Consider the following 254,175-nt stretch of genomic DNA (forward strand, 5'->3'; position numbering starts at 1 on the left):
TTTGTTTTGATTAAAAAGGGCTTCTGGCCGGGCGCGGTGGCTCATGCCTATAATCCCAGCACTTTGGGAGGCTAAGGCAGGGGGATCACAAGATCAGGAGATCGAGACCATCCTGGCTAACATGGTGAAATCCCGTCTCTACTAAAAATACAGAATAATTAGCCAGGCGTGGTGGCATGCGCCTGCAGTCCCAGCTACTCGGGAGGCTGAGGCAGGAGGATCGCTTGAACCCAGGAGGTGGAGCTTGCAGTGAGCCGAGATCGCACCATTGCTCTCCAGACTGGGCAACAGAGCAAAACTCCGTCTCAAAAAAATAAACATAAAAAGAGGGCTTCTGGCCAGGCACGGTGGCTCACGCCTATAATCCCAGCACTTTGGGAGGCCAAGGTGGGCAGATGACCTGAGGTCAGGAGTTGGAGACCAATCTGGCCAACATGGTGAAACCCCATCTCTACTAAAAATACAAAAATTAGCTGAGTGTGGTGGCATGTGCTTGTAATCCCAGCTACTGGGGAGGCTGAGGCAAGAGAGTTGCTTGAACCCGGGACGCAGAGGTTGCAGTGAGCCGAGATGGTGAAAAGAGGGCTTCCAGCCTGCTGGGAGTATTATATAAGACGCAGTTTAGTAACTTCTAAAACCTGGAAAATTCTCAATTCTGAAACACGTTTGGCCTCAAGAGTTTCTGATAAGGGATTGGGACCTAGATATATAGAATTAACAGTGATATGAAAGCTATAAAAATAAAGAGCTTAGACCCAGTTTTGTGTCTGTACATCTTTCCGTGGCATTATACTATAAAGTAGGGGTCCAGGATAACAGGTCCCCACAGAAATGAGAGCTAGAGAAGCACTGCAGCAAAAAAAAAAAAAAAAAAAAAAAAAAAAAGAAAAAAGTTATTTCCCCTCCCTTCAGCTTCGGGGAAGTCTTGTTTTAGGATTGCGAGGCACTGGCCCACTGACTTCTGGGTTGTGTTTCCAGGTCTTTGGCCCGAGACACAGGCTGTCTCTCAGTGTCTGGGCTGAGAACCATTCAGGTACAGAGGCTGAAGCCACAGGGTAGATGAGAAGTGTCCCAGGAGCATGGTGGAGGGTGAGACCAAGACAAAAGGATCTAAACGGCCTTGACAGCTGGCCTCTGGGGCTACCAATCCAGGGCCCCTCTCCGTGATAGCCCCCCAGGGACAGCACCAGGGACCTCAGAGCCTGGCTCACTGGATTCATCACAAGAGAACAGGGACTTGCTGCCCTCTGCAACCATCCGAGGGGCCACCAGGCGGCCACAGGACACCAGGCTTGCCTGGGAGTCTGGGGTGCCCACCTGGAGCTTCAAGGCCCAGAGACACGCTCCAGGCCTGTGCTCTTGAGCTGGTTCCACACCTTACACCGACCTTTGTGGGGTCTGGGCCAGGAGCCGCTCTCCCCTTTGGGAAGTGAGGGTGGGTTCCTCACAGCAGCTCCCTTAATGTCTCAACCAGCTTCTCCAAAGGAGGCCGTGGTTGGGGTTGCTGTGGTCGGAGTTTGTGTTCCCCTGTGGGCAGAGGGGATGAGATCTCTGCTGGCTGGAACTGCTGGCTGGGAGCTAGTCAGAAACAGCATTGGAAAGCCCCTTCCTTTCCCACTGTCTCTGCTCTCCTTCCCCAGGCATTGTCCTGCCTCCACACAGCCTCTCCCGTGCCCTTTCCGGGATCCGAGTCAGCATGGGCCTGGTGTCACTGAGGGGACATCCCAGGAATTCCTGTTCTTCCCTCTGGATGGCCTTCTTGTCTGCGGGAAGGGTGGGAGGAGCTATTATATATTTCTGTCTCAGCTTTAAGGGTAAAACTTCCCTCCAAAGGCCAGGTGGCTTATCTCCTGACAGCCACTTGTCAGACACACTGAGCCCTGAATTCCCACTCCAGTGGTCTGGCGTGGTGCTTCAAAGAGCTGACTTGGATATGGCAACGCAGTGGGGGAAGGAAGGTTGAGGTGGCATCTGGAAGCACAGCACAGAGTGGAGTTTTGACCCTCGCCTTCCCGCCGTGCCCAGCGTTTGAATGACTGTATTAAGGGAAATAAATATATGTATTGGGGGGTGGGGAGAAGTTAGAGAAATAAATGCAGCAGCCTCAGATGTGGAGTATCTTTTTTCCTTTTGGATTCCTAGTGGGCTGTGGCATCGGTTCTATGACTTTTATCGTAAAAATGTTTGAATACTCTGATTGTAAAACTCAGCTTAGTCTAAACTGACACACACAGCACTAGAATGCAAGTCCCCACTAGAGTGTAAACTCCCCGAGCAGACCTAGTGAGCTGGAGCCCACACCTGGGAGAGCTGACTGCATCTCTTCCCAACTCCACGTCTGGTGACGTCACCTTGGTAGCTTGAAAACAGCCACGGTGGGAGCATCTACACCAAACGCCGTGAGAAAGAATCCACCTGCACAGCAGTGCTGCCTCCTGCAGCAAGCTGAAGCTTAAACAGTTACCACCACTGGGCCGGTCTCTCCCACCTTCTAGCGCAGCATAGGCACTCAGATATTTGGATGAACAACCTCCAAATGAAGGAAGAGGGAAGCAGCATCCTCTAAATTCAGTTCAATGGGAGTTCAACAAATACCCTGTCCTGGTGGACATGTGTTTTCTGGGGCAGCTGCCATCTGAACTTCCACCTGGGGACCCTGCCAATTCTTGTTTCTCAGGTCCTGGCCATCAGGGTACAGGCATGTTCCTGTGGGGAGTGAGTCTACAAGGACCCTTCAGTGTTTTTTCTAGGGATGGCATGTGTCAGCATTGCCTAAAAGTGGTGGTGACACGAGTTCAGCGTCCAGCGGAAGAGCAGCATAGATCCTAACTGGAACTGCTCCTGGACCACAACTAGGACATTGTCGGGGGTCCAGCCCACGCGCGTGCCTGATTCTTCAGCCCTCCTGTCAATCTGCGATCTCCCATTGCCCCTCCTCTAAGCAACTCTCCTGTTTAAGCTGACTCAGTCCTTTTCTGTGGTGTGCAACCAAGAACCCCAAGGGTTGGTTCAGGCCCTCTGAGAGCAGAGGCCGAGACAGGACTAGATGTGCGAGAGATCTACAGGGGAACGCCTGTGAAGATAAACTGCAGGGAGGAGGAGGTGCAGGGGGAGTCTTCAGAACCTGGTGTGGGGCTGAGTGCAGCCACTGGAGGCTGGTCACCAGTTACATTTCTCAAAGCCCCTCTCTTGAGGCAAACCTTCAGGGCCACCACGAACCTCTGGTCCAGGGTATAACATGAAAATGGATCTCTGCCCTTGCAATGTTCACAATTATGAGAGAGAAAGAGAAACAACTATATCACTGCAGTAGTTTGAAAGTGCTAGGGCAAAGCCTGGCACCAATGGGAGGCTTCCTGGAGGAGGTGAATCCTGGGAGCCCCGAGGCTCTTGGCATTTTGCCCTCTCTCTTCTCTCCAGCCTTCCATCCCAACCCAACCACACAAAGAGATCTGGCCACTTCTTTCTTAGCCTCATCCTTAGATCTGCAATCTGTGGAGATATGAAAATGTAGAGAATTGAGGATACACATGGCGGGAACATGGGACAGAGAAATTTAACAAAAATTTTTTTAGAGACAGGGTCTCGCTCTGCTGCCCAGGCTGGAGTGCAGTGGTGCAATCATAGCTTGCTGCAGCCTCGACATCCCAGGCTCAATTGATCCTCCTGCCTCAGCCTTCCAAGTAGCTTGGCCAGCGGTACCCGACCTTTTTGGCACCAGGGACCAGTTTTATGGAAGAGAATTTTTTCAGGTCTGGGGGTGGGGTGGGATGGTTTCGGGAAGAAACTGTTCCAGTCTAAAGCCTGATCCTGTTCAGATCATCAGGCATCAGAGTCTCCTAAGGAACGCGCACCCTAGATCCCTTGCATGAGTAGTTCACAATAGGGTTCATGCTCCTGTGGGAATCTAATGCTGCCACTGACCTGACAGGTGGCGGGGCTCAGGCAGTAATGCTTGCTCACCTCCTGCTGTGTGCCCGTTCCTAACAGGCCATGGACAGGTACCGGTCCGTGGCCTGGGGATTGGGGACCCCTATCTTGGACTGTAGGCAACTGCCACCACAGCTGGCTAATTAAAAAAAAAACTGTAGAGATGGAGGGTCCCACTGTGTTGCCCTGGCTAGTTTTGAACTCCTGGACTTAAGCAATCCTCCCTCCTCAGCCTCTCAAAGTATTGGGACTCCAGGCATGAGCCACTGCGCCCAGATCAGAACTAACTTTTATTCTGCATCTAGTAGGAATTTTACGGAAACCAGTTCCCTACTCTACCACCTGCTGTATGAGTCTCAAGTGAGTAAGTTGTGGCTTAAGGAGGTGACCTGATCTGCCCAAGTACACACACAGTGAGAAGCAGAGCAGCCTTCCAATCCAGGTCTGCCTCCGCCCCAGGCTACCCCAAACCCCCAATGCGAGGGCGTCTCAGGTGCAGACACTGAGTGGCATAGGGCCAGCACAGAGGGGACTTGACAATAGGAAGGAAGGTCTTACACTTTTTCCTGGAATCTTCTTTCTAAACCACCCTATTTTAATGCATCAGTTCTGTTCACTACATCTCTGTGAGGTAAGCAGAGGAGAAATGAGGCTTAAAGAGAAATTCCTGCCCAAGCCAGTAATTGGTAGGGCCTGGCTGGTGGGTCTAAGACAGTCCCTTACCACTGAGTGTGGGTTCTACCTCCCAGCCTCAGAGTCCTCTTTGCAGCTGGTGTGAGGCATAAGAAATCACAGCCCTGGGTGTCTGAGAAGAAAGGATCATAGGAAAAGCAGGGACACAGCAGGAAAGTGAGCTCCTTGGGCCTCAGCTTCCCCCACCCTGCAGCGGGAGAAGCATTTTCCTCCCACTTAACAGAGGACCTTTGACCAAGCTCAGAAAAGTCCCAGCTGGTGGGGGCAGGGAGTGGGGCTTGTTGAATGGAAGAAGCGCTTTTCCTTTTTAGAGAGGCTGCATGATTCCACTCCCCTTTCTCTGCCAAGCTTTATCTTTGCTTAAGAATTCACACAACTCCCCAGGGGCCCCGCTACAGCTGCTGCTCCTCCTGTCTTCATTGATAGGTAAGAAATGCACCTGATTTAAACTGATTTAAACTGGACATGTTTTAATAAGCATTTTGTCCAAACAGGCAGCTGCCGGAGCCAGGGGTCTGAAGTGGGGCTGAGCTTCCCGCTGATGACTTCTCTTTGCCCAAATGAGGCCAAGGGAGAAGGGGCAGGGCCAGCAAGGGGCTAAAGGCAGAACAGCATGGGGGAAGGGGACCAGCCTTCGCCACCACCCACCCCCCCAACCTCTCCCCAACTTCTTCCCCCCAACCTCCCTTGTGTCCAGGACCAGTTTCTAAAGATGAGTGAATTCCAGTTTCAAAAAAGGAATGGTAGGCAAAGAGTGTCTTGGTTGTGAAAAAGGACAACCAGGAAAACAAATTAAGTTGATCACATGCGTTGAGCCCCTGCCTTGATGCTAATTAGTGCCCTGGCACAGGTGGTGGGGCTGCAGTGCAGGCCCTGCCCCCCGGGACTCACAGCTGAGCAAATCACAGCAACAGGGACAGAAACCAAGGGAGCAGGACATGCACCCCGTCGGCCTGGGGTGGTGTGGAGACGGCTTCAAAAGCAGGTGACATGCTGGGCACGGTGGCACTTTGGCAGGCCACGGTGGGAAGATTGCTTGAGCTCAGGAGTTCGAGACCAGGTTGGGCGAGACCTTGTTTCTATTTAAAAAAAGAAGAAGGCTGGGCACAGTGGCTCACGTCTGTAATCCCAGCACTTTGGGAGTCCGAGGTGGGTGGATCACCTGAAGTCAGGAGTTGGAGACCAGTCTGGCCAACAAGGTGAAAACCTGTCTCTACTAAAAATACAAAAATTAGCCAGGCATCATGCAGACGCCTGTAATCCCAGCTACTAGGGAGGCTGAGGCTGGAGAATCGCTTGAACCCAGGAGGCGGAGGTTGCAGTGGGCCAAGATCTAGCCATTGCTCTCTACCCTGGGCAACGAGAGTGAAACTCCGTCTAAAAAAAAAAAGGGAGGGAGGAAAACAGAAAGAAAGAAAAAAAAGAGGAAGAAAGGGAGGGAGGAAAGTAGAAAGAAAGAAAAGAGGAAGGAAGGGAGGGAGGGAAAGAAAGAAGAAAGGAAGGAAAGTGACTTTTGACCAAGGTTTTGAGGGCTGACTAGGGGTTTGAGAGGTAGAGGGGATTGGGAGAGCTCATTCTGAGTGAGAAAAGGTGCTGGGAGATGGGTAACAGCAGCGTGTGCGGAGAAACTCAGTTGCGGCTGAAGAATAGGATCCAGGGGTGGAGGAGAAGGTGGTGGCTAGACACAGGTGTGTTGTGTGTAGGATAGGCATGAAGAGGAGCGGATAGGGCAAAGCTAGAAGGCTTGGGCAAGGGGAAATGGGATTGGAGAGGTGACTGGCGCTGACCCAAGAGAGGACAGACGGGGTGACCAGAGTGGAGGATGAGCCAAGCCTTGGCACAGACCCAAGCGGGTGGAGGCCCCGGGCAACACCGGTCACCACGAGGGCCTCTACGAAGGTCTCTGTCATTCCACGGGGATTGGAGGTGGGTAAGTCAGACAGGGCGGGGTGGAGGGTGAGGCCAGGCAGCGGCGGAGAGAGAAAGTCCCACCCCTGCGGGCGTTCCTTGCGGCCCGGCCGACCTCGCGGGCTTGGGCCTGGGCGGGCACCGACGGAGCGGCCCTGGCTGCAGCCTCCCGGCGCCCGCGAAGACAGGTAGGGAGGCGGAGGGACTGGAAGCCCCCGGGCGCCCAGCGGCGGGGACGCCGCACCCCGGGGCTTCTGCAGGAATTTGCTCGCCTGGCTCACGGCGACGGGGGTGTCAGAGAAAGTGGGGGCCGCAGAGAAGACCCCGCCCCGGCTCGCTCTCCGGAGGTGGGCTCAGGGTCATCGCTCGGCACCGCGCGCCCCCGGCCTGGAGGAAATGAAATGCAGAGAGCCGGGGAACTGGTGCGGGACGGCCCCGGCCCGCACCCTCCGCCCGCTCGGACCTTCCTTCAGGCGAATGCCGCTCCCGGCGCGTGGTACAAGCGAGGCCCTGGAGACCGTGCGCCCCTCCCGGGAGGTGCCACTGGGCCGCGGGCCTGGAGCGTCCGGGAGCCCCAGCGGCTGCCTGCACCTGCGCGGCCACCCCGGGCCTCCCGTGGGAACCGCGCCTCTCCGCCTCGGGGGTGCGCGGCGCGTTCCTGGGGTGGGGACGCGGGGTGCCTGGTCAGGGCTGGACCGATGCAGAGGGGGGCCGTGGGCGGGGGCCACGGGGACGGGCGTCTGCGGACTGCGGCAGTCCCGGAGTCGGCTGGGGACCGTGCAGGGGGAGGCTTGGTCGGCGGCCACCCGCCTTCCCGCCCTCTGCGCCTAGGGCCGCCGCCTTCGGCCCTAGCTCAAGGCAGACGCGTTCCCCGGGAACATCACGTTGAGGGCGCCCACCCTGCGTGCCCGGGGCCACCCGGTCCCTGCCCTCGGGCGGCAGGAGAGGTCGAGCTTCCACGGCCCTCGGAGTAGCCCCGTGACCAGACCCGGACTGGCCTTGGAGTCGAAGGGGTTGTTTGCCACAAATGAACCGAAAAAACTGAACTTTTCACACTTCAGAATGGCAGATATGGGCTTGGAGTTCAGTGAAATTGCAGCGGAGGCGGTGGTGTTCTGAGTAATTACAAGTAAAATTCTTCTTTCCCCCGTCTTTTCCTCAGCCTCGCCCGCCCTAGCAGGCCTAGCCTGGCCCTAGCAGGGGGCTCCTGCTCTGGGAGTTGCCCCCAGCAGAGCAGAGGCAAGGCCCTGGCAGCAACCCCCTTCCCTCACCCTCCAACCCCAGGAATCTCGAACTTGACCACGAAAATAATGACGCAATGACTCACTGTGCCAAATTAACGAGTGTGTACATTGTTCAATGTGCCAGGTTACATTTCTGCTGAGCTTGGCTTCTGTATGTTGTCTTTTATCCTTGTAAGCAGAAGTCATTTTATATCTTAAAAAAACTAGAACATTGGTAGAATTACAGATTTTAAAGTTCAAACCTGCACGCTAGTACTTGTTTAATGTTTTGTACTGAAGGGCGCACATTACGTCATTCTGCGATACAGCGACATGTATGTACACATACACACTGCACAGCGTGTATACCGACTGGACACCTGCGCCAAATAGTACACACCAGACTGCACATGGACCCGCCCCGCACACTGCACATGCACTTTACATGCATGCACACATCAAACCACAGACACTCCACACACACTGCACTGCACACTGCCCTGAGCACACTACACTGTACTGCGCACTGCACTGCACCTTCAGGGCTCACACGCTGCACCACACACTGCACTGTACACACGCTGCACCACACACACTGCACGGCGCACACTGCACTGCATACACACGTTGGTTATGGAGGCTGCTTATGGAGCTTCCCTGTGCAGAGAAATGCTGGCTTGGGTTTTAAATGGGATACAATTAACATTTTTAGAGCATTTGGGTTTTCAAAGTGTCTTCAGAGACTTGATTTTTTTAAAGCCTATATTAGGAGTTTTTAAACATCTGATGTAATAGCTTTTTTAAAAGGAATCTTGCTGAATTAAAATAGTGAGTCTAATTACTCGGATTCTGAACTTGTTTTTCAACCACATAGAAGTATTTTTAATTGCTCTCTCTTTTTTCCCCTCTGGAACTCTGAAACAAGTTGTTCTTGAACTTCTGCCAGTTGCGGATGGGCCATTCGTTTCTCGCTCACATGTTGAGCCGCCCGGCGGGGCGCCCTCACGCTGTGTTCTCTGCGGTGCACCGAGGCGCTCCCGGCGGTCCTGTTGCGGGTCTCCTGGTCACCTGTGGGCCATAGGGAGAGACGCGCCCACACACTGGCGCCCGCGCCCAGGACAGCTGCGGGAGCCCCGGGCCGCTCTAACCCGATGCGTCTCCCGCAGGCTGAGATGCGGCTGCTCCTGCTCGTGCCGCTGCTGCTGGCTCCAGCGCCCGGGTCCTTGGTGAGTGCGGTCCTGCCCCGCCCCCCGGAGGACCCTGCAGGGGAGGCAGGGGCGGGGACGCGCGGGCCCGCAGGCAACGTCCCCAGGAAAGGGGCGATGTCAGGGAAGCTGGGCTGGGAGGAGGCGAGCCCGCACCGCTGAGCTCCCTCAGAAAGGGCTGGGCCCTTGAAACCAGCTGGCCAGAGTGCCCAGAACTGCCCGCCCGGCTGCAGGGCGCAGTGTGTAGGAATGGCACCTTCCCAGGGCTTCCCTCCTTCAGAAGGTGGTGGGAGCACTCCATGAAGTCCCCGCCAATCCTGGCAGGTGCAGCCAAGGTGCAGGGCTGGGTGGCCCATCCCACCAGACACCTGTCTTCTGCCTGGAGCCAAACACGGCTTCCCTAAGCTGGGGTGTTTTGGCCTAGAGGTTTGGGGTGCCAGTCGTTTCCATTCCCCTTGAGGTAGCACCTAGGGCAGGGCTGTCCTATGGAACCTTCTGAGATGGCAGAAATGTCCTGTTTCTCTGCTATCTAATAGGTAGCCCCTAGGTCCATTGAGCACTTGAAATGTGGGTGAGGTGAGTTTTAATTTTGACTTGACTTTAATTAATTTAAATTTATTTTTTAAATTTTTAAATATTTATTTATTTTTGAGACAGAGTCTCACTCTGTCACCCAGGCCGGAGTGTACTGGCATGATTTTGGCTCACTGTAACCTCCACCTCCTGGGTTCAAGTGATTCTTCTGCCTCAGCCTCCCAGGTAGCTGGGACTCCAGGTGTGTGCCACCACACCTGGCCATAATTAATTTAAACAGCCGCATGCGGCTAGTGGCTACTGTATTGGACTGCGAATTAAGACAGTGGACACAGGAAGCTGGCTGGTGGTCAGAGCTGCTGTTTCATTAACAGGGGCTCAAAGGCCAGGGCTCTCTGGAGAAGGTCCCTGGGTCTTGAGGATGTACAAGGAATCTTCTAGACCACAGGCCCCACCTTTGGGGAGGAGGGGGTCTGCAGAGCTGGGTGTTGCCGTGGCTCAGTGTCTGGCAGAATAGAAGCCACAGAGGCAGCTGGGCCCTGTCCTGCCCCAGGAGAAATCTCCCAGGGTGACCCACAGCCCTGCCCACCCCTCTGTGAGGCAGGCAGGAAGTGAGAGAGGAAGGATCCCTGCGAAAGGACCCAAACTGTTTTCTGCCATGGGGAGGTCAAGGGGGAAATGCCACGTCTGGCATCTGTGGGCAGAGGCTGAGCAGGACTCCTCTGCAGGGGTGTGTGGGGCAGGCAGGATGGATGGCAGTGAGCACTTCTCCCACTAGAAGTGGATCCCATAGATGGCACTTCAAGAGCCCTGTGAACCCAACATGGGCCACAGCTGGAGTGGTGGGTGGGCCAGAGCCAGCCTTTTTCATGTCCTCTCGACCACCTGCCAGCTACCCACAGTCCCCTCTGCCACCCCATGAATCTTGCTTCCTAAATGCCACTCTCAGGTCCTTCAGCACGTGCTGGTGGCCCAGCTGCATGAAGGCCAAAGCCCAGGTGGAGGGGGCACCAGGACAGCGTCCAGGCCCCAGGATTAAATCCCAGAGCCACCTGGACAGCTGCATGATCCTAGGCAAATAAGCCTTAGGCTGCTCTAATTTGGGAGTAATAATGCCCACCCCAGAGGTTGTCATGCAGATGAAACAAATCAAGGTTTCCAAAGCGCCCTTGGTTCTCTTAAACCTTTTCTCCCTTAAGGCCAAGCTGAGTAGCCTCATCCGGCTGCTACCTCCTCCCAGTGAGTCTCAGATGGGGCTGGGTGCAGCCTGGGCTGAGAATTCTTCTCTCCCTGCCCTCTGTGAGTCTGCAGGGGGTGTGGCCCCGCTCACAGCTCCACTGCCTCCCTCTGTTGCTGGGGCAGGAGCCACCCAGTCCGAGCACCTTCTCTGGATCACTTATGCTGTCAGCGGTCAGTCTGAACAGAATGAGTAAATGAATAAAGGTGGCGGCCTGCGTGTTCCTGGGCCTCAGCCTCTGCTCCCATCTGCACGTGGGTGTGCATGTGTTCTGTCTCTCTCTTACACACATGCACATTGGGCAGTTGATTCCCCTGGAAACAGAGCAGCAGGAAAGGGGACCCCTGAGTGGCTCCAGGTGGGAGTTAAAGGAGGCATGGGCGGGGCGCCTAGCGCAGCATGAGACAGGTGAGGGCAGGCCCCAGGTGAGGCTGGCTGGATCAGCTCATTCCGGCTTCACGCCACATCGGGCAGTTCATGGTTTGGGTAATTACAGAGCAAGAGTGTGCTCGTGCTGCCTGTGGCTGAAGGTGCTTTCCTTCCTTGGAGAGACAGTGTGGAGTGTGTGGACAGAGCACGGCTCTAGGATGGGACGGACTAGGGCTCCTGGCTAGTGGACACCTGCCTTACAGATGCTGGGCACAGGAGGCAAGAGGGCATTCTGAAAACAGCATGTCCCTTAGGGGGCCCTTGTTCAGGCCAGTCCTCCCCCTGCCTTATCCTGATGGCCAGGCTGTGGCTCCATGGCAGGGGTACCCCTTGGCCACACACCAGTACGCCCAGCCCAGCTCCAGGGAAGGGTGGATTTTGCTGGCTGCTGTGCCAAGGAGCCAAGACAGACATCCAAACAGGCCTTAGTCAGAGGGTAATTGACAACCAGGCCCAACCCAGCAGCTAAGAAAGCAGCCACCCCTGAAGACCTCTCCTGAATACTTAAAATGTGGGATGAGGCTGTGTGTGTGGGGGGCGGGTGCCAGAATCCCAGCTGGGGCTGCAGGCTGTCTCTGGAAAGCCACCCTTCACGCTCAACACTCAGTGTCTTCCTTGTGAAATAGAAACTTGATCCAAGTAAATTTCAGTTTAACTTTCATTCAGAGAAAACTTTGATATTTTGGCTCAGTGGTTTCGAAAGCTTAGAGATTTTTGTCCAAGTTAGACTTGAAGGAGTAGATATTTTACAAAGTGAAAGCTAAGACCTTTCATCTGGCAAGCCCTTCCTTCTTGGTTGTGTGTGGTTCGGCAGGCTTAGCGTGGTTTGTGCATGGTTTGTTCTGCTTCAGTGTTCTGGGTTTTGTTATAAGATAAGGATAACTAGATGTTTGGCACCAGGGATGTTAGAGATGAGTAAACGTCCTTCCTCACCTGAGATTCAGCGAAGCTGCTCAGGGATCACCATGAAAGCAAGAGCCTGCTTTTCTTTTCTTTTTTTGAGATGGAGTCTCACTCTGTCGCCCAGGCTGGAGTGCAGTGATGCAATCTCGGCTCACTGCAACCTCCGCCTCCCGGGTTCAAGCAATTCTCCTGCCTCAGCCTCCCGAGTAGCTGGGATTACAGGCACCTGCTGCCACGCCTGGCTAATTTTTTGTAGTTTTAGTAGAGACGGGGTTTCGCCATGTTGGGTAGGCTGGTCTCGAACTCCTGACCTCAGGTGATCTGCCTGCCTTGGCCTCTCAAAGTGCTGGGATTACAGACACGAGCCACCATGCCCAGCTGCTTTTCTATGTGACCATTGAGCTCTTTCTCTGAAAAGTGGGAATGGTATTTTTCCTTGAGAGTCTTAAGTGGTGATACCCTAAAAGAAAGTCCCCTTCCAGCAAATGTTTGCATGTACACCATATGCCTCCTGGCAAAATCGTGAAGTTACATCTAATCCCTGTCCAACCCTGTAGGGAATCATCTAGTGTCTCATTTGATTCCCCCAGGTGGGTGGGGGCACAGCCTCGGCAGGGGAGCAGAGGCCTGCAGTGAGGCTGGCCGGCTACTGTGCCCACTTCTTCCCCTGTGGTTTCCTCTCTCTGCCTCACTTTTCTTATTCATGCAATGGGGTCTGTCGGGTTGTTGTGAGGATGAAATGAGATAATGTGTGTGTGGCATGTGGATTCCTGACGCCAGCTGCAAGGGGTCCAATCTTTCTGGTGGGAAAGTGTACCTGTTAGGATTATAATCCTGTGTAGAGTCCCAAATAACAGTTCTTCAATAAGACAGACATGATTCCTCTCTCATATAAACACCCAGGGGTCAGAAGTCTGGGGCTATTCTGTAGCACAAAATCCTCCAGGCTCTAGAGTCTCTCTATCTTTGCTTCACTGTTTGAAGCCTCTATTTCCAAGTTACCTCACAGTCTAAAAGGCTGCTCCAACTCCAGCCATCACATCTGTTTCCCAGACAGCCTGAAAGAGTACAGGAGGAAGGAGAAAAGGACAGAGGCTCATGCAGGCTCTCTCTTAAGGAGATTATTTGTGGCAACTGCCCAACACTTGTATTTACATCTCACTGATGAGAACTAAGTGATGTAGCCACAGTTAGCTGCAGGAAGTCTAGGAAATGTATTTTTTTTTAAAATTTTGGGCAGCCAGGTACCCAGCTGAGTCAAGTTTTCAAGCGTTCTCTCACAATGGGAGAAGGAGGGGATGAATATTGGGGTACTCCTGGGAGCCTCGGCCAGATTAGCAGGATCCCCCCATGTTGCTTCCCTTTATTTTCTTTTAGGGCCCCCTCCCCTACATCACGGTTAACCTACAAATGCCTGGACCCTCAAACTGCCCCTGGCTGTAGGGTCCCTCCCTCCAGTGGCCCCTGAAACTCCAAACTCTTCCCAGCTGCTCCTGCTCCCGCCCTCCAGGCCTGGCTCTCAGCTCCTTATGAGGAAAGCAGGCTAATTCTGAAAAGGAATATGTTTTGGGGTGCCCGGCAGTGTTGCTGAGTCCTAAAGGCGGTCCCTGGAAGGGAGAATCCCAGACTCCTTGATGGGTGGGGGAGGGTTTTAGGCAGAGCATCTTTGGAGGGGCCTCTGGGCTCAGGCTTTGAGTGGGTAATGCTGATGCATGGTCCTGTCTTCTGCAGGCTCCCAAGGTGAGGCGGCAGAGTGACACCTGGGGACCCTGGGGCCAGTGGAGCCCCTGCAGCCGGACCTGTGGAGGGGGTGTCAGCTTCCGGGAGCGCCCCTGCTACTCCCAGAGGTAGGAGAGATGAAAATGGGCCAGCTTGTTAAAGCAGGAGCAGGGGATGCTGCCTTCTGGGTGGTGGGCTAGGTGGTTGTGGCCTAGGCTAGCACTGGCCACATCAGCAGAACCCACCAAGGAGCAGATTCATTCTGGAAGCAGCATCAGTTCAGCGCAGGAAATCAAACCATTTTCCAGGGCCTTCCACTCTGAGCTGGAGCATGCGTGCTGCCTGTTGCCCCTTGTCTCCAGCTCCTGATGCTGCACCTGCCTGCCCTATGGCAGGTGCAGTCAATTTTGCTGGAACTGGTAAATACTCTTCAACCGGCAGTTCCCAATTCCTGTGGTTTCTTTACCGAGTACAGATGTTCCCCACTTCAAGCGATTTATTAAGTGCTTGCTGTGTGCGCTGCACTCCGGCAGGGTCAGTGGAGAAGGTGGGGCACAGAAGGGGTAGTGAGGTGCCTCTGTCCCGGTTTGTATAGGGGTCGCTCCTGAGAACCCTATGTGAGGAGGAATGAGAGACCAGGAATGATCCTAAGAGCCTTATACTGATGTCCTGCTTAGATCGCAGGATGGCTGTGCCAGGCGGGTGGGTATTATATCTCATGCACCTCGGGTCTTCTCTGGGAATCTGCCTAAGATGCAGTGGAGTGGTCCCGCCTTAAATCCAAACTACAGGGTGGGTAGGGCTCTGAGTCCCGCTTCTCTGGAGTACCAACATGGGTCACTCACTCCCACCTGGGGGATTTACGGGGTAGGGTCGGGGGACACCCTCTCACCTTGCTGCTCCCACTGGAGAGTCCCGCAGAAGTTGGGGCCTGCAGAGAGCCCCAGAACGGGGTCGGGGACGTTGGGTCTCGGTCAGGTCTTCCCGATGCTCTGGTCCCGCAGGAGAGATGGAGGCTCCAGCTGCGTGGGCCCCGCCCGGAGCCACCGCTCTTGTCGCACGGAGGTAAAGCTCACGGGGCGCGGACGAAGGCACCAGCTTCCCCAGCCCCTCCTGGCCGATTTCCCCATTGGGATGCCCACTCCTGGCCGGGGGCTGCTGGGTTGGCCCAGCCTGGGGTCCTCCCGCCAATCCATAGCAGGGCTGCGTGGGGCCCCCTTCCTCACCCTGCCCCCGGGGACTGGCCTTGCCCTCCACAGCCTAGAGCACCATGGAGGGGCACGCACAGGAGTTCGGGGGTCCGGGGGGCGGACTCCACCTCCGGCGGCTCCGACGGGGCAGGCAAGGGAGACTCCTGGGCTCCCTGGGCTCGGGCGGGGCGGGAGGTGGGCGTACCTCGGACTCCGCCTCGTGGATCCCGACTTCCTCTCCGCCCCGCAGAGCTGCCCCGACGGCGCCCGGGACTTCCGGGCCGAGCAGTGCGCGGAGTTCGACGGAGCGGAGTTCCAGGGGCGGCGGTATCGGTGGCTGCCCTACTACGGCGGTGAGCGCGGCCGGGACTCGCTCTCTCGGGGCCTCTTGTATACCTACGTTGATGCCACAGTTCCTATTGCTGTATTATAGAGGCGTTGTCATATATATATATATATATATATATTAGAGACAGTCTCACTGTGTTGCCCAGGCTGGTCTTGAACTCCTGGGCTCAAGGGATCCGCCCGCAGCGACCTCCCAGAGTGCTGGGATTGCAGGCGTGAGCCACTGTACCCGACCAATTTTTTTTTTTTTTTGGGTGGGCGCGGTGGCTCGCAATGTACAGGAAATCTTCTAGACCACAGGACCCACCTTTGGGGAGGAGAGGGTCTGCAGAGGTCCCTCGAGAGAGAGCAAGAGGTCTCTCTTTTTCTTTACCTCTTTTCTTTTTTTTTTCTTTTCTTTCTCGTTCTCTCTCGCTTGCTCTTTTTTTCTCTCTTCGTTTCCTTTCCTTTTTTTCTTTTCCTTTTTCTTTCTTTTCTTTCTTTCTTTTTTTTTTTTGAGACAGGATCTTGCCCAGGCTTGAGTGCAGCAGTGTCATGTCAGCTGGGCAGCGTCTACCTCCCAAGCTCAATCAATCCTTCCACCTCAGCCTCCCAAATAATTTTTAAAGTAAATATGGAATGCTTCATGAATTTGCATGCCATACCAGCTAAGGGGGCAGGGGCTGTGCTAATCTCTGTATCGTTCCAATTTTAGTATATGTGCTGCCAGAGCCAGCATTTGTCAAATACCCCATCGATCAACCCATAATGAATCAATCACCAGTACCCCCGCTCCTCCCAGCACATGCCCGTGGCAACACCATGGCAGCCATTTTGAGGTCTTTCCATCCTTTCTCCCCTTATGTATGTATATTTTCAAACGAAGCTATGGTGTGTCTATACCATTTGGAGCCCTGTTTTTGCTCAGTCTGCTATGGGAAGCATTCCTCCTGTCGCACAGAGACGGAGATGGGGAGCCCCGGGAGCGGTAGCAATGGTGCCCCCCGGTCATCCTGCAGGAGGGGCTGGAAGGGGCTTGGTACACCGAGACTTCATTTATCAAGGATCTGGGGGCCAGAGGAGATGGTCTGTGTACCTCTGAGGAGGGTATAAGTCATTAATTTTTAGAGAAATACAGTTCAGGGAAAAAACACCCAGGTAAGCACCAACATGTATGTCATTAAGCATTTTAGATGAATCAGAAGATTCCTCAAGACAAGTCTTCTGAGTGTTCGTTTTCCCGGCTTGCGGCAAATGACCTCTGGAGACCCTGTGGTACTCTAGATTCCAGATCAATGAGCACTTATATCCTCTGTGTGTGTGTGTGTGGTGGGGATCGTGGCTGTGGGCGTGGCCCACTGGGAGTCTCATATTCTCTGTGTGTGTGTGTGTGTGTGTGTGTGTGTGTGTGTGTGGTGGGGATCGTGGCTGTGGGCGTGGCCCACTGGGAGTCTCATATTCTGTGTGTGTGTGTGTGTGTGTGTGTGTGTGTGTGGGGTGGGGATTGTGGCTGTGGGCGTGGCCCAGTGGGAGTCTCATATCCTTTGTGTGTGTGTGTGTGTGTGTGTGTGTGTGTTGTGGGGATTGTGGCTGTGGCGTGGCCCAGTGGGAGTCTCATATCCTGTGTGTGTGTGTGTGTGTGTGTGTGTGTGTGTGTATGTGTGTGTGTGTTGTGCGGATCATGGCAGTGGGCGTGGCCCAGTGGGAGTCTCATATCCTCTGTGTGTGTGTGTATTGTGAGGATCGAGGCAGTTGGGCATGCCCCAGTGGGAGTCTCATATCCTGTGTATGTGTGTGTGTGTTGTGGGGATCGTGGCTGTGGGCATGGCGCAGTGGGAGTCTCATGTCCTCTGTGCGTGTGTGTGTGTGTGTTGTGCCGATCGTGGCAGTGGGCGTGGCCCAGTGGGAGTCTCATATCCTCCGTGTGTGTGTGTGTGTGTGTGTGTGTTGTGGGGACCGTGGCTGTGGGCATGGCCCACTGGGAGTCTCATATCCTCTGTGTGTGTGTGTGTGTGTTTGTGTGTGTGTGTGTGTGTTTTGGGATCGTGGCTGTGGGTGTGGCCCAGTGGGAGTCTCATATCCTCTGTGTGTGTGTGTGTGTGTGTGTTGTGGGGATCGTGGCTGTGGGCATGGCCCAGTGGGAGTCTCATATCCTGTGTGTGTGTGTGTGTGTGTGTGTTGTGGGGATTGTGGCTGTGGGCGTGGCCCAGTGGGACTCTAGCTTTCAGAATTCCCCCTGGATCCTGAAGTGGACACATGTCAAAAATAATTTGAGTATAGTCACATGGTAGAAAAATTGGAACACAGAGGAAAGTCTAAAAAGAGAGTAGAGGGATACCTTCCATGGTATGGAGATGATTATAATCCTGTTTGTACTTCTGGGTTGTTTTAAAATGTGTATATATTTAGATAAATATAAAAATTAAGGTAGGGTACAGTGGCTCATGCCCGTAATCCCAGCACAAGGCAGGAGGATCACTTGAGTCCAGGAATTTGAGACAAGCCTGGCCAATGTGGTGAAACCCCATCTCTACCAAAAATACGAAGATTAGCCAGGCATACAAAGATTAGCTAGGCCTGGTTGCACACCCATGTAGTCCCAGCTATTCGAGAAGCTGAGGTGGGAGGATCACTTGAGCCCAGGAAGTTGAGGCTGCAGTGAGTCAAGATTGCACCACTGCACTCCAGCCCGGACGACAGAGTGAGATCTTGTCTCCAAAAGAAAAAAAAAATTTAAACCAGGCCAGGTACAGTGGCTCCTGCTTGTAATCCTGGTGCTTTGGAAGGCTGAGGCAGGAGGATCATTTGAGCCCAGGAGTTTGAAACCAGCCTGGGTATCGTAGTGAGACCCTGTCTCTACAAAAAATAAAAAAATTAGCTGGGTATGATGGCATGTGCCTATAGTCCCAACTATTCGAGAGACTGAGGTGGAGGACCACTTGATTCTCGGAGGTAGAGGCTGCTGTGAGCTTTGATCATGCCTCTGCATTCCAGCCTGGGAGACAGAGTGAGATCCCATCTGAAAAACATTAAAACCAGAAAAAAGTTATCCTCATCCTGCCCCTTTCACAAGATCACTGTGAGCATTTCATTTTAGCCCCTTTCACATTATTCTCTCCATATATGCTTACGTATTTGTAATTATTGCATAGTAATCACCATTTTGCATTCTGTGTTTTAAGCATCTTCCCACACCATATAGTCTTCACAGTCATCATTTGTAACTGCATAGTCAGCCTGTGTAATATTCCATTGATAATTTATTTAAAGAGTAGCCTGTTATGGCCATGCACAGTGGTTTACACCTGTAATCCCAGCACTTTGGGAGGCTGAGGCAGGTGGATCACCTGAAGTCAGGAGTTCGAGACCAGCCTGCCCAATGTGGTGAAACCCCATCTCTACTAAAAGTACAAAACTTAGCCGGGTGTGGTGGTGCGTGCCTGTAGTCCCGGCTACTAGGGGGGCTGAGGCAGGAGAATTGCTTAAACTAGGGAGGCGGAGGTTGCAGTGAGTCGAGATCGTGCCACTGCACTCCAGCCTGGGCAACGAGCGAGACTCCACCTCAAAAAAAAAAAAAAAAAAAAGTAGCCTGTTGTAACCACCTCAGCTGTGGTAAATAATGCTGAGGTAGACTTCTTTAAGTGTTTCACTTTTTCCTGATTCTGGGATTTTTCTTCGACTTGATCCTTAGAGGTGCAACAGATTCATGGAGACGGTCCCTTCTCCTGGGGATGGGGCGGGGATCTGTGCTCTGCGGGGCCTGCTGCAGGGCTTTCTGACCCATGCTTTCCTGTTGCTAGGGTAAGCCTTGGGCCTTGGGGAGGGGCATCATCAACCTCAGGATCTCAGTCTTGCCTTCCTGCCCACCCCAGCCCCAAACAAGTGTGAACTGAACTGCATTCCCAAGGGGGAGAACTTCTACTACAAGCACAGGGAGGCTGTGGTTGATGGGACGCCCTGCGAGCCTGGCAAGAGGGATGTCTGTGTGGATGGCAGCTGCCGGGTGAGTGGTGCCCCAGCCCCTCCGTGCCTCCGGGCTGCCTGGGGGCTCAGTGCGGGTGTTTCCCTGTCCATCACCCATAGGCCCAGGTAGCTGCCATGAGCTTGGTGTCTTCTCAAGTTACCAGGACACCAAGCCCAGCTCCTAGGGTACCTTGCAGGCATCACAGATGCCCTATGGCCCCTCACCTTCATCCTTGGAGAACGCTAGCCCTACAATAAGAGAAACCCTCTGGGTGGCAGAAATCCGGCTAAAACCAACTTCAGAAAAACAAACAGCAGGGACAGCCGCAGGTGCATGAATGAGGTGCCACTCTGCTTTCCTCTCCTTGGGTCCAGCATCAGGATCCGGCCCATTCTTCCCTGGAGGTGTGGAGGTGGCCGCCAGCTGCTCCGACCTTCTGCTCCCTGGAAAGGGAATTCCCAGGGAAAGGGGGCCTCATTCCCAGGAGTTCTAGCCACCGGGGGTTGTCTCTGATTCACCTTGGTTTGGGACTTACCCTGAACCAGTCCAACCTCCCAAACCCACATTTGGGGAGCTCCATTCAAACTCTGCAGGAGAGACGTGGCCCCTCAAGGAAAACGGCGTTATTACCAGAAGGGGAGATGGGAGCTGAGCAGACAGAGAAGTGGATTGTCAGCCACAGGCCAGTCCCCTGGCTGGTGGCTGAATCACTCCTGACCACCCTATCCTCCCTGGGCTGCGTGGGTACTGGGGTTAGGATGCGACAGGGCCCAAGGCCTGATGTGGCCATGATGCCGTCTCCCCTGCCTCCCGCATCTCTGCCCACAGGTTGTCGGCTGTGATCACGAGCTGGACTCGTCCAAGCAGGAGGACAAGTGTCTGCGGTGTGGGGGTGACGGCACGACCTGCTACCCCGTCGCAGGCACCTTTGACGCTAATGACCTCAGCCGAGGTGGGGGTGGTTCCGACAAGGGGCTGTTGCCTGCCCCCTTCCTTGCCTGTCCGTTCCTTGCCTGTCCCTGCTCTGGCCTAGACTCCAGGCCAAGTGGCCCTCATGGCACTGGAAGGCTCTGATCATATCAGGTCACATCTGAAAGGCCCCCTGTGGCCTTTGGTTAGGACCCGTGCCCGCTCGTGCAGTCCCATCTCCTGCTGCCACCGCCTGGATGCCCTCCCCATCCCTTCCCACTCCCAGTGTGCTCCGGGTGCCCTGAGCCTTCCCGCCACCCTGGCTTTTGTACTGCGGCCTCTTCTGCCAGGGTTGCCTTTCCCAGCAGCTCGGCCCTGTCTGGCTCTTGTGTACCCTCCCTGCCCCCACTCTGTGCTGCGTGGCACTTGGAGTCCTGTTTGAGTGGTGCCGGGAGAGGGATAGCCCAGCACCCCCAGCACCTGCGTCTCTGCCCCCAGGCTACAACCAGATCCTCATAGTTCCCGTGGGTGCCACCAGCATCCTCATCGAGGAGGCTGCTGCCAGCAGGAACTTCCTGGGTGAGAGCCTAGGGTTATGTCCTAGGCAGGTCTGGGGCTGCAGGGGGAGGTGCGGCACTGCCCCCTCTGGCTGACTGAGGCAGTCTCCTCTGCGCAGCTGTGAAGAATGTTCGTGGGGAATACTACCTCAATGGGCACTGGACCATCGAGGCGGCCCGGGCCCTGCCAGCAGCCAGCACCATCCTGCATTATGAGCGGGGTGCTGAGGGGGACCTGGCCCCTGAGCGGCTCCATGCCCGGGGCCCCACCTCAGAGCCCCTGGTCATCGAGGTAAGTGAGGGTGTGGGGAGAGAGGGCGAGTGGGCAGCTCGTGGTTCCCAAGAGGCTGCCAAGCTCTGTACATGGGGGGTTGAGTGGCTCTGGGCCTGAGGCTGGCAGGGGGCTGTGGGGCTGCGGAGGGTGTGGGAGTGCTCCCCAGCAGCAGACCCCAACAAGGACTCTCCCGTGACAGCTCATCAGCCAGGAGCCCAACCCCGGTGTGCACTATGAGTACCACCTGCCCCTGCGCCGCCCCGGCCCCGGCCCCGGCCCCGGCTTCAGCTGGAGCCACGGCTCATGGAGTGACTGCAGCGCGGAGTGTGGTGGAGGTGCGGGCGTGGATGGCCCAGGGGAGGGCGTGGGCCCTGTGGGCTGGATCCCACGGCCACAGGTGGGCAAGTCACAGCCCTCTCCTCAAGGCAGTCCCTACTGGGGAGATGGACAAGTAGGCGGGAAATCTCCGTGTTATGGGGGTCGCTTTGAGGAAAACCCAGGGATCTGGGGGACTCCATGAAGGACCCCAGCCTAAGCGAATAGAACCAGAGGGGGCTTCCCAGAGTCAGCGGCATCTCATAGGAGACAGACTCCCTCAGGACCGGAGGCTGGGCCTGGGGTCAGTGATCAGGTGCCAGAGTAGGGCTCTCTCACTCACAGCAAAAACCCTCAGAGCCTCAGTTTCCTCATCTGCCAATTGGAGATGTGGTGGCACCTGCCTCGGGGGGGATGACTGAATGGGGATGACCTGTGGGGTGAGTGCAGGATGGCGCCTGGCCCGGGGAACGCGCTTGGTGAATGCTGACTGGCGTCTGCCCGCCATGGCTGGGCCTCTGCGCAGGTCACCAGTCCCGCCTGGTGTTCTGCACCATCGACCATGAGGCCTACCCCGACCACATGTGCCAGCGCCAGCCACGGCCAGCTGACCGGCGTTCCTGCAATCTTCACCCTTGCCCGGAGACCAAGCGGTGAGACCTTGCCAGCCCCTCTACCCATGATGAGGCCCAAGAACTTGGGTGGGAAGGGAACAGGGCCTCCAAGCTACTTTAGGTGTAGAACAAAGAGGTGGGGGTCCAGGGCCCCCTACACTGTGGCTGGGGTGTGGGAGAGGTGGCAGCTATTCCTGGGGGAGGCAGAGAATAGGCCTGAGCCCGGGGCTGGTCTCTCTGCTCTCCTGTGACCACGAAGTACTCAGAACACCCAGGCTTGGTGGCAGGAGGGTTGGAGAAGGTTCCAGAGGTCCCTGTCTGTCTGAGCCAGCAGAGGGTTTGGCTTGGCAGATGCCAAGGGGTGGGCCAGGGGTCAGGCCAAAGGGCCTGTTGGCATCGGCCATGCCTTTGTTCGTGCACAAAGGACCTCTTACCTGCACCGGCCTGGAGCGTGGCGCCTTGCTGGGGCCCAGCGAGTGTGTGGGAACAGGTAACCTGCAGGTCACAGGCTCCCCGCAGGGCTGGTGCCACCCCGTCACCGCTTGGCCTTGGTGGCAGCGGGCCTCCTGGGATGGTGGCGGGCTTGGCTTTGCATGGGGCCACAGGGCTGCTCTTTCCTCTGGGTCCTTGCACCCGGGGCCTGGCAGAGCCGCTCCACGCATGGGTGAGTACAGCCTCTCCAGGAGCTGCCCCTTGACTAAGGTCAGACCGAGAGGAATGGAGTCTGACTGGGAGACAGGGACCTGGTGGGAAGGAGAAAGGGGGATAGGGTTGAGGACAGGAAAGCCAACGGGGAGGCGCAGGGCCCCGAGTTGTGGGGAGCGCTCAGAAAGCCAGGCCCGGTGGTGGGGATGCTAAGGAGCGCCTGGGTCGTAGCCTTTGTTCAGGCTGGAGGCTCAGAGGATGGGCTGGGGTGGGGGTCCTCAGGCCACCTGTGTGAGTGAGGGCAGAAACCCTCAGGGCTGGGTTTCTGCCCATGCTCCTGGGCCAGCCTTACCTGATTCCCCCTCCTGCCAGCTGGAAGGCAGGGCCATGGGCACCCTGCTCGGCCTCCTGTGGAGGAGGCTCCCAGTCCCGCTCCGTGTACTGCATCTCGTCTGACGGGGCCGGCATCCAGGAGGCCGTGGAGGAGGCTGAGTGTGCCGGGCTGCCTGGGAAGCCCCCTGCCATTCAGGCCTGCAACCTGCAGCGCTGCGCAGCCTGGAGCCCGGAGCCCTGGGGAGAGGTCAGGCCCCTGGCCCGCATGGGGCTGGTGCTGGACCTGGGTAGCAGCAGGGAAGGGCTGGGGTCTTGTTCTCTGCTGTGGAAACCGAGGTCCTGGGAGGTAAAGTAACCGGTCAGGTCATCTTGGAAGCTGTGGCCAAGGCTGGGACCAGAAGCAAGTGTCTGGATGACTGGTCCAGGGCTCTTCCTTTTTCTCCAGGATCCCAGGGCAGGGCGGGAAACGCCTGGGCAGGAAGAAGCTGGGTGTGTTGTTTGGGGGCAAGGGAGGAGCTGGAAGTGTCTAGGCTGTCAGTCATTGCTTCTAGCACCTACGTATATTCAAGTTGCAAATGGGTGGAAAATACAAATGGGTGACAACCTCAGTCTGTTGTCAGTAGCCATGGTTCAGGCTGTGTGACCTCAGGGGACTGACTCAGCCTCTCTGGGCCTGGGAAGGACATGGGCAGTTCGGTGCTATCTGCCTCCACGCCAGGCTGGTGGGCCGCTAGCTGTCCGAACTGGTGTGGCTCCTCGGGGCAAGGCCGAGCCTCTGCTGACAGCCTTGTCCTTGCAGTGTTCTGTCAGCTGTGGCACTGGCATCCGGAAGCGGAGCGTTACTTGCCGGGGTGAAAGGGGTTCTTTGCTCCATACCGCAGCGTGCTCCTTGGAAGACCGGCCCCCTCTGACTGAGCCCTGTGTGCATGAGGACTGCCCCCTCCTCAGTGACCAGGCCTGGCATGTCGGCACCTGGGGTCTAGTGAGTGCTCTCCACCCCCACACCTGCTGCCTGACCCTGGTCTCTGGCAGGTGGCTGCACCCGAGCGCCGTCCTTGGACCTGACACGCGCCACTGGGCACCTTCCCCTGCCTCTCTCCATGTGGGTCCCCGCCCCCAGCCTCACCCTCAGCGTCTCTCTCTCTCCCACCCGTGGGCCTCAGTGCTCCAAGAGCTGCAGCTCGGGCACTCGGAGGCGACAGGTCATCTGTGCCATTGGGCCGCCCAGCCACTGTGGGAGCCTGCAGCACTCCAAGCCTGTGGATGTGGAGCCTTGTAACACGCAGCCCTGTCATCTCCCCCAGGGTAAGGACAGGAGGGCAGGGAGGAGTCCGGCCTGACCTCTCTCCCACTCGCTACAAACCCAGCAAGCATGTCCTGCCTCGGGGCCTCTGCCCGCTCTGTGTCATCCCTCTGGACCCCACTTCTCCCATGTCTCCCCCCGGTGAACCCTTTGCCATCTCTAAGGCCCACCTGGTGTGCAGCCCACCAGGCAGCCCTGCTTTCCTCCACTCAGCAGTAGCATGCCCCTGCCCCTCCGGCCCCCATAGCATGCTGTCATTTCTGTGGGACCCTTAGATTCATTTCCTTGCGCTGCTGTGGTTGTACACGGCTTGTCAGACCTACCCACTATAAGCTTCTTGAGGACCGGGTCCCCAACTTCCATATTCCTCTTTATACCCCCATAGAACTTACCTGACACAGTTAGGTACTCAGTGAATGTCTGTTGAATGACTGAGTGACTGACTGTGTGCTGAGGGAAGGAGGCAGTCCAGGAAGGAGTGTCTCCACATGCCACTTCTGCCTCTGTCTTCTTCCCTTCATCCCCATCCCACTGTGAAAGGAGCCTCACAGGCATGAGGGCCTGCTGGAGAAAGGGCACTGAGGCCAGTGTTTGTGTGGTGTGAGGATGCCACATTGAGGAAGGGTGTGGGTTGTGGTGAGCTGGGGATGGGGGTGGGTGGGTAGCCTCCCAATACTGCAGGGAGGCATGTTTGGCCTTGACTCACTTGTGATGGGGGCTCTATGAGCTGTAGGGACCTTGAGATGAAGGAAGGCAGAATTTCTATGAGACATGTGACAGGTGTGGCTAAGAACCAGTGGCCTCAGAGTCAACAGCAGGCTTGGGTTCCGATCCACTCCGTTGCTGACCAGTTGTGTGGCCTTGGGCAAGTGCCCCACCTCTCTGATTCTCAGTTGGCCCATCTGCACAGTGGGGTTAAAAAGAGCGACTTTCCAGACCGTGGTGGTCGTGCAGCACAACGCCTGACCGCATGGGGTGCTTGCTAGCTAAGCAGAGGGTGGAAGGGGTGGTGGTGGGGCCTTGTGGAGGAGCTCGGCCATCCGGAGGGCCCCTGGTGCCTCAGCTGGGGCCTGGTCTTTGGGGCTCACCAGCAGGAGAGCCTTGGACTCCCAGGGGTCCAGCTCTCCGTGGAGCCAGTCTGTTCCCCAGGGCCTTGTTGGCTTCTAAAAGAGGTGATCTTAAGCCTGTCCCAGGGACTAGCAGGACCCACATAGAAAGGAAGAAAAAGGGCCAGGTGAGGATTAATCCCAGTCTGTAATCCCAGCACTTTGGGAGGCTGAGGTGGGAGGACCACTTGAAACCAGGAGTTCGAGACCCGCCTGGCCAACGTGAAATCCCGTCTCTACTAAAAATACAAAAAATTAGCTGGGCGTTGTGGCAGGTGCCTGTAATCTCAGTTACTTGGGAGGCTGAGGCAGGAGAATTGCTTGAACCTGGAAGGCCGAGGTTGCAGTGAGCGGAGATCACGCCATTGAACTCCAGCCTGAGCAACAAGAGTGAGACTCTGTCTCAAAAAAAAAAAAAAAAAAAAAAAAAAAAAAAGAAATAGATTTTACCACATATCTGTTGGAGTCTTCCAACCCCAAATTATTGTTTTAAATATTCCTGGGGGCTGGATGCAACTGCTCACGCCTGTAATCCCAGCACTTTGGGAGGCCGAGGCAGGCAGATCACTTGAGCTCAGGAGTTCAGGACCAACATGGCAAAACCCCTTCTCTACTAAAAATACAAATGTTAGCTGGGTGCGGTGGCCTGTGCCTGTAATCCCAGCTACTCAGGAGGCTGAAGCAGGAGAATCACTTGAACCTGGGAGGTGGAGGTTGCAGTGAGCTGAGATCACACCCCTGTACTCCAGCCTGGGTGACAGAGCAAGATTCTATCTCAAAAATAAAAAGATTAAAAAATAAAATAAAATAAAATAAATAAATATTTCTAGGGATTGGCAAGATGGAGTCCATGTGGGAATGGAATATTAATTTACTTTATTATTATTTTGAGACAGGGTCTTTGTTGCCCAGGCTGCAGTGCAATGGTACAATTACAGCTCACTGCAGCCTCCACCTTCTGGGCTCAAGGGCTCCTCCCACATCAGCCTCCTGTGTAGCTGAGATCACAGGTGCAGGCCACCATGCCCAGCTAATTTTTTGATTTTTTGTTGAGATGGGCTCTTGTTATGTTGTCCAGGCCGGTCTTCATCTCCTGGGCTCAGGCAATCCTCTCACCTTAGCCTCTCAAAGTGCTGGGATTACAGGTGTGAGCCACTGTGCCTGGCCCACTTATTTTATTCTTTATAACTTTCTTCCATTATACAGTAATATGCTTATTTTGGAAAATTTGAAGCACACAAATAGAAGGGAAGGGCACCCTGCCTCCCAAGCACTGAGAGCAGCTTTCACTATGGGCATGATTTCAGGGGGGGTCCTACAGGTTTTCTCTTATGTAGCATTAAAAAAAATTCTTATTGTCCTAATTTTATCTACTTATCCATTTGCATTTTCCAACAATATTTTGTGACGAAAAATGTTTTTGAAAATTTTAGGGATGTTGTTTAAATAAATCCATATACCATAAAAACCACCCATCCTAATGGCACAGTGATTTTTTGTAAATTTACAAGTTGAACAATATGATAGAAACTTTAAACATGCCAAAAAGTTGAAAGAAACGCATAGCGAGCAGCCATGTACACACTATCTCAATCCCACAACTAGTATTTGGCTATATTTGTGTTTTCATTATCTAGTCTCTTTCTTCTTCTTCTTTTTTTTTTTTTTTGAGACCTAGTCTTGCTCTGTCGCCCAGGTTGGAGTGCAGTGGTGCGATCTCGGCTCACTGCAACCTCTGCCTCCCAGGTTCAAGCGATTCTCCTGCCTCAGCGTCCCGAGTAGCTGGGATTACAGGTGTGTGCTACTGCGCCCAGCTAATTTTTGTATTTTCAGTAGAGATGGGGTTTCACCATGTTGGCCAGGCTGGTCTCGAAACTCCTGACCTCAAGTGATCCACCTGCCTCGGCCTCCCAAAGTGCTGGGATTGCGGGTGGGAGCCTGTGCTTCGCTCATTATCTAGTCTCTTTCTATCCCTTTGTCTATTCATCCAATTTTTTTAAATATGGAATTTTTTTATGGAGGTGAAATTTACATAACATTCAGTTAACCCTTTTAAAGTGTACAGGTTGGTGGTATTTAGCGCACTATTTCAATCTCTTTGATTATAGACATCCTAGTGGGTGGGAAGCAGGACCTCATTGTGGTTTTGATTTGCATTTCACTGGTGACTAATGAAGTTGAGTATCTTTTTACGTGTTTGTTGGCCATTTGCATATCATCTTTGGAGAAATGCGTTAAGTTCTTTACCCACTTTTTAATTGGATTGTTTGCCTTTCATCAATCCAATTTTTTAAAAAAGTATGTTCTGTTTTTTGTTTTATGTGGCTGGGATCATAACACATGCACATTTTATAGCTGGTACTTTTTGCTGAACATGTAAGATTAGCATTTTTCATGCTAGGTGCAGTGGCTCACACCTATAATCCCAGCATTTTGGGAGGCTGAGTCAGGAGGATCACTTGAGCCCAGGAGTTTGAGACAAGCCTGGGCAATATAGAAAGACCCTATCTCTCCAAAAAAAAAAAAAAAGTAGTCCCAGCTACTCAGGGGGCTGAAGTGGGAGGATCACTTTAACCCAGGAGGTTGAGGCTTTAGTGAGCCATGATCAGCCTACTGCACCTCAGCCTGGGCAACAGAGACCCTGTCTCAAAAAAGATGAGCATTTTCTGTGTGACTGGAGACTTTTGAAGAGTGGCTGGGCATTTTTTGAAATCCCGGGTCATGCTCCTTTTCCTTTGGGCTGTCTCGGGTTCCCAGGCCCTGCCTGGGCAGTGGGGTAGAAGCCAGTGCTGGGCAGGGCTGGCCACAGCTCAGGTCCATCCTCTCTTCCTCCCTCTCTGTCCCACATGGACCTCCTGGCTCCCTGCAGAGGTCCCCAGCATGCAGGATGTGCACACCCCCGCCAGCAACCCCTGGATGCCGTTGGGCCCTCAGGAGTCCCCTGCCTCAGGTGAGAGCTTGGTCCCATCCCCCACTCAGAGCCCTGTAGTTTTTGTGTCTGAGTGGATGGTACATGGGGGTGTGGGGGTCACAGTTGGGTGCAGCCATGGTGGAGGAGAGAATGGTCCAGGGGACGGAGGAAGGTGGGTCCAACATGGACAGGGGTGGAGGGGAGGAGCCAGGTGGATGCACTGTGTGTCTTTTGCTTCTTCTTTCTAGACTCCAGAGGCCAGTGGTGGGCAGCCCAGGAACACCCCTCAGCCAGGGGTGACCACAGGGGAGAACGAGGTGACCCCAGGGGCGACCAAGGCACCCACCTGTCAGCCCTGGGCCCCGCTCCCTCTCTGCAGCAGCCCCCATACCAGCAACCCCTGCGGTCAGGCTCAGGGCCCCACGACTGCAGACACAGTCCTCACGGGTGCTGCCCCGATGGCCACACGGCATCTCTCGGGCCTCAGTGGCAAGGCTGCCCTGGGGCCCCCTGTCAGCAGAGCAGGTGGGTGCTGGAGACAGGTCTTCCTCCTCCCCCGTCAAAGAGGGAAGGTGGGACCCCGTGGGTGGGCCAACATCTCTGATCAGAAGAGGGCTGGGGTGGGTGTGCAGAGCTCAGGAATAGGATGCCCAAGCTTTCCTCCCTGGGCTGCCCTGAGCATGAGATCTTGGGGACTTGGCTTCCTGTGGCTGAGTTTCTTGATGTCCCAAGTGGGGACACAAACTCCCACCTTGCTGCAGAGTGTCAGCGTGTGGAAACACAGCCTGAGACTCCGAGAAGGCTCTGGGTGCGATTCTAGGTCTCAGATCTAACCAGGCTCAGGGAACCCACGGTAAAGGCTGGACAAGGGCCAACCAACTCCTCACAATCTTCCTAACAGCCCCGGCCACTCCCGCCTTATGGATTGGGTCTGAGTCATCCCACTCCTGCCAGGTGCCCTCCCTCTGCCCCTCCTCCTTCTATGGCCTGCCCTGAACGCATCCCCAATGTGCTGTCTCAGAGACCAGGTGCTTCTGGGCCCAGACTTTGTGGCCAGTAGCCTGAGGGCAGTTCCCAGCTCAGACACTCACCGGCTATGTGCTGGGTGACTTGGGCCACGTGACTTAACCTCTCTGATTTTGGGTTCCTCTTCTGAGAAATGGGAATGATGACAATCATGATGGGGTTCTTGTGAGGGTGAAGTGCATCACAGCATGCCTGGCACAGAGAGGGCGCCGGGCACCCTTCCTCCTTTCACCTTGCCTGGTGGCACCTGGTGGGTGGGTGTGGAGTAAATGGTGGGTTCCTTTGAACCCCCTCTTCTGCCCTGTCTCCCATCTGCTGCTGTTTTGTAACCCCCGCTGTGAACTGACATTTGGTCAGGCTCGGATGAACATCCCCCTTCTTGGTTTTGTGGGCTGTGCAACTGAGGCTCTGCCAGTTATGAGGGGCACAGCCACCATTTATTGTGTTACGGCTGCCCTCCCTGGTAGCTGCTAAGAGTCGGTGGATTTAGGCAGAGATTGCGGCACACAAAATGGCCTGCCCTGCACATGGGGACACATCCTCTTCCACCCGGGTCCCCACCCTGTCAGCCCCCACCATGGGGAGCCTCTGAGCCTGGGTCCTGGGATGCAGGGAGCGTGGGGGCAGGCTGGGCAGTGAGGGGGGCTGTGTGATGTCTGCCTAGGTACGGGTGCTGCCCTGACAGGGTATCTGTCGCTGAGGGGCCCCATCACGCTGGCTGCACAAAGTCGTACGGCGGTGACAGCACCGGGGGCAGGCCCAGGTCAAGGGCAGTGGCTTCTACAGTAAGTGTCTGGCCTGGGGGAGGGGAGCAGGAGGCCAGCCCGTGAGCCTGCTCAGTGTCACTGTGACCCAGGATCTTTGCCGCTTTGGCCTCGGAGAAAGGAGGTCCCTGCAAACCTGCTGGCCTGGGTCATCCTCTGGAGGGCACCGGGCTTCAAAGATGGGCCTGGGGTGGATCAGGGGTTTCATCCAATATTCTCCTGGCCTCTGGTCTCCCCTGGGCTGGGGTTCTGGCCCCTCCTTCCTGCCATCCTCCCCGTGGCAGCCCAGAGTCCCCAACAATGGCCATATCCACTGCCCACTTCCCAATCATGGGTTTCCTCCCCAGGTCCACAACACCCACCAGCCCCACGCCCAGCAGAATGAGCCCAGTGAGTGCCGGGGCTCCCAGTTTGGCTGTTGCTATGACAACGTGGCCACTGCAGCCGGTCCTCTTGGGGAAGGCTGTGTGGGCCAGCCCAGCCATGGTGAGTGGACACCCCCTCTCCTCCTTCTCGATAGGTAGACTCTGCTCCCACCATGCCTCCAGCCCCCACCCAGGACCAAAGACCTTCCTACCAGCTCAGTTTTTCATTCATTCCTACCACAAATGTTGATTGCCTGCTAGGTGCCAGGCCAGAGAGCAGTGCCAGAGTGTTCTCGCATCCAGCAGTTTGAACCTGTGGCCTTCTGGCTGCTTCTGGGAACTGGGGAGGGTGGGAGGTGGGGATCCCAAGGGGCTGGGAGGCAGTGTCGTGCTTGGGAGTCAGCCCCTTCTGAGGCAGAGCTAGTGCAGGGCAGTTAGTGCCGGGATGGGCAGGGGTGCCCTGACTCTGCCTGAAATGTGGGTGGAGTAGCAGGAGCTGAGTGCTGGAGGGAGGGTAGGGGGCAGGGAGGTCTTTGAGGTTGCAGCCCTGGATGAATGAGTAGAGCTGCTGGGAACCATCACGAGGACCTCAAAAGCCGGGCTAGGGCTGTGGTCAGGGCTCGCAGGAGGCACCCATGGTCATGTCTAAATGTGGAGAGATGGGTCAGGCTATGCTGACGAGGGCTGCTGGAATGGCAGGCTGGGCGCTGGAGGTGGGCTCAGTGGCCAGTCAGTGCAGCATCCTGGGGACAAGGGCAGGCCCTTGCTGGGCATCTTCACACGCCCTGGGTGGCTCAGGTCTGTGTCCCTGTCACAAGCTAAGCAGGCAGGGTCACCCTCTGGGCTCACTTCGCATGTGACTCCAGGTGGTCTGGTGGCAGGGAAGGCCAAAGGTCCAAGGGAGCCGGCCCAGGGAGCCCTGGCCCTCACCTCCCAGAGGCTCTAGCTCTGTGGGTGAAGGCTGCTGTGGCACCAGCCGGGGGCAGGTCTGCACAGTGGACAGACTCTGGTGGAAGCATCCTGGATCCCAGGGCCAGGTCAGGCCCCCAGACAGGGGTGTAGACACGCTTTATAAATGGGGAAGGGCCTGCTTCCTGAGTCGGAGGCTGAGAGGATGGAGGGTGCAGCTTTAGTACTGGGCACCTCAGTGACTTATATCACACCCGTGCCCCGCAGCCTACCCCGTGCGGTGCCTGCTGCCCAGTGCCCATGGCTCTTGCGCAGACTGGGCTGCCCGCTGGTACTTCGTTGCCTCTGTGGGCCAATGTAACCGCTTCTGGTATGGCGGCTGCCATGGCAATGCCAATAACTTTGCCTCGGAGCAAGAGTGCATGAGCAGCTGCCAGGGATCTCTCCATGGGCCCCGTCGTCCCCAGCCTGGGGCTTCTGGAAGGAGCACCCACACGGATGGTGGCGGCAGCAGTCCTGCAGGCAAGCAGGAACCCAGCCAGCACAGGACAGGGGCCGCGGTGCAGAGAAAGCCCTGGCCTTCTGGTGGTCTCTGGCGGCAAGACCAACAGCCTGGGCCAGGGGAGGCCCCCCACACCCAGGCCTTTGGAGAATGGCCATGGGGGCAGGAGCTTGGGTCCAGGGCCCCTGGACTGGGTGGAGATGCCGGATCACCAGCGCCACCCTTCCACAGCTCCTCCTACAGGTGAGGCCCACCTTCCCCAGGTGAGGGGGTTAGGACGCCCAGACAAGGAGCATGCCAGTTGGAGCTAAACCCCTGAAGTCAGCCGGCCCTCCCTCCCCATCCCTAACTTCTGCTTCTCCCGAGAGCCCTGCCTGGTGGGCCTTGTTGCCATCATTCTACAGATGGAGAAGCTGGGGCTTCAGAGACTTGAGACTACTCTGATGTCTAATAGACATCTGTGCAGATGGTGGCTCCGGGGTTCTCCATCAGATCTCGCCAGTATACCCCAGGGCCTGTCTGGCTGGAAAAGTTTATTGGCTTCGTGACCTTTGGCAAGTCACCCAACTTCTCCAAGCCTCAGTTTCTTGACCTGTAAAATAGTGGCATTACCTTCTGCCCTGTATACCTCACAGGTGTGGGTTCTGGTCAAGATGACTCGGGACTGGGTCATATTAATGAAGGATTTGGGAAGGTTAAAAACAAAATTAAAAACGTTGTGTTCCACATGGGTTGAGCGTGTAGTTTAGCCCCCACATGAACCTGGTGTGTGCCGTCCCTCCCGACCTCTCCCCACCCCTTGGGCTTTGCACCTACCTTGTTGCTGCTACAAGAACAGGTTGAGGCAGCAATGCTTGGGGGAGCCGGGGGCAGGTTGGGGAGGGTGGATTCCTGAATCCATGGGCTTCTGGGGCTCTGCCTCCCATAGGGACCCTCTAGCCCCAAAAGTGCCTGTGACAGGATAGGCCCCAAGCTGTCTGTCATGGAACACACTGCTTAGGGTGATTCTGGTCCTGGCGCTCATGCCAGTCAGCAGATCTTACTTCCCACCTCTCCAGGATTAGCTTGGCAGGTATGAAGCCCTCGTTGGTGCAGGCAGCCCTGGGGCAGTTGGTGTGGCTCTCCTGCTCAGACGACACTGCCCCGGAATCCCAGGCTGCCTGGCAGAAAGATGGCCAGCCCATCTCCTCTGACAGGTGGGTGAGAGTCCCCCCACCTCCTCTGATAGGTGTGACAGACCCCCTCCTTTGACAGGTGTGTGTGACGGCCCCCCTACCCCCTCTGACAGGTGTGTGTGACGGCCCCCCTACCCCCTCTGACAGGTGTGTGTGACGGCCCCCCGACCTCCTCTGACAGGTGTGTGTGACAGCCCCCCCGACCTCCTCTGACAGGTTCCCGTGACAGCTCCCTCCACCTCCTCTGACAGGTGTGTGTGATAGCCTCCCCTGAAGCATATTCCCCCAGCCTCACTTGGGGTGGGAGAGTGCTCTGTGGACTCTGGTCCCCTCTGGCACGAGCACCGAGGCTGAGGGAAGACTCACTGTTGCCCTTGGGAGCCCAGAGCTCATGTCCCCCCACACCACCCCACTCAGGCACAGGCTGCAGTCCGACGGCTCCCTGATCATCCACCCCCTGCAGGCAGAGGATGCGGGCACCTACAGCTGTGGCAGCACCCGGCCAGGCCGTGACTCCCAGAAGATCCAACTTCGCATCATAGGTCTCTGTCCCCACCCCATCCACCAGTGCGTTCTCAGGGGCCCGAGTGGGAAGGCCAGGATGGGGAGCCTGACCGAGGGCTGCCTCACGCTAGAGGGGCCCAGGGTGTCTCTCTGAGTCAATTCCTCCTGCTGGCAGGGACCACCCTGTGGCCCTCATTTCTCCGTAAGTCCCTGCTGGTCTCATGGCCCGCTCTTCCTTCCACTCCCTTTTCCTCACAGCTCACACCTTGTTTCTCCTGGCCTCATGACAGGGGGTGACATGGCCGTGCTGTCTGAGGCTGAGCTGAGCCGCTTCCCTCAGCCCAGGGACCCAGCTCAGGACTTTGGCCAAGCGGGGGCTGCTGGGCCCCTGGGGGCCATCCCTTCTTCACACCCACAGCCTGCAAACAGGTAAGAACTCAGCAATGCCATCTTGCCCTCCCCCACGCCAGGGCCAGGGCCGGGGGTCTCAGTGGATAAGGAGGGGAACGTCTGCTGTGACCAGGCCTTGCCAGCCCCTGCTCAGGGCTCTGGGAGGCCAGGCCTAGAAAAACAGGGCTCCCAGAGCTGGGCCTCTTGAGGAGGAAGCTTCTGGGAACGGTGCAGTTCCACAGGCTCAGGACTCAGGAACTGAGGAAGGGAAGGGCACACAGAGCTAGAGGGCCTGAGCCGGCTTCTTTGGGGAGCATCTTGAGCTGGCCTTGAGGAATGGTTCAGTTTACAGAGGGGGTGTGGAGGACCGGAGGGGGTGCCCAACTCAAAGACCTAGTGGCAAATGTGCAGAGTGGGGGGTGACAGATGGGGATCCTGGCTGGTGGGTGTGTCTGGCCAGCTATGGTGGACGGGCAGGGAGTGGTAGTGGTGGGGAGGCAGCTTTAGACTTCACCCCAGGTAGTTATTGACCATTTCCTAACCAGAACAAGGCAGGGGATGTTAGGAAGCTGAATCTGGCTGGAGAGGGAGAAGAAGCCACCAGGCTTGTGCAGAGGTGCCCATGGGAGTAGGCGGGGGCAGCGGCAAGGGCCCCTTGTGCTGTGGGCTGCTTGTTTGGCAGGCTGCGTTTGGACCAGAACCAGCCCCGGGTGGTGGATGCCAGTCCAGGCCAGCGGATCCGGATGACCTGCCGTGCCGAAGGCTTCCCGCCCCCAGCCATCGAGTGGCAGAGAGATGGGCAGCCTGTCTCTTCTCCCAGGTTTATTTGACTCCTCTCCCCTTCCTCCTATTCTGCCTCCAGCCCCACCTTATCCTATGGAGGCCACCAGGGAAGGGAGCTGCTAGGGCATTGTCATGGCCAGTCCTGAGCCGGACTCCAGGGCCTCTCGAGAGATGGAGCAGCTGGGCAAAGGGCTCCTTGGGTTGGCTAACATTTGAGTCTCTGGGCCTTTCCAGAATGTGGTTAGTGGACAGAAATAAGAGGCCAGCTAACAGAGGTGATGACGGAAGAAGAAAATGGAGTCAGAACACATTCCCAGCTATAACCATAATGGCTACCCTTTACTGAGCAGGCACTGAGTATGAGGCTTGTTCTCTATCACGTGACCTGCAAAAAAGCCATATTGAGCAGGTGCTGTTTTTCCCCCATTTTACACACAGAAGCTTAACATCACACAGCTTATAAGCAGCAGAACCAGTATTTGAGCCCACTAAATGAGTATAGCAAAAACTAGAAACCCAAACCGAAATTTTGTATCAGAAAACTTGAAATGGTTTATACAGTTAAGCTTAAAAGCCAGACATTTTCGGCCAGGCGCAGTGGCTCACGCCTGTAATCCCAGCACTTTGGGAGGCTGAGATGGGGGTGGATCACGAGGTCAGGAGTTCAAGACCAGCCTGTCCAAGATGCTGAAACCCCATCTCTACTAAAAATACAAAAATAGCCAGGCGTGGTGGCACATGCCTGTAATCCCAGCTACTCAGGAGGCTGAGGGAGAATTGCTTGAACCCGGGTGGCAGAGGTTGCAGTGAGCTGAGATCGCACCACTGAAAGCGCCAGCAGCTGCAGGTGTAAAGTCTGAGGCCAAATAGTCCTTCCGTCAGACCCCACCAAACACTAGGGGATGCTTAGCCTCTCACCAGGGACCTAGAAGACCTTGTGTTCCCTCCCTGACCCCATGCTCGAGGGACAGAGCTGGAGGAGAGGGGAGGCTCCTTGGGCTGGAGCCAACTGGCTGTACTTGGTCCCCAGACACCAGCTGCAGCCTGATGGCTCCCTGGTCATTAGCCGAGTGGCTGTAGAAGATGGCGGCTTCTACACCTGTGTTGCTTTCAATGGGCAGGACCAAGACCAGCGATGGGTCCAGCTCAGAGTTCTGGGTAAAGCGGCAGTCCTGAGTGGCCTTTGAGGTCAGGTGGCATGGGTAGGGCAGGATCTTCATAGTGGCTGACAATGACTTGTCCTTGTGCCCAGGGGAGCTGACAATCTCAGGACTGCTGCCTACTGTGACAGTGCCAGAGGGTGATACCGCCAGGCTATTGTGTGTGGTAGCAGGAGAAAGTGTGAACATCAGGTGGTCCAGGTAAAGGCTCTATTCCAAGTTGTCCCTGTCCCCAGACCTTCACAACCTCAGGTGTGGGTGTCCACCTTTCTGCCAGGGATGTCACTGTCACCACTGCTTCCATTCTGGCTTCCAGGCCTGGTGCCAGGGGAGAGGGCTGCAGCACCCTCATCCCTACAGAGCAAAGCTCTGTAGGGCCACTGGCTCTCTGCTGGTTGGGCTACACTAAGGTTTCCTAACCTCAGCACCGCTGACAGTTTGGAGCTGGTAAGTTTTGGTTGCTGAGGGCTGTCCTGTGCTTTGCAGGATGTTTAGCAGCATCCAGGGCATCTACCCACTAGATGCCAGGGGCACCCTCCCCAAAGTCATGACAATAAAGAATGGCTCCAGACCCACTGCCAAATGTCCCCTGGTGGCAAAATCTCTCCTGGAGCTGTGAACCACTGGACTACACAGCTTTGGGGACTTTGGTGGTCTTTTACCCTAGATCAATTGGTTTTATATTTGTCCATTCATTTAGTAGACATTTTTTGCCTCCTCCTTCCCTGTAATGTGCCAGGACTAGGCTAGGTTCTGGGGATCCTGGGGTCACCTGAGCCCCAGAGTACTCCCAGGCAGATGGCCCAGCGTCCCAGGAGCTCCAGATGTGTTTTGTTGCAACTGCTGTCTGTGCACAGAGGAGTGTCAAGGAAGAGGGCCAGGAAATGACTTTGGCTGCACCTTAATAGCTAAGGATGGCAAAGGATGTTCTTGGTAGAGGAAGCAGCAAGTGCCAAAGGTGGGCATTTGAGAGAGGACACCAGGATGGGAACCGGCCTGTGCACTGGCTGGGAGAGGTGACGCGATTGCGGAGGGCATCTGTGTCTTGTGTGGCCTTGAGCCCAGGGAAGGCGGTGGGAGCCGCTAGAGGTTTCCCCACTGGTGGGCTCAGTCCAGCCGTCCCCTGATCAGCCTGTCAGGCCTGCTTCTCCATGTTGGCCTCTCCTGGATCTTTCCAGCAGCAAACATGCATAGAACTCCCCTCTTCACAACCACCTTCCATTGAGCCTCTATGTCCCTGCAGACCCTATGCTGACATAGTGTCCCCTTTACAGTTGTCCATGTTGGTTGCCTCTGCCTGTTCATCTCCCTGCTCACTTCTCAGGGCCTGCAGTGGGGCTGCACATCAGCCCCTGTTCCAGGACACTGTCCTGGCCAAGGTCACTGCCTCTCTCCCTAACTCCACTGGACACCTTGCAGTCTTTACGTGACCTGTAGTGTTGTTCTGCTTGCCGTATGCTCCTTCTTGAAATTCTCCCTTCCCTCGGCTCCAGGAACCACTGTCTTCTGCTGTGCCTCAGGGCCTGTCCTTGGTTTCTCCCCGTGTGACTTGGACCACCTCATAGACATGCACTTCGCTGCATCAGTGCGATGCTGACACACTATCTGGGTCTGGACTCTTGAGCTCCAGACTTCAAATCTGAGGCCTCCTGCTATCTCACAGGCACCCCAAATTTGAAATAGCAGAAAACAACCTCGCCATTCACCCCAGCCTTGGATCTCCCAAGGTTGGAGGGGCACCATCATCACCCAGTAACCCAACCTAGAAACCTTGGTCATTCTTGATTTCTCCCTGTCCTCCACCTGTTTGCTCTCAAGGGGTGGGAATGGTTGGCTCTGGAATGGCCTTTGATTACCTCTTCCCTCTGTCTCCCAGGCCTCCAGAGGCCCTCGATGGCTCTCCCAGTGTCCTCTCTCCTCCAGGAACGGGCTACCTGTGCAGGCTGATGGCCACCGTGTCCACCAGTCCCCAGATGGCACGCTGCTCATTTACAACTTGCGGGCCAGGGATGAGGGCTCCTACACATGCAGCGCCTACCAGGGGAGTCAGGCAGTCAGCCGCAGCACCGAGGTGAAGGTGGTCTCACCAGGTAGGAAAGGTCTATATCCGGGGATGGGAAGGACATTCCCCAGTAGATTTACTGGTTCTCGAGGGCTGGCTCTGCAGTCTGAGGGACTCTGGTTTGAATCCTGGCTCACCCTGCCAGTTGCTGGTAGTGTGACTTGGGGCAAGGGGCTTACCTTCCTGAGCCTCATTTTCCTCTTGTCTACAGTGGGGCTGCTCCACCACCTGAGAGGGCTGTAGTGGAGACGAAGGAAATGATGCTCTGCTGGGCCCCTGGAGATAGCTTAATAGACATTAATGCATGCAGGACATTCAGACTCACCGATTTTGAGACATATGACTGACTGGAATTTCATTATAAAACTTAAAACTTAAGGCAGACCACTAAAATCTGTCCACTGTAATCAGGGTGGCAAAAAGGTGGTTCTGTGGCTGAAAAGTACCTTTATGGCCATTTGACCATATAACCCAGAAAGGAAAGGGCAGGGATTATCATCACCATTTTACAAATGAGACAGGTATGCAGAGAGCGTAAGTGGTGTTTCCACTGGTCACACCGCAAATGTGGCCTACCTGGAACTAGAGCCCATGTCTTTTGACTCCCCATGTTTTTTTTTTTACCCCCACGAAATTACTATACTTGTACCTAAGTGGAATCTTACTTGCATCATTTGATATTTGATATTGTAGCCTTACCTCCTCTAGCTACTACTCTATCATACTTCAACAAATCCAAATTGCCTGTAAGATGCATCATTTTTGTACCAAGAAAAAAATGCTGCCAGTGAAACGACACAATTCTGATACCATCAATTAGGATGCAAACCAACTTGAGAGATGTGAAAATAAGTGCATATCAGAACTGATGAAACAGATTGTGGTTCAGAGTTCACACTTACAAGAGATATGTTCAAATAAGCAGGAGGGAAAGGGGGAAAGGGCTTTGCTCGCCCCCCAGCCTGTGCTTCCTTGTGTCCTTGGTTCTTGTTCACTGAGGGACTGAAGACAGAGTGGTACCTCGGGCCAAGCTGCCAATTCTCACAGGCCTGATACAGACCTTGGGGGAGTATGCCAGGCTCGGAGGTGCCAGGGCCCTTCCTGCCTGGTCTTCTGGGCATTCCTGGCAATCAGGGCTGCAGCGCCATGCCAGGAGCACGGTTACACTCAGAGGGGCAGGCCTGGCTTCTTCCTGGCTGCCAGGCTGAGGGTGGAGACTGGCCAGTACTAGAAGTTTGAAGGTCTGGCTGAAATGTTGCTTTATGAGTGGGACTGACTTGTCGGCTGTCTATGATCTCTTTAGAGATCGCCTCCCCAGGGCCCAGCTCAGTGCTTGGCATCACTAGGTGCTCATGTTGTGGCTGGAAATGTTGCCCAGCGGCTTTTTTCTCACCTGTTGCTCGGCGAGCGGGAGGGAGGGTTACAGGGTTCCTTCCTGCCGCTTCGCCAGCCCGCCGCCTTGACCTCTGTCCGGGGCCTCGCTCCGCCCACTTGGCCGGGCAGGCTGCCCTCCGCTGGCGCTGCCGGCGCGGGACTGACCCGGATCCCGCACCCGTGGCGGCCCCGCGCTCAGCGCACGGCACAGGCGGCTTCCGCGCTGGGTGCTAACGTATAGACAAGGGGAACATGGTGGCGCCCGAAAACTCGGAGATGCCAGCAACCGCGGAGCCCCAAGGGGGTGTTACAGGGACAAATGTTCCCGCCGCTCGCAGCTCGGTGAACGGGAGCGTTAAAACTCGTTCTTCCCTCCATTCCCTCCTGCTCACCGAGCTACAAAAGCCGCGACACTCAGATACTTGGTGACTAAGTGCTTGCCTGCACAATGATGGAGTTACATTGGCGAAAGCACCACACTCCAGGGACTACTTTTCACCTGTATCATGTCCAGAAAATTGACCTTATCTACATAATAACCAAATCAAGGCTGTGAGACAAAGCAAAATGCAGATTCACAGTGAGAGAACTGTCAAGAGGACCTAGACATTATGTTTGCGATTAGCTCCAGATGGGATTATATGGAAAACCAAACTACAATGAGAAACTTGCCTGATACCTGGTCACCACGCTGAAATGGCCTGAGATGTGTGTCCCAGATGGGACAGACATGGCCTCAGTCTGGCCACTCTCCTCCGGTCCTCTGCTGGCTGCTCTCCTCTGTTCATTTTTTGTTGGGTCATACGGTGTGAGGCTGCCTAACCCTGCCCTACTCATGGTTGGGTGGCACATTGAATTTCAATGTTAGCACCAGGGTAGGAGGCCTTGGGGTGGTCAGGCTGAGGTAAAAGGGACGTAGCTCTACTGGGAGGACTTCTCAACATCGCTGTGAAGTAGGTTGCTGTTATTAGTCCCATTTCACAGATGAAGAAATGTGCATAAAGGGCTTAAGCAACTTGCCCAGAGTTACCCAGCTGGCAAGTGGCAGAGCCCGGATTGAGCCCGGGCAGTCTGGGTCCAGAGCTGGTGTGCTTAATCACTATGCTGAGTTCCCACTATAATAGGTCTTGGGCTGTACCAGCTCAGAGTTGATACCAAAGTTACAGATTTTTAGAAACAATATGCATTAATGGCTTTATTATCTATATAAATTTAGGTAGGTAATAGTCTGGTTATACCAATATGCCAAACCTTTGTAAGGTTGTTCGCTGCTAGGTACAGTCTTTTAGTGGTATTTTGTGAGTAAACAAGGGGAGAGAGGAGAAAGATAAGCTTTCTCTGGCTGCCTGAGGTCTGACTTCAGGGAAGGTACCACTCTGGTCTAAGTCAGCTGAGTTTTAAGAACCCCTTCCAGAAGAGAGATGAAGCAGTAGAATGAAATTTTTTTTTTTTTTTTTCTTTTAAAGACAGAATCTTGCTCTGTCACCCAGGCTGGAGTGCAGTGGTATGGTCTCAGCTCACTGTAACCTCTGCCTCCTGGGTTCAAGCGATTCTTCTGCCTCAGCTTCCTGAGTAGCTGGGACTACAGGGGCACGCCACCATGCCTGGCTAATTTTTGCATTTTTTTTTTTTTTTTGAGACGGAGTCTTGCTTTGTCGCCCAGGCTGGAGTGCAGTGGCGCGATCTCGGCTCACTGCAAGCTCCACCTCCCGAGTTCACGCCATTCTCCTGCCTCAGCCTCCCGAGTAGCTGGGACTACAGGCGCCCACTACCACGCCCGGCTAATTTTTTGCATTTTTAGTAGAGACGGGGTTTCACCGTGTTAGCCAGGATGGTCTCGATCTCCTGACCTCGTGATCCGCCCGCCTCGGCCTCCCAAAGTGCTGGGATTACAGGCATGAGCCACCACACCCAGCTGAATGAAACTTAATAGGGAGTTATCAGATACAGACGTTCCTAGTAAATTCAGAGGGAGAGAAAACAAGGGCTTTGTTCTCAGTGTAGTTAGTATTAGAGCCACCGTTAACAGGGCTGTTTTCCTATTACCTTGTCTAATATGCATTGCTTCCTCTGGGGAAAGTGAAAAACTGGAAGGATGAGGACCCAGGTGACTAAGATAAGCTGGTGATATTGAAGGGACAAAACTTTGATGGTTGGAGGAACCCAGCAGAGAAAGGGAAAAGATAACAGAGCTCTTGCTAACTCAAAATTTTACTTGAGGCTGATCCTACCTGCTCTCCCAATCCAGAGGCAAGAACAGTTGTCATTTAGTAATTCAGGTCTCAAACATAAGGAGTTAACTTCAAGAGATGTTTAATTATCCAGTCAATAAATATTTGGGAGTCTAGGAAGAGCTATTCAGTGGGCTGAGGCCACAAATAATAATGGGAGGACCACTGCATGTTGAAGTGAGGCCAAGAAACAGGTAGAAATCATCATCCCTCGTAGAGTTTGTACGTATGGTTAAAAGGTTACAGGGTAAGTGCACTTCGTTTTCAATCTGGCAGTTATAATGCTGTGTTCCTTTGAAGGAAATGAAATGGCAGGTGAGAATTTTCAGCATACACAGAGCTTCCTCACCACCTTCTCTCTCCCTTGTTGTTCTGCAGCACCCACCGCCCAGCCCAGGGACCCTGGCAGGGACTGCATCGACCAGCCAGAGCTGGCCAACTGTGACTTGATCCTGCAGGCCCAGCTTTGTGGCAATGAGTATTACTCCAGCTTCTGCTGTGCCAGCTGTTCACGTTTCCAGCCTCACGCTCAGCCCATCTGGCAGTAGGGATGAAGGCTACTTCCAGCCCCAGTCCAAAATAGTTCACAGGGCTAGGGAGAAAGGAAGATGGACTCTTGGCTTCCTCTCTCTGGCTGGCAAAGGGAGTTATCTTCTGGAATACATTAGCTCTTTCAAAAACCCACCCAGTGTTTAGCCTCAACGGCAGCCAGTACCGGCTTCCCTCTGTAGCCTTCAGCAGTGTTTGCATCTCTGACATAACCACAGGCTGCTGTTTTCAAGAAGAGCAATCTGTTTGGATAAGAAAAACCTTTACTTTACAGCTTCCCTTTATAATTTGTTACACAGGAATAGTTAAATGCATTTGTTTGTTTGTTTTTTGAGACGGAGTTTCACTCTTGTTGCCCAGGCTGGAGGGCAATGGCGTGATCTCAGCTCACTGCAACCTCCGCCTCCTGGGTTCTTGATTCTCCTGTGTCAGCCTTCTGAGTAGCTAGGATTACAGATGCCTATCACCATGCCTGGGTAATTTTTGTATTTTTAGTTGAGATGGGGTTTCACCATGTTGGCCAGGCTGGTCTCGAACTTCAGATGATCTGCCTGCCTCAGCCTCCCAAAGTGCTGGGATTACAGGCATGAGCCACCACGCCCAGCCATCAATGCATTTTTAAATTTTTTTTTGAGACAGAGTTTCGCTCTTCTTGCCCAGGCTGGAGTACAATGGTGCGATCTTGGCTCACTGCAACCTCCACTTCCTGGGTTCAAGCGCTTCTCCAGCCTCAGCCTCCTGAGTAGCTGGGATTACAGGTATGTGCCACCATGCCTGGCTAATTTTGTATTTTTAGTAGAGACGGGGTTTCTCCATGTTGGTCAGACTGGTCTTGAACTCCCGACCTCAGGTAATCTGCCCGCCTTGGCCTCCCAAAATGCTGGGATTAGAGGTGTGAGCCACTGTGCCCAGCCCATCAATGTGTTTTAAAGCTAGCTGTCAGGGTTCCACTTAATTTAAAGCTGGGCAGGGAGATGTGTAATGATTTCAAAGTTAACACCTGTTTGTTTTCTAAAGGGCACGCCAAGTCCTGCTGTATCAGGGAAGTATTCTGTGCTAGAATCAGCGATGGTTCATTGCTCTAGTCTCTCTCACCCTTCTAGGCAGTGCCTCAGTCAGCTCTAAATCCGGTGCAGAGGGTTAACAGCATAACCCTTGTTGGCAAAATGGAATAGATGTTAAGACCTCAAATAGGGATTTGGGATGAAACAGCTGCTGTTAGCACTGTTATCTGAGCATGAAAGAACTGGAAAAGCTCCTTACGTCGAGATGTTGGACCTTGAAGCCCTCCTGAGGCCAACATGCAAATCTGGCTGTGACGGTTCATCTGACACCTGTGTAAAGCTGACCAGCCTGCTCTGTACAGTGACAATGAGGAGCCCCTCTCTTCCTTAAGTAGGAATCTGTGAAGCAAAATGTTTGCTGCCAGAGAAAAATCAGACTCTCAGTCATTAAAAACAGCATTAGCAGGATGAGGATAGCAATGGGGAAGGGTTGTGGGCAATGCAGTAACAGGGAAATGGCTTCAGAAATGGTTTGAGTTGGAAGACAACATTCTTCATCTCTCAGGACTTCTAATTCCTTGATGCTAAAAGAAGAGGCATGGATTCTATGAGCTTCCAAGTCCCTTTCCACTTTAACCTTCTACAAATCTTCCAGAGGACTGCCTAGTAGCAAAGGTTATACCTGGACACAGGAAAGACGGGCATTACAGGGACCAAAGCTCTGAAAGGTGACTTTTATTACCAACACACTGGCTGGAAAAGGGACAAACCACATCACGGGTGAGTGATACTTCTCAGTCTTCTCTACTCATTCAACAAAGGAAATGTGGGCTGGGGCAGAGGTCTTTTTTCATTTAATACTGGAAAAATATTGAAGAGCACCCATGTTCACTTATGGCTGGTTTTGCTATAGAAATTGGAAAATAAAGGCCACTTTTTTGAAATCCCCAGTTTAATTAAACCAGATTTTGGCCTATTGGTATAAACACATCAGAAGGTAAGTTTGAGGTTAGCTAGCAGCTAACTAGTTCTAATAGAACCAGTCACAGAATAGTGGGCTAAGATTAGAGGTAAAACTCATTCTAGGCCAGTGGTTCTCAACTTTACCATATTGCGAGCTTAAAAAAACAAAACAAAACACAACCTGGGGGGGTCCCCCTGCCCCACTAAAATTTTGATTTAATTGGTCTGGAATATAGGCCAGGCGTTAGGATTTTAAAAAAATATCCTCAGGTGATTCTATTGCATAGCCCAGGTTGAGAAGCACTGCCCCACCCCGCTGAGATTCTGCATTTCTAACCAGCTCCTAGGTGAAGTCCATGCTGCTGTTACAGACCACACTTTGAGCAGCAAGAATCTGACTTTAGAGATACACTTAGGATTAAAGTATGAATGAAAATATGAATCTTAAGGGTATTTTTCTAGTCACTAAACTAGGGATTTGCAGCAGCAGTAGAAGGGAGAGTAAGACCAAAAGAACGAAAAGTAAATTCATTTACTAATAAAGGAAAGGGGAAAGAACAGCCCTTCATGGGCAAAAGCTTCTACCATGAACATTTATTTTTGTTAAAGCAGATTATAAATTTTCATCAGTACAAATATATATAACTTACATTTGATTGTAAGGCCAACGTTCAAAAGTAAAAATGAGATGAGCTCTCTTATTGTTATCCGAGGTCAAGAGGCTGCAACTGTCAAGGGGATGTTCTCACCAAAAGGGGGTTTGGGGGAAGAGGACACACACAAAGCTAATAAAACCAGAATCCCCATCCCCACAAAACTCATGGGAACAAAATTTAAAGGATAAAACAAAACCCACCAAGACCCATATTACAAACCAATATGGTAACCTGTGTTCCCTTCCATGGTATGATTATGTCATGTTACCTTAGTGTTAAAGGATTAACATAAGGAAACTGCAGCAATATATAAAAGATATATATTCTCTATAGAGCATATTTCGATTGATTCCATTAAAATAATGACATTAGAATTCCAACATAGGTTTAAAACCAGGACAATACTGCTTTTCCTTTATTTAAAAAAAACTACAACCTAGTGACTGTATTGGTCATAAGCATGATTGTTGTTGCAATGTGCTACTTACAATGAATGAGAAAACAAGCTAGGGATCCTGTCTGCAGCTTCCAGCCTTTCCTCTTTTTATTTCAGTAGGCATCAATGATAAATCAATCTTATGTACAATTTCTTACAACTAGCCCCTTTACCTTTGGCAAGATTACTTACAACTCATACAACTTCTTAATATCTGAGAACTATTTAAAATATTCTAAATGCATAAAAATAAAGATTTTGGCTTTTGATATATATAATATTTATTCTGTTACTCAAAATGGAAGCTCAACTTCTCCCCCAGAATATAGCTCTGCTGGGCAGTTGCTGATATGCCCTCCTGGGAATTCTGGCAGCAAAGCGTGCCTCTCTGTTCCCTAGCCTGAGCACAAACCACTCTTCTTGATCTCTAATACAGGCCACTACTGACAGGAGGCAGGTGAATGGCCTGAAAAACAAAGGGAGATTGCTTTGCTTCCTGTTGTGTTTTGTATTTCAGTAAATGTGCTTTGAATATAGATTCTTGTTCAGATACTTTGCCTCTCTGTTGCCAGAGATTTGTAAGGGGGTGAGGGAAGAGGGAGTACAGAAAGCAACATTTCCTTGACTTCTTTAGCCTAATTGCAAGGCAGCTTTTCTCTAGGAATGCTTTTTCCCACGTCTTTCAAAATCACCCCTCACAGTACTCTGGGCCTGGACTTGTTCCTTGGGACCTTTGGGATTAGTGAAAAGAGTACTAATCAGGAGACAAAGTCTGTTTTGACCGCTACCCGCTGCTCCCTGTCTGGTATGGACAAGATACATAGCCATAAGGATTGCTTAAAGTTCAATTTCAAACGTCTTCTGTAAGTCACTGGAGAAAGGGTTGGTAGGGGAGGGATTAGTACGCTGCTTGGACTTATTTTCTAATGCAGCCCACTGGGCTTCAAAAGGATCCACTGGGCAGGTGCCTGTAGGAACCTCTATATGCCTGTCTGCTGAGGCCAACCTGCCATCATCTACACCATTGAAAGCTGCAGAACCGTTGAGGTGCTGAGCAGGAGGCTTAAAGAAGGGACTGGTGGTAGCACTGCTTGCCTCGTAGTGAGGGAATGTCTGCTGCCTGACCAGGCTGGGTGACTGATGGGGATGGGCAGCCTGAGGGTGGCCTGCAGTGCCAAATACGTTGGCCACCATCTGGGAGGGAGTGATGCCCACCACAGGCACATTAGGGGCTGGATAGGGCATTCCATTGGCCACAGGATAAGACTGGGCAGGGACAAAGGCTGGTTGCAGGGCTGGGACCACACCCACTGGCACAGGCTGAGAGGTGAGGAATGCATTCCCTTGGAAAGGTGGTGCTGGCTGGGAGATGGCAGTGGGTGGAGGAGGCTGGAGAACTGGCTGCAGAGGAGCAGCTGAGGCCTGGGGCTGCTGAGCCCGGACGCTCTTAGACACCTCTTCTAACCATCGGTCGGCCTCAGAGGGAGTACGTCTATGACCAGCCTGGAAGAGACCTGGAGAGGCAGCACCAGAAGATTGACCCCACTCGGTCCCTGGAACCAACAAGATGAGAGACAAAAGAATCAGTTAGGGGCATCTTTCCTCACCTTATAATCTTGGTTATTTGAATGATCCTAACATGTACAACATGTCCCCCTTAATGGGACATTTTGTGGTTTTGATAGGTAGGAGGAAAGTCTCTATTACCAACTGGGATTTTGTGGTAGGATGAAGAAAACTTGTCAAGACCATGCTGCTGTGTCAGCCACACTGAAGCACTGTCTAGATATGGCTCAAATGCATTAAACCAAGGCAGCTGACTGATGTCAGAAACCCCTTGCTGTTGCTATGGCTCATCCACAATACAGAAACTAGCTGGTCGTGGTAGCTCACACCTGTAATCCCAGCTACTTGTGAGGCTGAGGCAGGAGGACTACTTGAGCCCAAGAGCTGGAGGCTGCAGTGAGCTATGACTGTGCCACCGCACTCTGGCCTGGGCAACACAGTGAGAACTCTGTCTTAAAAAAAAGGCCACGTGCAGTGGCTTATGCCTGTAATCCCAGCACTTTGGGAGGCCGAGGTGGGCAGATCACCTGAGGTCAAGAGATCGAGACTATCCTGGCCAACATGGTGAAACGCCGTCTCTACTAAAAATACAAAAATTAGCTGGGCATGGTGGTATTCATCTGTAATCCCAGCTACTCAGGAGGCTGAGGCAAGAGAGTTGCTTGAACCTGAGAGGCAGAGGGTGCAGTGAGCCAAGATACTCCAGCCTGGTGACACAGCGAGACTCCGTCTCAAAAAAAAAAAAACAAAACAAAAAAAAACACCTAGCTTGCACATCCCCTAAAGGGCCCAAGGCAATTCATCTTCTGCTCTAACAGAGCAAAAAGAAAATAACCAGTGACCTGGCCATATCTTGCTGGCCTCTGCCTGGCTTCCAGAAATATGTTGTCTTTTTGGTGAACTGCCTTTATTACTATGTTAAAACCTTTTGAGGCCGGGTGTGGTGGCTCACACCTGTAATCCCGGCACTTTTGGAGGCCAAGGCGGGTGGATCACGAGGTCAGGAGTTCGAAAACAGCCTGGCCAACATGGTGAAACCCCATTTCTACTAAAAATACAAAAATTGGTTGGGCATGGTGGCATGCACCTGTAGTCCCAGCTACTCGGGAGGCTGAGGCAGGAGAGTTGCTTGAACCTGAGAGACGGAGGTTGCAGTGAGCCAAGATCATGCCACTGCATTCCAGCCTGGGTGACAGAACAATACTCCGCCTCCACAAAAAAAAAAAAAAAAAACTTTTTGGTTTTGTAATTAATAGATTTTTTTTATACAAAACTAGAAAGTACAAAAAAGCAAAAATGAAGTGCTTTTTGTAGCACTTTTTGTAGGCCTCCTATTGTAGGAGGCAGGGCCCCCTCTTTCTACAGGCATGTCTGCACATCACCAAATCCGGTGATGGATTCTCTGAGGTGGGGCCCTGGAATCTTTTTTTTTTTTTTTTTTGAGACAGAGTATTGCTCTGTTGCCCAGGCTGGAGTGCAGTGGCGCAATCTTGGCTCACGGCAACCTCCGTCTCCCAGGTTCAAGCGATTCTCCTGCCTCGGCCTCCTGAGTAGCTGGGACTATATGCGCATGCCACCGTGCCTGGCTAATTTTTGTATTTTTAGTAGAGATGATTTCACCATGTTGGCCAGGATGGTCTCCATCTCCTGACCTCGTGATCCACCCGCCTCAGCCTCCCAAAGTGCTGGGATTACAGGCATGTGCCAACACGCCCAGCCGGAATCTGTATTTTATAAAAGCTCTATGGGTGGTTCTGTTCCACAGTCCTAATGACTATCAGTCTGATCTCTTTTGTTCTTCTTCACCATCCTTTCTTATGTAAGCAACTTATTTCCAGGAGGGAACATAGTTTTCCTGAAAGGATTCCTCCCTAGTTCCCACTCAGCTAACTGGCTGAGTTTTAGAACCAGGGTCACTTATCTGATCCCAGAATCCTCAACACCATCTGTGGCCACCTTACCCGAACATGTGGCTGCAATTTCCTTGTTAGCAGCATCAGGGGCATGGGCCCAAGGGTTGGTTTCACGCACAGGCATTGCTACGGGTGCTAGAGCAGTATGGGCTGGCTTAGCAAGCACATGGAAGGCTGAGTCAGTGCCATTAGCTACAATGGGAGCAGACAACATCAATGGAGTTAATTCATGCAGGGTGTACAAGTGACCCCTTGGAGCTGTGTCAGTCAGGTGAATGTACAATACTGGTGGAATGGATGAGAGAGAAGAGTTGATGTTTGGGAAAACCATGATATCTTGCATTGGATGTACATACCATTAGGCAAAGAAGGAATCATAGGTTGTAATTTTTAAATGGTTGTATAGATAAAGTCAAATAACTGTTCTATGAAAATATGTGCATGGGGAGTGGGGAAATGAAACCTACGAAAATGATTTCAAATTAAGGTGAACAGAGCTGCTGCATCTTAGGAGCAGCAAAAAATATCTAACTATTCTAGATATAGCTTAGTCTTTGGCATAATGAAGTACGTATAGCATTTCCCTCTTCTTCACTTTTCCAAAAGGTCAAATTATGTTAACAATAATACTGGTTAAAAATAGGCGAGGCGCGGTGGCTCATGCCTGTAATCCCAGCACTTTGGGAGGCCAAGGTGGGTGGATCACCTGAGGTCAGGAGTTCGAGACCAGCCTGGCCAACGTGGCGAAACCCCATCTCTACTAAAAATACAAAAATTAGCTGGGTGTGGCAGTGTGCACTTGTAAGCCTAGCTACTAGGGAGGCTGAGGCAGGAGAATCACTTGAACCCGGGAGGTGGAGGTTGCAATGAGCCTAGATCACACCACTGCACTCCAGCCTGGGCAACAGAGGAAGACTCCATCTCAAAAAAAAAAAAAAAAAAAATTACTCTTTGTTTCCTCCTCAAAAGTTAAAATGTATATATGATTCGTTATTATGTGCTAGTCATTAAGCTAATATTTTACATGCATCATTTCATTTAATTCTCTCAAAAACCCTACGAGTCTGGTATTATCCCCCTATTACAGATGAGAAATCGAAGTTGGTATGTTTTCATTTGCTTGATAAATTTGTAATTTGCTACACAATTAATTTCAACGTTTTTTGAAGGTTTTCTGTTTTTTTTTTTTTAACTCTCCTGGTAACTCACAGAACATTTTTTTTTTTAACAAAGATTTTTCCCCCCTCTATGATGTTTACAATATCACAAAATACCTACTATTCTTTCCTCATCTCCCCTTATTAAAATCTGCTAACCCTTGTTCCTTTTACTCCAGATACCTATATTATAGTTTCTTCTCCTTAGCCCAGCTCTCAATAACATTCAGTTTGGTGTAGACAAGCACCTTCCCCTGACCTACAATATAATTATATCCTTTTTAGGACTGGACAGCCATGCCTATGGTGTTGGTACTATTTTTTTTTTTTTTTTTTTTTGAGATGGGGTCTCGCTCTTGTCACCCAGGCTGGAGTGCAATGGTGTGATCTCGGCTCACTGCAACCTCCGGCTCCCAGGTTCAAGCAATTCTCCTGCCTCAGCCTCCCGAGTAGCTGAGATTACAGGTGCCTGCCACCATGCCCGGCTAACTTTTGTATTTTTAGTAGAGACGAGGTTTCACCATGTTGGCTAGGCTGGTCTCGAACTCCTGACCTCTGGTGATCCGCCTGCCTCAGCCTCCCTGTTGGGATTACAGATGTGAGCCACTGCACCCAGCCGGTGTTGGTACTGTTTACCTAGAGTTTGTCTAAAAGACTGCCTTTGCTTTTTTGGTGGCAAAAAAATTTTTTTTTTCACCTAGAAACTGGGAGCCCTCTAAAGGCAGGGAAAGGAAACTGAAATATTCAATTTTGCACACTTAGTGCCTTGTAGGCTGGCAGAATCAGCAGAATGCAACGGGTACTATATTCAGGAGGACCTGAGTTTAAATCCTGTCTGTAAGATTTGGGCAATTTACTTATCCTCTCTGAGCCTCTTTTTTTTTTTTTTTTCATCTGTAACACCTACCTCACAGGGTTGTTGTGGGGATTAAATGAAATAATGCATGAATACCTACCACAATGTGGCAAGCAATGTGTAAGTGCTCAATAAATTGTGCCTATTATTACCGGTATTATAAATGTTTGTTAGATGACATGAAAAGTCATTTGGTACACATGACTATGAAGGTTTATTAAAAAGAAAAAGAAAAAGACCCTTGGAGAAAAAGTGTGTAGTTCTTCCAGTAGAAGCAGGGCACTATCTCTGGAGTAAAACTTCCGCCGAGCTCTCTTTCAAAAGAAACGGAGAAACAGCAATTATAGCAGCTCAAATTCTACAAGTCTGTAACTTAAGTTACATAAATTCTTTGCTGACCTCCGAGTCAATATCCACTATTTAGTCAGTATCTCTGAAAACAACTTTTAACTCTTCAATGCCACAAAGGCAAATTTTAAGACACTTGTTATAGAAGATGAACTAAAGAGCTCAAAGGAGTGCCTTTTTCTTTATTAGCCTCTTTGACAGGGCAGAGACTAGGTGAGTCCAGGGCTTCTCAACGTTGGCACCACTGACATTTTGGGCTGGATAATCCTTTGTTGTGGGTGCTGTCGTCTACACTGAAAGATGTTTAGTGGCATTCTTGGCATCTAACCACATGCCAGTAACACCCCCAACCCCCAACTTGTAAAGCCCCAAAATGTCTCCAGACAGTGAAAGACAAACTTTGCCCCGGTTGAGAACCACTACACTAAAGAAAGCATAACCTTTGAACCAATTCTATGACTACTGCTTTTGGGAAACTGGATGGGTATGCTGATCCTTAACAGTCAAGTGGGAAATAAGGCAGTAGGTTGGGACTACAGAAATTGCTTATAGAATGGGGTGAAAGATGGGCACATGCAGAATGACAAACACAGACATCTTAGAAAACAGGAAGGGCACAAAGACATCGTCGAATAGAGAAATCAATGAATCTAAGACATCAAATAGAGAAATTAATGGGTCTGACCAGGCCTTGGGAAGCTCAGGATGCCAACTTACAGTTAGTGAGCTGTGTACTAAAAGTACTGGTTGTAAAGAGAACAGCTGAGCAGGTCAGAGGGCACCAACCTTGGAAGGTAGGAGATTGTGGTGCCACCACTGTCACTGGTTTGGTCATCGGAGCAGATGAGAAGGGGTCCTCAGGTGTGCTGAAGGCACTGGTGATCTGTGAGCACAGGGAGCTGATGCTCTCTGCCTCCCCTTCTACCTCTGGCACTGCAAGGCAAACAGAAAATGGCTCCAGACAGAAAAATGGAATAATCCTGAAATTTGACAGTATGATGCAAGCTGGCATTTTATACTGTATCTCCTGTTTATTTAAGAAAAGGCTCAATTAACTGTATGGCGGGGCTACAAAACCAGTTTCAAAAAATTTGCTGGCCACAATTTCATTGGCTTTTCAGATGGGAAAGTATAAAATGTCAACAATTAATGTACTAAGGCACATCTTCCTCCCTTACAAATCCCCAAATTTCTTCATTTCTTCTTCTTATAACACTGTTGGGAATCTGTCCTTTTTGTGCCAAGATGTTCAGCTAGCCAGATCTTTATAGAAGACATCTGCAACCTGTATGCCTTCCAACGTGTTCTCAAGACTGTGATCTGAATTAGGTTCTGGAGCCTTTAGTAATTCTGTCAGGAAAATGGGTTCAAGTCTGGGCACTAGTGGATGCTTAGTGCTTTTCTCTGTAACAAACTATGACAATGTCATCAATCTCATTTTTCTCCAAAGTCTCCAGTACTAAGCATATGATCTATGATAACATGAAAAAGTGAGCAGAGGTGTAGGATGCTAGGGCCTTTATTCTTAATACTGACTCTAGGATACTTCTGTATCACTGAGGAAGCTAATTATGTGTGCTAAAGCTCTGTTTGCTCATCTGTAAACAGAATAATAGTTTTTATTCCCTGTCTGCCCTAGAAGGAGACTGAACTGAAATGAGGTACCTCAGCTGAGAACTGAAAAGACCCTCTGTAATCATCTAGTCCAACTATTCTTTAGGCCTAGTTTCATCTGTCAGATGAACTTAACTCTCTGTACTTTTATACCATCAGTAGGAATGGCCTATTGAGACGGTTTCCTCATATTTTGTTATAGCAATGGCTTGACATGTCTCAGAGGGAAGTAAAATAGAGCCCAACAAAAGCACTGACCAGATCTAATACTTTAGCTACAGATTTTATGACGAGGATAGACCTATAGAGGTTGGCATAGCTGTACAGAGGCCACACAAAGGCCTGTGAGACGGTTCTGAAAGGTAATGAATACTTGTGAACAAGTCCACTGTCTGTGATGAACAACAGATCTTAGATGTACACGAAAGACCTGTCTAGAGTTTCCTCCTTATGGAGCCAACCAGCCAGAAGGACAATGAGCACATATCCATTTCTTCTGCTGGTAATGCTATGTGTTTCTAAGGCCTCTTTAATTAATTCCCTGCTGGGTCCCAAATGGCAGAATAAGAATAGAAACTTGAGACCCTTGATGTTTGGAAGCAGGTTGGCTGAAAGGCAGTGAATGCACTTACATCGGGACAAACCACAAATCTTATGGCTTAGGCTAGAAATTCCACAATGGCTCTGCTGCCTGTTTGTTGAAGAGAAATTATGGATTCACATCCCCCTCCATGGACCTTAGTTTTCCCACTATGGGAAATGACAAAAGATACAACTATCAACGAACCTCAGGGAAAGAGGAATGCCTAGTTTAATGGGATTAGTGTCTTCATGGGAAGTGATGAGAATGCTTCAGTGCTCGAGTACCCAGTGAGTCAGGTAGATGCTACATTACCTGCATTTTTAATGGGGAAATCAGTCTTCCTCTGCATAGTGGAAGGCAACTCATTGATGCGTAGGGATAGTTGGCGTTTAAAGGGTGACATCTTCTGGCTAAGAGCAGGAAAACCTCGGAAAGAGCCTTGGCGAGCAAGCTGTTCAATTGGAGCATGCCGGCGTGGGATGGCATGAGGATTGTTCATCTCCAGAGAGGTCGTGGCATCAGAAGTAGGAGAGGTGGGAGAGGATGGGGATGGGGCAGTGTTGCCAGGGGCAACTGATGAACCAACGACTATCTTATCTGTTTCAGCTCAAGAAAATAAAGAGAATGAAGACCTTAGCAATGTCTTCAAATAATTTGCGTTTACAGAGCTGACAAATTCGAAAGCCCTCTAGGTCCTTTTACCCATTTCCTTCCCAATGTCTCTTAAAACATAAGTTAGAAGCAGGGTTCGGATCCATTTTTCAGACAGATAAAAGGCTTAGTAACGTACTATATGTCACAAAGCATATCTACTAAGACAGAAATGTTAGATCTTTTATTCTCATTCAGTGATTTATAAATTAAGACTGTGAAAAAGATCTTAAAAACTCAGTTCCTATGAATTCCTAATATGTGGTCTTTTAAAGAATGATTCATGATTTTCAATGCTTGTGTGTTAGGGGAGGAGAACTTTGGGAACTGTAGCATTAGAAAGGTCTAAATAAGCATAAGCTTAACCATATATCTTTGATTAGGTGTCAAAGAATGTCATATATAACAGTCTTTATTTATTTATTTATTTATTTATTGTTTGAGATGGAGTTTCGCTCTTTTTGTCCAGGCTGGAGTGCAATGGCACAATCTCGGCTCACTGCAACCTCCACCTCCCAGGTTCAAGTGATTCTCCTGCCTCAGACTCCCAAGTAGCTGGGATTACAGGTGCACACCACCACGCCCAACTCATTTGGTATTTTTAATACACACGAGGTTTTACCATTGTTGGCCAGGCTGGTCATGAACTCCTGACCTCAGGTGATCCACCTGCCTCCGCCTCTCAACGTGCTGGGATTACAGGCATGAGCCACCACGCCCGACCTAAAGCAGTCTTTAAATCATGCATTTGTGGTTCATTTGAATAAAAGCATGCAGTAGTAAAATTTTGAACTGGATTAAATTTGAGTAAATTTAAGACTGTGGGTACCAGCTGAGTCCCATTCTGATTGTGACAAATCTCAACCAACTCTCACAATCCTTTGTAGATCTTGGGACTCAATCTCTTTGCAGTTGTTGTGCATAACAATGAATATTATTTGGTGGTATTAAAGAACATGCTTAATTAGTGAATAGTCTGAAGATCACTAAAGCATATTAGATAACAGTAATACAGGTTAAATTTTCTAGTACAGATAGCATGATTTTTCCCCCCTTTGGCTTCCTGGTGCAAATATTTACAAGAAATGAAAAAAAATCACTATCAATAATTTCATTTCAAATAAAAATATGTATGCTTTTTTTTTTGGAGGGGGCTTAAGAATTAGAGCTGTTTGGGTCAGTATTAGTCAATGATGCTAACCAAAAGGGCTGGTTTAAGGTCAGGTGCGGTGGCTCACACCTGTAATTCCAGCACTTTGGGAGGCCAAGGCAGGCAGATCACCTGAGGTCAGGAGTTCGAGACCAGCCTGGCCAACATGGCAAAAGTCCATCTCTACTAAAAATACAAACATTAGCTGGGTGTGGTTGCATTCACCTATAATCCCAGCTACTCAGGAGGCTGAGGCAGGAGAATCGCTTGAGCCCAGGAGGTGAAGGCGGCAGTCAGCGGAGACTGTGCCACTACATTTCGGCCTGGGCAACAGAACTACACTCTGTCTCAAAAAAAAAAAAAAACCGAAATCAAACCAAAACAACAACAAAAAAAATGACTAGTTTAGAACTAAAAGGTTATAGTAAAAAAAATTATCATATATATATATTTGTTTGTTTTTAAGAGACAGGGTTTTGCTGTTACCCAGGCTGGAGGAGTGCAGTGGCATGATCACAGCTCACTGTAACCTTGTACTCCTGGGCTCCAGCAATCCTCTGGTCTCAGCCTCCCAAGCAGCTAGGATTACGGATGTGCACCACCAAATATGGCAAAAATTTTTTTTTTTTTTTTTTTTTTTTTTTTAGGGATAGAGTCTATGTTGCACAGTCTGGTCACAAACTCCTGGCCTCAAGTGATGTTTCCTCCTCAGCCTCCTAAAGTATTGAGATTACAGCTGTGAGCCACTATACCTGGCCTCAAAATTATATTAATGTCTATTAGTTAACTTGAATTGTTTGTGCTTGTCTTGTTGGTTTTAACCCTACTTATATACAAGAATTCAAAAGTATTTTCAAGCCCTGTCATTTAGTTCTAAAATATACCCAACTCACATTTATAGACTGCCGACTAACTTGAATGTTTGTACAGGCATTTCTGCTGTGATGCCATGTGTACCTAAATAAAACTCACACTCTATAAAATCACACACTAAATTAAATTAACAGGGCTATAGAAAAAAGAGTTATAGGCTTACCTCTCAAAATCTATAGACTTTTGTGACTAGAAAGCACTAAAAAACAGCAATAATATCATATAAACAGTATTACTGTTAAATCTCTCTGCTAGCATCATAGTCCGTGGATGCTTTGCAGCCTTAAGCCCTGGGACCTCTGCTGCTTCCTTTAAGATGCAGGTACTTGATTCATTTGCTTCTCATAGAGATCAGATGCATCAGAATTAAAAAGGTATTTCAGGATGGGAGGAAGGGGGTAAGAGATGTCTCTGCAGCTTCTTCAACTGCACTCTGATTCCTCAGAGAGCTTACTAAAATGGAGTAAATATTTTTGAAGCCATTAAACTAGCCACTCTAAAGGAAGCGGTTTTTAAGATTTTCAACTTTGTTATAAGGTTTTATATTGCTAAGGGTTCTCTTTGATTATTAGAAAATTTACCCCTGGTAGCTTCAAAATAATACCTTGTTGGGAAAAACTGCATTCCATAAATACACACTGTAGAACAGATTGTACCTTTCTTGGCATCTTGGATTTGTTTCATGATCTCCTCTCTTTCTGCTTGTTCAGTGGCTGTTGTGACACGGAATGATCCTTCTCTTGTAAAAGTGGTCCGACTAGCATCAAAAGTAGCAGTCACTCCACATTCCTTCTCCCGCTTCTGCTTGCGCTCTAAACAGGCTGCAAAAGCACAGCCTACTGCATGGCTCAACCTTTCACCCTGTAAGAGCAGATTTTAAAAGCTTTTCAGAATTACATTACTAACAATTACATACAAATAAGTCCTTTTTTTTGTTTTGTTTTTGAGACAGAGTCTTACTGTTACCCAGGCTGGAGTGCAGTGGCGCAGTCTCTGCTCACTGCAACCTCTGCCTCCGGGCTCAAATACTTCTATTGCCTCAGCCTCCTGAGTAGCTGGGACTACAATCACGCACCACCACACCTGGCTAATTTTTGTATTTTTAGTAGAGATGGGGTTTTGCTATGTTGGGCAGGCTGGTCTCCAACTCCTGGCCTCAAGTGGTCTACCCAATTCAGCCTCCCAAAGTGCTGGGATTACAGGCATGAGCCACCACACTCGGCCCAAATGTCTGTTTTTATGAAAGCAAGATGTTGCAAATTCCAGCTTAAAATTGTTTTAATAGATTAGTATGCCATATTAATTTAAATGAATAAATTTTCTAAGGTAGTGCTTATGATGGTTCAATTCACTGTTACAAGCCTTGGGGTAAAGTGATAACCAGCAACCTGTGCTTTTGCAAGCAGCCATGGAGAACTCTTTATCACTTAGGCTCTGTCATGTCAGCCCTGGCCAACAGCGTAGAAGACTCTATGCAAGGTTTCAAGCCTTGACATGCAAGCTTCTAGTTGCCCTTTGGGGAAGCAGTGGGAATATTTACCAGCCACTTCTAAGAAACTACTGGAAAGGCAAGGCAAATTTCAGGAGCTTAATGCACTGTTAATATGTCTAGGAAAAAAAGGTGCAAACTTAAAACTTCTGATAAACAAATATAATTCCAGTGATTAAAAAGGAATGAGGCTGGGCATGGTGGCTCACATCTGTAATCTCAGCACTTTGGAAGGCTGAGATGGGCAGATCGCTTGAGCCCAGGAGTTTGAGACCAGCCTGGATAACACAGTGAGACTCTGTCTCTACCAAAATAATAAAAAAAATTAGGCCAGGTGCGATGGCTCACACCTGTAATCCCAGCACTTTGGGAGGCTGAGATGGGTGGATCATGAGGTCAGGAGCTCGAGACCAGCCTGCCCAACATGGCGAAACCCCGTCTCTACTAAAAATACAAAAATTAGCTGGATGTGGTGGCAGGTGCCTGTAATCCCAGCTACTTGAGAGGCTGAGACAGGAGAATTGCTTGAAGTCGGGAAGTAGAGGTTGCTGTGAGCTGAGATGGCGCCATTGCACTCCAGCCTGGGCAACAAGAGCAAAACTCCGTCTCAAAAAAATAAATAAAAATCAAAATAAAGGCCGGGCGCAGTGGCTTATGCCTATAATCCCAGCACTTTGGGAAGCTGAGGTGGGCGGATCACCTGAGGTCAGGAGTTCGAGACCAGCCTGACCAACATGGAGAAACCCTGTCTCTACTAAAAATACAAAATTAGCCAGGCATGATGGCGCATGCCTGTAATCCCAGCTACTCAGGAGGCTGAGGCAGGAGAATCACTTGAACCCAGGAGGTGGAGGCTGCAGTGAGCCACGATCGTGCCATTGCACTCCAGCCTGGGCAACAAGAGCAAAACTCCGTCTCAAAAAAAATAATAATTAAAAAAAAAGAAAAAAGAAAAAGAAAAAATTAGTTGAGTGTGGTGGTGGTGTGTGTCTGTGGTCCTACTTGGGAGGTGGGAGGATCACTTAAGCCTACAGTAAGCTGTAATTGTGCCACTGCACTCCAGCCTGGGTGACATAATGAGACCCTGTCTCAAAAAACAAACAAACAAACAAAACTAACAATGAGACAAAAGCTTTGCTGTCTCCCCTTTCTGAATCCCCCCTCTAAGCAACCCTCCTCATTTATGGCCCTCAGTGCTTTTAGGTTTTCCCCCATACCCTTCCTATCTTCCTCTAGCTCTAATTCCCAACTCTACCTCCCAACCAAACACAGGCAAAAGTGAAAGCATGTTTTCATCCACACTGTCTACTTATAAAAGAATTAAGCAGATAAAACTGATTTGTGTATGGGAGGAGTGGAGGACGTATATAAACAAAACACTGCTTTATATAGATACACTGGATTACCCAGAGTCAATTTAATAAATTCAATGGATGATTTTTAGCAGGGTTAGCAGGGTTATTTTAGACCATTTTGCTAATTGTGGAATAAAAAAGCTAGAGATGGTACAATAATTGTTGGCATCATTCACAGTGAGAAGAGATATTTGGGAACAGGAAGTCTTTTGTGGTGTTCTCAAAATCACACCACGTAGGCAGCTGCTCCTACACATGGCTCTGAACAAGTCGTTTCACTGGATTTTGCATGACAGTATTAGTTATCATAAGGACAGGTAAGGTTTAAAATGCTTTATGTCGCTAAGATTTTACTACCTTTGACTACTTTTTACTTGTTAAAAATTTTTAAACTTTTTAAAAAAACTTTTGACTACTTATTTAAAGACTGATAGAATTACTCTATGAATCCACATGAGTTTCCATCTAACTTCCCAGTAGGACGATATTAGGCCAGATGTTAAAGCATGAAACAGGAGTACTGAAAGATTCTTAGAATGTGTTTGCATTTGAACGCAGCTCTATTATAAGGACAGAGCTACAGGTCAAGGAAGCTTGCTTATTCTTTCTCCTAGGCCTAGGGCAGAAGTTGTTGAAGAGTGACCTCATCCCCAACCAACGGCATCATCTGGGAACTTTTAAGTGCAAATTCTTAAGTACCAACCCCAAACTCGCTGAATGAAAAACGCTGGAGATGGGGCCCAGCAATCTATGTTTTAAAACAAGTCCTCCAGGTGATTTTGATACAGTAGAACTATTGGCCTAGGGGATTCAAACAGCCTGCCGGGCCACGATTTGACAACAAAATGGTTTTTAAATTAGTATCTGGAAACTCTTGAACTCCAGATTTTTAAAGTGTAGTGATAGCAAAATATACCAAGTTTGTGGTTTACTTAGGGTCTGAGAAACAGAGGACAAAAGCATAGTTTTGTTACTTCAACTCATTTCAAAGCACCTGTGTCAAACCAATGAAGAACAGCTTACACAATATTCGCTAAAATTTTTGGAGTAAAGTGGGCCAGACCCTATGCTAAGTGTGCTTATAATCATTATCCAATTTAGTATTCACAACCACTTTCTCCATTTATAAAAGTGTATACCAAGACAGAGAATGTTAAGTAACTTGCCCCAAATCCCACAGCTAGTAAGAACCAGAATCAGAACTGAAACCCATATCTGACTCAGAGCCTGAGCTCTTAGCATTTGTTTACACCAATGTCTCAAAGATCTTTAAACAATTTTGGTCAATTTTTAGAGCATGGCCACTACTTATCTTCCAGATTAAACTTTGGCAAGAGCTTTACTGACCTGTAACCTTCATGAATGGCTATACTGCCTATTCTGTCTCGACACTTGCTGTACATACAGTTTGAGTATCTCTTTTCTGAAATGCTTGGGACCAGAAGTGTTTCTGATTTTAGATTTTTTTCAGATTTGGAATATTTGCATTATACTTAACAAGTTGACATCCCAAATCTGAAAAGCCAAAATCCAAAATGCTCCAATGAGTATTTCTGTTGAGTGTCATGTCGGTGCTCAAAAAGTTTAGAATTTTGGAGCATTTCAGATTTTCAGATTTGAAATGCTCAACTTATAGTAAAATCATTGTCATTTAAAAGAGACTTGTCTTTCATGTTAAAATTCTGGGTAATTTACAGAAAGAATGAAATTATTCTCTATTTTAAAACAAAACTTCTATCATGCAACAATTTCTAGCGTTGTTCATTCTACCGTAACTTAGTATTTCTGTTTAGTTTTTTGTTTTTTGTTTTTTTTTTTTTGAGATGGAGTCTTGCTTTGTCACCCAGGCTGCAGTGCAGTGGTGCAATCTTGACTCACTGCAACCTCTGCCTCCTGGGTTCAAGCGATTCTCGTGCCTCAGCCTCCTGAATAACTGGGATTACAAGCACCAGCCACCACAGCCGGCTAATTTTTGTATTTTTAGTAGAGACAGGGTTTCATCATGTTGGCCAGGCTGGTCTTGAACTCCTGACCTCAAGTGATCTGCCCACCTCAACCTCCCAAAGTGCTAGGATTACAGGCGTGAGCCACCGTGCCTGGCCTATTTTTGTTTTATTTTTGAGATGGAGTCTTACTGTCGTCCAGGCTGGAGTGCAGTGGTGCAATCTTGGCTCACTGCAACCTCTGCCTCCGAGTTCAAGCGATTCTCCTGAGTCAGTCTCCCAAGTAGCTGGGATCACAGGCATGCGCCACCACACCTGGCTAACTTTTGCATTTTTAGTAGAGACAGGGTTTCACCATGTTGGCCAGACTGGTCTTGAACTCTTGACCTCAGGTGATCTGCCCACCTCGGCCTCCCAAAGTGCTAGGATTACAGGTGTGAGCCACCATGCCCGGCCAGTATTTCTTTTTTCTTTTTTTTTGGACGGAGTCTTGCTCTGTCACCCAGGATGGAGTCAGCGGCACAAATCTCAGCTCACTGCAACCTCCACCTCCCGGGTTCAAGCGATTCTTCTGCCTCAGCCTCCCGAGTAGCTGGGACTACAGGCATGCACCACCATGCCCAGCTAATTTTTTTGTATTTTTAGTAGAGACGGGGTTTCACCATATTGGCCAGGCTGGTCTTGAACTCCTGACCTCGTGATCCGCCTGCCTCGGCCTCCTAAAGTGCTGGGATTACAGGTGTGAACCACCGTGCCTGGCCGGTATTTCTGTTTTTATAATAGTTGAAAGTATACTCCAACTCAGTTTTGTTTTTTTGTTTTGTTTTGTTTTTAGAGACAAGGTCTCACTCTGTCACCCAGGCTGGACTGTAATGGCACGATGACTCACTGTAGCCTCCAACACCTACACTCAAGTGTTCTGCTCACCTCAGCCTCCCAAGGCATGTAGAATGTAGCTAGGACTACATGCATGTGCCACCATGCCTGGCTAATTTTTTCTTTAACTTTGTAAAGATGAGGTCTTGCCATGTAACCCAGGTTGGTTTCCAACTTGTGGTCTCAAGTGATCCTCCCGCCCTGGCCAAAGTGCTGGGATTATAGGGGTGAGCCATCAGGCCCAGCCAACTTCTTTCATTTGTGGTAGTCTCTTTGCAAATACATTTTTAATACCATACTCATATATGTTAGCAAACAAATACATTTAAGAACCCTGAAAATACTTCCAATAATTAAAAGTTTCAAATAAAGTTTAGCAACCACTATCATCAGACCATTTTTACCTTCCTTTAATCATCTTTGGTTTCAGCCAATCATTTTGTTCAGTGAGTTGCAACTCCTGGGGTTACACCAAGAGTGTGAACTATTTGAATAAAAGGAGCTGAAAGTAGGCTAGTTTAGGCACTTCCAAGTACTTGTTAAAAATGTAGTAGAAACCGCTTGGCTGAGCAAACCCAGAAAGAGCCCAGCTAACTGAGAATACTCATCATGAAATACATATTTGTTGGACTCACTGTGTCCTTGACAGCCATGAAGCAGTGACAGATCCAGCGACGAGTGGTGCCATCACGACATATGTAAGAAAAGGCTCTATCAAAGTTCCTGTCTGGGGCACAGAAAGAAACTTTCTCTATCGTCTGGTCAACTATGAGGTCCTAGAAAATACGACACACAAAGAAAGAGAAGACTTATGAGGTTATCTGAGCTTCTCAGAACACAGGATGTTCATTTCATGATGCACAATCCTTACATCTGATACAACTAGGCTATGGAATAGCTAGATCTGTGTCCAGCAGTTTAAATACTGAGAATTGGACTCAGCAGACATCCCAAGAGGCACTTTGCCCAGATACCTCTCTCAACTACATGTTCTAAAGCATATGCTTGTTGATTCTAGTTTTACATCTCTTTCATGGTAGATTCCACATTCAACAATATATGTAAATCAGTATCTTTAATCCTTTGGGTAAAAAAAAAAATCCTTTGGGTTTATTTCCAAATATAAGCAAATACATATAATAGTCATGTTTATGCTAACTTCGTTACACAATGAACACTACACACACATACACACAGTTCTGCACCTTGCTTTTTTACATTATATATACCCGATCCAGTGAAGTTACTTCAGATACTGTATTTTTCAGGTGTGGAATTTCCACTTCTTTTTCTTTTCTTTTTTTTTTGGACAGTCTCACTCTGTCACCCAGGCTGGAGTGCAGTGGCGCGATCTTGGCTCACTGCAACCTCTGCCTCCCGGGTTCAAGCAATTCTCCTGCCTCAGCCTCCCAAGCAGCTGGGACTACAGGCGTGTGCCACCACGCCCAGCTAATTTTTTGTATTTTTAGTAGAGACAGGTTTCACTGTGTTAGCCAGGACGGTCTCAATCTCCTGACCTCATGATCCACCTGCCTCGGCCTCCCAAAGTGCTGGGATTACAGGCACGAGCCACCGCGCCCAGCCATTTGTTTCTTTTTCATAGTTTCTATTCTCTGCCAAGATTTCTATCTCTTCATTCAACATGAACATATTTCCTTTCTGTCACTGAGTATAGTTATAATGCCTGCTATACACTGTTTTCATTTCTGTTAAGGTAGCACTCTACTTCAATGTACCATTTTCTGTACTAGTTGTGGTGATGCTATAAACACAAAACAATACAATGATTCAAATACAAGAGACATTTATTTCTTGGTCAAATAGTGAAGGAGGGTATTTAAAATCTGTCTGCTAATTCCAACATCTGAGTCATCTTGAAGTTGGGTCTTTATTGATTGTTATTTTGATGAGAATAAGTCAGACTTGTCTGTTTTGCTGTAGCTGAGTAACTGCATTGTAGTCATTGTGAATGTTGTATGTGGAAAGAATGGATTCCGTTACATTCCTTGGAAGTGTTATGTTTTTGGTTTTATCAGGTAGCTAATTTGATTATACTTAAATGGAAAACTCTTTTGAACAGCACCTCAGACATCAGGGTGTTTTTGTTCTTTTTTTGAGACTGTCTTGCTCTGTCATCCAGGCTGGGGTGCAGTGGCGCAATCACTGCTCACTGTAACCTCAACTCCTGGGCTCAAGCGATCCTCCCGCCTCAGCCTCCCGAGGAGCTAGGACTACAGGTGCATGTTACCATACGTAGGTAATCAAATATCAGTTTTTATATCCTTAGTTGGGCTATTTGGAGTCTGCCTTGAATCTACATGGCTAAAGGGTCAGAGATTTGGGCAGAATTTATGAACAGAATTTGGGACTACTCCTTTTTGGCTTACTCATTTCCAGGATTCTCTTTTTACTTTCTTTTTTTGAGACAGTCTTGCTCTGTCGCCCAGGCTGCTGGAGTGCAATGATGCAATCTCAGCTTACTGCAACCTCTGCCTCCCAGGTTCAAGTGACTCTCATGCCTCAGCCTCCCAAGTAGCTGGAACCATAGGCACGCACCACCATGCCCAGCGAATTTTTTGTATTTTTAGGAGAGACAGGGTTTCAGCATGTTGGCCAGGATGGTCTCAAACTACTGGACTCAAGTGATCCACCCGCCTATGGCCTCCCAAAGTGCTGGGATTACAGGTGTGAGCCACCACGCCCAGCCTCTCTTTTTACCTTCTAGTGGCTACTGTTGCCTCAAATTCTGTCTTCTGCACTTTAGGAGGCTGAGGTGGGTGGATCACTTGAGGTCAGGAGTTCAAGACCAGCCTGGCCAACATGGTGAAACTCTGTCTCTACTAAAAATACAAAAATTCGCTGGGTGTGGAGGCGGATGCCTGTAATCCCAGCTATTCAGGAGGCTGAGGCAGGAGAATTGCTTGAACCCGGGAGGCGGAGGTTGCAGTAAGCCGAGATTGCACCATTGCACTCCAGCCTAGGCGACAGAGCCAGACTCCATTAAAAAAAAAAAAAAAAAAAAAAAATTCTGTCTTTTAGTTTTTAAGACCTAAAGACTAAGTGTTTCTCACTGAAGTTAGAGCTACCCTATATGGTACAGACTAGGGCCTATCCTTAGGCTAGAAGCTGTGAAATGGGAAATCACTCAATACAATTTCCTTCTTCTAAGTGTCAGCTTTTCTCTAGAATCTATCCGCTTTGGGTTATTTTCTAGTGCCTTCGAATAATTGGGTTATTTTGTTTAGAATTTACAGTTGTTTGCTAGAGGGTCAGTCCAACAGAAGCTCTATTTAGCTATTGCTGCAAGTGAAACACACTGAAGAGTCATTTTAAAACTTGTTTTTCTAATTTTTTTCTTTGTAACATAAATTTCATTTCCATTCACATTTCCATCTACTAGTTCAATTACATTTCCATTTGCAATTCATTTATCTCTTCTTTTTTTTTGATACAGAGTCTTGCTCTGTCGCCCAGGCTGGAGTGCAGTGGCGCGATCTTGGCTCACTGCAAGCTCAGCCTCCCAGGTTCATGCCATTCTCCGGCCTCAGCCTCCCAAGTAGCTGGGACTACAGGCTCCCGCCACTACGCCCAGCTAATTTTTTGTATTTTTAGTAGAGATGGGGCTTCACCATGTTAGCCAGGATGGTCTCGATCTCCTGACCTCGTGATCTGCCCGCCTCGGCCTCCCAAAGTGCTGGGATTACAGGTGTGAGCCACTGCGCCTGGCCATTCATTTATCTCTTTTTCTAAGAAACTAAGAGTTACTATACTCAAGTAGGAACACTAGGCCAAGTGCAGTGGCTCACACCTGTAATCCCAGCACTTTGGGACGCCGAGGTGGGAGGACTGCTTGAGCCCAGGGGTTCAAAACCAGCTTGGGCAACATAGTAAGACCCCATCTCCAAAAAAAAAAAAAAAAAAAAAAAATTATCTCAGCCTAGGAGGCTGAGGCTGCAGTGAGCTATGTCTGTGCCACTGTACTCCAGCCTGGGTGACAGTATAAGGCACTGTCTCAAAAAAAAAAAAAAAAAAAAAGGTAGGAACACTATCAGAATCAAGATAGACATGAGTTGAGAGGTGGGATAGCAAGGCAATCTGACAGAGCTTCTTGCTCAAAGGTTAAGGGCTTCAGATTTCAGCTTCTGTTTCACAAAAATTTGTGCAGATCATGGCATGGTGTTATCACCAATACTGATCCCAATATGGTATTAGTTCCCGCTTATAGTGAAATACAAGGTGGGAAGATGGTCCCAATGGTGACAAGCCACCAATGACTACTAATTACTACTATTCAGTGTGGAAAAAACTAAACTAATGAATGCCAGTGGTGTAAGTAGCCACAAGGGGGGCAATATCACTTTCCAACTATTGTATAAAACAATTAAATACATAGCTTTCAAGTATAACAAATTTCATCCAAACACTAATGAAAACTACACAAGTTCCAAAAAATAATTAAAATGATCACTGTTTCCAACAGTAATGTACTAAAAGTGAAGACTATTGCTTCTCTTGAACTTAAAAAAAAGTATGCAATGTAATAAGGTCAAATAACTAAAATGCAGCTATATTAAACCACTTGAAATTTACCAGGCAAGTTGCCTATCAAAACTGCTTTTTACCTGCCAGACTTTCTCCCCTTTCAGTGGCATCTGAATTTTTTTTTTTTTTAATTATCTTCTTGTTAAATTTCTTCCTGACTTTAGGTATTCTAGGAAATTTTAATTAATAATTAAATGTACTTATATAACACCGTATGCTTTCTAGGGGTAGAGCTGTGTGTCTATTCTTATTTAGGCATTTAGGATCACTGTCTCTCAAATGCAAAATGGTACCTATGATTTGAGATATTATTTGGATTCTAAGTAAATGTTAACCAAAGAGCCATTCACTAGTCCTTAAGATGTCACTTAAATTGAGTTTTGAGTCAAAAGCCAGGTTAATTAGTTCAAATATCATTTTCTTAAAATAGTGTTTTCTTCAGAGCAAGAAGAAATTTCAGATGTGGAGTCCCTCTTTTTTTAATTTTAAAATATGGTAAAAGGATAGTCTATCATCTATTATATCAAATTTGTGAGAGTGGAAACTTATTAAAAAATATATAAGAACAAAAATAGGCCACGAGCGGTGGCTCATGCCTGTAATCCCAGCACTTTGGGAGGCCAAGGCGGGTGGATCACTTGAGGTCGGAAGTTCAAGACCAGCCTGACCAACATGGTGAAACCTCATCTGTACCAAAAATACAAAAATTAGCGGGGCATGGTGGTCTGTGTTTGTAAACAGCTACTTGGGAGGTTAAGGCAGGAGAATCATTTGAACCCAGGAGGTGGAGGTGGCAGTGAGCTGGGATCATGCCACTGCACTCCAGCCTGGGCAACAAGAGTGAAACTCCATCTCAAAAAAAAAAAAAAAAAAGAACTCAGATCTTAACACTAAATGCTAATGCTTAGTATCTTAGACATGCTATGTCATGTAGAACAAAATGTTGAGAGAATACTATTTCTCATAAAGTAAATGAGTAACTAAAGTGGTTTCCTGAACGTTAAATAGTCTCTCAGGAGATTGTACTTTGGACTAAGTGGAAGGATAAAGCTTCAACAATATAATACCCTTCAACAGCTTAAGGGTATTATATTTGATCATTAGAGATTTTAAAAAACATATGAGCAGTCCCATTTAAGCTTGTAAGAATCTTACCTTAGGCCAGGCGTGGTGGCTCACTCCTGTAATCCCAGCACTTTAGGAGGCTGCCGGTGGATCACCTGAGGTCAGGAGTTCGAGATCAGCCTGGCCAACATGGTGAAACCCCGTCTCTACTAATAATACAAAAATTAGCCAGGCGAGGCTGGGCGCAGTGGCTCATACCTGTAATCCCAGCACTTTGGGAGGCCGAGGCGGGCGGATCACCTGAGGTCGGGAGTTCGAGACCAGCCTGACCAACATGGAGAAACCCCATTTCTACTAAAAATACAAAATTAGCTGGGCATGGTGGCACATGCCTGTAATCCCAGCTACTAGGGAGGCTGAGGCAGGAGAATCGCTTGAACCTGGGAGGTGGAGGTTGCGGTGGGCCGAGATCGTGCCAGTGCACTCCAGCCTGGGTGACAAGAGTGAAACTCCATCTCCAAAAAAAAATAAAATAAATCAAAATCAAAATAAAGAATCTTACCTTAGTTTTTTCATCCACAACTCTGAGTCCATCTGCTGAGACCCACAGAACTGCTTTAACTGCTTTCTTTCCAGTCTTTTAAGAGAAACCAAAAAGGGGAGGGGGAGATACACATATATAATATTAAAAAAAAGTCATCTTCCACAGAAAACACTGACTCTGCCTTCCAAAAGTCACAAGTACAGATGGAGTCCAAGTTCAGGAGTGGTGCCCAAACCCAGATACTCAAACCAAACTGCAGAAACATTCAGGAAAAAACAAGCCAAAGCCATTATTTTAGAAACACAATGCAAAACAATAAGATAAAATTAAGTAAAAGGGAAGTAACAGATGGAATAAAAACCAAGATATCACATTCCATAAAGGGCAAAGAATTCATAACTAGATTCTTCACCCATTTAAAAAAATCAACCAAGAAAACCAGAGTCAGATAATTATTAAATACATAAGGAGTTACACCACAAGTAGCGTCTACAAGTGTATTTAGAGCAGGAAGTAACATGTCTAAATTGAGATGTTGACCATTCTACTATCCTATGACCCCCAGTATGTTATAGCAGGACCCTTAGTCACCTGAAATTTTCACGTTAAAAACACAGTAAGTCTTCATTATTCTATTAACAGTCTTTAAAAAGCCATTATTTGTTCTCTCAGAGTTAACACAGACATTTTTCCTAATAATTTTTTTTTTTCTTGAGACAGAGTCTCACTCTGTCGCCCAGGCTGGAGAGCAGTGATGCGATATTGGCTCACTGCAACCTCCCCCTCCTGGGTTTAAGTGATTCTCCTGCCTCAGCCTCCCGACTAGCTGGGATTACAGGCGCCTGCCACCATGCCTGGCTAATTTTTGTATTTCTAGTAGAGACGGAGTTTCACCATGTTGGCCAGGCTGGTCTGGAACTCCTGACCTCAAGTGATCTGCCTGCCTCAGCCTCCCAAAGTGCTGGGATTACAGGTGTGAGCCACTGTGCCCAGCCTCTAATAATTTTAGAGACGAGGTCTCACTGTGTTGCCCAGGCTGGAGTGCAGTGGCTATTCACAGGTATGATCATAAAGCATTACAGCCTTGAACTCCTGGGCTCAAGTGATCCCCTTGTCCCAGCCCCACGTGTAGCCAGGACTACAAGTGTGCACCACTGTACCCAGCCTTGGCTTGGTTTTTAATTTGACATTAAATGCATGGAGACATTTTGGGGACACAGGAAGATTTAAAAACTACTGAAAAAATAATTTTCTTTTTATTGGCTCAGAAAATACTTTTTGGCACGTGAGAATCACATGAGAACAAGCTGATGCATAATTCCTCCTGTGATGGAATGTAATAGTAATTTAACAGTGTCCTTTCTTTTTAACTGCCTCAAGGATACAGCAAAATAAAACAAAAGCAATATGAAGGCTGAGAATAGGTATCAGATTATCATAAAAAGTATAGATCAAAAGGAATCTGGTGCTAAGGTTGGCGCAGCAGCCTCTAGAAGCGACAAGGGAGACTTTTAGAACTACCATTCTCCTCTATAAGTGATCCAAGCCCAGGAAAACTTGATATGAGGACATGGCCTTACTGAAATAACCTGTGATCCACTCGGCCTCATCATCTCCACCACCACCATAAATTTGATGAGTGCCTATAATATGCTAGCCAGTGGAAATACCTGGAAGGTTACTGAAAGGCAACAATCAGACAAAAAATAAAGAATACCGTAGGTAAATGCTACAGTAGAGCTGAGAACAAGGTACAATGATGTCAGAAAAAAGGTATAATCAAATCTCTTTGTGGAACTGGGGAAGGTTATACAAAGAAGACTGAACTGGGTGCTGGAATAATTTTTCTTGATGCTTAGGTAGGGGTAGGGAGACAGGGAAGTAACAGAGGTACTGGACATGCCAGGCAGAAGATACAGCAGTACAGGACATGGAAGCAAACAACATGGCAAGTCTGGGGCTCTATAAATATTTCAGTATGGCTTGGTAAGTAGACTTGGCAATGGGAAAGGTGTAATGGGAGATAGAATAGGAAAGGCCTAATAACGGAAGGCCTTCTATTCCTGATAAGGACTTTGATCTTGATTCTATGGGCAATTAGAAGCTACTCTGTAAATATTATTACAATGAATTGAATTTAGGTAAAGGAGATTAGCCTTGGTAGTATGGGTATGCTTCATCCAATCAGTTGAAGGCCTCAAGAGCAAAAACTGAGGTTTCCTGGAGAAGAAACCCTGCCTGAGTTTCCAGCCTGTTGGCCTGCTTTACAGGTATCAGACTTGCCAGCCTGCCAGCCCCTACAATCACGAGTGAATTCTTAAAATAGATATGTATATATGTCATATATATGTCATCGATATGACATGTCATATATGTGATATGACATGTCATGCATGTGACATGACATATATGTCATGCATGTGACATGACATATATGTCATGCATGTGACATGACACATATGTCATGCATGTGACGTGACACATGTCATGCATGTGACGTGACACATATGTCATGCATGTGACGTGACACATATGTCATGCATGTGACGTGACACATATGTCATGCGATATGACACCTATACGTCATGCATGTGATACACCTATACGTCATGCATGTGACACCTATACGTCATGCATGTGACACCTATACGTCATGCATGTGACACCTATACGTCATATATGTGACACCTATACGTCATATATGTGACACCTATACGTCATATATGTGACACATATACGTCATATATATGACATATCTCCTAGCAGTTCTGTTTCTTTGGAGGATCGTGATACAGAAGTAGAAGTTAGACTAGAATGGGTCGAGAAGTAAATGAAAGGCAAGAAGAGTCTACAAGTATTAAATACTTTTTTTTACAAAGCTTTTCTATAAAAAGGAGAGCTGCAGGGCAATAAGACACAGGCAGAGGATCAAGGGAAGTCTATAAGAATTGTGATAAACTAGCATGTTATACTTGAAATAGAATGGGCTTTGGATTAAGACAAATATGAGACTGAATTCAGCGCTACTATTCATAAGCTAAGAAAGTTATGTAGCCCACTGAGCTTCCATCTCTTCATCCGTAAAATATTTGTAGTTTGTTAAAAGGATTAGAGATTATATACAGTATCTGGAATTTAAATAGGGTAACAATTAGTAGCCATTATCATCATTATATTATTAATAAACTTTTAAAAACCTCTCCCAATAGTAAAGCAGAATTCTTAAAAGAGTGATACACATTTTCAACAATGACATCCTCTTCATGTGCTGAATGGGAAAAGCCAGTGGAACAATGGAAACGGAAGGCCCAAGAAAAAGAGAAGAGTAATTTAGAGAACAAAGTCCAGCAAAATGCAGGGTGAGATGGGGCTAGAATACAAGTTTTAGACAGGAGGAGAGATGTCCATTCCTATGAAATGGAGGCATAAAGTGAGGCCGAGTAGAGATGAAGACAGATTTGTAAAGGAGGGAGTAGCAAGTGGAGGAAATTCACTCTGGAGAACCATAAATTCATCTGTGAATTTATGGTTTTAATTTACCTGCTTTACTTTGCTGGGGAGAGGAAAGACGACAGGCAGAGTAAAATATTAAAGATTTAGAACAGTAGTATGGAGGCAGTCTAGCACAGTGACTAGGAACCAAGCTGTTGTTTGGATTTGAATTCTGGTTCTGCAAGTTACTCCTAGTATGATCAAAGGCAGGTTTAATTTAACTTCTCTATGCTTCACTTTCTACACCTGTATAATGATGTTAATAATCTCATATACCTCATAGGGTTACTGTGAAGATTAAACGAATTAATGTATACGAAAGGTTTAGAACAAGGACGGTCGTATAATTTATTCTACAAACTGGGAACCCTTTGAAAATGAAAGAGATGACTCGTCATTTACATTAGGTATATCTCCTAATGCTATTCCTCCCCCCTCCCCTCACCCCACAACAGGCCTCGGTGTGTGATGTCCCCCTTCCTGTGTCCAAGTGTTCTCATTGTTCTAGAACTTAAAGTACAATAAAAAAAGAGAGATGACTATTAAAACTGATAAATGGGTGTTATAATAGGGCTGTTCCAGGCAAATTGGTAGAAGAGTCATTCACCAGCAACAGTAACTGCTCATATTTAACCAACCCTCATGTAACATTTAGTATTTTGCTGGAAGGTAAGCTCCATGAGGGCAAGGTTTCTTCCCTCTATCATTCACTGCTGTATCCCTGGAACTTGAACAACACCTGGAACAGAGTAGCAGTTCAAGAAATATTTGTTGAAAGAAAAAATACGCTAAATATCTGTTGTAGGAAACAGGAGACAGCTGACCAGTGATATACAACATTGCCAAATGGCACTGACAATCCTAAGATATTTAAATTTGCAGTTTAATCAATCTGCTCATTGTATAATTGTAGCCTGCAGTGTTCAGTATCTGAAGCAACAGATAGGACTACTTCAAGGTTGGAAGACTGAAGAAGCGAAAAATAAAAGGTCAGTTTAGAATGGGACTGTTCTCCAGTTAGTCTCCTTACAATATTCAGGGAAATGTAACATTTTCTTGGCCCAATTATATGCTTGTTTGTTTGGAGACAGGGTCTTGCCTTGTTGCCCAGGCTGCCATGCAAGTGGCACAGGACAGCTCACTGCAGCCTTGAACTCCTGGGCTCCAGTAATTCTCCCACTTCAGCCTCCCCAGTAGCTGGGACTACAGGCGTGCACTACCATACCCAGCTAATTTTTAAACAATTTTTTGTAGAGACGGGGTCTTGCCCTGCTGCCTAGGCTGGAGCACAGTGACATAATCATAATTCACTGCAGCCTTGAACTCCTAGGCTCAAGCGATCCTCCTGCTTTAGCTTACCAAAGTGCTGGGATTACAGGTGTAAATCACCACACACATCCCAATTATATGGTTATAAAAACATGTGTGGCTGGGTGTGGTGGCTCATGTCTGTAATCCCAATACTTTGGGAGGCCAAGGCAGGTGGATCGCTTGAGGCCAGGAGTTCGAAACCAGCCTGGGCAACATGCTGAAACCCCATATCTACTAAAAATACAAAAAATTAGCCAGGTGTGGGGGCATGTGCCTGTAATTACAGCTACTCAGGAGGCTGAGGCAGGAGAATTGCTTGAACCTGGGAGGCAGAGGTTGCAGTGAGCTGAGATCACGCCACTGCACTCCTGCCTGGGTGACACAGCGAGACTCCATCTCAAAAATAAAAAAAAATAAAAAAAATTAAAAAATTGTGCTTTTTGAGATAGGCCTTAATAATTTTATAGTACTGTACTAATGTATCAGTAAGGAATCATATTTGTCATATTTCATGGCCTCTGATCTCTCTGAAGAGGGGAAGAAAACAGATAATACGAATTCTTGTATTTGTTCATACTTTTGGGTGTGGGTTCTTGTACACCATTATAGTTTGCCACATTATAGTTATTTAAGTCAGGTACTGAAATATTAATGATTAGAGATGCCTGTAGCTGAAATTAAGCCCAGGCTTCCTCTCACAAATTCTATAGTTGCAATACTTCCACATTTCTTTTTTTTTTTTTTTTTTTTTTGAGACGAGCCTTACTCTGTCGCCCAGGCTGGAGTGCAGTGGAGCAATTTAGGCTCACTGCAACCTCTGTCTCCTGGGCTCAAGTGATTCTCATGCCTCAGCTTCCCGAGTAGCTGGGATTACGGATGCACGGCCCCACACCCAGCTAATTTTTTTGTATTTTTTTTGGTAGAGATGGGGTTTCGCCATGTTGGCCAGGCTGGTCTCGAACTGACCTCAGGTGATCCGCCCACTTTAGCCTCTCAAAGTGCTGGGATTACAGGCATGAGCCACTCACTGCACCTGGCCAATACTTCCATATTATTTGTAAACTTGAGTCTTTCATTCTTTTTAAGAAAAGAAGATAAACATGGCTGAGAGAAGACTGTCTGCCCTAAAACTGTCTACTTGAAATCAGTACCCTAGGCGATCAGGCCACAGTTAACTAATCAAAGGACTGAAAAAAGACAAAACTACATTAAGTATCAAATGTAGAATTTACATACAGGCCGGGCACAGTGGCTCACGCCTATAATCCCAGCACTTTGGGAGGAAGCCAAGGAGGGTGGATCACCTGACGTCAGGAGTTCGAGACCAACCTCACGAACATGGCGAAACCCCGTCTCTACTAAAAATATAAAAATTAGCCGGGTGTGGTAGCAGGTGCCTGTAATCCCAGCTACTCAGGAGGGTGAGACAGGAGACTCCCTTGAACCCGGGAGGTGGAGGTTGCAGTGAGCTGAGATCGCACCATTGCACTCCAGCCTGGGCAACAGAGTGAGACTCCATCTCAAAAAAGAAAGAAAGAAAGAAAAAAAAGAATTTACATACATCTTAGTGGCACAAACACCTCTTTAAAAAGACAACATGCTGGCCAGGCATGGTGGCTCATGCCTGTAATCCCAGCACTTTGGGAGGCCAGGGCCAGTGGATCACCTGAGGTCAGGAGTTTGAGACCATCCTGGCCAACATGGTGAAACCCCGTCTCTACTAAAACCACAAAAATCAGCTGGGTGTGGTGACACGCGCCTAGAGTCCCAGCTGCTCTGGAGGCTGTGGCAGGAGAATTGCTTGAACCCAGGAGGCAGAGGTTGCAGTGAGCCAAGCAAGATCACACTACTGCACTCCAGTCTGGGTGACAGAGTGACACTCCATCTCAAAACCAAAAAACAAAAAACAAAAAAAAACATGCTTCAGGAACTACTAAAAATGTAGAAGTGGCAACACAGATGTTCAGACATTCAGAATTATTTTATCATCGCTGCTCTAACACTTTCTACTTTAATAATAATTTCAGTTATAGGTAGAATTCACACTGACAAATGTTATCATGAAAAAGTTTCACAATAAAGACAAAAATCCTTTTTTTTCAAAGAAAACCAATCTAACATGGACAGAACTTTAGTAACTTGGAATTTAAATTGGTGAAATCTGAGCAGAAGGATCAAGCTAACCAAAAGTAAAAAATGAAAGTATAACTTTCTCAAGTAATTACTCTACACTATAAATATCCAGCTTAGTATTTTAAAATTATTATCTTCTTTAAAACCTTTTATTATGGGTAGATATAAACCAATATAGCAACTAAGCAGGTTCTGACACTGAAGAAAATAGCAACATACAGTGGATCTATTACAAATTACTAAATCAGGAAACTTGTACCAGAAGAGAAATGCACAGGTAATCTTAACACGAAAAAAATCGGTGAAGGAACACAAAATGGAAAATGGCACAGAAATAGTAACAAGCTCAGCACACTGTAAGATGACTTTCTCCTAAATATAAAAGCTACGTACAGTAAAAGGCAACTGAAATAACCAATTGCTATCTACCTATCTCCAGGCTTTTTTTGTTTCTTTAAGTAGAAACCACTGTTTCTTTCTTTCTTTTTTTTTTTTTATTAGAGACAGGGTCTTATTCTGACACCCAGGCTGGAGCACAGTGGTGTGATCACAGCTCACTGTAGCCTCAAACTCCTGGGCTCAAGTCATCTACCCACCTCAGCCTCCTGAGTAGCTGGGAGACCACAAGTAAGTACCACCACACCTGGCTACTTTTTTATTTTTATAGAGATGGGGTCTTGCTATGTTGCCCAGGCTGGTCTCAAGTTCTGGCTTCAAGTGATCCTCCCACCTCAGCCTCCCAAAGTATTAGGATTACAGATGTGAGCCACTATGTCCAGCTGAAACCACTTTTTAAAAATAAATTGAAAAAGGATGAAAATGACAAGTTGGTGATATACATGGTAGGTGGAAAGATTCTTACACTGCTCTTTTATTTCATCAGTATAATTAATGTTATCCTTGGGAGAAATGAGTTGGAGTTGGAGGAATGAGTTTTGTTTTGTTTTTTGAGGCAGAGTCTTGCTCTGTCGCCCATGCTTGGAGTGTGGTGGTGCGATCCTGGCTCACTGTAACCTCCACCTCCTGCGTTCAAGCGATTCTCCTGCCTCAGCCTCTCAAATGGCTGGGATTACAGGTGCCTGCCACCACGCCCAGCTATGGCTAATTTTTGTATTTTTAATAGAGAAGGGGTTTCACCATGTTGGCCAGGCTGGTCTTGAACTGCTGACCTCAGGTGATCCGCCCACCTCAGCCTCCCAAAATGCTGGGATTACAGGTGTGAGCTACCGCGCCTGGCCGAAATGAGTTTTTAAATTGTTGAAATTAAGGATTAGCAAACGTTTTTTGTGAAGGACCAGACAACAAAATATTTTAGGCTTTGCAGGACATATGATCTCCATTGCAACTACTCAACTCTATCATTGCACAAAAGCAGCCATAACAATATGTACACAAATGGGCATGACTTTGTTCCAATAAAATGTTATTTACAAAAACAAATACAGTAGTGGGCCATAGTTTGCGACATCTGATACAATCATAATCTCTATAATTAATTGAATCTTCTTGGAAAGATAATTCATTATACTGAAATATTAGACCTGTTGGAACTGTGTCCCCGAATTCATTTTCTTTTTTTTTCTGACAAATGTATTTATATCCTACCTATTTTAAGGTGCCGTCCAACTCTAAAATTCTATGATCCCCAAGATCACCAGTGAGATAAGAGCATGCCATTAATTAACAAAAATAAAAATGACATTTGGAGGCAAGACAGCTCTGCGGGCATATGCTAGGTAAGAGCAAAAGGGTTAAGCAGATGTTCTAATGTAAGCTGAAGTGAAGAAATGCTATAAAGACACATGGAAACATCATTTTGCATAGCTTTGAAATATTAAGAAGCAACAGCAGCAAACAGACCAATTAGGGCAGAGCAAGTCACTCTCAGAACAACAGTGATTTGCAATTCTACTGTGCAAAGTTCCTTCAGCTACAAACTAAAGAGGTCTTCAAAGGTTCCCAATGTGTAAAGAATCACTGGTCAGTCTTTCCGTCACATCTACACAGAGGCAGGCATTACAGAGTAACGGTGATATATAAACCAGGGAACCATAATACAGTGTGCCTTGTAATAAACAAACGAGACTTTTTTCAGAGGAAACGCAGCTTCATTGCTTTTTAAATCAGAAGAGAAAAGCCTTGAAGTCTATAATATTTGAATTTCTGAACAGAATGGTGTAATCAATAAATTTTGTCTTATAATTCCAAAATCCAGTGAATATACCCCAAAGAACAAAGCAGTTAAAGGACAGAAACACAACTTTCTTCAGGATTTGAGATTGTACTGTGCTCAGGAAGAGTACAGTAACTTTTAGTCTCAGACACTAAGGTTCATTATTCCTGTACTTTCTTAAATGAGAGGGGCACTTAAAGGCTTTTAGGAAAACACAAGGATGGAGCATGTCATGAACTACACAGTAAAGGAGAGATTTTGGGGAGGCAATTTAGCTCTTCTAGTTTGCCAAATCAGTTCAATTGGGGGAGGGGAGACCTAGGGATTATTCCAATATTAAGTTCATATTTCAAAGGTATATAGTAGCTGAAATGAAAATTCTAGAGGCATCTCAAATTCAACCTGTCCAATACCAAATTTATCCCTTCTCACAATGAGTGATTCCACCAACCCCTTGGTCATCCATGAACGAAATCTGGGTCTCATCTTCTGTTTCCTTCTCAACACCCCTAGGTTGAATGAATGAATGAATGAGTGTGGAACATGTTTTCTCTCATTCCAATGTCCCTGATAGTGCTGTTCCTTCTGTCTGAAATGTCTTTCTCTTCTAAGTTAGTTTAACTGGAATTCATAGTTTTTAGGCTCAGCCTTAGGTGTCATCTCCTCCTAGAAGCCTTCATTACAACCTTTCACATTCACTCTTCCTTTTTGCTCCTGGAGCACCTGTTATTGTCACACAATTTGGTAACCATGTCTTTACCTATCTGATTCCCCCCACAACAGGGTGAACTTGAACAGTACATTTCTCATTCATTCCTTTACGCATTAATTCAAATATTTTGGAGCAGCTACTATGGACCACAAATTATTCTAGGTACTGAAGATTCAGCAGTAAACAAAACAGGTGGAGATCACTGTCCTCACAGAGCTTAACATTTCAGTGAGGAAGAGATAAAGAAGTAAAATGTATGGTATGACACACAGTGATAAACCCTATCAGATAAAAATAAAGCTAGGGGTCAAGCATGGTGGCTCACCCCTATAATCCCAGCACTTTGGGAGGCCGAGGCGGGTGGATCACGAGGTCAGGTGATTGAGACCACCCTGGCTAACACAGTAAAACCCTGTCTCTACTGAAAACACAAGAAATTAGCTGGGTGTGGTGGCGGGCACCTGTAGTCCCAGCTACTCGGGAGGCTGAGGCCAGAGAATGGCATGAACCCAGGAGGCGGAGCTTGCAGTGAGCCGAGATTGCGCCACTGCACTCCAGCCTGGGCAACAGAGTGAGACTCTGTCTTTAAAAAAAAAAAAAAAAGCTAGGAAGGGGAATAGGGAGTGTGTGTGTGTCTGGGGGAGAGTGGTGTTTGGATTTTTTAAAAAGTTGTCAGTAAATGCCTGATAATGGGGCTTTTGAGTGAAGGGAAAGAGATGAGGAAGTGAGCCACACATATATCTGGATGATGTGCGTTCCAGACTAGAGGTTACAGCAAGTACAAAGGCCCTGAGGTGAAAGCATACCTGGTGTGTTTAAGGAATACTGAGGAGGCTAGTGTGGCTGGAACAGAGGGAGCAAGAGGAAGGCTAGGAGGAGATAAAAGAGGAAAAAGAGGGGATTCATATGCAATGGCCTACGAGGCCTAAAAGACTTTGGCTTTTACTCTGAGTAGGTCAGGAAGCTACTGGAGGACATGGGACAGTGAAGCAACATAATCGGGCCTCTTTTTTTTTTTTTTTTTGAGACGGAGTCTTGCTCTGTTGCCCAGGCTGGAGCACAGTGGCACGATCTTGGCTCACTGCAAGCTCCGCCTCCCGGGTTCACGCCATTCTCCTGCCTCAGCCTCCCGAGTAGCTGGGACTACAGGCGCCCGCCACCACGCCCGGCTAATTTTTTTGCATTTTTAGTAGAGACGGGGTTTCACCGTGTTAGCCAGGATAGTCTCCATCTCCTGACCTCGTGATCCACCCGCCTCAGCCTCCCAACGTGCTGGGATTACAGGCGTGAGCCACCGCGCCCGGCTGGGCCTCTGTCTTAAAAAGATCACTCAGGTTGATCTCTCAAGAGGGAATGGCAGGAGGACAATAATGAAAGCCGGGGTAGCAGGATGCTAGTAGGATGCTACTGCAATGGTTCAGATAAGAGGAGATGCTGGCTTGGACCAGGGTAGGAGTGGTGGAGATAGTGAGAATTGATTAGGTTCTTGAAGGCTGAAGCAGACAGGAACTGTTGATGGAGTGGATGTAGGGTATAAGAAAAAGAGAAGTCAAGGTCAAATCCAGGGTTTGGCTAGAGCATAGGGACAGAGATGCTGTATACTGAGACTGGGAAAGACTAGGAGAGAAAGATCCTTCTCTCCTTGGGGGAATTTGATTTGTGACATATTAAAGTGTGAGGTGACTAGCAGATATCGAAGAGAAAAAGTTTAATAATGATGATATTGACACCTATCTACCAAAACAGGCCATTTGGTGCTCTTTACTCATATTTATTCATCTAATCTTCACAACAATCACATGAAGTAGGCATTAATCGCAAAGCTAGTAAATGCAAGTAATCTGGCCCCAAAGGCTGGGCCCTTGATTCCTATGCTATATTGCTTGTAAGATGGAAATACCATTATGGAGTTCAGGGGAGATGTATGGAGATATAAATTTCAAAACCATCAGCATATATTACATAAATGATATTTAAAGCCATCACACTGTGGATGAGATCATTAACAGGTGTAGGCTGAGAAGAGTCCACAGACGAAGGGGAAAACTGGGAAAGTATGATCCCTGAACTCCAAATGAATAGTGTTTCAAAGGGGAGTGAGAGATGGACTATGTGAACTGCTGCTGATAGTCTGAGTAAGGCGATAGGACTACTGGAATAGTAATACAAAAGAAGATAAGGGCAGCCGTGGTGGGGTGGCGGAGGTAAAAGTTGTGGAGATGATTAAATGGGTTCAACAGAAGAAGGAACTGAGGGTACCAAGAAGAAACCTTTTTTTTAAAAAGAAGATGGCATATTTTTATGCTAATGGATGATCCACTAGAGAAAGAAAACTGATTATAGAGGGGAGAGGGGGTAGCATTGCCAGAATAAGTAAGAGTTGGAATAAGAAGAATCTGGTGGAGGAGTTGGCCTCTGTGAGGAGCACAGACAGTTCATCCCTTGAATAGGAGGGAAACAATATATGAGCACAGATGCACTTTTAAAGAATAGGATCCAATACCCAAAAGAATATAAATCATTCTACTATAAAGACACTTGCACATGTATGTTTACTGCAGCACTATTCACAATAGCAAAGACTTGGAACCAACCCAAATGCCCATCAATGACAGACTGGATAAAGAAAATGTGGCACATATACAGTATGGAATACTATGCAGCCGTAAAAAAGAATGAGTTAATGTCCTTTGTAGGGACATGGATGAAGCTGGAAACCATCATTCTCAGCAAACTAACACAGGAACAGAAAACCAAATACCACCTGTTCTCACTCATAATTGGGAGTTGAACAATGAGAACACATGGACACAGGGAGGGGAACACCACACACTGGGGCCTGTCAGGGAGTTGGGGGCAAGGGGACAAATACCTAACACATGCAGGGTTTAAAACCTAGATGACAGGTTGATGGGTGCAGCAAACCACCATGGCACATGTATAACTATGTAACAAACCTGCATGTTCTGCACATATATCCCAGAACTTAAGGTATAATAATAATAATAATAATCATAATAATAATAAAATAGGATCCAGAATGAAGATAAGCACTAAATACAAGTTGTCATAGAGGAGAAAATTTAGGAAATATAAAATAGAATGTAGATTTGAATATACGAATTCAAGAGTGGAGTCATAAATGCCATGAAATCCTTTACTCTCAGGAATTAGGTTAAAACAACATAATAACACATTACTTTTCAACCATGCATTCTCTAAAACTTAACCATTTCTAATGGTGCCATTCAGCAATTGTAAAAACATAAAAACTTGAAAAATTATATTTGGCAGTATATTAACAGGATCTGTTAGAACAGATATTATAATATTTTCGGTGATTTTTATACAGTCAGAAGTGGTTGCTACAAAGAAAAATAAATCAAAGTGACATAACCCAGAGAGGAGTTCACAAACTCAAATGCCTACAAGAATTAAAGGCAGATAACAAATGAGTGAAGCAGGGACAACAGGGAGTTGCAGGGATTGTGGCGAATAGGCAAAGGGCACAGCTGCTACTCAGGTCAGGAAACTGTTGCCACACAGAAAGCATGCTGTTTTGCCAGGTCTGCTAATTCTTAAGATAAATGTCCTACTGAAAAGTAGGATATTTACTGAAAGTTCTCAATGTTTAAAATATTTGCAACTAATTCAAATTTATAAACTGTGTGCAGGCCATACAATCCATGTTTGTGGAAGTATTCAGGCTGTTGGGCTGTGTAGCGTCCTCTGCATTAGACACTTCTCCATTCATTATAATTAAGGCATACCCGAGGAAAGCAGAGGAATGCTTTTTGAATGACAGAACATCAACATGGGGTAGATGAAAGAACTTTGCACTAAGTTTCAGAAAACCTTGCTTTCAGTGTAGGCACTGCCATTTAGTATTAGCTGGGTGAACTCTCTGAGCTTCTATTTATTCATTTGTAAAATGCAGTTTCATGAACTACCCTGTCCAATTCACTGAACTGTTGTGAATGGCAAATTAGAAAGTAGGTCAAAGCACATAATAAACTATAAAGCTCTATATAAATACAAGTAAATGGCTTTAAAAAGAGATCTAATAGGGTGGCCTAAGAATATTTCCTGTCTCTATGTTGAGTCCGTTTCTTCATAAAATGGGAATACAGATTACTTAGTTCATAGGGCTCCTCAAATACATTAAAATTATAAAAATATTTTTTCAAATGTCAAGTGCCATGTAATTATTTGGTAATAAAGTATTTGCCTAGTATAGCCAACTATGAATGAAGCTGCATGTAATAATCCCTAAAAAGCTGAGTGCATTATTGGCTTTCCTAAGGCAATGAGCTATTTATTTATTTATTTTTGAGATAGTCTCACTCTGTCACCCAGGCTGAAGTGCAGTGTCATGATCTGGGCTCACTGCAACCTCTGCCCACCCCCGGTGTTCAAGCGATTCTCTTGCCTCAGCCTCCTGAGTAGCTGGGATTACAGGCACCTGCCACCACGCCTGGCTAATTTTTGTATTTTTAGTAGAGACGGGGTTTCACCATCTTGGCCAGACTCGTCTTGAACTCCTGACCTCGTGATCCACCTGCCTCAGCCTCCCAAAGTGCTGGGATTACAGGCATGAGCCACCGTGCCCGGCCACGGCAATGAGCAATTTAATTAGTTTGGAAAAAGTTATTTCAGGTCTTCGTTTTTTTGCCCCTCTTTTACAATGTTTGTAAGCTTACAATGGATTACAGGCCTGTAACAGACCCAGGTTTATCTGTTCCCTACTGCTAAAGTTTCTGGAGACACTGCTCCTATCAGCTGGTGACGCAACAATAGGGAAGTGATGGTGGTCAGGTCCAAGAGGCAACTTACGGAAAAGAAGGTTTTCCTGGCTATGAGTCATAAATTCAGAATCGGGGCAAACAATTCTTCTATCTACTTACTTTCACGTAAAAGTATTGAATAAAAACACTTCTTGATTACTGTTGTTCTATTTATCCTGGATCATCAAATCATATATGATTCAAAGAATAACAAAGTATCAAAATGTATGAGGAACTGTACTGGATAAAAACTCCGTAACATATACTGTTCTGTAAGATTCTTCATTTTGAGGTTTCATCAAATCACAATTGACCTAGCAAACTCAATAAATCAAGTCTCTCTCACCAGTCTATTTCTCGTTGATTAGTGTGGAGATGAATTAAATGATGGCAACTTGAAAGATTCAAAAGATTCCAAATTAAAGAAAAATTATCATTTAAAAGCACATTCTGGGTAAGATCATGGGTAATACTTGCCCCTCTCTGTTTTCCAAACTCTTTAAATGACTCACTGTAAAAAATTATATATTAGTATAAAATCACCATGACATAAAAAAAATTTTCCCCAATAACATAAGAAAAGAATTCTGGGTGCTGTGGCTCATGCCTGTAATCCCAGCACCTTGGGAGGCCAAGGCAGGCTGATCACTTGAGGTCAGGAATTCGAGACCAGCCTGGCCAACATGGTGAAATCCCGTCTCTACTAAAAATACAAAAATTATCCGGGTATGGTGGCAAGCGCCTGTGGTCCCAGCTACTTGGGAGGCTGAAGCAAAAAATCACCTGAACCCAGAAAGCAGAGGTTGCAGTGACCGAGACTGCACCAGCCTGGGTGATGAAGGGGGACTCTGTCTCCAAAAAAAAAAAAAGTAGGCATACAACACATAAGCCATCCAGCACGCTGGGCACAGTGGCTCATGCTTGTAATCCCAGCACTTTGGCAGGGTGAGGTGGGCAGATCACTTGACCTCAGGTGTTTGAGACCAGCCTGGGCAACGTGGTGAAACCCTGTCTCTACAAAAAATACAAAAATTAGCTGAGTGTGGTGGCACATGCCAATAGTCCCAGCTACTTGAGAGGCTGTGTTGGGAGGATCCCCTGAGCCTGGGAGTTTGAGGCTGCAGTGAGCCATGATTGTGCTACTGCACTCCAGCTTGGGTGACAGAGTGAGACCCTGTCTCAAAAAAAAAAAAAAAAAAAAGCCATCTAGCAGAATGCCACTTCATCCCTAGAAGACCCACTTCTTGGCCCCTCAACTGCTTCTGATATTTCTTTTTACGTTAAAAAAAAAAATACAGTGTAAGTTATCCTTTAATCAAAACACAGCCTCAGAGGGGAAGACAAAGCCTGTCATTGTTTGTTGTTGCTGTTGTTAAACAGCTGACATATGTATTCTGGTGATGCTACGGTGCTGCTCAGTTACTCTGAACATATTATTTTTTCACTCTACTAGTGGTATGTCTTTTTTTTTTTTTTTTTGACACAGAGTCTTGCTCTGTAGTCCAGGCTGGAGTGCAGTGGTGTGATCTAGGCTCACTGCAACCTCCACCTCCCGGGTTCAAGCAATTCTCCTGCCTCAGCCTCCTGAGTAGCTGGGACTATAGGTGTGTGCCACCATGCCCAGCTAATTTTTTTTGTATTTTCAGTAGAGAAGGGATTTCACCCTGTTGGTCAGGCTGGTCTTGAACTCCTGACCTCAAGCAATCCACCCACCCTTGGCCTCCCAAAGTGCTGGCGGGAGCCACCGCGCCCAGCCATTATGTCTTTTTTTTTTTTGAAAGCGAAATACTTATGTGTGAATAAATGTAAGAAAATGATTGCTTATCAGTAGCATATAAATTCAAAGTAGGGAATGATGGTAATGCCAAACAACCACAGACTCCACATGGGTGGCTGAGGTAGTGATACTTTTGCTTTCTGATGGTTCAATGTACATGAACTTTGTTTCATGCACAAAATTAATTATACAATAATTATAAAATTATATAAAATTATTACTGAAATTATTTAAAGTATTGTATAAAATTATCTTCAGGCTATATGTATAAGGCATATATAAAACACAAATAACTTCTGCATTTAGACTTGGGTCTTATCCCCAAAATATCTCATTATATATATGCAAATATTCCAAAATCTGAAAAAAAAAAAAAAAAAAAATCCAAAATCCATAACCCTTCAGGTCCTAAACATTTTGAATAAGGGATGTTCAACACGCAGTAGGACTTAAATATTTCCAAATAAATAAAATGTTAGTTTGAACCACTAAAAAAGATGATTTTTTTTTTCTTTTTTTTTTTGAGATGGAATCTCTCTCTGTCACCGAGGCTGGAGTGCAATGGCATTATCTTGGCTCATTGCAACCTCTGCCTCCCAGGTTCAAGCAATTCTCCTGCCTCAGCCTCCTGAGTAGTAGCTGGGATTACAGGCACATGCCGAGGCGGGCAGATCACCTGAGGTCAGGAGTTCAAGACCAGCCTGGCCAACCAACATGGTGAAACCCCGTCTCTACTAAAAAAGACGATTATTTAAAGCTTTAACTAATAAAAAGTAATTGATTAGAAATAAAATCTAAAGTTAAATTACTACTCTATAAAAAAGAAAGTAAAAGTGAGTTTCTAAGAAGCTCTTTACTTACTAGCACCTTTTGAGATAAAATCTTCACTTATAAATAATATGAAAATAAAGTGATTATATAGCACAATGATTAAGAGTGTGGGCTCTGAAGTCAGATTATTTGGGTTCAAATCCCATTTTTTACCACTTATTATAAATATCTGTGAATTCAGTCAGGTCATTTAACCTCTGCAAACCTCAGTTTTCTCACTGTAAAACTGGAGAATTATTATTTTTGGGTTAAGGATTAAGTGAGATGATTCATAATTCTCTTTCTTTTTTTTTTTTTTTTTTTTTTTTGAGTCGGAGTCTTGCTTTGTCACCCAGGCTGGAGTGCAGTGGCGCGATCTCGGCTCACTGCAAGCTCCACCTCCCAGGTTCACGCCATTCTCCTGCCTCAGCCTCCCGAGTAGCTGGGACTACAGGCGCCTACTACCACGCCCGGCTAATTTTTTGTATTTTTAGTAGAGACGGGGTTTCACCGTGTTAGCCAGGATGGTCTCGATCTCCTGACCTCGTGATCCGCCCGCCTCGGCCTCCCAAAGTGCTGGGATTACAGGCGTGAGCCACCGCGCCCGGCCATAATTCTCTTTCTTATACCATACAAATTCATCATGTAGCAAAAAAAATGCAGTGAAAAAGCTACCAAACACAGTGTGATCCAGCTCAGCTACAGTGTAGGTGCATCATGGCCCCATTATACGTAGCAATAAATACTGTGACCTCAGGATTGATTTTGAGGGAAGAGCTTTGTTCCTTAACCCACTCCAGGCTCCTGAGTAGCGTGCACCACCGCATCCAGCTAAAACATATACTTTTAAAATTGTCTTTCTAAAAACCAAATCAATATTTGCTATAACCCGACCTTCATCTTATCTATGACGCCTTATCTTATATAGCTTATCGTATATAGCCTTATCTGCTGCTTGAAGTAGACTTATTAAAACTAGTCACTTGAACAATAGTTAAAATTGTATGATAATTGTGGCGATGTGTAATTGCTTTCGGAAACTCTGTCTGTTTAGGAAAAAACAAATACACCACAAAAAGTTTCCTAAAGTGTCCTTAACAATTATCAATTTCCTTAACAAATATAATGCCTACTTATAATGCTGTGCTACACAGGAAATAATAAGATTCTTTCTAGATATGTATCCCATATTCTAAGGACCTATCAATCTGACTCAGACCCAAAATGTCTATAAAAAAATGTATTGTGACATCTGTGGGTAAATTATTTGACTTTTTATTTCAGATTGAGAGGAGTAACTGAATTAAATCATTAGATCAAAATACTTCAAATTTGTTTACACTAGTATTAAGGTGACAAGTTAGAACAAGAAAATGTAAAAATGAGTTCCATTTAAACATTTAATTGAGAAGGAAATGTAAATTATTTGTTCTTTAAAACAAATTTCCAAAATGACAAAACCATGCAGTAGAAAAAAAATTGTAGGATTTTGTTAATCACATAAATTTTTAGTAATTTATACTGTTATCTAATGACAGTATTTTTCTCTCATACTGTCTCAGTCTGAATTAGTTTTAGCACTTACTCAAAACTAAACAAGGATAAACTTGGACACAAAGTATATTTAGAAATATATTTACTGATATGTGTACAGCCACACCATATATTCTTAAATTTAGGGAGATCTGAACACTGAATAATCATTATTTGAAAAGCATCTACATAAACAACATTCCACATATGACAGATATTTGGTAGGCTAATAATTAATATACTTTTTCTTAGATTAGCAATGCAGGTTAAAAATCATAGCAGGATCCCTAAAGGTAAGTTTATCCATTTTCACTTACTATCCTGAAATTTAATTTAGATTGGAAAAAAAATTGCACTGAATGTAAACTTTGGGGTATATTTATTTTTTACTTAAATATTTCTTCCTATTTCCCTGTGAATATTGGGCATTATGTAAAATCCACTTGTTACAAATATTGCTAATATTTTAATATAAACAGGGTTTACAAGATCAAATGATATTTATTTTAATACCTACTATTGAGGAGATAATCCTCTTTTAACCTACTTGATTCATTTATTGGAATTTCTTTATTTTTTTGAGACAGAGTCTCATTCTGTCACCCAGGCTGGAGTGCAGTGGCGTGATCTCGGCTCACTGCAACCTCCACCTCTTGGGTTCAATCGATTCTCCCGCCTCAGCCTCCCGAGTAGCTGGGATTACAGCTGCACATCACCTGTATTGTATTTTTGGTAGAGACAGGGTTTTACCATGTTGGCCAGGCTGGTCTTGAACTCCTCAGGTGATCCACCCGCCTTGGCCTCCCAAAGTGCTGGGATTACAGACATGAGCCACCGTGTCCAGCCTATTTATTGGAATTTCTTAGAATCATCAGATTTAGTATCAGTAGACCCACTGATAATATCACGGATAGCAACTTCCTAATTCATTAATTTCCATATACAATCAAACCAATTCCTGTATTATAAAGAAACCAAAGCTGTACTAGTCTTAAAAAATATGTCAGTGCTACACTAGGGGTGTAACTCCTTATAAAGCAAGCATGAATGTGGCATCAAACTTACTTTTCCAAAGAAGCCTTTGAAGAACTTCCTTTCCTGGAGGAACAGGGGGACAAGTCGAGCGCTATTACTGTATGGCCTAAATGTCCCAGAGTTTCACACCAATAAGCACATACAGAAATTGGGGAAAGGAAAAAGTGGGAGAAGGGGTGGGAGTGAGTTTCAAAGAGTTATCCACACCAGGAGTGACAGGGAAAAAGGAAGGGTGCATGAAAATGCAGGGAAACACACTGTATAGCCTAAGAATCCATAGAAAGAGTAAGAAGAAATCAGAACCTGTATCCATGCAGAGCAACAAGTTAGTTTAGTAATCGCTATTTACATTTAAAACAGAGATCTTCCAAATTTGGCAGCAGAGAAAACAATAGGGCATACTGGTTTGGTGAGATTTGCATTTTAAATTTTATAATAGTGAATAGAAAATAGAAGACTGGTTCCATATACATTTTTTAAGTTTAAAATTGGCGGTCAACTATGTGAAAGTCACCAATTTTAAAAAAGTCCACATTCAAATGACCACATAATCACATTAAAAATGTAATATGTAAAATTAAATGAGTATGCATCAAAGGTCCTTGTCATACTTTTTTCTTAGTGAGTTCAACATGTCACTTAGAAACTCCATACCACTTAAGGGGAGCTTGACCATTGGCTTTCCATTTACTTACATTAGTATCAATCTATATGTACATGTGTGCTGATCAATTTCACAACATACATAAGGAAATAACACGTATGTTTTATTCCAGACACAGAATAAATGATCTATTAAGGTTACAAGGCTAATGTTTATACAAGAGCTGAGAAAACAAGTATCCTAAGAACCAAATGATGTCTGTGGGCCACAACTGAAATTTAAGAAACAGGGTTTTGTTTTCTTTATAAAAGCTATTGTTTATTATTATTTGGTTTTTGTTTGTTTGTTTGTTTGTTGAGTCAGAGTCTCACTCTGTCACTCAGGATGGAGTACAGTGGCACAATCTCAGGTCACTGCAACCTCTGCCTCCTGGGTTCAAGCAATGCTCATGCCTCGGCCTCCCGAGTAGCTAGGACTACAGGTGTGTGCCACCACATCCAGCTAATTTTTGTATTTTTAGTAGAGACAGGGTTTCACCATGTTGGCCAGGCTGGTCTCGAACTCCTGACCTCAAGTGATCTGCCTGCCTAGGCCTCCTAAAGTGCTGGAATTACAGACATGAGCCACTGCGCCCAACCTAAAAGCTGTTATTTTAAAATAAAGAAATTTGCATTGACATCTATAAGTAAACAATTCTGAAACTATCTGGATAACAGAGGCATAACTATCTATGCTATCGGCACCAATTTTTAAGCACCATTTATGAAAACTGGCCACCAATTAAAATCTGTAGAATTTACACAAATTAGATGGGTTTGAACTCACACAAGCTAGATTTAACTTTACATTTCCTAGCTGTGGTTGAAATATACTTTAAGCCTTTACTTTTTATAATAATAGGTTTTTAATGTTGGATAAATGTCTAGGAAAAGATAATTGCACTGAAATCTGACTCTTTTACACAATTCATAAACTATTCAGTGCTCTCCAACACTGGAAAGTTTGTTTTCCCCTCTAAGCTTTGAAAATCACAAACAGCAAAAAATATTTCCACAAAACATTTTGAACTGCAACTGGAAAAATAATAAAGTAATTGGGTAGTTATCACAGTAAGACTAGATTATTTCTGCTGCCAAGTTTGGTGACCCTAGTTTTGTTAGACTATGGATAACCATAAGCTTTCAAGGATGCAGCCAAAGTTAAGATATTCACCATTCTTGAGGGATGGGAAGGTGAAGGAAGGAGATTGTTAATATTTAATTTAGCTCCTAGAAAAGCTACTGTTAAACATTGAGCTTTCCCTCTTTTTATAAAATACCCAAGATGTTAATGAAAAAAGTTGGCATGCAAAATGCATAAAAAGACAGTTATTAAAGAATAATAATGTTCTTTTAAAAAACATTTGTTATGATTCTTTTACCTGCTAAAACAAGAACATATATTAAAACAAATATATCAAATAGTGAATAAAAAACCAACATATTAGAAACTGGTAGTATAATGAAACTAGTCTAAAACTAAGACAGAGGGAGAGACATTTAAGAAACAATGGGAAGAAATTACCTTAAACGAAGGGCATCTTGGACTAGAGTTAAGCAAGATAACCAAAGGCCTTATACACTTTTTTATGGAATTGGCTGATATATGACAATATTCCTCACCCTGTAGCTGATATGCCATAAAGGCAGTAACAATGGGCAATAGTGATTTCTGTCATTTATCCTATAGAAGCTAAGTCCCAAAGTAGCTAATCAGTGAGGTTATATGACAAAGTAAATGAGTTGAAAATAGCTGTCAATAACTTTATGCCCAGAAAGTTAAAAAATTAACATATTTATGCTCTGAGGAGCATATTTTTAAAACACTATCTTGTTTAGTTATAATATTTTTTTCATTTGAGCATATCAAGTATGCAGATGACTTCCAATTGAAGTTAATGTAATTCTAAGTTGTAAGAGAGTATTTTGGTGAAAAACACTTGCAAATTATCTCTTTCCTCAATTGTTCACAAATTTAAAAAGCACTAGAAGGCTGGGCGCAGTGGCTCATGCCTGTAATCCCAGCACTTTGGGAGGCCCAGGCTGGTGGATCACCTAAGGTCAGGAGTTGGAGATCAGCCTGGCCAACATGGTGAAACCCCGTCTCATACAATTCGCTGAGTGTGGTGGTGGGCGCCTGTAATCCCAGCTACTCTGGAGGCTGAGGCAGGAGAATCGCGTGAACCCGGGAGGTGGAGGTTGCAGTGACCCAAGATCGTGCCACTGCACTCCAGCCTGGGTGACAGAGCGAAACTCCGCTCCAAAAAAATGAATAAATAAAAAGCACCAGAAATATTAAATTTTTAGTTCAAAGATTATTCACTAGATGTGTTCGTGGTATAGTGATGAGCATAGCTGCCTTCCAAAGATCATTCACATGGTAGGTTTAAAATGCTTGTTTTGTTACTTAACTGGTACATCTGAGCTATTCTTTAAAATTTTAAACTCTGGCATTCAAACTAATTTCAAAGATATCCTATTTCTTCTTTAATCCTCTGCAGGCTTATGCATCCTTATATTTGCTCCCACTTATTTGAAACTCTAAAAGGAAGCTTTATAATCTATAAAAAAAACAAACAAAAAGTCTCCAGAAACATAGCATTTGGCACAATATAAGTATCTGGCAAAGGAGGTTGTAGATCCCCAGTGGATGATTTTTAGATGAATGTTTGCTCAGAGAAATCAAAAGGCAACGAGAAATTTCTGCATATTAAAAATATGAAAAGAAGACAAAAATCAGGAATACATGTGGCACACTGTGATATGAGAAGAACAGTATCCTAAAGACTTCCAACTTCCTGCAAGATTCTCAGTATAGCTCTAGAAAGAGTATTTAAAAGAAAGGGGAGGCCAGGTGTGGCAGCTCATGCCTGTAATCCCAGCACTTTGGGAGACTGAGGTGGGTGGATCACGAGGTCATGAATTCGAGACCACCCTGGCCAACACGGTGAAACTCTGTCTCTACTAAAAATACAAAAAAACTAGCCAGGTGTGGTGGCGGGCACCTGTAATCCCAGCTACTCGGGAGGCTGAGGCAGGAGAATTGCTTGAACCTGGGAGGCGGAGGTTGCAGTGAGCCAAGATCACACCACTGCACTCCAACCTGGGTGACAGAGCAAGACTCCGACTCGGCGGGGGAGGAAAAAAAGAATGGGGATGTTTCATTGAGCATAAGAAACAGGAAATTTACTCCAGTGACCCAAAACTTCAATTTCATGTTTTAATAATACATGCCAGTGCAAAACTACATATAACATTTGCTCCAAATCTAGTTTTTGTCTGAAAAATTTTAAATAACTTCTTGATAAGAAGTCTAGGAATGGTCAATTTCCCCTCAAAGTTTAAAAGTTTAAGTATGTTTAGAAAACAATCACCAACATATCTAAAACTTTCTTTTTTATTATTTATTTTTGTAGAGACAGGGTCTCACTATGTTACCCAGGCTGGTCTTGAACTCCTGGCTTTAAGCAATCCTCCCATCTCAGACTTCTAAGTAGCTGAGATTATAGGCGCAAGCTACTGTGTTTGGCTTAAAACTTTCTTTTAGTCATTAAAAACCATAGGAAAATAAAGATCTTTAGAAATAAGCAAAACAGTTTTGGTAAACTTAAAACATTAGACATAATATTTGATTATGGTTATTGTAAGACTCAATTTGACCACATATTGCAGATCAGATTGTATTCTGTATATTCATTCTAGAAGTATTTTTTGAGTTACTACTATGTGCCAGCCACTGTTCCATGCATAGGTATAATTTTTAAAATGGCTATTTAGTTCCTAATTCTGATGAATATAAAAACATTAAATTTTATTATCTAAATAGTCCTATGCCTCAAGCAATCACGCCTATTATCTTCTTGGTTTTAAAAAAAAAAAAAGGTAAAATAAAACAAAAAAATCTACTGAAACATTAGTTTTAAAACTAGACAGTTAAATAGTGGCTATCTCTGGGGTTGTAGGAAATTTCATTTTATTTGTGTACTTTTTTGGTTCATTTGTATTTTATACAATAAACATATTCCTTATATAATAACAAGATATTTCTAATTAAAAGTATTTCAAAAAAAAAAAACAAAGCTAGACAGGTAAGAGGATTAACTGCTCATTAAACAACAAAATACCATTTCTCAATATGTTCTGGGCAAACTTAAACCACCTCTAGCTTTTCCTTACTTACAGAGTGCACATGAAGTCATACCCTGAATCAAAAGACTTTCTAAAGGCTCATTCCACAGTGGCCATTTCACCATAAGTTGTGTAAATTATAAGATTTTAATAATTATTTATAGTTTGTTTCAGGGCTATCTAGTCTGTTCACTGATTTGTTTTCAGTCATTAGTATAAAATATTATTTAATGGGCAAATAACTGCATTACTTTAAAAAAATGTTCTTAGCTAAAATCATCTTGTTTGTGTATTTATTTAGTTGAGACAAGGGCTCACTGTGTTGCCCAGGTTGGTCTCAAACTCCTAGACTCAAGCTATCCTCCTACCTCAGCCTCCCGAGTAACCAATATTTTGTTTATTATTATTCTAGATGAACCCGGAATTATTTTGTTAAAGAAAATTAAATTTTTACTTCTCTTTTAAATTTGGTTTTGACAAAATGGAAAATTAAATTATCTGAGACTATGTTTAACTGGGGAATATATTTAGGTTGGCATGGAAGGTCTACAAACTATAATTTCATGTACCATAACAGATTGGAGAGCACAGATAAGACTAGCAAAGGCTTGAATCATTTAAGAATTTTAATGATCAAAATCTGAGATAAAGAGTATGTATAGGTATCTATGTATGTATATATCTGTAGGTATGTCTGTATCTTTTTTTTTAATTTTTTAGTTCTTTGTATATTATAGCCAATTACTTTTCTCCTTTCCCTTCCACGACAGATTCAGGTATTTATCCCAAAATTAAATCTACCTCTCTGACTTGGTTGCTTTTTCTCTAAATTTTATATATTTTATATTCAGGAATTATAGATAAGAAGTAATATAGACTATGCCGAGAAGCACAAAAGTTCTGATTACTAAGCAAATTGAGGGAAAAAAGCACATATTAGTAGTCAAACTTGTGGCAGCCCACCATACCAGCAAATCCAAAGCAACATGTATTTAATGCTTTTGGGACCAGAGCATGCAGAAGTAATGCTTAAAGCTTTCACAGCAAAGTGGGGAAAGGCCACATATTAGAGAGAAGGAGGGTTGTGAAAAGGGCTATCAGATCTATGGAACATTCCTCAAACCTATGGAAAATCTGAAATTAACACTTTGCATCTTTATGAATTCCGAACTCGTTCTTTCCTTTCACTGAATACACAGGCATGTGCCTGGGATGTGTTCTATTGCATAACAGGCAGAGGAAACGTTATCCTGGGAAAGGGCTCTCTACTTCAAGTGTGCTAAAGTTTATGTAAAAGGCAGTAGAAATAGACTGTTTATGTTAGAGGTGTATGGAGAAGAAAATTGGGGAGTAGGAGTCAAGATGATAGTAAGAAGTCTCTAAAAAGGAAACCTCACAGGCGTCAACACAGATCTCTATCCTCTAGTTTTCCCCAGGAAGCTATTTTTTACAGTATATTTAAAACCCCTAATTTATAGCCCAGTTATCACAGTTAGGGTAAGATGTTAACTGTAACAGTTTTATCCTAGTCTTAGAATACTATTCTTCTATCAGATTTCACAACATTTGTTTCATATGGGTTATAAATCAAAAGTACCTTTAGGATAATATCTGGCCTAAATTTAAACGGCTCATCTTATAATTTATACCTCTGGATGGGCAACATGAGATGCTTTTAAATTTTTTAATTATTATTTTATTATTTAAGAAAAAATTTTTGAAATTAATAGAGACAGGGTCTTGAAATGTTGCCCAGGCTGGTCTCAAACTCCTGGCCTCATGTAATCCTCCTGCCTCAGCCTCCCAAAGTGCTAGGATTACAGGAGTGAGCCACCGCGCTTGGCTGAGATGCTCCTTATTAGCAAGCCCACATCTTTTTAACAGAAACACAGTTTTTACTGGGTCACTAAAATGTACTGAGCAAAATCTTTTAAGAAAATATTGATAGCATATAGATCAACACTGGCAACCATCAAATACATACAGCTTTCAATCTTTTTACAGCATCTTCACAGATGTGCATTCCTCTTGATTCATCAACTTCTACATGGCCAAGGTACTGTAGAAAGAAGGAAAAGTTAGGGCTATTGCTATGTTTACCAAGTAGCTACTATACAGTAAGCATTAGGTGAAAATTGAATACAGGTTGAACATTCCAAATCTGAAAAAATTTGAAATCTGAAACACTTCTGGGTGTCAAGCATGTTGGATAAGAGACACACAACCTATATTGAAATTCCTACACTCAAGAAATACACAGCCAGTGAAAAAGAGTTCAGATAATGTAACTTTACATATTCTCAGTATCCTCATAGGAATAAGATTTAGAATAATTATTTCAAAAAGGTGTTATAGGTGAATAAGTGAAGAAGCACACAGTAGGCACTAAACATTACCTGAATCTACTGGATCTGAAGCATAATAGCCTGTGCTAGACACAGTTACTATTCTCTACACATAAAAGTAATCCTAAGACAAAGTATATATACATATCTTTTAAAAAGCACAAACAAAAATGACTTTTTCAAAGACTGAAGAAATCACACACTCCTTTTATGGGGAGCATATAAGAGCATGGCAGATCACCAAAACAAATTTTATGAAGGTACTACATCTGAGCTTGAAAAGATACATAAAATTTGAAGAGGCAAAAATTGAAAGGTTGAAAGACTATTTCAGGCTGAGAGAATTACATAAAGTTATAGGTGTGGAATAGGATAACTATGTATCAGTGCTGGGACTCAGAACACATTACCCCAAAGTATGGTGCTGAATGCTTTGAACTAAAAAAGAACCAAGGTCTGACCTTCTCTTGACCTCCTGACTCTAACTCCTCCTTCTCCCCTGAAGAGCAGGAGGGGCTTTCTCTGAAGTTCTCTTATCTGCCCAAAGATAGATCCTTCAAAAAGGAGCTCAATTGTTATTTATGCCCTCCCTGGGAATCTTATCAACTAGGGTAGATTAACTGTATCACAGAAGAAGAGACTAATGGTCAACACCCCAGACTCTGTCACAGGCTATCACCTATTCTTCTGAGGGCTGCTCCAGACAACTTGTATTATAGGAGAGACTTTTTATCTGCATAACAAGGCAAGCTTTGCTCACCGTGCATTTCCTCCCCTCATAGTCCCATAGGTCGTCACCACCTCCCCTTAAGTCCCTATTCCTTTCTGTAGCTCAGGATGCCATAAAAATGTCAATCATCTGGCCTTCAAGTTTGATATTTTGTGAGACTCTTATGTACAAACACATAATAAATTTTGCCTTTTTTTTTCCTGCTAATCTGTCTACTGTCAGTTTATCTCACATACTCAAATACTGAATGTTCAGAGGGTAGAGGGAAAGTTCTCTTCTCCCCAGCATCAACAAATATTCTTGTTTGGCTTGAATATGAAATACATGCACCTGGGGAATTGAAGTGCTAAAATAGCACTTAACCCTAGAGACAATGGAGAACTAGCAAAGTTTTCTTTTTTTTCAAGGTAGTAATATGATTCAAGGTCTGGTTGCAGGTAATATGGAGTGGACACACTACACCCTGTCCTTCCCACTGACTGAAACCTTAAAACCTGAACAGAATTCACAGAATAGGTACTTAAGCTTTCTGAAAAGTAAACAGAAGATGAATCAGAGTAGAATACCAGAATTCAAAGTACTATGGAAATGGCAAGGAATTTACCTCCCCTTTCTCTCTTTGGTACCTCCAGACTGAGAAAATAACTTTTATCTGAGGAATGCAAGTCCTTTTAATTATCAGGCCAATAGAGACATTAAAATGAGACTGCAGTCACGCTCTACTACCCACTTTGACCCATGTATCCCTCTCCTGAAAATGCTTGCTACTGCCACAAGTAGCTAGAAATAAACCTAATAATGTCACACCAGACACTATAACCCACACCCTACCTATTGCTTAACAATGTATAGCCAATCACTAGTCAATGTTATTTCTGTAAACCAATGAGAATTCCTGACACACAACTTTTTATCAGCCCACTCCCTGTCCCCTTCTTTTGCTTTTAAAACTCCACTTGCTTGTTGGGTATGGTGGCTCAAGCCTGTAATCCCAGCACTTTGGGAAGCCAAGGTAAGAAGATCATCTGAGGCCTGGAGTTCAAGACCAGCCTGGACAACATAGTGAGACCCTGTCTCTAGAAAAATAAAAAAATTAGCACACACCTGTAGTACTAACTATTCAGGAGGCTGAGGCAGAAGGATTGCTTAAGCCCAGGAGTCCAAGGCTGCAGTGAGCTATGATCACACCACAGCACACCAGCCTGGGTGATAGAGAGAGACCCTGTCTCTAAAAACCAAAATGAAATGAAGAAAACTTTTTAAAATAAAAAACAAAAATCCACCTGTAACTGCTAATTGAAGTATACATCCAGCGCAACTTCAATCTATGCTTCTGGGTTGCAATACTCAACCTTGGCCCAAATAAACCTTCTACTTACATTAATTTTGCCTCAGCTTCTTCCTTTTAGGTTGACAAGCCTGAACTTTTAGCCAGAAATCCAAAAGCGAGTGCTGTGATACAGAAAGATGTCTGGGAAAATCTCTCTAGCTCTGGTTTGAGGACCAGGAAATGGAACTCCTAAAGCTCAGAGAGAGTACAGGAGTCCCCCTCTCTTTTATTGGTTCTCTTACATCTCAGCCACCAGGAAATCCTGTGATGGTGTGATAGCAGCAGAGGTAGCAACAAAAGAAACCTGCAAGAGCCACACCTCTAAGGCAGGGGGAACTACCTCTCTGTTTAGTAGAATGGTGATTCCAGGAAGATGGGGCCAATCCCCCTTTTGCTTTTTTCCTTGCTCTCTGATCTCCTGCCATTTGATCCCAGATACAAGTGAAATTGTGGGACTTCATGGTAGTGCAGGGCAACCAGAGCCCTAGGTTTCTGGCTAGAGGTCAAGAAAGGGGAGCTCCAGGGAACCAGAAAGTACCAAAGAAGGCACAGGAAGGGAGGAGCTTGAGAAAGACCATGAATTTGTTTGTGAATTCCTAGGCTCACCCTGCAGCTGCACAGGTAAGAATCTGATTCTAATTAGCATACTCAGGACTTTGACAGCTGAACTAATGTACAGACCACCTCCTGGTTCCCAAACTGACCCCTAGGTGACATACACACAGAATAGATCAGAATAGCACCACAGATCAGAATAGCATTGCAGAGGCTTTGAAAACTAAACTCATGGCCGGTCGCGGTGGGTCATGCCTGTAATCCCAGCACTTTGGGAGGCCGAGGTGGGTGGATCACTTGAGGTCAGGAGTTTGAGACCAGCCTGGCCAACATGGCGAAACCCCGTCTCTACTAAAAATACAAAAATTAGCCAGGCATGGTGGCAGGCGCCTGTAATTCCAGCTCCTCGGGAGGCTGAGGCAGGAGAATTGCTTGAACCTGGCAGGCAGAGATTGCAGTAAGCCGAGATCACCCCATTGTACTCCAGCTTGGGCAACAAGAGAGAAACTTTGTCTCAAAAAAAAGAAAAAAAAAGAAAAAGAAAACTGAACTGATATTGGAACCACATCCCACAGAAAGTGAGTAAGAACTTGTAGCCTGAGACCTAACTGGACTGACTGGCATAGGAAATGTTCATTAAAAAGGAATTAACATTTACTGATTACCTACTATGTGCCAGAAACTGTGCTGGATGCTTTATATATTTTGTCTAACCTAATAACTACTCAGAAAGTTATGTTTGATCACTTGATTTTAAAACTGAGGAAAGGAAATGAGGTTCAGGGGTGCTGAATAACTTTCCCAAAGTCATACACACAGCTAGTCAGGGAAGAATATGGTTTACATTCATGACTTCAAAGTCCAAAGTTCTCACACTTGACTTTACCACAATTCAAGAAAACTTTTCCTGATTTTTCATTCCTATTATAAGGAAATTTAAAAAAACAACAGGTTCTTTCCACATTTTTTCCTACAATTTTTAAAAATAAGAGTCCTTTCCCTGGCAAATTCTTCCTCTGGCAGGGCTGAAACTGTCAATTACAAGTGAGCCTCTCTGAAGACTCAGTGAAAACATCTAAAATAAGTTCATCATTATTCATACTTTCTCATTTCCTCTCAAGTTACAGAATTTCCACTTGGAAGAGAATTATTATTATTTTTTTGAGACACAGCCTCACTCTGTCGCCAGACTGGAGTACAGTGGTGCAATCTCAGCTCACTGCAATTTCTGCCTCCCGGGTTCAAGCGATTCTCCTGCCTCAGCCTCCTGAGTAGCTGGGACTACAGGCGTGTGCCACCACACCCAGCTAATTTTTGTATTTTTAGTAGAGATGGGATTTCACCATATTGGCCAGGCTGGTCTCGATCTCTTGACCTCGTGATCTGCCTGCCTCGGCCTCCCAAAGTGTTGGGATTACAGGTGTGAGCCACTGCGCCTGGACTTGAAGAGAATTATTAATATGAGGCGGACTAGGAGGCTTAATGACATTTTGGAATATGGTGCTGTAAAAGTACATCATTATTGAGCAAAACTAAAAAAATAGTTAAAAATCTAGTATCTGCAATTTCTGAGTAAGACTGGTTCTTAGAGATGACTCTAGCTCATATACATGGTCCTGTAGGACATAGATTTATTCATTTTTAAAAAACATACAGTGAAATTCACTCTTTCTGGTTTAGAGGTCTATGAGATTTGACAAATGTATACAGCTGTGTAACTACCACCACAATCAAGTTTGATCACTCTCAAAAATTCCCTCATGATGCCCATTTGTAATCAACTCCTCCGCCTGCCCTCCCCCACCACACCCAGTCCCCAGCCTCTGCAACTACTGATCTGTTTTCTATTCCTATAATTTTGCCTTTTAAAGAATTATCATATTGGCTGGGCGTGGTGGCTCACGCCTGTAATCCCAGCACTTTGGGAGGTGGAGGCAAGTGGATCACTTGAGGTCAGGAGTTTGAGACCAGCCTGGCCAATATGGTGAAACCCCGTCTCTACTAAAAATACAAAAATTGGCTGGGTGTGGTGGCAGGCTCCTGTAGTCCCAGCTACTCAGGAGGCTGAGGCACGAGAATTGCCTGAACCCGAGAGGCAGAGGTTGTGGTGAGCCAAGGTGGCATCAGTGCACTCCAGCCTGGGAGACAGAGCAAGACTCCATCTCAAAAAAAAAAAAAAAAAGTCATATAAATGGAATCATACAGTATGTTCTCTTTTACCACAGAGTAGTATTTCATCATATGCATATATCACTATGTTTATCCAATCACCAGTTGAAGTATATCTTGGTTATTTCCGGTTTTGGTGATAATAAATAAAGCCATACTATTCCTTTATAGGTTTTCATATAAGAAATTTGGTCATATGGTAATTGAATGTCTGACTTTATAAGATACTCTTTCCCAAAATGTCATCACCATTTTACCTTCCCACCTGCAATGTATGAGTTCCAGTTGCTCAGCAATTGGTATCCTCTCTTTTTTAAGCCATTCTAATAGGTACATAGTGGTATCTCTTGCCATTTTAATTTGCATAATATCCCTAATGACTGATAGTTCTTGGCATCTACTTATCCACATCTTTTTTTCCTTTTTATTTGTATCCACATCTTATTTGATGAAGTATCTGTTTAAATTTGTCTATTCTAAAAAAATTATGTTTCTTTCCTGTTGGGTTTAGAGAGTTAATAATACACTCTGGGTTCAAGCCTTTTGTAGACATGTTTTGCAAATGTTTTTCCCTAGTCTCTGGCTTTACTTTTCATTCATTTTTGTTCTGAGACGGAGTCTTGTTCTGTCGCCCAGGCTGGGGTGTGCAATGGCGTGATCTCAGCTCACTACAACCTCCGCCTCCCAGGTTCAAGCAATTCTTCTGCCTCATCCTCCCGAGTAGCTGGGATTACAGGCATGTGCCACCACACCTGGCTAATTTTGTATTTTTAATAGAGATGGGGTTTCTCCATGTTGGTCAGGCTGGTCTGGAACTCCTGACCTCACAGGTGATCCACCCGCCTCGGCCTCCCAAAGTGCTGGGATTACAGGCATGAGCCACCATGTCCGGCCAATTTTTCATTCTCTTAACAGTGTCTTTAGCAAAGCAGAAGTTTTCATCTCGATGAGGTTAATTTTTTTTAATATACTGTTTTTGGTATTATAGCTAAGCAATCTTTGCCTAGCTCAAGTTCTCAGAGGTTTTTTGATTTAGACTGTAAGCGCCACAACGGTAGGAAACTTGTACGTGTTGTATTCATTCAGGTATGGTAACCACTAGTGTGTGTCATATATAGTAGTGCTAAATACATATTTATTGCATGAATGAATTCATCTGAAATTTCAGCTTGAGCTTCTCCCTTCTCAGTCCTCTTCTCTCTCTCTTTTTCTCTCTCACAGCTGGAACACCCATCTTCTCCTGCCCTTAAACATTAATTTGCAGTTGGTTGACTCTATGGATGCGGAGGGCTGAGTGTACACGCAAAGTGTTTAGTATGTACCTAACAGTAAACACTCAGTATATTTTAGACTTTGAGCAAAAGTAGGATTTTAGGAGTTTCTAACTACTCTCTTTGAACTTCCCATAGCTTTCACCCTTAATACACAAATTAAACACTGATCCTTATTCCTCTCTTGAACTCCAGTACCAAGTTTTGACTCTCAGCTCACTGCACTTGTTACTTGACCTTGGGAAGGATACTTATCTTGTGACTCAGTAGTGTTGTTTCAAGAATTAAAAAGAGTTTATATATTTAAAGCACCCAGCGCAGTGTCTGGTAATCAGTAAGTGCTCAATAAAATTTTAACTGTTATCTGATTTCTTTGGTGGCCTTCAGAGCTTAGCTTGTTGAAAACTGCACCTCCTGTACCTCTGATGTTTGTATTTACCTGCTTATTTCTTTTACTAATACCTCAGGTCTCAACAGCAGGGGCAAACACTTCAAAGTATTTTCTTTTCTTTTCTTTTGAGACAGGATCTTGCTTTGTCACCCAGGCTGGAGTGCAGTGGTCCAAACATAGCTAACTGCAGCCTTAGGCTCAAGCAATCCTCCCACCTCAGCCCCCAAAGAGCTGGGACTACAGGCACACACCACAACACCCAGTTAATTTTTGTATTTTTTTGTAGAGATGGGGTTTTGCTGAGTTGCCCAGGCTGGTCTCAAACTCCTGAGCTCAAGCGTTCTGCCTGCCTTGGCCTCCCAAAGTGCTGAGATTACAGGCTTCAGCCACCATGCCTGGCCTTAAAGTATTTTCCAGTTCTTCCTCTTCACTTGACTTTCAATCAGTTCCATATATATATTTTTTTCATAGTCACATTTCCCTGATCAGAAATTTTGTTGCTCTCAATTATTTGCCAATTAAGTAGAAGCAAAAAATGGTTAGGGATCGAATCCTTGATTTGCAGCTTTCTGGCTTCATGGTCTTGGGCAAATTACATGACTTGTCTGTGTATCACTTGTCTGTGTCTCAATTTCCTCATCTTCTAAAATGAGAATACAGCAGTAACCACTGGCAGTTTGAGGATTAAATGACTTAATACCTACAAAGTACTTAGAACCATGCCCCACACATAGCAAATACTATATATGTCTTCGCTTTTTAAGTACAGATTTAGTATAGTATCCCAGGTGTTCAGTCTTGTCTACTGTTAGTCAGGGTTTTCCAGAGAGACAGAACCAATAGGATGGATGGATGGATGGTCAGATGGATAGATGAATGAATGAATATTTACTACAGGAATTGGCCATGCAATTATGGAGGATAAGAAGTCCTATGACAGGCTGTCTGCAAGCTGGAAACCCAGGGATACCAATAGTGTGGTTCAGTTCAAGTCCAAAAGCCTTAGAACCAAGGAAGCTGACAATACAACTCTCTGAGGCTGAAGGCCTGAAAACCTGGGGGTGCTGCTGGTACAAGTCCCAGAGTCCAAAGGCTGGAGAGCCTGAAGTCCTAATGACTTTCCACGCATATATTTCATAGTCTCTTCTATGGTCTATTATCTCAAGGTCTTAAAGTGCTAATTCTCTTGTTGTCTCTTATTGTATAATCCTTTATTATATCTGCTAATCATTCCTACATAAGATTTATAACATTTAAAAAGTTATAAGGTCATCTTTACTGATGCTAAACTTTTTGGGAGGAATTTCATGCATTCTGGATTATGAAATTTGCTTCTAGACTGGGTGCAGTGGCTCAGGCCTGTAGTCCTAGCACTCTGGGAGGCCGAGGTGGGAGGATCACGATGTCAGGAGATCAAGACCATCCTGGCTAACACGGTGAAACCCCATCTCTCCTAAAAATACAAAAAATTAGCCGGGCGTGGTGGTGGGCACCTGTAGTCCCAGCTACTCGGGAGGCTGAGGCAGGAGAATGGCATGAACCAGGGAGGCGGAGCTTGCAGTGAGCTGAGATCGTGCCACTGCACTCCAGCCTGGGCGACAGAGCAAGACTCCATCTCAAAAAAAAAAAAAAAAATTTTCTTCTAAAAGATACCTGATATGGTTTAGCTCTGTGTTCCCACCCAAATCTCACCTTGAATTGCAATAATCCCCATGCATCAAGGGCAGGACAAGGTGGAAGTAATTGGATCATGGGGGCTGTTTCCCTCATGCTGTTCTTGGGATAATCAGCTAGTCTCATGAGATCTTATGGTTTTATAAGCGTCTAGCATTTCCCTTGCTGGCTCTCATTCTCTCTCCTGCCACCTTGTGAAGAGGTGCCTTCTGCCATGATTGCAAGTTTCCTGAGGCCTCCCCAGCCATGAGGAACTGTGAGTCAATTAAACCTCTTTTCTTTATATAAATTACCCAGTCTTGGGTATTTCTTCATAGCAGCATGAGAACGAACTAATACAGTACCCCAGCCGTATTACTATCCTAAGACCTATTTTACATTAATATGGGGATTCTTATACCATGTAGGGTTATGATTTATGAAGTCCAAACCTAGGATTTCAATTTTTTCTAGGAGGCTCCTTTTTTTCCATTTGAGTCCAGGCAAGCTTCTGTTTCTGCTTTTTCTTCTAGTTCTCTATTTCATGGATTGTAAAGCCCACTGGAGGTTCCGGTTCTGTGCTGGGTTCTCAGTTCTAATTATCTGCTTTGTGTAAGTCCAGTACCTTCAAAATGGATGGTGACACCAAAGACTTTAGCTAATAAATTCTTTTTTCTTTTTTTTTTTCTTTTTTTTTGAGACAGTCTCGCTCTGTTGCCCAGGCTGGAGTTCAGTGGCATGATCTCAGCTCACTGCAACCTCCACCTCCTGAGTTCAAGCAATTCCTGTGCCTCAGCCTCCCGAGAAGCTGGGATTACAGGCGTACGCCACCACACCCAGCTAATTTTTGTATTTTTAGTAGAGATAGAGTTTCACCATGTTGGCCAGGCTGGTCTCGAACTCCTGACCTCAGATGATCAGATGATCCACCCGCCTTGGTCTCCCAAAGTGCTGGGATTACAGGGTGAGCCACCACGCCCAGCCTCATAAATTCTTTCTCTCCTAGGCTGCTCCATCAGCTGCCATCATTCCTGCCTTGCTTTCAATTCCCTTTTAATTTCTATTAACAGGAGAGATGTGTCTTCACTGAAAACTCAGCTATCCAGAGAAAAATATTGTTTGTTTAAAAATGTATTCAACCCCCCGATTCTAAAATAAAAGTTGAAATGATGTTTTTAAAAAGGAAATAAAAAGGATTTATTCAGCACTTCTAGGTTTTTGTATTCAGAATTCAGAGTATTTCTTTTTTTTCTTTTTCCTTGAGATGGAGTTTCGCACTTGTTGCCCAGGCTGGAGTGCAATGGCACGATCTCAGCTCACCACAACCTCCGCCTCCTGGGTTCAAGCGATTCTCCTGCCTCAGACTCCCGAGTAGCTGGGATTACAGGCATGCGCCACGATGTCCAGCTAATTTTGTGTTTTTAGTAGAGATGGGGTTTCTCCATGTTGGTCAGGCTGGTCTCGAACTCCTGACTTCAGGTCATCCACCTGCCTCGGCCTCCCAAAGTGCTGGGATTACAGGTGTGAGCCACCACGCCCGGCCTGTATTCAGAATATTTCTATGTTAAGTTAATCCATAGTCTCCCAGAACCAACCAGACCAACTGGTTTTTCTACTGATTTCAGGATATCTTACAAGTAACCAACATACTAAAATTTCCTATCATTTAAAACCATTTTTTGGTTGATTCTCTTGGGTTTTTCAGATAGATATCATCTGTAGAGACAAATATGAAAAAACTTTATTATTGCTTTCCAACATTTACAATATTTATTTTTTTGTCCAACAGACCACTACTTCTAACCCAGTGTTGAACAGGGGTGTCTGAGAGCATCCTCGTCTTCCTCCCAAATTAACTGCATATGTTTCACCATTATGCATGACTCTGGGACAGTTTTTCAATCATTTAAAGAATGTATTATGCTATTCTTATTATGCTAAGATTTATAAGGACTGAATAATAAATACTTTTTAAGGCTTTTAAATTTGAGATGTAATTCACACCACATAAAATTAATCATTTTAAAGTAAACAATTCAGGACGGGCATGTTGGCTCAAGCCTGTAATCCCAGCATTTCGGGAGGCTGAGGCAGGAGCATCACTTGAGGTCAGGAGTTCGAGACCAGCCTGACCAACATGGTGAAACCCTGTCTCTACCAAAAATACAAAAGTTAGCTGGGTGTGGTGGCACATGCCTGTAATCCCAGCCACTCGGGAAGCTGAGGCATGAGACTCGCTTGAACCCCGGAGGTGAAGGTTGCAGTGAGCCAAGATTGCACCACTGCACTCCAGCCTGGGCAACAGAGTGAGACTACCTTAAGAAAAATAAACAATAAACAACTCAGTGGTAGTTAGTATACTCACAACACTGTAGAACCACCACCTTTATCTAGTTCCAAAACATTTTCTTGCACCAAAAGGAAAACTTGTACACATTAAGCAGTTGTCTCCACTGCCCCTCCCCACAGCCCCCGGCAACTACCAATCTGCATTCTGTCTTTATGGATTTACCTATCCTGGATATTTCACATACAGGGAAGCATACAATATATGGCCTTTCATGTCTGGTTTATTTTACCTAGCATACTGTTTTCCAGGTTCATCCACACCATAGCATACATGTATTTCAATGCTTTTCATACCTGAGTGACATTCCATTGTATGTATGTACCACAATTTTGTTTATTCATACTACCATCAATGGACATTTGGACTGTGGTGAATAGTGGTGCTGTAAACATGTATTTTTCTTGAAGTACTTGTTTTCAATTCTTTGGGGGCATATAACTAGCAGTGAATTGCTGGGTCATATGGTAATTCTATACTTAGCTTTTTGAAGTACCACCAATCTGCTTTTCACAGAAGCTGAACCACTTTACATTCCCACCAGCAATGTATGAGAGCTCCAATTTCTCTACATCCTTGCCAACACTTGTTGTTTTCTGTTTTGTTTCAAATTATAGCCATCCAAGTGAGTGTGAAGTGGTATCTTTGTGGCTTTGATTTGCATTTCGCTGATAATGATGTTGAGTATCCTTTCAAGTGTTTGTTGGCTAGCTGTTTATCTTCTTTAGATAAATTTCCTTTTTTTTATTTTTTAAATTTGAGACAAGGTCTCACTTTGTTGCCCAGGCTGATCTCGAACTCCTGGGCTCAAGCGATCCTGCTCACTCAGCCTCCAAAAGTGCTGGGATTACAGGCATGAGCCACTGTGCCTGGCCTTCTTTGGAGAAATTTCTATTCAAGTCCTTTGCCCATTTAAAAATTAGGTTGTCTTTTTTTGTTGAGATATAAAGGTTCTTTATATATTCTGGACACTAGATCCTTATCAGACATATAATTTCCAAACATTTTCTCCCATTCTATAGCTTCTTTTCACTTTCTTGATAATATTCTTTGATGCACAGTAGTTCCTAATTTTGATGAAATCCAATGTATCTATTTTTTCTTTTGTTGCTCATGCTTTTAATGTCTTATTTAAGAATCCACTGCCAGATCCAAAGTTGTTAAGACTAGCCTATGCTTCCTTTGAAGAATTGTATGGTTTTAGATTGTTGATCCTTTTTTTTTTTTTTTTTTGAGATGGAGTCTTGCTCTGTTGCCCAGGCTGGAGTGCAGTGGCGCGATCTCAGCTCACTGCAACCTCCACCTCCCGGGATCAGGCAATTCTCCTGCCTCAGCCTCCCAAGTAGCTGGGACCACAGGCATCTGCCACCATACCAGGCTAATTTTGGGGGGGTTTTTGTGTGTGTGTGTGTGTTTTTTTTTTTTTGAGATGGAGTTTCGTTCTTGTTTCCCAGGCTGCAGTATAATGGCACAATCTCGGCTCACTGCAACCTCCGCCTCCCAGGTTCAGGCGATTCTCCTGCCTCAGCCTCCCAAAGTGCTAGGATTACAGGTGTGAGCCACCGCTTTAGTATTTACATTTAGATCCCATTTGTTGCTATTTTTGTGCCTATTTGTTCTTTTCTTTTACCCAGACTGCTCATCTGCGATACTTTTTCATGTATATTCATCAGCAGAACTGCTCTATTGTTTTCTTTTTTTGCACTATCTTTATTAAGTTGTTGTAGCAGGATTTTGTTAATGCTATAAAAGAATCTGAAAACTGTCCATTATTTTCCAATATACTCTGGTATAGTTAAATAGCACAGGAATTACTCTTTGAGTGTTTGACAGAACTGACCTGTGAAACCATCTATATTAGTTCCTTTTAGATAAAGAGACAGTTTTTGGTTTTGTTTTTAACAGCTCTATTTTTTTTAAGGTTTGGGGCCTATTCGACTTTTCTTTTCCTGCCTTAGTTAACTAGTAATGTATAGTTTCCTAGAATATTTACAGCTAATCTAAAATTTTAAATGTATTAGCATAGGCTGGGTGCGGTGGCTCACACCTGTAATCCCAGCACTTTGGGAGGCCAAGGTGGATCACCTGAAGTCAGGAGTTCGAGACCAACCTGGCCAACATGGTGAAAAACTCCGTCTCTACTAAAAACACAAAAAAATTAGTCAGGAGTGGTGGTGGGCGCCTGTAATCTCAGCTACTCGGGAAGCTAAGGCAGGAGAATAGCTTGAACCTGGGAGGCGGAGGTTGCAGTAAGCTGAAATTGCGCCACTGCACTCCAGCCTGGGCGACAAGAGCAAAACTCTGTCTCAAAAAAAAAAAAAAAAAAAAGGTATTAGCATATACTCCAAGTATTCACATATCTTAATTTCTTTGGGCTCTGTGGTTGGGTCTCCCCACTTTCTTATCTGTAGTATTATATACCTGTGCTTTCTTTCATTTTCCATATTAAGGCTCATTTCTACTACTACCTTCAACTCAATCCCTCAATGTTTTCATTTTATATTAATAATAAAATGAGAAAGTAGAGCTTTATGATCTCTGAGTTACCTGTAGGATCTGAGGAATGGATACAGGTTTCAAAGTATTTCCAATGGGCATCATTCTATCACTTAGCTTAATCAGTTCAATTGGTCACATATAGCTATTTATGCCAGTCAAAAAGACAAAAAAAAAAAAAAAAGGAAGACTTGGTAGAAGTGAACAAAATTATTTCATTTATGGACTATTATAGAAACGTGGAAATAGAAATAAGCTTTGTGTCTTATTAGACTATGAGAAAAACATGCCCACTGAAATAAACATTATTAAAGAGATCCCTTTTCTTCTCTGAGACACTATCTCGCTGAAGAATTGCAGCTGATTCATGCTTAATGGCTAAAATATTTGACACTGGGACTTCTTTTGTTTGTATGCCTTTTCCAAACTCCTTCTGAGTAAGAAATTTTTATTCACAAAAATGTACTTTAGAAAAACTAGTATGTGGAATTTCATTCTTAGATGAATTAAGTCATTTTTCCCTTTCTTGAAAAAATTATTTAAAAAATAGATTCCCTCCCCCTGCTTTCGTGATTTATCCATCACAAGAAATGCAGACCTCTGATGTGAGAGACTCTATAGTCAGCAGTTCCCAACATTAACAAAAGTGACATAATATTCATCAAGTTATAAGGAGCTTTACAGCATCTTAACACATACATACATAGCCTATGCTATATAGCAAACATAGTATGCAGATGCGCACAATACAGTAGCAAAACTTGTTTTGAGTCTTTAACCAAATAGGAATAAATTAAAATGGGCTATTCTTTAACTATAAATTTGGACTACAATTCCATCTGAATAGACTGTATGACCTAAGCAGATGTGTTTAATCATGTAAGTTTAGAACTGAAAAAAATGTGAGATCCCAAAACTTTACTTTTCAAACGTGACATAAGGTGTCCAAAAAGTGAGTTATACAAGGTCATATAACTTAGTAAATTAACAGAGCCAGGAATAGAACTCTGCTCTTTTGATTTCTAGATCTATCTTCTTTCAACTACCTCACACAACCTCTCTGTTAAAGCTTACCTGCAACTCTCCTATTTAAGTCATGGTTTACAGTTTACCGTTATTACATATATTAACTTATCATTATTATTCTTTAAAACAAAGAAAAGATGACAGAATTGGAGTATAGTCATTTTGCAACCCTTAATGAATAAACCCAGGCAAAGATCATGAAAGAACTACTGCTATTTTCATCACGAGAGAATGATAATCAGCTATTGTGTGCCTTCTGGGAATTAAATATAACCAAGCCTCTAAAACTAACTACCAATTCAAAAGAAGTAAAGAAAACAAAGGAACATGTTAAACAAAATGAGTTTTGGGCATTCTCATCTTGCTAAGCAGAGAAGGATTAGATTTCAGGACCTACCAGAGGAATGAGCTACACTGAACACCCCAGGCTTTCATCTGGAACAACTGGAAAAGTATGGCCTAGGAATGGAAGTAAATCAGAGGAAGACAGAGCCTTGCCAAAACTATAATCCAGCCTCAATTCTGTTAATACAAAATTTCACAAGGGCATTATTACAAGAAAGGAAACTTTACAGGCCAATCTGTCTCAAAAACATAGATGTGAAGTTTCTGAACAAAATATTAGCAAACAGAATCCCTTAATATACTCAATAAATTCAGCTTGATCATGATGAGTACTAAGCTGAGTTTATTTCAGGAATGTAAAGTTGGTTGACTATTCAAAAAATCTAATCAGTGGAATAAACCAATTAACAATTAAGATAAAAATCATAATCATCTTGGCTGGCATGGTGGCGTGCGCCTGTAATCCCAGCTCTTTGAGAGGCTGAGGCAGGCAGATCACATGAGGCCAGGAGTTCAAGACCAGCCTGGCCAACATGGTGAAACCCTATCTCTACAAAATATACCAAAATTAGCCGGGCGTGGTGGTGCCTGCCTGTCTCAAAAAAAGCAAGACTCTGTCTTTAAAAAAAAAAAATCATAATCATCTCAATAAGTACACGAAAACTTTTGCTAAAATTCAGTTTTCATTCATAGTTTTAAAAATATATCTTAATTGTCCAGGCATGGTGCCTCACACCTGTAATCCCAGCACTTTGGGAGGTCAAGGTGGGCAGATCACTTGAGGCCAGGAGTTTGAGACTAACAAGGCAAAACCCAATCTCTACTAAAAATACAAAATTAGCTGGGAGTGGTGGTGCATGCCTGTAATCCCAGCTACTCGGGAAGGCTGAGGCATGAGAATCGCTTGAACCTGGGAGATGGAGGCTGCAGTAAGCCAAGATCGTGCCACTGCACTCTAGCCTGGGTGACAGAGCAAAACTCTTGTCTCAAAAAAATGTATCTATATCTACATCTTAACTAAGAATAGAGGGGAACTTGCTTAATTTGAGAAACTGTGATAAGATTGAAAATGAGGCAAGAATACTTGCTATCACCAATTCTACCCAGTGCTGTACCACAAGCTCTGCCCAGTGCAATGAGGCAAGAAAAAGAAATTATAAAAATTCAAATGGAAGATATACAACTATAATATTCATAGACTATATTATTGTGTTAGTAGAAAAAACAAAGAAGATTCAAATAAAATACTATAATAACTGCATTTAGTAAGGTTGCTAGATCTAATTTCAATATACAAAAGCGGTTAATATTTTTATAACAGCAATAAGCAGAAAATTATATTTAAAAATTTACCATTTACAACAGCATCAAAACTGAATGCTTGATTTCATCCCCCATTCACAAATCTACTCTTCTATCAACAGTCTTCCCCAAATTAATATATGGGAACTCCACCTTTCCAATTGCTCAAATCAAAAACATTGGTACAGTTCAGGTGCAGTGGCTCACACCTGTAATCCCAGCACTTTGGGAAGCTGAGGTGGGAGAATTGCTTGAGGCCAGGAGTTTGAGACCAGCTTGGACAACATAGTGAGACCCCCCAACCTCTACAAAAAAATTAAAAATCAGCCAGGCATCTGTATGTAGTCCCAACTAGTCAGGAGGCTGAGGCAAGAAGATCACTTGAGCTCAGGACTTTGAGGCAGCAGTGAGCTATGACTGTGCCATTGCACTCCAGCCTGGGCGACAGAGGAAGATCCTGTCTCTTAAAAAACAAGCAAAGAAAAAAAAAAAAGTTAACTTATCTTTCTCTTGTGACACTTCACAAATCTATCAATAAATGATATCAGCTCTACCTACAAAATATATCCAGAATCTGACCCTGCCTTACCACTTCCTCTGCCATCTCCCTAACATAAGTCACATCATCTTTCATCTGGATTTTTGTAAAAGCCTCTTAAATTATCTCTTTGTTATCACCCTTGCTCATCTACAGCTGATTCTCAGCACAGGAGCCAGAATGATCCTTTTAACATATAAGTTGTATAATCCCACTCCTCTGTTTAAAACTCTCCAATAGCTTCCTAATTATTTCCTTTTATTCATTATGAATAAGAGCCAAAATCCTTACAATGGTCTTTATAAGGCCCTACACCAGTAGTTTGTCAATGGGGAGCGTTTAGAAAATGTATGTGGGCATTTTTGGTAACAATGACTGGGAAAATTATTCCTGGGTAGCGGATGAGGGCCCATGGATGACAGCTATCTGGCTTCCTGTTTGACATCTGAATGTCCTACTGGACTTTCACTTAGAAACTTACTCATAATTATTTTAGATTAGATGTAACTCCACTTTACATATAAACACACAGTATTTTTTGCACAAATTGCTGTGTCAATCAAAGGAAGGTGGTACTTTGATAAGAATTTTATCAAGAGTTGTTTACCACTTCAGAAAGTAACATCACCATTTACAATCCACTGTGGTATATGAGTTACCAACACATCATTTCTGTCTACATTTGCAGGTATCTTACCCACTGCAATTCTCTGTAAAAGTGTACTACTTTAGGTCTTCTAGTATTGTTAGGTCCATTTGCATACTGGATATAATTTCACCTAAAATTTGTTATTTCTTCTTTATATACTTAATTATGTAAGCATAGGTAGGTTATACTATGTATGCATTTCATTTCAGATAGTATAAGGAATACTGTAGCATGTTTGTAGTGAAAATGTAGGTGATAGGGCTGACAGTATTGAAAAGTACTAAACCAGTGGTCTGGTATCCTGTTACTTATCTAATCTCATCTCTGCCTGTACCTTTTGCTCTAAACACACTGGCCTCCTTGCTGTGCTTCCAATATACCAGGCACTCTCCTGCCCCAGAGCCTTTGTACTTGCCATTACTTCTGCTTACAAGCTACTTCCCTCAGGCAACCTGAAATGCTTGCTTTCTCATTTTCTTTGTGTATTTGCTCAAAAGTTACTTTTTCAGTGAGGGATTTCCTAACCATCCCATTTTTTGTTTTTGTTTTTTGGTTTTAAATAGACATGGAGTTTTGCTATGCTGCCCAAGCTGGTCTCAAACTCCTGGGTTCAAGTGATCCTCCTACCTCAGCCTCCCAAAGTGTTGGGATTACAAGCGTGAGCCACTGTGCCCAGCCATTAACCATTCTATTTTAAATTGTAACCCCTGCCCCACACACTCCCTTCATACTTAACCCTCACCCACAACCCCTATCGTTTTTTGTTTGTTTGTTTTTTAGAACTGGCAAAGGCTATTTATTCAGAGCTTGCTAGCAATGAGGTTAGTTTGGTAGAAACTGGAGGGCAGGCAGAAGAGTGGAAAACCTTCACAGGGCAGGCTCCAGGAATGTCTAGATGGAGGCTGCTGGCCTGGGGAAGTTGGTGACAGACACTCAAGGCAGAGCATCCTATGTGACTAGCGGGGGATGGAAGTGGTGGGGGGGACACACTTGGCTTTCTCTGGTTGGTCCAGAGTTGGAAGCAGGCACAGAGATTAAGGAAGCTAGCAGTTACTGATTAGGCTCTGGCCATTTGAGGCCAAATGTTATAGAAGTGATTGTTTAGCCATCTGACTACACACTTGGCCTCTCACGGGCAGGATGCTGGGCCCTGGCTGCCAGTTTCTGCAGTTCCTTGCTGCCTCCTATGTGTAAACGAGCTTTCCAACCTTGAGAATAGTAGATTACGAAGACAGAGACTTACTTTGGATGGCCAACAGTAGCCCAGTGACCTCATGTCCCATGGGCCTCAGCTTCCCCACCTGACAAACGAGCAGTGGGGACATCCACTGATGCCCAAACACCAACCCCACCCCAGGCAAACTGCGCCACCTGGCCCAGTGGCTGTTTACCTCAGGCTTTCCCCTCCTCCAGTGTGCCTGTCTCACAGGCCTTGTCTCACAACCCTAATTCCCTTTGAACATACCAGATACTTTACATATTTACTTATTCATAGTCTAATACCCACTAGGATGTAAGCATGGTGCAAGGATTTTGTCTGTTCTCTGCTTTGTTGTTTGCTGTATTTGCAGTACTTAGAACATTGCCTGGTACACAGCAGACTCCATAAATATCTGCTAAATACATCAATGAATTATCGGTCTCATAGAGAAGAAAATGTAGCACGTTACTTAGCTCTATACTAAACAATATTAAAGTCATAATAATGAAAACTTTTACAATAAACTCAAGACACAGAATGGGAGATTTAATTAATGGCTATAGGACAGAATGCAAATGACTGATATGGTTTGGCTCTGTGTCCCCACTGAAATCTCATCTTGAATTGTAATCGCCATGTGTCACGGGAGGAACCTGATGGGAGGTGACTGGATTATGGGGGCAGTTTCCCCCATGCTGTTCTTGTGATAGTCAGTCTCATGAGAGCTGATGGTTTTAAAAGTGGCAGTCTTTTTCCTGTGCTCGCACTGAGCTTCTCTCTCCTGAGGCCATGTGAAGATGGTCCTTGCTTTCCCTTTGCCTTCCATCATGATTGTAAGTTTCCTGAGGCCTCCCCAGCCATGTGGAACTGTGAGTCAATTAAACCTCTTTCCTTTATAAATTACCCATCTTAGGTATTTCTTTATAGCAGTGTAAGAATGGACTAATACACTGACCTACATAATGTTACAAATAAAAGGAAAACAGCAGATATAAGTTTGAAGGTAAGAGAGTAAGGGGTTTTAGTATTTTTATTTTACGTGGTGGGGAATCAAGATATACTACCTAAAGTTAACGGAACAATAAATTTATGAATATAGGATACCAACAGTAGAACTAAAAATAATAATTTAATTCCAAAAATCTAAGTGGAAAAGGGTCAAAGGTAGAAGGATGTGTGGGTTAAGTCATCCTTTCTTTTTAGAGAACAGTAGAAAAATGGGTAAATTAAGAGTAGTCAGTAAAACTGTATTATTTTTTAAAAATTAAAACATTACCAATGGTAAAAGCACAAACAAAAATGGTTAAAAGTGTCACTATAGAATGGAAATGGGGTAGGAAAAGTGTTGATTGATTGATTGATGAGGTCTGCTATGTTGCTGAGGCTGAAGTACAGTACAGGTAGGATCACAGACCCCTATAGCCTCGAACTTCTGGCATCAAATAATCCTTTTGCCTCAGCCTCCAGAGTACCTGGGATTACAGGTTACCATGCCTGTTGTTTTGTTACCACAAGCTTGTATTACTTTGGTTAAAAAATATTTTAAACTATATTCAACATTGTTTTAATAAACAATTTTTAAACTGTCATGAGTGATAGTTTTATATTATAAAACTACAATATAGTACTTAGGGAGAGAACCCTCTAGTGCTAAGCTACTAGAGTTCAAATCCTACCTTCAAATAATCAGATATTCCAACTATTCCCTTACAACATCATGTAACAGAAATCTTACTGCATACTAGGCCACAAAGAAAATAAGTCCTTAAGAGTTACTAAATGAAGTTGAACTTCTCTCAAATACCTCATTGCTCTGATGCAAAGACGTTTCTTTAAATTTAAAAAAAAAAATTGTTTTAGAGAGACAAGGTCTCACTATATTGCAGGCTGGTCTCAAACCCCTGGGCCCAAGTGATCCTCCCGCCTCGGCCTCCCAAAGTGCTGGGATTACAGGCGTAAGCCACTGTCCCTGGCCCCATTTCTTTAAATTTGTACTGTTTCAGGTAGAAGAGCAAATTATGATGTTTGCCAGCATGCCAGCAAATTTAGCTATGAAGACGATGTATCTGCTCAACCAACTGTAACCTTACTTGATTTATTTCATTGGTACTACACATGGCTGACATTAAGTTTGGATCACTACTTGTCACACAGAGTTATCTTCCAAAAAGTTACACTGTGAGGCAGCTTTGAAATGAAACATGATTGTAGGTGCAGAAGATTGTCACACAGGCAATAAAATTATAAGCACTGGAAAATGTCCTATCTGGGATAAACAACAGAATTTTTAATACTAGAACAGGTTGGTGTGGTCAATGCCTATCAGTCAGGTACCAAACATCTATCAAAAGCTTCAGGCCAACATTCAAGAGAAGATATTTAATTTCTAGTATTAAAAATTCAATGAAGGAAAAAACATGCAGATAAAAACTTCAGTATTCAGTTGGCATCTAACCAATAACAGCAGCAGCAGCAGCAACTAACATTTATTGTGCACTCATCACGTACCAGGCAGTGCTGTGTTTTTAATACACTGTATTTACTCACTCAACTCTCAAAACACTTGCACACAGCTAATAAGAGCAAAGCCAAAATTCAAACTCAAGTTGTATAGCTTAAAAGTGTATGCTTTGTTTGCTTTGAGACAGGTTCTTACTCTCTCACCCAGTCAGGAGTGCAGTGATGCGATCATGGCTTACTGCGGCCTCTACCGCCTTACCTCAGCCTCCTGAGTAGCTGAGACCACAGTCACATGCCACCATGTCTGGCTAATTTTTTCTGTTTTTTTTTTTTTGTAAAGATGGAGTCTCCCTATGTTGCGCAGGCTTCAAACTCCTGGGCTCAAGTGTTCCTCCTGCCTTGGCCTCCCAAAGTGCTGGGATTACAAGTGTGAGCCTCTGTGCCTGACCACAAAAGTATATGCTTTTAAAGTGTTCCAGATACCGGTCTAGGATTTTATTACAGAGCCACTGAAGAACATGAGGTGGGTAAGTGACAAGACCATATCTGCAATTAGGAAGATCACTACTACAACACTGAGATAACAGTTTGGAGGAGAGACAGATTGGAAGCAAGAGTGGTAGAGTTCTTGTAATGCTCTAAGGGGGAAAAAAAGATAAGGACCTGATTAAAGTAGTGGCAGTAGGAAAATGAACAAGAGGACTAAAAGGATAGATATTTAAGAAGAATAAATATGATATAGTAACTACGGTTGACATTGTTAGTTGCCTACATGACAGGCATTCTTTCAACCAGCTTCCACGCTGGAAGAACCTACCTCCCTTGATGGTACAGGCTGAAAATACAAAGTAATCGCTTCCTTAGCTTTCCTCACAACTATGGCTTGGGCATTTTATTCTAATCCTAGTCAGTGGGAATTAGTGGGAAGTCTCTGTGTGTATGTATGTAACGGGCTGCCTTATCCTAATACAAAAAACATTTGCTCCTTTATTCTGTCATTTGATACTAATGAGTGAAGGTACATATTCTTTAATTGGGTTGCTGGTTCCTGTTTGTTAATATTTTATCAAGAGCTTTGTGTTGATATCTCTAAATTAATTTAGCCTGTAGTCTCCTTCTTGGATGCTATCAAGTTTTGAAATACTATGTATGTAAAAAGAATTTATAGGCTTATAAAAGAAACTTATACAGCTTTAGGAAACAGATAAAGCATCAATTTTGTCTTTGTAGTAAAGCTTTAATAATATTCGTGTGAAATGATCTGGGCCTGGTGCCTATGTTAGGGGTTGGGGGTTGCCTAAGTTGGGGATAGAAGATAAGGTACCGCTTTAATATCTTATGGTATTTCTTCTACATGAATTGTTCTATCTATATTTTCAATCAGTTTTTGTCATTCATATAACCTAAGGGTATTACCAACTTTATCTATGTTTTCAAGTTTATTTGTATAATAAAAATTTAAATTTTCAGTCTGTGATTATTTTCCCACTTTATTTTTTATTTTGTGCATCTTTGCTTTTATCTTGATAAATTATATTCAGCTACTTCTAATTTGGCATAATACTTTGCACCAAAATCTTCTGAAATCACAGGTTATTACATTTTACATGGTAGGTCAGCCACTGGATCAGAACTTGCCTCTGAGAAATACTGAAATAATAAGAGCTCTACTTTCCGTGCTATGGCTACATGGCTACACACAAAATAAGAAATGCTTGTTATTAAAATACTAAAAATACTATCTGTTCTAATTTCTAGCACAATGGCAGTCCTTATCTCAGAAAGGTGTGGTCTCCAAAACCATTTGGCAAATCACTTAATAGAGCAAAATGTTGGTTTAAGCGGTAAACACATGCATTTCTAGCATCCATATGCTCAATTCTCCATCTGGTCTATCCTATTTATACATGTTGGCACAATTCCTAGTAACAACTGAATAAGTGCTTTATATCCCTAAACCAAAGGGATAGGAAAGCCCTTCCATCTTATTTAACAGTGAGTTAAAATAATGAGACCAAATAGCATAAGTATGTTCTACATTCAGCCCCTTAATCAATCTCTCTCCAAATCTGAAGAATGACCTCTAGAATTTACCCAATAGAAGATCCACTTCAGCATGCCATATGTTCTACATAATCTGGTAAGATTTTAATTACAAGTTAAATGATTAGCTAGGATTCTACCAATTTATTAACAATCAAAAATAATACCAGCATTAAAAAATATGTTAGTAGACAATTACAGGTAGATTCTTAGTATACTACTTTAATTGATGAAGCATACTGTTTAAATCCAGCAATCCCATTACTGGGTATATACCCGAGGGAATACAAATTGTTCTACCAAAAATACACATGCACTTTTATGTTCATCACAGCACTATTCACAATAGCAAAGATACGGAATCAACGTAGATGCCCATCAGTGGTGGACTGGAAAAAGAAAATGTGGTATGTATATACCATGGAAAACAATGAAGTCATTAAAAAACCTGAAATTATGTCTTTTGCAGCAACATGGATGCAGCTGGAAGTCATTATCCTAGCGAATTAACACAGGAACAGAAAACCAAATACCTCATGTCCTCACTTATAAGTGGGAGCTAAACAGTGAATACACATGGATACAAAGATGGGGAACAACAGACTCCGGAGCCTACTTGAGGTGGGAGGGTGATGGTTGAAAAACTACCTATCAGGTACCACGCTCACACTACCTGGGTGATGAAAGCATTTGGACACCAAACCCCAGTGACATGCAATTTACCCATGTAACAAACCTGCACATGTACTCCTGAATCTAAAATAAAAGATTTTAAAAAATCAATAGTTCTCGAAATTTTTGGTCTCAGGACTTAATTACATTGAGGATCCCAAGGAGTTTTTTGTTTATGTCAGTTATAGCTACTAATAATTGCTGTAGTAGAAATTAAAAATAAGAACATTTGGCCGGGCACAGTGGCTCAAGCCTGTAATCCCAGCACTTTGGGAGGCTGAGGGTGGATCATCTGAGGTCAGGAGTTTGAGACCAGCCTGGCCAACATGGTAAAACCCCAGCTCTACTAAAAATACAAAAATTAGTCGGGCGTGGTGGCAGGCACCTGTAATCCCAGCTACTCAGGAGGCTGAGGCAGGACAATCACTTGAACCCAGCAGGCAGAGGTTGCATTGAGCCGAGATCGCACCAGTGTACTCCGCCCTGGGGGACAAGAGCGAGACTTCATCTCAAAAAAAAAACCAAAAAAACAAAAAAATTTAAAGATATTTAATTCATTTTAAAATAATTAACTCCATTGTGTGGTAACTTGAATAGCATATTTCTAATGAAAAATAACTATATTTTCCAAAACAAAGAAATTTAGTGAGAAGAGTGGCATGTTGTGATTTAATACTCGGCTTAGAACTCTTGAAAAAGTTCTGGGATCTCACTTTGAGAAGCACTAGATTAAGTTTCCTATGGGTAATATTTCATTTGTTACATTAAAATCCCTTCTCCATTAAAAAAATTATCTCTGTAGGCTGGGTGCGGTGGCTCACGCCTGTAACCCAAGCACTTTGGGAGGCCGAGGTGAGCGGATCACCTGAGGTCGGGAGTTCGAGACCAGCTTGACCAACATGGAGAAACCCCCGTCTCTACTAAAAATACAAAATTAGCTGGGTGTGGTGACACATGTCTGTAATCCCAACTACTCGGGAGGCTGAGGCAGGAGAATTGCTTGAACCCGGGAAGCGGAGGCTGCGGTGAGCCGAGACTGCACTATTGCACTCCAGCCTGGGCAACAAGAGCGAAACTCTGTCTCAAAAAAAAAAAAAAAAAAAAAATTTATCTCTGTTATACCAGCAGATAGAATTGCAAGACGAGCTCTGAAACCTACTTTAATTAATCATTACTGTTACCAATTATATAGATACTAATATATTTAAATATACACAGTGAAGATGAAACCAGCTGCAGTTGCACTTTATTATGGCTAGTAATGGCTCATGTTTCTATAAGCTTCTCTCTCCTATTCTCTAGCTATTCCATTGTCCTCAAAATCCAGTTCCTCAGCTTCTCTATATCTGTCTTCACTTCCTATTTCCTTGAGAAAATAAGTCTTCAGAATAAAATTCCATCAATCTCAAGCCACTAATACCACAAACTGAGGTGAATTTCCAGCCTATTTTCCACCTTTGCTCCTGTTAAAATAGAAGCAGCATTCTTCCTTCATTTTAAAACTAATCCGTTCTCTACATGCTTCTTTGTAAAAAGCATTTAATTATGCTCAAGTAGTTCCCATCTTAATAACAAAACACAAAAGGAAATCACAGGTGATTTATTAACTTTGTTTTTTATTTTTTAGAGACAGGGTCTTGCTTTGCCATCAAGGCTGGGATGCAGTGGTGTGATCACTGCAGCCTCTACCTTCCAGGCTCAAGTGATCCTCCCACTTCAGCCTCCCAAGTAGCTGAGACTTATTCACTTTAAATGAGTACACTTCATGGTATGTAAATTGTCTCTAATAAATCTGGTTTTAACCCCCCACCCCACACTCACATGTTCCTTAACCTCACACTATCTTTGCTACTACTCTGCTTTTTGAAGATAAACTTTTATTCAAAAAATTTTAACAGCTTTACTGAAATATAATTTATATAAGAAACTGTACATATTTAAACTCTACAATTTGCTGAGTTTTTCAAATATGTATATACCTGAGAAACCATCACCACAATCAACAATAAACACAGCTGCCACCACCAAAGTTTCCTTATGCCCCATGTAATTCTTCCCTTCCACCACTCCCCCATCCTTATACAACATTTTCAGACAAGCTTGAATTAGATTTGTTGTCTCCTTCCTTATTTTGCATCCATTTACTCCTCAATCTGGATTCTATACTCAGGATTGCACTGCAAGTGCTGTCATTATCATCAAAGTCACCAAGACTTTCAAGTTTTTAATCTAGTGAGGTTTCATTTCTCACTTGATCTCTTTACAACATTTGACCACTTTCTCCTATGTTGAAACTTTGGTTTCTAAGACCATACTCTCCAGGTTTCCCTTCTATCTCTTTGGCAATTCACTCTCACTCTCCTTTGAACAAGCCTATTTCACTGCCTGTCCCCTCTATGTTGGTATTCTTCAAGGGTTTGTTGTAGGCCATCTTCTCTCTTTCCCTAGGCAATCTCACCCACCCACAACTTTAATTTATGTACAGTCAGTCCGCATCATTCAAGGATTTGGAATCTGTAAATTTACCTACTCACTAAAATACATTTGTAACCCCCATATCAAAACTCATGGTGCTTTCTTGGTCAGTGAGGATCTGCATGTGCATGTCCCATAGCAACTTCAAAAGGAACTCATTTTCTCTACTCCCAAATTTGTTATTCCTTAGTGAGTGCCCCCAACACCCTACCAGTTGCCTCCATGGAAAACCTTGTATTCCAAGCTCACTGGTCTCTAAGGCAAGGCAGAATGAGGCATCTTTTGCCCTGCTATATCTGACTGAGGAAATGCATCTACCTCGAGAATATGGAAAAAACATTCCAAATTCTGATTCTCCTATTGTACTCTGGGAGTCAGTTGTATATAAGTGTATGAGTTGGGGAGGGAAGGAGTGACACAACATAGCAGAGACACTGAATGTCCTACAGAAAGGATTTCAAAAAGCCATTTGGAAAGGACAAAACAAAACACACTCTAAATAAGCTGCCCTCCCTGCACAGTCTCTAAAGCAGAGGTCCCCAACACCAGGGGCCATAGCCCAATACTGGTGGGTGGCCTGTTAGGAAATGGGTCACACAGCAGGAGGTGAGCGGAGGGCGAGCAAGCATTCCTGAGCTCCACCTCCTATCACATCAGTGGCAGTGTTAGATTCTCATAGGAGCGGGAACTCTATTGCGAACAACCCATGTGAGGGATTTAGGTTGTGCGCTCCTTATGAGAATCTAATGCCTGAAGTGGAACAGTTTCCTCTCAAAACCACCTGCCCCAGCCCCCTAACCCCAGGCCATGAAAAAATTATCTTCCACGAAACCAGTCTCTGGTGCCAAAAACGCTGGGGACCACTGCTCTAAAGCATATCCCATCTAGCTGATTTTATGATAAGTGAGAATTACACTGAAAGATATCAAAACTTATTCATCTCACACAACATACTTAAAAGCTATAGATTTCACAGCTGATTAGAAGAAGTGCTTCAATTAACTTTACTTCAATTATTTCAACACTGTATACAAACCTCTCAGAGTCTGTGAATGAAGTGTTTAAAAAATTATAAATAGGATATATGCTCACAAGAAATGTCACTAGTTCCAAAGGACACAGACTAAAAAGTAAAATATCTTCAATCCTCCATATTCATTCTGCAGTTATTTGTGTCTTAATATTTCTTAAACACAATAATCATATATATTTTTCTTTTAACTGAACAAAACCATACTATACACATAGTTCTGCAGCTTGCCCTTATCACTTAATAATAAATACACTGGAACCAGGCACTCTGGCTCATGCCTGTAATCCCAGCACTTTGGGAGGCCAAGATGGGCAGATCACCTGAGGTCAGGCTGAGGTCAGGAGTTCAAGACCAGCCTGGCCAACATGGAGAAACACCAACTCTACTAAAAATACAAAAATTAGGCTGGGCACAGTGGCTCATACCTGTAATCCTAGCACTTTGGGAGGCCGAGGTGGGCGGATCATCTGAGGTCAGGAGTTCATGACCAGCCTGGCCAACATGGTGAAACCGCATCTCTACTAAAAATACAAAATTAGCTGGGCTTAGTGGCAGGCGCCTGTAATCCCAGCTACTTAGGAGAATCGCTTGAACCTGGGAGGCAGAGGCTGCAGTGAGCCGAGATCGTGCCATTGCACTCCATCCTGGGCAACAAGAGTGAAACTCCATCTCAGGAAAAAAAAAAAAAAAAAGGGTGGCCAGGCGCAGTGGCTCACACCTGTAATCCCAGCACTTTGGGAGGCCGAGACGGGTGGATCACGAGGCCAGGAGATCAAGACCATCCTGGCTAACACGGTGAAACCCCGTCTCTACTATAAATACAAAAAATTAGCCAGGCGTGGTGGCAGGTGCCTGTAGTCCCAGCTACTTGGGAGGCTGAGGCAGGAGAATCGCACGAACCTGGGAGGCGGAGCTTGCAGTGAGCCAAGATCGCGCCACTGCACTCCAGCTCGGGGGACAGAGCGAGACTCCGTCTCAAGAAAAAAAAAAAAAAAAAACTAGCTGGGCATGGTGGCAGGTGCCTGTAATCCCAGCTACTTGAGAGGTTGAGGCACAAGAATCACTTGAACCCAGAAGCAGTGAGGCGTGGTCGCACCACTGCACTCCAGCCTGGGTGAGAGTGAGGCTCTGTCTCACATACATACATACATACATACATACATACACACACACACACACACACACACACACACACACTGAAGTCAGTGTTTCCTATGTCAATGATCATCATCTCTGCTCAGGGCAATATGAAACTAGGTGTCTTTTTTTTTTTTTTTTTTTTTTTTTGAGATGGAGTCTCGGTCTATCACCCAGGCTGGGGTGCAGTGGCGCGATCTCAGCTCACTGCAACCTCTGCCTCCCGGGTTCAAGCAATTCTCCTGCCTCAGCCTCCCGAGTAGCTGGGGTTACAGGCATGTACCACCATGCCTGGCTAGTTTTTGTATTTTTATTAGAGATGGGGTTTCACCATGTTGCCCAGGCTGGTCTCGAACTCCTTACCTCAAATGATCCACCTGCCTCAGCCTCCCAAAGTGCTGGGATTACAGGCATGAGCCACTGTGCCCAGCCTGTGTCATTTTTAATACTACTCTTTTTCATTCCTTAGATTCAGTTCATCTCCAATTTCTATTACCTTTACCGACTTTTTTTTTTTTTGAGACAGGGTCTCGCTCTGTTCCCTAGGCTGGAGTGTAGTGGTGCAATCATGGCTCACTGGGCTCAAGTGACCTTCCCACCTCAGCCTCCTGTGTAGCTCAGATGACAGGTGTGTACTACCACATCTAGCTTTTTTTTTTTTTTTTGTAGAGATGGGGTCTCACCATGTTGCCCAGGCTGGTCTTGAACTCTTGGGCTCAAGTAACCCTCCCACCTTGGCCTCCCAAAGTGTTGAGATTACAGGTGTGAGCCACCATGCACAGCCTAACTTTACCTCTTAATTATCGATCAATTTATTTCATTTCTCTTCATCTTCACAGTCACCACCCTAGTCTAACCTACCATTATCTATCCTTTGAATTACTGTGATAATATTTCGCTAGGCTCCTTGTATCTAGCATGGGCTACTTCCAAACTACACTGCAGCCAAAGTCATTTTTTCAAAGTGCTTTTTTGGGTTGGAGTTGGCTGAAGATTGAAAAATTACCGGTTGAATACTATGTCCACTATTTGGGTGACAGGTACACTAAAAGCCCAGACTTCACCACTATGTGATACATGCGTGTAAGGAATCTGCACTTATACCTCCTAAATCTATAAATACATACATTTTTAAAATAAATAAGATGGCCGGGCACGGTGGCTCATGCCTGCAATCCCAGGACTTTGGGAGACTGAGGCGGGCGGATCACAAGGTCAAGAGATCGAGACAATCCTGGCCAACATGGTGAAACCCTGTCTCTACTAAAAATACAAAAATTAGCTGGGCATGGGGGCACGTGCCTATAGTCCTAGCTACTCGGGAGGCTAAGGCAGGAGCATCATTTGAACCCTAGAGGCGGAGGTTGCAGTGAGCGGAGGTTGCAGTGAGCGGAGGTTGCAGTGAACTGAGATTGCGCCACTGCGCTCCAGCCTGGCAACAGAGCAAGACTCTGTCTCATAAATAAATAAATTAATTAATTAAATTAAATAAGTAAGATACTTAACACAAAAAATGCTTTTCTAATACTACATTCTTGCTTAAAAAAATATTTACAGAGTTTGGGAAGATGAAAAAGTTCTGGAGATGACTGGTGGTGATAACTGCACACCAATATGAGTATACTTAATACCGTTGAACTGTACACTTAAAAATGCTTACAAGTGGCCAGGCGCGGTGGCTCATGCCTGTAATCCCAGCACTTTGGGAGGCTGAGATGGGTGGATCACGAGGTCAGGAGATCGAGACCATCCTGGCTAACATGGTGAAACCCCGTCTCTACTAAAAATACAAAAAATTAGCCAGGTGTGGTGACAGGCGCCTGTAGACCCAGCTACTCGGGAGACTGAGGCAGGAGAATGGCTTGAACCCGGAGGTGGAGCTTGCAGTGAGCCGAGATGGTGCCACTGCACTCCAGCCTGGGTGACAGAGCAAGACTCCGTCTCAAAAAATAAAATAAAAAGAAAATACAATAAAATAAAATGCTTAAAAGGATTAATTTTATGTTATATGTACTCTACCTTAATAAATAATGAAAAGAACACACGATTTAATGGCTTCCCAGGTCCAAAATCCTTAGTATGGATACAAAGCCCTGCCCTGCTTTCCTACAGGGTCATCTCATACAACTTTCTGCATTACAGTTTTCCTTTATCATTCTTTCCTCTTGTCACCCAGTGCCTACATATACATGCTTTCCATAATTTTCTAATGCTCTATTCACCTTTTCATCTAATTCATTCCCACTCAATCTTCAAATATCAGGTCAAACTTTACTTTCGCAGAGAAGCCTTACTCTGATCCCATAGTCTAGGATCAAGTTTTTTTCTTACATGTTCTTACAGAACCAGATTTCTTTTCTTAAAAGTATTTACCTTGGGTTGTAATTATATATATATATATATATATACACACACACACACACATACACATACATATATATATATATATATATATTTTTTTTTTTTTTTTTTTTGAGACAGAGTCTCTCTCTGTCGCCCAGGCTGGAGTGCAGTGGCACAATCTCGGCTCACTGCAAGCTTCACCTCCCTGGTTCACGCGATTCTCCTGCCTCAGCCTCCCGAGTAGCTGGGATTGCAGGCGCCCGCCACCACGTCCAGCTAATTTTTTTTTTTTTTTGTATTTTTAGTAGAGACGGGGTTTCACCGTGTTAGCCAGGATGGTCTCGATCTCCTGACCTCGTGATCTGCCCGCCCTGGCCTCCCAAAGTGCTGGGATTACAGGCATGAGCCACCGCGCCTGCCCTGTAATAGTATATTGTTAATGCAAATATCTAATTAAAGTCTGTTTCCCTCACAAGAAGACTGTAAAATCCACAAGAACAAAAACTATGTCTTTTTTGCTTACCACCTAGCATATACCTGGGATATAACAGATGTTCAAAAAATATTTATTAAATACATAATATAGATCTACCTTACTTTAAAAAAATTAACTGCAAAGAATTCAACTTAATGGATGCCACAGTTTTTCTTTTTTTTCTTTTTTTCTTTTTTTTTGAGACAGAGTCTCACTCTTGTTGCCCAGGCTGGAGTGCAATGGTGTGATCTGGGCTCACTGCCACCTCCACCTCCCAGGTTCAAGCAATTCTCCTGCCTTAGCTTCCCGAGTAGCTGGGATTACAGGCAAGCACTACCATGCCCAGCTAATTTTTTTGTATTTTTAGTAAAGAAGGGATTTCACCATGTTGGTCAGGGTGGTCTTGAACTCCCGACCTCAGGTGATCCGCCCGCCTCGGTATCCCAAAGTGCTGGGATTACAGGTGTCAGCCACTGTGCCTGGCCTGTCACAGTTTCTTTAACCAATTCCAGAATGATGGGAATTTAAGTTGTTTCCAAATTTTTGATATTACAAATCTTAGGATGACCACTTATGCCAATGTATCTATAAACGTACTTAAATGCAATTCTTAAATGTAAAATTGCTGGTCAAATGAAAAGTGCATTTAAAATCTTAATACAGGCCAGGCATGGTGGCTCAGGCCTGTAATCCCAGCACTTTGGGAGGCCAAGGCGGGTACATCACCTGAGGTCAGGAGTTTGAGACCAGCCTGGCCAACACAGCAAAACCCTGTCTCTACTAAAAACACAAAAATTAGCCAGGCATGGTGGTGCATGCCTGTAACCCTAGCTACTCGGGAGGCTGAGGCAGGAGAATCGTTTGAACACAGGAGGCGGAGGTTGCAGTGAGCCGAGATCTCGTCACTCCAGCCTTTGCAACAGAGTGAGACTCCATCTCAAAATAAAAAATAAATAAAATAAATGAATAAAATCTTAACAGATATTTCCAAACTGCCTCCCTAAGAGGTTGTAATTTATACTCCAAGCAACCAATGTGCCTCCTTCTACATACGTAATACTCAACTTATATAGCCAAAGTAAGCCAACTGTATGGTGGGGGAGATAATACAGAAAAAAAAAGTGTTCATTTTTATGTAAGAGAAGTAGGATTTTTCTCATGATTTAATGTCATATTAAACATTTAAAATTAAAATATTTATTATTTCTACAAAAAGTTTCAGCAAATGAGTTAAGTAAACAAAGCTAAGTGATTAGGAAAACTCCTACTTATTAAAAGACTGTGGAAAAATTAGTGTATTTAAAAAGCCATGTATTTCTCTAACCTGTATATTTAAGAATCACTTTTCCTGTCATATGGAAGATTTTTTTTTCCCTTCAGAAGCTTTAGCCCATATTTCAATCAGTGGTACTGAGGCAGTAAAAAGGAGGAAGAAAATCAGAAGAATATTTACACTTATAAGAATATATAGGCCGAGTGTGGTGGATCATGTCTGTAATCCCAGCACTTTGGGAAGCTGAAGCAGGCAGATCACTTGAGGTCAGGAGTTCAAGACCAGCCTGGTCAATGTGGTGAAACCCTGTCTCTACTAAAAATACAAAAAAATTAGCTGGGCGTGGTGGTGCACGCCTGTAGTCCCAGATACTTGGGAGGCTGAGACAGGAGAATTGCTTGAACCCAGGAGACGGAGGTTGCAGTGAGCCGAAATGGTGCCACTGCACTCCAGCCTGGGCGACACAGCAAGACTCCATCTCAAAAAAAAAAAAAAAAAAAAAAAAAAGAATATATAGGAAATAGGCTGGGTGCAGTGGCTCAGGCCTGTAATCTCAGCACTTTGGGAGCTGAGGCGGGAGGATCGCCTGAAGTCAGGAGTTCAAGGCCAGCCTGGCCAACATGGTGAAAAACCCCATCTCTACTAAAAATACAAAAATTAGCCGGGCATGGTGGGGCACGCCTGTAGTCCCAGCTACTCAGGAGGCATAGGCAAGAGAATCGCTTGAACCCAGGAGGTGGAGATTGCAGTGAGTTGAGATCATGCCACTGCATTCCAGCCTGTGCTATGGAGACAGACTCTGTCTCAAAAAAAAAAGAAAAAAAAAAGGAATATATAGTAAATAGTAAATAGAGAAAAAAATTAACATTTTATATCAAACTACAATTTTTCCTTTAAGATATTAACATTTGGTATTTGGTCTAGTTCTATTTTTTTGCCCCCACATTTAATACATCTCACACTGTGATTACATAATATATTGCTTCTTTTTACTAAATAGTAAATAACATACATATTTCTTTCATTTCACTAAAATATGACCTGTCTCAGGCAATACAAAGAAAAGCACCTGTACATCACTGCCTTCTCAGGATCTTCACTATGTTCTTAACCTCTGTGAGTTTCCACTTTCTGATCTTACAAATGAAGGCATTAGTTTAAATGACCTCTGTACCATTAAGGAAAACTCCCTTTGATTTAACTCTTCTCATTTAAGGATTTCTAAAATAAACAAGACTTGTATTTAAGAGAGCTGACTTCCACTCCCTCAGCTTCACCAGTTAGTAAGCATATTCCACTGAAAATTTGAGTCCTGATAATTTAGGGTCTTTAGGTATTTCAGGATTAGTATTCTTATCAGAATATTTGTACTGACTCCACATTATATAGAGAAATTCATATTTAAATATAAAAAGAAAACTCCCTAATTAAAATCTATCTGTTTTCTTTCTCATTATTTTCCTTTCTTTCTCTTTTAATTCTATCATTGAAGCAGAGTGTGAAGGGATTTGTTTTTTGGAAGACTCTCTTAATTGTCCTTATTAATGAGATTTCACATACACTAGATTGTCAGTTCTTTTCCACATACAGACTTATAGAAACATCAGCTCTTACCTTAACTGGGAAGCTACATTTTCCAGTGCGAACGCCTTCTTCATCTGTCTGCCACTGATGTGGACGACTGGCCTCTGGAACATAAACATCCTTCTTTCTCCTAAAACTTTGCCGTAGTTTGTTCATTTTAATTTTTACAGCCTGAAGACAGAGGAAAAAAATATTTAAAAGAAATATTACCTTCTTACATATTTAAACTTTGGATTACCATACTACCCAAAAATCTGATGTCCAAAATTAAAGGTTTTGGCTTTTATTTAAGCAATATATAATTATTATGTAAGCACAGTGTAAAGGGAAAATGAATAGAACATTTCCTCTTAGAGTAACACTAAGTTCAAACAAACAAATCATTTTACTTTTTGAAAAGACAACTACAATACTAGTCCTTGTAAGAACAACAATAACTTCTAGTAGGATTTAAAGACATATTATCCTAAGAAATTTCAAGAACTTTAGTTATAACAAAGCAATGAGAAATTCTGCCTACCCATCTACCTCTCAAATTCATTCCAACCCCTGAAAATGGAAATTTGTACATGTAGACCAAATTATAGACTGCTAACAGTTTCTAAAAACTTTTATAGTTATTAAGAAAAAAATCATTCTGAAACACTAAAATTTAGGAATCTTTTTGGCTCATTATTAGAAAACACTAAGCAAAGCAGGGATTACAATCATGTTTTTATAAAAGATGTCATGAAGAATAAAATAAAGTTTTCTTTAAACACACTTAAAGCCAGGCGCAATGGCTCATGCCTGTAATCCCAACACTTTGGGAGGCTGAGGTGGGCAGATCACTTGAGGTCAGGAGTTCAAGACCAGCCTGGCCAACATGGCAAAACCCCGCCTCTACTAAAACTACAAAAATCAGCCAGGTGTGGTGGTGCACACCTGTAATCCCAGCTACTCAGGAGGCTGAGGCAGGAGAATCACTTGAACTCAAGAGGTGGAGGTTGCAGTGAGCCAAGATCACACAGCCTGGGCGACAGAGTGAGACTGTGTCTCAAAAATAAGTAAATAAATAAGCACACTTAAAGAAAAAAAATGTGCTACTAGGACTAAATCTAGAGAAAAAACATTTTTTTTCAGACAGTCTCACTCTGTCACTAAGGCTGGAGTGTAGTGGCGTGATGACAGCTCATTGCAACCTTTATCTCCCTGGCTCAAGCAATCCTCCCATCTCAGTCTCCCAAGTAGCCGGGACTACAGAGACATGTGCCACCACACCTCGCTTTTTTCTTTTTTCTTTTAAGTAGGGATAAGGTCTCACTATGTTGATCAGACTGGTCTGAAACTCCTGAGTGAAAGCAATCCTCCCACCTTGGCCTCTCTAAGTGCTGGAATTACAGGCGTGAGCCACCATACCTGGCCAGAAGAATTTCTTGCAAGCAGTATGACATCAGAATGCCTTTCCATATCAATAATCATTATAGTAACTTAAAAAAAAATGACAAAGGTACAAGTTTCATTATCAACTCTGTAACTAAAAAGTGTTGGCCAGGTGTGGCGGCTCACCCCTGTAATCCCAGCACTTTGGGAGGCTGAGGCAGGTGGATCACTTGAGGTCAGGAGTTGGAGACCAGCCTGGCTAACATAGCGAAACCCCGTCTCTACTAAAAATACAAAAATTAGCCAGGCATGGTGGCATGCACCTGTGATCCCAGCTACTCGGGAGGCTGAGGCAGGAGAATCACTTGAACCTGGGGGGCAGAGGTTGCAGTGAGCCAAGATCGCGCCACTTCACTCCAGCCCAGGCAAAAGAGAGAAACTCTGTCAAAAAAAAAAAAAAAAAAAAAAAGAAAGGAAATACTGTTATATTCTTTTATATCACATTTTAAAAACATACATGGGCTGGGCACAGTGGCTCACGTGTGTAATCCCAGCACTTTGGGAGGCCGAGGCAGGTGGATCACGAGGTCAGGAATTTGAATTTGAGACCAGCCTGGCCAACATGGTAAAACCCCGTCTCTACAAAAAATACAAAAATTAGTTGGGCATGGTGGCATGCACCTGTAATGCCAGCTACTCAGGAGGCTGAGGCAGAAGAACCGCTTGAACTCGGGAGGTGGAGGTTGCAGTAAGCCGAGATTGTGCCACTGCACTCCAGCCTGGGCAACAGAGCGAGACTATGTCTCAAAAAGAAATTAAGTAAATAAATAAATGAACATAAAAAACAAAAACATACACAAATACAAGTATAAGAAAATGAAAAACATATCCTTACTCAAGTTGGCATGCTCCAAATTATCCTGAGGCCCAAAAAAAAAAAAAAAAAAAAAAAAAACAACCCATCAAAAAAAACAAACTAAAAAAACCCTGTTATGATTCCTTTCTTCTTAATTTCTTCGTCTTAGCAAAGACAACTACTCACCTACCTACTTGGCCAAGCCAGACACCTGAAAATCATCCCTGCACTCAGCCTTTCTCTGGCCTGATTTTACCCGGACTGATTTTACCTCCTTAGTAGCTCTTGAATTCATCCCTCTCCCCAACTATTCCAGTCCTACTATCCTGAGACATTTTTCTTTAAATTATTGCTTTAAACAATTTAGAGACATATTGGGATGGAGCTCTGTAGAGGCAAAGAGACCAAAATACTCAAGTATAAGTGATACTCAAGTATTTTAGTCTCTTTGCCTCTAACAGAGCTCCATCCCAATATGTTCTAAAACACAAATCTGACCATGTATCCACTCTGTTGAAAACCCTTCAATTGCTTCACACCACCTTCAAGACAAAGTTCAAATGCATGGCAAACACAGTCCTTCTTCCTCTGGCTTCTCTCACCAGTCCCCATTCACATGCTAACCTCCAGCTACCCTAAACTACTTACAGTTCTCCAAACAAAGCATGCCCTCTTTCAGAGCCTCTGTATATGTTCCTCCCTCCGCCTAGAAAGAAATATCGTTACCTGTGCATGTCTGGTTAAAGTCTACTCATCTTTGAAGAGTCAGCTCAGGAGTTAACCTCTTCAGGAAAGCTAGACTTTTTTTTTTTTTTTTTTTTTTTTGACAAGCCCCTACCTGGCTTGGTTAGGTCCTTCCACTTCATATAATTTGGATTAATACCTTCTTCTTACTTCTATTATTGTACGCATCAACCTTATAGTAATTTCCTGTTTCCTTAATGGTTGACTGTATCTTATTTGTTTAAATATACCCTTGCATTGTAACACACTGCCTGTCATATATAGCATACTATAAATTTGAAGAATTGAAAGATAAAACAGATGCCCATCACGGTAGAGGCTATGTCACTAGGTAGGAAAAGTCTCAACATACAAGACCAAAGAACCATCGATGTTGGAAGAGACTGACTGTGTAATAGTCCAACCTCCCACTGACAAAGGAACCACTGACAACTTCCATTAAAAGAGGACATCCAACCTCTGTCTAAATAGATCTAGTACAAGTTTATTTGCTCTTTGGGCAGCTATTTATTGTTGTACCATTCTGTTGCCCAGTAAGAGAAAAGACTGAAAGTGTCAGCCAGTTTAGGGTCTAAGTATCTTGTCACTTTCTTTTTTAAAAAATGAATTTGGAAAAACAAAAACACAGAATTATGATATCTTGCTTACTATTTCTTAATGAATAATTATCACTAGCCTGTAATTCTAGCTACTCAGGAAGCTGAGGCACGAGAATCACTTGAACCCAGGAGGCAGAGGCTGCAGTGAGCTGAGATTGTGCCACTGCACTCCAGCCTGGGCAGCAGAGAATCTGCCTCAAAATACTAATAATAATAACAATAAAGCACGTTAAGACTTTAGAGATAAAAATACATATAGCCATCACCCCAAACTCCACAATACACATATATACAGACTGACTTCATTAGAATAGTATTACTTTAAGAATTAAACCTTTATTTATAAAACAAAATAATTTTGCTTTGATATAGCAAGGATTGATTTAGCAAGGAACATCTTGATGAAAAAGGGCAGAATTGCTGAGGATGCTAGCCTACTTTTTACACTAGCTTTCCTCCTGCATCTGTCAAGTGTGGGATGAGAAAAAGGTGTTGGAATCTGGAGAGAGAGACTAGAATAAAAATGTATTTGATTCCAAGAACGGGGAGGTGGTGGAGGCAATGGGGTAGGAGACAGAAAAAATGCCACTGAAAAAATTACAGAAATAAGAAATAAGCTGTTAAAAACAGCTCTGCTTCCCTTTACTGACAAATAACTTGGCAAAATATTTACACATTATCTCTTCAATTCTTTAGTCCTCTCTTGTCTTGCTCCTCTCTTTTTCCCTCACCCCCGACTCTCCCCTTATCCAAGCCATCAACAAAAGACTTCTAAAATATATCTCAAAACTATCCATTGCACTTAATCTCCACCACCCATAGTCCAAGATAACTTTGCCTCTTACCTGGACTAGCATAAGCCACTAGTATTTATTTCTATGTCCTCTGTTGTCCCTCTCTCATCAACTATGTACAAATTAGCCACCGTAATCTTTAAAAATGTAAAATGGATCATGGCATTGCTTAATAGTTCCATGGCTTTCCAATGTATCTTCAAATAAAATCCAAACTCTCACTATTCAGTGAGTCAGTATGGCATAGTAATTCACACTGCTCAAGAAGTGGTGCTTACAATAGTATCAGAACATCACAAATACACAGTACATGTTAGCATATAAAGGTATGGCCCCGGCTGGGCGCGGTGGCTCATGCCTGTAATCCCAACAATTTGGGAGGCCGAGGCAGGTGGATCACCTGGGGTCAGGAGTTCGAGACCTGCCTGGCCAACAGGGTGAAACCCTGTCTCTACTAAAAATACAAAAAAATTAGCGAAGTGTGGTGGCGGGCACCTGTAGCCCAGCTACTCGGGAGGCTGAGGCAGGAGTATCACTTGAACCCGGGAGGCAGAGGTTGCAGTGAGCCGAGATCACACCATTGCACTCCATCCTGGGTGACAAAGCGAGACTCCATCTCAAAACAAAACAAAAAAGGTATGGCCCCTGCATGTCTCTCTTGCCTTGAGGTGGCATTCTTCCCAACTAACTCTTTATGATCCTTTCAGTTAACTGCAAGCTCATTCTCACTCTAGGCCTGTTGTTTCCTTCTCCCTGAAATACTCTTCTCCCAGACCCTTCCAACAGTACATTGGTCTCCCACTCATTCTTCACTCTCAACCTAAAAGTTGACGTCTTTTTCTACTTTCTAAACACCATCCTCTATAATTCTTTATTATACTACTCTTTTCATTTCCTTCACAATTTATCTTATTTTATTTTATTTGGAGACAGGGTCTATCTTATCTTTTATCTTATTTTATTTTATTTGGAGACAGGGTATCACTCTGTCACCCAGGCTGGAGTGCAGCAGCATAATCTCACTCACTGCAGCCTCAACCTCCCGGGCTCAAGCGATCTTCCCATCTCAGCCTCCCGAGTAGCTGGAACTATAGGTGCATGTCACCACACCCAGCTAATTGTTGTGTTTTTTTGTAGAGATGGGGTTTCGCCATGTTACCGAGGATGGTTTTGAACTCCTGAGCTCAAGCAACGTGCCTGCGTCAGCTTCCAAAAGTGCTGGGATTATAGGTGTGAACCACTGCACATGGCCTATAGTTTCTAATTACTTTGTTTCATTGCTTCAGCTCTTCCTTGATCATCAGATGCTTCAGCATCCATTCAATAAGTTATCTAACTTGCTAAAGGTAGAAAGCATTGGCTTCTGTCCTTTCTATCCAAAATAATCTTAACTAATGTAAATGTTAAGTATTCTCCTTTGACCAAGAAGCTAATTGTTCACTAATATAAATATGTCAAAGCCTGTGCTATGATTATACATAGATTCTTCCTTTGATTTTTTTGATGTTTCAGAATTTTTTTTTTTTTAAACTTTTATTTTCAGTTTGGGGGTACATGTGAAGGTTTGTTACATAGGTAAACACGTGTCATGGGGGTTTGTTGCACATATTATTTCAACACCCAGGTATTAAGCCCAGTACCCAGTAGTTATCTTTTCTGCTCCTCTCCCTCCTCCCACCCTCCCCACTCAAGTAGACCCCTGTGTCTGTTGTTTCCTTGTGTTCATAAGTTCTTATCATTTAGCTCCCATCAATTGTTAATTAAATAATATTCTGTACCCAACAAAGTATTGTGCTAGGTACTAGAAGAGCCAGGATGGAAAATTTTTTATTTTAAAATAACTTTATCAAGACCTCAAGGTCTTGAATGATATAAGAACACAATGAAAGAGACAGAAAAGGGGCATTTCAAACAGGGAATGGGGTAGGATGAAAAGTCATGCTATGTATGTAAAAATATGTATTTCCTCAAAACAAATATACTACTGATGATAAGATGTACCACTATTTTATGTTCCACTGAAAAAGAAAAAATGGAGGCCAGGTGTGCTGGCTCACACCTGTAATCCTCACACTTTGGGAAGCCGAGGTGGGTGGATTGCTTGAGCCCACGAATTCGAGACCAGCCTGGACAACATGGCAAAATCCCATCTTTACAAAAAATACAAAAACTAGCCAGGCATGGTGCTGTGTGCCTGTGGTCCCAGCTACCTGGGGGGCTGGGGTGGGAGGGTCACTTTAGCCAAGGAGGAAGAAGAGGCTACAGTGAGCCATTATCTTACCACTGCACTCCAGCCTCGGTGACAGAGTAATATAGACCCTGTCCAAATAATATAGACCTCCAAATAATATAGACCCTGTCACTATACCTTGTCTCAAAAAAAAAAGCTACCAAAATTGTTTAAGAATTGTTCATTTATTGTGAAATATCACAATAGTAAGATGTATCCCAATGGGAGATGATTCCCAGTTCCAGAGATGTTAAAGTGTGAGAGAAAGAGGGAAAAGAGAAGGAGGAAAAGGGGGAGGAGGAGAAACAGAAGGTGAAAGAAAAAGAAAATTATCATCTAATTTTGTTCCTTTGAGATAGCATCTCACTCTTGTCACCCAGGCTGGAGTACAGTGGTGTGATCATGGCTCACTTCAGTTGTTACCTCCCAGTCTAGGTGATCCTCCCACTTCAGCCTCCCAAGTAGCTAGGACTACAGGTGCGCACCACCATGCCCAGCTATTTTTTGTAGAGACGGGGTTTTGCCACATGTTACCCAGGCTGGTTTTGAACTCCTTGGGTCAAGTGACCCACATGCCTCGGCCTCCCAAAGTGCTGGGATTACAGGTGTGAGCTACTGCACCTGGCCTATCACTCTATTATAAATAGAAAATCAGCCTTCCAAGAACCTCGGCAAGTCTCAATGACGCAGCATATTGGTTACTCATTAAAATTTGTTATCAAAAAGTGGAGAAACGGCCACTGGAAAGAGTGATCATGGGCTGGGTGCAGTGGCTCATGCCTGTAATCCCAGTACTTTGGGAGGCTGAGGCAGGAGGATCGTTTGAGTCTAGGAGTTCAATACCAGCCTGGGCGACATAGTGAGACCCTGTCTCTATTAAAAAAAGAAAAATTTAAAATAAATAAAGCCGGGTGCAGTGGCTCATGCCTGTAATCCCAACACTTTGGGAGGCTGAGGCCGGTGGATCACCTGAGGTCAGAAGTTTGAGACCAGCCTGGCCTACATGGCCATCTCTATGAAAAATACAAAAAATCAGTCAGGCGCGTTGGTGTGTGCCTGTAGTCCCAGCTACTCAGGAGACCGATACAGGAGAATCACTTGAGCCTGGGAGGTGGAGGTTGCAGTGAGCCAGATCATACCACTGCACTCCAGCCTGGACAACAGAGACCTTGTCTCAAAAAGAAAAAGAAGGAAAAAAAAGCTCAGACAAAATGGTTCAATTCCTACAAAAAGACACTCTCTAAAAACTGACCTAACTAGAAACACAATCCTAAATGAAACCATTTAGAATACTGCATACCTGCCCGGCAAAATATTAAACCCATCACCCTGAAAAATACCATGCCCAGACAGTTGAACAGAAGTTCAACAAAACTTTCATAAAAAGATCATTCCAGTCTTAAATAAATCTTTTCAGGGGGAAAAAATAGTTTCTAACTCATTATTTGAGGTTGGCATAACCTGGATACCAAAACCAACTAAGGACAAGCAATTAAAATTATGGGCCAATTTCACCTGTGAATGAACATAGATGCAAAAATCATAACAGTCCAGGTGCAGTGGCTCATGCTTGTAATCCCAACGCTTTGGGAGGCTGAGGTGGAAGGACTGCTTAAGCCCAGGAGTTCAAGTCCAGTTTGCGCAACATAGCAAGACCTCATCTCTACTAAAAATTTTAAAAGTAGACAGCCATGATGGCGCACCCCTGCAGTACCAGCTACTCAGAAGGCTGACGTGAGATGAAAACTTGAGCCCAGGAGTTCGAGGTTACAGTGAGCTAAGATCATACCATTGCACCGGACTGGGTGACAGAACAAGATCCCATCTCTTAAAAACAAAACAAATTAATAAACTAAATCCAACTGTATATTTTTTTCTAAAAAGTCCATCATGACAGAGTTGGATTTCAGCAATTCAACATTATAAATGTCATTCACCACATTAACAGAATAAAGGAGGAAAACTACGTGATCATCTTGTAAATGCAGAAAACATGTTTGATAAAATTCAATACTCGTTCTTCACACAAAAAATATCTTGGCCTACTAGGAAGAGAAATGCTTTTAACATAGAAAAAGTTTCTATCAAAAATATATAGCAGGCCAGGCATGGTGGCTCAAGCCTGTGCCACCGTGCTGAGGTGGGCGGATAACTTGAGGCGGATAACCTGAGGTCAGGAGTTCGAGACCAGCCTGGCCAACATGGTGAAACCCCATCTCTACTAAAAGTACAAAAATTAGCCAGGCATGGTGATGCCCGCCTATAGTCCCAGCTACTCAGGAGGCTGAGGTGGGAAGATCACTTGAACCTGGGAAGCTGAGGTTGCAGTGGGCTGAGATTGCACCACTGCACTCCAGCCTGGGTGACAGAGCAAGACCCTGTCTCAAATAAATAAAAATTAAAAATAAAAATAAAAATAAATACACATACATATATATATAGCAAACCTTAGTCATAATAGTGAAACAAAATAAGTACTTCCTTTAAAAAATTAAGTGCAACATAAGAATGCCTACTATTTTTTTTTAGACAGGGTCTTGCTCTGTTGTCCAGGCTACAGTGCAGTGGCACGATCATGACTCACTGCAGTATCAACCTCCTGGGCTTAAAGCAATCCTTCCACTTCAGCCTCCTGAATAGCTGGGACTACAGGTATGTTGTACCTCCACACCTGCCTAGTTTTTATTTATTTATTTATTTTAGAGATGGGGTCTTGCTATGTTGCCCAGGCTGATCTCAAACTCCTGGGCTCAAGCAAAGGAATGCCTACTATTAACACTTGCATTGAATACTGTACTGAAAGTCCTAAATAGCATAGTTAAGGCAAGAGAAAGAAATAAAGCATGGGAAAGAAACAAAACAGAAGATGCAAAGAAAACAAAGAGGAAAAATACACCATTCACAATAGTAACAAGAAATAAGGTCTCTTCCTTTTTCTTTAAGACAATCTCGCTGTGTCACCCAGGCTGGAGTGCAGTGGCGTGATCTCGGTTCACTGCAACCTCCACCTCCCAGGTTCAAGCAATTCTCGTGCCTCAGCCTGCTAAGTAGCTGGGATTACAGGCGTGTGCCACTATACACAGCTAATTTTTGTATTTTTTAGTAGAGATGGGGCTTCACCATGTTGGCTAGGCTGGTCTTGAACTCCTGGCCTCAAGTGATCTGCCCATCTCAGCCTCCCAAAGTGCTAAGATTACAGGCGTGAGCCATCATGCCTGGCCATCTTATTTTTCTTTATGGAAAAAAGAGAGAATTTACTGAAAAATATTTTAAATATCTAAATAACCAAAAAGATATTCTACGATCAAGGACAGTAAGTCTCAATACCATAAAAGAAGCAAATAAATTAAATGTATGTGTAGAATAAAAGCTATAGGCTGGGCATGGTAGTAATACCAGCACTTTGGGAGGCTGAGGTGGAAAGACTGCTCGAGCCTAAGAGTTTCAGACCAGCCTGGGCAACATAGCAAGACTCTGTCTCTATAAGAAAAAAATTAAAAATTAAAAAAATAAAGCTACAGAGCTCTGGGGTTCATACAAGGCAGGTCCCATTCTTTAAATAGCTTTTGAATTTTTGTATAATTTTGCTCAAATTATCTCCCATTCATGGATATTTATGCAACAGATATAAATTTACTATTAGTAAATAATCATAGATACCTTACTTTAATGAAATTGTAGTAATAGTTAATCAGCACTTTAGGATTCTGACAGCTACAATAAACAAGTATGAGAAAAGAATACATGATCAGTTCATGGCTGAGTTCTAGTTCAATGTGCTGTGGTCCCACTGGTTCAAAGGTCATTCAGTGTGCACATTCACCATAGTGAAAGTTCTAATAAGCACTCCTGCAAGTGATAAAACACTGCCAACATTTTATGTAATACATGAGGTTTTGGTTCTTGGTAATTTTCTGTCAAGGCTGCCAAAACACCATCTCCTTAAAAGCTACCTGAAAATATGGACATTTATTCTAAATACAAATTGCATTCTGAAGGGGAAGGCAGACAAAACACATTCATAATGCAATGACCACGTTAGGCTCAATGGGTACTTCTAGTGGACCTATGTATGGCCCTTATATATGTAAGGCTCTTGTACATGTGAGATCTACAAGCAGTTGCCCAATTTGCTTTACAATAGACCTGAATTTGAAAGAATGAATGATATTCTTTAGATCTAACTTATTCAAGTTTAATTTTGGTTTATGTAAGTTTTGTCATACCCTACATTGCTGCCTAAACATTGCTTTATCCAAATTTCCTAATACAGAATTAGATATTATGATAATGTTCTTTACTAGTTGCTAGGAGATGATAATACTAATCACTGCCATTCACTGAATGCTTACTGTGTGCCAGGCATTGTTGTAAATGCTTTGTATGTATTAAATCATTCAATCTTTACAATAACCCTATCAGGTGGATAATATTACCATCACAATTTTACAGATAGGAAAACTGATGTATGGAAAAGTTAAGTAACTTTCCCAATGTCACACAACAAGTAAATGAAGCGGCTAAAGGATTCATACCCAAGTAGTCTGTCTCCAGAGACTAGACCCTTAAATACCATTTATACTGCTTTTCACAATATTGAAAAGATATGTGAAATTATTATAAAGGACAAAAACACTCAGCATTAGAAATACTATCAGTAATTGTTAAACAACAGTTAAGCAATATTAATACTAACACAACTTATCACAGGTTGATACTTCACAGCTATTTCAGATTCATGGTTATGATTAAGAGTTTTGAAGTTGGACAGACCTGGCTCTGAATCTTGGCTGTGCCCTTTACAAGTTGTGTGATTTTGGACAAGTTTCGTAACTTCACCAAGCCTCAGTTTCCTCATCTGTAAAATGAGAATAATAAACATCTCACAAAATTGTTGTTAGTAACATAATTATTGCTGCATTGCGCTGAAATAGTAACTCCAAACAAAACACATACACACAAAATAAAGAGGTCCCAATTTTCCCCATAAAACAAGACTTTATTATAATGATATACTGAAGATGATCACTCCAAGTTACTCCAGCAACTGTAAGATCCACACACTAATGTAGAACCACAATTTTCTCTAATACATGACAAATAATTTCCCTATATAAAACTCAAATATCTACAGGTAAATTACTCGATCTTTGAAATAAAATACTATATATATATACACACACACACACACACACACACACATATATACATATATATATATATAGAGAGAGAGAGAGAGACAAATAGGATATTGTTATTTATTGAGAGCAACTCCCACAAATCCCATTCTACACATATCCCTAGTAAGACCAGTAATTAGCATTCAAGGGGCCCAGAACAGGAAGAGCTGTGTCAAAAAGGATCAATTTGGGCCATGCCTGTAATCCCAGCACTTCGGGAGGCCTCAGCAGGAGAATCACTTGAGCCCAGGAGTTCAAGACCAAGCTGAGCAACATAGGGAAACCTCGCCTCTACAAAAAACTTTAAAAATTAGCCAGGTATGGTGACATGCACCTGTGGTCCCAACTACTCCGGAGGCTGAGACAGAAGGATAGTTTGAGCCTGGGAGGTCAAGGCTGCAGCGAGCTGTGATCATGCCACTGCACTCCAGCCTGGACAACAGAGTGAGACCCTGTTTCAAAAAAAAAAAAAGGATGGATTCGTGCGGTACTGATAGGAAGGAATATTTACGAGAAATAAACAGAAACAGACAGACATATTGTCAAAGCTGTAGGGAAAATGAACCCCAGAGATCACTGGAATATAAGGGAAACTTCTTCAAAACACTCTAGAGAATCTCCATGTTTAATCCCACAGTCCTATATTTATTTCCATTTTCACATGAACTTAAACAAAAAATTCCATTTATTTTCTTGTAGCAAACAGCAGTTTCTGCAAAGTGTTTAAAAAAAACAAAAACAGAAACAAACTTGGCTTAGAATTTGTTTTGCATATTTATTTCTGTCCCCAAAGAAAATATGTGGCTGGCAAGAGGGTAAATATTGTAGAATGACAGTTACAGAACTGGGATTTGGCTTTCAAACATGGAAAGTGGTCACAGAGTATCTATTCAGCTATATATTAAATATGTGATTTACAAAGAAAATTACACAAGCAAAATTAAACTATGAAATGGTATTCAAGGTTAGAAACACAGCAATTCGGGCCGGGCACAGTGGCTCACGCCTGTTAATCCCAGCACTTTGGGAGGCCGAGCCAAGTGGATCGCCCGAGGTCAGGAGTTTGAGACCAGCCTGGCCAACACAGCGAAACCTTGTCTCTACTAAAAATACAAAAAATTAGCCGGGCATGGTGACAGGTGACTGCAGTCAATCCCAGCTACTCGGGAGGCTGAGGCAGGAGAATCACTTGAACCTGGGAGGCGGAGGTTATAGTGAGCCGAGATCGCGCCATTGCACTCCAGCCTGGGCAACAAGAGCAAGACTCCGTCTCCAAAAAAAACAAAAAAAAAAACTGAAAAGAAACACAGCAATTGGGATAAACTATTGATAGAGAACCTACTGTGTGTAATACAGTCACAATACTCAGTATTAAGAGGAGTACAGAAAATTACGACATAATCTCTAAGCTCTAGGTTCTCCTAATCAAGAAAAGGAATATTAAAAGCCTGTATGACAAAATACAGCAAATGCTTTAAGAGAGGCACAAATTGCAACATGCCTGAAGAGGGGGATAAGATCACTGACTTGAGAGAAGAAACAAGAAAAGACTTCATGGAAACTGCAGCATTTGAAAAGTGGAATTCCAACAACTCTAACTTCTGAATATAAAAACAACTTAAACTAAAAAGTTTTCCTTCTGTTAGTATGGAGGTATATATTGCCTCTCAGATGTCACTAAAATGGAAGGTGGCTAATAAAAATGTACTAAATAAACCTAATAGAACATTTTCTTTTTTTTTTTTTTGAGATGGTGTCTCGCACTGTCGCCCAGGCTGGAGTGCAATGGCACGATCTCAGCTCACTGCAACCTTTGCCTCCTGGGTTCAAGTGATTCTCCTGCCTCGGCCTCCTGAGTAGCTGGGATTACAGGTGCTCGCCACCACACCCAGCTAATTTTTTGTATTTTTAGTAGAGACAGGGTTTCGCCATGTTGGCCAGGCTGGTCTCGAACTCCTGACCTTGTGATCCACCTGCCTCAGCCTCCCAAAGTGTTGGGATTACCGGCGTGAGCCACCGCGCCTGGCCCTAGAACATTTTCAAAAAGGAATTTGACAATAATAGCCATATCTTCAATTGCCATTTACCTTCAAATACTGTACTTAGAATTTTTCACTAAGAAATTTGACAAATTAAAAAAGACTTAAAATAAGACTATTCACTCATTCACTTATTAATACTTTATAAAGTGAAAAAGTATAACTGGACACAAAAATTAACTCTAAGAATTAAGGCAGTAAGACACAAAGGGATGTGAAATGAGTTACATACAGCTGACTAACAAAAGGAAGCCTAATTTTTTGTCCACATCTCTTCCCACCTCCAAAAGAGGAACTTAACAAATGCATTTTATGAAAAACACACTTAAAAGTGTCCTTAGTAACAGATTTACATATGATACAAAAATCCTTTTAAAAATAGCTTATTAAGGTATGACATATGTAGAAAGAAGCATACAAAGTGTAGAGCTCAATTACTTTTCACAAAGAAACACATATAATTAGAATCCAGATCAAAAACAGAACATTAGTAGCACCCTAGAAGCTCCTCTATGTTCCTGCTTCCAGTCACTTCCTGTTCCCCTACCAAAGATACCACTATCTTAATTAACTTCTAATATCATGATGTGTTTTGCCTATATTGAATTTTATTAAAAAGAATCATACAATATTATCCTTTTGTTGTTTGGTTTCTTTCACTCAATATTGCCTATGAAATTCATCCATACTCTTGTGCTTGCAGTTTGCTATGATTTGAATGTTTGTCTCTTTCAAAAACTCATGTTGAAATCTAATTGTTATTGTAGTGGGGGGGTGGGACCATTAAGAGATAATTAGACCATGAGGGCTCTGCCCACATGAGTAGGATTAATGGATTAACACCAATATAAAAGGGTACAATTGTCTAGAACAAAGGCCATCTAATTTTTACAAAGTGCCCCTTCCTAAGAAAACTTACTAAATAAGAAATGTTTAGGAAATCTTTGAACTACCTATTTTAAAAATATTTAAAGCAAATAAATATAGAACATGAGGTGCTTGAGGTTACTATGCAATGACAGAACAACAAACAAAAAAGTCAGTTTCTTCTCACCAGGCGCGGTGGCTCACGCTTGTAATCCCAGCACTTTGGGAGGCCGAGGTGGGTGGAGCACCTGAGGTCGGGAGTTCGAGACCAGCCTGACCAACATGGAGAAACCCCGTCTCTACTAAAAATACAAAAATTAGCCGGGCGTGATGGCACATGCCTGTAATCCCAGCTACTCAGGAGGCTGAGGCAGGAGAATTGCTTGAACCCAGGAGGCAGAGGTTGCGATGAGCCGAGATTGTGCCACTGCACTCCAGCCTGGGTAACAAGAGTGAAACTCCACCTCAAAAAAAAAAAAAAAAAAAAAATCAGGTTCTTCTCTGAATGCCAACAATTTGAAATTTTTCTGCATGATCAGCATTTCCTTTGCTACTTTACTTTCTTTAAATAATTTTTTTGTCGTTTCTGTGAATTCTATAAATGAAGTCAAATTGGATTACAACTAAGATACATGAAAAATTTTTAGGTAAATTTTTAACTTTATATAATTTCAAATTTAAAGAAAATTTGCAAAGATCATCAATTATTTACATTTCATCTGATTTGCTTTATCATTCTCTTTCTCGTTCATTTTTTCTTGAGATGGGGTCTCACTATGTTGCCCAGGCTGATCTTGAACTCCTGGACTCCCATCTCGGCCTCCCAAAGTGCTGGGATTACAGGCGTGAGCCCGCATCGGGTCCATCTCATACATTTTTTTCTGAACCATATGAGAGTAAGCTGCAAACACACTATATACCATTTTAGTCCTAAATATTTTTGTATGTTCTCCTAGGAACAAGAATATTTGCTTAGATAACCATAATATAGCTAAGGAAATCAGTACCAATGTTAAAGTTACTATATAACAGCTGGGCTCAGTGGCTCACACCTGTAATCTCAGCACTTTGGGAGACCGAGGTGGGCGGATCACGAGGTCATGAGATCGAGATCATCCTGGCCAACATGGTGAAACCCCTTCTCTACTAAAATACAAAAAATTAGCCAGGCGTGGTGGTGCGTGCCTGCAATCCCAGCTACTCAGGAGGCGGAGGCAGAGGAATCGCTTAAACCCAGGAGGTGGAGCTTGCAGTGAGCCGAGATTGCGCCACTGCACTCCAGCCTGGAGAAAGAGCGAGACCCCATCTCAAAAAAAAAAAAACTTACTATATGTCTACAGTCCATATTGAAATATGTTCTTAGTTGTGTGTGTTGTTACAGGGTGTTATGACTTGAATAGGTCTCCCCCAAAATTCAAGTGTTACCAATGTTACAGTATTAAGAGGTGGGGCACTTAAGGAGTGATTAGGCCAGGAGGGCTACTCCCTCCTGAATGGGATTAAGGCTTCGTGCAGCTTCAGCTAGCTTGCTTTTCCACTTTTTGGCCATGTGAAGACACTGTGTTCCTCTTCTCCGTAACAGACAACTGGACCTGCCAGTACCTTGATCTTGGACTTTCCAGCCACCAGAACTGTGAGAAAATAAAATTCTGTTTTTTATAAATTACCCAGTCTCAGGTAATCTGTTACAGCAGCACAAATGGGTTAAGAAAGAGGAGAAGTGACCAGGCTCAGTGGCTCAAGTCTGTAATCCCAGTACTTTGGAAGGCAGGCGTGGGAGGATCACTTGAGGTCAGGAGCTGAAGACCAGCCTGGCCAACATGGTAAAAACCATGTTTCCACTAAAAATACAAAATTTAGCCAGGCATGGTGGCAGGAGCCTGTAATCTCAACTACTTGGGAAGCTGAGGCAGGAGAATCACTTGAACCTGGGAGGTGGAGGGTGCAGTGAGCCAAGATCATGCCACTGCACTCCAGCCTGGGCGACAGAGCAATACTCCATCTCAAAAAAAAAGAGGCGAAGTAATTGCTTCTAGGTCCTCTTAGCAAACAAAGCTGGAATATATATATATATTCCTTTTATATATATATATATATTCCTTTTATATATATATATTCCTTTTATATATATATAAAACCTTTTATATATATAACCTTTTATATATATATATTCCTTTTATATATATATAAAACCTTTTATATATATAACCTTTTATATATATAAAACCTTTTATATATATAACCTTTTATATATATATAAAAATGTGTATGTCAGTGTATACGCATACACACATATATGTGCCTATATATGTATATCTATATGAAAATATACATATATGTGTATTTATATTTATATAGATATTTAATATTTAAATATAGATTAATATTATTGCATAGATATGAATAGATATTAAAAACCATAACTTCCAATTCAAATCCAACATCACAGGGTTTATTTCAGCCTTTTCTCTTTTCCATATATAAAACTCCTTTCTCCAACAATGAAAAAACTTGACTCCCATTATCCTCAATACACTTACTCATTTGTTTAGTCCTAGAACTGACAAAAAACAGTTTCAAAATTGCTAATTCATACCACTACAAAAGAAAAGCCTAGAAACTAGGATTCACTATTGTTCATATTTCAATATTCATTTCATTATATTCATTGTATTATATATCTTCAATATGTTATATTCATTTCATTATATTTCATTATTCATCACTGTTTATATATTCATTACTGTTTATATTTCTGTTCACCTTGAGTTTAAGAGTATACCATTTCACTTATCTTTAAGTGGAGCTGAAATACAGTTAGGTTCATCTGATTCTGTTTATACTTTTAGGGTTTTATCCCTATCCTTATTGATTTTTTATTTTGTTTTTTATAAAACATTAGCATGACATTCTCAACTGATGTCATAAAAATTGTAACCAGGATTCTCTCTCTCACTGACGTTGGAATAGAGCTTTACAATTTAGGAAGTATATTTCCCATAAAAAATGAACCTTTCCATAGCCACTGCAAGCATCTACCAACACCCCACCCAGGCCCAGCTGTTTCCTAGGAATTACTGTCTTTGGGTAATACAGAAAGAAGGGATAAAATGAAATGGGTGAACCCTATTTCAGCAACCTCATAGATCATTACTTGTAAGGTAGCTTCAAACTGTGCTCCCTGTAGTGATGCCACAAGGTGCAAGGGCAGGACCCAGTAGGTAGAACACTATAAGTCCCTGCCCTGTCTTCAATTAAAGCTGCTATGCTTTTACTAGTATAATATATTGGGCTTTAGCCTCAGATTTTGTTCATTCAACTCACAAATATTTATTGAGTGTCTATGCTTGCCAGGCACTGTTCTTGGTGCTTAGGATACTTCAGTGAACAAATCCATCATGGGACTTACATTCTAGTTGTGTGGGAGACAAACAACAAACATAAGTAAATTATATAGCTAGTTATAAAAGCTTAAAGCTGTAGAAAAATTTTGAACAAGGTAAAGAAGTTTAGAAATAGGGTCAAGGAAAAGAAACATAATTTGCAGTATCAGAATGTTTGAGTTAGGCCTCACTGAGAAAGGAAAGCTTCCTTTTTTTTTTTTTTTTTTTTTTTAAAGACAGGGTCTTACTCTGTCACCTAGGATGCAGTGCAGTGGCAGGATCACAGCTCACTGTAACCTCGAACTCCTTGGGCTCAACAGATCTTCCCACCTCAGCCTCCCAAGTAGCTAAAACTACAGATGCACACCACCATGCTTAGCTAATTTTTTTTTTTTTTTTGAGATGGAATTTTGTTCTTGTTGTCCAGGCTGGAGTGCAACGGTGTGATCTCGGCTCACTTCAACTTCCACCTCCCGGGTTCAAGCGATTCTCCAGCCTCAGCTTCCCTAGTAGCTGGGATTACAGGCATGCACCACCACACCAGGCTAATTTTTGTATTTTTAGTAGATACGGGGTTTCACCATTGTTGGTCAGGCTGGTCTCGAACCCCTGACCTCAGGTGATCCGCCCACCTTGGCCTCCCAAAGTGCTGGGATTATAGGCGTGAGCCACCACGCCCAGTCGCTCAGCTAATTTTTTTTTAAAAATGTTCGTAGAGAATTTTCTCTCTACAATGTTGTCCAGGTTGGTCTCAAACTCCTGGCCTCAAGCAGTCCTCCCACCTTGGCCTTTTTAAAGCACTGGGATTACAGGTGTGAGCTACTGCGCCTGGCCAAAAGCTTCCTTTTGTATATTTTATTAGGCTTGAAAGTCACTGGCAAAGAAGAATAGCTGCCCAATTTTCCAGCTGGTGCCAACCCTGTGTCTACAGGTCCAAGGATAGCCCACAGGAAAGAAAGACATAAAATATTTTCCTTCCTTCTTTCAGAGAACCTTGTGCCAAAATCTGGGAATGGTGGTTCTTTCTCTGTCCAGATCCTTCTATTTCATAAGTAATTGAATATTTCTCCTAGATTCTGGCAAAGGGTTTTCCACCCATCTCAATTTCAGAAATATTAAATGTTTATTTTCCTTCTAATTATTATAGTGGGAGATTGGCATAGGCAACATCAGAACTGCTAACCAAATACTTTTTTAGGCAACTTTTTTTCAGCCCTTTAAGTTACATTAACTTTTTTTTTTTTTTGAGACAGAGTCTCTCTCTTGTCGCCCAGGCTGGAGTCCAACATGATCTCAGCTCACTGCAACATCCACCTCCCGGATTCAAGCGATTCTCCTGCCTCAGCCTCCTGAAGAGCTGGGATTACAGGTGCCCACCACCATGCCCAGCTAATTTTTGCATTTTTAGTAGAGATGATGTTTCACCATGTTGACCAGGCTGGTCTCGAACTCCTGACCTCAGCTGATCTGCCCGCTTCGGACACCCAAAGTGCGAGAGCCACTGCGCCTGGCCTGGAAACCTTGTTCTTCTAACCTTTAAGTTATTTGCTAAGGTGCTGCCTCTGGCTTCAAGAGATTGTAAATGACTTGTCAGCCTGGCCTATATTAACTTTTATCCTATTCAAGTCACACTATCATTTCCTTGACTTTACAATCAACAAAAGACTAAGATATCTAGTCTTTCTTAGTTGTCCTAAATCGTATCAGTCAAGTCCTAAAAAATTGAGTTTGTTTGCACCCAAGTACAGAATTTTATAATAATCACAGATAACATTTCATCGTCCCTTACTATGTGCCAGCTATTAAGAGCCTTATGTTTATTACTTCTTTTATATTTTACTACTTCTTTTATATTTTACAACAATCCCCATTTTATGGATGAAGAAACTGAGACATAAAGAGATTAAGTAACTTGTTCAAGGTAACATAGCTTCTAAGTAGCAGAGCTGGAATCAAAATCCCAGGTAATGTGTGTCATTAACTATGCATATTAAACTGATTCTCAAAAAATCTTTATATAATGCATATTAAATTCCATATTGCTAGATTTGGCCAAATCCAGCCTGTAGAAAAAAAATGAGACTTCAATTCTATCATACAACATATATGCCATTTTTCAAAGTTTTAACTGAGTATTTGATCAGCATGCCATGAAGGGATGCAACCAAGCTATTAATAAAAAATGTGACCAGAAATATTAGCAAATTGAAAACAGAACATATAAAAAGAATTATACACCATGACCAAGTCCAGTTTATCTCAGGTATGCAAGGCTGGTTTCACATGTGGAAGTCAATTAATATAATCCATCATATTAACAGGCTAAAAAAGAAAAATCACATGATCATCTCCATAAATGCAGAAAAAGCATTTAACAAAATCCAGCATCCATTCATGACAAAAATTTTATACAAACTAGGAACACAAAGATTCTTCCTCAACAAGACAAAGCACGTCCATTTTTAAAACCCTACAGCTATATCACACTTAATGGTGAGAAACTAGAAGCCTTCCCATTAAGATCAAGAACAAGAAAAGGATGTCTCCTCCCATCATTCCTTTTCAACGTCATACTGGAAGTCCTAATGCAATATGACAAAAAAAGGAAATAAAACTTAACACAGATTGGAAAGTTAGAAAGAAAACTGTTTTTGTTCACAAATGACAAGACTTCCCATGTAGAAAACCTGAAAGAATCAATGAAAAAACTTCCAGAATTAATAAGCAATTATAGCAAGGTTACAGGACACAAGGTTAATATATAAAAGTCAATCACTTTCCTATATACCAGTAATAAACAATCTGAATTTGAAATTAAAACATAATACCATTTTCATTAGCACCCTCCAAAAATGAAATACTTAAGTATAAGTCTAATCAAATATTTTCAAAATCTACACAAGAAAAACGAAAAAACTGATTAAAGAAATCAAACTAAATAAATGGAGAGACATTCCATGTTCATGAATAGGCAGACTCAATACTGTCAGAATGTCAGTTCTTCCCAACTTGGTCAAAATCCCGACAAGTTATTTTGTGGATACTGACAAACTCATTCTAAAGTTTATATGGAAAAAAAAACAAGTAAAAATAAAAATAAACTTTATAAAGAGAAGCAAAAGACCCAGAATAGCCAACTCAATACGCTACTCAATTTCAAGACTGACTTACTATAAAGCCACAGTAATCAAGACAGTATGGTATTTCAAAAATACAGACAAATAGGTCAATGGAACTCAGAAACAGACCCACATAAACACAGTCAACTGGAGCTGAGTATGGTGAGTGTGCCTGGCATGCCAGATAACTCAGGAGGCTGAAGTGGGAAGACTGCTTGAGTCCAGGAGTTTGAGGTTACAGTGTGCTATAACTGTGCCTGTGAATCCACAGCACTCCAGCCTAGACAACATGGTGAGACTCCCATCTCTATAAATAAAAATATTTATTTAGTTAGTTATTGTCAACTGATCTTTGACAAAAGAGCAAAGCCAACACAGTGGTGAAAAGATAGTCTTTTTCAACAAATGGTGCTGCAGTAACTGGACACCCAAATGAAAAAGAAAAAAGAAAAGGTAAGAAAAAGAACTTAGATATAGACCTTAACATCCTTCACTAAAATTAACTCAAAATGGATCACAGACCTAAATGTAAAATGTAAAACTATAAAGCTCCTGAAAGATAACATAGGAGAACATCTAGATGACTTTGGGTAAGGCAATGACTTTTAAAATATACACCAAAGGCACAACCCATTAAAGAAATAATTAATAAGCTGGACTTCATTAAAATTTAAAATTTCTTCTCTACTAAAGACACAGTCAAGAAAATGAGAAGACAGGCAACAGACTGGGAGAAAGTATTTGCAGAAAACATGTCTGATAAAGGACTATTATCCAGGCTGGGTATAGTGGGTCAGGCCTGTAATCCAGCACTTTCGGAAGCCAAGGGGGGCAGGCAGATCACTTGAGGTCCAGAGTAAGAGACCAGCCTGGCCAACATGATGAAACCCATCTCTACTAAAAATACAAAAATTAGCTGGGCGTGGTAGTGCATGCTTGTAATCCCAACTACTTGGGAGGCTGAGGCGGAAGAATCACTTGAACCCTGGAGGTGGAGGTTGCAGTGAGCCGAGATCATGCCATTGCACTCCAGCCTGGGTGACAGAGAGAGACTCCGTCTCAAAAAAACAAACAAACAAACAAACAACAACAACAACAAACTATTATCCAAAATATAGGGCCGGGCATGGTGGCTCACACCTGTAATCCCAGCACTTTGGGAGGCCAAGGCGGGCAGATCACCTGAGGTCAGGAGTTCGAGACCAGCCTAGCCCACATGGCGAAACCCTGTCTCTACCAAAAATACAAAAATTAGCCAGGTGTGTTGGAGGGGACCTGTAATCCCAGCTACTTGGGAAGCTGTGGCAGGAGATTTGCTTGAACTCAGGAGGTGGAGGCTACAGTGAGCTGAGATTGCGCCACTGCCACCAGCCCGGAGATAGATACACACACACACACACACACACACACACACACACACACACACACACACACATACACACACACACACATACATATACCAAAAAATTCTTAAAACTTAACAGTAAGAAAACTAACAACCTGATTTAAAAATCGGCAAAGACTTGAACATATTTCACTAAAGAAGAAATACAGATGGTAAATAAGCATATGAAAAGAAATTATCATATGTCATGAGGGAACTGCAAATTAAAACAATCAGATACCATTACACACCCACTAGAATGGTCCAAATCCAAAACACTGACAACACCAAATTCTGAGAAGCAGTTCCAGCAACAGGAATCCCTCATTCATTGTTGATGGGAATGCAAAATGGCACAGCCACTTTAGAAAAGTTTGGCAGTTGCTTACAAAACTGCACATACTCTTCACATACAATCCAGCAATTACATTACTTGGTATTTATCCAAATGAGTGGAAAACTTATGTCCACACAAAAGCCTGCATACAGTTGTTCACAACAGCTTTATTCATAATTGCCAAAACTTAGAAGCAACCAAGATGTCCTTCAGTAGGTGAATAGATAAACAAACTGTGGTACATTCAAAAAGTGGAATATTATTCAGTGCTAAAAAACAAATAAGACTTCAAGCTATGAAAAGACATGGAGGAACCTTAAATGCATATTACTAAGTGAAAAAAGCCAATCTGAAAAGGCTACATACTGTATGACCCCAACTACATGACATTTTGGAAAATGTAACACTATGGAGACAGTAAAAGGACCTGTAATTGCCAGGGGTAAGGGGTTTGGGAAAGATAAACAGGCAGAGCACAGATTTTTAGGGCAGTGAAATTATTCTGTACTATACTATAATGGCAGACCATGTCATTACATATTTGTCCAAATCCAGGGAATGTACACCACACCACCAAGAGTTATCCCTAAAGTAAACTATGGACTTTGGGTAATAAAGATGTGTGCTGGAAGTTGATAGTGGGGAGGTTGTGCCTATATTGGGGCAGAAGAAATATGGGAACTCTCTGTACTTTCTGCTCAATTTTGCTGTGAACCTAAAACTCCTCTTAAAAATAAAGTCTATTTTCTTAAAAATTGCCACCAGATTCAAAGAGGCGGCTAAAAAGACCTCTCCGTGATCAAGGAGCAATGGAACCATATACATTTGCCCTTTATATATGGCATTTTACCCAATTAACTCAACTACCTGAACTATCAAGCAACTCACATTTCTAAATCTTATCAAAAATCATTTCTCAAAAAACTAGTACTTCCTCCTCCTTCATCAGGGTAAAGCACCTAAGTGTTGCTTTTTAATTTAATTTAAAAATGATTTTTAATGAACTTTGTAAAAAAAATTATTACTTGAACCAGAAAACATGTTCATTCATTCAACAAATTATGTATTGACAACTAATTACAAGATAAGTATTCTTCTATAGAGATATAGCAGAGAATGAAACAAACCCTCTACCCTCACGGTAGTTGCACTTTATTTGGAGAGACTGTCAAAATAATGAAGAAACAAATACATAATATGTTGAGACATATAAAGAAAAATCAAGTAGGATTGGAAAAAAGAAAGTGTTGGGATTGGGGAACAGGGTAGAAAGGAGGCGGCTCTTCTAAATAAATAGTTAAGAGACGGCTTCATTTGTTAGGTTATATTTGAGCAAACAGATCTAAAGGCAGTTGAGTAGTAAGAGGGCAAGCCCAAGTACATAGGTGGAAGAGAGCACTCCAGGTGGAAGGAACAAGTGTACAGGTCCTGAGGCAAGTGTACAAGTCCTTTAGATGGAAGTTGCAGTGTTAGAGGAATAACAAGGAGATGATGTGGGTACAATTTACTAAGTGAAGGGAGGCGAGGAAATGAGGTTGGAAAGAAAGCCGAATGTTTCAGAAAGTTTCAGAGGCCATTCCAAGTACTTGGGCTTCTGTTCCTAATAAGGTAAAAGCTACTAAAGGGTTCTGAGAGGAGGAATAATGAGATTTATGTTTTTTAAGAATCACCTTGGTTATGTATTATAAACAGATCATAAAACAGGGAACCAGTTAGAAAACTATTAAATTAATCCAGATGAGAGGTGACAATGGCTTGGACCAGAGTGACAACAGTAGAGGTATGTCAGGGAGATGGTCCACTTCCTGTTTGTGCCCCCAGCTCCAGGAGAAACCACATCTGAAGCCTAGCTGCAACAGAAATTGCCAAATGAGTAGGTTTACAATAATCCACAGTCATTTTCCAAGACCTCTGCACATGGTAGGATTCTGGACGTATCTTATGGGTAGAACTAACAGGATTTTGTTAATGAATTGGAAATACAGAGTGAGAGTGAAAGATGACTCTAAGATTGCTGACCTGAGCAATCAGAAGAATGGAGTTGCCATTTATTGTGAGATGCAGCAGACAGGAGGAGGAGCAGGTTGAAGGGGACAAATCAAAAGTTTGTTTGTTAGCCTGATAAAATGTAAAGGTTTATGACTGAGATAGTTACATGTCACATTATTTTTTTAATGACAAGCTAGTTCCTACTCTAGCACACATGTCACTTTCATCATTAAATAGTCTTAACCCCCAACTCTGAATGTAGTAACTCTTCCCTCTGAATCACCAATTTTTTTCATTTCTTATACTATTTGTTATATTGTAACTATTGGTGTATGCCATGATCCCATAGATCTTAGGTACCCTGAAAGTAGAATTTGTGTTTTATAGTTGTATGATAATACTAATAAGCACCACCACTGATTGGGCACATTTATCAATTAGCTTTTTTTTTTTTTTGAGACAGAGTCTTGTTCTGTCACCCAGGCTGGAGTGCTGTGGCACGATCTCAGCTCACTGCAACCACCACTTCCCAGGTTCAAGCAATTCTCCTGCTTCAACCTCCCAAGTAGCTGGGATTACAGGTGCGTGCTACCACACCCAGCTAATTTTTGTATTTAGTAGAGACGTGGTTTCACCATGTTGACCAGGCCGGTCTCAAACTCCTAACCACAAGTGATCTGCCCACCTCAGCCTCCCAAAGTGCTGGGATTACAGGCATGAGCCACCGCACCCGGCCTCAATTAGTTCTTCTAATTCTTCTGTTATCACTTTTATTGTTAGTATTTAACCAGCAAGAAAATTCAGGTTCAGAGATATTAAATAACTGCTCCAAAGAAACACAGTTAATAAGACAACTAATACTTAAACTCAGGTTTGTCTAAATCTAAAGGCAGCATTCCACATTGTCTTTAATCAACCTCGGTACCTAATTTAGAACCTTGTCTATGAAAGGTACCTAATATATTTCTATACAATAAATAACTAGATAAATCTCTCTGTCTTGGGACAGAAAACACTGAAGAGAAGGTATATTAGAGTCAGACCAATGATCAGAACAGAATTGGAAGAAAAAGAAAAAAAAAAGGTAAGAAAATCCTTAATATGGCTTATAAAGCTTGGCACGATTTAGCCCTTGCCCATCAGACCAAGCTTCTTTGATGCTTTAAACCTGCCATGCTTCTTTTCCCTTCAAGGTCTCTAAGCCATACATAGTTCTAACAACCCATTATTTTTCCCTAAGTTAAATTCTACTCATCCTCAGAGCTCTGCTCAAATATCACTTCCTCAAAGTAGCTATCCTTGACCATCCCCCACTCTAACTAAGCCAGCTACCACTATAAGAAGTTCATAACACTCTGTACATCTCCTTATCACAATTTTAAATAAAGGTACCTCTCCTCCCTACAAGAATATAAGCTGCATGAAGGCAGAATCCTCATATGTTTGCCTTACTGCAGTGATTAAAATATGCTTAAAATTGTTTAATACTGTTTTATTATAAATTAATATTGTTTTAAAATGAATAAGTAGTAATAAATAATTACAAGTAATTAATAAAAACAAATAATGCAAGTAAGATAAGATAGGCCAAATTTCAGAGAAAAATAAAATGCAGAGTTAAGCCTGACATTCTCCACCGCTTTGTTTCTGCTGGGGCAACCAGCTTCAAACCAGAGCTTTTGGAAACCTCACAGCGACAGAAATTACAGTTCATAGCTACCAAGACAGGTAGATTTGCGGGGCTAAAATCCCAGAAAAAAAGCAACCACAGAAAAGACAGCCTGGACATGCTATATTGCTTTTGCCCTTGGGGTATTTACTGAATCCCAACATGTGGAGGCAAAGTGCCTTTTTAAAATTATTATTATTTTTTGAGATGGAGTTTTGCTCTTGTTGCCCAGGCTGGAGTGCAACGGCACGATCTTGGCTCACTGCAACCTCCGCCTCCTGGGTTCGAGCGATTCTCCTGCCTCAGCCTCATGAGCAGCTGGGATTACAGGCGCATGCCATCATGCCTGGCTAATTTTTGTATTTTTAGTAGAGACAGGGTTTTACCATGTTGGCCAGGCTGGTCTTGAACTCCTGACCTCAGGTGATCCACCTGCCTCGGCCTCCCAAAGTGCCATTGCGCCCAGCCAAAGTGCCTATTTTTATAGCAAAAAAAAAAAAAAAGTAAGCAGAACTTTAGGTAGTCTCACAGAAAAATTAAGAGTCCAGGGCCTGACAAGAAGGAGAGGCCCTGACACATACCCTAGGTACCTCTGGTACCTCTAAAATACAATACTCTTGAAGTGGAAACTAGATTTAAACCAGCCCTTGAGAACCATAAAACAAAGCCTCAGATCATCTCAAGTCCATATTAGAACAATGTCATCTACTCCTACTTTTAACTACCATCAGAGAGGAGAAAAACAAATCCTCTCTACAGAACAGTATCATCATAAAGAGCCTCTATTATTTCCCATATATGATGTTTGACATTCATTTTTAAAATGACCAGGAATGCTAGGAGACAGAACCAAATGACTGAAAATCAAGAGAAAAAAAGAAGACAATAGGAAAAGATCAAATAGGAGCTGGGCACAGTGGCTCATGCCTGTAATCCCAGCACTTTGGGAGGCTGAGGTGGGCAGATCACTTGAGGGCAGGAGTTTGAGACCAACCTGGCCAATATGGCGAAACCCTGTCTCTACCAAAAATACAAAAATCAGCTAGGCATAGTGGCACACATATGTAATCCCAGCTACTTGGGAGGCTGAGGCACAAGAATTACTTGAACCCATGAGGCAGAGGTTGCAGTGAGCTGAGATTGTGCCACTGCACTCCAGCCTCAGTGACAGATCGAAACTCTTGTCTTCAAAAAATAAAAAAAGAGAAAGATCAAATGGGGATCCAGGGATCCAGACATTGTTAATTACCACACACAGACTTTAAATAATTGTGATTAATATGTTCAGGAAAATAGAGGACAAGATGAGAATTTCACCAGAGAACTGGAATCTATGAAAACAAAAAAAAATTAAATTGAAAATCGAGAACTAAAAAATACATAATATAAAACAATATAGCAGATGCTTTTAATAGCAGACTGAACATTAACTGAACTAGAAAAAAGGTCAACAGAAAATATCTAGATGGAGCACAAAGAAAAAGATAGAAAATACAGAAAAGAGCATGAGAGACATGTGAAATGCAGAGAAAGACCTAACATATAGTTACCTAGAATCCCAGAGGGAACTGAAAGAATGAGACAGAAGCAATATCAGAAGAGATATTCCAAACCTGACAAAAGACATCAAGCTACAGATCCTAGAGGATCTCTGGACCTGAAACATCTTAAATGATGAAAATCATAAAAAGCATGAAAGAAAACCACGTAAGCATCTTACTGAAAACTGCTAAAAACCGAAGACATTGCTTCTCTAATAAAAACAATGGGGAGCTGGGCACGGTGGCTCACATCTGTAATACCAGCACTTTGGGAGGCTGAGGTGGGCAGATCACCTGAGGTCAGGAGTTCGAGACCAGCCTGGCCAACATGGTAAAACCCTGTCTCTACAAAAATTACAAAAATTAGCCAGGCATGGTGGGACGCGCCTATAGTCCCAGCTACTAGGGAGGGGCTGAGGCAGAGGAACCGCTTGAACTCAGGAGGCAGAGGTTGCAGTGAGCCAAGATCATGCCACTGCACTCCAGCCTGGGAGACAGAGTGAGACTCTGTCTCAAAAAAATAAATAAATAAAATAGAAACAATGAAGTCAGAAGGCAATAAAATGATATATTTAAAATGCTGAAAGAAAAGAACTGCCAACCTGGAATTCTATGCCCAATAAAACTATCCTTTTAAAATTAAGACAAAATTTCTTTTTTTTTTTGAGACGGAGTCTTCCTCCACACCATTCTCCTGCCTCAGCCTCCTGAGTAGCTGGGACTACAGGGGCCCACCACCATGCCCAGCTAATTTTTTGTATTTTTTAGTAGAGACAGGGTTTCACTGTGTTAGCCAGGATGGTCTCGATCTCCTGACCTCATGATCCACCCGCCTCGGCCTCCCAAAAGGTTGGGATTACAGGCGTGAGCCACCTCACCTGGCTTAAGACAAAATTTCTAAAAATGCTTTCAGACAAAAATAGAACACTCATTACCAATAGACTTACACTAAAAGAAAAGTGCAGTCTATGAAGAAAGAAAATAATCCCAGATGGAAACACAGCAACACAGGAAAGAATCAACAATACATACAAGAAAGAAGAAATACATGCATAAAATTAAAAAACTATAATTTTTTTTGAGACAGGGTCTGGCTCTCTCGCCTAGGCTGGAGTGCCAAAGGGTGATCTTGGCTAACTGCAACCTCTGCCTTCGAGGCTCAAACCATCCTCCCACCTCAGCCTTCCAAGTAGCTGAGATTACAGGCACGTGCCACCATGCCTGGCTTTTTTGTTTGTTTGTTTGTTTGTTAGAGATGAGGTCTTGCCATGTTGCCTAGGCTGGTCTTGAACTCTGGAGCTCAAGTGATCCTCCTGCCTCGGCCTCCCAAAATGCTGAGATTACAGGTGTGAGCCACCATGCCCAGCCAAATAACTGTAATTTTTTTTTTTTTTTTTTTTTTTTTGAGACAGAGTTTCGCTCTTGCTGCCCAGGCTGGAGTGCAATGGCACAATTTCGGCTCACTGTAACCTCTGCCTCCCAAGTTTAAGCGATTCTCCTGCCTCAGCCTCCTGAGTAGCTGGGATTACAGGCATGAGCCACCATGCCTGGCCCAGAACTTTCTGAAACGAAAATTTTCAATATTTATGCTATCCAATATGGTGGCCATTAACCAGCGAGCACTTGAAATGTGGCTAGTTTGAGGAACTGAAGTTTTATTTTATTTTATTTTTTTAGAGACAGGGTCTCACTTGGTCGCCCAAGCTGGAAGTGGTATGATCATAGCTCACTGCAGCCTTGACCTCCTGGTCTCAAGTTATCCTCCCCGAGTAGCTGGGGCTATAGGTGCATACCAGCTAATTCTTTTTTTTTTTTTTTTTGGTAGAGACAGAGTCTCGCTTTGTTGCCCAAGCTGATCTCAAACTCCTGGGCTCAAGTGATCCTCCTGCCTACCAAAGTCCTAGAATTATAGGTGTGAGCCACTGAGCCTGGCCTAGAGATTTAATTTTAATTAATTTAAATCAAAATAGCTACATATGGCTAGTGGCTTTTTTTTTTTTTTTTTTTTTTTTTGAGATTGGGTCTTGCTCTGTAGCCCAGGCTGGAGTGCAGTGGCATGATCTCAGCTCACGGTAACCTCCGCCTCCCAGGTTCAAGCGATTCTTGTACCTCAGTCACCCGAGTAGCTGGGATTACAGGCATGTGCCACCACACCCGGCTAATTTTTGTATTTTTAGTAGAGACTGGGTTTTGTCATGTTGGCCTGGCTGGTATCCAACTCCTGGCCTCAAGGGATCCACCAGCCTCGGCCTCCCAAAGTGCTAGGATTACAGGCGTAAGCCATCGTGCCTGCCCACTAGTGGCTTCTGTAATGAAAGGCACAGCTCTAAAACTTGGATGGTAGTAATGATCGGAGTAATTGAAAAATTCGTTGCAATGGAGAAAATGAGTTTGATAGTTAAGGCCCACAGTTACTTACTTCAAATAAGTACTTTTATTTCAATATCTATAGATTCTGAAGTATCGTACACTGATAAAATGCTGTCTGACAACCTTAACTAGTGGGCTTTTCTAGAATATTACCATGAAAGTCCTAGGAACCTCCTATTTTTTTTTTAACAGTTCAAAGTGATTTAAGAAGAACTGTTATTAACCAGGATCAGTGGTGCAAGCCTGTAGTCTCAGCTATTGTTGAGGCAGGAGGATCACTTGAAGCCAGGAGTTTGAGACCACAGCATGATATGATGGCATCTGTGAACAGTCACTGCACTCCAGCCTGGGCAACATAGTGAGATGCCATCTCAAAAAAAACAAAGAACTTCTGTATTTCAAAAACCTTCAAATTGCAACAGATATATAGCTTTTAATTGAATAGATTGCAGGTAATTAAATATTTACTTTTTACTTACTCCCTTGCAGCACTTCAATATCCTTTCTTACCCTTTTCTCTACCACTACCCACCCATACACCACCAGAGAAAGAAGTTGATCCAACGCTGCTACAATTCCAGATTTTTTTTTTAACTTGTCAGCATTAAGTAGGTCAGTTTTCTGCTCTAGTGGGTGTTTTGGCAATAGGTTCTCTTATTGGAATACAGTGACTACTCTGCCTGGTAAGCACATACCACAAAGAAAAAAGGCTTTGAATAACTCTCCCTTAGGCTCCTGATTGCAAGAAGAAAATCCCTTAACTACCAGGAAATTCTGACAGAAAAACAAAACGCTATAGAAATAAAGAAAATTCCCATTCAACATTTGTTCTATATAGTGAAGTCTAAAGATCTTAAAAGCCCTCGGTATCCAGCAACCCATAAGGATTTTGCTGAGAATTTGATGTATTGTTTTCAGCCCAATTCTAATCACTGAGATTGTAAGAAGGCAAAGGAAAAATAGTACAAGACAATCTATCAGGTGTCTTATTAAGTGACATGGTTTGGCTGTGTCCTTACCCTGATCCCCTCTTGAATTGTAGTTCCCATAATCCCCATGTGTCATGCGAAGGAATCATGGGGCGGTTACCCCCATGCTGCTGTTCTCATGATAGCAAGTGATATGTTTATACACGATGGTTTAATTCTTTATACAATCCTGTGAAATAGGTCATGGTATCGTATCCCCTTTAGGGGTAGAGAAAAGGATAAGAAAGGATACTGAAGTGCTACAAGGGAGTCCTTTTGTAAAAAACCTCACAAAATCTGATGGTTTTATAAGGGGCTTTTCCCCTTTTGCTTGGCACTTCTCCTTCCTGCTACCATACGAAGGACGTGTTTGCTTTCCCTTCTGGCACAACTGTAAGTTTCCTGAGGCCTCCCCAGCCATGCTAAACTGTGAGTCAATTAAAGAGACCTCCGGTGACTGAGGTACAAGAATAGCTTGAACCTGGGAGGCGGAGGTTGCAGTGAGCTGAGATCATGCTACTGCACTCCAGCCTGGGCTACAGAGCAAGACCCAATCTCAAAAAAAAAAAAAAAACCAAAAAGGCCACGAGTCATATGTAGCTATTTTGATTTAAATTAATTAAAATGGAATAACATTAAATCTCTAGGTCAGGCTCAGTGGCTCACACCTATAATTCTAGGACTTTGGGAGGCAGGAGGATCATTTGAGCCCAGGAGTTTGACATCAGCCTGGGCAACAAAGCGAGACTCTGTCTCTACCAAAAAAAAAAAATTAGCTGGTATGCACCTATAGCTCCAGCTACTCGGGGAGGATAACTTGAGAACAGGAGGTCAAGGCTGCAGTGAGCTACGATCATACCACTTCCAGCTTGGGCGACCAAGTGAGACCCTGTCTCTAAAAAAATAAAATAAAATAAAACTTCAGTTCCTCAAACTAGCCACATTTCAAGTGCTCGCTGGTTAATGGCTACCATATTGGATAGCATAAATATTGAAAATTTTCGTTTCAGAAAGTTCTGGGCCAGGCATGAGCTCTTTCCACTACAAATTACCCAGTCTCAGGTATGTCTTTATTAGCAGTGTGAGAATGGACTAATATATTAAGAATTCTAATAGAAGAAACCTTATCCCTAAAACTAAAATTCTGGAAAACCTTTCCTTGTAAGATATAACTTCCTTGTGGGGAAATATTTTTTAATTTAAAAAAGTCAAATAAATTTAAACTTTTAATGATTGTATTATAGCAGAAAGTAAATCTGGTGTTTATTAGAATAAGTTATTTATACAGAATAAAGTTGCTATCTTTTTTTTCAGCTAGGCTTATGGCTGATCTAATTTAAAAATCAAGGTTGTTTCTTTATTGTGGATCTGATAACTCAGTTTTACACTTTTAATCATTTGTAAATCAAATATTAAGGAAGAAACTTGACAGGTGTATATTTAACCAGCCACCTTCAAACTATAAAACCTTGAGGCTGAGTGCGGTAGCTCACGCCTGTAATCCCAGCACTTTGAGAGGCTGAGGCGGGCGGATCACTTGAGGTCAGGAGTTGGCAACCAGCCTGGCCAAAATATAGTGAAAGCCCGTCTCTAATAAAAAATACAATGGGCCGGGCGCAGTGGCTCACGCCTGTAATCCCAGCACTTTAGGAGGCCGAGGTGCGCGGATCACGAGGTCAGGAGATCGAGACCATCCTAGCTGACACAGTGAAACCCCGTCTCTACTAAACAAAATACAAAAATTAGCAGGGCATGGTGGCGGGCGCCTGCAGTCCCAGCTACTAGAGAGGCTGCGGCAGAAGAATGGCGTGAGCCCGGGAGGCGGAGCTTGCAGTGAGCCAAGATGGCGCCACTGCACTCCAGCCTGGGCGACAGAGCAAGACTCTGCCTTAAAAAAAAAAAAATTAGCTGGATGTGGTGGTGCGCACCTGTACTCCCAGCTACTTGGGAAGCTGAGGCAAGAGAATCGTTTGAACCCGGGAGGCTGAGGTTGCAGTGAGCCAAGATCGCGCCACTGAACTCCAGCCTGGGTTACAGAGCGAGACTCCGTCTCTCAAAAACAAAACAAAACAAAACAAAACAAAAAAACCTTGAATATATCATTTAATGTCTCTGGTCTCTGTTTCATACATATCTTCTCTTTATTTATTTTTTTGAGACGGAGTCCTGCTCTGTCACCCAGGTTGGAGTGCAGTGGCACCACTGCAATCTTCGTCTCCCAGGTTCAAGCGATTCTCCTGCCTCAGCCTCCTGAGTAGCTGGGACTACAGGTGCGTGCCACCACACCCGGCTAATTTTTTGTGTTTTTAGTAGAGACAGGGTTTCACTGTGTTAGCCAGGATGATCTTGATCTCCTGACCTTGTGATCTGCCCGCCTCGGCCTCCCAAAGCACTGGGATTACAGGCATGAACCTCCAAAGTGCTGGGATTATAGGTGTGAACCACCGTGCCCGGCCCATCTCTTCATTTTATAAGGAGGGCAAAAGTTTAAAGTTAATACTATTCTCATGTTCAAAGATAAGGAAGTTCACACATGAAGAAAATGACTTTGAAATTATATAATTCAATAGTCACTGTTTAAAATGGGATAATAATGTATACCTCCTGATTTCCACTTGCATTCATTCCTCTTCAATGTACTACCTTAAACCATACTATCAGAAACACACAGGTTATGTGCACCACCTTATCCTATAGGTTTATATACCAAAAGACCACCAAAAATTTAATCTACATTTTATATACTTATTACAAAAATGAAATATACCAAAAAACATTATAACATAACCCGTTATGAAAACATGTAAAGAACATTTTTAAAAAATAAAGGAAAATGACAGATGAGAAAAGAAAAAATATAAATCCATAATAGAAATATTTGATCCAACATTCTATTTCTAGCAGCTATACTAAGGGCATAATATAAGTACACAAAGGTAAATGTAAAAGAATGTTCATTGTAATACCATTTGTGATAGTAAAAATTATAAGCTTCATTATCAAAAAATGGGAACAAGTTGAATAGATTATGGTGTATCTAAACCACGGCATACAATGTGACTTTTAAAATTATTAAGTGCTAAGAGGAGCCCCTCCTCCAAGAACATATTAGCATATTGGAATAGAGGGCAAATGTAGTTTGAAAAAACATTCCAAAGTTATCATTGCTTTGATTTGCTTTTAGAAACAGTAATTAATTTATTTTGAAATTTTATTAAACATTAAAGTGAGATTTTTGTATTTATCAAAGGAATTTTTCATGTTATCTATTCAAACTTCAAAGATCCAATCTTTCTTTGAAGCCTTCCCCAATCCTCCAAAGCAAAGTCAGATGTTCCCCCCACTGTTTCCCAAATCACTCTTGAGATACCTTTGTTATAGAAGTCATTACCCTACTGTCTTATTTATAAGACTGAGTTCCTTGAGGACAAAAACAAAGTCTTTTTTTTTTTTTTTTTTTTTTTTTTTTGAGACAGAGTCTCGCTCTGTCGCCCAGGCTGGAGTGCAGTGGCGTGATCTCAGCTCACTTCAACCTCTGCCTCCCAGGTTCAAGCAATTCTCCTGCCTCTGTATCCCGAGTAGCTGGGATTACAGACACATGCCACCACGCCCGGCTAATTTTGTATTTTTAGTAGAGACAGGGTTTCACCATGTTAGTCAAGCTGGTCTTGAACTCCTGACCTCAGGTGATCCGCCCACCTTGGCCTCCCAAAGTGCTGGGATTACAGGCATGAGCCACCACACCTGGCTGGTCTTAAGTATTTTTATACTCTTGATACTTACAACAGGTTTCAAAACACTATAGGCCCTCAATATAAGACTTGTTGAATATATTCAACCTCTGTTTTTGAAAATAGAGGTTGAATATATATTCAAACTCTTTTTCTGCTATATTAGATACTCTACCTTGGCCAACTTTTTAAACCTCTCTCAGCCTTGGTTTTCTTTTCAGCAACAATGGGGATACAACACTATGACCTATTTCATAGGACTGTATAAGGAATTAAACCATCATGCATAAACATATTTGGTCTCACTGGTGTATAAATGGCAACGAAAAAATCCTTTTCAGTGGATTTTTTTTTCTTTTTTTTTTTTTTGGATGACTGCATCTCCTTAGAACCGAAATGACTGAAATTATACAGATAATAATCTTGCAAAAATTTAAATTTTAAAAAATCATTTCTATCACATGGGACACAAATATCTAAAAGAAAAAAAAGAAAAAATCATTTTCAGTTGCATCTGTCAGGGGTTTATTATTTAATTAAATAATTATTTTTATTATTGATTGTCAATAATAAAATCACTAATTACTCTAACAATGATTCATTCTCCTATTTCAGACAGCTGTGAGCATCCATGATAAAGGTCAGTGGTTCTGAAGCTTTAGCATACATAAAAATCACTTAGATGGCTTAATGTACAGATTGCTGGGCCTCACCCCTAAGGTTTCTAACACAGTAGGTCTGGGATGAGGCCCCAGCATTTGCATTACTAACAAGCCCCTAGATGGTGCACATTTGAGAACTATTTATGTAGGTAATTCAGCAATCAAGTGATACCAACAGGTAGAGGTGGGAGGAGTTGTAGTTTTCTGGCAATCTCATTAAATGTCCTAAGAGATTAAAAGACTACTATTGTCCACAGAATTGGGTTCTACTCAAATACTTTATTACAAAATAATCCTGGAAGACTGTTGTACATCTGTTTACCAATTCTACTGGGGAACTTCCTACCCATTTTGTGTATATACGGAAGAGGAGTAAGTGCAGGGAACATTAACTAAATCACCCAAGCCAGTCCAAAATCTTCCCCAGGGTTTTTTGTTTTGTTTTGCTTTGTTTTGTTTTTTACATGATGGGGAAATATTACCTTGATTCCTGTAGGATTGCAACTATACAACCAATGTGAACTGGAGGTGCTTGCAACCATCTTCCCTTGATTACCTGAAGAAAGCTCATCTCAGGAGAAGTAAGGCCAAGAGGCAAAGGAAAACAGAGCTGAGAAATACAGGATCAAAGTAAAAGCCCCTGAAGGTCATTCTTGCCCCTAAATCTGTGCTATATCAGGTTTGATTGGATTATTTAATTACTTGAGCCAATAACTCTTTTTCCCCCTTAAAATGGGTTTCTGTCCCCTGCAATTATGAGTCCTAACTAAAACTGTGAATGAGTGAAAAAGCTGAATGCAAAAGGCTCTAATAACACCTAGCTCTCCATGATAACATTTGAAAGAGAAATAGATTTTCAGATGAGATGACATTTTGGCTGGTAGCCTGCAATCTCAAAGAGGCTACCACACTTGGAACTGTGACCGAAACTGTTTCACAAGCTTACAAGTAAGCTTCAATCAATACCTCAGGAAATTAGACAGTTGTGCCTTAGTCGATATCTAACCTGATTTAACTTTATTGGCTGTAGTTTATAGTCAACACAAATCTCTAAGTCTAGCCACACAGTGTCATATTTATTTGGCCTATAATAACAATAATTAAATGTTGCAATTTACTCTTCCATTCACTGATTCTCTATTATATTAAGACACCATGATAACATCTAGCAGGTAGCAGTTCAAAAGAAAGAAAACCAGATTTAGGAACCATCTACACTGAGATGACAACCAAAGCTAGGAAAACTGAGTAAGTCTACCAAGGGTAAGAGGATCCTTAACCTGGTCCACACATGAGATTGGGGGATTTTTTTTTGGGCGGGGGGAGTTCTATGAAGTCCCAAAGTTGTAGGCAAAATTTAATAGACATGTGCATTTTTCTGGGAGGAGGGGTCACTGCTTACGTCAGATTCTGCAAGAAGGATAAGAACCCAAAAAGGTTAACAGTGGTGAGGGGAGGAAATTATCAAGAGGGAACTGTGAAGAACACTTACTCATATTAAAAGAAGTTGAGAAGTTGAAAGGAATCTATAAATTACTAAGTGTCTATGTGAACAGTGCTGTGCACATTATATATCACATTGCATTTAATCCTGATAATAATCTGAGATGGTTATCAGCAGCCCAATTTTACAGGTAAGAAAACCAAAGCACAGAGAAATTAAGTGGCTTGACTAAGGCTAGACAGCTATCCAGTCTACCACACTGCAGTGGAAGGTAAGCTGAGTTATAAAATAAGGGGGCTATCATTCCAATTGCAATATTCACCATTTCTTTCAGAGCAGTAACTCTGACAACTAATTGTTAGGTCAAGAACATAAACTTTGGAGATAGCAATAAGAACAAAATCATGGAATGCTTAATTAAATCACATGATTTCTGAGGCTGTATAAATCTGGAAGATTGGCAATTTGACAGACTCTAATGCCATCATAAAATCAACAGTTTGTTTACAAAGCACTCATTCTAGCAAAAAGTCACTGAAGGCTGGAAGGCTGGAATAAGAGCCAGTTTTAATGTTTGCAGTTGCTCTTTAGTAACAATGCATCATCAAAAAACACTAGGTGTCAATAACCCAGTGCCAATGAAATATGGCAAATCTGCCTAAATTATTATTCTTTTCACCAATACTTGTGAATTCTGGCTCCTAATCTAATAAAAGTCTTTAAAATAAAGCACTTTCATTTTATTGTCTCTCAGAGCCAAGAAGAGTCACAAGTTTTTGCTGGGATCTTTTCCTCTCTTCTAATAGCTTTGCACCATTAGTAGCAACTTTCATAGCAAGTGGGTCTTAATATTAATACTTTTTTTGCATAATCTTAACTGTTTAAATTTAATTTTTAAATTTTTTGTTAAGGTATAGTTGACAAATAAAAATTATTATTCTTTTTTGAGACGGAGTTTCACTCTTGTGCCCAGGCTGGAGTGCAATGGCGCGATCTTGGCTCACTGCAGCCTCCGCCTCCCGGGTTCAAGCGATTCTCCTGCCTTAGCCTCCCAAGTAGCTGGGATTATGGGCATGCCCCTTTAATTTTGTATTTTTAGTAGAGACAGAGTTTCACCATGTTGGCCAGGCTGGTCTCGAACTCGTGACCTCAGGTGATCAACCCACCTCGTGCTGGGATTACAGGCGTGAGCCACTGCATCCCGGGAGACAAATAAAAATTATGTATTTATGATATACAACGTGATGTTTTGATGTATGTATACATTGTGAAATGGTTAAATTGAGCTAATTAACATATCCATCACCTCACATACTTATTTTGGTTTTGTGAGAACATTTAAGATTTATTGTCTTTGCAGTTTTCTTTAAAAAAAAAAAAAGAGAGAGAGAGAGAGAGATTGTCTCACTCTGTTGCCCAGGCTGAAGTGCAGTGGTGTGACAAAGCTCACCACAGCTTTGAATTCCTGGGCCCCAGTGATCCTCTGGCCTATGCCTCCTGAGTAGGTGGAACTACAGGCACAAGTCACCACACTCTGCTCTCCTTTTCAAGTATATAATACATTATTATTAACTACAGTCACCATTGTTGTACAAGGGATCTCCAGAACTTATTCATCCTAACCGAAACTTTGTACCCTTTGACCTGTTCCCTCTCTTCCTCCCCAGACCCTGGCAACCATCATTCTACCAGACTGTTTCTGAATTTGACTTTTCAAGACTCCACTTACAAGTGAGATCATGAAGTATTTGTCTGTCTTTTCTTTTTTTTTTTTTGCTTATGCATTTCTTCATTTGAAACCAAAAATAACATTTAACATTATTTTATTCTTTCATGTTTATATTCAGAATAAAAGTCAGTATTAGCATCCGGCAATCTTTGTAAGTTTTTTAATAAAGCCACATTGTCTTTCTGTGCCTACCTTATTTCAGTTTGCATAATGTCCTCCAGGTTCATCCACAATGTTGCAAATGAAAGGATCTCCTTCTTTAAGGTTGAATAGTATTCGTGTGTGTGTGTGTGTCTTTGTGTGTCTTTGTGTGTCTGTGTTACATCATCCACAATGTTGCAAATGAAAGGATCTCCTTTAAGGTTGAATAGTATTCCTGTGTGTGTGTGTGTGGGGGGGGGTGTGTATGTATATGTGTGTGTGTGTGTGTGTGTCTGTATTACATGTGGCTGTATCCCCAGCCTGGGAAACAGAGCTAATACAATAATAAATACAGGGATTAAAAAGGGATTAGAATAGGTATTCATAAGTATAGCTACACATGATGTATACACACACACACACACACATACACACACACACTCTACATTTCTTTATCCATTCATCTGTTGATGGACACTTAGGTTGATTCCATATCTTGGCTACTGTGAATAAATGCTGCAATGAATCCTAATAAGGGGTGGTGGGCTGGGCGTGGTGGCTCATGCCTGTAATTCCAACACTTTGGGAGGCAGAGGTAGGTAGACTGGTTGAGCCCAGGAGTTTGAGACCAGCCTGGGCAACATGGCAAAACCCCATCTCTACAAAAAATACAAAAATTAGCCTGGCAGTGGTGTGTCCCTATAGTCCTAGCTACTTGGGAGGCTGAGGTGGGAGGACTGCTTGAGCCCGGGAGGTCAAGGCTGCAGTGAGCCGTGATCATACCACTGCACTCCAGCCTGGGTGGCAGAGCGAGACTCTGTCTGTAAAATAATAAAATATTAAAATTTAAATTAAATTTAAAAGGGGTTATTCCAGAATGATGTTAATGTGCCAGAGATGAGGAATGAAACATAGGTTAATCATTCACATAGGGATTAAAAGTAGGTATTCATATGTATAGCTACACGTGACATTAGGTGTTCTACAGGCAATGCATAGTTTTTCCTGTGTCTCAACTGTCCTCTTTGAAAAAATGGAAATAACCTTAAAATACATTATTGTTGAAGACAATGAAGGTGAATCGAGTTCTAGAATGGCTAGATGGATACAGACACAGCTGAAAGAGAAATAAAATCCTTAACATAGCTGTTTCTTCTATATATGGAAAATAAGTCTAAATTGGAGTTGATATCAACTTCAGGTAGAAATGAAAACTAATATAGTCTTTTTTATTTTTATTTTTTTTATTTTTTAGAGACAGGCACATGCCATACACCAGCTAATTTTTTATTCTTATTTTTTGTAGAGATAGGGACTTATTCTGTCACCTGGCTGGGGTGCAGTGGCACAACCATAGCTCACTGTAACCTCAAACTCCTGGGCTCAAGTGATCCTCCTGCCTCAGTCTCCCAAAGTGCTGAGATTACAGGCATGAGCTACCATACCTAGCCAGCCTGCCCCTCTATCCATCCATCTACCCATCCATCAATCTATCTACTCTATCTATTTACTTTAATTATTAGGGGTGTGTGTGTGTGTGTGTGTGTGTGTGTGTGTGTGTTTAAGCAACAAGGTCTTGCTCTGTGGCCCGAGCTGGAGTACAGTGGCACAATCATAACTCACTGGAACCTCATACTCCTGGGCTCAAGGGATCTTCCCACCTCAGCCTCCAGAGCAGCTGGGACTACAGACCCATACCACAAGGCCTGGCTAGTTTTTTTGTGTGTTTTTTTTGTTTTTTGCTTTTTTGTTTTGGAGAAACGAGGCCTTGCTATGTTACCCGGGCTGGTCTCAAACTCCTGAGCTCAACTGATAACTCCTGTCTTAGCCTCTCAAAGTGCTGGGATTACAGGTGTGAGCCACCAGCCTTTTTAGAATACAGTTTTGCAATATGCAACTGAAGACCTTAAAATGAACATATATTGAGGAATATTTCACACAGAATCATCAGACCAATCAGATAATTTACGGTATATCTATACCAGTGGTTCTCAAACTTTAGCATGTATCAGAATCACCTAAAGTGTTTGTAAAACCATAGATAGCGGCTTGGCGCAGTGGCTCATGCCTGTAATCCCAGCATTTTGGGAGGCTGAGTTGGGCAGATCACTTGAAGTCAGGAGTTTGAGACCAGTCTGGCCAACACGGTGAAACCCTGTCTGTACTAAAAATACAAAAAAATAGCCAGGCATGGTGGCGCACACCTGTAATCCCAGCTGCTCAGGAGGCTAAGACAGGAGAAACACTTGAACCTGGGAGGCAGAGGTTGCAGTGAGCTGAGATCGCACCACAGCACTCCAGCAACAGAGTGAGTGATATGCCGTCTCAAAAAAACAAAACAAAACAAAACAAAATAACCACAGATTCCTGGGCCCCCAAACCAGGTTTCCGATTCAGTAGGTCTGGGTGGAGGCCAAGAATATGCACTTCTAACAAATTCCCAAGTAATGCTGGTATCTCTGGTCCAAGGACCATGCTGAGAATCATTGATCTAAAAAATGGACTTCTATGAAACCATTAAAAATGAAGATCTATATTCATTGATATGATATATATACATGCAGTGGTGTACTGATAAGCCAGCCTGGGGAGGAATTCAGCGGGGAGAAAGAAGCCCTGCTTTGTAGCATTTGCCAAATTCACTGAGGTAGCTGATCCCACCATTGCTAATATCAAGCTACCAACAATTTGGGCTTGCATAATTTCTTAATTATTGGCTCTGGTGAGATAGTGCTAGCTGGTCCAAGCACACTAACTAGAAAAATATCTAACAAGATATAAGGCAAAATGGTAATTAAGCAGTTATCTTTGGGTAAAAGAATTATAGGGATTTTCTTAATGTCTTCCTGTATTTTCTTAATTGTTTTATGAGCATTCTCACTTTTATAATAAAAATCTATTAACAATTAAAAATGAAGTTATTTGCATCGGCTATATCTTTCTGGTCATTAAATATTCACACACATACATTCATTCATATATATGTCTATAAAGGTTTGGATTAAGAGTTCTGTATAGTTGGAAGTTTTGCACCCCCTCTAGAGAAGACATTGATATTTAAACATTAAGAACAAGTCTACTACTGCACTCTCCTTCTGTGTTAACCTGGCCTTGATGAAGTGGAAAAAGAAAGAATGGTAAAGGCCCAGCTGAGAAGTCTTTGAACTCTAGCCCTGGAGCATCAAGGGCTAGAAGTGTCTGTTTACAAAACGAAGCATTAACAGCTGCCCTAGAATCCAAGCGGAAAATAGCCTAAGACAGCCTGCAATGCATGTGCTATAAAACCCAGTTTCACAAAAAGAGCAGGAATATAATCCCACTAGCTTTGCCACATAAAAATGTAGGTCTGATTAACAGTTCACCAAACTGTTAATGGAAAAAAATCAAAAATAGCTTAAATATCCCACAATAGAAGATCAAATAACTTAAAGCTATAAAATGGAATATGCACCTATTAAATGGTGATATTTTAAAATTTCTAACAACATGGGGAAATAGTCATAAATTATTGTGAAAGGAAAAAATGTAAGAAAACTGTGTATATAATCCCATTAATAAACTACATATTTGTATATGAGAGAGAGACACAGAGAGAGAGAGAGACAGAGAGTGTGTGTGTGTGTGTGTGTGTGTGTGTGTGTGTGTGTGTGTGTGTGTGTTTAAAGACCAGAAAAATATAGCCAAGGTTAATAGCAATTATCTCTGGATTAGGGTATTACAGATGATCTTTTTATATTTGCCCATTTGTATTTTCAAAAATATCTACAGCAAATATATATTATTTGGGCATTTTTTTTTTTTAGTCACCAAGCAGGGGAAACCCAAATTGTAACAAGTAAATGAAAAGACGCCTAACCTCACAATCAATCACAGAAATAGAAATTAAAACAATATATTTCTTTATTCCCATCAGATTGACAAGGCTAAACAGATGGATAAGACCAAATATTGGTGAGTATTTAAGGAAATGGGAATCCTAATTTACTACTGGTGGGAGCATAAACTGGGTAGCCATTCTAAAAAACAACTTGGCAATATTTAGTGAAATTAAGTATGTGTATGGGCCACAAGTCAGCAATTCCTTTTCTCGGTATATACTAGAGTAACCTTTGCACATATCAATAGGATATATGCATAAGGATGTACACAGCAGCACTATTTGTTTTAGTTTTCAACACACCTAGGTATCAATTATTAGAGAAACATACAAGTAAAATGTGGAAATACATATACAATGGAACATTATACAACAGTCAGTTGTTGTAAACTAGATTTACAAATACAGTATGTGCTTCCATAATTCCTTTTTTGATCAAAAAAGAATAAATAGATTCACAGCATAATACCATTATACAGATTAAAAACACATACACACAAAACAATATGAAAATATTTCAAAAATAAGCACTTACTTACATTAAGCATATTAAATAGTTGGCCCTCCACATCCATGGGTTCAACCAGCTATGGATTGAAAATATGCCAGAGCCGGGCACGGCGGCTCACGCCTATAATCCCGGCACTTCGGGAGGCTGAGGCGGGCGGATCACCTGAGGTCCGGAATTAGAAACCAGCCTGACAAAAATGGAGAAACCCTGTCTCTACTAAAAATACAAAATTAGCCGGGTGTGGTGGCGCATGCCTGTAATCTCTGCTACTTGGAAGGCTGAGGCAGAAGAATTGCTTGAACCCAGGACACAGAGGCTGCAGTGAGCCGAGATTGCGCCATTGCACTCCAGCCTGGGCGACAAGAGAGAAACTATGTCTCAAAAAAAAAAAAAGAAAAAAAAATATGCCAGAAAAAAAAAGGCTTAGCCATATGCAGTGGCTCACATCTGTAATTCCAACAACTCCAGAGGCTAAACTAGGAGGACTGCTTGAGGCCAGGAGTTTGAGCTTACAGTGAACAATGACTACACCACTGCACTCCAGCATGGGCAACACAGCAAGAGCCTGTCTCTAAAAAATAAATAAACAGGCCAGGCATGGTGGCTCACACCTGTAATCCCAACACTTTGGGAGGCCAAGGCCAGTGGATCACTTGAGGCCAGGAGTTCAAGACCAGCCTAGCCAACATGGAGAAACCGCATCTCTACAAAAATAAAAAAATTAGCTGGATGTGGTGGCATCTGTAATCCCAGCTACTCGGGAGGCTGAGGCAGGAGAATCGTTAGAACCCAGGAGATGGAGGTTGCAGTGAGCTAAGATCGTGCCACTGCACTCCAGCCTGGGCAATGGAGTGAGACTCTGTCTCAAAAACAAACAAAAAAAAAAACAAAAACAAAAGTAAAAATATATAAATGAATAAGCAAGCAAGTGAGCTGGCAAGTCATGAAGAGCAGACATGAAAGAACTTTAAATGCACACTACTAAGTGAAAGAAGCCAATCTGAAAAGACTACATATACCATATGATTCCAACTATACGACATTCTGGAAAAGGCAAAACTATGGAGACAGGAAAAGGATCAGTGGTCACCAAAGGTTAGGTGAGAGGAAGGGATGGACAGTCAGAGCACAGAGAATCTTTGGGGTAGTAAACCTATTTTGCATGATACTACAGTGGTGGATGCATGTCATTACATTTGCCAAAATCCTTGAAAGTACAACCCCAAGAATAAACTCTAATGTAACCTAAGGACTTAGGGTGAAAATAATGTGTCAATGTGGATTTACCCATTATAACAAATTATGAAACATATAATTGGTCTTCTTGCCCTTTCCTGACATATACCTCATAAAACCATTGGCACCTCCGGAGTGATGAGTATCTTTTACATGCTAATGAGAAGACAGTGCCTGGACATCTCTAGATAGCTTCAAGGATAAGGGCTGGTCACCTGAAAGACCAAGGCATGATAAGAGGGTTGCCCCCAACCTCCAGAGAGGGAAGAGGAGCTGAAGGGTAAGCTGATTACAAATGGCCAATGACTTAATCAATCATACCTATGTAATGAGGCTTCCAGAAAAACCCGAAAGGACAGGGTTTGGAGAGCTTCCGGATAGATGAACACATGGAGGTTCCTGGAGGGTGGCACACCTGAAGAAGGCATGGCATGCCCCTTTCCACATACCTTGCCCTATGCATCTCTTCCATCTGTCTCCTTTGTAATACCCTTTATGATAACCCAATAAATGTAAATGAAGTGTTTCCCTGAGTTCTGTGAGCCACTCTAGCAAATTAATTGAACCAAAAGAGGGAGCTGTGGTAACCCCGATTTATGGCTAATCAGCCAGAAGCACAGGACACAACCTGGGGCTTGCAGTTTAAGTAGGGGATTGAGCCCTCAACCTGTGGGATCTGATTCTATCTCCAAGTAAATACGTCAGAATTGAGTTAAAATGTAGGATACCCAGCTGGTGTCTGCCAAAGAATTGACTGGTTGCTGGTAGATAGAAATCCCCACACATTTTGGTGACCAGAGGTGCTGTGTTATACTGAGTTTGTATTGGTTTGATTTTTCTTATATCTCCTGTGTACTATTCTGGTAAGGAATGTTGACAGTAAGAAAGGCTGTGGGTTTGTGGGGGCAACAGGTATATGGAAACTCTCTGTATTTTTTTGCTCAATTTTGCTATAAACCTGAAACTGTTCTAAAAAAATTAAGTCTTACAAAACTAACAAAAAAAAAAAAAAACAGGGGATGGTACTCATGAACCAATAATGACTAACTGGCTATAAACAAACAAAACAAAGAAGTACAGATCTGGAAGGTTCATGTCAAAGGCACCAGAGCACATCCATGTGTACAACGGAAACCACTAACAAAATATGTAAGACTAAATTTTTTTTTTTTTTTTTTTTTTTGAGACGGAGTCTCGCTCTGTCGCCCAGGCTGGAGTGCAGTGACATGATCTCGGCTCACTGCAAACTCCGTCTCCCAGGTTCAAGTCATTCTCCTGCCTCAGCCTCCCAGGCAGCTGGGACCACAGGTGCCTGCCACCATGCCCAGCTAATTTTCTGTATTTTTAGTAGAGATGGGGTTTCACTGTGCTAGCCAGGATGGTCTCGATCTCCTGACCTTGTGATCCGCCCACCTCGGCCTCCCAGAGTGCTGGGATTACAGGCGTGAGCCACCACGATCGGCCTAAATTTGTTTTTGAGACAGGGTCTCACTCTGTCACCCAGGCTGGAGAGCAGTGGGGTACAATCAGAGCTCACTGCAGCCTCAAACTGCTGGGCTCAAGCAATCTTCCTGCCTCAGCCTTCGTGAGTAGCTAGGACCACGTGCACGCACCACCATGTCCAGCTAATTTTTTAGTATTATCTGTAATGACAAGGTCTCACTATGTTTGCCCAGGCTGGAATCAAACTCCTGAGCTCAAGTGATTCCTCTGCCTCAGCCTCCCAAAGTGCTAGGATTACAGGAGTGAGCCACTGCACCTGGCTAAAAACTTTTTATCATGGTGGGAAAAGACCTCATAATTCAAATCCAGTTTCTGCAGCTATTTTTCTTCAACAGATGAAGAAAAATACTACTAATCAACAATATCTCCTTGATCACAAATACATTTCTAGAGTAAATTAAATGACTGATTCCCTATCTGCTATATGGATCCTAAAACATAAAAATAATAACTAAAAATAGCAGGAGCAGATGCCTTTTACTGAGAGCCCATAAAGTATTGCACTGTACGTATATCTAATCTTTCTAACAATCCTCAGAGATTACACACTATATTACTATCTCAGAGAGATTAATTGATTTGCCTAAGAACACACAACTATGTAGTGTAACTAGGAATCAAATATAATCTTCTACTATAAAGTCTGTGCTCTCTCACTGTACCCCAATGTCCGTATACCAAACAATTATAATAATAATATCTTCCATTGTAGCACCTCCAATGTATTAGGCACTGTATTAGGTACTTTACATAAATTATCTCCTTCACACTTCACGACTGCCTTGAAAGTCAGATATTATTAATTCCATTTTACAGATGAGGAAACAGAAGCTTATAAACTCAGTAACTTGCCCAAGGTCTCAAGATTCAAGCCAAGTTTCACTCTGCATTATCAAAAGCTCACTTTCACAACTAAATTTAAAATTATCTTTACTATTTTTAGTCCTTTTGTTCTCCACACTACCCAGTTAAATGTTATTATGTAATAATAAAGCACCTATGTGCTGAACATCACATTGAAGTCAAACGAACACAATTTTGATATAAAATAAATGTAATCATATAACTGTGACAGATGTTAACTGGTTACTCAAAAAGCCATTCCCAAATCCCTACTCCCTCCTTGCCTCTCATTACAGAGACCAAAAAGACGAAAACAGCTGGAGGTGACCATATGACCCAATTTTGGCCCTTGGAACATCAGAAGTGACTTGCTGGAATCACTAATAAGAAAGCTTTTCCTTAGCATAGTCTTTTTCCTCCTTCCTTGAATGTAGGTGGAAGGCTGGACCTGCAGTAGCCATCTTAAGACCATGAAAGGCCAAGCAAATCACAAATTCATAGGCCCCAACAATGTTGAACCATTAAAGCAACATGAGCAGCTGCCAACTTCAGATTTATACAAGCTTTATAGTCAGGTTTTCAACTGCTTACAGCCTGATTCACCCATTATATATCACCATATCAGAAACTCTACCACAATTTTAACTGTAAGTAACTTCCTGGCTAATAATTAAAAACAAAGTCACATACTAGTCCTAAATTAGTCTGACAAAATTACAATCTCCTGATGAGGACTATTCTGAGTATTTGCTCAGGGAGCTGTGAGAAGACTGAGCTGAGGAAAGAATGAGAGACAAGAATACAGAATCAGGGAGCTCCCTGGGCTCTGAATTGCGCACATGGTAAGAGCCCAGACTCTCAAGATAATTACCAGAAGTATATCATCAGAAGGGACACATCCTTGAACAATAATATAAGCCTTCAAGAGATTGGCAGGGCATGGTGGCTCACGCCTGTAATCCCAGCACTTTGGGAAGCTGAGGCAGGCAAATCACTTGAGGCCAGGAGTTTGAGACCAACCTGGCCAACATGGCAAAACCCTGCCTCTATTAAAAATACAAAAAAAAAGAGGCCAGGCATGGTGGCTCATGCCTGTAATTCCAGGACTTTGGGAGGCCGAGGCAGGCGGATCACGAGGTCAGGAGTTTGAAATCAGACTGGCCAATATGCTGAAACCCCGTCTCTACTAAAAATACAAAAATTAGCCAGGCATGGTGGCGCCGCCCTGTAGTCCCAGCTACTCAGGAGACTGAGGCAGAAGAATCACTTGAACCCCGGAGGCAGAGGTTGCAGTGAGCCGAGATCACCTGAGCGACAGAGCAAGACTCCGTCTGAAAAAAAAAAAAAAGATTAGCCAGGCATGGTGGCGCATGTCTGTCATCCCAGCTACTTGGCAAGCTGAGACACAAGAATCGCTTGAGCCTGGGAGGCAGAGGTTGCAATGAGCTGAGATTGTGCCACTGAACTCCAGTCTTGGTGACAAAGCAAGGCTATGTCTCAAAAAACAAAAAAAAGTAAAAATAAACAAATAAATAAATAAATAACATGCTTCAAAACAAAAGCCCTGGAACGTCAAGACTCTTGTTGAAAAAAATTCATAGTTAAGGTATGATCAGGGTCTTGGGGTTACAGGAAAACATAGTTTGCATTCAATAATAAATGTTTATGAAGTATAATATCCTTTTTCTTAGAAGATGCATGCTCAAGTATTTAGAGGTAAATTATGTTGTCTACAACTTACTTTCAAGTGGTTTATATAAAAGAGGATACATACATATTAGAATACACATATAAAGTATGGGAAAATGTGAAAAAATATTGAAATATCAGTGGGGGATATACAGATGTTCAATATATGTCTTACAACATTCTTGTACATTTGAAATATTTCATAATAAAAAGTTGGTGTTAATGTTAATTTCCTGGTTTTGGTATTGTACTACAGCTATGTAACTTGGTAAAGGGCATATAGGACTTCATTTTCATATTTTTATACCTTTCTGTGAATCTAAAATTATTTTCTTTTTTTTTTTTTTGGAGACGGAGTCTTGCTCTGTCACCCAGGCTGGAGTGCAATGCTGTGATCTTAGCTCACTGCAACCTCCGCCTCCCGGGTTCAAGCAATTCTTATGCCTCAGCCTCCAGAGTAGCTGGGATTACAGGCACGCACCACTGAGCCCGGCTAATTTTTATATTTTCAGTAGAGACAGGGTTTCACTACGTTGGCCAGGCTGGTCTCGAACTCCTGACCTTGTGACCTGCCCGCCTCTGCCTCCCAAAGTGCTGGGATTACAGGCGTGAGAAAATTATTTCAAAACAAAAAGTTAAAAATGTTGGGAAGATTTCTCACTTGGTAAGATGAAGTAAATATATCTCCCTTTATCTTCCAGTTAACTATAACACTGGGACGGAATGCATGAACAGCTATTTGAAGACGCTGTAAAGTAAATATCACAGGTGGATCCAGGGAAATCACCAGAATTCCAACTATCCCCAAACTAGCTGTGAATTTATCATTTTTTTCCTCTAGTATCCTCCAGCCTGAACTCAACACAACCTAAAACCCAGAAGTGAGCACAATGGTGCAGACAGAGAGAGAAACAGAACCCTCTAGCTCTGGCTCAAGGCCTGTAAAGGGAACTCCTACAGCTCAGAGAAGATGAGGGAAATCCTTTAGGTATTTTTTTCTTTCTTTTTTTTTTTTTTTGACAGGATCTCACTCTGCCGCCCAGGCTAGAATGCAGTGGCACAATCACAGCTCGCCACAACCTCAAACTCCTGGGCTCAAGTTATCCTCCACGCCTCATCCCCACAAAGTGCTAGGATTACAGGTGTGAGCCACTGTGCTCAGCAGCTTGGGAAAACTCCATACTCTCATGTGTCAGTCCCCGGGTCATCCATGGTTGGGGGCAGCAGCAACAGCAGAAGAATCTGGGAATGGAAAGCCTCCAGGAACAAAACTTTTGAAGGAAGGGAACCTTTCTCTCCATCCAGTGGAGCCTTGCCTCCAAGCGGCCAGGACAAACTCTGTTGTTTTGGGTTTTTTTTTCTTCTCTCTCTGTCCATAGGAAAGTGACCCCATAATGTTGTTTATGAACTGCTGGGCTCATCCTCAACCTGTGTAGGTATGCATCTGATACCAATTGGCATAATAAAAACTCTGATAACTGAGATAATGAGTAGACCTACACCCAGATCCCAGACTGAACAATGGGTGGAACACTTGTGGGACAGATCTGAATAACACTGCCAAAGCTCAGAAAACTGAATTTATATGGAACCACAACCCACAGAAGATTAAAACAAAAATACCAATATTCTCCACAGAATATTAACATATTTTTGTTTTATTTTTATTTTTTTAAATTATACTTTAAGTTCTAGGGTACATGTGCACAACGTGCAGGTTTGTTACATATGTACACATGTGCCATGTTGGTGTGCTGCACCTATTAACTCATCATTTACATTAGGTAAATCTCCTAATGCTATCCCTCCCCCCTCCCCCTACCCCACGACAGGCCCCGGTGTGTGATGTTCCCCTTCCTGTGTCCAAGTGTTCTCATTGTTCAATTCCCACCTATGAGTGAGAACATGCGGTGTTTGGTTTTCTGTCCTTGTGATAGTTTGCTGAGAATGATGGTTTCCAGCTTCATCCATGTCCCTACAAAGGACATGAACTCATCCTTTTTTATGGCTGCATAGTATTCCATGGTGTATGTGTGCCACATTTTCTTAATCCAGTCTATCATTGATGGCTTGGTGGTGTGCACCTGTAGTTCCAGCTACTTGAGAGGCTGAGATGGGAGGATCACTTGAGCAAGGGAGGTGGAGGCTGCAGTGAGCCATGCTCGCTAGTGCCACTGCACTCTAGCCTAGGCAACAGAGTGAGATCACTTCTCAAAAAAAATATATAAATGAAAAGAGAATAATTGCTTAGTCTCTTTTTTAATATACAAAGTTTCCTTTAAAAGGGAAAATAAATAGTGTTATAATTTAGTTTCTCCATTGTATTCTGCAGGTATATATACAAGGGAATTTAGAAATAATGTGTTAGGCGGTGGCTCATGCCTGTTATCCCTGCACTTTGGGAAGCCGAGGTGGGCACATCACAAGGTCAGGAGATCAAGATCATCCTGGCTAACATGGTGAAACCCCGTCTCTACTAAAAATCCAAAAACTTAGCTGGGCATGGTGGCGGGTGCCTGTAGTCCCAGCTGCTTGGGAGGCTGAGGCAGGAGAATGGCGTGAATCCAGGAGGCGGAGCTTGCAGTGAGCTGTGATTGCGCCACTGCACACCAGCCTGGGTGACAGCAAGACTCCGTCTCAAAAAAAAAAAAAAAAAAAGAAAGACATAATGTGTTAAGATAAAACAATTAAATTTGAACTTTTAAACTGGGATTAGCTTAAAGTTGAAATAGCTGTCTTCAACTTTAAACACACAGTTGCGATACTATCAATTACTGCCTGCCTCGAAGTTTCTTATTTATACATGACAATGCCATACTATAAAACAAGCAAGTAAGGTAACTATAAAAACCAATCCTCCCCAGGCATGGTGGCTCATGCCTGTAATCCCAGCACTTTCGGAAGCTGAAGCGGGTAGATCACTTAGGATCAGGAGTTCGAGACCAGCCTGGCCAACATGATGAAACCTTGTCTCCACTAAAAATAGCAAAAATCAGCTGAGTGTGGTGGCGTGTGCCTGCAGTCCCAGCTACTGAGGAGGCTGAGGTAGGAAAATCACTTGAACCTGGGGGGCGAAGGCTGCAGTGAGCCGAGATCACACCATTGCACTCCACCCTGGGCCACAGGGCAAGACTCCGTATCAAAAAACAAAACAAACAAAAAGCCAATCTTCCCTTCTACCCAGAAGTCCAATTTAACACCTATCCCTTGGGCTAAAATATATAGATGATTACGCCAAGTAAAAGATAAGCAAATCAGTACTATGGGCAGTAGTAACAGCACACAGTCTTTGGATAATCCTGGATTTAAATTTTCATTCTGTCCTTCAAAGTCATTTAACTAATCTAGACTTCCTTTTCCTCATTTATAAAACCATCTACCTCATAATGATTAAACAATAAAGTATATAAATGGTTGAACATAGCACCTGGTACAAAATAAATGCACAGTAAATGGCAGTTGGCATGTCCATTAAGGAAACCCAATGTTACCACTGCCAGAACCACTTAGAGAAAGTTTTTTTTCAGCAACCCTTGTCTGTTCTACATAGAAGTTCTGACATCATTTATTCTGTTTACTAATAAAAATCCTAAACTCCCAAATAGCTCAACACCAAGAGCCTTTTTCCTCTATGCCTGGGATCAAACTATCAGCAGGCTTTCAAAGAGTCTAATGAAGAAACAACTCCAAGAGTATTTCTAATAGTGCAGAAGTCTCAACATATCACCTGCCTGGATAGTAGCCATATCTTTTTATGATATGCTAATTACTTCCCTACTCCAAATTTTAAACCCTTTTGTTTAACACTTCACTCACAGAAGGTACTATACCTTTTAATAATTAGGACTAGAGGGTACAGGAGGGTTAGGAGTAATAAAGAAAAGCCATGTAACTTCTGTATTAACAAAAACCTGATAGTAGCTATTATCCTTTCAAAACAAATCATTGCCTTTTTAAAAAACAAGGCAGAAACACACTCTATGGAATGAAGTGTTGCCAATAGAAAAAAAATAAAAATTAAAAAAATTGTAATCTCATACTAGGTATTGTGGCATTACATTTTAAAAAAAAATAGTAAGGTGGTCAAATGTAGCAGCTCACACCTGTAATCCCAGCACTTTTTGAGAGGCCAAGGCAGAAGGAACACTTGAAGCCAGGAGTTTGACCCAAACTGCTTAAATGTACTGTCTTTTTTTTTTTTTCACTATCTTTTTTCTCTTTCTTCCTATAATTAGTTATTACAAGTTCCATCTCTCTTAACTAATTCTAAATTCTTTTTTTTTTTTTTTTTTTTTTTTAGGGACAGTCTCACTCTGTCACAACGCTGGAGTGCAGTGGCGTGATCTCGGCTCACTGCAACCCCTGCCTCCCAGGTTCAAGCGATTCTCCTGTCTCAGCCTCCTGAGTAGCTGGGACTATAGGCACACGCCACCACGCCCAGCTAATTTTTATATTAGCAACATAATGAGACCCCAACTCTACAAAAATTTTTTTAAATTAATTGGGCATGGTGGTGCACACCTGTAGCCCTAGCCGCTAGGGAGGCTGAGGTAGGAGGATTGCTTGAACCCAGGAGTTTGAGGCTGTAGTGAGCTATCATCGTGCCTACTATACTCCAGCTTAAGCGACAGAGCAAGACCCTGTCTCTAAAAATAATAATAATTAGGCTGGGCGACGTAGCTCACACCTGTAATCCCAGCACTTTGGGAGGCTGAGGCAGGCAGATCACTGAAGGTCAGGAGTTCAAGTCCAGCCTGGCGAACATGGTGAAACGCCATCTCTACTAAAAATACAAAAATTAGCTGGGTGTGGTGGCACATCCCTGTAATCTCAGCTACTTTGGAAGCTGAGACACGAGGATCACTTGGACCTGGGAGGTGGAAGGTGCACTGAGCCAAGATCACACCACTGCCCTCCAGCCTAGGAGACAGAGCAAGACCCTGTCTCAAAAAAATACATAAGTAAATAAAATAAATAAATAATAATAATGGGTATAGAGCTTCAGTTTTGCAAGATCAAAGGAGTTCTGAATATTGGCTGCAGAGCAATGTGAATGTATTTAACATTTAAAGATGGTTAGCATGGTAAATTTTTATGATATGCTAATTACTTCCCTACTCCAAATTTTAAACACTTCATTCACAGAAGGTACTATACCTTTTAATAATTAGGACTACAGGGTACAGGAGGGTTAGGAGTAATAAAAAAAAAAAGCCATGTAACTTCTGTATTAACAAAAACCTGTAAAAGCATGAACTGAATGCTGTTTTTCAAATAAGAATCATTGTAATTTTAGAACTAGGAATCTCATTTTAAAAAATGGTAAGTAGGGGAACACTAATCTCTAAGCAATATAATTTCCTTCTTCCAGAATTACTAAAAATCCTTTTAGCATTTTAAAACAATTTGTACAGGCCCTGCACAGTGGTGCACACCTATAGTCCCAGCTATGCAAGGATACAAGTATGCTACGATCGGCACTCCAGCCTTGGCAATACATAGTAAGACCTGTGGCTAAAAAAATAAATAAATAAAAATAAAATTAACTTTACATAGTCATGTATCTTTACACAAGAACTTTATCATTTACTTCCTTCCAAGGATTACATAAGGTACCAAAATAAACACTACCATATTTGTAATTTCTTTAGAGTGTTTAGGAACTTCTGTTGTTATTTGTTTCAGAGAACAGTATTTCACTATTTGAGAGATTTTCATCCCCTCAGGCACAGGCGTACAGAAGATAATGTATTCAATAGATCTGTATCAGGTATCAGCAATTAACCTATTCTGACTTCTTAAAAGCAAAAGTGAGCTAAAAACAAATGTTTAAAACAAAAAGTCAACTTAAATGCTTAAAGGCTTTCTGTATGTTTGCACATATATGCATATATTTGTTATTTAAGATACAGTTATTTTACATTACCTATAATCATTATTCCTAATCTGTCTATTGTAAAACACTTTATCTTTGTTTTATTTATTTATTTTTGGGTTTTTTTAGAGACAGTGTCTCTCTCTGTCACCCACGCTGGAGTGCAGTGGCACAGATCTCAGCTCACCGTAACCTCCACCTCCTGGGCTCAAGCGATTCTCCCACTTTGTTTTTTTTTTTATTATACTTTAAGTTCTAGGGTACACGTACACAACGTGCAGGTTTGTTACATATGTATACATGTGCCATGTTGGTGTGCTGCACCCATTAACTCATCATTTACATTAGGTATATCTCCTAATGCTATCTCCCCCCCTCCCCCGACCCCACGACAGGCCCCGGTGTGTGATGTTCCCCTTTCTGGATCCAAGTGTTCTCATTGTTCAATTCCCACCTATGAGTGAGAACATGTGGTGTTTGGTTTTCTGTCCTTGCGATAGTTTGCTGAGAATGATGGTTTCCAGCTTCATCCATGTCCCTACAAAGGACATGAACTCATCCTTTTTTATGGCTGCATAGTATTCCATGGTATATATGTGCCACATTTTCTTAATCCAGTCTATCATTGATGGACATTTGGGTTGGTTCCAAGTCTCTGCTATTGTGAATAGTGCCGCAATAAACATACATGTACATGTGTCTTTATAGTAGCATGATTTATGATCTTTTGGGTATATACCCAGTAATGCAATGGCTGGGTCAAATGGTATTTCTAGTTCTAGATCCCTGAGGAATTGCCACACTGTCTTCCACGATGGTTGACTAGTTTACAGTCCCACCAACAGTGTAAAAGTGTTCCTATTTCTCCACATCCTCTCCAGCACCTGTTGTTTCCTGACTTTTTAATGATCGCCATTCTAACTGGTGTGAGATGGTATCTCACTGTGGTTTTGATTTGCATTTCTCTGATGGCCAGTGATGATGAGCATTTTTTCATGTGTCTGTTGGCTGCATAAATGTCTTCTTTTGAGAAGTGTCTGTTCATATCCTTTGCCCACTTTTTGATGGGGTTGTTTGATTCTCCCACTTTAGCCTCCAGAGTAGCTGGGGTTACAGGCGTGTACCACCACGCCCAGCTAATTTTTTGTATTTTTAGTAGAGACGGGGTTTCACTATTTTGGCCAGGCTGGCCTCCAACTCCCGGCCTCAAGTAATCCACCCACCTGGGCCTCCCAAGGTGCTGGGATGACAGGAGTGAGCCACCATGCCAGGCCTCATCTTGTTTTTAAATGCAAAAAAAAAAACACAAAAAAAACAAACTCACTCCTGTCATCCCAGCCCTTTGGGAGGCCGAGATGAGCAGATGGCTTGAGTTCAAGAGTTTGAGACAAGCCTGGGCAATACAGCAAAACCCCATTTCTACAAAAAATACAAAAATTAGCCAGGCATGGTAGCATGCTCCTGTAGTCCCAATTACTCTGGAGGCAGAGATGAGAGGAGCACTTGAGCCCAGGAGGTGGAGGTTGTAGTGCTAACTGCACTCCTCCCTGGGCAACAGAGCAAGACCCTGTCTCAAAACAAAACAAAAACAAAAACAGCTTTCTCAATTACTGTAACTTTTGAACTAAAATATATTGTTTCACAATAACCAGTCAATTCTGATCATTCACAGTTGAGAATTAACAAACTTCTGATATTGCCTCTATTGACACACTAGGTGGTTCAGTTATTTTCCATTATAGAATTTTACCTGCAAGTACTAGGGAAATAGTGCTGAACCGACTCTGTTAAATTAAACTCATTATGATGTAGATCACTTTGGAATGAGAAAGTATCTAGATAGCAAGAAAATCTTCTGGGTCTTCTGCTTCCTAAAGCCTATTGTCCATTCCTGTAGTGCACAGACCACAATCACATGTGATGTTTACAGAATTCTCTAAAAATATTTTCCATCACATCCAGAATTTGAGTATTAGCTATATTCAAACCTGCCACAGGCAGTTTATATAACTGGTAGCAGTCAATAAGGCAACCAAATACTCTGTAACTTTGCAGTTTTCTCATCCCACTGAAAAACCTTGGCCGGGCGTGGTGGCTCACGCCTGTAATCCCAGCATTTTGGGAGGCCAAGGCGGGCAGATCACAAGGTCAGGAGATTGAGACCATCCTGACCAACATGGTGAAACCCCGTCTCTACTAAAAATACAAAAAATTAGCTGGGCATAGTGGCACATGCCTGTAGTCCCAGCTACTCGGGAGGCTGAGGCAGGAGAATGGCATGAACCAGGGAGGCAGAACTTGCAGTGAGCTGAGATTGTGCCACTGCACTCCAGCCTGGGCGACAGAGCAAGACTCCGTCTCAAAAAAAAAAGGAAAGAAAAAACGTAAGATATTTACCAGAAATTTAGCAGGTAAGACTGTACAATCCTGAAAAAGACTTCTTTTAAAGAAACAGAGACAGACAAAACAAATTTGGAGGTATATAATGATTATATTGGTACTCAGTCCTCAAATTTATATTGGAAATCAATTTCCCAAATAATTATCAAATTATTCAAACAAACAAGAAAAAGAAGACCCAAGCAGGCTTTGAACTAACATGTTCTTAAAAACAACAACAACAACAAAACTCCAAACTACAAATCTTATTTTTCATCTTGTTTATAAACTTTTGTCTCTATTTTTTTTTGTAGCAGTATACTGTTTTGTTGACACAAAAGAAAATTCCAGGCTGGACGCGGTGGCTCACACCTGTAATCACAGCACTTTGGGAAGCCAAGGAGGGTGGATTACCTGAGGTCAGGAGTTTCAGACCAGCCTGACCAACATGGTGAAACCCCGTCTCTACTAAAAATACAAAATTAGCCGGGTGTGGTGGCACAAGCCTGGAATCCCAGCTATTCAGGAGGCTGAAGCAGGAGAATCACTTCAACCCAGGAGGCAGAGGTTGCAGTGAGCCAAGATCGTGCCATTGCATTCCAGCCTGGGCAACAAGAGCAAAACTCCTTCTCAAAAAAAAAAAAAAAAGAAAGAAAGAAAATTCCAAATCTATTTCACTTTTTTCCTGTTTAGACATCTTATTTTCAATATCATCCTCTACTACACAAGAACACATCAAATTCTTATTGAACTCATACACCATAATATCCTGTAAATATTCCTCTTTTTCATATATTACATGTTATTTATATTCTTTATCTCAAAAGTAATACAAATTGTGGCAGATATTATCCAAAGATGCCTACAACGTTAGATTCCATCCCATATGCTCTTCTTACAATATGATGTTGATCCTTTCAAGTGGTGGGGTCTATGTCCACAGCTTCCTTGAAACTTGGGAGGACCTTTACAACTACATCAACCAGTAGGACAGAGCAAAGTAACACTATTTGACTTCCAAAGCCAAGTCAAATATGCCATGCACCTTTGCCTTCCTCTCTTGGGATGCTCTTTCTCTCGGAACCCAGGCACCATGCTGTGAAGAAGCCAAGCAGCCACAAGGAGAAGTCACATGAAGGTGTTCTTGCCAACAGCCCAGGCTGAGGTCCTAGCCAACAGCCAGCTTTAACCACCAGATATGTGAGTGAGCAGGTCTACCTTCAAAGGATCCCAGTTCCCAGCCACTGAGCCACTCCAACCCTTCCAGCCACCCCACCTCATGCTGTATGTTAACAGAGACAAGCATCCCTACCAATCAAGCCTTGCTCAAACTGCAAATATATGAACAAAATAAATGACTGTTGTTTTAAGCCACTAAGTTTGAGGTACTTTGTTACACAGCAATAGATAACTGCAACACAAGCTCATAAATACAATCTGGAAAACAGACAAAAAGAAAAACAATTTTAATTATTCTAAGTTTTACCATTATAAAACATTTTGACACACATTTTACAATTAAGGAAATGTTTCACCCTACCCACCTAAGATTCCAAGTGATTTTACCAGGACAAAGGGCTATATTTGTAAAGGCAATAAAATGTTTGCATCTAACTACAAACCGGAAGAAAGACTGTTAGCTTTCAATCCACTTTGCTTATCCTTAAGTATCTCTTTCACTTACTTGTCCTAAGTGAGGTGTCTGAGGATTGCTGGCCCACCAATATTCCAATCTATGGATATAGATCAAGATCTTGAATTGTAACAGTGGCTGCACTGGCACTCTTCCCCGGAAGAAGTTGCTTAAGCCTCAAATCTGAAATTTTCAAGGAAAGAAAATCTTAAATATACATATCTCCTTTCAATCACTTAAAATTTCACATCTATAGTTGAGTAAGGACTGATGGAGTCAGTTACGATATATGGAAATGAATGCACAGGTTTCACTAAAAATAGAGTTGGCCTGTGCAATTCTTGAAACAGGGCAAAAATAATAACAATTTTAAAAACTGAGGTGGATAATATGGGTTCAAGTTCCAGCCTTACATTCTTAAGAGCTATACGACCTCAGTTAAGTCACAAATTCTCCGTGCATAAGTCTGATAATGTGATGAAGACTGAGGGAACCAGATCAAAATTTTGGGCTAGGAGTCAGAAGACCTGGGTTCCAAACTCAGTGATCATTCTCCCTTGCTGTAAGAACTTTGATACGTCTCTATGGGCTTGATTTTATCATCTCTAAAAGGGGAAGGTTGAATTAAATAGTGGTTGTTCAAATCTAATTCTTGAACAGATGCCAGCCATGACTAAAAACTATGTATAAAGTTACCAATTATGCTTACTATGAAACTGTCCTTCCTACATTTTTGGTGTTAAAATGGCTGCTTTTATGAGATTATGTGAAAGTAACAGTAGGTGGTAGCAGTTGTTGTTTAAGTTCTCCATAGCCAAAATAAAGAGCTGTAATTCTATGTAAGCAATCTATAAATTCTTTTTAGAAATTCTAGTGTATGATTTACATGAACTCTAAAATTCCTTATACTTCTAACATCCTACATACTCACTATTCAACTAATATTTATTAGGTAACCAATATGTAACAGGTAGTCTACTTGTTGCTGGGCTACCCAAAACGTAAGATTAGTCCCTCCTCTGAAAAGCTCCCAATTTTAATAGGGAAATAGACACATATATCTCAAATACAACATAAATGGGTTAAGTCTTCTAATACAGGTTATGAATCTTATAATATATGGGAGGAAGAATGATAGGATGGATTTTGTTTTGTATTTTGGAGACTGGGTCTCGCTCTGTCTGCCAGCCTGGAGTGCAGTGGTGTGATCTCGGCTCACTGCAGCCTCAACCTGCCAGGCTCAAGCGATCCTCTCACCTCCACCTCCTGAGTAGCTGGGACTACAGGCATGTGCCATCATGACCGGCTAATTTTTGGGGGGAAGTAGAGGGTGGGGTGGGGGTGGGGGTGGGGGTGGGTAGAGATGAGGTCTCACTATGTTGCGCAGGCTGAATGAATGAGTTTTACAACTTAGTAAACTTTTAAAGTGAGTTTTGTAGTCGTAAGATGAGTCAATTATAACCTCTTTAAACCTCAGTTTCTTTATTTGCAAAATAATAATGATTACAGATACCACAGAATTGTGGTAAACAGATAAGATGCTATAAGAGGCCAATCCAAAATGTGAAAATGTTCAGCTCACACACCTTCCAGGAGACAAAAAAAGAAAAAATCATTTTAATAACGACATGGTACAAGTTATTTACAAAACTGTAAATACGTATTTGTTTAAAACACTGTAAAACTCAGTAGTGCTTTTCTTCACTAGCTTCTAAGCAGCTGAAGGTCATAAGTTTGCTCCACTTTATATTCCTAGCATCTAGTACAATGCCTAATAAATAGCAGGTATCAATAAAGTTTATTAGAAAAAATAACTGAATAAATTGGTAAACGGCTAATCTATTTTTACAGAAATTAAAGTTATAGTAGCTAAAAGTAAAAATTCTTAGAACTTTTATCCAAAACTAATTTTAAATGTGTATTTTGTGCCCACATCTGTCATATTGCTATCTGAATATACATGCATGTTTTAGAAGCAAAATAAATTCACCAGACAATGCAATAGTGCTGTTCCTGAATAAGAAGACAAGCAGCAATTAACTTTTTTTTTTTTTTTGAGACAGGGTCTTGATTTATTACCCAGGCTAGAGTGCAGTGGTACAATCATGCCTCACTGCAGTCTCAAACTCCTGGGCTCAAGTGATCCTCCCACCTCAGCCTCCCAAGTAGCTAGGACTACAGATGCATGCCACCATGCCCACCTAATTTTTAAAAAATTTTTTTATAAAGACAATCTCACACAGGCTGGTCTCAAACTCCTGGGCTTAAGTAATCCTCCCACCTTGGCCTCTCAAACTGCTGTTTACAGGCATACACCACCACGCCCAGCTGGGCAGCTAACATTTAATGGGGACTGATTATTTGCCAAACGCTCTTCTAAGCACCTCCTATGGATTACCCCATTTAATCCTCAATAACTCTCATGAAATTGACTATTTTTTAAAGAGATGAGGGGTCTTGGCTGGGCACGGTGGCTCACGCTTGTAATCCCAGCACTTTGGGAGGCTGAGGCAGGCGGATCACCTGAGGTCAGGAGTTTGAAACCAGCCTGACCAACATAGAGAAACCCTGTCTCTATTAAAAATACAAAATTAACTGGGCATGGTGGCGCATGCCTGTAATCCCAGCTACTCGGGAGGCTGAGGCAGGAGAATGGCTTGAACCCAGGAGGTGGAGGTTGCAGTGAGCCGAGATCGCACCATTGCACTCCAGCCTGGGCAACAAGAGCGAAACTCCGTCTCAAAAGAAAAAAAAAAAAAGAGAGAGATGGGTGTCTTGCTCTGTTGCCTGGAGAGCCGTGATGATCATAGCTCACTGTAGCCTGAACCTCCCAAGCTCAAGTGATCCTTCTGCCTCTCAGCCTTTCAAGTACCTGGGACTACAGACATGTGCCACCATGTCTGGCCAATTCTTCTTATTTTTTGTATAAGCAGGGTCTTGTCACGTTGCCCACACTGGCTTCTAACTCCAGGCCTCAAGTGTCTTCCCACCTTGGCATTACAGTCAGGAGCCACTGTGCCCTGCCAAAAGCAACTATTAAATATTCTCATTTTATAACTAGGAAAACTGAGGCACAAATAACTTCCAAGATCACAAAAATACAAAGTAGTGGGTATGGGGTTTTTAAAAGAGTAGTAAAACAAAACAGGTTGTCTGACTCCAGAGCCTATTTTTTATTTTTTATTATTTTTATTTTTATTATTTATTATTATTATTTTTTGAGACAGAGTCTTGCTCTGTCACCCAGGCTGGAGTGCAGTGGCGTGATCTCGGCTCACTGCAACCTCTGCCTCCCCTGGGTTAAAGCAATTCTCCTGCCTCAGCCTCCCAAGTAGCTGGGACTACAGGCACACAACACCACGCCCAGCTAATTTTTGTATTTTTAGTAGAGACAGGGTTTCACCATGTTGGCCAGGCTGGTCTTTAACTTCTGACCTCGTGATCCACCCGCCTCGGCCTTCCAAAGTGCTGGGAATACAGGCGTGAGCCACTGTGCCTATTTTTTAATTAAATAATTTTGTATTTAAAAATCAGATTTTACCAGAACTGGGAACATTTGCTTCTAATGATTTGATTCTTTTTCTAAAAAATAAGGCCGGGCATGGTGGTTCACGCTTGTAATCTCAGCACTTTGGGAGGTCGAGACGGGTGGATCACCTGAGGTCAGGAGTTCGAGACCAGCCTGGCCAACATGGTAAGACCTCGTCTCTACCAAAAATACAAAAATTAGCTGGGCCTAGTGGTGCGCGTCTGTAGTCCCAGCTACTCAGGAGGCTGTGGCATAAGAATCGCTTGAACCCAGGAGGTGGAGGTTGCAGTGAGCAGAGATTGCGCCACTGCCCAGACCGTGCCACTGCACTCCACACTCCAGCCCGAGTGACAGAGCAAGACTCCAAGTCAAAACAAACAAAATAAAAACAAACAAACAAAACAAGGAGTTCTTTTATTATGTATGCTAAACACAATGATACAGTTCCTGCCTTCAAAAGCCCACAAACCAATGCAGTATTATAATATTAAGCAGTCACACCTGAATTTTACTGTTTTAAATTTAATTATCTCAATGTTTTTTTTTTTTTTTTTTTTGATACAGAGTCTCACTCTGTCACCCAGGCTGGAGTGCAGTGGCACGATCTCAGCTCACTACAACCTCCACCTCTCGGGTTCAAGGGATTCTCATGCCTCAGCCTCCTGAGTAGCTAGGACTACAGGCACATGCCACCACATTCGGCTAATATTTTTGTATTTTTAGTAGAGATGGGGTTTCACCATGTTGGCCAGGCTGGTCTCAAACTCCTGACCTCAAGTGATTACCCACCTCAGCCTCCCGAAGTGCTGGGATTACAGGCGTAAGCCACCACACCCGGCCTTCATTTACTCTTAATTCCAAGTATTACAGCCTTAAGTTTTCAGAGACTATAGGAAAGGCTTACATGGTCTTAAAGGAAAAACTAGTTAAAAACCAAGAGAAACTCATTTTGCATGGCCATCTACTTTCAGATAATGTTGCAGGGGTGTTTGTTTGTTTTGAGACAGGGTCTCACTCTGTCGCTCTAGCTGGAATGCAGTGGTGTGATCATGGCTCACTGCAACCTCCGCTTCCTGGCTCAAGCAATTCTCCAGCCTCGGCCACCTGAGTAGCTGGGACTTCAGGTGCAAGCCAGCAACAGCCAGCTAATTTTTCATAGAGATGGGGTTTCACCATGATGCCCAGGCTAGTCTTGAACTCCTGAGCTCAAAGCAATCTGCCCTTCTCAGCCTCCCAATTTGCTGGGATTATGGGCATGAACCATCGTGCCTGGCCCCCAGATAATGACGGGTTTTTTTGGGGGCGGGCGGGGAGGGGGGGTGGTTTGAGACTGAGTCTCGCTCTGTCGCCCAGGCTGGAGTGCAGTGACGTGATCTCAGCTCACTGCAAGCTCCGCCTCCCGGGTTCACGCTATTCTCCTGCCTCAGCCTCCTGAGTAGCTGGGACTACAGGCGCCCACCACCACGCCCAGCTAGTTTTTTTGTATTTTTAGTAGAGACAGCGTTTCACCGTGTTAGACAGAATGGTCTCGATCTCCTGACCTCGTGATCTGCCTGCCTCGGCCTCCCAAAGTGCTGGGATACAGGTGCGCTACCACGCCCAGCTGATAATGATGTTTTAAAAATACACACAAAACACAGAATAAGAACAGCTGAATTTCGTTACCAATAGATGCTCTAACAAACCAACTTCAAATGTAATTTGCAAAATGCTATTTTTAGCCAACAATGTGTTTCACTTCGTTTCGTCATTGGTCTGATTCTTTAACAGACTGTAGTGCTTCTCATGTTCTGCTTTCAGTTTTAACAATTGTGTTAAAAGGAGAGCTAAATACCAACAAAACACAGGAATAACAATAGGTCTTGTAAAGGCTTTTCAGATATGCAAGAAACAACATTGTTACTAGTGAAAACACCTTACATGTTATTTGACCAAAATGAACAATGATATAACCAAAATGAACAATGACATAGCCAAAATAACTAAAGTAACACTTCACATTTTTCTATGATTACACTCCACATCTTTCTGCCTCCATACCAGCACGATAAACGATTTCTCCTTACTGTTTTGCAACTATTTTTTCTTTTCTTTTTTTTTTTTGAGATGGCCTTGGCTTACTGCAACCTCCACCTCCCAGCTTCCAGCAATTCTCCTGCCTCGGCCTCCCAAGCAGCTGGGATTACAGGCATAAGCCACCACGCTCAGCTAATTTTTGTATTTTTAGTAGAGACGAGGTTTCACCATGTTGGCCAGGCTGGTCTCGAACTCCCTGCCTCAAGTGATCTGCCCTCCTCAGCCTCCCAAAGTGCTGGGATTACAGGTGTGAGCCACCACGTCCGGCCTCTTGTAACTATTTTCAAGAAAACCAATATTCCAACGATGCTAGTCAAGAAGCCATGATAAATGGATGTTAGTAGTAATTATGCAATACTTTAGAATTAGAGCAGGCTATGTTTTATAATAAAGAGGAAATATGAAAACAGATTATTTCTGAAACAGTACTACAAAAGAAAGAAAAAAAATCTAGATTTCTATAAACAATTGGAAATGCTGGCACTTCACAGTGGATTCATAGAACTCAACTAAAGGCTGTTGGTTCAAAGATTTGGCTTGCCAAATTTTCCCCTATAGATAAACATTTAATATCCACTGTGACATTTTATGCCACTTCCTAGATTAAAAGTCTTTTGTTAATTCCATGAAGATAAACGAACACCCAGGTTGTTTACATCCAGGTATCTGCCACTAGAGGAACAGATCAGAGAAGAGCAACTTAAGCACAACACACAAGCTTTATTGAGACCTGCAAAACAACGAAATCTGACACATTCTCCATATAAAATATGCTTAAGGGAAAAAATTATGTTAGTTGGAAAAACCACAGTAAATACTCTTACTTTTTCTTTTTTTTTTTTACTAGAATCACTATGCCAGTTAGAATAAGTTTAAAGGTTGTGGGGGCGCACTCCTATTCACTACTAGCAGGGCTTTATCCAACAATGGCATATCAGTATAAAAGCTCTTTAGAAAATAATCACATTTCAAAATTATGCCCATCCTTTGACCCAATAGTTACACTTCTAGAAAATTTATCCAAAATAAATGAGTGTGCAAATATGTATGTATAGGCTGAGGGCAGTGACTCAGACTGTAATCCCATCACTTTGGGAGGCCAAGGAGGGAGGATCACATGAGGCCAGGAGTACGAGACCAGCTTGGCCAATGTGGCAAAACTCCTTATCTACTAAAAATACAAAAATTAGCCAGGTGTGGTGGCACGTGCCTGTAAATCCCAGCTACTTGGGGGGCTGAGGCATGAGAATCGCTTGAACCTGGGAGGCAGACGTTGCAGTTAATATGGACAGCAGGCAGGGAAATACAGGGTAGAAGAGGGCAGTTCTCCAGCAAAGGCCGGCCCTAAATGGGAACAAGCATTCCTGTTTTTGTGCCTAAATGTTGCCTTTGGGCCCACCACGCCCCCTTATCCTGTACCCACTGAAACCCCAACCCCCAGGCTCCACAAGCAGAAGAGCAGAACAGAAGAGCAGCAGAATGGCATGGCAGAGGAGAAGAGAAGGAGCATCTGAACATTGAGAGGAGTTTGGCTGGGGATGGCTGGAGAGGAGATCGGTCACAGGATGGCCAAATTCCAGGGGACGATCATCTTCCCACTCCATCCCCTTTCCAGCTTCCCCATCATCCTGCTGAGAGCCACTTCCATCACTCAATAAAACCTCTGCATTCACCACCCTCAAGTCCATGTGTGACCTTATCCTTCCTGGATGCCAGACAAGGACTCAGGTAACAAGAGGGCAGAGTGTAAAAGGCTTCACTCTGACTTACACACTTAGCCATCTGTAGATGGCAACTGCTAAAAGAGCATTAATTGTAACACACCCCTAGATGCTACCATGGGGCTGGAGCCCAAAAGCACTCTCCCTGGCTCCTGCACCTGCCTGTCTGCATGTTCCCCCTCCTGTAAGGGGTTTGAGTGAGGGGCAGCTGAGCCACACAGCTATCACAAGTCCCAGAAGGGGGTCAGGAAACTCTCCTGTTTCACTGTGAGCCAAGGTCGAGCCACTGCACTCCAGCCTGGGTGACAAAGTGAGACCCTCTCTCAAAAAAAAAAAAAAGGTATGTATTGATTAAAAATACATCTATAATGTAAAAAAAAAAAAATCAGTAAAGCATATGGTGGTTACTCAAATTAAACATAGAATCACCATATATTCTAGCAATTCCATTTCTAGGTATATACCCAAAATAACTGAAAGTAGAGACTCAAACAGATATTTGTACACCAATATTCAAGGCAACATCATTCACAGTAGCCAAAAGAAGAAAACAACCTAAGTGTCCACCGATGGATGAATGGCTAAACAAAATGTAGTCTAGGCCGGGGGCCATGGCTCATGCCTGTAATCCCAGAACTTTGGGAGGATGAGGTGGACAGATCACAAGGTCAGGAGTTTGAGACCAGCCTGACCAACATGGTGAAACCCCATCTCTACTAAAAGTACAAAAATTAGCCGGGCATGGTGGCATGCGCCTGTAATCCCAGCTACTCAGGAGGCTGAGGCAGGAGAATCGCTTGAACCCAGGAGGCGGAGGTCACAGTGAGCTGAGATCATGCCACTGTACTCCAGCCTGGGTGACAGGGCAAGACTCTGTCTCAAAAAAAAAAAAAAAAAAAAAAAAAAAGATGTAGTCTATACATAAAATGGAATATTCAGCCTTTAAAAATAATGAAATTCTGACACTTGCTGCCACAAAGATGAACCTTGAAAATTGTGCTAACTGAAATAAGCCAGACACAAAAAATAAACAAATATTGTATGATTCCATGTATATAAGATAACCAGAATAGTCAAAATCATAGAGACAAAAAGGAGAATGGTGGTTTTGTGGACTGGAGAGGAGTGGGGTATAGGAAATTGTAGTTTAATGGGCATGGAGTTTCAGTTTGTAAAATAGAAAAGTTCTGGGATGTACAGTGGTGATGGTTGCACAATAATGTCAACATACTGAATGCCACTGAATTGTACATTTAAAAACAGTTAAAACAGTAACTTTGGCCAGGCATGGTGGCTCACACCTGTAATCCCAGCGCTTTGGGAGGCACAGGCGGGTAGATCATCTGAGGTCGGGAGTTCAAGACCAGCCTGACCAACATGGAGAAACCCCGTTTCTACTAAAAATACAAAATTAGCCAGGCATGGTGGCACATGCCTGTAATCCCAGCTACTCAGGAGGCTGAGACAGTAGAATCGCTTGAACCTGGGAGGCGGAGGTTGCAGTGAGCCAAAATTGCGCCATTGCACTCCAGCCTGGACAACAAGAGCAAAACTCTGTCTCAAAAAAAAAAAGTAACTTTTATGTATATTTTACCACATAAGGAAAAAAAAGCAAAGCAAACCATATCACAACTTCCAGACTGGAATGAACACTGTGTTTATTATTTTTGAGTCCTATGGTGACTCTTCTTCCTTTGCTTTCTCATTATTCAGCACCCCTATACAAGTCATCAAGAATAGGACCGAAGATTCACCCTTGTAGTTCAAAGCATAATTACAGAAGTTACAATTTGTATCCATATTCTAATAATTAAACCCTGAATCAAAGTTAAAACTTGGAGCTTCTTTGCATAAATTTTTGATGACATAAGATTAAAGTTAAGTATGTTCATAATGTCAGGTTTATTAAAAAAAGAAAAACAAATAAAAAATAAATTCCTACGTAAATTATCTTCTCTTTGGCAAAAATTTCAAACTATCTAGTAGAAGGAGGAAAAGGAATGAAAATCTCAAGAGGGCTGGGCGCGGTGGCTCACACCTGTAATCCCAGCACTTTGGGAGGCCGAGGCGGGCGGATCACAAGATCAGGAGATCGAGACAATCCTGGCTAACACGGTGAAACCCGGTCTCTACTAAAAATACAAAAAACTAGCTGGGTGTGGTGGCGGGCGCCTGTAGTCCCAGCTACTAGGAGGCTGAGGCAGGAGAATGGCATGAACCCGGGAGGCGGAGCTTGCAGTGAGCTGAGATTGCGCCACTGCACTCCAGCCTGGGCGACAGAGCGAGACTCCATCACAAAATAAATAAATAAATAAATGAATAAATAAGGAAAACCTCAAGAGATATAACTGAATACTCATATTAGAAAGTCCCCAGAAAACTGAAGAATAAACTATTGAAATTTGAGCCTTAATGAATATGCAGTTTATGGTCAAAATAAGTAAAACGGGGAGCTAAGTCTGACATCAAAGTAAACAGAAAGTCCCACCCAATCCCATCCTGCCCCTTAACATCCTCAGACAATGTTGGGAAACTCTGGCATAACCCAAAATATGTAGTTAGGGGACACATACAGAATTCACTCCATCAAGGAATGGGAGTACTTAAGGGATGAATCCAAACTTAGTCCCAGCTGAAACTTAATTTTTTTTGATAAAGAGTCTTGTCCTGTCGCCCAGAATGGAGTGCAGTAGTGCCATCTTGGCTCATTGCAACCTCTGCCTCCCAGGTTCAAATGATTCTCCTGCCTCAGCCTACCGAGTAGCTGGGACTACAGGCACATGCCACCACGCCCAGCTAATTTTTGTACTTTTAGTAGAGATGGGGTTTCGCCATGTTGGCCAAGCTGGTCTTCCTGACCTCAGGTGATCCACCCACCTTGGCCTCCCAAAGTGCTGGGATCACAGGTGTGAGCCACGGCACCCAGCCCTAGCTGAAACCTTATTGCACTCAAGACCCAGATGTTTCCAGGTATGAGAGCAGTGTTCCTGCTTAGCCAGGCACTCACTGCAAGACACGTTGTTGTCTGACACAATCTATAAGCAAAGGAAAGCCAGGTCAACAGACTCACGCTCCAAAGGAAACCAAGACAGCTGTCTTCAACTGTGAAAATGAACTGGGAAATCATTTATATGGTCACAATCAGCACTTAGAGAAAAACACATTGGAAAAGATGAGTGTATCACATGTATAAGGGTGACTATTGATTCACATTTTTTTTTCAACTGTCTGTGTGTGCATGTGTATGTATAGATGTGTGTAGGTGGGGAAATTACCACCAAAAATGTTTTAAAAATTCATTGTTAGGCCAGGCACAGTGGCTCACACCTGTAATCCCAGCACTTTGGGATGCCAACGCACATGGATTGCTTGAGTCCAGAAGTTTGAGACTAGCTTGCTTGACGTGGCAAAACCTTGTCTCTACGAAATATACAAAAATCAGCCAGGTGTCATGGCACACGTCTGTAATCCTGGCTACTTGGGAGGCTGAGACGTGAGAATTGCTTGAATCTGGGAGGTAGAGGTTGCAGTGAGCTGAGATCGCACCATATTATTATGGAAATAGACACTTGCACCTATACACAGAATCACCATGAATATGGCTGCACTCCAGCCCGAGCAACAGAGCCAGACCCTGTCTCAAGAAAAAATACAATAAAATAAAATTCATTATTGTAGAGAAACTTTTGTATTAACAAGTGTACCTGAAGACATAAGCAAGAATATTTTTGTAAGAGCAACAAAATGCGGAAAAAAATCTATCTTTAGAAAAAAGACAAATTGTGGCATAGTCATAAAATTAATACAAGTATCTGAGAAATGCACAACAGTGCATAAACCTGAAATAAATTGCAAATAGGTAACCTATCTGTTCTCAGTTTCTGAAAATTAATATGCTGCCTAAAGTAATACAAGAGAAAGAAAAGGAAAGGTTTTTTTTGGTGTTTTTTGTTTTGTTTTGTTTTGTTTTTGAGACAGAGCCTTGCTCTGTCACCCAGGCTGGAGTGCAGTGGTGCAATCTCGGCCCACTGCAACCTCCACCTCCTGGACTCAAGCGATTCTCCTGCCTCAGCCTCCCGAGTATCTGGGATTACAGGCATGCACCACTGAGCCCAGCTAATTTTTGTATTTTTAGTAGAGACGGGGTTTCACCATGTTGCCCAGGCTGGTCTTGAAGCCTCAGGTGGTCCACCTGCCTCAGCCTCCCAAAGTGCTGAAATTACAAGCAAGAGCCACTGTGCCTCACCAGAAAAGTAATTTTTAATAAAATATTTTAATATGCAAATGCTCAGGTATCCATCCTAAAATTCATATTATTACGGAAACAGACACTTGCACCTATACACAGAATCACCATGAATGTGACAGCTACAAATGTAGATTGAGACAAATAAGCTGAATAGGAAAATCAAATACCATAAGGGGCAATGCCATTAGTAATAGGATTTTCTAAAACAGTGAACAACTCTTGGTAAAGTTCTGAACAAAACAAAGTACAATTTGCCCCAGGTTAATACTCAGTAGTTACATTCCTGGAAAATTCAGTGTCTATTAAAACTGTGTTTAAAAAAAAAAACACTTTGTGTCTAAATGTAAAACAGAATTAGAATAACCTAAGTATAGGCCGGGTACCGTGGCTCACACCTGTAATCCCAGCACTTTGGGAGGCCGAGGTGGGTGGATCATTTCAGGTCAGGAGTTTGAGCCCAGCCTGGCCAACATCGTGAAACCCCATCTCTACTAAAAATACAAAAAATTAGCCGGGTGTGGTGATGGGTGACTGTAGTCAATCCCAGCTACTCGGGAGGCTGAGGCAAGAGAATCGCTTGAATCTGGGAGGTGGAGGTTGCAGTGAGCCAAGATTGCACCACTACACTCCAGCCTGGACGACAGAGCGAGACTTCGTCAAAAAAAAAAAAAAAAGATAAGCATAAACAGGTTTTTCACCTACAAGAAGGTCTGGGGAAATAAAGTTATGCGGAACTGTCTCATACCTTGTGGGATGTCTGGCACTCCCGGCTCCTGTTCATTGAATGTCAAAACTGGACTCATCCTCCTCTAATCATTTTGGCAACCAAAAGTGCATCCTCAAAGATCCAAACACGTCATAGTAGCAGTACTATCCTTGTGGACAACCAGAGCCTTTAAGCAAGGATAGAGCTCAATATGGCCTCCAAATTGCCCTTGTTTTCATGACACCATGAGTTGAATAGGATAAAAAGCCTAACCAATTTCTAACTCTGGTAAAGGTCTATTTGTTTGTGTTACTATAAAGGAAACTGAAACTAGGAAATTTATAAAGAAAAGAGGTTTAACTGGCTCATGGTTCTGCAGGATATACAAGCATGGCACCAACATTTGCTTGGCTTCTAGTGAGGGCCTCAGGAAGCTTACAATCATAGTGGAAGGCCAAGTGGGAGGAGGCAGATCACATGGCGAGATCAGGGGAAAGGGGGTGGGGAGGTGCCACACTCTTTCAAACAACCACATCTCACGTAAACTCACTGAGCAAGACTCATTTATCACCAAGGAGATAATGGTAAATCATTCATGAGGGATCTGCTACCAGGATTTAATCACCCCCCTGGCCCCACCTCCAACCTGGGAATCACATTTCAACGTCAGATGTGGAAGGGACAAACAACCAAACCATATCAGGAGGAAGAGATCCTGTCTCAAAAAAAAAAAAAAAACTGTTACATTCCCAGATGTTATAGTTTACACAAAGTGTTTTTGTTTAAATTTAATCCTTATAACTGACAGATATCATAAGACAGATGTCATTATTCTTTTCATATTACTTATAAGGTGAACAATCTCAAAAAGGTCAGTCACAAAGCTGGTGACAGAGACAAGATTTCAAGCCCTCTGATTTCAAATCCTGTGTTCCTTCCACCAAACTAAACCGCTTTACAAATATCCAGTATGGCAATACAGATAAAAAGGAGTATTTATGGCACAAGATCAATATAAAGACTCTTGATTGGCCGGGTGCGGTGGCTCACTACTGTAATCCCAGCACTTTGGGAGGTCAAGGTGGGTGGATCACCTGAGATCAGGAGTTCAAGACCAGCCTGGCCAACATGATGAAACGCTGTCTCTACTGAAAAAAAAAAAAAAAAAAACAAGCTGGGCACAGTGGCTCATGCCTGTAATTCCAGCACTTTGGGAGACCGAGGCAGGCAGATCACCTGAGGTCAGGAGTTCTAGACCAGCCTGGCACCAACATGGCAAAAGCCCATCTCTACTAAAAAAGACAAAAATCAGCCGGGCGTGGTGGCTGGCGCCTGTAATCCCAGCTCTTGGGAGGCTGAGGCAGGAGAACGGCTTGAACCCAGGAGGTGGAGGTTGCAGTGAGCCAAAATCACGCCACTGCACTCCAGCCTGAGCATCAGAGCAAGATTCTGTCTCAAAAAAGAAAAAAAAAAAAATTAGCCAGGCATGGTGGCGCATGCCTGTAATCCAAGCTACTTGGGAGGCTAAGGCAGGAGAATGGCTTGAATCCAGGAGGCAGAGGTTGCAGTGAGCAGAGATTGTGCCACTGCACTCCAGCCTGGGCGTCAGAGCAAGATTCTGTCTCAAAAAAATTAGCCAGGCATGGTGGTGGATGCCTGTAATTCCAGCTACTTGGGAGGCTGAGGCAGGAGAATCGCTTGAACCCGGGAGGCGGAGGTTGCAGTGAGCTGAGATTGCGCCATTGGACTCCAGCATGGGTGACAGAGTGAGACCCTGTCTCCAAAAAAAAAAAAAAAAAAAGACTCTTGATCTATTTTGATACATGACAGAATGACAGACGGTTGTATTAATACTTGTACTGTAGGCTGGTACAAAAGTAATCATGGTTTTTGCCATTAAAAGTAATGGCAAAAACCACAATTACTCTCTCTCTATATATAGAATCTCACTCATTTCTGAATATGAGAAATTTTTAAATATTGGCAGTCTTGTCCTAGATTGAAAAATAAAAAACAAGAAACATTTAAAAAGAAAGACATAAAATTTTAGGAGCAACTATGACAAGCAGTGTTTAATTTCTTCCTAATACCTGAAAGGTTCTGGGTCAGAATCCTAATATGTCTTCTACTTAATCAAAGATTTCCAAATCCCATCATTGATTCTGACAAGGAATTAACATAATCTTTTTAAAAACCTTTGCATTTGGGGACAAATGTATAACCATTAAGAACTTTATAAATCTTGCCTTAACTAAAGTGCTTCTAATGAAGTCACTATCAATCCTCTCAGTGCCATGCTTCTTTCTTGATAAAACACTCTCATGGTTCCAAACACCTATATGCACACAGTAGTTTACAATATAAGACAAAAATAAAAACAAAGGCATACTCAGGGCTTGATGTAAGAGGAAAAAAGGAAGTGGCATGTCGTATTATTTCAGCTGAAGAAACAAGGAAGTAGGATCATTTACCAACAAGCATAATCTTCATGAGCACGTCTCTAAAGGGCAGAATGATATACTCAGGTTTTCCTAAAAAAGAATAGCAGACAATGGTCTACAACACTCATCTCTCCACTAATTCAAACCCCAAATCCAAGAAGAAAAACTAATTTAACTGACCGTTCTGATTTCTAAAGAAAAAATAATAATGCATGCTTCTGGATTCATGGTTCAAGTTTACATGACTAGAATGACAGCGTTAGGAGTTGCAATATGCAAACATATAAGTCATAACCTAAACACAGAGGCTGGAAGTTTGTCCTATAATATTTTATCCCTCCTTTTTGTTCTTCTTTCTCCTAAAGGATCTTTACCTCAGTCAGAACTATGGTTGTCTAAGCCAACATCTCTACCCCAAGCACCACTTTATTTTCTCCCTCATACACATTGTTACACCCCTTTTTCCTGACTTAAAATTCACTCCTTGCCAACTTCTATGGTGTCTCTATGACATCTACACAGGTTAAACTGACTTCTTTGATTCACAGCTAATAGAAAGTACATGCAATAGAGCTTAAAGGAGTACCAATTACATGAATATTTCTGGAAAGCAACTGTAAATACAAAGAATAAAGCACTCTGTTACATTGAAAAAAATTGCAATTCATCATGAAAAACCTTCAGTTCAAGGTACCTAGGATATAGATTAAGATTAAATTTAATACAATTTTTAAACTTTGTTTAACAAATAGAAATAGGGGTCTCGCTATGTTGCCCAGGCTGGTTTTGAACTCCTGGCCTCAAGCAATCCTCCTGCCTCAGCCTCCCAAAGTGTTGAGATTACAAATGTGAGCCACTGCACCTGGCCTAAAATTAAATTTAAATGTCTCACCCAAGTGCCTCAAAACGTGCCGTAATTCCCAAACAGATTTACAGATATTCTGAATACTGACTGACAAGTATTTAGGGGTTACTATATAACTGTCTAAATACCAACAAGGAATTATAGGACTCACTTGAAAATATAATAACTACTATATATACAGCACCTACTATATTCAAGGCACTGTTCTAAGAATTTACATATAAATGCATATAAGTGTGTATAATCTCATTTCATCAGCACAAAGAAACACTAAGAGATAGGGGCTATAATTCTAATTTTATTTACTTTTTTTTTTTTTTTTTTTGAGACAGAGTCTCACTCTGTCACCCAGGCTGGAGTGCAGTGGTGCAATCTTGGCTCACTGCAACCTCCGCCTCCCAGGTTCAAGCAATTCTCCTGCCTCAGCCTCCGGAATAGGTGGGACTACAGGTACGTGCCACCAAGCCCAGCTAATTTTTTGTATTTTTAGTAGATACGATGTTTCAACATGTTCTCCAGGCTAGTCTCAAACTCTTGATCTCAGGTGATCCACCCACCTTGGCCTCCAAAAGTGCTGGGATTACAGGCATGAGCCACCGTGCCCAGCCTCTAATTTTAAAGACGAGAAAATGTGGCTTTGAAAGAAGGCAAGATTTGAAATCTTGGCTTCAGGCCAAGATGGTACAGTAAATTCACCCAAATAACTATATATAAGTGTATCAAATATATAAATAAATAATGCATAGCTGGCTCAAAAAATAATGTAAATACCTTCCAGGCATTGATAAGTAATACAAATGCAAAGTGGTAAGGCCTCTGAAGCCAGAGGCCTACTGGGCTCCTGGTTCAGAAGCAGGCAGTGGCAGCTGGGAGTTTGGCTTCCTTGGGGGAACAGGCAAGAAAAATGTTCCATGTAAGACAGAACCTGGCCTGGCACAGGGGCTCACACTTGTAATCTCAGCAATTTGGGAGGCCGAGGCAGGAGGATCACTTGAGCCCAGGAGTTTGAGACTATCTTGGGCAACACATAGAGGATCCATCTCTACAAAAAATTTAAAAATTAGCCAGGGCCGGGCGCGGTGGCTCAGACTGTAAACCCAGCACTTTGGGAGGCTGAGGCGGGCAGATAACCTGAGGTCAGAAGTTCGAGAACTGCCTGACTAATATGGTGAAACCCTGTCTCCACTAAAAATACAAAAACTAGCCAGGCGTGGTGGCGGGCACCTGTAGTCCCAGCTACTCAGGAGGCTGAGACAGGAGAATTGCTTGAACCTGTGAGGCGGAGGTTGCAGTGAGCCAAGATCGTGCCACTGCACTCCAGCCTGGGGGACAGAGCGAGACTCCGTCTCAAAACAACAACAAAAAATTAGCCAGGCATGGTGGCACATGCCTATAAGTCCCAGCTACTTAGGAGGCTGAGGTGGAGGATCACTTGAGTCTGGGAGGTCCGGGCTGCAGTGAGTCATGACTGTACCACTGTACCGCAGTCCAGTCTGGGCAACAGAATGAGACTCTTACATTTAAAAAAAAAAAAAAAAAAAAGACAAGACAGAGTCTGCCAGAGCTAGGGTGGGGGTAGAGTTCCCTTATTTATAAAGAAGGCTGAAAGCAACTGGCCAACTCCGCCTGGAGCTATTGCTTACAGGAAATAACTCTTAAGTGGCATGACCCAGACACAGCTTCAAAAACAAGAAAGAGGCCTGGTGCGGTGGCTCACGCCTGTAATCTCAGCCCTTTGGGAGGCAGAGGCAGATGGATCACCTGAGGTCAGAGACCAGCCTGGCCAACATGGTGAAATTTTGTAAAAATACAAAAATTAGCCGGGCATGGTCGTGCACTCCTGTAATCCCTGCTACTCAGGAGGCTGAGGCAGAAGAATCGCTTGAACCTCGGAGGCAGAGGTTGCAGTGAGCCGAGATCGCGTCACTGTACCCCAGCTTGGGCAACAGAGTGAGACTCTGTCTAGAAAAAAACAAAACAAAACAAGAAAGAGACCAAGCCACCTGCTAGCTCTGTGACTGGATCTGCAATATCTACAATATCAACAGTATCTCTAAGGAGCAGGAACTCTAAACTTTGTTCTAGAATTGGGGTCTAGAGGCAATCAAAACTACTGTACAAGAAAGAGAAAACACAAGACGGACAGTGAAAGCCAGTTCTCAAGAATAGAAGAAAACTAAAGCTGCTGTTATGCCTTGAATAACATTCCAATCTCCATTTCCTGAATATGTATCTATTAAGACTGCTTCTGGTGCTCTCTCACATCCCTCGGTATTTATAAGATAAACCCTTAAGCAGTTAAGGTAACCAGAAAGAACCTAACACGCTTAAACCTTTTCTACTTTCCTAACAAACCAACAATCATGATCATCTGAAAATATTATTTTTTAATGCAATAAAGTTACAAAAACCTATTCCTAACTGACAGCCCTTGAAAAGTACAAAAAAAAGCAACTAGATTTACCAGTTAAAGAAAAGTGTCTTTATAACTAACTTTGTTGAGTGGGCCTAAGCAAACTTTAAGTGTTATGGAATCTCTCATATGTAGCCTTCCTATTATCAACCAGACACAGGACTTTCCTACCACTAGGAAGGGAGTGGTTTCCAGTTTTAAGATGATACAATTGAAAAGTTTTGAAAAGGAATTAAAAATAGTCTCAAGAGAATAACTTGAAATAAAAACTGTTTTAATAAAATATGAGTCAAATTAGTAATCCATCACTTAAATCCTAGATCTGTGTCTGCTACTACCTAGCTGTGGGACTTTAGCTAACCTACCTACCTAGGCTTTGGGTCCTTTATCTGTTTAAAAAAAGAACACTTTATGAGGTCTCTTGGGCTCTTCTAATTCTGACATCATAAAATTCTATTAAATGTATGACAGGAATGTTTGCTAAGTGTAAACATATTCAGCATTTACACAGTGTTTTCAACACCTTCAAAACTCTACCAGTGCCATCCACCACCTTCTCTCCTCCCAAAGTCACATAAGCAGAATCTAAAAAAACATGGCTAGGCACAGCGCCTCGTGTCTGTAATCCCAGCGCTTTAGAAGGCAGACGTCAGGGGATCTCTTGAAGCCAGGAGTTCAACCAGCCTGGGCAACATACCAAGACTTTGCCTCTAAAAAAAATTAAAAATTAGCCAGGTATGGTGGTGCATGCCTGAGTCCCAGCTACTCAGGAGCCTGCGGCAGGAGTTCAAGCTCAGGAGTTCAAGGCTGCAGTGAGCTATGATCACACCACTGCACTCCAGCCTGGGAGACAAAGTGAGACTCTGTCTCTACAACATTAAAATAAAAACAAAATAAAACATTTTCTGAGATATTTCCAAAATAATTTTTAATATGGTAATATATGCTAGAACTTTAATTGGAGAGGTGTAATTTATATATACTCTCCTGAGTTTGAAAAACACATAACTATGTAACCACCACCACAATCAAGATATAGAACAGATACAAAAGATACACAGAACACCCAAAAAAATTCCCTCATGCCCTCAGTAGTCAAACTCTCTTCCAATCCCTCGCAACCACTGGTCAATTTTCTTTCCCTAAGGGCCAGGCACAGTGGCTCATGCCTGTAATCCCAGCACTTTGGGAGGTTGAGGCGGGCGGATCGCGAGGTCAGGAGATCGAGACCATCCTGGCTAACATGGTGAAACCCCGTCTCTACTCAAAATACAAAAAAATTAGCCGGGCGTGGTGGCGAGCACCTGTAGTCCCAGCTACTCGGGAGGCTGAGGCAGGAGAATGCGGTGAACCCAGGAGGCGGAGTCTGCAGTGAGCAGAGATCACGCCACTGCACTCCAGCCTGGGTGACAGAGCGAGACTCCATCTCAAAATAAATAAATAAATTTTCTTTCCCTATAGTTTTGCCTGTTCCAAAATACCACAAAAATGAAATCACACAGTATGTGGTCTTTTAAGTCTGACTTCCTTCATTTAGCATAATGCATTTGATATTGTACAATGTTAGTGAATGCACTGCCAAATCATATGCCATTGTATAGATGTGCCATCCTTTATCAATTTACCAGTTGAAGTGCATGTGCATTATTCCCAGTTTTTGGCAATTACGAGTTTGGTGCAAAAGTAGTTGTGTTTTTTGCCATTAAAATGGCATTAAAGCTGTGTGCTGTAGCTCACACCTGTAATCCCAGCACTTTGGGAGGCTGAGGCAGGCAGATCACTTGAGGCCAGGAGTTTCAGACCAGCCTGGCCAACATGGTGAAACCCCGTCTCTACTAAAAATACAAAAATTAGCTGGATGTGGTGGCACATGCCTGTAATCCCAGCTATTCAAGAGGCTGAGGCAAGAGAATTGCTTGAAAACCTGGGAGGCAGAGGTTGTAATGAGCCGAGATCGCACCACTGCACTCCAGCCTGGGCCATAAAGTGAGACTCTGTCTCAAAAAAAAAAAAAAAAGGCATTAAAATGGCAAAAACCGCAATTACTTTTGCATCAACCTATACTGCATTTGCATACAGGTTTTTGTGTGACTGTGTTTTCCTTTTACTTGAATAAATACCCAGGAGTGAAACTGTGGACCATTCTGGTAAATGTACATTTAATTATATATTTTATATGTTTTAAATTTAAATTAATAAATATTTTACATATTTTAAATATATATTTTGCATCAACCTATACTGCATTTGCATATAGGTTTTTGTGTGACTGTGTTTTCATTTTACTTGAATAAATACCCGGGAGTGAAACAGTGGACCATTCTGGTAAGTGTACATTTAATTATATATGACAACCTGCCAAATTGTTTTCCAAAGAGGCTATACCAACAATGAATAAGGGTTTTGGGGCCAGGGGCAGTAGCTCACACCTGTAATCCCAGCACTTTGGGAGGCCGAGGCAGGAAGATGGCTTGAGCCCAGGAGTTCCGAGACCAGCCTGGGTAACATAGTGAGATGTCATTTCTATAAAAAAGGTTTTTTTAATTAGCCGGGTGTGGTGGTACATGCCTGCAGTCCCAGCCACACAGGAGGCTGACGTGGAAGGATCGCTTGAGCCTAGGAGGTCGAGGCTGTGGTGAGCCATGATTATGCCACTGCACTCTAGTCTGGGTGACAAGGTAAGAGACTCCGTCTCAAACAAACAAAAAAAAGTTTTTGGGCCAGGCGCGGTGGCTCAAGCCTGTAATCCCAGCACTTTGGGAGGCCGAGGCGGGCGGATCACGAGGTCAGGAGATCGAGACCATTCTGGCTAACACGGTGAAACCCCGTCTCTACTAAAAAAAAATACAAAAGAATTAGCTGGGTGTGGTGGCGGGCGCCTGTAGCCCCAGCTACTGGGAAGGCTGAGGCAGGAGAATGGCGTGAACCAGGGAGGCGGAGCTTGCAGTGAGCCGAGATTGCGCCACTGCACTCCAGCCTGGGCGACGGAGCCAGACTCCATCTCAAAAAAAAAAAAAAAAAAAAAAAGTTTTTGAATTTTGTTCTTTGAGACAGAATCTCAGTCTGTCACCTAAGCTGGAGTACAGTAGCGCAATCTTGGCTCACTGCAACCTCTGCCACCAGGCTCAAGCAACCCTCCCACATCAGCCTCCAAATCACTGGGATTATAGGAGTGCACCACCACATCCAGCTAATTTTTGTATTTTTAGTAGAGATGGGGTTTCACCATGTTGGTCAGGCTGGTCTCGAGCTCCTGACCTCGTGATCCACCCGCCTTGGCCTTCCAAAGTGCTGGGATTACAGGCATGAGCCACCGCACTTGGCTTTTCTTTTTTTTTTTTTTTTTGAGACAGAGTCTCACTCTGTCACACAGGTTGGAGGGCAGTGGCGCGATCTCGGCTCACTGCAACCTCTGCCGCCCTCATTCAAGCAACTCTCGTGCTTTGGCCTCCCTAGTAGCTGGGATTACAGGCATGTGCCACCACACCTGACTAATTTTTGTATTTTTAGTAGAGACAGGGTTTTGCCACGTTGGCCATGTTGGTGTGGTGGCTCATGCCTGTAATCCCAGCACTTTGGGAGGCCGAGGAAGGTGGATCACTTGAGGTCAGGAGTTCGAGATCAGCCTGGCCAACATGGTGAAACCCTGTCTCTACTAAAAAAGTACAAAAATTAGCCGGGCATGGTGGCATGTGCATGTAATCCCAGCTACTCGGGAGGCTGAGGCAGGAGAATTACTTGAACCCAGGAGGCAGAGGTTGCAGTGAGCTGAGATCACGCCACTGCACTCCAGCCTGAGCAACAGAGCAAGACTCCGTCTCAAAAAAAAAAAAAAAAAAGAAAATTTCATCAATTTCATGTGGAATTTATCATGACTTTTAAGGCAGTTTTAAACTACCTGTCTAAACAAAAATATTAAATATACTTACTCTTTCTAAAATCTTTACCCAAAGGGAGTAAGAAATAAGGGGAAGGGGCAGAGAGTGGTAGACTCCAAAATATTCAGTACTACATACACCCTGCCCAAATTCCAAAGTAATTTTATTAAACACTTTCCAAAAAAAAAAAATTCAGGTATTTTAGCAGCACTCTCAAAAGTCCAGGCATAATTTTACTAATAATTAACTTGTAACACTTTGTTATTCATAAGCCCTTATAGAGTATAACTGTTTTAATTCTATTCATTCAACAAGAATGTACTGATTACCAATCAAATCTCCAAAGAGTATAAGCAGTACGATAGTACTATATACAAAAATCACAGAATTTTAAAGGTTAGGAGAGATTTGAAAGAATAATCAAGATAATTTTACAGAGTAACAAAGTTTGGGGAGGATGAGGCTTCACCACACTAGATATCCACACTTATTATAAAGCTACGGTAAATAAGACAGCGTAATATTGACATAGGGATAGGCAAATAACACAAAAACAGGCTCACATGTATATAGAGATAAGATACATGACTTAAGATCCTCATTGAAATGAGAGGAATGAATGCTACTCAATAAATGGTGTTGGTCCTATTTATTTTGTATATTTAAAAAATAACGTACTCATTATTCACTATAATTTTTAGAATATTCCAGCATTAAAAAAACTTTAAAGATCATCCAGTCAAATACTATCACTTTATAAAAAGAGAAACAAAGACCCAGAGAAGACATTTAGCCAAATCATACGGGCAGGATAAGAATTAAACTCACATATCATGTTTATTAACATTTAATACATACATAAAGAGCTTCTCATTCACTCCTTAAGTCAGCCATGACAGGAATAAAGACACCAAATCAGAAGTGGAGGAGACACAAAAGGTATGGTGAAGGACATGGCCAATCAGTACTATCATTTCCTGTGATGCTTAGACCCTCTTTCAAGGAAATTGGCCAAAAACTCTAGCCCTCTCCTGGAAGATTAATCTTATCTAAACCCAAACTAATGATGAAGAATAATTCTGTGGTCTCAGTATGCAGGGAACTCAGAAAGAAAGAAGAGAATTTTTGACCGGACATGGTGGTTCACGCCTGTAATCCCAGCACTTTGGGAGGCTGAGGCAGGAGGATCACCTGAGGTCAGGAGTTCAAGACCAGCCCAGCCAACATGGCGAAACCCCATCTCTACTAAAAATACAAAACAATTAGCGGGGCATGATGGCACATGCCTGTAGTCCCAGCTACTCGGGAGGCTGAGACAGGAGAATTGCTTGAACCCGGGAGGCAGAGGTTGCAGTGAGCCAAGATTGCAGAAAGCCAGCACTTTAGGAGGCCAAGGCAGGCAGATCACTTGAGGTCAGGAGTTCAAGACCAGTCTGGCCAACATGGCAAAACCCTGTCTCTACCGAAAATACAAAAATTAGCTGGGCATGGTGGTGCATGCCTGTAGTCCCAGCTACTTGGGAGGCTGAAGCAGGAGAATCGCTTAAACCCAGGAGACGGAGGTTGCAGTGAGCCAAGATCACGCCACTGAACTGTAGCCTGGGTGACAGAGCCAGACTCCATCTCAAAAAAAAAATTTTTAAAAAGTAGTAGTGCTATAGTAGGCCCAATTATTAGGTCCAACAATTTTCATCAACTTCCTTTTTCACTCAGTTTGTTTCCAAGGAATGTTAATTTTAAACATTACATTTTCAGAGTCTCACAAAGACCAGTTAAACAGTGCTGAAAACTGTCAGAAAGTAGTTGCTCGTATTCTAAGACTCAATTAAAGTACAGAGAGAAGTGACTCATCTTCTCTAGAAAAGCAATTTAAGGTTACTAAGTTTGTCCACCGTCTGTTAATTCAGATAAAAATCTCCTTTGATAAATCACCCCTGAAATATATGACAGGAGTATAGGTAGTAAAGAGAAAGAAACTGATAGCCTATTTGCAAACTCAGAAATCCCGATTTCTAAGGCCAGGCGCGGTGGCCCATGCCTACAATCCCAGCACTTTGGGAGGCCGAGGCCGATGGATCACCTGAGGTCAGAAGTTTGAGACCATCCTAGCCAATCAACACGGTGAAACCCCGTCTCTACTAAAAATACAAAATTAGCCAGGTGTGGTGGTGCACGCCTGTAATCGTAGCTACTCCAGAGGCTGAGGCAGGAGAACCGCTTAGAACCTGGGAGGCGGAGGTCACAGTGAGCCAAGATTGTGCCACTGCACTCCAGCCTGGGTGACATAGGGAGACTCTGTCTCAAAAAAAAAAAAAGAAAAAAAGAAATCCCAATTTAAACTTGGGCCACTACTACTGCACAATGATATATATGCTCAACAACAAAGTAAAATTGACTACATTTAATTTAATCCATTTAGCACTGAAAGTTAAGAGTATGAGCTCTGGAGCCAAACTATCTAGGTTTGAATCCCAGTTCTACCACTCACTCTATGATATTGGGCAAATCACTTACCTTCTCTATCTCAGATTCCCTACCAGTAACATAAAGATTATAATAGTAGCTGCCCTCACAGGAGTTATCATGAGGATTAAATTAGTTAGTGCATGTAAAGCACTTAGAACGCTTCTTGGGATGTAACATTGGCTGCTGCTAGTACTAATATTATCATTATTATCGGATACTTTACTAGGCTATCAGTTCTCACAAGTGGCCCAAATATAGAATAGTTTCCTAACCAGATCACACTATTTTAACATTCTTGAATCAGTGATTCAATCAGTGAATCAAATTCAGAAAGTACCTCTAGGCTGGATGCAGTGGCTCACACCTGTAATCCCAGCACTCTGGGAGGATGAGGTGGGAGAAATGCTTGAGGTGAGGAGTTCGAGACCAGCCTAGACAACATAGCGAGACTTCATCTTTATTTTTAAATTTTGTAATAGAAAAAAAAAATGAAAAAACCATAGCTCTCTACAAAACACAGTCTGAAGTCTTTCTTTTGAATCATTCAACTTATCAAAGTTCCCACCAATATTAACCAATAGCAAATATTTACTCCAAAAAATCAACATGAATTATCACTATATGAAAGTTCTGAGAAATCTTCTATTTGGAATAATTATTTCATTTTATTTTTAATTATAAATCCATCTCCCATCTCTGCTCTTACAAATGAGAATAAATCTGGATCCATAAGTAGTAATAAAACACACAATCTTTTACTAAGATATTTACTATCAATCTGCAAATTTGCCTTTGTCAAAGATATTCACCAAAAAAAAGTTAAGTGTGCAATATATTTAATCATCTGGAAAACACAAGTTACAACTACTCTAAGATGCCACTTTATACTCACTAGAATGACTAAAATCAAAGGGACTAACAACTCAGGTAGTGGCAAGGATGTGGAGCAACTGAACTCATAAACTGCTGATGAAGTATTAAAACGGTATAACCATTCCATGGTTTTCTTTGGAGAACCATTTGGCAATTACCTTTTTTTTTTTTTTTTGAGACAGAGTCTCGCTCTGTCACCCAGGCTGGAGTGCAGTGGCGCGATCTCGACTCACTACAAGCTCCACCTCCCAGGTTCACGCCATTCTCCTGCCTCAGCCTCCTGAGTAGCTGGGACTACAGGTGCCCGCCACCACACCCGGCTAATTTTTTTGTATTTTGAGTAGAGACGGGGTTTAACCGTGTTCTCCAGGATGGTCTCGATCTCCTGACCTCGTGATCTGCCCGCCTCAGCCTCCCAATGTGCTGGGATTACAGGCATGAGCCACTGCACCCAGCCGGCAATTTCTTATAAAGTTAAACACACATGTGCCCTGTGACACAACAATTCTGCTAGGCATTCACCCAAGAGAAATGAAATGTTCACAAAAATACTTGCAAAGCAGTGTTTATAGCAGCCTTCTCATTATAATAACCAAAAACTAAAAATGATCTGGGCTCAGTAGCTCACACCTGTAATCCCAGCACTTTGGGAGGCTGAGGTGGGCAGATCACTTGAGGTCAGGAGTTCGAGACTAGCCTGACCAACATGGTGAAACCCCATCTCTACTAAAAACACAAAAATTAGCAGGGCATGGTAGTGCACGCCTATAATCCAACTACTTGGGAGGCTGAGGTGAGAGAATTGCTTGAATTGAGAAAGTGGAGGTTGCAGTGAGCCGAGATCGCACCACTGCACTCTAGCCTGAGCAACAGAGCAAGACTCTGTTTCAAAAAAAAAAAAAGAAAATGACACAAATATCAATAGAAGAATGGAAAAACAAAGTGTAGTATATTCATAAAATGACGTACTGTGTCACTTAGAAATTATCTGTTGTCTACAATAATGATGTAGAATTTACTATACAATGAGGATGCCTATTTTTAGCCTTATTTTTAGTTTCTTCAAATTCTGTCTCATTTTAAAGTGCATTTTAAACAGTCTCTAGTTGAAGATCATTTTGATTCTGAAAATAACCTTACTTTTTGTTTAGTAACTCACTTGGGTTTCTTGTCACAATAGAAACTTTTGAAGGGTTTTTGTTGACGGAGTCCCGCTCTGTCGCCCAGGATGGACCACAGTAGCGTGATCTCAGCTCACTGCAACCTCTGCCCCCTGGGTTCAAGGGATTCTCCTGCCTCAGCCTCCTGAGTTTTAGCTGGAATTACAGGTGCATGCCACCATGTCTGGCTAATTTTTGTATTTTTAGTAGAGACACGGTTTCACCATGTTGGTCAGGCTGGTCTTGAACTCCTAATCTCATGATCCGCCCACCTTGGGCTCCCAAAATGTTGAGATTACAAGCGTGAGCCACCGTGCCCAGCTTTGAAGGATTTTTAAATTGGTACCTTTCAGAAGCAAATAAGTCACAAGGTTTTATTAAATCACACTCTTATAGAAACTCTTGGCCGGGCGCGGTGGCTCACACCTGTAATCCCAGCACTTTCGGAGGCTGAGGCGGGCGGATCACGAGGTCAAGAGATCAAGACCATCCTGGCCAACATGGTGAAACCCTGTCTCTACTAAAAATACAAAAATTAGCTGGGCGTGGTGGTGCCTGCCTGTAATCCCAGCTACTCGGGAGGCTGAGGCAGGAGAATCGCTTGAACCCAGGAGGCGGAGGTTGCAGTAAACTGAGATCGTACCACTGCACTCCAGCCTGGTGACAGAGCAAGACTCCATCTCAAAAAAATAAAGAAAAAAAAAGAAACTCTTAAATATATTTGTACCTATATATTTTTTCTCTCTCTTTTTTTTTTTTTTTTTTTTTTTTGAGACAGGGTCTTGCTGTTGCCCAGGCTGGAGTGCAGTGGCACGATCACAACTCACAGCAGCCTCAACCTCCTGGGCTCAAGTGATCCTCCCACCTCAGCCTCCCGAGTAGCTGGGCCTACAGGCACACACCACCATGCCTGGCTAATTTTTGTATATTTTATAGAGACGAGGTTTTGCCATGTTGCCCAGGCTGGCCTGGAGCTCCTGAGCTCAGGCAATCCAGCCTCCCAAAGTGCTGGGATTACAGGCATAAGCCATCACGCCTGGCCTATTTTTCTCTTAATCATGCTCAGTCCATATTCATCTAACTGAAGTGTTCTCTCCAGAAATTACTCATGTAAGAAGAGACTGGCTTAAAATGACTACTGTGATGGAAACAATGCCATAGGGAGATACAACCTGGATCTGAGGTAAACTGAATACTGTAATCAACAAACTGTGGCTTACAGCTTGCAATTTTCTATTGATTATGGTTTCCTCAGTAAAACAGATGTAAGAAACAAAAAAGGACTACTACTCAGCAATAAAAAAAGAATGTATTACTGATTAACACAATAACATGGATGAATCTCAAAAGTATTAAGCAAAAGTAGTGATGTTCATTTTAAAAATGCATATGGAATGATTCCATTTACATGAAATCCAAGAACACATTTAAAAGCAGAAAGTAGCTAGGGAGAGGGAGGGCAAAAGAACTTGGCGGGGACATGAAACAACAACTTTCTACAGATCATTTGTACAGATTAAGTCACAGTTCTGAATATTATTCATCCCTAGATTCCACATAAGGATCAGGGATCACCCAAAAGAAAAATGGACCAAGAACAGGAATAAGTAACTTCACTTAAAGGAAATGTTAATGATCATATTTTAAATGTCCCACTAGTGACCAAATAAATACAAATTTCAGAAACCAGTCCTACTATTTCCTATCAAATCTGCAAATATTTTAAAATAATAACATGCTGGCAAAGCTGTATATCTCAATCTCATACACTGTTAATGGAAATGTAAACTTGTACAGCCGTTCTAGAAAGCAACTGTGCAATGTTTTGCTCTCCTGAGAGCTCTAGAAATGTTAATACACTTTGACTTGATAATTCCACTTACAATAATCTATTTTGAGAATATAGAAATACTGAAAGTCATATTTAGCAATATTCATTGTGTTTTATAATAATCAGAAATTAATAAACGCTCTAAGTGTGAACACAATATAAACTGGTTCCATAAATAATATATCCATTAGTGGAATATTCTTCAGCTGTTTTAAAATGTTTTCTGGCTGGAGGCAATGGCTCATACCTTTAATCCTAGCACTCTGGGAGGCCGAGGCAGGTGGATCACTTGGGGTTAGGAGTTCAAGACCAGCCTGGCTAAAATGGCGAAACCCCATCTCTACTAAAAATACAAAAATTAGCCAGGTGTGCTGGCGCACATCTGTAATCCCAGCTACACGGGAGGCGAAGGCACGGGAATCGCTTGACCCCGGGAGGCAGAGATTACAGTGAGCCGAGATTGCGACACTGCACTCCAGCCTGGGCAAGACAGCAAGAGTCTGCCTCAAAAAAAAAAAAAAAAAAAAAAGTTTTCAAATAATTGTAATAAAAATAATAAACACATATTATATGATGTTGTTTAAAAAGCAGCCTCCAAAATTATGTATATAGTAAAATATGCATGAAGAAAAAACAGAAACAGACAATAAATGTTAATGTAATTTTTTTAAATGAATTAGGGGCCAACATCATAGAAACTATGATTATATTTCACAAGTGTCTGGGTTTCATTATAAGAACACAAGTGATATCCCTCACTAAGTAGGTCTAGTGGAGGGGAGAACAAAAAGACTAAAAGAATAAGAACATTCATTAAAGGAAAAAACCATTAGCATTATTTCAGATATGAATACCCAACTTATCAAATGAAGTCAAAGTCCTTCAGGGTATCTTAACAAATCTATAATCAAGAAAAAGTTACAGAATTCAGTTCAATGCAAATATATACCAACCATGTTTAATCCAAACTGGGGAAAATAATTAGATGATTTAGTGATTTTCCACAGAACTGAGCTCAGCTCTTTTACAAAGCAACAAAAGAAGGGAAAGAGACTGCCAGAAGTCAAGCCAGCAACCTGATTTCCTAGGAAATTAGTTTTTACTTGGCAAAGTACTGGCCTCTAAAGAAGCACAACTCTACAAATAGAGATGAGACACATAAAACTCGAACACTCTGTAAAAAAATGTATGCTTTTCCCTTTGCTCTTAAGATCTCTAAAAGTGAATAATGACTATTAAAAACAGGGGGAAAAAGACCCAATTTAGAGTTAAACATTCTAAAAACAGTAAGTTTCTTTCAAAATGCTAAGCAAATCTTACAAATTGTAAAATAATTATATTTTTGTTATTTTGAAAATTAAAAGGAAAATATCATGCCATTTCTAACCTTCAGTTAGGATTACATGGGAGACTTTAATATTAACTATATTAATTATGGATTTAAATTTATCAAGGTTAATACAATCTTTACAACACTATGTTTTTAATCATCACTACAGAACATTTCCTTGAATTTTCAATTTAAAAAATAAAACCTTTACATGTGATCTTCCTTCAGAAAAAGGCTATGTGTAATAATACAAAAGAAGAGTCTTCTTAAGATAAAAAGGGTGCTAGGATAGGTGAATTAAAGAGGAGAAAGGAGAGAGAGAAAGAAAGGAACAGGTATGAATCTTTTCTTCCTTTAAGTCACATGTTTAAGGACCTGACCCTGATTTCTATTTAATGGCTTAGCACTGGAAGCTTCCAAATAACTAATGACACAAGGATGCCCAGTAGGGAGAGAAATAGCAGCTGAACTTCATTTACCGTTCAAGTATAAGGTTAACATAAGGATGAAATTATATACAACCTGTATATTTAAATCAGTGGATTCATTTATAACCTATTCTTGCAACTCTAAACTGCTTCCCTCATACAATGACCCCAACCGCCACTCTAGACCAAAAGGCCAACAAATTGCTATTGGAAAAATTAGTGACAAAGCAGAAAATTTTATTAAACTTTGTAACAAACCAATAAACAAAAAGTAATGGTCTCAACTAATGCTGCTGGGACAACTAGATATCCATATATATATATATGGATATCCATATATATATATGGATATCCATATATATATACACATCCATATATCTATAGATATCCATATATATATACACAGCCATATATCTATGGATATCCATATATATATATCCATATATCTCAACAAAAGAATTGTTGAGCCCCTTCCCCCACACTGTACACAAAAATTACTGCAAAATGAATCACAGACTTAAATGTAAGAGCCAACTCTATAAAACTCTTAGAAGACACTGACATGGAGTGAAAAAAATTAAGAAACAATAAACTAAAACTCTTACAAGAAAACATAGGTATAAATATTCACAACCTTGGATTGGGCAATAGTTCTTAGATATTGTATCAAAAGCACAAGCAACAAAAAAAACAAATCGGCCAGGGGAGGTGACTCACGCCTGTAATCCCAGCACTTTGGGAGGCTGAGGCGGGCGGATCACGAGGTCAGGAGATCGAGACCATCGAAACCCCAACTCTACTAAAAATATAAAAAATTAGCCGGGTGTGGTGGCAGGTGCCTATAATCCCAGCTACTCGAGAGGCTGAGGCAGAATAGTATGAAACCGGGAGGTGGAGGTTGCAGTGAGCTGAGATCATGCCACTGCACTCCAGCCTGGGTGACAGAGCGAGACTCCGTCTCAAAAAAAAAAAAAAAAAAAAAAGGACTTGAGCCAGCGTGGTGGTTCCTGGGTCATGGGCCAGGAGTTTGAGGCCAGGCTGGACAACACAGGGAGATAGATCCCTGTGTCTAAAAAAGAAAAAAAAAAAGCTGGACTTTATTAAAATGAAAAAACTTTTGTGCTTCAAAGAACAACATCAAGAAAGTGAAAAGACAGCTCACAAAATGGGAGAAAATACTTGTAAATCATTATGCCTGACAAGGAACTTATATCCAGAATATATAAAGAAAACATATATTACAACTCAATAATAAAAAGACAAACCAGCTTTTAAAAAATCGGCAAGCATATAAAAAGACACTTCTTCCAAGAAGACAGACAAATGGCCAATAAGCATATGAGAAGATTCTCAACATCACTAGCCATCAGGGAAATGCAAATCAAAACCACAATTAATTTCTACTTTAGGCCAGGCACAGTGGCTCACTGTAATCCCAGCACTTTGGGAGGCCAAGGCAGGCGGATCATGAGATCAGGAATTCGAGTCCAACCTGGCCAACACAGTGAAACCCCGTCTCTACTAAAGATACGAAAATTAGCCTGGCATGGTAGTGCACGCCTCAGCTGAGAGGCTGAGGCAGAATAGCTTGAACCCAGGAGGGAGAGGTTGTGGTGAGCCAAGATCACGCCACACACTCCAGCCTGGGCAACAGAGCAAGACTCCATCTCAAAGAAAAAAAAAATTCTACTTTATACTCACTAGAATAGCTCTACTCAAAAAGCAGAGATCAGCCTGAGCTGTGACTCACACCTGTAATCCCAACACTTTGGGAGGCGAGGAGAAAGAAAGGCTTGAGGCCAGGAGTTCCAGACCATCCTGGGCAACATAGCGAGACCCCATCTCTACCAAAAAATTTAAAAAATAAAAATTAGCTGGGCATGGTGGTGCAGTCCTAGCTACTAGGGAGGCTGAGGTGGAAGGATAGTTTGAGCCAGGAGTTTGAGGCTGCAGTGAGCTATCATGCCCACTACACTCCAGCTTGGGTGACAGACCAAAATTCTGTCTCAAAACAACAATAAAAAAAATAAAATAAAAAAAGAGGTAATAACAATTGTTGGTGACAATGCAGAAAAATTGGAATTCTCATTCTCACTGCTGGTGAGAATGTAAAATGGTGTAGCTGCTTTAGAAAACCTCAAAAGAGTTACCATATAACCTAGCAGTTCCACTACTTATGGGCATATACACAAAAACAATGAAAAGAGACCCAGCACAGTAGCTCACACTTGTAGTCCCAGCACTTTGGGAGGCCAAGGAAGGAGAATAGCTTGAGCCCAGGGGTTCAAGACCAGCCTGGGAAACATAGTGAGAGACCCTGTCTCTGTAAGAAAAAAGAAAGAAAAAAGAAAGAAAAAAAAAACAGGCAGGAGTGGTGGTGCATGCCTATGGTCCTAGCTACTCAGAGGCTGAGGTGGGACCATCTCTTGATCCTGGGAGGTTAAAACTGCAGTAAGCAATGATTGCACCACTGCACTCTGGACTGGACTACAGAGCAAGATCCCATCTCAAAAATAATAATAATAATAAATTGTTTAAATTGTTTTAAAAAGAAAAAAGAAATGAAAACACATGTCCACACAAAAACTTTTATGTGACTGTTCATATTGGCTCTATTTGAATAGCCAAAAGCTAGAAATAATCCAATGTCTATCAGCAGAAGAAATTTTTTAAATTGCAATATATCCATATTATGGAATACTACTCAACAATAAAAGGTAATGAAATATTGATACACAAATAACATGGAAAATCTCGAATTAATTAGGCAGAATGAAAGAAGTCAGACAAAAAAATATATATATACTACATGATGCTATTTATATAAAATTCTAGAAATTGCAAACTAATCCATAATGACAGACAGCAGATTAGGAGTTGCCTGCGGGAACAGAAAGGGAGAGATGTATTACAAAAGGTAGAAAACTTTTGGAGTGATCGGTATGTTCCTTACCTTAGTTGTAGTGTATACATATGTAAAAACTCATTACACCGTTTACTTTTTTTTTTTTTTTTTGAGACAGGGTCTGGCTCTGTCGCCCCATCTGGAGTATAGTGGTGCAATCTCAGCTCACTGCAACCTCTACCTCCTCGGCTCAAGTGATCCTCCTGCCTCAGCCTCCCGAGTAGCTGGGACTACAAGCACATGCCTCCATGACTGGCTAATTTTTGCATTTTTGTAGAGATGGAGTTTCACCATGTTGACCAGACTGATCTCAAACTCCTGAGCTCAAGCAATCTGCCCTCCTTGGCCTCCCAAAGCGCTGTGCTGGGAATACTGGTTTGAGCCACTGCACCCAGCCCTGTTTACCTTAAATACGTGCAGTTTCACCGTACATCAATTGTACCTGAATAAAGCTATTTTTAAAATGCACATGTCATGGTGGGGGAAGAGAATTATACTAGCCTTTCTGAAAATGGTATGTTTGGGTAAGAAAAAAGTAGAAAAAGGACGGGTACAGTGGTTCACGCCTGTAATCCCAGCACTTTGGGAGGCTGAGGCGGGTGGATCACTTGAGGTCAGGAGTTCCAGACCAGCCTGGCCAACATGGTGAAACCCCATCTCTACTAAAATTACAAAATTAGCCAGGCATGGTGGCGCATGCCTGTAATCCCAGCTAATCAGGAGGCTGAGGCAGGAAAATCGCTTGAACCTGGGAGGCAGAGGTTGCAGTGAGCCGAGACCATGCCATTGCACGCCAGCCTAGGCAACAAGAGCAAAACTCCACCTCAAAAAAAAAAAAAAAAATTTGAAAAAAACAGGCTGAGAGGATTGATCAATTGATGATTGATTCACTCATTCATTGAGCTGGAGTCTTGCTCTGTCTCCCAGGCTGGAGTGCAGTAGCGTGATCTCAGCTCACTGTAACCACTGCCTACCGGGTTCAAGCAATTCTCCAGCCACAGCCTCCCGAGTGGCTGGGATTACAGACGCCCACCACCAAGCCCAGCTAATTTCTTTTGTATTTTAGTAGAGACGGGGTTTCACTGTGTTGCCCTCTCGAACTCCTGAGCTCAAGCAATCTGCCCTCCTCCGCCTCCCAAAGTATTTATTTATTTTTGAGACAAAGTCTCACTCTGTCCCCCATGCAGGAGTGCAGTGGCGCAATCTCGGCTCACTGCAACCACCACTTCCCGGGTTCCAGTGATTCTCCTGCCTCAGCCTCCTGAGTGGCTGGGATTACAGGCATGCACCACCTTGCCCGGGCCGAGAGCTTTTAAATATGACAAACCTTTTTAAAGGTCAAAATATTGGCCGGGCACAGTGGCTGATGCCTGTAAACCCAACACTTTGGGAGGCCAAGGCTGGTGGATCACGACATCAGGAGATCGAGACCATCCTGCTAACACGGTGAAACCTGGTCTCTACTAAAAATACAAAAAATTAGCCAGGTGTGGTGGCATGCACCTGTGGTCCCAGCTACTCGGGAGGCTGAGGCAGGAGAATTGCTTGAACCCGGGAGGCAGAAGTTGCAGTGAGCCCAGATCGTGCCACTGCACTCCAGCCTAGGTAACAGAGCAAGACTCCATCTCAAAAAAAAAGTCAAAATATTTAACTGATCCTCATATGGTAATAGCTGAATTTTCAGCATCCATTGATGGAGAAAATAATCAAAACACAACCAAAGCTACCCTGAATTGAGGCAAGCCTTTAAAATAAAGATTTTTAAAACTCATCTCTATATTTATTTGAAGAATGAAACTATATATACATACATACATATGTTTAGAACATATTGCTTTAGTCTACAATTTTTCTCTAGATCACAAGGTCAAGAGATCGAGACTTTCCTGGCCAACATGGTGAAACCCATCTCTACTGAAAATACAAAAATTAGCCAGGCATGGTGGTGTGCGCCTGTAGTCCCAGGTACTCGGGAGGTTGAGGCAGGAGAATTGCTTGAACCCAGGAGGCGGAGGTTGCAGTGAGCCGAGATCACGCCACTGCACTCCAGCCTGGCAACAGGGCGACACTCCGTCTCAAAACAAAACAAAAAAAAAAAAGTAGGCAATATTTGATGAATATATGGATTTAAGAACTCTAGATAACTGCAGAAAACATCCTCCCCAAACGAGAGACTTGCAGGGAACAAATTGAGAACCACTGATAAAGATACCCAATGCCAAGGAGATTCAATACAGTACTTAAATATTATCTTAAATAAAAGAGGTCAAGCCTAATGAAAATTTATCTAACAGGTTCCCTAGCTATATTTCATAATTCAAAAGAATTTAGAGATTAGCTGTAACACTACTAACGTGGGTGCAGATATTTAAGAATTTACTAGCCTAGGCAACACAGGAGATCCCAACACTACAAAAAAAGTTAAAAATTAGGTGGACATGATGGCATGTACCTGTAATCCCAACTACCCAGGAGGCTGAGGCAAGAGGACTGCCTGAGTCCCAGGAGTTTAAGGCTGCAGTTAGCTATGATGGTGCCACTGTACTGCAGCCTGAGTGACAAAGTGAGACCCTGTCTCAAAAAAAAAAAAAAAAAAAAAAAACTTACAGCTGATTTATAGCTGGATAAAATAAAGATTCAAGTTTTTCCAGAGATGGACTAGACTGAAAATGTGACAAAGTCAAAAAGAATTCAAGATTCCTTTTCATGTCTAAATGAAGTTTAAATTTCATAGTACAATTTAATATACAAGACTCTTTTCCAGTCCACACAAATAACACAGAGAAAGTTTTTTACCTCCCACCTGCTTTGGTAAAAATGCTGGGTCCTTGCAACAGTAAATGTAGCTAACATTTACTGGACATTTACTATGAACTAAACAGTATGTTAAATTGTTTAACTTTACATGGATTCTCTCATATAACCTTCAAAGCCATTTATTTTGAAGATAAGAAAACCAGCAAAAAGAGTTAACTTGCCTAAGAAAGCAGAGCTGAAGGTGAATTCAGGCAATTGGAGTTCATTTTACCATACTACCTCCTATTAGTTCATGTCATAAACTCAGCCCCCAATGTGGGGGAGGGGTTCCATCATTCATCAGTACATTTATGTAAATCAGAGAATAACAAAAAAGATAAAAGTCCTGACTGCAAAAAATTAACAACTTATGAAGAAATGAAATTTAATATTGCAAAACAACTTTTTCTTTTTTTTTTTTTTTTGAGATGGAGTCCTGCTCTGTCGCCCAGGCTGGAGTCCAGTGGCACGATCTCAGCCTACTGCAACCTCCACCTCCCAGGTTCAAGTGATTCTCCTACCTCAGCCTCCCGAGTAGCTGGGACTATAAGCACTCGCCACCACACCCGGCTAATTTTTGTATTTTTAGTAGAGATGAAGTTTCACTATGTTGGCCAGGCTGGTCTCAAACTCCTGACCTCAAGTGATCCTTCTGCCTCAGCCTTCCAGAATGCTGGGATTACAGGCATTAGCCACCATGACCAGACTTGCAAAATAACTTTAAAAAAAAATCCTAAACTGGGCGCGGTGGCTCACGCCTGTAATCCCAGCACTTTGGGAGGCCAAGGTGGGTAGATCACAAGGTCAGGAGTTCGAGACCAGCCTGGCCAATATGGTGAAACCCCGTCTCTACTAAAAAATACAAAAATTAGCCAGGCGTGGTGGCGCACCCTGTAATCCCAGCTACTCAGGAGGCTGAGAAGGAGAATCACTTGAACTCGGGAGGCAGAGGTTGCAGTGAGCCAAGATAGTGCTACTGCACTCCAGCCTGGGCGACAGAGTGTGACTTTGTCTCAAAAAAAAAAAAAAAAAAATCCTTAAGATGACAAAATGCCAAACTGTATGGTTTCTAAAACTAGTCTAGAGCATTTTGGGAGGCCAAAGCAGGAGAATCACTTGAGGCTAGCAGCTCAAGACTAGCCTCGGCAGCATAACAAGACCTCATATCTTTAAAAAAAAAAAATTAATAAATAAACATAAAATTAACTTTGGGAGGCTGAGGCAGAAGGATCACTTGAGCCCAGGAGTTGGAGAACAGCCTGGGCAACATAGTGAGACCCCAGTTCTATTTTTAAATAACTTTTTTAAAAATAAAAATAAGGCCGGGCGCAGTGGCTCACGCCTGTAATCCCAGCACTTTGGGAGGCCGAGATGGGCAGATCATGAGGTCAGAAGATTGAGACTAACCTGGCCAACATAGTGAAACCCAGTCTCTACTAAAATACAAAAAATTAGCTGGGCGTGGTGGCGCACCCTGTAGTCCCAGTTACTCGGGGAGGCTGAGGCAAGGGAATCGCTTGAACCCGGGAGGCGGAGGTTGCAGTGAGCCGAGATTGTGCCACCACACTCCAGCCTGGCAACAGAGCGAGACTCCATCTCAAAAAAAAAAAAAACAGCATAGGCCGGGTGCAGTGGCTCACGCCTGTAATCTCAGCACTTTGGGAGGCTGAGGCGGGCAGATCACGAGGTCAGGAGTTCGAGACCAGACTGGCCAACATAGTGAAACCCCGTCTCTACTAAAAATACAAAAAATTAGCTGGGCGTGGTGGCAGGTGCCTGTAATCCCAGCTACTCAGGCGGCTGAGGCAGAAGAGTCACTTGAACCCAAGAGGTGGAGGTTGCCATGAGCCGAGATCACGCCACTGCACTGCAGCCCAGGCGACAGTGCAAGACTCCATCTCAAAAAATAAATAAATATATATAAAATTAGTCTAGAGTATTACAGAAAGATATTAAGAAATGAACAATAGGCTGAGCACCGTGTCTGACACTTATAATCCCAGCACTTTGGGAGACTGAGGCAGGAGGATCACTAAAAAGGAAAAAAAAACAAACAAACCTGGGCAACATAGAATGACCTCATCTCTACAAAAAAAAAAAGAAAAAATAAAGAACAACATTTGACGTAACATGTTAACATTTTTATAAATGACCAGTCATGTAAACGGACATTTGCAGTTCATTTTCTTGCCGATATTTTTTTTTTTTTTTGAGATGGAGGCTGACTCTGTCACCCAGGCTGGAGTGCAGTGGCACAATCATGGCTCACTACAATGCCCCCCACCCTACCCCCAACCCTCGGGTTCAAGCGATTCTCCCACCTCAGCCTCCCTAGTAGCTGGGACAACAGGCATGCACCACCACACCCAGCTACTTTTTTGTATTTTTAGTAAAGACTGGGTTTTACCACGTTGGCCAGGCTGGTCTCGAACTCTGAGCTCAAGTGATCCGCCTGCCTCGGCCTCCCAAACTGCTGGGATTACAGGCACGAGCCACCGCATCTGGCCTCTAATATTTTCAATATAGTATTTGGGACTGCTTTCCTTGCAAGAGTTAAGGAAGACTTGGCTACTACAGGAAATATCTTTCCTTCATACCACCAAGGCTAGATAATTTTCAAAAACAAGAATGAATCAACTCTTTAAAATAATAATTCAAAATTATGTTCACTGATGAGATTTGAAGTCTATTACATCATGAATGTGATGGAAATTGTACACCTTTCATCAGAGACAATAAATAATATAGCTTTTAACAGCTTTATTTTTTTTAATTTATAATAGAGATAGAGTCTTGCTACTTTGCCCAGGCTTTTATCAAAACCCTAGGCTCCAGCAATTCTCCCTCCTTGGCTCCCAAAGTGCTGGGATTAAAGGCATGAGCCACCACACCAGGCCAGATTTTAACAGCTTTCTACAAATACAGATTTTTCTTTCATTTGACCAAATCCTTAACTAAGGAAGATACAGGGCTTAAATTCTGAAATAAAAACTATTTCTACTTGAATTGCAAAGATAAATGTATTAACTCTAGGGAAAAATAAGCTGGTTCTAACTGGCATTTAGAACTAATTTAAAATCATTAACAATATCAGTAAATAAAATAATTCAATAAAAGCAATGATTTTAATAACAAAATCAGTAAATAATGCTCAATTGTTTTTTTCTAGTAGTAGGATTAATGGTTTCCACTGTTGTCAAAAACTCACATGTATTTGGAAGAGGACCAGGTACAGTCACATGTCTTGGTATCCGAGGGGGACTCGATCCAGGACCCCACAGATACCAAAATCTGCAGATATCCCAGTTAATTATGTATAATGGCATAGTACAGTCGGTCCTCTGTATCCATGGGTCCCACATGGGAGGATTCAACCAATCTTGCATCAAATATATTCGGAAAAAAAAATGGATGGTTGTAATGAACATGTACCCACTTTTCTTTCTTGTCATTATACCCTAAACAATACAGTATAACTATGTACATAACATTTATATCATATTAGGTTGGTGCAAAAGTAATTGTGTTTTTGCTATTACTTTTAATGGCAAAAGCTGCAATTACTTTTGTACCAACCTAATATTAAGTATTACAATTAATCTAGAGAAATGATTCAAAGTATACGGGAGAATGTGCGCAGGTTATATGTAAATACTACACCATCTTATATAAGTGACTTGTGCATCTATGGATTTTGGTATATTGGGGTCCTGGAATCAATCCCCCACTGATACCTGTATTTGCATATAACCTGCACACATTCTCCCATATACATTATATCATCTCTAGATTACTTATTAATATAATACCTAATACAATGTAAAAGCTATGTAAATACTTATACTGTATTTATTCGTATTATTTGTATTGTTTTATTTTTTATTGGGTTTTCTTTCCAAATATTTTCTATCAACAGCTGGTTGAATCCAAGGATGCAGAATACACAGATAAGGGCTGACTATAATATGATAGATACACAGCCTGTGACCACACAACAAAATATTAGCTTCATTTACCCCATGTTTCAGTCTAATACACCAAAATAAACCAACCACAAAAACAAACTGAAGTAGTAAATGTTTAAAATATATGTAATGTTTTGGTGTTTGTTTGTTTTTTGATACAGAGTCGCACTCTGTCGCCCAGGCTGGAGTGCAGTGGCTCGGCTCACTGCAACCTCTGCCTCCCAAGTTCAAGCAATTCTCCTGCCTCAGCCTCCCGAGTAGCTGGGATTACAGGCATGCACTACTACTCCCAGCTAATTTTTGTATTTTTAGTAGACATGGGCTTTTGCCATGTTGGCCAGGCTGGTCTCGAACTCCTGACCTCAGGTGATCCGCCCACTTTGGCCTCCCAAAGTGCTGGTATTACAGATGTGAGCCACCGCGCCCAGCCTTAAAATACCTGTAATGTTTTAAAGTCGACTCTGGTTTTCCTAGCTGCCACTGCTTACAATAACAGTATCTGGAATATTAGCCCATCCTAAAAGAGAAGTCTATAATAGATCTAATGTGATAATTATTAATAATTAACAATTACAATTTGTTAAGTGCCCACTATGGGCAAAATGCTATACACTACACAAAATGCTTTTCATTTAATTCTCACCATCAGCCTGATGTAGAGGATAGCATAAGCTCCATTTTATGGATGACGAAACTGAATCTAAAAGAAGTTTAATAAACTGCTCAATTAGTAAATTAACGATAAAGTCAAGATTCAAAATCATGGTCACACAATTATAATGAATTTTGTCCATTCTGTCATGCTGCCTCTGGACATAAATGATGCTCTTTCAATTTCATAACATGGCAGTTACAAATATATTTCTGTCATCATCAGGCTATTCTATGGTTCTGTGAGATACTAGTTTGGAGGAAAAAAAAGTTTTATCTTGATTAAAGAATACTGGGAGCTAGGCTGGGCGCAGTGGCTCACGCCTGTAATCCCAACACTTTGGGAGGCCAAGGCAGGTGGATTACTTGAGGTCAGGAGTTTGAGATCAGCCTGGCCAATATGGCGGAACCCTGTTTCTACTAAAAATACAAAAATTAGCCGGGCATGGTGGCACACGCCTGTAATCCCAGCTACTCGGAAGGCAGGATAATCCTTTGAACCCGATAGGCGGAGGTTGCAGTGAGCCGAGATCGTGCCACAGCACTCCAGCCTGGAAGACAGAGTGAGACCCCATCTCAAAAAAAAAAAAAAACAGAATACTGGGAGTTAAAACTTCTTATAACAAAGTCGCTTATATTAAAAGAAATTTAGTAAATAAACCAAACGCAGTGACTCACGCCTGTAATCCCAGCACTTTGGGAGGCCGAGGCAGGAGGATCACTTGAGGCCAGGAGTTCAAGACTAGCCTGAGCAACACGGTGAAACCCCGTCTCTACTAAAAATACAAAAAAATTAGCTGGGCATGCTAGTTGGCACCTGTAATCCCAGCTACTCTCTGAGAGGCTGAGGCAGGAGAATTGCTTGAACCCAGGAGGCGGAGGTTGCAGTAAGCCAACATTGTGCCATTGCACTCCATCCTGGGCGACAGAGCAGGACTCTGTCTCAAAAAAAAAAAAAAAAAAAACCTACACTTCGGGAGGCTGAGGCAGGCAGATCACGAGGTCAGGAGTTCAAGACCAGCCTGGCCAATATGGTGAAACCCCATCTCTACTAAAAATACAAAAAACTAGCCAGGTGTGGTGGCGTGTGCCTGTAGTCCCAGCTATTCGGGAGGCTAAAGCAAGAGAATTACTTGAACCCACAAGGCGGAGGTTGCAGTGAGCCGAGATTGTGCCACTGCACTCCAGCCTGGGCATCTTTAAATAAAATAAATCTTCACAAATTATCTACATGATAAAATCAAAATGTACCTGAGATGTACATATGCACAAGTGACTAGACGAAAGTATCACTATTACTTTTCCAAAGTCAAAGGTAACCAAGGCCAATCTTAAATAAAGTTACAAATTTAGCTGATTTCTGTGTCCCTGGTTGCCCCAGCTTTGCCTTTATTCAGAGCTAAGCAGTATTCTACAGTTTTTCCCTCTTCTTCCCTAATTAAACTAGAAATGTTCCAAATTAACTACAATTCACCTTAATATAATCAAGTTACCATAATTAAGATTTTGCTGTCCTACTCAGGTAATTGAAGACTTTGATCTTGGTTAAAAGAACGTAAGATAGCCTGAGCACGGTAGCTCATGCCTGTAATCCCAACACTTTGGGAGGACTGCCTGAATTTAGGAGTTTAACAAGACCCTGTCTCTACCCCAAAAAGAAAAAACTGGCCAGGCGTGGTGGCTCACGCCTGGAATCCCAGAACTTTGGGAGGCCAGGGTGGATGGATCACCTGAGACCAGGAGTTCAAGACCAGCCTGACCAAAATGGTGAAACCTCATCTCTACTAAAAACGCAAAAATTAGCGGCGTGTGGTAGTGCACACCTGTAATCCCAGCTACTAGGGAGGATGAGGCAGGAGAATCGCCTGAACCCAGGAAGTGGAGGTTGCAGTGAGCTAAAATTGTGCCATTGTACTCCAGCCTGGGCAACGAGAATGAAACTCTGTCTCAAAAAAAAAAAAAAAAACAAACAAAAAAACTGGGCAGCCTGTAGTCCCAGCAACTGGAGAGGCTGAGGCAGGAGGATCACCTGAGCCCAGAATGTTGAGGATGCAGTGAGCCGAGATCATGCCACTGCATACTCCCTCCAAGTCAAAAGAGCAAGACACCGTCTCAAAAAAAAGGAATGTAACTTATCAGCAAACAAGTGGGGAGAAACAGGGTTTTCGTGGGTAGAGAGGGGGAAGTCACTGAACGTTAATTACTAATACAGCAACTCCTTGGTTAATCCATTTAAGATGACTGGGGGTCTCTTCCTAATCCCATACTCCTCTGGAGAGGACAAGTGGGAAAGGTTGTTCTAGTTAAGGTTGCTGGGGACCTCCCAAGAGCTGCAGAAGCAAGAGATAACAAGAGCCTTCTTCTAAATCCACATGGTCCTTCCAAGGCTCTCATCCTCTAGGACTACCACTTCTCAGTCTACTTACTTGCCTTCTGACATGCTTTCTTGAGGGGAAGAAAACAAAGGAAGAGTAATAACAAGCAGCAGAAACTGCAGAGAATGAAAAATAAGTCCATAGGAGAATGTTGCAAATAGAATCACCCTCCTTTACATATGTCACTCCAGGAAAACTGCCAAGAACCACTCATTCCTCTAGATACACTTCCTGCAGATCCTCCAGACTCCTCCCTTAAGCACGTCAATATTCTCCTTATTCTCCCTTCATTTCAATCCTCCTTTTGCCTCAAGATTTCGAAGTGCACTTTTTTTTATGGTTTCTTTTTGTTTTGTTTTGTTTTGTTTGAGACGGAGTTTCTTTCTTGTTGCCCAGGCTGGAGTACAATGGCGTGCTATTGGCTCACTGTAACCTCCGCCTCCTGGGTTCAAGTGATTCTCCTGCCTCAGCCTCCTGAGTAGCTGGGATTAAAGTTATGTGCCACCACGCCCAGCTAATTTTGTATTTTTAGTAGAGACGGAATTTCTCCATGTTGGTCAGGGTGGTCTCAAACTCCTGACCTCAGGTGATCCACCCGCCTCAGCCTCCCAAAGTGCTGGGATTACAGGCATGAGCCACCACGCCTAGCCTCAAAGTGCACGTTTTATAATCTCCAAAATATATGGCAATATTGTACCTAGTATTTAATGATATCTTATTTATCACTACCTGTGTGTTGCAGCTGAACATACATCCTAAAGCCCTGTATAGTATTTCTACCTCTTATAATAAAATTTATAATATGTTACATTACTAAAACAAATTTTCCTTTTTTTTTTTTCCCCAAAACAGAGTCTCGCTTTGTTGCCCAGGATGGAGTGCAGTGGCGCGATCTCAGCTCACTGCAACCTCCGCCTCCTAGGTTCAAGCCATTCTCCTGCCTCAGCCTCCCGAGTAGCTGGGACTACAGTCGCGTGCCACCATGCCCGGCTAATTTTTTGTGTTTTTAGTAGAGATGGGGTTTCACTGTGTTAGCCAGGATGGTCTCAATCTCCTGACCTCGTGATCCGTCTGCCTCGGCCTCCCAAAGTGCTGGGATTAAAGGCATGAGCCGCCGCACCCGGCCCCTTAAACAAATTTTCTTTGCCACTAAAGGATGCACTATAATGTCAAGATTAAAAAAATAAGATAGCAAAAAAAATTTTTTTTTAATTTAAGGAGTATATTGTTTTATTTCTCCCCAGCCCTATCAAGAAAACATAAAATGAGGGAGGGAAAAAGTTGGGCGGGCGGGGGGAACGGTTGAAGAACTATCGGGTACTATGCTCACTACCTGGGTGACAGGACCAATCATACCTCAACCCTCAGCATCACACAATATACCCATATAACCAACCTGCATATGTACTCTCAGACTCTAAACTAAAAGTTGAAATTTTTTTTAAAAAAAAGGAAAAAAATCAGAGTTCAGAAATCTGCAGAATTCAAGATCTATTCTCTAGAAATCAAAACCTGTTACACACAACAGATGTGTTTTGGCAAGTCCAAAGTAAAATGTAGCTTTTCAAGTACTCTATTATATAAAATACTTTTTTAAAGGTAATTAGTTTAGGAAGTTTCGAAGCAAACTAAAAAACTAGATATAGGGGTTTTATACTTTTACAGAACTAGATTTTCAGTTACCCACATTTCTATTAGAATTTATTGTACAGCGAGTTGGAGAGCAGGAAGCAGAAAAGTAGATCAGAGACTTATAAAACAAGACAAGGCTTCTCTGAAATAGAAAATAAACTTAATTAACTAGTGTTAATTGAACTTCTACTTTTTAAAATCACTTACCTAAATAAAACTTCAGTATGTGAAACTGAGTCTCACTAAATAGCACAGTTAGGATTTTGGGATTTAAAAACCACCATTTATTCAACTACAGACAACCAAATCCCACTGTAAAATTATTTGGGGAATCAAAGCTATTCCTAGATAAGTATAATCAGATGAATAATAAGTCCACTTATTAAAACCAGGTAATCAAACTGCTCAATGTTCTCAATTATGAAGAATGAACTTTTCTATTTGTCATATAGGATTTCTCATTCTTCCATCATTTGGTGTAGAACTGAATGATCTATATAAATGTACCATGACTTCAACAACAACTCTAGTGGTAAGAATAATCCACTGAACTCAATGCAAGAAATCAAAAGCTTTCCTTCTCGAAACTTATGTCACAGAAAAAAAGCAGTAAATTTATTTTGTGAAAAGTCTGCATCTGCTTTAGAACTCAGATATGCAATGGTTATATGCCTTGCAGTCTTCCAAATGAAAATAAAAATTTTAAGGAAATATAATCTGAAATAAAACTAAAAATTATTTTTGAGAGAGAAAAAAATAAACCAAAAATCCTGATGCAAAACTATACCAACAGTTTCTTCACAATTTCATAAAACATTAATGAAGAGGTTACATAATCCCCTGGATTAAAGATTTTAAAGAAAGCTGCAAGGATCTCTTTCAGTTTTCAATACTGCTTCCTCTGTTCTTAACAGCCATAAAAACAGATCTAAATCAACTCCTAAATATAAACCATCTAGCTTTCAATGGAAGAAAAATCAAACCACGTACAGATAAAACATACATATTCTTTTTAAAAACACGCTGTAAATTACATTTAGGTTCCTCAAACAAGTTAAGTTTACAACATGTACCACATCCAGTTTATTCTCAAGGGAGAAAACCATCAAAACAAAAGCTCCCTCTTAATAAATGATTTACTTTGTAGTTAAGCCTCTATCCCAGGTGCATTTTGCTGTCACATATTACCACTATTTCTTTTCTCTACAAAGACCTAGAAATTGTATATCTAGTTCCTTTAAAAATATCTGTATATGTTTTATATTAGTGTAAGGATAAGAAATACTTAATATTTTTACTCTCTAAAAAGGAAATATCTTTTCATTTTTCTCTTTTGCTACGTTTCTTTGTTTTTGCTTATTTTCTATACATGAAATTTTCTCAAGTCAATCCATTTCAGTGTTGTTTACTGTCAATATGTCTGTGTATACTCAGGTTTTTACAAACAATGCTTTACAGTACAGTGATAAAAAAGAAAGGGTGAACAAGAGGGCACAAGTGAAACAAAAGCGGACAACATCTGAGAAACACCATTCAATTTCTCTGCCTCAGATTCCCTTAAGTTCTCATGCCAAAGATTCTCAATATCCAAAAAAGTTCCAGAGTCAGAGGCATAACACAATATGTGACAAGACAAACACAGGAGGAACCAAATCAGAAACTGAAGAAATTTAATGGAATATAATACTCCCAAAAAAACCTTTTTTTTTTTTTTTTTAAGATGGAGTTTCACTCTTGTTGCCCAGACTGGAATGCAATGGCATGATCTCGGCTCACTGCAACCTCCACCTCCTGGGTTCAAGCAATTCTCCAGCCTCAGCCTTCCAAGTAGCTGGGATTACAGGCACGCACCACCACGCCCAGCTAATTTTGTATTTTTTTAAAGACGGGGGTCTCACCATGTTGGTCAGGCTGATCTTGAACTCCTGACCTCAAGTGATCCGCCCGCCTTGGCCTCCCAAAGTGCTGGGATTATAGGCGTGAGCCACCGCATCCAGCTTTCAGACTTTTTTAACTGCAAGAAATATATTTTATCCTTTGGCCAGGAACTCAAAAAAAGAAATACACTTTACATTGTGACCTAGTACATACATGTAGGAGAAAAGTTTCCCAAAACAATACTTTTCCTTACCAAATGCAATGTCAGTTTATTCTGTTCTACATTTTATTTTCAATGCAGGTAAAAACTCACAACACTGATTTTATAAATTACTAATAAATCACAATCCACAGTTTGAAAAACACAGGCTAAAAATGAGTATCCTTTATAATAGGATCTTTTGGGCAATTTGCCTCTACCTGTCTCTTTAGCAGGTATTTTAAAGTTGCTACCATTATTACCGGTTTCATTAAAGTAAGTGGTTCTTAAAGTGTGGTCCTCTGACCAACGTGATCATCATTTGAGATAAATATAAATTATTGGGCCCCACCCCAGACCTACTGAAACCCCCAGGTGGGGCCAAGCAATCTACATTTTACCAAGCCCTCCAGGTGATTTTGATGCAAGCTAACATCTGCGAGCCAGGTCTTTATCTTCTATTTAAGAAGTCAGGTCTTTATCGTCTATTGAACAATCCATACACACGACTATGTGCCAGTCACTATCCTAAAAGCTCTACAAATACCAACTCACATGAAAAAAAAAAAAAACACCACCACCACCTTATAAAGTAGGAACTATTACTATTAGTATTCTGATGAGGAAACTGCACAGAAACTTAGCTAAGTGGTGGAACTAGAACTCAAAACTTCTTTTCACTTTAGCCGAGTATGCCTACCCTCTTTCTGATAAGTATCTACTTCTACTCCTTTAGTTCAGCTACTCCTTCCCTTTTCCCTCTCAAATTCCCCACCCTGTCAATGAACCTATTTCCTAATATTACTGCCATCATCCTAAAACAAATTTCTTTTCTATAACAAGTCACTTAACCTTGCTTTTAGGAGCTTTGCTTTGGTCCTAGATGTCATCTTGGTATTAATTATGAAACTGAAGTTTCTTCTATTTGTGAAGACCTGTGAACCTACATGGCTCCACTGTTAATTTCTCATATATCTACTGTCCTAGCCAGTTCCACGAAACCATTACTCTCTCCTCGGGCAACTTTCTTTCTCTACCTTATCCCCTCCTCCTATAGGGATTCTCCCTCACCTCCGCCCATCTCCGTCCCATTTTGCATGACTCCTCTCCGACCGAGGGAACTTCCACTTCCCTGCTGGCTCCTCACCCCGGTCTCAAACGCGAGCCACTCCTCGAGGACTTCTTTCCTGGTCCCCCAGGAATCCTCAGAGCCAGAGCGGCCAGGCCAGTTGGGTCTCCCATCCCAGCTCAGCTATGGGGGCGCAGGGCGCTCCGGTTCCTCCCCCAGGCGGTGCAAGATCTCTACTCGTCCGACCCTCCGAAGACCCGCTGCTCCTCATCTCTCCAGGAGCCCCCTCCCTTGGACAGCCGCTTTTCTCAGGAGGGTCCCCAACCCCCTCCGAGCGTTTCCTCAGACGCCCCTACTTGGAGCAAGTCTGCTCCCTGTCACCCGGGACCCTGGCCACCCTCGGCCTTCCTACCTCCCTCGGCCCGGGGCCACTCCCAGTTCCCCTGCCCCCCACCCCGCTCTCTCCTCACCGGCCGCTGCCGGGCTTCCCGGGTTCCTCTTCTCCCTGGCACCCAAGCCGTCCTGGGTATTCCCAAGACACCCCGCCCTCGGAGCAGGTCGTTACAGGTCACCCCCTCTCTGGGACCCTGGCCGCTTCCGTTTCCTCAGATACCTACTCCTCACACAGTGGCCGCCGGTCAGCGCGCTAGACCGGAGCAGCTGGACGTCCCAACGGACCTCCTGGCCTGACCCGCGCGGGTCCGGCCGTAGCCTACCTTCCTCGGGAGAACTCTGCAGCCAGAAGCCCAGCCATTCTCCCCCTAGCCCAGTCAGCGCGAACTCGCCGCCGCCCCCGCCGCCTCCGCCCTGGCCCCGGCCCCGGCCCGGGCCCGACCCGAAGTCCAGGCCCCCTTCCTCCGGCCTCCGCCTCCGGAGTGCTGAGCTGGAGATTCCGCCCCGCGACGGCCCTCAGATCTCTGACCCGCGTTACCGGCACTCACCTGCCGCTGCCCCCGACCAACTCAAGCGCCACTGCCTCTACCTCGGCCGCCAGTGGCCACCAAGCGCCACCACCTCCCCCATGACAACAGGCCCACCCTCTTTCATACTTCTAACCTATCCATTGGATAGTGGGGCGGCAGCTCTTCTCTCTAATTGGCTTAGTATACCCGCCCGTCATCGCTCTTTACCGCCCCTTTTCCTAAACCCGGTATTCGCCCCCGCCCGGACCTGGAGCGACCTAGCCCAAGCTTTAGTTGTAATTGGTTGAGGGTTGGGCAATTCGAAGTTATGATAGGCTGCTAAAAGTGTCTGTTAAGCTAACTGGCAAGAGACGTGACGTTAAGGTTGATTCACGCTTGTGCACAGTTTGGTTGCGCAGTAGAAAGCAAAGGAGGGGTAGACGCTCACATTCGTGGTTACCCGGGAAGGGTTAACTCTTTGTTGTAGAGTTTTCTCTGTAAACTCTTCCACTTCTCCAGCTCACTTCCTGCAAGGAGAAGCTTATCTCTGCTAGCTTTATTCATAGGGGTAGTACTTACAAAACACCAACATCAGAGGTTGTGTTTAAGAAGTGTTTTCAAGCCCTGGGGAGAAAGGTATCAGAGAGATAAAAATGTCCCCTTCTTTTCTTTGGTCTCAATGCATCCAATTTCATTGAAGTTCTTTCCAGGAGCCTCAATGCTAAAGGGCAAAGCGCAAACTTTCATTTAGCAGAAATCAGTCAACTTCGGTTGCAATTATAAATGTCGTCAATAAACTGAAGTGGCGTATTGAGAGTTCTCCAGCTTCCAGATCCACTCCTGGCTGACCCCTGCCAATTGACCAGACAGCCATTAGCAACTTTTTTTTTTTTTTTTTTTTTTTTTTTTTTTTTTTTTAATGAGACGGAGTTTCTCTCTTGTTGCCCAGGCTGGAGTGCAATGGTGCTATCTCGGCTCATCGCAACCTACGCCTCCCAGGTTCAAGCGATTCTCCTGCCTTAGCCTCCCGAGTAGCTGGGATTATAGGCATGAGACGGGGTTTCTCCATGTTGGTCAGGCTAGTCTCGAACTCCCAACCTCAGGTGATCCGCTCGCCTCGGCCTCCCAAAGTGCTGGTATTACAGGCGTAAGCCACCGCGCGCGGCCAGCAACTTTCTAATAAGCGGGCCACATTATACCCTTATGATGCTCTGGAAATGAGAATTCTGCTTTCCCCCACCTCTCACTGCCACTTTGTTTTTCTGTTCAGCAGTTCTTAAATAGCCCTACTAGCTGTGTGTCAGATACTTTAAAAGCTTCTCTCTCTCTCTCTCTTTTTTTTTTTCTAAACCTCTTCCTAGCAGTCTAAATTAGGGCCATTGAATGAATTGCCGGGTTGTGTGTTTTGTTTTTTTTTTTTCTCACTTGGCACAATGCACAAGAATAAATGATTGCATTTTTTATTCACTTGGGTACAAATCACAGTAGGCATTTTTGAGAAATCTGATGTTGCTATAAAAACTCTTGTGCTCCTAGAAATATATTCATCATTAGCTTTTTGCTTTTCCTTTTTTTTTTTTCACCCACTTTTCCTGCTCCTAAATAACAAAATGCTGGTCTGATTACTCTTTCAGTTTCTAAATCAGATTTAAATGTACTTTCTCACAACCCCACCTATGATACATATACCCATGGGCCATGAAGCAACACCCAGGGATAGTTTAAGACACTGTCAGGCCGTGCGGTGGCTCATGCCTGTTATCCCAGCACTCTGGGAGGCCGAGCCGGGCAGATCACCTGAGGTCAGGAGTTTGAGACCAGCCTGACCAACATGGTGAAACCCGTCTCTGCAGATGGTGCCACTGCACTCCAGCCTGGGCAACAGAGTGAGACTCTGTCTTAAAAAAAAAAAAAAAAAAAGACACTGTCAAGGAGGCATTCACCTCAAGGATGTGGACTTTGGAAATGTTGTGCTCTGTCTCTTTCTTCTTTCTGCTAACCCTTTGTCTCATATTTCTTCTATTTACTAACCTCCTTGTTCTTTGCAGAGCAAGCTACAAAGAGTCTAAAACTGTATGGTTTATTATTCAGAAAAATATTGTCTTTTTTCTAGCCTATATTTTTAGTCAAGTTTAAATAAAGTACATACTTCTATCACCAAACTAAGCAGAAATTATTCCTCCAGTAACTATACATAACAATAAAGTGCCTTTTCCTAGTTATTTTCCGGAACTTTCCTCCCCCTCCTCTCTTCCTCACCTTCCAATTTAGAAATAACCTCCCATTCAATGCAATGACTCACAAAAAGCCTACGAAAGGAAAGTGGAAAAGCCAAAATAACTTAGAGATGTCTGAATCATTCAGCTGAAGGAAAGATCAGACATTGACCATGATAAGATAGACGCCAAGACATAAGGCAAGCCTGAGCTAACATCCCATAACATGTGAAGTAATGCAAATGTGAAGATGCCCCAAGAAAAAGCAAATACCAATATGTCCTTTTACACAGCCTTTTAATATATCACCGGCAGCTTGCTTCTCTCTAGTCTTGGCAGTGTGCCATGCTACCAATTTTAGAGCAAGTTAGAAGACAATTAATGTCCTGACAGATAGGAAACAATAACGTCATAGGAGGACATGACCATTACTATGGTACTTTGGGTAATAATGGCTCTTGCACAGCCATAGTGACTAGGTGCCATAGAAAACACAGAATTAGGCCAGCCTTGCTAAGAGGACTTGCCATCTAAGTTGAGGAACGCAGCGAAATTACTATCACAAAACTGGGTGGAAAATCGTTACAAAAGTCAGCCGCTATTTCATACACTAAAAAAAAAAAAAAGAAAAAAAGCATGTATAAATGCTTTTGCTCATATACACACATCTATCATTCCTATTCTTTGTGAATATCAGTTAAGAAAGGACATATAAAATAAATATGTTACAACCCAGTAAGAAGTGGGAAAACCTTAAGGAAGGTTTTAAGGAACATGCCTTGAAATAACAGAAGGCTATTGTGTTATCAAAGACTGTGCAGTACCGGAGGGGTTATTGCTTGTATCCTTACATTTTGCTTTCACGTGCACAAGGTAACCCTATCATGTAATTACTCCATCCAGCTTTTTTCTTTTCTTTCCTTTGTTTTTTGCTTCTCCACCATTCTCAGGGCTCCCTCTCAGAAAGCAAGAACACTGGAGTCTGGGAGTCTGCAGCTTCCTGTTGCATGGCTGGCTGTGGAGGTCCTGCAGATGGTATCTGTTCAGAGCCACTTGGGCACGACCAAGATGGCAGGTACATTCGGGGCAAAAATAGCATTTATAATCCCAATTAAGCAGAAAATAGAGGACTCAGAGTGATGTCCAATATCTGAGGAGTGATATAGTGTGCCTTGGGCTTTCCTGTACAGTAATGCTGTTTCTCCTGCTCTTTCATAATGTCGCTTTTCAAGGGAAAAGAATCCAAGTCTCTTTCCATTTCTATTTTAGCCCACAGGGGCAATCTTACTAGGGAAAGGATCCATTTTTTGCTTTTGGATTTTCTTCCTCTGGATTCTACACACGATTCCAATTCCAACTAGATTAGAGAAATAAACAACCGGTGGAGAAGAAAATCGCTCAGATAGCAGACAAGGGCCAGAACTGCCTGCCACTAGCAGTTGGAGGCAAGCCAAAATATTTGATAAGAGGTAGCTTCCTGAGTTAGGGATCCCTGAGGGTGGAGGCTGACAAAGATGAAGGGATTAGAGAGAAGGGGAGGGAAAAGGAGGGAAGAGGAGGAGATGAGGGGGCAGGAGAGAAAAGGGTAAGAAAAGCTAGAAAAACAGTCAAAAAACCCAATCAGAGTGCTGAGCCAGCTTACAGTCCTGCCTTGCCTACCCCCTATCCCCACCCATGTGGACTTTACACTAAGTTGCATAATTACACCAGCAAAGTGCAGCCTCTGCCACTGGTTAAAAGGGAAAGCGTGCCAGGCTCCAGCCTATGGGACCGTTGTTCTGCTGCCACCTGGAAATCCTCCCAGAGCTCAAAGCCTGCTGCTCTGGGCAAAGCTGACAAGGAAGGACAGATTCATGCAGCCAACCAAGGAGCATACCTTCATTTGATTTCCTTAAGGTGACCACTGGCAAAAAGCACTGGCTAAACAAAGGGAGACTATCTGGGAGAAGGTGTTTTTACCCTTTCAAGCTGGGGTGCTTTCACCACAGGGAAGTGCCACGCTGCTTTCCACGCTGGAACAAGGCACTGTGGTTTCAAAGTTCAAGGCTCTGTTTCAGGGATGGGAAGGAAAAAAAAAAATCAGTGAAAGAAGGTGTTCTGGTCTCTCAGGCAGAACCATTTGTTATTTGATTCCAGAGCTCATGTAATTTTTAAATACCACACTATGCATTTTCATTACTAAATGCATTCATTTTCATCCTCAAGAAAAGTGTATGCCCCCTTCCACCTGCTTTACATAATATGGGTAAGATGGCTTGAGTGCTTGTAAAAATGGATGGGCTGTACCTCTGAGTTCTGCCATTGTGCTATTGACTGGAGCTCCTGGTTACTATCACCAGATCTATGGGTGGATCAGCCATTCTTCTACAGCAGGGAGTGGACCGACTCAAAGCACTTAGCACCATTTAAACTTTTGTCCATCTCTGTTTTTATGCACACAAAGAGTTTCCTGGAAACATGGCTATCCTCCAAGGATTTCAGAGAGTAGAATTCTTCCAGAACTACAGTGTCCCAATCACTTGGAACCTCATGAGAAAGCAGACTTAAACTCAGACCCTAGAACCTCGAACTTAATATGTTCCAAAAGCTTTGGCTCTGCCATTTACTAACTGTGTAATTTGGGGAACATTGATTCATCACCCTAAAGCTTCATTTTCTTCATCTATAAAATGAGATACGTATTAGCTATCTTGTCTTGCATAACAAATTACCCCAAAACTCAGTAGCTTAAAACAACGTTTATCGTCTCAGTTTCTGTGGGTCAACTCTCTGGCATTGGGTCTCTTATAAGACCACAGTCATCTCAAGCTCAGTTGGGACAGATCTGCTTCCTGCCTCACTCACCTCGTTATTGTTGGCAGGACTCACTTCCTAAGGCCTTAGTTTCCCAGGAGCTGTTGGCCAGAAGCCTCCCTCAGTGCCCTGCCTCATGGGCCTCTTCGTTGAGCATCTCACAACGTGGCAGGTTACTTCATCAGTGCAAGCAAGCAAGAGCAAGAGAGAGGACTCACCAGAGACAGTAATAGCAAAACAGAAGGCACAGTCTTTCGTAATCCAATCACAGATGTGACATCCCATCACTGTTGCCACATGCTGTGAGTTAGAAGTAAGTCATTAGGTCCAGCCCACACTCAAGGAGATTACACAAGGATGTAAAGACCAGCAAGAGGATCATTGGGAGCTATTTTAGAAGCAGCCTACTCTAAGATAATAATAACATCTAGGGTTTGTTTAAAATTTAAATTAGAGACTGCATGGTGGCAGCTACTTGGGAGGCTGAGGTGGGAGGCTCACTTGAGGCCAGGGGTTTGAGGCCAGCTTGGGCAACATGGTGAGACTCCTCCATCTCTTAAAAAAAAAAAAAAAAGTGTATATTTTTAAATATTCAAAAATCAAATTAGAGAATATGTTCAATTCAGGGCCAGCATATGTTATGTAATATATAACTGTTATATATAATAACTATTATTACCATTAATATTATTATTGAGTATATAATGGCTGGTTTTCTCCCCTAGCTCCTAGAAGGAACCCTTTTATGAGGAGTAAATGAAATAATATACATAATTCAGGACCTGACATATAGTAAATGCTCAATAATCATTAGTTATTGTTAACATTATTAATAGCCGGGCACGGTAGCTCATGCCTGTAATCCCAGCACTTTGGGAGGCCAAGGCGGGTGGATCACAAGGTCAGGAGATCGAGACCATCCTAGCTAACACGGTGAAACCCCGTCTCTACAAATACAAAAAAATTAGTTGGGCATGGTGGCGGACACCTGTAGTCCCAGCTACTCAGAAGGCTGAAGCAGGAGAATGGCACGAACTCAGGAGGCGGAGCTTGCAGTGAGCAGAGATCACGCCACTGCACTCCAGCCTGGGCAACAGAGCAAGACTCCATCTCAAAAAAAAAACAACATTATTAATAAACGTGTGATATTTGATATTCTCTCCAAGCTACTGGAAGGAAATACTATGAACTCTCATTACTTTTCCAGGGTGGTCTTATTTCCATATGTTTTGTTCAGTTTTTCCATTAGCACCCTATACTCACCAGAGCACAATTCTAGATTTGGGGTTCATAAAATATGACCACCAGAGCCATAACACAGTCTAATTTCCTGCCTGCCCTATACCAAGAAGGGTATGCACAAAACCAGCAAAATGGGCTAATTATGGCAGCACCTCCTATATGCACAAAAGTCGGAGCCTGGCCCCAACCAGAATCCAGACAGAAGGGATTGTGCCTGGGAGAATGAACAGAGACTTCGCTATGTGACCTTTGTCCCTTTTAAAATATGGTCATCATTGTGCAGTCTACTGAGTCAATCCTCAACTAAGAATGAGAGAAAGAGGGACCTACACAGGCCCTACAGATGGGATAAGGGTGTCCAAGAAGACATTTTCACACTTGGGTTGGAAGTAATAAGAACCCATAAAAATAAAGAGCAATTTTGCAATTAGAAAGTTGGAAGAAGACAGTCCAGTTTGCAACATGAAAGAAAGATCACTAAGAGGCTGGAGTCACCCTTCAGGGCTGGGTTGAAGCTGTCTTCCTTATAAAGGTGGAGGATATTGAGGGTTGGCCTGTGGCCAGGAAAAATGAGGAACTATAATCAAGAAAACCCCATTATTTTGGCTTTGAGTCATTTCTCAGGGCTCACCCATAATTATTACATAAGAAAGACAGAAAAAACAAAAACCTCCTAAAGTGTAAATGATCCTTAAACTAAAAACACTGTAGAAATACAAAGATCCAGGCCGGGCGCGCGGTGGCTCATGCCTGTAATCCCAGCTACTTGGGAGGCTGAGGCAGGAGAATCACTTAAACCAGGGAGGCGGAGGTTGTGGTGAGCCGAGATAGCACCATTGCACTCCAGCCTGGGCAACAAGAGAGAAACTCTGTCTCAAAAAGAAAAAAAAAAAAAAAAAAAAAAAAAAAAAAGAAAGAAAAGAAAAGAAAAAGAAAAGAAAGAAATACAAAGATCCAAGCTTTTGCAACTTATCTGTCTCTCTCTTTCTCTGTCTCTGTTTCTTCTTCTCCCACCCATATTTGCACATGTTCTTTCATTTCTTTTCCGCACAGAAGAAAACTACCCTTACAAGGAAATGCCTTAGGATCCTCCAGGCTGGAATTGTTTTCAGATCAGGAATCATCTTCTCTAGCAGTCTCCACTGCAGCGCTACAGGATTAGAGCTCAGTATTCACAGATAATGACAGTTTACACCTCTCCCTCTAAATCAAGTCACCTGTGCAGCTGTCATTTAAAGAGTTCGGATGATTTTCTGAGCTGCACTAGCCCTGGCCCTTTCCTCTCCCGAAATGTTCCCAAACATTACCAGATTTGTACACAGAAAGGCTCAAAGCAGAAGTTGCTGGGAAAGTTCTGTAAACATGAAGGGGAGATGTACACCAATATCAAGTTCCTCTTCCTGTGGCTCTGGTTTTCTCTCCTTCCTATTCTGTGTTTCCTCTGTGTCTGGGACAGAGGAGACTTGTATGTTTCCATACCTGTTAATAGCCAGAGAAAACTTAGTTCGGCCCCTCAGCAGGTTAGCGGATTTTAGAAGGGAAAGACAGGGTAAAGAGATGAGGACTTGCCCCCAGGAAGTCTGACTATACAATAGGAATGGTGTATTTATTTATTCAGCCCTTTCCTACACTGCAGTCATTTCATTTCACCCTCAGGATGTGTATTTAGTGGTAAGCTTTCTTTCTTTTCCTGTTAGTTTCCTGCAAAAGGACATCAGTGTCTTCCTCATTGGAGCAGCTGATAAGAAGGATGTTGTTGCTCAAATAGAGACAGAAAAACATATTTCCTATCACAGACCCAGGCCATCCCAAGGGCATGGAGAATTAGACCAGGTTGTGGAAATAATAGAAGAACCTGATTTTCATGCCTATTTCCCTGGTGCCATCTTCCTCCCTGAAATACTCTGCAATAATTACACCTTCCACTTAAGTAGGATTTCACACTTTTCCAAAGTAGCATCACGTTGTACGGAAGTAGAGTTGGCTGCACTGTAGCTGGCATAGCCTCTTAGTTACTTTGGAGGGTCTATATGAAGAGGCAACTTTGGGTTTAACTTTAAGTTTTGGAGAACTCATACAAATAGCATAGGTTTACCCTAAGTTGGATTCCATTTGCTAGCTCCTGCCTCTCCTACAGATCTCATCTTCAAAGTTACTATTATAGGGGAGGCTTCCTGTTATCCCTCTCCCAGCCACATTGAGTTGGGTGCCCCTCTTATACACACTGCATTTCCACTTTGGATACACATATCCCGTGGGTAAACTTGCTCAGTGCCTAGCCATCCAGCAACATGTCAGCACTGTAATACCAGGGACAACAACCTTCCTGCTCATGGCTGCCTAGCATAGGGCCTGGCCCACAGTAGTTCACTAAATATTTAGTGAATGAATGAGTGAGTCAGGAATTGTCTCTAGGAGTAGCCTTGCCACCTGACACAATCACTTATTTTGGGGTGGTGCTCTGGGAGTTATAAAAAAGGCTTGTGCTAATTATCACATAGTGATCACCGGTGGTTATAGTATTTAGTAGGCAAAAGCACAGTGGTGGAGTATGACTAAATAAAGGTCTCCTCCAGGTGGGGGGCTATCCCCGCACTCTGAATTTGAAACCCCACTGCCCATCTCTCTTGGACTCCTGTGGACAGGGTCATTCCTTTGGGAAATTCTGTTCGGAGTTGCCAACACTGGGGAACAGGGAGAATTAAGCTCCATTTCCCCAAACTCAGTGAAGTCTTTCTGATATGAAAATTAAATTAAAGAACAAGGCCAGTGGTGGCCCTCTGTTGCTTTCCTTTCAGCCTCTGAGACAGATTTCCCCATCAAGGGTCTGCGCTGAGTCATCCCGCCTCCAGCGGAAACAAGTCAGCAGCACCCTGAGGATGGGTGATGGAGGTAAAGACTCATCCTGCTAATCTCCTCCTCCCACGGAGGCCAAGATTCATGGTCTTGGCCCCCTCCCTGGGAAAAAAAAGGGCAACCCAAGAGAAAAGACTCTTCCTTCCCACTCCTCTCTCTCTTACAAGCTCACAGTCTGTGGCTCCTCTTTCTTCTGCCAATGGAAGTCGAGGATAGAGAGAGAGGAGGAGGAAGAAGAAACCAAAGGGCACAGGACTGTACTTTGCTGGATGGGGGGAGGTGGGACACATGGGTGGGGGGTATGAATTGGGATGAAGGATGACAAGACATGAAGAATCCTTGGAGGTTCTCCAACAGTTCTCACATACAGAACAGCTAAGGCACAGCCCAGTTGCGGAGACACCAGGGAACCCAGAAATGTAAATAGTAGGAGGTGATGACAGCAAAGAAGCAGGCAGATCTGATACACAGGCCCCTACACAGAGCTACGCCCTGTGGGAGAACCACAAACTGCCTAAGACTGGGTAGCAAAGAGAGAGAGAGTGGGCGTTCAGTGTGAGACCTTGAATCAGAGGCCCACACTCTATATCTAGCTCAGTCTCCAATTTGTGGGGAGGACCCGGGTGAAAGATGAATGTCAGAGATGTGGCTTAATCAGCTGCCTATGGGATGGACACATGTTTGGGAGATACTTTGAAATCTCTAGATGAAAGGAAATGCCAGAAAAAGCTATCATTACTTTGAGAGCTGATCATAGAGCAGCCAGAGCCTCTTTGAGCTCCTATATTGGAATCAGAGTCTACAGTACTTTCATCTTGGGCGGACCAATTCCTGAAGACCAGTTTTTTAATAGCATCAATTGAGAACAGGGTCAATTGTGAGGTCCCTTAGGAATACAACCAGAAATCTCATCACTGGAGTATAGAAATTTCCAACCAGGCTCCAGCAAGTTATCTATGCAGACTGATTCTAGCCAGGCCTAACTTGCCTAGGGTGATGATCTGCAGGCTATGACCTGATGACACTTCTCCCTTTCTCTCCTCTCTTTCTCTCTTTCACGTGTGCATAAGGCAACTTAGAAACATTAATTCACCAAAGAATACTTGGAGATTCCTAAATGATCACCCCAATTGTGGCTCTTCATCTCCAAACACTTAGCCTTTTTTTTTTTTTTTTAAAGGAATGTGATGTGCTTAAACCGGATCTTTTTTCTTTCTATTTGGCAGGTACATAGGCACATGACCCTAGTATTTTCCTTCTCTATTTATTCCCTTCTATGCTTTACCACAAATACTTCCACTTGACTCCCTCCTCTGGTCTCTGTTCTATGAACCATCTAGATTATCATTCCAAATGAATACGTTTGTGTTTGAGCCCTTAAATGCAAGAATATTTCCCTTCCTGGTCTCTCCAAAGCTAACAGGCTGACTAGACTCAGAACAGGACTTTAATCTAAGCTGGCAACAAGTGCTTACCTGTCCTGAATGACCTAAGCTGCAATCATCCTGGGTCACAATCATCAGAGGAACAGATATTATTTTTCTCCTATTGCACGAAGTGGACAAAGGTTGTCTAGCTGGTGCAGAATGGATCTCTTGATAAAGCCAGAGCTCCTTGTGAACTAAGAAAAATCTCAAGAATGGGCACGTGACTACTAAGCAAGCTCTGTGGGAGAGCTCAACCTATAATATTGCAAGTGGCATGCGTAAGATCAACATGAACTCATCTCTCAAATCCCCAAATCTTAGGTTTCAATGTCTCTTACAAAGTTCCAGGAGAGTTAAGCTTAGGACCAATATAAAGGAAGACTACTCCAAACTGTAGGTAGTAAATGCATGGCACTCATTACCCAGGGAGGGAATACAATCAGAATACAGAAAAAAAATCAGGGCAACATTTATGAATTGCAGAGCCATATATGAGTAAAACTGGATGGATCTTGAACTACTCATTTTCAACCCTAGTCCTATGTGAAAGTCTCATGTCTCTCTCCTAGGTCCTAGTATTCCAATTCAGTAGGTTGGAGTGGGGTCTGTATATAGTTGCAAAGCTCCCCCAGGTGATTCTGATTTATAACCAGGTTTGAGGACCACTACTTGAATAACTTGAACAACCTTTAACCTGTTGGATAGGTCTGACCCAGCCTGGTCATCCTTACGGTCCTAATTGTCAAACTGCTTGGTTGATGAATGACAACTCAAACAGATACAGCTGGTATACTTGCAACATGAGAACAAACTCCAGAGCAGTCATTAGACCCTGAATCTACAGATCAAATCAAGCAGTATAATAATGCTGTGGTCCCTGGCTCATTTAGAGTCTTCTCCAAGATCTCTGAGTCTTTCCCACCTTAGGGATGAATCAGCGGAGGCGTTTAAAACAAGGTACTATTTTTGGAAGGAAATATTCAGATTTGCTTATAAGAATAAGATGCAGACTTCTTTTTTCTTTTCTTCTCTTTTTTTTTTTTGAGATGGAATCTCTCTTTGTTCCCCAGGCTGGAGTGCAATGGCACGATCTCGGCTCACTGCAGTCTCCACCTCCTGGGTTCAAGCGATTTTCCTGCCTCAGCCTCCTGAGTAGCTGGGATTACAGGCAGGCACCACCACGCCCAGCTAATTTTTGTACTTTTAGCAGAAATGGGGTTTCCCCATATTGACCAGGCTGGTCTCGAACTCCTGACCTCAAGTGATCCACCCGCCTCAGGCTCCCAAATTGCTGGGATTATAGGCATGAGCCACCGCGCCCAGGCAGATGCAGGCTTCTTTACATATTTCTGTCATGGCTCTTTTTGCACAGTGTTTAACACAGTACTAGGAATTCATTTATTCAGTAAACATTTATTGATTAAAAATTAGTTACATACCCAATGCCAATAGTTTGTTTCTGAGGATATAAATAATTAAATAAGGCAGTGATAAAACAGACCAGATGTGATCTCTAGCTTCTTAGTTACCTAATAAGCTCTCAAAAATATTCTTTTATCATAGTGGCTGGACACAGTGGAAAACTCTACCTAAGGGTCATCCTACCCTCTTAGGAACACAACATTTAAGTTCTTTTGAAGACCGAGCTATCCTGGGGCCAAGAACAACTATAAAAAAAGTGCCTACCTTTTCTTCTCAAATGTACCTACAAGTGAAGGTTAAAAATGAACTTCTGGCTGGGCACGTTGGCTCACGCCAGTAATCCCAGCACTTTGGGAGGCCAAGGCAGGCAGATCCTGAGGTCAGGAGTTCAAGACCAGCCTGAGCAACATGGAGAAACCCCTGTCTCTACTAAAAATACAAAATTAGCCGGGCGTGGTGGTGCATGCCTGTAATCCCAGCTACTCAGGAGGCTGAGGCAGGAGAATCGCTTGAACCCAGGAGGCAGAGGTTGCAGTGAGCCGAGATTGCGCCATTGCACTCCAGCCTGGGCAACAAGATCAAAACTCTGTCTCAAGAAAAAAAAAAAAAAAAGAACTTCTGGAGAATGAGAACTATGCTATATTCATCTTTGAATTTGCAGTACCAGGTACAGTACCTTGCACATAGTAAATGTTCAGTGTTTAAAATTTTTTTTTTTTTTTTTTTTTTTTTGGAGATAGAGTCCCACTCTGTCACAGGCTGGAGTGCAGTGGCGTGATCTCAGCTCACTGCAACTTCTGCCTCCCAGGTTCAAGCAATTCTCTTGCCTCAGCCTCCCGAGTAGCTGGGGCTACAGGCACCCGCCACCACACCCAGCTAATTTTTTGTATTTTAGTAGAGACGGGGTTTCTCCATGTTGCCCAGGCTGGTCTCAAACTCCTGATCTCAGGCAATCCACCTGCCTTGGCCTCCCAAAGTGCTAGGATTACAGGCATGAGCCACCGCGCCTGGCCCAGTGTTTTTAAATTTTAATTAATTAATTAATTTTGAGACAGGGTCTGGCTCTGTCACCCACGCTGGAGTGCAGTGGCCCCATCTCGGCTCACTGTAACCTCTGCCTCCTGAGCTCAAGTGATCCTCCCACCTCAGCCTCTGAGTAGCTGGGACTGCAGGCATGTGCCATCATGCCTGGCTAATTTTTGTATTTTTTTTTTTTTTTTTGGTAAAGATGGAGTCTCACTATGTTGCCTAGGCTGGTCTTGATCCTCCCACCTCGGCCTCCCAAAGTGAAGTAATTGCAGGCATGAGCCACCGCACCCAGCCTGTTCAGTGTTTTTGAATGAGTGAATGAATGAATGAAGCTGGAATCCCAGTTCTGCCACTAACTGTGTATCTTTGTACAAGTCACAGATTCTTTGTAACCCTTTTTTCATGACTGGGATAATAACTACCTTGCTTATTTGTTGTTGTGTGACTGGAGGTCATGTGTTCTAAGAATCACTGGCAGCTGGGCATGGTGGCCTGTAATCCCAACATTTTGGGAGGCTGAGATGGGAGGATCACTTGAGCCCACAAGTTTGAGACAAGCCTGGGAAACAGAGGGAGACCTCATCTCCACAAAAAAATTAAAAACTAGCTGGGTGCGGTGGTGCGTGCCTATAGTCCCAGCTATTGGGAAGGCTGAGGCAAGAGGATCATTTTTGAGCCCAGGAAGTCAAGCCTACAGTGAGCCATGATTGCACCACTGCACTCCAACCTGGGCGACAGAGTGAGACCCTGTCTCAAAAAAAAAAGAAAGAAAATTGGCACTCTGCCTGGCATTCAGCAGGTGCTCAACAAATGGTTGTGGTGATGCTGTATGGTTGTTACTCTGAGAACGGAGAAGCAGAAGCTTCCAAGAACCAACTTGTATGGTCAAAGTGACATCTAGTGGTAAAATTTTAGAACACACACCAAAAGCACAGTCAATTGCTGGTTTGAAATTTAAATTGAGGAATGACTAGGAACTAACAGGGCACTTGATTTACATAAGTACAGTAACATTATTTAATTCTCACCAGTGATTTTTTTTTTTTTGAAACGGAGTCTCATTCTGTCGCCCAGGCTGGAGTACAGTGGCGCGATCTCAGCTCACTGCAACCTCCGCCTCCCAGGTTCAAGCAATTCTCCTGCCTCAGCCTCCCGTGTAGCTGGGACTACAGGTGCTGGCCACCATGCACAGCTAATTTTTGTATTTTTAGTAGAGATGGGGGTTTCACCATGTTGATCAGGCTGGTCTCGAACTCCCGACCTTAGGTGATCCTCCCGCCTCAGCCTCCCAAAGTCCTAGGATTACAGATGTGAGAGACCGCACCTGGCTTCACGAGTGATTTTCAATCCTCGTGCAGATTAGAATGACGTGTGAAGCTTTAAAAATCTACTGGTGTCTGGATCTCACCCTTGGAGACACCGATTTAACTTGCAGGAGGTGTGACTCAGGCTGTCACATTTTTAAACTGCGATTTTAACATGCAGCCTGGTTGGGAACCACATGCAAGAGACCCATGAGATAGTCTTCTTCTCGTTTTACAAATGATGAAAGTAAAAGTCAGAAGGATAAAGTAATTTGCACAAAGTCACACATTTATTATTAGCAGTAGGTAATTTGAATTTGCGTCTACCATTTTCCCACAATACCACGTTGCTTTGCAGAAGCTTTTGGAAGTCTGATGTGCTCCACTTAGCTTCTGTCTGGGGGAGTCTCAAACTCAGAAGCGTTAGGGAATTGCATGGTGCTGTGAGCTGAAGCCCTCCAAACAACAGTTTGGTGTTGATGGGATAGTGTGGTCTAATGAAGGCACTAACTGCCTGATCCTCTCTCTGGATTCTTTTTTTTTAAGACAAGGTCTTGCTTTGTTGCCTAGGCTGGAATGCCGTGGCATGATCACAGCTCACTACAGCCTTGAACTCCTGGGCTCAGCTGGGACCAGAGGCACATGCCACCATGCCCAGCTATCTTTGTATTTTTTGTAGAGATGGGGTTTTGCCATGTTGCTCAGGCTGGTATTTTTATGTTTTGTAGAGATGCAGGTCTCCCTATGTTGCTATGAACATTCATGTCAATTTCGATTTTTTAAAAATTATTTCAAAAGAAACTCATTGTAATTGTTTGTGTTAAAAAATGATAACTTGCCCAGGTGCAGTGGCTCACGCCTGTAATCTCAGCACTTTGGGAGGCCAAGGCGAGTGGATCACTTGAGGTCAGGAGTTTGAGACCAGCCTGACCAACATGGCAAAACCCCGTCTACACTAAAAATAAAAAAATTAGCTGGGCATGGTGGTGGGTACCTGTAATCCCAGCTACTCAGGAGGCTAAGGCAGGAGAATGGCTTGAACCTGGGAGGTGGAGGTTGCAGTGAGCCAAGACTGTGCCACTGTACTCCAGCATGGGCGACACAAGACTCTCTCAAAAACAAACAAAGAAAAACCTTAAGCACACACATTAAAAATCTACCAAAACTTTTTAAAATTGAGTTTTGGCACTTCATTTTTAAAAATATAACTGGGGTCTCAAAAACGAGTAACGAAGCCAGGCGCGATGGCTCATGCCTATAATCCCAGCACCTTGGGAGGCCGAGGCCGGCAGATCATGAGGTCAGGAGATTGACACCATCCTGGCTAACACGTTGAAACCCCGTCTCTACTACAAAAATACAAAAAATTAGCCGGACTTGGTGGTGGGCGCCTGTAGTCCCAGCCACTCGGGAGGCTGAGGCAGGAGAATGGCGTGAACCCGGGAGGTGGAGTTTGCAGTGAGCCGAGATTGTGCCACTGCACTCCAGCCTGGGCGACAAAGACTCCGTCTCAAAAAAAAAAAAAAAAGAGTAACCAGCTTGCTCTTGACCTCTGAAAGGCTCTGTTGCTGCCTCCAACAAGAAAAGCCCATTTTATCCAATTAGACAACAAATCCCCAAAGTCAGAAAAACCACATGATATTTGCTGGCATATCCATGATGACTACTAATTATGTATTTGGTAAATGTTTGCTGACAATATAGCCCATCAAGAAATGATGGGAAGGCTGGGTGCGGGTGGCTCATGCCTGTAATCCCAGCACTTTGGGAGGCTGAGGCAGGGGGATCACTTGAGGCCAGGAGTTTGAGACCAGCTTGGCTAACATGGTGAAACCCTGTGTTTACTAAAAAAATATTAATATTAGCTGGGTGTGGTGGCTCACACAGGTAATCCCAGCTACTCAGGAGGCTGAGGCACGAGAATCACTTGAAAACCAGAGGTGGAGGTTGTAGTGAGCCAAGGTCATAACACTGCACCCCAGTACGGATGAAAGAGCGAGAAACTCTGTCCCTTAAAAAAAAAAAGAAAACAAAGAAATGATGGGACAGGGTGAGGGTAGGAGAGAGGAAATTCTAACACAGGTGCTTTCCTTCTGACCCACAACCCCCACTTTGCTGTTGGTCTGGCTGACGTGGTTCACGAGGGGGATGGTAACTTAGATGGAACGTGTAAACCAATGGAAACATGAACCTTGATTGAAAAATGAAAAATTTCTCTAGATCCTGACTAAGGGAAGGTCAGCATGTTTCTCCCACATGCTGGCCCAAACAGAAGCTTTCTTTTACGGCAGGATAGGGATCAGTCCCTTGTCTAATCAACCAGTGGAGTTAATGAGTATGGCAGAAGCAAGGGAGAGGAAAGATGACAAAAGGAGCAATGAAAAGGAAACACCTGACACATTTATCTTTGTGAGAAGTGAGAATCACCTGTAAATGCCTCAGCCAGGAAGGACAGGTAGGGCCCTTTATAAAAGGATTTGTGGAACTTCTGGAGTATTTTGTCATTATAACATTTTGTTAATAGATTAACAAGGCTGGGCGCAGTGGCTCACACCTATAATCCTAGCACTTTGGGAGGCCAAGGCAGGCGGATTCACTTGAGGTCAGGAGTTCGAAACCAGCTTAGCCATCATGGTGAAACCCTGTCTCTACTAAAATTACAAAAAATTAGCTGGGCATGTGGTATGCGCCTGTAATCCCAGCTACTCAGGAGGCTGGGGCAGGAGAATCGCTTGAACCTGAGAGGCGGAGGTTGCAGTGAGCCGAGATCATGTCACCCCGACTCCAGCCTGGACAACAGAGCGAGACTCCATCTCAAAAAAAAAAAAAAAAAAAAGATTAACAAAAACATGGCTGGGCACAGTGGCTCATGCCTGTAATCCCAGCACTTTAGGAGGGCAGATCATTTGAGCCCAGGAGTTTGGGACTGGCCTAGGCAGCATAGCGAGACCCCATCTCTACAAAAAATATAAAAATTAGCCAGGCGTTGTGGTGCATGCCTGTGGTCCCAGCTACTGAGGAGGCTGAGGTGGGAGAGTCACTTGAGCCCAGGAGGTTGAGGTTGCAGTGAGCCGAGATCTTACCACCACACTTCAGCATGGGCAACAGAGTGAGACCCCGTCTCAAAAACAACAACAACAACAACAAACACAAAACACAAAAAAACAAAACAATGATAATAAGGAGAGCAGATGCCTGCTTTTCTGTTGTGAAGAAACTTGGGAACCACTGTGGAAACAGGAGAGGAGAAAGGAGCTGTCATGGACCCTTGCTGAACTCCTTCCTTCCCCCAGCCTTTTCTCCCATCCCTCCCCTTACCTGGAAGGTCCTCTCTCCTCCTCTCTGCCTAAATCTTGTGCCATCTCAGATCCAACACAAATTCCCATGTCTCCATGACGACTCCTGCCCCCCTTCCCTGAACTCCTACAGCACATCTGCTGTGTACCACACAATTCTCACTAAATTAAGCATATTGTCTTTGAAAGGTTCTTGTGTGTCTGTCTTCTAAAACCCCTTGTAAACTCCTCGAGGACAAGGGCCATTTCTTCTGCTGCTGCTCCGTCTCCCACAGTGCTGATGGCCTAATAGACCCTCTGTATGGTCTTGCTGGCTGACTGACTGAAGGGTTCAGTTAGGCTCTCTTGCTCCTGCCAGCAAAGCAAAGAGTGCACAATAAAGTCCTTTCACTATAAAATGACAAATTCAAAGATAGAGGGGCTGAGAAAGTGCTCATACAGAATTATTCATTGTCTTGAATGTCTCATAGTAGCCAGATCCCAGAATCCTCAGGTTAGATGCGGAAGTAACTTTGATCCATGTGATAGTGCTTTTTAGATTAGTATTTCACTTAAAGGGAAAGTGTAAAGTAATACACATTCCATGGGTTACATGAGTCAAGGAAAGGGAAGAGTTTCTGTTACGAAGTTAGCTCATATCCCCAAAGATCCCCCACCACCGTGTTTCATAGCAGTTAGGAATTTATAGAAGAAAATATTGTGTGCGCTCTCTCACTCTCTCTCTCTACATATATATATATATACATTTTTTTTTTTTTTTTTTTTTTTAGACGGTGGAGCCTTACTCTGTCGCTCAGGCTGGAGTGCAGTGGCGAGATCTCGGCTCACTGCAACCTCCGCCTCCCAGGTTCAAATGATTCTCCTGCCTCAGCCTCCCGAGTAGCTGGGATTACAGGTGCCTGCCACCACGCCCCGCTAATTTTTGTATTTTTAGTAGAGACGAGGTTTCACTATGTTGGCCAGGCTGGTCTCAAAATCCTGACCTCAGGTGATCTGCCTGCCTCGGCCTCCCAAAGTGCTGGGATTACAGGCGTGAGCCTCCGTGCCCGGCCTTGCTTTTTATATTTTTGACAATAACAGAGCCACGGGAAGAAAGGATGTGATTAGGGGAAGAAAAAAGGGGAGAGGTTCATGTTGTCTTTATTTTCATTAATGAATGTCTCAAACATTTTAGGGTATAAATAGCAATCAGTATTTAGGAAAGGAAGCTGGATTCACACTACTTGGAAATCTGGGTCTTTCCTCATCCATGGCAATTTTTGGGTATCATGTGCTCTTACAGAATCCCATCTTATGATATAGATTCAGTTTACAGCTATTCTATGATGCTTGAGTATTTCAAATATTAAGTACATTGAGGCTTATGAGAATTGCTAATCTGCCTTGTGAAACTGCGGAGTTGTTTCCCAAGGGTAGAGATGCATTCACATCCACCTACACAGTACAAAGGGGGAAATGATTACGCTGGCCTGGATTTTTTGTAATAGTCCCGTGACATGGCTTCCACATTGCTCTGTGGGCTGTGGTTAAAGAACCTAATCTAGAACAAGACTAGACTTGTAGATTTAAAAAGTCACCTAAGCTGTTT

At 43.2% G+C, this 254,175-nt stretch overlaps 2 protein-coding genes, 1 long non-coding RNA gene and 1 other non-coding gene across 46 annotated transcripts; 1 reads left to right on the top strand and 3 right to left on the bottom strand.

The window, feature by feature from the left end:
• The first annotated feature begins 5,650 nt into the window (after window positions 1–5,650).
• PAPLN (papilin, proteoglycan like sulfated glycoprotein) lies at window positions 5,651–117,736 on the top strand. Of its 8 annotated transcripts, none has more exons than XR_010130784.1 (29): window positions 7,868–8,980; window positions 13,794–13,909; window positions 14,786–14,846; window positions 15,222–15,324; window positions 19,171–19,301; window positions 20,091–20,214; window positions 20,670–20,750; window positions 20,848–21,020; window positions 21,202–21,337; window positions 21,844–21,970; window positions 22,356–22,421; window positions 22,949–23,156; window positions 23,709–23,891; window positions 24,073–24,214; window positions 28,188–28,268; window positions 28,478–28,754; window positions 29,920–30,040; window positions 30,367–30,505; window positions 31,561–32,038; window positions 32,854–32,991; window positions 33,388–33,512; window positions 33,765–33,903; window positions 34,547–34,684; window positions 35,678–35,805; window positions 35,900–36,008; window positions 37,731–37,897; window positions 41,853–43,807; window positions 115,286–115,472; window positions 117,458–117,736. XR_010130784.1 is itself a non-coding variant. In XM_055360832.2 (28 exons), the coding sequence occupies exons 2-28, from the start codon at window positions 8,927–8,929 to the stop codon at window positions 42,020–42,022; spliced, it is 3,915 nt and encodes a 1,304-aa protein (XP_055216807.2). In that variant the 5' UTR covers window positions 5,651–6,719; window positions 8,921–8,926; the 3' UTR covers window positions 42,023–43,988. The 8 variants fall into 8 exon arrangements, 6 of the variants coding, with proteins under 6 accessions (XP_055216807.2, XP_055216808.2, XP_030857390.3 ...); XR_008671187.2 differs by having other exon boundaries at window positions 115,286–115,468; XM_055360832.2 differs by lacking the exons at window positions 115,286–115,472; window positions 117,458–117,736 and adding an exon at window positions 5,651–6,719 and having other exon boundaries at window positions 8,921–8,980; window positions 41,853–43,988.
• Window positions 15,927–16,037, bottom strand: LOC115930637 (U6 spliceosomal RNA). The gene has a single exon (XR_004067258.1). It is a non-coding gene; the product is annotated as a U6 spliceosomal RNA (small nuclear RNA).
• NUMB (NUMB endocytic adaptor protein) lies at window positions 44,570–235,172 on the bottom strand. Of its 36 annotated transcripts, none has more exons than XM_019009709.4 (13): window positions 235,042–235,172; window positions 186,716–186,847; window positions 139,339–139,423; window positions 128,011–128,151; window positions 94,122–94,196; window positions 87,398–87,430; window positions 67,626–67,700; window positions 62,092–62,232; window positions 56,450–56,654; window positions 53,432–53,725; window positions 51,709–51,855; window positions 48,610–48,753; window positions 44,570–46,635 (listed from the first exon to the last, which is right to left on the bottom strand). In XM_019009709.4, exons 4-13 carry the CDS (start codon window positions 128,134–128,136, stop codon window positions 45,920–45,922), a joined length of 1,956 nt encoding a protein of 651 aa, XP_018865254.1. In that variant the 5' UTR covers window positions 128,137–128,151; window positions 139,339–139,423; window positions 186,716–186,847; window positions 235,042–235,172; the 3' UTR covers window positions 44,570–45,919. The 36 variants fall into 36 exon arrangements, with proteins under 36 accessions (XP_018865254.1, XP_063554036.1, XP_055216811.1 ...); XM_063697966.1 differs by lacking the exon at window positions 235,042–235,172 and adding an exon at window positions 234,817–234,915; XM_055360836.2 differs by lacking the exon at window positions 235,042–235,172 and adding an exon at window positions 198,985–199,127.
• Window positions 235,173–237,498: 2,326 nt separating this feature from the next.
• Window positions 237,499–240,230, bottom strand: LOC109023240 (uncharacterized). Its single transcript, XR_002002623.4, has 3 exons — window positions 240,063–240,230; window positions 239,095–239,266; window positions 237,499–237,828 (listed from the first exon to the last, which is right to left on the bottom strand). It is a non-coding gene; the product is annotated as an uncharacterized lncRNA (long non-coding RNA).
• Between the last annotated feature and the right edge of the window lie 13,945 nt (window positions 240,231–254,175).

The sequence above is a fragment of the Gorilla gorilla genome, chromosome 15 (assembly GCF_029281585.2).
Source record: "Gorilla gorilla gorilla isolate KB3781 chromosome 15, NHGRI_mGorGor1-v2.1_pri, whole genome shotgun sequence".
Lineage (NCBI taxonomy): Eukaryota > Metazoa > Chordata > Mammalia > Primates > Hominidae > Gorilla > Gorilla gorilla.

Excerpts from the sequence above, each read along its gene's own strand:
- NUMB (XM_019009710.4), bottom strand. The coding sequence starts at position 128,136 with ATGAACAAACTACGGCAAAGTTTTAGGAGAAAGAAGGATGTTTATGTT. Across the intron at positions 56,655-62,091 it reads TCATGGCTGTCAAGGACACA|GGTGAAAGGTTGAGCCATGC; the intron begins GTGAGTCCAACA and ends CTGCTCTTACAG. Across the intron at positions 48,754-51,708 it reads ACAATCTCCTACCTTCCAAG|CTAATGGCACTGACTCAGCC; the intron begins GTTGGTGCCCTC and ends CTCCCATTGTAG.
- PAPLN (XM_031001530.3), top strand. The coding sequence starts at position 8,906 with ATGCGTCTCCCGCAGGCTGAGATGCGGCTGCTCCTGCTCGTGCCGCTG. Across the intron at positions 14,847-15,221 it reads ACCGCTCTTGTCGCACGGAG|AGCTGCCCCGACGGCGCCCG; the intron begins GTAAAGCTCACG and ends TCCGCCCCGCAG. Across the intron at positions 37,898-41,852 it reads GGTGAAGGTGGTCTCACCAG|CACCCACCGCCCAGCCCAGG; the intron begins GTAGGAAAGGTC and ends GTTGTTCTGCAG.